At 43.0% G+C, this 288,358-nt stretch overlaps 1 protein-coding gene across 2 annotated transcripts; it reads right to left on the reverse strand.

Moving 5' to 3' along the window:
* Positions 1-88,179: 88,179 nt before the first annotated feature.
* LOC144944349 (contactin-4-like) lies at positions 88,180-199,876 on the reverse strand. Of its 2 annotated transcripts, none has more exons than XM_078872448.1 (23): positions 199,572-199,876; positions 170,389-170,511; positions 168,376-168,505; positions 165,825-165,994; positions 159,339-159,434; positions 156,593-156,796; positions 155,391-155,493; positions 153,843-154,024; positions 147,567-147,703; positions 142,472-142,604; positions 140,538-140,688; positions 137,199-137,326; positions 133,619-133,794; positions 119,045-119,165; positions 102,956-103,117; positions 100,740-100,889; positions 98,900-98,970; positions 97,784-98,018; positions 96,124-96,239; positions 92,945-93,131; positions 91,556-91,668; positions 90,602-90,770; positions 88,180-89,909 (listed from the first exon to the last, which is right to left on the reverse strand). In XM_078872448.1, exons 2-23 carry the CDS (start codon positions 170,438-170,440, stop codon positions 89,800-89,802), a joined length of 3,096 nt encoding a protein of 1,031 aa, XP_078728574.1. In that variant the 5' UTR covers positions 170,441-170,511; positions 199,572-199,876; the 3' UTR covers positions 88,180-89,799. The 2 variants fall into 2 exon arrangements, with proteins under 2 accessions (XP_078728574.1, XP_078728573.1); XM_078872447.1 differs by having other exon boundaries at positions 119,045-119,168; positions 199,572-199,875.
* Between the last annotated feature and the right edge of the window lie 88,482 nt (positions 199,877-288,358).

Genomic DNA, 288,358 nt, shown 5'->3' on the forward strand with positions numbered 1-288,358 from the left:
GTTTAAGATATATGTATTTTGTTTAGGATGCTAACTACAAGGAATCATGGTGATGCTGAGTGGTCAAGACTGACGGTAGAGTGGCAGTAAGCAGGGTTGTCGACAGCCTAGGGAAGCCTCCATCCAGCAGTGGATATATCATTGCAAATGACAATGATGAGATTTTGGCTAGCAATGAATAATGCAATCATAATTATCCGTCTTTGCATACTTTACCATCTACCGACCTACATACACATTCACTCACTAGCAGCATATTTTAAAATTTGACATTTTTTTTAATGAAAGGGTTTAGATTGGCATTGTAGATATTTCAGAAGAATGTCAACGTCGGGACACGGTCTGACAGTGTACGGGCAAAGGATGCACGGCATGCAGATGCCACTCACAGAGCTTATTCCATGCAGACGGCGGATTCTGTAGCCAATCAAGGGGCAGAGCTGTTCTCTTGCGACGCCTTTGGAGTCGCCACGCTTCTTTCATTTCCTTTGTTTGCTGTTGCTTGGACCCCTGCCTCGCCACTCTATTGCTCATTATGAACATAGTAGCTATCTCGGATGCATGATTTAATTCGCGTACCTATTACGTTTAATTGCTTTAAAATTATCTACCACCACTGTGCAGTGAGGCAGTCCGGTTCTTGTATTCTTCAGTGCATTGTCAGAAGAATTAAGCAGCGAAGCAAAAGCAACAATAACGTTAAATGTGCCTTATCTAGAGCAACCATCACTGCAGTGGACACACACTCGTTGGACAAACGGTGCAGTTAATTGGAAAGTAATATATGTTTTTTGTAATTTGCAACTCTGGACAAAAGAAATCCATTCAACTATTTGCTATGTGTGAGCTTACAGACACCTGTGAAGTTATTTTTGTATCCACATGTATTCATTTCCCAAAGTCAATTGTACGGGTCCATCTATATCCACATTAGCAGTCAGCAATGGCATAGGTATGCCAAACGAATACGCAATTATGGCAATGAAAAGTGGAATTCATGTTTTTTTCTCATTTATATTTGAATGCGTATAACGTTTAAGATTTGCACACAAAAAACAAAAATCAATAACGTATCTTGCATTTTTATTTTTAGTAAGACTTTGTCCAATGCATTTCTCTGACATACCAAGATAATTATGTATACACATTACACGTGATTACAACTACATGCCAAAGTTCGCCCAACGTTACATGTTTACTGGGTAGTAACATCCTTCAGAAGCAGTTCATGATTAAGCTATAATTCCCAATGCTTTTGCCATCGCCACCGACAAGCAGATGACATGGAGTGCACATTCCATTTCACCACGTCTGTCATCAATCCATCTGTGGACCTGTCTCTGTGTCCATTCATCCATCTACACATCTAATCAACCATAACTCACTTATTCAATGCATGTGTGCATTCACATGTCCATTCCTTCAGTAAAGATCATTATTTTGCAGGGAAAACCGTGTGTTCGTTTGTCGCACAGTGGTGATGGTATTTCATTTTTGGTATTCATCTTTTGTACATTCTAAATTTGGTGACTTTACAATCAAGAAATGCTCATAAACTCGTGCTTGATGTTAACTACACCCACATTTGATTTTACTACTGCGAATATGCGAGTGTATTATTGTTTGTCTATATTCTTCTCCTGTGTTGGTGGAGTTTACATACGATTGTTCAATGTATCTCTCCATGCAACTTCCTCTGTGATTTTCAGCCATTGCAGATCTCACCTTTGGGTGAACACCTATAATAAAATAACGAACTTAAATCAAAAGTCTATATCTACATGTTAAGGTTATGTAAATAATGGCTCTAAATAAATTTACATATGATCAATGCCTGTACCACACTATAATTGTGTTGATGGCAACACAAGTTTTTTATATATATATAGAATACTTGTGAAAAGTAAACAGATGCATTGTACATTACATTTTCTGATTATATATTTGTCTTGCAAAAATGTACGATCAATCACATTCATGGATGATTAATATATGGCCTTTCATCAACCCATGGCTGATGGAGGCATCTGCTACGTTGTATTGGTCATGTGGACTGTTTGACCATACTTCACCAAGCTGGTGATTGTGGGCTGGTGAGGGTTTTTCGGGTATACGCCTATATATTTCAGGAATAATATACACCACGAGTGAGTCTAGAATTTGAATTTAATCTATTTCCTTATATTCTTGTGTAACAAGCAGTGGAAACCCCAGAAAGATAATGTGATAGTGTGTTTCATTGCCTGTGTAGCCTAAAGCCACAGCGTTCAACTCTTCATCTTTCTCTGTTTAATATCACAAATAATACTGAGCCAACATTAAACACAACCGGTGCCAGCAGAGAGGAGAACAGCAATAGGACACACTGCGGGAGAATGTGTTATACATAATTTGTAATGTACGATAGCGTATTGCATGAAAGGATATTTAAATTATCAGTAGGTTAATCAATGCTTAATACAACAAAGCAAACTCCACGACCATCAATGTTTGCGATGAAGCTCAAAAGATTTGGATACAAATGGAAACAAAAAAAATATGTTAAAAAGGTAAAAGCATCACAGAAACACTGCATGACATAAGTCAAGACTCAATGGCAGCTCGCGAGACGTCTGCAAATCAGTTTGACCAGATATCATCCGTTTGAGATGGTCAATGCAGTTGTGCACCTGTTTTATATTTTTATTGTGTTTTACTTTGAGAACACTCTGATTAGTTTAACACGTAAAGTAGGCTTTCGCGACAAATATAATCCATAATAGAGCTTTTTTAGGTTAGATCGTTTAAATATATAAATGTGTCGTTAAACCCGCCACCACCCGACACAGCCAACTAGTAGGGGTTGTCACGTAAACAGAACGTGGCCAATTCGTCACTTGTACAGCACACCGGTGTGTTGGAGAGCCAAGCCACAATATTTACAATCTGAATACGATGTTACGCCAAAACTCTCTTATGAACACTGATTGTTTTCAAGGACTGCAGCAAAAAAATATCGAGTGAATGTCTAGTGACGAATTGGCATGCTCTGTTTACGTGACAACCATTACTAGTTGGCTGTGTCGGGTGGTGGCGGGTTTAACGACACATTTATATATTTACGCGAACTAACCCAAAAAAAACCTCTATTATGAACACTGATTGTTTGCAAGAACTGCAGCAAAAAAATATCGAGTGAATGCCATAAACACAGGGAGGCCCTGCTTACCTGTGTGGCATTTACCGCAGTCACTGGCATTTGGTCACGGCTTTCCTTCATATGCGTTGTGGGTGCTAGAATATTACCAAGTCCCCAAGAATCAATTTGTTTGCTCGAATGCACCACAGTTGCCACACACCCGAAAGAAAACTGCATCTGCAATAAGGTGCACAGTTTTATCGGAATTGATTGCTAAAATCAGTGGCTGTGAAATGAGGCAAAGTTTAAACTTGTAAAATATTTAATCAAAGCTATGACATTTTCTTTTTTTTACATCAGCTACCAAAAGCCTAGTTTTACGATACATTATCCAAGCTCTATATATAGTCCTTTTTAATTGGGTATTAGCTTCGAATGATTGATTAAAAACGTGCACTTTCATGTAACCAAGCAATATACTTTTCAGTGGTGAGAGCTTAAAGTTATGTTAAGTTGGAAAGAAAGCTCAAGAAAAATTGTTACTTTGATGATAACTTTACAAGTGCTATCTCAAAAAATAGAATTTACCTGCATGGATTATGGAAAAACGAAATCAGTATTTCCATTGAACACGTGTGGCAAAGAGAGCTCACATATGTACATGCCTGTGCTCCATGAACATGGATAACGTGACAAATTACTTTAAACCATTTAAAAGTAACAAATGGGAAAATATATTTAGATTGGCAAAAATTTAATTTCATGTGGACTGCATTTCCACATTCATTACTTCAATGCCGCAGAATGTTAGAATCCCGACATTAAAATAAATTATGAATGTATCCAAAGTAATTTCTGACTCTTTCGATACATACTGATACAAACAAGCGCAACAAATATATAGCTTACAGGTTGCATGGATAATTTCGTATGCATCGTTAACTTGCTGAGCACAAAGTTTTGTATGCGCCTCGGTGAAATTGAAATTATTCCCAGACCACCTTGGCTACTGAAAGAGAAGACCCTTGTAGGTAAACACAATTTACTGAGGAAAATTACTTTTTTTTGGGAAGAGGGGAGGGAAAGGACAAATGCAATCTCATACTCATCCATCCGTTTTAAACTCGGGATGTATCAAACACAATCCAAATCCCGTTCACCAAAATATCAGCCTCAGCACCCTTCAATGAAATTCAGGCAAATAATAACCTTTACAGCACCACACTTGAGATGATTACTTTTTAGCTGGAAATTGAAACCCAAGTTTTAACCCGAGTGACATCGACAACCCAAGAAACAATTGGAATAGCCACAAAACAGCTGAAAGTATTATAATTTGCGCTAATGTTGGCCACCTCGTTATTGTACTTGGGAACGGTACACTGCATTCTTGATATTGTTTAAAATGTGATTTTTCTCTCAGCTTTTGCTTCTCAACTCCTTGAGCGGTCACAATATCAGCCGTTTAGTGTATAGCAAACAATGAGACATATGTTTAGAGTATTTTAGCTGCTATTAATGTCCACATGATAAGCCACTTCGTTGAGCTGTCATTTGTGGCCAGGTCGCTTCTTAAAAAAGAGCTGTAAAGCTCAGTGGGCTTTACCTGGTAAAATAAAAAATAGTCGACTTTAATGGTTGAGAGTTGTACATGTAAATTCATAATAATACTACAGTATATCCATTACTTTAATTTCCGATCCATTTCTCGATGAAGACCTCCTCATGCCATATATGTTATGAAGGTTGGTTGACCATACTTCACCACACTAAATTTCGATTTAAAGCTTTCGTGACTGCAAGGATTCATCTTCTTGGTTCTTTCGGTAAAGTCACGTAGAACAGGAAATAATAAAATAATAAAAATAAAACATAATGAAATACAATTCTCACGACGTTTCGGCCACAACGCAAGCAGCCGTCCTCAGGTGAAGAACAGGTCTGTCGGAAAGACAGCGTCTGAATGAGCACCACCAAGCTTGGCAGCGTATATTTAAGCTGGGTTAGAGGGGGGAGGGTGCCTTGACCACACTAGTTAGTGCGGGTTGGTGAAGGGGCAGGAGGGGGGGGGGGTTTCTCAGGACCAGTTCACTGATGTTGGCCATGCCTGACATAGACCAGAGGCAAATTAATTGCGTGCAGTGCGTACTATCTTCTGCACTTCTGCTCCACCCCAAACATTGTAAAATTAAATTCAACATGTCTAATGTAAAATGATTTGAAAGTTATCGTGAAAATATTCTACGGTGTTCGGGCTTATTTGCTGAACCTCAGCATATCAATGTATATGTTTAGACATTCAGGCAGCATCACGAAGATCGTGGGTTTACATCTGGATTTCTGTGTTCTCGCATTCAGCTGGGATCTCAAGTGAGAGAGCTGATGGTCTTATCCTGGTCACGAGGTACCCATTTTCTGTTAAAGCCATACTCAAAAAGACATTCCAAATGTCATTAAAACATGACTATGATTTCATAACAACAAAAAAAACCCATTCACTTTCGTTTTTCTCCTAATTGAGCTTATTCCATTTGTGAGATGTAAGCAACTCTATTTTAATGACAACCCATGAACAAATGAGTAATTTGCAAGTGGTTTCAACAGTAGTTCTGCTATGTCATCTTCAGGAGTTGTTCACCAACACACATTTCGCTTTTTTTCCTATCGTTTTAACCCAAGAAAGCCTCGCTGAGCCTCAAAACTCTTCTTCAGGAAGGTCCTGCCAAGTTTTAACAACAGGGCACGATGTTGCCACGCGTAATCTCAATTGAGTAATTTTCAAGTGATTTTTCAGCATGGGAATGTTGGCCAATGCCAGTTGCATTGTGTTTCTTAAGGATGACAATAAAGCAGATGACTCAGAGGAAACCCATGCAGAATAGAGGGGGGGGGGGGAATATACAAACTCCACACAGAGACAGTTAAATCGGGGATCGAACCCAGGTACCTATTACTGTGAGGCACACGTGTAATCACTGTGCCACCTTTGGCACCCTAACAATGTTGCATTGATAACTGATGTAGTTCCCAGTGGAAATTAACCACGTAATCTGTTGACGTGAAATGCATCGCACAATCAGAATATAATTGGGAGGAAAAAAAGTATTAAGATAATTACGAAACTAAAAACGTGTAGCCCTAACAGCAAATAAAAGTGATAAAAAATATTAAACCGGGCACTGTTTTACTTTTCATATATTCATAATACAATTAGCAAAGTGCTCAATAAAGCCACTACAAGACGATATTTCAAGAATAATAACATACCCCATCGATGTAAACACCATATAATAATAACACACCCCATCATACACACCCCATCGAACAATGGGAAGGTTACGAGTTGACATCCTGGTCGAGGGTTGACTGAGCCCATCACACAGCTGGAGTGGATTAAAATACGCATCACTTTGTGAGGGAAATCATTAATGGTCGTCCCATGGTAACTCATCCCCACCATAGGAATGTGGAATTGCCATCATTGGCTCAGGGTTGTAAGTAGGAGATGAGCACCACGGCAATTATCAATTTTCATTTGTGCAGGGAAGTGCTTTGACTTTGATTTTATTGAACAGATTGGAAAGATGGGACTATCTTGAGGTGGCTACTTATTGATGGATATAACACCTGGCATTGGTATTCACTGAAATAAACAATGATTTATACTATTCAATGGATTTTTTGCAACACATTTCCAAGCCATTTTCAGTTCTATATAATTTAATGAGGCAGCTGAAAGAGAATGTAGAGATACTGTTGCTTACATTATATACAAATAAAGGCATGCACAATGTTTTTCACAAGCTCAAGTTGAAGCACTGTAACGTATACCACAATTATATCAAGGGTGTTCATTTGGCGCCCACATTTTTATTTTATTTTTGGTATTTGTGTTAGATTGAAGGGAGCAGCCATGTCTGAATGTGTGAGCATTCGTGGCAATGTGTGTACACATTCACAAGAAAGACAAAGACATCCAAGAAACAGAAATCTAAAATAAGTCAAGACATCCTCATCAACTAATCCACATTAAATTAAATGCCGTCAAAATATACGACTGTCATAATTCATTACTTGCATCAACATAAATATATTTGAAAATTAAACGGAATGGTTTTGAGGTCAAAACATACAAAATCAATAACCACACCATAAAATCTGAAGCACATTTTTTGGGGGGGAATTCATTGCTTGAGAAAGTATGGTCTAATGAAGGCAGTATCATTTGCACTTTGAAGAGTTGCCAATCACTTTGGTCTGCACACGAATTGTAAGCGCAGCCAACATTGCCACAACACGCAACATGCCAAACAAAGGCACTGAACTTTCTAAATAGACACAACGTAAAGCTGCTACAAATGTTAAAATAACTAAATGTGCCTGAAGATTGGTCACCATTTCGCAGTGTTTGCATTGCCAATGTAACAACACTCCACAGACAGCATGAGAGGGATAGAGAGAGACGCGCGCTGCCACGTGGCAGCCTCGACCCCCGCTCTCGCGTGGCCTCTTCCCTTCCGTTCGTTCCAGTTCTGACCACGTGTTGTTCGTCTCCACCCCTATTTAATACCCGGGTCACGTGGTACCTTTCCACCAATCCTGGTTAGCCTCTATGGAATCTTCCAGACTCCATCGTAGGCTCCCAGGACCACGCCCCTGACTCGTCTCCCCATTGGCTGTGGCTAAAGCCAGCAGAACCAATCCTCTACTTACAGCTGTCACCTTTCCATTACGTCAGGGCCACGCCCCTAGGCTTCCCCCCATTGGCTATGGACCAGGACCGGCAGAGCCAATCATCGTGACGAGTTGTGATCCGTCAGCGACCCGGATATATTCTCACATTACACATGTGTTCACTTTATGCCAGAATGTAAGTATGTATGTTGAACATCTTTCCGCATCGCACATAGCCAACAGTGCTAAATCGGAGGTGCAGAATCAAAAGTGAGGCTCACTGAAACCAGGCAGCAAACGGCAGCATTCTGCATGTATTATCTCGCCAGTGACTCAGTGGTAAGTTGTTGAGGTGGCGTGAACTGCTCAGTGCCATCTCACTTCCCCCCTGCACACTGAATTAGAATACAATTAATGCACGAGACCCAGCCATTATTCTCTGACCTTGAAACAGCGTAATTATTTCCAAAAAAAAACAATTGAGACTTTTGTCATCTGTTGAATGAGATGCAAGCAATTTCAACCCACCCTCTTAATTTACTGGCCATTATCACATTCACCTGCAATTCCCTGCTGGATAGACTATAATTAAATTGTGAAAAGGTACTCATATATAATTTTTTTATGGTTCGGTAATGACACTTAAAGCTTCACCTGGTCTTTTTTTTTTATCCCAAAAGAGATTTAAATCTCAGCGATTTGTCGACCGAAGGAGTATTGAGGCACGGCTCATCTATTTACAGCCCTGAGCAGAAGTGGAAATTTCACATTCATATGGCAGGGTGATTGCGGTAAGGGCGGAGCCACTCCAAAGGACAAACACTGTGGTCATTTTAATTGACCTCAGGAAGGAGAATGGGCTAAGTCAGTCACTAATTAGGATTTGAATTTGCAGCAACCTTCTGATTGCGAGCCATTCACGGTACTGCTGAGCCAACAAACTTAAAAGTACCGTTTATTATTGTATCTGCGTTACTGCATTTACAGTGGCTCCTTTAGAAACATATCTTCTAAACCTGGCCAGCTATGTTTTCCTTAAAATAAATTCAGCTGGCTTATCAAGGGAAACATGAAAAAAACATATCCCCCGTATAACCTTAACAGGCTTATGGAGTAAGTGTTGTGAGCGAGACCCTATGAAGGCCGACACAGTACACGAGGAAGATGGGTGGGCAGCACCACGCCTTTGTGTCCTTCGTGGCGATGTTTGCGCACCGCAGAAGGTCCTCATTTAAGTCTGAGTTGGCCTAGGGAGGCGCAGGATGGGTTCAGAAATGTATCGCTGATATTATTTTTGAGTGTTAATCGAACTTGGGTAGTCGGGTTCATAACGCAATGTGCTAACCACTACGCCACCACTTTCCAGCTTATAAATTGGAAAAAGATATTGAACTTTAAATGCAAAACATATCCACAGGCACACAGAGAGATATTCAAACATGGCTATTGCTAGTCAAATCTACACAAGCTGTGAGTATTTGATGGGGAAAAAAAAACAAATTGTTTGTAAAATTGGCAGACCTGGTAATTTGAGAATGAATAGATTGAAATATATGATTGTATAGCTCAACTTGGAACAAGTAAAAACATTTAATGAGAATATTTTAACTGGAGGAATCTGATGAGCCAGAAAGCTTTTTTTTTCACAGATGCCCAGAAGGGGCAGGTGAGAACATGACAACAAATGAACAACACAATTTGTCCCAGAGCAATCATATGCCACCCTTGGGCATCTTCCTCCGAAACGGTTTTGGCCAATTCGCACCCGCTGATGGAATGCTGATGCAGTGGCCAATTCCCCTGCTCAATTCTGCCGATAAATTTCCCCTCTAGAAATGAGTGATTCTCTTGTCACTTCCTTGCAAGGCAAGAGGATATGCAACTAGCAGGTACTATCGTTTACCTGCACACACACACACACACACGTACACCCATCAGCGGAAGATGAACATTTTATAGTATTGTTTTAATGCACTACGTAGAGGAAAAAAAATGAATTTTGTAGTTATACTTGCAAGTCAATGCACACAAGCTGCATGAGTAATTTAAGCTAGCATGTAATGGGGCCGGCTGGCAGGCATTCTCGGTTTTCTATCTGTCGTTCCGGCGATGCAGATAACCCTGTACATGGCCATGCTTAACATGCTGCGGCATGCGGGAGCCTTCACTGTGTCGCAACGATAAGCGGCAGAACATCCATTTGCTTCGGAGAAATGTCACGAGGGCTGGCGATTCGTCTTGTCCCGTGCCTCGCGTTGCCACTCATGGACAGGTCCTCTGAACACAATTATGTCCACGGCACCTCTTATCCGTCCCGCCAGAGCTTTTTTTTTTCTGGTAAGCTTCCTTGATTGAGGTTGGTCCCCTAACCCAAACGTGCAACTCCCTGCTGCACAAGCAGCACTCCTTGCCAGGGAATTAATTGGGCACACGACTCGCCATATATGTTTCCCCGCTGCGTGCGAGTCGTGATGCTGCGGAGCGAAAATGCGTCCGTACTCCATCGCGAACGCATGCTGAACTTCTTTCGCACCGTACGTAGCCATCCACGCTAATCTGAGGTGGGGAATTAAACGGTCAAATTTGGCGAATATGGCCACCCAGCAAATTATACAGTCAAATTTGTCTCTGTACAGCAGAGGCAACGTGGAAATCCTGATGGGATTATGCGACAATGTAATTAAATCAGTTCTTGGGAAACATCAACATCACCGATTGAATCGCCTTCTGAATTACAGACCTCGTGGGGGTGGACATGCCACACCGTTGGCATTCTTGTGCAAAGAGCCCTAATAATGTGCACAACGGAAACTCCAACAGTAGTCGCCTCGCTGCGCCATTTTTGCAGCACATCAGTGAGCTAGCCCGTCCAAGTGAAGCAATTACACAATTTGGCAAGGCACAGGAATGACATGCCATAGCCCTATCAAACCAAGCAACCCTCCCCACTAGGCCTTTAGAGTTCCCCTGGAGTGCTAAAGGGCTTTTCATGTCCAACAGCTTGGCGGGCTGTCTGCCAGAGATCAATAATCCCATGCCCCCAGTATTGACAAAGTCCTAGCACTCTCTAGCTGGCCTGACATTTCATATTGAAATCCTGGATTTTTTTGCAATCCTTGCTGGTATCGTTTACATTGAACAAAGCACTATACTTATCACACAGTGCAATTGTAAACTGCGATCGAGACATTGAGGTGGGTCATAATGGAGGTAAAGGGCATTCGCCGTGTGGACAATTTATCGTCATTGTTGGCTGTGAGGTAGCAACGTGATGAATGAATCTAACAGATTAATGGCACAATAGGTTCCATACGTTTCGAGTTTATTTTGATCAAACTTTGATGCTCGCACATAATGGCCAACTCTTGCGAATGACAAAGGGAATCTTTAACTTCCATTGAGAATGCAGATGGCGCGCAGCTTTATAATTATGAATTATTAGCTGTACTACCCGGCTTCGCCCGGGACTTGGATCCACCACGGCCGGCCGCGTTTGTCTCCCCAGTGGCGATGTTCACACACACCACAGCAGTTACTCGTTTGAGGCTGAGTCGACCTAGGGGAGGCCCAGGACCGGTTAAAAGAATCGTCACTGGTGGTGGCCGTGAGCGGGAATCGAACTCGGGCCGCCGGGTTCGTAGCACAGCGCGCTAACCACTACACTACAATGCGTTACGTTTCCACATGCGCAGGTCACGTGACAGATTTGACGTCACAGCTCACTTGCCGTGCAAAAAATCTATGCATTATTGAGCTCCCCCCCCCAAATAAAAAAACAAAGTGTATTTGTATAATTTTTGCATGGTGTACAGTCTGGAAAGTACCCACATGGCAAATGTCCAGTTTGTTGCATGTCGGGAAGTACGCTAAACATTTTGAACAGCCACACATATTCACAACTTTGCCTTTAACATATATATGGAGATTAAATACCGCCTGTAATATACAGGGCGGCCGCTGGCTTCAAACCGTGAACGTCTGCAACAAGTGGCGAAGGCGCTACTGCTAGGCCATGTCACTGCCATAAAGCAGTGCATTATGGTAATTCATGTCGGTAATGTATATCTAAGTATTATGCATTACTATTCTACTGTAGGGGTGCAGAAGAAATGCATGGTTCACGGCTTCACACACTCCACAATGAACTTGCCGAGCAGAGTGATTATCTGATAATCTGAACGTGTTATTAGTATTATTCGCTTTTATCACAGTTCTTCATTTCATTGGAATTTCGAGAGCAGTGATTGATATTGTTATTATCAGCTTTCTATTTTGCTTAAATTGTATCTATACTTGTGAGCATAGTTTTTTTTAATGTACATCGTTTTGAGATGCTTCAGTATGAAAGGCGCTTTATAAAATAGGGGTTGTTATTATTAACTTGTCCTGGGCCATCACTCCACCGACCCGCACTGACTTGCATGGTGAAGTATGGTCAAACAACCACATGATTGAGATTCCATGGAGAAGCCTTTACAGCAAGAGTGGATTGACAAAGGGTTGTAAACTGTTATATATATATTTTTTCGGCTATAACCAACGTGTTGTGGAATTTACTTATATTGAAGACCATGAATAATACATGAGACAATGAGTGTTGGGCATTAACCATGCAACTTTCTCGAACTTAACATTGCCCTTTTCTGTTTTAATAACTTTTCATATAAATGCTAATATTTGCAAACACGCATATGATTTGTTTTTAATGTCACAATGTTTGGAAAATACTATTCTGTTTCGTTGGACTTCAGGAACAAATGTAATACAATCAGAATATGCAAGGGAAATTAAATAAAAATGATTGTCTTTGTAGTGTTAACGCATAGTGTTCAAGGGACACACATTCACAATATTACTGAACATTTTTGAGGATTAGTAAAGTTATTCTTATACTTATGCATTCCAGTATCGAAATTGTTAAACAATCATTGGTTAGTTCAGAGTCGCCAGATCCAAAACAGCATACAAGTTATGTTGTTTTCCAATGGATACTTTTTTTAATGAAACTTCCAAAAATGTGTCTTATAATTCAGTATTTATGATAAAACAAAGAAATAAAGTCTACGGGTAGTTAGTTTGATATTCAATATACTGTGTGATGTATAAACTAATAATTCCTTCGCTCGTGATACATCCATTGAATGCTACGTGCAATAACTGATTGAATTAAGAACCTGAATCTCTTGGGAGAATTGATTCGTTCAACCCCTACTAATATTCACCACTAATTTGATAGCTTAGACCCAACTAATAACGATAGGCAATTCTCCAATGCACGTAAAACTTGATCATAAATGTCCTGACTACAGTTGACATTCATTCAAAGGCCCATGTTTACCCTTGACAGCCATCTGTATACTTGTGCGTACACGCAGAGCTAGCACTGCTTAACCGAGCAAAATAAAACCCCTTCATAGACATATGCACCGCATGTTCCTGCACACCGCATACTACGTGACATCAACTTGCATTTTACCGTCAATGCATGACATGTCATTCTTACTCTTTGGTTCTTTCGGTAAAGTCACGTAGAAAGAACCAAAGAGTAATTCCTGCAATCACGAAAGCTCCAAATCAAATGTCATTCTTACTCCTGCAACTTTGACCTTCGTCGTCTGGCACAGGTCAAAATGTATCGATGCATTTTATTGTTGCCGCTGCTTTTTTCCGTGTTGTGCCACCAGCCTTCGTGAATATACGAGAGAAGATTGTGACCATTTTGTCAGGCGCTAAATCGCTGGCTTGCACACAGACCACAAGCCAGTTGCATAAAACATCCGAAACATTTTCACCTGAGGACAGCTGCTTGCGTTGTGGCCGAAACGTCGTGAGAATTGTATTCTATTATGTTTTGTTTTTATTATTTTATTATTTCCCTTCTACGTGACTTCACCGAAAGAATCAAGAAGAAGACATCCGAAACAGTTTTTTTCCCCTTTTATTATTACACTATAGGCAGTACGAGTTGATGGAGATACATTGCTTAATGCAGCAGTGTTTACATTGTTTTGCATCCTGGGTTGGGTTGAATGACTTGCCGAGGGGCTGCAGGAAACCTACGTTGCTCGAGCCATGGTTAGCAGAAGGACCTCCACCGGCCGGTGCTGGAGAGAGTCCCTCTCGTGGTTATTTGGCCGACTATTTCACTTCCTCTCATGCTGGCCAGACATCTTGCAAGAGGTGCAAGTCATCGTCGTCACAATTCATGGGCAGCTAGCCTCGTAGGTGCCCTCTGCACACTTCGTCTTTCCACGTTCCTCTCTGTCTTGTGCCAATGTGCTCAAAGTGGTGCCACATCTTTATGGCACCAATCTCTTCGGTCTTGCTCTCTTTCCGGTTCCTTCTGTTTTGTGAGCGGCACACTTTTAATTATCCTGCAAATGTGTCCACTTTTCTTTCTCATATCCAACGTTTTTGTTGCTTCCACGTTGTGTCACTTTTTGGGTCCAGCTTAGACGCGATATCCTTCTGTAGCAATGCAGAGGTGGAAGTCACCACATTTTATTCCATCACACGCAACCTGCCGACTGACGAACTGAGTTGGACTCATTTGTACTGCTGGGTGGACAGATGGGTGGGGAATTTTTAAGAAAGTTGCTCCATGCTTTTAATTGGCGTGCTGGGAGATTGAATCAGCGACCAGTGAATTGCAAGTGCAGTGTGCGAACCTTTACGCCGTAAAGCAATAGAAATGTGAAACGATGATAGTAATGACTTAGATGGAATGGGTGAAAACTAATTTCTAAACAAAGGAGTAAAACAACATTTGCGTTCGAGGCAATGTCGACAAAAATAGAATTCCACTGTTAGTCTTTCAATGGGAATGAAGCGCTGGGCACACGTGGGATACAAAAGTGACAAAATGCTTTTAACACCTTTGAACACTGCCCTCCCCCCCAATACCCCAAGCATCAATATCATTACTTCCCAGTCCCTCAACGCCTCCCGAAATTATAAAGTACAAAAGCAAAAACATTCGTCATTAACAGTGTGGTCTCACAGGGTAAAAAAATACAAAATAGAAACATAATCGGCAACCGTTTCCTAATAACACATTACCAAGTATATACATACTATTTAAGGCAGTGTTATTGACGAATGTGTTGAGTATGTTGTTAGTTATGGAAGTTGTGCTCAGGAAATGAAATGTAATCAACTGTGCTTGTGCACCCGCACTTCACTGGCAATGCAGCATCACCAAATAATCTGGAATTGTAGAGGTGACGCACTCAGTCGTGGATGTAAATAAGCAGTTGCCATTCAGATTCACAGCATAGTAACGTGCAAGGCAATGCAGGGTCTGCCAAGTGAATGTGTGAGAACACGTTCGGCGGATGCCGTAAAGAAAAATAAATGACTACGGAATGATACGTTTCAAAATACTGCCGTAACCTTTTTCACATTGTATCTTATTTCCTGACTGCATCACGTGCACGATTGGCAAGAGACTGACACTCGTCAACAAGTTTGTGGCATTTCAAGAAAAGGATACAATCTGCGGCGTTTTGGGTCGTGGCCCTTCTTCACGTTGAGACAGCAGATGCCGGAGAGACTGCACTGAGCACCATGTGACCCGATGATAACACAATGTAACACAATTTTCTGTTCCTGGGTAGTAAGTGTTATTTCGTAATTGCTCATGCCTAAAAAGTAGAGAAAAATGCTATTGTTCCCCACAAACTTTGCTTGTGTGACCAGGACAGTGATATTTTGAAATTGACCTATTTTCAATGAGATAACGGGCAAATTTGTGTCTTTTAGTTCACATAAAGTCAGAAAAAAAACCATGTGAATCAAAATAAACATTTATTTATACTAAAGTAATACAAAAATGACTACAAAAGATTTAGAAGTGAGTAGTTTGTCGAGATTTACGATTATACTGTAAATCACTTTCACGAATCAGCCTCCAAATGAAGTCTCCCATCATGTTCTCGTTATACTGTCCTTGGTAGCGGCGTTCAAAGTCCAGTATATTCTGGTGGATGCACTCGCCTTGCTCCTCCGAGTACGCTGCCATGTTCTCCTTGAATTTATCAAGATGAGCATCAAGGATATGGACTTTGAGGGACATCCTACAGCCCATTGTGCCGTAGTTCTTCACCAGAGACTCAACTAGCTCCACATAGTTTTCGACCTTGTGATTGAGCAGGAAGCCACGAACCACTGCGACAAAGCTGTTTTAAGCCGCTTTCTCCTTACTAGTGAGCTTCTTGGGGAATTCATTGCACTCCAGGATCTTCTTTATCTGTGATCCGACGAAGACACCGGCTTTGATCTTTGCCTTAGACAGCTTAGGGAAGAAGTCTTGAAGGTACTTGAAGGCTGCCGACTCCTTATCTACAGCTCTGACAAATTGTTTAATAAGGCCCAATTTGAAATGCAGTGGTGGCATCAGCACCTTCCGGGGTCCACCAGTGGCTCCCACTTGACGTTGTTCCTCCCCACACAGAACTCGGTCCGCTGTGGCCAGTCCGGCCTGTGGTCGTTCGCCTTGGTGTCCCTGCTGTCCCATAGGCAAAGATAGCTGGGAAACTTGGCAAAACCGCCTTGGAGACCCATCAGGAATGCCACCATTTTGAAGTATCCGATGACCTCCCAGCCGTACTCATCATATTTCAAGGCATCCAGCAAGGTCTTGATGCTGTTGTAATCCTCTTTGAGGTGTACCGAATGAGCTAGGAGAAGAAACGGGTACTTGTTACCATTATGGCCAGTACATCTTTGAGGCTCCTGGATGTGCTGTCAATGAAGAGGCGCCACTCATTATGGTTACAGGCGATTCCGATTGCTACAAACAGACTGGTCACAATATGGCAGAAACAAGTCCATCTTAACGATTGAAGAAGCTGCAAAATGTTGGTGAAGCTTCCTCTGATCTGCGATTTGCACACTTTTATCCAACAAGTTCCACTGCTTGAGCCGAGACGTCAAAAACTCGGCATTGGACTTGGTGAGACGAAGATCTTTGATCAAGTCGTTGAGGTCTTTTGGGTTGGGGTAGTATGGGTTTCTCTCCTCAGCTACACCTCTGAAATTGTCATCTGAATCTACAACGTCTTCCTTGCTTCTCTTAATTGCTGCTATCTTATAAAGACGGCTGCTCTCTCTCCGGAGGAGTGGGTATGGGGAACTAATGGCAATGTAGAACCGGGCTGATGGATGAAGGAAGGTGATAGCAGGTGCATTCTTGCCAGTTCGACGTTTGTAAGGGTCCACCATGCAGAAGTAGCAGTTGCTTGAGTGGTCAGTGGGTTCCCGCCAAGTTCTTGGGATAGCGAACTTCATGGTTGTGTTTTCGCCTCTGTACCATCCTACAAAAATAAATTTATTTCACTCATGACTAATGTGTAAGAGATTCTCGCAACATTTTTCATACATGATATATTTTTTAAATAACATTGAAAATTGCAAAACATTTAAAAACTTAAAACTTTTACAATTTTAACATTTAAAACAAATTTTAAAACATAAAATTCCGAGCAACAATTGTCCATCTTACCTTCCCTAGTTTTTTGCATTGCGTGCTGGTGAAATGAGGTACCCAGGGTTTGTCTTGATCACCCACAGGCATGCCGAAATATGACTTGCAAGCCTCACATATCTTAACAGATGCTTCCACAGAGTACTTTTTCGCTCTTATCTTGATAAATTGGCCGCAGACATCGCAAAACGCGTCTGCCGGATACTTGCAGCATCTTGATGCCATCTCGGAAAAATGCAGATATGTATCCACTTAGGCAGCTGGAACTACACTGAACTGGTGGGTTTATGAAGGCTACCATTTATATTACTGGAAAGTTCTAGAATGTTCTCGAAGTTACTCCACGTTTACTCAGCACTGAATAGATCTGGAATGTCCTGAAAAATAGGTAAATTTCAAAATATCACTGTCCTTGTCACAAAAGCAAAGTTTGGGGGAATAATAGCCATTTTCTGTACTTTTGAGGCATATGCAATTAGGAAATTACACTTACTACCCAGGAATAAAAAATATATTCATATGCTTGGTTCTTTCGGTGAAGTCACGTAGAAGGCAAACATTATCAGGTGTGGATTTCACACCTGATGATGATTGCTTGTGTTGCAGTCGAAACGTCGTGAGAATTTTATTGTTAGATATTTATTTTATTTTATTATTTCCCTTCTACGTGACTTTACCGAAAGAACCAAGAATATGAATCCCTGCAGTCACGAAAGCTTTGAATAAAAAAAAATATATTGTTTCACAGTGTCATACAATTTGAATTAAATATCGGGGGGGAGGGGGGCGGGGGGATTTCTTCATATTTCAATAGTGTACTTATAAAATCTACATTTAACTCAACGGATGTATAATTAATTTAATGTCGAGGCCGAGAAAAGTCCTGGTTAACGAGGCTCTTAAAAAGTCAGTCCATGAGTACAATGTACTGTGTATCGTGATAATTCTAATTTTATATATACAGTATATCTCCACCTCCGTGTGTTATTGATCGTGCGGGCAATGTTGAGATGCAGTGTGCATGAATATATGCTTGATAAAACAACGATGATGATTATTATTGTTGACAATATTTGTTTGGAGATATGTAAATAAAATAGTTAAAAGAGGCACTTGGAGGCCAATAATGCTCAAACTAAAAAAAATCTGATGTTTTTTTAAATACAGCAACTTATTGAGTGTTGTGATTTCCACAAGCAAAAAGAGTCCTTCACTGAATAGCATAATTCTGTTAGAAAAAAAAATCAATATGTCCCTACAAATGAAGTTATCCTAGCTAATTTTGGCCAATCGAATTATCACGTTACTGTATACAACAAAGAGACTTTGTTTAATTAGCCTAACATAACGTTTGCTTAATTATGTAAAAATGCCACTGAACGTAATTATGTTGTGTGCATAAAAATGCACATATCCCTTGAGCTAATCTGCACTCTTAAATAATTTCTTAAAACATATCTTTTATTTAAATCAAGAACACGTAGAAGATTACCGTCGCAATGAAATATACATGCCCTCTTTAAATTTACAAAGCCAATCATACATCCTGCCACTCACCAAAAAAAAGTGAAGACAATAACGCCTTTTTAATGTAACGAACACAGTGACGTAGGCAGAGTTCAATAACTTCAAGGATGAATCTATTCTGTGACAAACCCGAAGACCCTTCACACCTTATTACTCACATAAGCATCCACGCTGGCCTGTTTTAACACGATTAAAATATGTTTGCCGCGTACATGGAATTTTGATAATTGGGTTTGCGACGCGTGGCTTTCAGCTGCAAAACCCTGGGCTACAACAAAACCTGAGTCCCTGCGTCTCAACTCCCAAGCGCCAACGCTGCGACAGCACTGCACCTACCTCGTTTTTCCGCTCGCTCAAAAGCACCTTTGCAAACGCGATGGCTATGATGACAAACAATTGTCACCGACGAAAGGATAAAGTGACCGAAACTGAAGTTTCATTAGCACCTGTTGTCAGCCGTGGCAGGAACCCTAGTGTGAGGCCCAGATGGCAATTCCCAACTTTTGGTGACAAACTCAGTCCAGCCTGAAGACCCTTCACACCTTATTACTCACATAAGCATCCACGCTGGCCTGTTTTAATATTATTATAATACTTTGCCGCGTACGTGAAATTTGGGTAATTGGCTTTGCGACACGTGGCTTCCAGATGGAGACGATTGCCTTGTTTGCTTGGCTGCGCGCGAGCACTCACTGTGGCATCCTCGCTGGCAACAGACGTGACAGGGTGACAGATTGTATCGTCGTTTTTGCAAGCATCCCCCCCACTGGGAAGGCAAGCGCCCTCGCCGATTCTCCTTCATAACAAATATGCCCGTGTACATCATTTCCCCTCCCCACCCACCCCGCCCAGATATACTTTCTCACCATTTGTGAGCGGGCTTTTTTTGTTTCGCTCTCTCCCTGTTTTCTTGCCGTAAACATTGATGAGAATGGACAACGGCAAAGTATGGATATCGAAGCGAAGGGTGACATCGCAAGCACTTTTGCGAGAAGCAATTAATTGTGTGTCAACTAATATGCGAATAGCATTGCCTTCATAAGTCCTACAGCGCTCATCATGTGAATTAACAGAAGCGTGCGTTCATAGTCTGCCAAGGTCTGTTTCAGTCAAATGGAATTCATCAATCGATATTAACAGACAGAGTCATTATAGGATGTGGCATTTCAGCGTGTATTTGTGAAACAATGTCCCCACACATTTCATTAATTGAACGTTTTATTGCACCCTTTTAACATGATGTATTCACGTAACACCTTGCTTTGCAATGTATTTGGTTTAAATTATGACAGCAATAGTTTTGTTTAATTCAATTAAGTGACTTGCTATAACAGATTATCCTCAGTGGTGGTGCTGGCCCATTGGGGAACCCGAAAAAGAAATCAATTTTTTGAGACCTCGGATTAATTTATAACATACTAGTGAGATAGATAAGCTATAGACATCAGAGAGAGAGATGTTGCGAGATGAGAGAAATATAGACTACAGTCGAGATGGAGAAACAAGAGGACAGAGATGCAAGCAAGATAGAAATGCTTTACGTGTTCTTGGTTCTTTCGGTAAAGTCACGTAGAAGGGAAGTAATAAGTATGCAAATTATTTTGTCAAGGCGCTCTTCTTCCCACCTCCAACCCAGCTTAAATATACGCTCCAAGCTTGGTGGTGTTTCATTCTTCACCTGAGGACGGCTGCTTGCGTTGTGGCCGAAACGTCGTGAGAATTATTTTATTATGTTAATTTTTTTTTATTATTTTATTACTTCCCTTCTACGTGACTTTACCGAAAGAACCAAGAAGATGAATCCCTGCAGTCACGAAAGCTTTAAATCGAAATTTGCTTTACATGTGTTGGCTCTTCATGTTAATTAGCCGATTATTATTATTATTGGTATTTCAATTTGAGCTCGTTGATTTAACGAATCTGGGCCCCCTTGCGCCCCTTGGGGGCCACTAAGCCTTTGCTTGTTTTGCTTATGCCTTGTGCTGCCAGTGATTATCCTGACATTGAGAATGAATTGCTCATACTCTTAGTTTTTTCGGTAAAGTCACATAGGTAAAAAAAATGAAATTAAAATTAATAAAAATAAAATAATAATATTATTTATAAAAAAATGAAATTAAATTTAATACAAATAAAATAATAATATATATTTTTTATTTCATAATATTTTTTTTATTAATTTTCATTTCATTTTTAAAATATTATTTTATTTAAAAAATAAAATAATAGTATTTATAAAAAAAATGAAATTCAAATTAATAAAAAAGAAAATAATGTTATTTTATTTTTATTAATTTTAATTTCATTTTTTAAATATTATTTTAGTTTTATTAATTTTAATTTCATTTTTTTACCTACGTGACTTTACCGAAAAAACTAAGAGTATGAATCCTTGCAGTCACGAAAGCTTCAAATCTAGAATTAATTGCTCATCTTCTTCTGCACATCTCAGTGGCTGATTGTGCTGAAATATCTATTTGTATATCTATAGCTCCGTAAAAAATGAATAAGTTCATTTAGGAATACCTTTTGATTTTTGAAGGGTGTGTGTTACTCAATAGCTATTATTGGATAACTATGTATATACCAATTTAAATATTGTCGTAAGAAAACGTTTGCATATAAATTGGCATCAGGCCCCATGCGTGTAAAGTGCAGTCACCAACTCGTATTATCCACGATATCTCTGGCCTTTCCACGTACGAGTTATCAAGAAGGATCATTGTACAAGCGTCACCTCTCATGTACGTTTCCTTTTAGAAGCAGAGTTGTTGACACATTTTGTTTGTAAATGTTTGTCAATGTTTGTTCGTAGTGGCTCTGCGCCACTGCCAACGCAGCAGCAGCAGTACCGCCAAATAATTTGTTTAACTTTGACAAACCAATCAAAATACCGCTGAGCACATAAATGGTTTACAATTAGAGTTTTAAGGTCAAGGGTTTATTATGACTCATTTAGCACTTTATTAGCTCAAGTGGAGCTGAGCAAATTATATTATCTTTTGCAACTTCGTAAATAAAGCTTATGTCATTCAATAATTAAAGGCATCTGACACTGTCACTGCGACGATCCTCGAGACCCAAAGTATGTATTATATCTACATCTGTAGCACATGTTACAAAGAGACTACAGAAAATAACGTTAGGCACAAAGACACAAGCTGAAAACAAATATCTGCAATGTTGTAGATATGTACCAATGCTATATTTTCCTGGGCTGTCCAAGACCATTAATTTCATTACATTAAATGTTAACTTAACACCTGGTGAATGGAAAACACTAATTTGGTACTGAAGGACAAAATATAATAGAGTAGCATCATGGATAATACAGTAACTGTAAGAAGAACAATGCCCAATATATAAATAATTGTTCGCTTTATTTGATTGCTTTACAAATAAGCCTAATCTTATTTAACATGTATAGGCTTTAATGCCATGATAAGTCTATAATGAGAAACCCTGTCCATATAGATCACGCATGATTATTATTTTACTCCAGCTACTTTTAATCATCAGCAGCCAAGGCGAATTCACTGTTGGACGAAGGCTTCCTCATGCCACCACCATCCTACATGGCATTGTAATGCCACATTCTGTCACACTCCTCTGTGCATGAGCTGATTTCATCGCTGCACCTCCTAGGTGGCTATCCACACCGGCGTGTTCCCTCCATTGGCTGCCATTCCATCACCAGCCTCGTTCATCGGTATAATCACCGCTTCTAAAAAGAAGTGTCCTACCAAAGCTGAATTATGTTAACCTTTCCCACTCTGATTCGCGAGGCGTTTGATCATGCACGGATATCTACCTCGTCCACGATCATTATGCAGACCCAGCTTTTATGGGCTGGTCATAAAGTCAGGATGAAGGGCGGAAGGCTCCCCCAAGGGCATCGTGTCTGGGCAGCTTCAGGAGAGTTGGAGGGGGAGAGAAGCTCCGATACAAGGACATGCTGCTGCCTGTCACATTTAAGAAGTTTGGCATTCCCACGGCGAACTGGCAGCAGCTTGCCCAGGACCGTTCATCGTGGAGGCAGCCAGTTTATCAAGGAGGAGAGATAATGGATGATCGCCTGCGCCAATGAGTAAAAGTTGTGACAAGGTCTGTCGTTTGAGGATTGGGCTACTCAGCCATCGTTGTAAGTACAGGCAATCCCCGAGATATGAACGTCTGACTTACAAACATCCACACTTATGAACAAACCAACATGAGATTTTTTTTTTTATTATTCGACCTGCAAATATTCGATTGTACTTATAAACAGAACCGTGGAACTATTTTGTTCGGCAGAGCGATCATCCGCGAGCTGTAATGAGTCTCAGCATCCCACGCACGTGATACACAATAACAGTGAATCGTTTGAGTCGAGGAAAGTGAAAATAAAACAGATTTATACTCTTTGGTTCTTTCGGTAAAGTCACGTAGATAGAAATAAAATAAAACAAATCACGACGTTTCGATCGCTTGTTTTGCGATCACTTGTGTTGCGATCGAAACGTCGTGATTTGTTCTATTTTACTTTATTTCTCACTACGTGCCTTTACCGAAAGAACCTAAGTGTATGGATTACTGCAGTCACGAAAGCTTCAAATCAAAACAGACTTAGTTTAATGCTACTTTATGTAGTTTATTTACTATACAGTATTTCACAGTGTTAGATTCAAGACGACGTTCCCAAACAGTACGTGCAATCTCCCCAATTTGTGTTCTATTCCAGAGTTTCCTCTTTATGTGTCTCACTGTAATTCCTGGTATGTATCTCTGGATTCTTCTTTGCACACTTTTCATCCTCTATTTCTATTTTCGTCGTCAGCGGCAAGGTTTCCGATCCACTTACGTACGTGCGTTGATCTGCTCTCGCACCGTAAGTAGCCAGCCATCCTAATTGGAGGGTTTGGGGGAAGAACAACAAACTAAACACAAAAAAGCGGCTCCACGTTTCATTGCCATGAATATGCACTGAGTGAAAACATTCTGCTTCAAAGCCATTGGCACGCTTTGCTTTTCATTACCAAATTCATTTATACTAAAGCACTCCATTCTGCTCTTGATTTGCCTTTTGGCTTCATTATTTTTATCCCCAGCACTCCTTTGAATGTTTCATTTATTACAGTGTATAATTGGAACATATAAAATGATGAAGTAATTAAATATGTAACTGCGCTATTAATATGAAATGATGATATTCACGAACAGACCTCCATCAATCCACTGCTGTATGAACATTCCATGTCGATATTGAGGGTTGCTTGAACATATGTCACCACATTGCTCAGTGTGGGTTGGTATTGTAACGTGCTAACCCATCCCTACTGGACATTTGTGACAAAGAGCTTCATAGCTCATCGGATTCCTCATCCAGTCCAAATAAATATTCTGATTCTGATTGAGGGAGCCAGCACCGGGACTTGTTACCGATTAAATTATCCACCGATGTTATCCATAGCCGCAAATCGAACTCAGGTCCCCGTATTCATAGGAGAGTGCATGAACCTCTGCACTGCCCTTCCCACCCCCCCCCCCCCCCCCATTAAGTAAATATGGCAAAAATAAAAGTACTACACCTAGCATAAAATCTAATGTTTACTAAAGCTGCATTAAATTTCGATTTAAAGCTTTCGTGACTGCAGGGATTCATCTTCTTGGTTCTTTCGGTAAAGTCACGTGACTTTACCGAAAGAACCAAGAAGATAAAGCTGCATTGTGTTGCCATTTGGCCATGATGACCATGTGTTTCTGTGGATGTGAGTAAAAGGGGCCCTATCTGCAATGGAAATCATGCAGCTTTCGCATCAGACTCTGAACGCACAGAACCCTGATAGGCGCAAGTCTCAGGAGCAGCAGTCTGCAATCCCCACGGGAGACATTGTCGGTGCAGATACGGGCTTGTAAGCTCATCTACGCATCTCATTGGAAATAGTTTACGATGTAAGGATCCTCCTTAACATACAGTTATAACTTCATTTTTAGACTCACGGTACCACGAGCTCTTCTAACATTCGACATCAAGCAGCTTTGAGCTACATTAAAGGTGCTTTTAAGCAGCAAGATAGTCTACAGCAGGCAAAACCTGCGCATAACACCAAAGCGTGTCCTCTATATCCAAAAAATAGACAGTTCAGTCAATTAAATCCCATGTCTTGCTGCGAGGCAGTGTTACGATGCTTCCTTTAGCTACGGAAAGTAGTTTTTAAGTGTGGTTAAGAAGTTTTACAAAATGCAATGAACAAACTGAGAAGTATTGGTATGTGACTCGATATTGCACTGCAGTGCTCTGCTACAATGGCATCTTCCTCGCCATATACGCAGGTGGGGTTGGGTTCGATCCTGACCCTGACGCCTGCATATTTGGAGTTTGCATGTTCTCCCCGTGGTTATGTGGATCTTTTTTTCTATATTCTCCGGTTTTCTCCCCCCACATTTATAAACCTGCGTTTATAGTATTTGGCTGGTATCAATTTTCACGTGATAAGCCACTTCATTGAGCTATCATTTGTGGCCAGTTCGCTTCTGAAAAAAGCGCTGTATAGCTTACCTGGTTAAAAAAAAAAGATATAGTTTAAATTTCGATTTCAAGCTTTCGTGACTGCAGGGATTCATCTTCTTGGTTCTTTCGGTAAAGTCACGTAGAAGGGAAGTAATAAAATAATAAAAATAAAACATAATAAAATTAAATAATATAATAATATAAAATAATAAAATAATATAATATTTTTTTATTATGTTTTATTTTTATTGTTTTATTACTTCCCTTCTACGTGACTTTACCGAAAGAACCAAGAAGAAGATATTGTTTAGTTTAAATTATAAAATATTTTAAGTTGTTTTGTTGCTTGGTGCATGACGGCAATAGCAAGCCATAACATATTATTTGTAATACCTAGCTTAGAATCGTACGCGTTTGCGGAGCTGTGCTTCTGTGATGTAATGGTCAGCACACTGAAACAATGGTGCAGGTTTCTTACATTACACCTGCTTCTGTTCACCCAGCAGTATGAATGGGAGACACCGCAGTCAGTCCGTCAGCATGTTGTGTGTGGTGGGTTAACAAGTATAACCCGTAAAAACAAAGTTTTTTACTATAAATCCTTTATATGCGTGGCGGCTAGAGTCCTCTCGTCCTCTGGCTTGAGATGGCTGCCACCTATGGGTCAGAAGATTGTCTGGCAGCATTAAACAATTGGTAATTACATATTTTTTTCCCCTAAACAGTGTAAAATTTAGGAATTTTTTTTTCTCACGAAAATGCATTGTCACGCACAACGAGACTGTGTGCAAAATGTCAGCTCGATTGGATCACGGGAAGTGGGTTAAAAAACGACCGAAAGATTTGCACGGTCCTAAGCAAGCAAGCGAATTTAATATAAAGGATTTAAAAATGTGCGTACCTCCCAGAATAGGCCAAATACTCTGTAGGGGTGCTCTTCTTGAGCTTCTCGCTGCCTGCAGTACTGCGAGCAATCGATTGCAGGCATGTACCTTTGCCACTTATTTATGTGTGTGTTCGTGTGTGTACCGCCTTGCATGCAGTGTGATTGGGATCCATATGAGAGTCCAAAGAGATTCCTTATCTTCTTTGTCAGGACACTCTAAGTGCCTCTGGAGGGTGCCACAATTACTTTACGATGGATAGTGTGATTTGATAATACTCCAAAGCGTGGTGAGTGGAGGGTATCATTCGACCCACCAAAGTACTGAGATATACATGTCCAGTATTTTTTGCGATCAGCTAAATGATGCAGATATTTTTCGATTTAAAGCTTTCGTGACTGCAGTGATTCATCTTCTTGGTTCTTTCGGTAAAGTCACGTAGAAGGGAAGTAATGAAATGATAAAAATAAAACATAATAAAATAATTCTCACGACGTTTCGGCTACAACGCAAGCAGCCGTCCTCAGGTGAAACCAGGTCTGTCGAGGCGACAGCGTTGTAGCCGAAACGTCGTGGGAATGATTTTATTATGTTGTATTTTCATTCTTTTATTACTTCCCTTCTACGTGACTTTACCGAAAGAACCAAGAAGATGCAGATATTAATCAGGAGTTCTTGTGGACCAGTTTCATGGGCCTTTCTGTCAGGTTTTAGACGGGACATTAATAGATTTTAAAACAAAGTTTCGGGTCCTTTCAAAGATATTTTTGGAACGAATCTATACCGCCAATAATGCGTCTCTGGCGGGGGAGCAGGTGGTGCAGTGGTTGCGTGCGTGCAAAGAGCTCGATTCCCAATCGTGGCTCAACATCAATGACGAGTGATTTACGAATCAGTCCTGCTCCACCACCCCCTCCACCCCCTCCACTCACCCCCACGTCACCGATCTGTTCGAACCACGTCATCGGGAGGCCGTCTTCCTGCATTGTGACGAAGGGTTTGTGATGTCATCTTCTCCAGGAGTTCGACTGTAAATTTCTGACTTGCTGGGTTCTGGCCTGAAGATGCTTGACGCAGTTTCGGTGGAAAGGGGCCGTCCATAGATGACGTCACGCGATTTTGGACGATTTATAACCCCCCCCCCCCATCATAACACGGCGTCACAAAAAGTCAGACCCCCCCTCAAATATGACGTCATAAAGCTCTGCCCCCCCCCCTCCAAATAAAACATGCTTCAAATCGTTTTACACTATTGTCATTGTAGTGCGTATTTAATGTGGCGCTGCACTCTGATGTTGTAGGAGAAAACATTTATTCAAAATTGTATTAAATTAAGTAGAACGTGTCGTTTATATTAATTTTTTAAAGTTGCGCATTTTGATGTGACGTCACATTTCTCAACCCCCCCCCCCCCTTCGTCACACATCGTCACAAATATCTGACCCCCCCCCCTAGGTGCGTGACGTCATTTATGGACGGCCCCAACGGTCGCTTCGAGTTGCAACGTTTTGCTTGCGAGAATTGTTCTTCAACTTAACCCGCGGTGAGCCGACACACGTTAAATGCTTGTACACATGACAATTTTATTTATTTGGCTGTGTCGTTTGGCGGAGGGTTTCATGGCATAACTACAATGCAGTTCATTACATAGCCTAACGCAACAAAAAAATGCATTATGACTATTAAATTATCACCTTTCAAAACCACCTCAAATCTTTCACTGCAAGTAATTGCGTAGCTTCTGCCGGAAGCCTTGAGAGTGTTTAGTTGAAAAGTTTCCTAGTGGCATCATCACATTTGCTTGAATGTCCTCAGAGGTTCTGAATGAGCTCCCCTTCGATGTGAGTCTCATGCCTCACGTGAGCTGCGTCGGCTGTCGAAAGTAACACGCAGGAGGAGCTTCCGAGAGCACAGTGGCTGCTCGTGCGAGCAGCACCTGCTGCACCACGTGCCTCTACCATGCGCCACACATTGACGAAGGGTGAAGAATAATCTGAGGTCTTTTTTATATATATAAAAATTAACCCGTAAAAACAAAGTTTTTCGCTATAAATCCTTTATATGCGTGGCAGGCTAGAGTCCTCTCGTCCTCTGGCTTGAGATGGCTGCCACCTATGGGTCAGATGATTGCCTGCCACCATTAAGCAATTGGTAATTAAATCTAAAAAATGTTTTCCTAAAAAGTGTAAAATTTAGGAAAAAAAGTTTCACGAAGATAAATTGTCACGCACAACGAGTCTGTGTGCAAAATGTCAGCTCGATTGGATCACGGGAAGTGGGTTAAAAAACGACCGAAACATTTGCACAGTCGTAAGCGCGCAAGCGAGCAAGCAAGTGAACTTAATATAAAGGATTTAATAAATGAAGTGCATTTTGTTTCCATCTTCCTTTCAATTCGAATAAAATGGCTCCTCCAACTTTCAGACTGGGCCTTGCGAGTTTAGCAGCTCAAATTGATGGCTCGGGCAGTGAATATATTTGGGCATGCAATTTCTCTCCGTCGAGAACGCATCACCCGTTTGCCAAGCCGCGAATGAATTATGAATGCGAGCATCCCGGAAAACTTGCCACGTCGAGTATATAGCCTGGTGCATCGCAACCACTGCTCGCCCACACTCGTCGTCTTAACTCAGGTGGGAGACCGGAGTTACTTAACTCGAGAGGGCATCAGGGAAAACACGGCGCTTTTCACTCCAGTTTCTTGTCAGTTTCCTCGTGGAAAGGCTGCTTGGCATTGCTAGTGCTAGCTCCGCTGGGGGAAGCTCAGCTTAAATATGTTTTTTTGGTGGTGGTGGTGGTGGGGGGGAGGGGGGCTCTTTCGAAATATAAAATGCTTGCGAGATGACAGACGTGATTACGGGCAAGATTTGGAGATGTAGGCAGATGAGAAAATAGAGATGCAGACAATATATACAAGGGAGAGATTAACCATTGTTTTTTTTATGTTAATTGGTTCGTCTATTAGGGTTTAAATACGATCTTAAATGTTTCCATGCATCAATATTTTCATGACAATGGGGCTAATTGCGCTGCTCGGGGCCCTAGGCTTTTGCTTGATGTGCTGCCACTGCATTGCACGATAGCCATGGTGGTGGAGATATTCACCACCACCCAGTCATTGAAGCATTCAATAGCTAGAAACATTTTGCTTAATATTTTTGAAGTTTCAGAGCCCCCCCCCCCCCACACCCCGAGGTCTATACTACACTCCAGCAAATGCTTCCAGTCTATTTATCCACAACACGGGTACAAAGAAACCTGTGCAGTAAAGCCTTCAATTGTGCATACCATAATTTGGTTTGAAGGCTGGTCTCAGCATGGCAACATTTAATATTCAGATATCAGCATGAGGACTGTCACAGGCACTCTTTCTAAAACTATTCGATAATTATAGAATTTTTCACAGTATCCTTTGAGGATCTGCAAGTCTCTAACGTGCTATCCAGTATCCTTGACACATTGCTTATCACACTCATATATTCACAGAGAAACCCGGCTATGAGAAAGGTCGAAAACACATATGGAAGCAGCCTCATTATAAACCTCATTAAAAGCTTCGTTACAATCTGGCATTGCAAATAACTGCAATAAAGGGCAGCATGTTTGTCTGCAGGGCATGCAAGCCTCTATGTTTGTTGTTGTTACCCCCTCTGTTGTAAATGTGTATATGGGATGCACAATATTTAACGCAAGTATGTATGGAGATATATTTTTCACACAGTATGTGTAAACTCCACCGTTTATGAAAGAGTTACGCATTCTTAAACATTAGACTATGTAATATTTCAACTATGCAAAATATAGATAAACTTTGTTGCATGAAAGAAATTAAGATGCAGCCCCTGCATTGGCTTGCTCAAGCCATTGATGGTGGTAAGGACCGCCACTCTAAAGGGTGTTCTCGAAGAAGAGGATGTTTGATCTCCTCTTCAATGCTGATCAACCACGTTGGACGAGATGGGAGGACCCACACTTTACCCACCCTGCCGATCGACTAACTGTGGAGAACCCATGTATACTGCTGGCTGAACAGAGGAGGTGGTGGGGCATTTGTTTCGGGAGATTGAGTCGAACCGGCGACCTCAGAATTGCAAGTGCAGAGTAATAATCGTTAAACCGCGGCAGCTCGCGAGCGGGGAGAAGGAAAACACGCTAAAAACACAAAATAAAGTTCTAAAGGAATTCGTTTTTATTCTAGATCATGTAAAGGTCACAGCTCCAGTGGCTTCCTAATGTCGGAAGGAAGAGCGTTCCAAACGGCTGCAGAAGCGCATCTGAAAGCGCGCGATGCAGTGACCGTCTTCATTTGATGGCCAGCCAAAAGCCACTGCAAGGATGACTGAAGTTCGCGTGGTGGTTGATGCTCATTGGTCAGATCAGCATTACCGGTAAGCGCGCGATTGAACACAGTAAAGGAAACGGTCATCAGTTTGCCGAACATATAGAAATGTCGAGAGCAATAATAATAATTAGCGGGTGACGTCACTCCACATGGGGGGGTGGGGCGAGGCGCCTCCTCCCCCCTCCTCGGCGTCAACTGACAACCCTCGCTACAAAGGCAGAACCCTCACGTCACGTGATCTCCGTCACGCTGTTGAGACATGGAAGTAAAAAGGACGTCATGATGAACAAGGGATTATAACCTTTAAATGAAATAAGTCTGTGTCACCGCGCCTTTACAAATTGCACACGAATTGATGCAATGACTATCACGTCGCGGTCTGCTTTTCGCTTCCAAGTTTCAGATTTACTGCAACACACCCGTCTTTGGACGGGCAAATGGCTAGTATTTATAGAATGGCCTGTGCAAGCAGATATCAAAGAATTACTTCTGATTCTTTCAAACTATCTCTTATCCTCATTTTGGGGTTATCAAATGTCCCACGTGCCCTGCTATAAAGAGATATTGATTGCATTGCAGTGAATTTTTTTTTTATTCTCAGAACCAAACTTTGCATCCAATGAAGTGAAAAAACATTTTGAATATGATCAATGGTGACCGAGCAGTGACCATCAGCTAACTACACTTGACTCCTGAGACACCCAGCCATCTCGCATCATGAAAATGTTAACACAAGCTTTATAGTGGATTGTAAAAAAGCCAATTTAATGGGAAGTAGATTCACACTAATGTACATGAGAATTATTTCACATTCATCCAACAGTGCTTAGTCAAAGCCCATCGCACACTGGCGACAGTTTAACATTTTTCATCATCGTTATCGTCAGCCATGATGATAAGGCCTCGCCGTGCCGTCACCATCCAGTGTGGGGTTGCGATGGCACAATCCGCCTTGAGTCTCGAGATGGGCTGATCTCATCGTTCCGTCTCCTCAACAGACGTCCTCTCGGGCAAGTTCCCTCCTGGCATGGCCGCCACTTCATCGTCCGGTTCAACAACCGGTGACGGTCACTCGTAACAATGCCTGCTCACTTTTTTTTACACTCAATAGGAAATCTCCATGTTCTCATTTGTTCCCCTTACTTTCTCTTAGCATAATTACCAACATGCATCTCTCCATGATTCTTTGTTACTTCTCAGCATATTCCATCTAGATTCGAAGCTTTCGTGACTGCAGGAAGAATTACTCTTTGGTTCTTCCGGTAAAGTCACGTAGAAATAAAATAAATTAAATAATAGAATACGACGTTTCGATTGCAACACAAGCAACCATCATCAGGTACGAATGACTGAGAAAACAAACATAGCAAACTTGGAAATATAATGCAATACAACCCAGAGAGTCGGCTAACACAACAGACAATATCCCACCTGGTTGATGAACGTTCTTCCAAAGAATGCTAAATTTGAGAGAGAGACAATACACAGACACGGAAACACAGAGAGACACACAAGTAGAGAGAGAAGACACTTTGTGTATGTCCCTCTCTGTGTGTCTCTCTGTGTTCTCTCTCTACGTGTGTGTATGTCTGTGTCTCCGTGTCTGTGTTTTGTCTCTCTCTCAAATTTAGCAATCTTTGTAAGAACGTTCATCAACCAGGTAGGACGTTGACTGTTGTGTTAGCCGACTCTCTGGGTTGTATTGCATTATATTTATAGGTTTGCTATGTTTGTTTTCTCATTCATTCGTATCTGATGACGGTTGCTTGTGTTGCAATCAAAACGTCGTATTCTATTATTATATTTTTTAACCTGACTTTACTGAAAGAACCAAAGAGCATATTCCGTACCTGAAATAATTTAACATTTTATTTTATCATGAATCTGCCCATCTCAATAGTTATATACAGATCAAATGCCACCATGGGGCAATGCTTTCTAGATTGTAATTTTAGCTAAACAATACTCAAAAGCTGTACATATTAACAAAGCTTGACATGTTTTATAAATGCTCCTGTATATCTTTCAAACAATCGCGCTACAGTTTAGCCCAAAAATGGCAAGTCATATATTTAATCGCAAAGTGAAATGACTGCATCATCTCAAAACAGAATGTTGATGCAATTTGTGTAAAAAACGAAAAACGTTTAAAAATCACAAGACCCGGGGAGTTTTCTGATCTCCAGGCCATTCATAAATACGTTTTGATCTCATTTTGTGCACCAGTGCTTTTTAATAAAATGACCTTTGCCCTGAGAAATATGCTAAAAGTGTGTTTGCCCTGTCAAACAGATTGCTCTACGCTATAAATTAAGGGAATGGAAAGCCGAGCTAATGTCCACATTATCAAGAGAAATGGACATGTAATAATGTACAGAGGCCATCATCTTCCATTAAAGGACATTAGGTATTTTTGCTATAAGGGTTCTGGAAAATTAAAGGACCATGTTTCTGCACGCTGCATTACCAGCTAGCACTTTTAAAGAGCATATAATGCTGCAGGGTAAAAATTGAGAGGTCTTTATATAATGGGTGAAATGCACCACCATTTGGAAACTGCATTAATGAGTGCTATGACCACCAAATGAATTTAAAATCTTCAATTATGAGAATATTTTGATTCAACACACATAACCCCCCAAAAATGTAGAAATTGCATTGCATACATGTGCACATTTTGCTGAATGAGAACAACGCAAGCAATATTGGTCGGACCAACACTTTTTTTTCATTATTCAGCTTAATGACTTTTGAATCCATTTAACTGGAGCTCTTTAAAAACGGTTCTAGTTTTTTTTTTGGGGGGCTAAGGGAGCCAGAATTTAATCTCTGAGAGAGCAGCGACTGCACGCTACGTTGTAACCACGTGGGCAAAGATATAATGGCTCATCCCACGGAAATGAACAAGCTAGAATGCCGCCTGTGTTCCATTTGTGCTTCGTGTTGCCCACCTCGTTTGCTTGTGTGTTTAAATCTATACCGTAGCTGCAGTACAGTGAAGTTCATCTGTATTCAAGGCATTGGATGGCAAGGACTGGGGCCCGTTGGGAAGGAGACAGTGGCGGAAAGTCCGTTTACTTATGCTTGGCACAGAGGGGGAAATGCCATTTGACTGTTACAGTTATTATCATTACAGGGTCAGGCTACATCCCGCTTGGCAGTATACATCAGGAAATGCATCGATAAATGCACGCTTAATGGATGCATTTAAAAGGTGCAGGCAGTTTGGTATTTTATTTTAACCGTTTGTTAATTTTGCATGACGTTTTATGGCATGTAACCACAACGGGTGCTGGAGTGCAGCATTCAGGATAATAGCACGAAGAAATAAACTGTTGCTCTGTATTGCCATTGATAGACAAAATGTGTTTCAGTTCATCGACCTGCTGGCATTACCAATTTAACGATGCAAGGGTGGCACTTTGTATGGCTGTTGCACCACACATTTTCTGTACCGCAAGCCTGAGCTCAATTTCAGACGGTTGTATCCATGCAGCCTTCTCTCCTGGTTTATTTAAAAACACCTATTCAAGGGCTGCAAAAGGGAAACATGATGCACTTTGACGCAATGCGGGCCACTCATCCTTTTGTGTACCAGAATAATAAATAAATAAATGCTCCTTGGAGAGTGTGAGAGTAGAGTGTTGTGGCATCGTTCCGAGCTCACTGCTTTCATTAATACAAGGACCTGAGTTTGATTTACTGCCAGGGTTATACCCCAATTGGTCCTGGGTCTACCTGTGTACCAACCCACGCTGATCCGTGTGGTACAGCATAGTCAGACAATCCCCATAACCAGTTCAGTATCTGCAGGCCTTTATCAAGTATTGCAATGACAGAGGGCTCTAAAATAGCTTGTTAAAGAGCATATGCAGACGTGCTTATTCAGGACTATCAATGCATAGTTTATATAATAGAAACACCTTCTATCAAGAACTCTGGAAATAAAAATTGGTCATGATGTTGTTTACAGCACTTGGCTCAGTGATCGACCATTTAAAATACAAATCTTTGCTCAGTCTGATTTTAATGAATTCGTGATGCAGTCCACCATACCAATTTTTTTATATTTAACGTTTTTACATTTTGCTGCTGGTAGTCATTTAAGAAATGTTGCTTTTTATGTAATGCCATATCTATTTTCACAAACTATAAAAAAAATTGCGCTGATATAATGCATTTTTTTTTTACTGAAATAAAAACATTACAAAGTGTTAACATGTTTCCACGGTGCAATGTAACCGTTTCGTGTCAACAACATTGGCAAACAAATTTTGTTTAATTTAAAATTAATTACACGTGTTTATTTAGCACGTAAAGCCCACTGAGCTCTTCGTTATGCTTCAGAGACAACCTGGCCACAAATGATAGCTCATCAAAGTGGCCGATGTCATCGAATGTGGGCATTTCTAGTAGCCAAACAATCTAGATGCAAGTTTATAAAGGTGGAAGGAAAGACCAGATGGCGAAGATAAATGTCCATGCTACCACGGGATGAACATGCAACGTTAATAGAAACAGGCGTCAGGGTAGGGATCTAGCCTCCTGCATACAAGGCGAGGGAGTTAACATCTCACCATCGCAGCCCCCAAATCAAGAGACATTGTCCACAGGGTTGAGGAAAGAGAACCCCACTACAGCTTCGACGGTGAGAAGAAGCATCACTTGCACACCCACAGCTCATGCAGTTGATAATAGTAATGTTTTAGATGACATCAACTCTGAATGTAAAATTGTATACAAATTATCCCTTCAGGTTCAGTCCGCAAACCAGGTGGTTTTCCTTGTTATGCCCCGCACAAACCCATCTCAGTAAATACTGTATTCAGAAACACTCCAAACCTGGGGGGGTTGAGCTTTTATCCTTATCATTAGGGTGGCCATAAAAATCGGTGCCTAGTGAAGTATGAATGAAAAATAACTGCCATTGCCAATCATGATGCCTTGCCATTGGTCACGTTCAATACACTCAGCGAGCTTGCGATATACTTCTACGGCATACACATGAAAGCTTTATTATATTGAATTCAAATAATGCATTAATTATTACCTTATTTATAATATAATCTATTAGGCCCTTAATTTAGCTACATTCTGACATCACAATAAAGTGGGATATCTGGTGATAATGTGAGCCGCATATCGATGAAACTATTAAGGGGAGATTGCCATATATTTTCTTTTCAGGACTCATGCGAAACAACCTTTGATTTTGCCATAAGTCTTAATATTAAAAATGGCAAGAATTAATGAAACGCTGTGGCCTAAAACAATCCTTTAGGGAGCAATGACATTTATGCACTGGAAAGTTCTTAATTGTAAAACCCTTTAACATCCAGAATTATCCACGATCATTAAAGTCAGATCTGCCAAGTGTGCATCCATCGACTGCTGTAAGCCCCAAAGGTTACATATAACGAGTGGCCAATATCAGAAAAAAACAAGTGATAACGTTTTCCCCATTTTCATCTCAATGCGAGCAACATATTTGTTTTCTTGGTTCTTTCGGTAAAGTCACGTAGAAGGGAAATAATAAAATAATAAAAATAAAACATAATAAAATAATTCTCACGACGTTTCGGCCACAACGCAAGCAGCCGTCCTCAGGTGAAGAAAATAATTATCCACGATCTTCAGACGCTGTCTTCAGACGCTGTCTCCCCTGGTCTTCACCTGAGGACGGCTGCTTGCGTTGTGGCCGAAACGTCGTGAGAATTATTTTATTATGTTTTATTTTTATTATTTTATTATTTCCCTTCTACGTAACTTTACCGAAAGAACCAAGAAGATGAATCCCTGCAGTCACGAGAGTTTAAATCGAAATTTAACATATTTGTTAATTAACTTTTGCTAAGCGCACCTCCACAATCAGGACAACTGCCTGCACATCCCAGGACATGAACTATACATTTAGCCTGGGGGTGACAGAGGATGGCGGGGTCATGGGAGGAATTCTGAGATGTGGTTTGCTCAACAGACCACTATTTTATCCGGCGCATATGCCGTGTTGCAACACACCCAAAGGACGTCCACTGAAGAGATGGAGAGATGAAATCAGCTCGCAACACAGGATGTACGGGAAGTGGCGGCAGCTTGTGGGGGAGGCCTTCATCCAGCAGTGGATTGACCATGGCTGTTGTTGATGATGATGATGATTCAGTGCTAGATAATCATGTTAGCACCATGTAATCTGGATGAGGTGCATGCTGGGAAGAGGCACCCTCTGACGATTTGATAAACTGTTGCGATTTATGGTCGTGATTTGATTTAAGAATGAACTATAATATATATTAAATTTCGATTTTAATAATATATATTGTTTTACTTTTATAGTAATGGCAGTGGTCACTAGTGGTTGCAAAGGTCAACTGATATAATTGCATGTAACAACAACAATAATTACATCCCTTAAATCAATCCATTGCTGAAGGAAGACCTCCCCGTGTCGGATCGGAGATGTGGTTACTATGAATTTGTACTATTTTTTTGGGTATTTTATCAGGTAAGGCCCACTGAGCTATGTAGCTCTTTTTTCAGTAGCGACCTGGCCACAAATGACCGCTCAACGATGTGGCCTATCACGTGGACATTTATTGCAGCCAAACACTTGTGCATGTTTCTTAACGTGGAGGGTAAACCCGGAGAACACGCCAACTCCAAATATACAGATTGTCAGGGTCGGAATCTAACCCACGACCTCCTGTATACCAGGTTAGGTAGTTAACATCTCGCCAGGGTGGTTGGTTGACGATACTTCATCATGCTGGTCAGTGCCATTTTGTGAAGGTGAGAGGCCTAGAACCGGTTCAGAAATCCCCACCGATGCTAGCTGTGGATGGTCATTGAACTCAGGTCACCAGATGCAATGGTGCAACAGGCTAACCGGTGTACCACCACTCTATCCCCGTTTATGATTCCATAACATTGCTTCTTTACACTTGATTATCATTCGCTGCATAATCAATATCAATCGATGCATCGATGCATTGTTGCACTTCTCCTGGGTACAGAGATCAATGCAGAAATGGAGGCTGGAACCAGCTTAGGCTACTGCAATGCAAACAGATCAAAGCATACAGCATTACCAGCATCTCTCTTAGGCACCATTACCCAGCGTCAAGCGATATCCCCTCCTTTGTCAAAGGTTGTGTACACGAACAAGCTTACTCGGGGAACTGTATTGCCCTCGTTAAAACAGTTGACCGATTTAAAGTTACATTCACCAAATGACGTTGTCTCCGGAGAATGTATTATATTTTCCGACAACACAAAATCTGAAATTAATTGCCGCATCAGTTCGGCGGCCCTCTTTCGGGTTAACCGAGAGGTTATACCAGCGTTCGGTGCTGCCGATTTGGTGGTTCTTTTCTTCTTATTATTCTCTGTGCTCTACCTCTGGGGCACCGTGTAAATAATTAATCGCGTGCACGCCGTGGCTCCAAGTTCTTGTGGTTATCGCGAGACGCAAGTAGTCCTTATTTTGCGATCCACAACACAGCCGCTCTCAGCGTGCAGGCTGAATATTATCATAAATTGCTTTGTTTGGATTTAGCCATAGGCCCCCCCAGACAAAAATAACATTGCCTCAGCGCACATGTGCTGCCCGACGAAAAACCACTTTGAGTGCCTCATTTACTGACCCATACTTTGTTACATGTGTAGTAAAAAAAAAACTTCATAAGTGCACCATGCTTTGCTTGAGAGTGGAAAGTACAACTTTCAGAGTTAATTGGACAACAAACCAAGAAGAGAGTCGGTCTGTTTTGGTGCTTTCAGATAAAGAACAATATTTATACCAAAAAGATAACCAAGATTATGAAACAGATGCAGGGTGTGCGTAATGTATCCATGATTAAATAATGATCAGTGGACTGTTGTTTGACCTGAGTGGTTGAAATGCTAGCGACATATTGATGACATACTCTACAGCCTTTGATTTTTTTTCATGGATCTTAAGAGCACGCGACAGAAGCATTGAGAGCAAGAACACCAGAGATACTGGCAAACACTTCGGCCTCTCAAAATCTCGATACGATGTGTCTCACCAACGCGACGCCAGGCCACATGGAGGTTAACAACAATGCGACTCGTATGACAATAGCTTTACACCACCCACTGCGTGTCAATAGTTGTGTCCACCTATCTCTCAATCTGCTGTTCAATTATGACCCTTTCTCGACGGTTGCTACCTGTGTAGTGGCATAGACGAGTAATGTAGCAGCATAGTGCTGGCTGCTGGCAGGGAAGGGGATCTGCGGCTTACGGCAGCCCTGACGTCAGCAGGCCACGTGATACACCAGAGTGGGATCTAGGGGGGAAAGGTCACAGAAGGGGCACACCAGGAACCCGCTGGTAGGTTCTAGAAAGGGGGCGTGGCCGGGGGTGGAGCCAGGCCACGTGACAGTGTAAGAGGGACCCTGTAGGGGACCTCGGGGCTGTCGTATGGACTGGGATCCCCATCGTGCAGCTCTAGTCCATCGTTGTCGTCGTCACCATTCTTCTCTTCGTCGCCGCAGTCGTCATCGCTTGATATTGCGCTGCTATACGGTTGTTGGCTGTATCGGTCAGCGTCATCGGTGTTTGACGGCTAGTGTTGTGTATAGGCGAGGGTGTGTGTAGCCTAGGCGACTACGGTGTGTGAAGGGAGATTGTGAGTATAATAAAAGATTGCCTCCGAGAATTATTGTCTCGGAATTGAACCACTGCACCTGTTTGGCCACTGCTGTATTTTGAAAAACATTATATGAACTGCATGCAATGTAATGGCCGTTGGCTATTCCCCATTACCTCGCGTGCTGGTCGGGAAGAACGCTCGTCGCAGCAGCGAAACATCGCCGCGCCAAGATCATTCATGCCCTGTGGCAAATTTCATCGCACATTCGGAGCTTCACTGCCAAACCATTCTGTCCGCTGCTCGCATGTAATTCAATGTACTGTGTAATATTTGAGGCTTGTAAACAGGTGTAGTCCATTGTTAGGACCCGGTGGGAAAAAAAAAAGAAAATGGGTCTCACCCTTTTGACTCACAAGCTGTGTAACCTTAATGAGCCATATGCTCCACGATGATTTGTAACTGCTTTATCACTTTAAACCTAACCAAAGAGAAATCACTCAATCATCACAATGTATCAATTAGTGTCGCACGCTGTACAACAGAGGGGTAAATTGAAAATAGCCAATTTTATTTTCTTTATCTAAAATGGCAACATTTTACCGACTTTATCATGCAATTCGTGGTTTGACATGGTTGCACAATTTATTTTAAATGTATGCAAGTGGTAACAGAATAAATTTAGCCTACATTGTTACCTTACTGCTAATTTTCCCAGAATATGCCCCGAACTAGTTATATCTCAATCACGAAGCAGGTTTTCAACATGCTTTGCTCTTGAGTAGAAGGCTGCCTGGGAATTCCAGATGTTGTAGGCTCTGGCTGTAAGGCGATCAAGATATGGCAGCAACTGGCAATGGCTTGAATTGATATGCGTGGAGTGTTGAATGTTACCATCTCATACGAGATGGTTTCCTTCCCCCAAGAATAAACAAATTCCTCATGCGTGGAAGTGGCCTAACATCCTAATGCAGAACCCTCTTGAAAAAAATGCATCTTAAGATTTAGTGAGGCGTCTCTGGGTAAAAATTAAGAAATGCAACTAGTTTCCCGATGTGCGTTTTGTGGTTGTGCCGCGTGTTGGTTCGGCAACGATGTCCAACGTTTTGCGCCACCTACGAACCGAATTCCGAAAGAGATCTTCATAGTGTGACTGCGAAAACCCTGCGCAAAGAAAATGACGACGCGCGCACATGCTTCATAATGCTAAAACTGAAATATAATGTGTACACAGCATATGGATGCGACTACGTTGAAAAATATCTTTTCTCAGATGTTCACAGTGATAAAATGTCATCAGCGCAAGAGGGCAGTAGCTTTTTATTTATTTTCCATATGGCTCTGCACGATTTGATGTCCTGAAATGCCAACTGTCCTCACAGATGCTCAAAATCTTTTTTAAAGTTTACCGAGACTGAGAACATGAAACCTAATGACAAAAATACTGCTGAAACTGTGTTTACATGGTTGATCTTTGTATAAAAAGGGCTTCATGTATCCCGGTGGAGGCTTATAATGGGAAACCGAACTCATTTTACGAAGCTTATGCTAAAAAGGCAAGCTGCCATGGTGTATCGCTCACACACTGAAGTTGCCACCCAGAGCTAGCCAGTGCGACATTTGACACAATGGACAGGTTTCTTATTAAAAACAAAAATTGTTACAATACACAGGTTTATTAAATGCCTCCCCCCCCCTACCTCCCACCTCTCTCCACCCAGCAGTATTAATGCGTACAGCAGTTGAACAGCTTCGTTGATGCAGATTACATTGCCCTTGCTATTCAGGGCACAAATCTCGAGAACACTGCCAAGACTCTGACAGCTGATCTAACTTTATTTGGAGGCATATTTCAGTCGCTCGATACTCTTGACCAAATCCTTCCAAAACCACCACAAGTGCTTGCCACCTGACCGATCGTGCAGTAGATGCCTACCACCCCTGACGTGTCTGCCAGAGCACTCTGACCTCACTCCAAGATATCTCGGGATCATCATGGATAGAGGCCTGGTCTTCAAGCCCCATTAAAGAAAAACAAATGACTCTTTGGTTCTTTCGGAAAAGTCACGTATAAAGATAAAATAATAAATTAAATAATAGCATACGACGTTTCGATTGCAACACAAGCAATCATCATCAGGTATAAAAGAAAGAAATAGCAACAAAAATCTAACCAGAAAACTATAGACAGACATATAAGCAGACAGATACCTGATGATGATTGCTTGTGTTGCAATCGAAACGTCGTATGCTATTATTTAATTTATTATTTTATCTTTATACGTGACTTTTCCGAAAGAACCAAAGAGTAATTCCTGCAGTCACGAAAGCTCCAAATTAAGATTAAAAACAATGATCTGAAAAAGACAACATGAAGAATCGCCCTGCTACAGAAACCTACAGGAACAACAGTAGCGCCACTATGGCCCTGCGACCCAAACTATGGCTCAGAGAGGAAACCACTGTAGTCTGCGCTTTTGCACACGAGCAGTAAAAGCAAAGCTACACAAACCCTCTCATGAAGACGTCACGTGGACAGCAGACCCATTGTTGCCGTGCGCAAGAATAGAAAAGTCCACCGGCAGGTTGCATGCGGCGGGGTAAAGTGTGAGTACTCCCACTTACGACTCCGCTGATGACGATGCGGTTGTCCGGCTTCACCGCCTGAATGTGAAATTGTGGTTGTTGCTCTGCATCTAAATCATCCGTACGAACGAACGAGACGAAGATACGTCCGGCGAGCGTAGAAGAGTAGGCCAAAATGCCCCCCAAAGAGTGGCTCTCTAGCGTTCCCTGTAGTGGAGGTCCTTCCGGCAGCGGTGGTGTGATAAAAAAACATTGCAGGGCTGCACCTTAACCTCTTGCTCTAAAGGGCCCGACAGAAGTGTGCATTTGTGTGTTTTTCTCTGATGAATATGTATGTCGCCATCTCATAATTACTGCCAGAGATGCTTTATCTGCAGAGCTGAAAAGTGGAGATGCACAACGCACAATTTAACAGCCATATATAGCTGTGAATGGCTGACAGATGTGGGCCATTGTTGGAGCCGTATCTTAATTATGTTTTCTGTAAAAAAAAAATTAAAGATTTAAACGTTGCCCATGTTACATTTAGTTTGTGTGCCAATGCAATTACAGCTCACGTCTAGGAGACGAGACAAAGCAACACAAATCAAGGAAGAATCAAAATAATCATTAAGAGGGAGTATAACATGTGCCAGACCAATGTTACATTTATTCTGTATTTATCAGACTTTTTTTATAGTAAAGGGTGTGACTACTGTTTCTTAGAAAATAGAGAAATAATCATGGTTGGCAGTACCTTGAAGCAATTTATGACACCTTGTACAAGCAAGGCACAACTTTATTCATATTGCGATTTTGACACCGTGTCATTAGATAAAGTGTCTATCCAGTATGTGCAGTGGAGTGCATGCATCTGTGTTAAAATCTGGCCCATGGAAGCAGATGTTACAGAAGTACTTCTGAGAGTAAAGTGATCTCTTATCTCTTATCCATGCTGGCGGTGCTCTACTTCCTAATGTTTGCTGCAATAAAGAAGTATTCACCACAAGGTAGTAAAACCAGAAGTTTTTAAGAAAATTTAGTGTAAAATCTCAGTTAACTTTGAGCATTTTTTTGTGCAGTCATTGGTGACCACGGTGAGATCGCCAAATCATTAGAGTTGAGAACCTGGTTAAATCACAGTTGACTTAAACTTGTAGTTAAAACCCAGGAACTCAGTTATGCCAGGTCGTTTAAACTATAAACTATTAAAACTATAAATGTAAAAAAAAAATTCAGTTAAGGCCCACTGAGCTAAGTAGCTCTTTTTAGAAGCGACCTGGCCACAAATGATAGCTCAACGAAGTGGCTTATCATGTAGACATTTATAGCAGCCAAATGCTCTCAACACATGCTTCTAAATGTGGAGGAAGAAACCGGAGGACCCAGAGAAAAATCAACACGACCATGGGAGAACATGCAAGCTCCAAATAAACAGGCGTCAGGGTCACGATCGCACCCACGACGTCATGTATACCAGGTGAAGTACTTAACATCCTGCCACCGTGGCACCCGGTGACTCAGGGGTCAGTTATCTGACCTCTGAGCCATCTGGTCACTTCTGAGCAATCATAAATATAACCACTACAGGAATTTATGCACCTATGGAAATTTTACTTATATACGTTTTTTTGTGACTTGCTTACATATTTTTACATGTTTCACTCCTCTCGTGTTGTACTGTTCGTTGTTGTAATTTGCTGACCCACCACTACTGGGTATCGATGAAAAAGAGCTTCTTATCTCATCAGCATCCTCCATTCTAAAACACATTCCTGCGGCGGGAGCTGGTAGGAACGTTGGGTTGCTCGGTCAATGGCCAGGGTCAACGGCGGCGTGGTGTGTTCCGCAAATATGGCCGACTGTGAGGGCGGGCACAAGCCGGCGTGAGTAGTTTAAACGTTGAGTTTTATCAGGGCACCACGGGGTGACCAGCCCCTCCCCACCCAGCCCCAACCCTCCCACCCCCCACCCAGCCCCACCCTCCCCACCCAGCCCCTCCCCACCCAGCCCCTCCCCTCTCCACCCAGCCCCACCCCTACCATTTTTGGATGCACGACGGACGGACGGACGGACACAATAATCCCCTGTGGGCTGGTGTAACCAGGATGTTCCTACCAGTATAAAGATTCTGATTCTGCAAATCATGGTGTGTACACGTTCACATTTGCTATTAACGTGGATCCCACGTGGGCAGCATATTCTTGTACCGTTGAGCTTCACTCCGAATTATTCTTGTAAATATAATGCGCACCGCATTTCACCCTGCTGCTTTTCACTTGACGAAAATAAGATGACATGGTGAGCGCTTTTAGGAAGTTGTGAATATAACTCCTGCGGATAGACATGTCAGCAACCATTTCCAGAGAATACCGACATGCATGGGATCATACAAAAAAAAATGCAGTGCCACTCTATGTGACAATGTAGAAATGTTCGTTTTAGGGGGGTTAACTTAGTGGTTTAGACACGGCACACTTTGGTTTGGTGGCAATTCATGCCCCTTTTTGCCCTCATCTGTTCAAACAGAGTTGAGAGCACACGACCAGAAAAAAGTGTAAGACAAATCTTGTGGAAGTGGAGATGTCAATCAGGTATTCGTGTCTGCTTGTATACAGACGGTCAGATATCCAACTGCTCGACGTGACGTTGCAACATTGAAGCTCCCTCCTTTTATATCGGGGTGGGGGGGGCGGTGAAACCTGCACCTATTGAATGAATAATAGTCCATGAAACAAGTGCCAGGCGGTACATGTTCAAAAACTCTGTGCTGCTTAGAAGAGCAGCCATCTATAAAGATGTTTCATGAAACAGACAGCACTATCTCATTGACAAAGTGAATGTTTCTTAATTGAGCCACTCTCTGTAAGGATATTCGGTAAATCAAGCAAGGCCGTCTTATAGGCATTCGGTACACAACTTAAATCAGACCATCGATTACTTTATTTAGGAGCGGCTGGAGGACGCGTTGAGTTACAAAGTCTGCTTAACAGCTGAATTCAAACACTGCATGTAAAGTAACAAACGAAATGTGTTTTTTTTTAAAGGTTAATAATGTTAACGTGTTTGTTTTACTTTCCTAACCAATTAATGTTGTAATCTTTGGACGCCCTGTGCCCACGTCCAGTCCTTTCGTCAATCCTCTGCTGGGCGAGAGTGAAGAGCCAAAAGATGAACGATCTATTAGCGGCAAAACCTTTACCCGGTGGTATGGGGAAAGCTGTGGCGGCAGCGATAAGAGTGCTCCTTGCACTCCGAACACAGCAAACGTGAGTGCGATTCCGCGAAATGGTTAACATCGGTGGCGAGGGGCGTTTGAAACAGTTCCTGACCCATTCCCACCTCAGCTTTGACCAACCCAGTGTGGTGCAGTAATGGTCAAAACGGCCCTATGATAGGCCTAGCACAGCGAGGTCTTGCTCCAGCAGACGACTGACAAAAGGGGCTGAAGCGTAATGTCTACATTCTCGGCGTAAGTGGAACACGATGTCTAAATAAAGGAGGGATGCTAGTTGCGCATCCCATGGTTGTTGTTGTTGTTGTTTGACTTGCATCCCACTGGGATTTTTGCACACAGCGTTGGTGTACGGTGTTTTTTTCTGCAATATTTTGCTGTCTTTTCTTGGATTTTCTGTTTGCACTTAGTCACATATTCACTTTAAGATGTTTTTTGTTCATGTTTTTTGTTGTTTGTTGCGGTTGCACCCGATTCAAGAGCAGAATGGGTCACAGGGCTATACCTAATAAATGAATGAACTTGAACATCACAGGGATGCGTGTCAGTCACATCGAAGAAGCACTGCCCGAGAGACCATGGCCCCCAGAGCGAAAATGAATTGACATCATGAAAACAATAGCATGTAATATAATGTATGTATTCATTGCTATTTGCACTTTTAAATGCGTGTATTCTCATCATGATTAAAGGTTAGTTCAATCACTCAATGCCACTACTATACAATGTATATATATATTCATTATCATATACAAACAGTTAATATGTTTACGTGTAAATCTGGTATATGTTTATGCTCCCTAGCTTTATTTTCTATATGAGCTTTGAGTATTAATATTCGCATATTTAATATGTGTGTCATTCTCCAGGAACGTATCCCTGCAAATATTCGGAGTTTACTGTTTTCTCATTTTATTTTCTGTTAAACTGTTCGTATAGATGTCAGCAAGCGTCTATTTGGGGGCAGTAAGAGAGCGGTGTGTAACACGACAATTCAAATGCTCATTTGAAGATCATGTGCTGGTGTAGAATGTATTGCACTTGATGGTTATTTTAGGCTGAGCACACCTATAAAGGGGTCAACACAAGCCATAGATATAAGCGATGGCATTCCGGGAGTTGTGAAAAATAAAAAAATAACGGTGTGTGCGGCACACAAATGTCAGCATTTGCTCTACCTCACAATGAGCTATGTGTGCAGCCAACTTTTCAAACTCAGTGCTTCATATCAGGGTTTGTTTTTCAAGTAAATGGCAGATCAACACGTTAGGCAGGGCTTTTATTGGCAATGCTGTGTAAACTCTGGGAGAATGTGGCAGCAAGAGAATGGATAATGATAGGCAGAAAGGAACGTTGTCAATTGTCTGTTTCTAAACAATGAAATTAATTTTGAGTGATGGATGTACGGAACATGGCGTTGAAATCGTATCTTAGATGACGGCGGTGATAGTGCCCACACCTCTACAATCCCTTGGAGATCCAACAGCAATAAGGGAAGAAGTCGTTATTACCTAATGGGATACTACCGTCGTGACATGGAACCTGCGATCCAACCGTCGCTGGTTCGATCACCTGGCGTGGCAGTTGGAATGGACACATTTCTTGATTAACCCCTCCACCTCAAAGTTCAAAGTTCATTTATTAGGTATAGCCCTGTGAGCCGTTCGGCTCTTGAATCAGGTGCAACCGCAACAAACAAAAAACAAAAACATGAACAAGAAAACATCTTAGAGTGACTATGGGCAAACAGAAAATATGGTGACATGGCGCATAGACCAATCACAGATGGAGATACGGCACAGACACGGTTAGCATTACACTCTGCACCGACAACACCTCAAGGCACTCACTGTGTGGTTACTTAATAGTGCACATTGGTTCACAAGTTAGTTACATGGCAGTACATACCAATGACAATGTTTGCTGGACAACAAAAGAAAATTCTATCTGTAGTGTAGTTTTGGCGAAGACTCCCCCCACACTGCCTCTATCCACTGAGTATACCAGTTAGTGGATCTGCAAGTCACATGTAGTACTCTCACCACTTCCAGCACGTCTGATCATCATGAACGAGTGGGCCAAATACCCTTTAGTGAGGCTCTCTAGAGCTCCGTCGACTGGAAGGCCTTTCCACGCAGTCGTATCATCAAGGAATTGCAGAGCTGCGTCTTTAGCCACATACAATTTGATATTAATCTATCCGAATGAAAAAAAACCAAGATATCGTAATGGTTGTTTTTCCCCTCACGCAACATTGTCTAAGAATTTGCTTCGATCTTCACAAACATTTAGTCTCATGAGCATCCGTGTGAAAATCAATGGTGGCTACCTGAAAGAAAAAATAAACCATTGGATGAAAACCATCATAGCTTTACCTTTAAGGACAGCTTCAGCGCTAATAGTGTTTGTTTTTTATTGATGGCTTTGCCCCGGCTCTTGGATCTGATTGCTTTAGACACACTGTGATTACTGGCCGTAAATGCCAGCAACAGTTAAACTTTTATAACTTTAGAAGATTCCTGGGCTTAAACCCACAAGGTTAAAATAAACATAGCATTTTTTTTCATCTCGGTTGTGTGTGTTTAGGAGACTGACAATGTGCCCAATTTAAAAAAAAAATTGAGGTGCCCTGCTTACAAAGGACCATCGCCTCGAGCTCTGGACCTGTGCCAAAAATGTCCCTGTGTACAATACAAGAATACCAAATGCACTTCACTGGATCTGCCATCACACACCACATATGAATAGCACGAGCCCTAATGGAAGGGACAATTCAACACATATCAGTACAGAGGGCACATGCATAGTATGGTACTGTCGGCGTAATGTGCCATATTTTTTGCGAGATATTAAGTTACGATACGGGCTTCTATACGATTGTTTAATTGTTCTGCCTATGTAAAACAATTAATCGTCTGCCATTGCCGACCCCAGCTTGGGCTTGACACGTGATATATAGATTAATAGCACATCATGTTCTTCCATTTGAAATCCATTGTCTATGTTCACGGTGTATATTGATGATCCTGTGGATATTCTATGTGATATTGTGTTAGAATATCACTGTCATCATCATTGACAACAGTCTTAGTCAATCCACTGCTGGATTTAGGTCTCCTTAGTCCAGTTATGTGTATTCTACATTGACGCTAGTCTTGACTAAAGGTAGTTTTTTTTCAGAAGAATTCAATTAACGCCGATTTTTTTCATAATTTCGTTAATTATTGACGATTGATTCCAAGATTACATATTTAATAAACAGAGTTTTAACAGCTTCAACATTTTCCAGACTTGCCCTCAAGGCTTCCCCTTCATGCAATATCTGCTTGACTTGCAGCATGGCACTATTGCCATGGCAATGAAAGCAGACGCACAAAAGAATAAGGCTAATAGGGCCGATATCAGTGGAAGAAGCGTGTGGATTTGTTTATTTGCCTCAATTGCTTCACACTGTTGATGTATTACTCAGCAGCATCGCTTAAGCTATATTAAGTATGCCATTAATTACAAATTGTGAGGCGCATTCTCTGCTCATGTTGAAAGATTTCTGCCAAATTCTTAATGATTTGTAAAATTCATAAACATCTATGGCATAAAAAAAAACCTTAAGTAATTCACAAGCCAACAATGTGTGTTTGATATTTTCAAAATGACATTTCTCCCTCCCGAATCAAAGAGGCTGCCAAATTGTCGCCTTTATTAATGAGCTGCATAAAATAACATTTGCACCATCTGCTAGCTGCAAAGAGCGATTTAAAAAAATTTGCATCTTTTTTTTCCCCCGCACAAAATAATCAATCTGATTGTTGTTTGAAGACTTGGAGGTTTGAGATGACTGTGCATTTCTGACATAGAGGCTGCTGGTGTATACTAATTACTGAGGTTTTAATGGCTATAAACTTTGGCAAGATAATGACTGCATGATTGCAATGCGATTACAATTTTATGCCCAAAGTTTGAAATAACGGTGGTAAATTTTTACTTTTTTCACCCCTACCTTTCAACATGAGCAGAGATTAAAAAGTTTAATTGTGCAAGTTTGTGCATGGCTGTACGCTAAATTGATAGTGCACTGAAGTGAAACTGATTATTTGCATCGCCCTTACGCAGCAGAAGGTGTAATGATACATCAACTGAGAGATTAATGTTGATTCTCTCAGTTGAAGTCTTTGAGTTTAGATTTATATACGTTATGTGAAATAGGTTAATCTGACCGTTGATTCGAAAGTGTGACACCTCAAACACAATCGACTATAAAAACACAAAAGTAAAAAAAAGTCTAAGTGATTTCCTGCTCAAATCCGCATTAAGGTGGTGCTCATCTCCTGTTTACAGCCCTGAACCGGCGGTGCAAATTCCACGTTCCTATTGAAGGGACACGTTTACCCATGCAACAACCACTGTTGACTTCCCCACAAAGTGGTACCCAATTTAATCGACCCCAGGAGGGCTGATGGGCTGAGGCAACTGCCAACCAGGATTTGAACTTGTGACCCTCTGATTGCGAGCCGCTTGCTCCACTGCTGATTGAGCCCCGTGCCTGAAAAACACAACACACATAAACTAAAGTATGGCGATTGTTACACGTGTGATTTAATATCAGTACTGTCAGGTTAAGAATAGATATTTACACACGGCTACTTATTATCAATTAACGCATCATTGCACGAGTAAGTATTCAATCATTTCATTGATGAGTGGTTGTGATAACTATGGGCCATACTGAGACAATACCGCATGAGGGAGCATCCCTTTAAGCAGGCCCCTTTGAAAATAGTTTCCACTCATACAATTGAAAGTGACTTCTCGTAATGTCACGTAATTTTTTTCTAATATCAGGCATTTAAACCCCGAGCTCGCTGTTTCAAGTTCCTCAGCCATAACATTATTTTATTTTCTCTTTCACTGCTTCCATTTATATATTTGTTAGAAAAGATTAGAAAATTGATTTGGAGTCAATTTCTGTGTCCTCTAAATTGCGCAGTCCGCTGTCTCGCTGTATCATGTTATGAAGGGTAAGCCAAGGTAAAGGCGCCACCTGGCAATTTCTTGCTTATGGCCACTGCTGGTGACAGGGTCTCCACCAGAGGAAGCTAGAGAGAGTCCCTCCAGAGGGTGTTTGCCGCAGAGGTGGGACAAAGTCATTGTTATGCAAGTCCAAGTCGAGTCGCAAGTCATCAAATTCATGACTCGAGTCTGACTCGAGTCCAAGTCACATGACTCGAGTCCACATCTCATAGGTGGGACAAAGTCATTGTTATGCAAGTCCAAGTCGAGTCGCAAGTCATCAAATTCATGACTCGAGTCTGACTCGAGTCCAAGTCACATGACTCGAGTCCACATCTCATAGGTGGGACAAAGTCATTGTTATGCAAGTCCAAGTCGAGTCGCAAGTCATCAAATTCATGACTCGAGTCTGACTCGAGTCCAAGTCACATGACTCGAGTCCACATCTCATAGGTGGGACAAAGTCATTGTTATGCAAGTCCAAGTCGAGTCGCAAGTCATCAAATTCATGACTCGAGTCTGACTCGAGTCCAAGTCACATGACTCGAGTCCACATCTCATAGGTGGGACAAAGTCATTGTTATGCAAGTCCAAGTCGAGTCGCAAGTCATCAAATTCATGACTCGAGTCTGACTCGAGTCCAAGTCACATGACTCGAGTCCACACCTCTGGTGTTTGGCCTACTCCTCCACGCTGGTCAGATGTCTTGGAGGAAGTGGGCAGACCCGCATTGTACTAAACCACACGCGCCCTGACCATCGACTAGCAGCTGTGTAATGAAACCAATGCTCAAAAAAAGTTTAGAACTACAATCGTGTTTTGTTTAGTTCCGCTGATTTGTTTTCCAATTTTGTATTAGCTTCGCTCTTGATTGTGTAAGCCTATTAATTAACCACATTCATCGAGTTGAATATGAGCACAGAAATGGCACCGCTGAGCGTTCAAACGGAGAGATCAATCCAGCAATCAAAGTCCAAGGGCTTTGATTCATGTAGAGTTTGTAGAGAAAATTCAACAAAGGCTGAACAAATATATTCAAAGGCGAAGAGAGTTGTACATGCTTGCAATTGCACGAAGAGATAGGGCAGCACGTGAACAAACACAAAATACAGACAACCTACGGACTGTTTTTAATCAAGATTGAACCTACGGACTGTTTTTGTGTTTAGTTTGTTGTCCTTCCCCCGCATCTTTGATGAGCATCGTTGGCTACGTACGGTGCAAAGGGAGTTCAACATATAAACAAAAGGAATCTAACTGGGCTTGGGCGGACCACATCACTAGAAGGGGTAATGACCGATAGATGAAACTGTTTAAAGAAGGGCAGGAAAAGGAGGGAACATATCCTTAATTTAACTTCGCATGGTTCTCTCATTTGTAGCATCATAATCGTTAAGCACATCGAACAAAGCTATTGCATAGCAGGGCTGACATCGCCCTGCGGTTTTCCTCACCAAATAATGAATTCGTTCCTTGCAAAGTTCAGCAAATTTGGACCTTGACGCGGGCGCGCCGCACACCATACTCTCTTCAGACTAACGTCACGTTGATATTTAGCGTCCACCGCGAGGCAGAGTGCCAGCAGCATACGAGGTTCCGTGCACCACGTGGCGTCAACCGGCGGTGTGGCCTGCGGGGGCACAAGCGGCAAACGATCCGGGCCACGTGGCGCGCGCCACGTGTCACGCCGCGTGGCGCGTGCCACGCGTCACGCGGCGTGGCGCGCGCCACGTGACCTGCTCCCCCCACGTGGCCTGCTCCCCCCACGTGGGCTCCCGTTGCCCCCCAATGTGAGCAGACGTCTCCTGTGGAATTCAGAGTGGCAAAGGCACCCACGACGTCTGTGTCGACGCATTCTTCTTTGTTGGCAAACGGGCAACGGGCACACTCCATTACACGCGGAGAGTGCTCGGCTATGGACATCAATTTATCTTCTTCCCCCCCCTCATCTCAAGTCAAATTGCATGAGATATTTTTGGTAAAACTTACTATTTGTGATTTGCTATTGTTTCGCTGTTTCCAAGTAAACACCTCCCCCCCATCCGCATGAAGCTGAGGAAAATGAACTGAGAGCAAAAGAAAAGGAGACACACGGGTGATGCGAATTTCGTGTGCTGCTTGCTTCATTTGTGCGCACATCCCTCCCCACCCCACCCTTCCCTTACCCCATAAAGTTACTGAAATACGATGTCACATTTCTTCACATTAACGTGTGGTGTATTTGTCGTCGTGGCACGCGAACAAGGACGCAGTGCATTGCGTGCAACACGTTATGCGACCGTGGTGGAAACTTGGCCGCTCGAAAAAATAAATGGACGAGCGCACAATCTTCTTGGTTCTTTCGGTAAAGTCACGTAGAAGGGAAATAATAAAATAATAAAAATAAAACATAATAAAATAATATAATTATGTATTTATAAATTACTTTATTATTTCCCTTCTACGTGACTTTACCGAAAGAACCAAGAAGGTGAACCCCTGCGGTCACGAAAGCTTTAAATCGAGCGCACAATCCCCGCGCTTTTTCAGACCGAACAGAAATGGCGATGAGAGAACGGTCTGTGCGTTTTTCTTTATGCCAGTAGCTCGCTCAAAAACAGCAGCGCATTGTGTAGCATTTCCAAAGGATGAATCATCGTGGGTTTGGAACAGGAGGTGGAGGGGAGGGGGATGCGAGCACGACATAAATAATCAAAAAAGAATCCTGACATTATTATTTGAATACAACTTAAATTCAGTATTTTTTTTTTATCAGACCAGGTTAATTCTATGCTTGATTTGGTGTGTTTTATTAGTAGTGTGCTTCTTTACATTCACAATATAATTGGACATTTTGTGCTTTTGGCAAAAAAGGAAAATATTGCAATAACGATTGCAGGATTGCCAAAGCATATGGGACACCAAGATATTGCATGTTCTTTATTTCTGTCTGGAGGAGCATAATGAATCATTGCAACATGGTAATCTTATTGCAAAATAAATAATGACTGAAATTATTGTTGGTTAAAATATAAACATAACATTTACACGAATTAGTCATTTCAAATGTGTGTCTTATAGCTCGTGGCATGCTGCACATGAACACGAAACGATATGTAAAAGATCCATCCTCTCAGGCTTTCTGCGGATAATCAATGTGTAATGAAAAAATGTCAAAAATTATAACGCGTCATAAAAAGTAATGTACGGTGCCAGCAATATGTTTAAATTATTCACTTCTGTGCAGAATTAGATGTACCGTATTTAATTTGCATTATTTAATTACAATACATTTTACAGCTGCTGGTTATTGTGCTACGGTAGATGCCTTAAATATTGAGTATAATACTAGGTGTTGTAAAATTTATGGTGAATTCAAACGAGGCTATTTTAAATTGCATTCTATGTTACACCCCATCAGGTACGATAAAAAAGAGTCAAATTATACACAGGATTTTAAGGGAGCGGCGGTGGGCCAGTGGTTTGTGCACTGCGCTATGAACCCAGCGATATGAGTTCCATTCCCTGGTCCCAGTAGCGAGTGTGATGTCTGCACCGGTCCTGGGTTCACCGCACTTGGACTAGTGAAAATGGTAAAGTATGATTTAAAGCTTTCGTGACTGCAGGGATTCATCTTCTTGGTTCTTTCGGTAAAGTCACGTAGAAGGGAAGAAATAAAATAATAAAAATAAAATAAAATAATTCTCACGACGTTTCGGCTACAACGCAAGCAGCCGTCTTCAGGTGAAGAATGAGACACTGTCAAGCTAGGAGCTTATATATAAGCTGGGTTGGAGGTTGAAGAAGAGCGCCTTAACAAAAATAATGTGTGGGTCACGGGGAGGCCTCCATCCAGAAGCGGATTGTCCAAAACGAACATTTAAATAAAAATTCGAACTCAGGTATCCTTACTAACAGCATTATTTTACGTCCAGCAAATTAACTCCACAAGTCATTATTACGCATCTTCCACACTCACAGCCAGCTGAGACAGAATCGCGGCGTACCAGGACGAGGGGAAATATAAAGAAACCATTTATTTCAGAACGAAATCTTTAGGAAATCACCCCAAGCAAATCTCACAACACGTGGCCATCATTCACTGCCTGATGGGCAGCGGTCGCTGTGTGGGATTCTCTGACGAGATTGCTTTCTGGCTCACTTTGGCAGTCTGCTGCTGCTACTGTTGAGCAGCTTTACTGCCCAGCATGCACACGGGGAAAGTCACAAGGCCCTTTTTGTGTGTGTTTTTTTTTAATATCGAATCGGTGGAAGAAACGTCGGGTCCAAGGGTATGGGTACTGAGGCGGGGAAGCGATCGAGCGAGGTGATGGGGACGAACACTCTGCTGCCCCTGGGTCCCCGTGTAAAGACCAACGTGGTAGTGTTTTGAAAGGGCCCAGGACCTGTCGCTTGGATAAATACCACTGGAAGTGCTGTCCCTTCAGGCGATGGTATTTTTGGTTTGGGTTTTTTTTTTTTTGGCCCGTGTCTGCCTGATGCACTGTCCCGATTCATTTTCTCACTGCTCTGGGGATCTCTCGACCTTCTCTATAGGTCTTTTCCTAGAAGGTCATCTTGACTCTAACCAAGATGTGAATAACACGAAAGTTCAATTAATTTGGTTTTTTTACGTTTGTATATTTGAACAAAGGTAATGCCAGCATGTACATACAGTGTATGGTTTTTCGATTGCAGCGTGTTATAAGTTAATTTCAATTAATTTACCTGGAAAAATATGAGTGATGAAAGCAATTGCAATATACCTGCCAGTTAATAATTAGTTACATCATCATTGTGAGTATATTAGTATACAATAACTTTATCTTCACATGGTCTCACTGTATGAACGTGTGATCATTTCATTATAAGTATTATTTGTTATTTTTTTACCTGATTGTTTTGCAATCAGCTTCATGTTTATGAGACGAAACAATCGATCAAAATTATTGCCGAGCAGCGCAATCCTTCGCGTTATAGAGTGGCAAGTGGACGAGGACATGACAGAGCTACCTTTGAGATCCCTTGTAGTGACTTCTGGTTCACAGAGTGAGGGGCACCACTCTCCGAAGATTGTCTGTCTCATGACAGTGATATTTCAATTCTGAAGTTTAGTCAAATGAGGTGCGGATCCAAATGGAATGTGATGGGTTTTTTTTACTAAATAATAATTTTTGTGTGATAATTATCTACTCACGAAAGCCTCACGAAGTTTCAGGACTCATCATCAGGAGGAACAGCTGTGCAATTCCTTGCTCGCATCACTGTAGGCCAAAGGGCCTCCACGAGAAATAATTATAGGGTGATTACATTTTGATTTAAAGCTTTCGTGACTGCAGGAATTCATATTCTTGGTTCTTTCGGTAAAGTCACGTAAATAGACATTTTAATTTATTAATTTTGTATTATGTTTATTGTATTTTATAATTTTTATATTATTTAAAAAAAATCCTATTAACGTGACTTTGCCGAAAGACCCAAGAATGTAATTATAGGATGCTACACCTATGGGGTGTTTACCCTACTATTAATCGCTGGCCAGACATATTGGAAAAAGTATGAGTGGTCACATTTTTTTCCCCCACCTTACTCAACCTGCACACAACTAACTGGGGTGTTTTAAATTTTGATTTAAAGCTTTCGTGACTGCAGGGATTCATATTCTTGGTTCTTTCGGTAAAGCCACGTAGAATGGAAATTATAAAAATATAAAATAATAAAACTGGGGTGTGCCCATTAATACTGCTGTGTGGACAGAGGTGGTGAGTTGTATTTAAAAAACCGCCACCATTCTTTCAATTGTTATGCGGGGAGATTGAATCGAACCAGTGACCTCTGGATTACAATTCCAGTGCGATAACCATTACGTCATGGCAGCATCCAAGAACCAATGAAACTATACACACATCTCCTGTCATCAGCGTAATCGTAGTACAACATTTCACAGGCACATATTGCGTCTCATAAGGGTTCTACAATATGCCACACACGAAGCAGATTCTATGCCGAATGCCTCAAGGGTGAGCATATTTACTTCCGTTGAGCAACGTGGCCCTATTTCACCGAGAGCCGTAAACGTGTCGGCGTGATTCCTCTGCGTTGCTTCTATGAACTGGTTGCCAAAAGGATTAAAATAACTTTTAAAAATAGATCCTTTGTTTCGACTGACACTTCTCAATTAATTAACACCTGGGGACATCAGCTTATTTATAGGTCGTCATAGGATAATTGAAGGCTACTTAAAAAAAAAATACGGGAAGAATTTTACTAGAAATAATGTTCCTAAATTAGTTTGTTAGTTCGCTTCTCACTCCGCTTGCCCTGGTGACACGTTGAGTAGGGCGGTCCAGACCTCCCTTTCACTGTCGACAGACTCCAGCACTATATTACTATACACTACACACTACACTATACACTACAACACTACAAAATACACTATACACTACACTATACACTACTACACTACATTACTATACACTACTACACTACACAAAACACTAAACTATACACTACTACACTGCAAACTACACTATACACTACACTATACACTACAACACTACATCACTATACACTACACACTACACTAAACTATACACTACTACACTACATTACTATACATTACTACACTACAAACTACACTACACTATACACTACTACACTACATTACTATACACTACACTATACACTAAACTATACACTACTACAGTACATTACTATACACTACTACACTAAACTATACACTACTACACTACATTACTATACACTACACACTACACTACACACTAAACTATACACTACTGCACTACATTACTATACACTACACACTACACTACACACTAAACTATACACTACTGCACTACATTACTATACACTACTACACTACACAGTACACTAAACTATACACTACTACACTACATTACTATACACTACTACACTACACACCAGAGGTGTGGACTCGAGTCATGTGACTTGGACTCGAGTCAGACTCGAGTCATGAATTTGATGACTTGCGACTCGACTTGGACTTGCATAACAATGACTTTGTCCCACCTATGAGATGTGGACTCGAGTCATGTGACTTGGACTCGAGTCAGACTCGAGTCATGAATTTGATGACTTGCGACTCGACTTGGACTTGCATAACAATGACTTTGTCCCACCTCTGCTACACACTACACTATACACTAAACTATACACTACTACACTACATTACTATACACTACTACACTACACTAAACTATACACTACTACACTACATTACTAAACTACACTACGCTATACACTACTATACACAGACTCTTTCTCTTCGTGTTCTCAGGCCAGCTGAGTGACATCATCCCACCAGTGTGTCCTGGGCCGGCCTCGGGATCTTCGCCCTAAATTGGTAAGTTAAAATAAAAATAAATGCAAATAAATGTGAGAAATAACTGTGTGTATCTGATGATGCCACTGTGAAGGGCAATTGGCCTAGCAGGACAGAGGGCCTCTTTGTTTCAAACACTTGACTGATATAGTGCCCTGCAGTTCTTTCATAGCTTGCCAATATATCTTTCTTCTGACAAACCAATTAGCCTTGTGTCATTGCTATGTGCTAAGGTTAAGCATTGTCTGAAGCCACATTCCGCCAGTGTCAGAATTACATTTTTCCCACCTTGAGATGTGATGTATGGACCACCTTTGCTGAGCTAAATATACTGCAGGCTCCATCAAGATTTACTGTGAAGGCCAGCGCATTATTTGTACATTATCAACCAAACAACTGCAAAAAAGATGCCAGGAAAAAGTTGCAATCACTTGGCAATATTGGATCCCGTCAGAAGTTTCCACATTTAATTATTGGCTGATATTTACGTGGGTTTTATACAAATGTTTCTTTAATGGCATCCAAATGGCTCAGCGATAGCGTGAGCAGCTTGCAATTGGAAGGGTCCTTTTTTCAAACCCTAGCCTGGGGTTGTCCTACGAATAGACAAATCCCCGCCATAGGAATACGGAATTGCCATCACTGGTTCTGGGCTGTAAACAGGAGGCTAGCACTTCCTCAATGCTCATTTGGGTAGGTATTTACTTTGGCTCTTGAGTCGGTGAAAACGCCTATGTTGTATTTTAATTGAAAGCATGCAGGTTGGAAGAGAGATATTGTGTTCGCCATTTAACGCACTGCCATCCCATTGTTTTAGGTCTCATTAACCAGTCATTGCATGTTTATTGCACATTGCATTGGTTGGAGGGCAATCTATAAGGGCCCATAAACCATACTTGACTGTGAGCGATTGCTTTGATTATGGCCATTCTACGCTGGTTTATTGTGGGTCTGAGCAGGGTTTTACAACTGCAATGCACTTTGCAGAAGAGCAGTCATTAGTGCCATACTTTTATGGTAATACTGTAGTTTAAAAAAAATGTTATGGAATTAAGAGGGAGAGGGAATAATGTGCAGTTTTAAACAGTATGACTTGATTAATGAGATATTTCCCATTGCTTCATATGTAAATAAATAATAATACAAGTGAGAACGAGTCTATGCAACTTGTTGAAAAAAAATTCCACACAGCAAGTACTTACTCTTTGGTTCTGTCGGTAAAGTCATGTAAAAAGAGAAAATAATAAATGTAATAATAGCATACGACGTTTCGATTGCAACACAAGCAATCATCATCTTGCACAAATGAATGAGAAAACAAACCTAGAAAACTTAGAAATATTATGCAATACAACACAGAGAGTCGGCTAATATAACAGTCGACACCCTACCTGGTTGATTACGTTCTTCCAAAGATTGCTAAATTTGAGAGAGACAGACAAAACACAGAAATCATCTACTTAATATAACCTATTCCAGATGTGTTCATATTTTTTATTATCATATTCCAGCTATGAATTTCAGATCTTTCCGAAAAATATATCATTTAGGATTGGTGCAAAAGTGTGATGTTACGTGAAGTGATGCAAATTTAACGAAGTCACATCTGCACCACGCATCAGAAAACCGTGCATGTTAGCACGAAATATGTGTTAAATTATTAGGTAGTATAATGAGAAATGTAAAATATCAATACAAGATCTGAAATGTTTCATAACAACCACAATATGCAAAAATATGCAATGTGCAAACCCACACCTAAACCTATAACCATAAACTTAGGCTAAAATACAATTTAAATAAACACAAATAATATGAGACCCTCTGTTGGTGTAATGTGTTCAGAATTCACTTTCCTTGATACGTGAAAAAAAACATTCTGCCTTCTAACAGAGGTCACATCAAAGGTCGATTAAGCTATTTGCAATGCATATACTTTTTCAGGACATCGTCTGAGCGTCTGAATCACAGGATACCAACTGGATAAAAAATGCATCATTGCACCATTTACAACTGCCTGTAAAAGGTGCATTAAAAAAATTCAGTGAATTAAATTATTTAAGTGCTGGTGCTCATGCTCACATTTGAATTAATATTAATAGTCAGCAGTAAACTATGCGGCAGCGGCGTTATCCGACTCCTGCTGGAAATTGGACCCTACGAATCCCACATCCCCCATCCTCTACTTTTGTCTGTGTTTTTGTGTGAAATCTGCCTCGACTATAAGAAGCATAGAAGTGTCAGATGCATTGTGTGCATCTCGAGAAATGGTAGCAAATTGCTCTCAAAGGTGATGCCCTCTTCTCTTAAAGGGTGGCAGGGCAGCAGCCTAAAATGCGTCGCTCGCATTTTTTTTTAAAAGGTTAGAAGTTTGAACCGAAAGGCAACACACTTGTCTCATGAAGGGCAGCAGAGCAAACTCAGAGACATTTTGCTCATATTCTGAAAAGGGTGCAGAGTGTTACCCACCCACCTTAAAAGGCCACCCCCCAAGCGTTTTCTTTTTTTTCAGTTTCAACAGTGGCAGGATAGTTCACATAGCTACCACCACAATAGTTGTATCTACAGGAATGTATTTTTTAACTTCATATGCACCGTATGTAACTAACCGTGCTGATCGGAGGTGCTGGGAAATACAACAAACTACAACACAATAAAATAATTCTCACGACGTTTCGGCCACAACGCAAGCAGCCGTCCTCAGGTGAAGAACAGGTCTGTCGGAAAGACAGCGTCTGAATGTTATTTTTTCCCTTCTACGTGACTTTACCGAAAGAACCAAGAAGATGAATCCCTGCGGCCTGCAGTCACGAAAGCTTTAAATCGAAACTACAACACGTTGAAAAGTCCGTAGGTTGCCTTAATGTTGTCTTCATTCAGGTAATTTCAAGCTTGCAAATCTCAAAAAACAGTTCTACAAGAATTAATTTCAATCTAGATTTAAAAGTGCAGGGCTCCAATGGCTTCCTAATATCGGAAGAAAGAGCGTTCCAGATGGCTGTAGAAGCGCATCTGAAAACGCGTGATGCAGTGGCCGTCTTTGTTCAATGGTTAGCCAAAACGCTGCTGTGAGGATGACGAGAGTGTGCATGATGGTTTATGCTCCTTGACGAAAAATGTGTTTTCTATACCCCAGTCCAATCTTTGTGACCTCTGTTGTAAGGCATACAACGTATGCATACCCACTCACGTGCATGGGTTTTCTCCAGGTGCTCGGGTTTCCTCCCAGACATATAACAACTCACCATTTGGCTGAACACGTGTTAATATATAGAGAACTGCAGATACATTGTTCACGCTGGCTCACCACCTGGCAGACTTCCAGCTTGTCTGTGGTTCCTTAGCGATTTTGAGATGCAATTTGTATGAACGACCCTACATCTTCTCAGAACATGAAGTGAGTACGCTCCAGCGAAGACTTTCCCCAGCAGCCTGTCTTGTCGTATACATATTGCTCCTCAAGAGAAAAAAAAAACCTATTTGGCTGTTGAATCAAACGAGCACCGTCTCAGAGCCAATTCCCGCCTTCAAGTATTGCCAATTAACTTTAGGGTAAGACGATCTTCTTATTGACAACTTGCAGCTCAGCACACGGCAGATGCCTGCACAGCGCGACTCACGACCTCCTCTTGATGCCAAGATCCAGGATGGTCACGTTTATGCGCCGCTTCTCGGTGGCAGCCCCAACAGTCTGGAACGATATCCCTCTGCACATTCGCAGCATCACCTCAATCACCTCCCTCTAGAGAGACCTAAAGACTCACCTCTACAACCACGTGCTTTCGAGCGACTCTGAGCTTGGCTCCGCGCCTCTGAGTTGCGGCCGTTACGTCCGCAAATTTGCGCGCGTTACAAATTGCATTATTATTATAATTATTCTGCACAATGTAGAACTTTTATTTTAGTGTTGCCTTCCTCACAACTGATTCAATGACTAAGTTATTTCACGATGGCTGCATTGACAATGGTGCACATGCACAACCAAAAACAAGACTCCGAATCCAACCGTCAACAACACTGCCTTAAAATAAAACAATTATATATAATTGGTGAGATTTTAGGCAATGTCCCTTCTTCATAGCACGTAAACATGCTGCTTTGTTAAGGCAGTGCCACTGATCATATAATTGTATAACGGTGTTAGTCATGACACTTTGCTCATCTGAAAGATAGGCTCACGAGGACATTGATTAATTTACACAACTACTGCTCAAATTAGTTGTAATTGTACGTTGGCCAATGGTCTGGGGTAATACTATACCTGGAGGGATAGTAATGAGATCAGCTCAAGTCCAGGTGCTGGGTGGGTTATATGTCGCAAGATCACGGAATTTGAGGAAGCCTTCATCGAGCAGTGGATTGACCATTGCTGATGATGATCACTGTGTGTTGTGCAAAGCCAAAAATGCCCCGTATAGCCTCAACAGATTGTTGGGGCAAGTGCTGGTAGCGAGCAACTATGAAGGCTGGCACGGCACACGAGGGGGTGGGCGGCCAACACCGCGCCCGGCCTACAAATACAAAGACACAAACAAAACCTTCAATCCCAACTTCAACCCTAATGGCCATTATAGTTGTACAAGAAAAAAAAATCGCAAATTAACTCCACGGGGAAACATGGTTCATTAGTCATGTACTGCCCTTTACAGATGGCCTTTCGTCAGGTAACGCCACACCCCCTGGACACAGCGTATATGTTTAAAAAAAGAAAATTAGGCAGCGTGAGTATGAAAACTAAACGAAGTTGTTACCTGGAAACAATTTTTTTCGTGTGAGTGTTTGAAATAAAAGTAACCTCATAACGATACGTATTTTACGAGCAATACTGCGTTGGCTGTGGTGCACAAGTATGAACAACAACAACAACACCGCAACACAACCATCAAGATCTGTCTGCGTTGGAGAAGTTGCAATTTCCTAAAATGTCACCATATATATAAAATATATATTTTAGGTGGCAGTGTTGTTGATTAATGCGCCGATCTTTTGATACTGATAGCACTTTAAAAAATAATATTGGGTGGGATTAGGAATTTTAAACGACTCTGCAAATACAAACCTAACAGTGACTGTCGTCAAATAGCAAATCCAACTAACATGCACATTCACTTGACCTTCACGAACACTCTTTTACAAATCCCAAGTTCTTCATCTCGGTCCCTGGCCTTCTCCAAGGTTGTTCCAAACGGCCTCAGCAATTGTGCCTTTGCCGTCAGCCCGCAGCTGCCAACTCGCTGCTTTTATTTCCAGGCACAAATACTCTCAAGGACTTGCGACGGATCCCTTCAGCCAGCCCTGGGGGGAAGCCACTTGAAATTTGCCAATCACCCACGACCAACTAACTTCCTTTTCAAGGTTCTTTCCAAGGTTTGGTAAAGGGGAGTCAATTCAATTTCGAAGTCTCCCCATTTAACCTCATTGCATTAACGCTCCACGTGCTGTGTTCGTACGGCCATCAGACCAAAGCCTGCTCTGCGTCGTTCTTGGAACAGCCCAGCGCATCTCGTGTCATGGCGCAGTCTCTTCACATTTCGTGCCACTCGAATGAGCTCAGCCCCTGCGCCAACTCGGCTCCACTTGTTTCCTACCCCCCACCCTCGGCGTGCCCACCCCCTGATTATTTTTATCCATGGCTAGAGGAATGCATGACCTGGAGCCTAGATTGATCGTTTCGTGAATACGGTTTCTGACATGTTTTTTTGTTATATATATATCTATATATACATGTGGGGAGCGGTAGTGTGGTGGTTAGCGTGCTGCACTGCCATATGCGCCGACCCGAGTTTAATTCCCGCTCACGGTCAACACCAGCGACGATTATCTGAACTGGTCCTGGGCCTCCCCTAGGTTGACTCAGTCTCAAACGAATACCTGGTGCTGTGTGTAAAAAAACATCGCCATTGGGGAGACAAAGGCGGCCGGGCATGGTGTTGGCTGCCTACCACCACCTCGTGTGCCATGCCGGCCTTCATAGGTGCTCGCTAACAGCACTTGCCCCAACAGTCTGTTCAGGCTACACGGGGGGATCTTTGTCTCTGTTTATATATGCAGCATTGTCCTAAAGCTGACGTAAATCATACAGCAATGTTACGTTTAAGAAAAGTGGCAAACAAAACTGTAGATATGGGACACAATGTAAGAAACAAAGCGAATGCGATTATAAAAATGACACGAAGAATATCAATTCAGTAATGGAATTGTGACTGAATCTTGACGTTAATTGCAGTGCAGAGGAATGTTTTCCATCGGCTGATTCTCGTGGCTTTTTGGTAGTGATGAGAAACACCCTCATTGGGGTTTGCGCTAGTTATTGTCAAAATCTCAAATTTTAAAACTTATAGCAAATCTAATTAACAGTCTGTACAATGATAACAACCATTTCTTCCACGCTTACCCAGGGTAATTATGCACTCATGCTGAGCGAAAAGCGCCCATGCTACAGGGACGCATAGCTGCCATGCAGAATTCATGTACCTACAATTCCTTCATTAATAGGACTTTCCGCTGCTAATGGTCAAATGGAATTCTCTCGAGCATTAATAACTTAGCATGCTTGAAAATCAAGACAGCGTAGTTTTAATCCACCCGAGAATTGGGTGCAAAGCCGATCTGTTTCCGCGGACGTTGTATTTAATTGTAATTGCGATCTGGCAAGCATTCTGCATCATATTATGGATTTTTTAAATAACATGAATCCTAAACAGTGTACTTGTGAAAGAGAAGTTGCACCGTTTTTAAACATTTTGATATTGAATAACCAATATAATCATGCAGTTGTGGATTTGGCACAGAGAGTGAATGAAAAGCAATTTTAGTTAAAGCTATACAAAACGTAACATGTCAGAAACTATATTTTTTTCTCGTTTTCATGAGTTTTCAAATATGTGTGCGAGTATCATTTACGGTGTGTAATCCAACACTGCTCACTAATGAGAGGGAGATCAAGCAACTTAGAAACCTCTCAAGGGTGGGGTGTCTTGATATAAAGAAAAGGTTCCTATTTTTTTCTTATTTTCTATCCTTTTTGTTCAGGCAAATATCAATGAGACGCCAATTTTCGTTCAACCCCCACAATGGGATTTGTGGACTTTAAGGCTAAATGGGGGATATTTCTTGTGTGCACACATTTATATGAGTGCACACGCGTGAGATGTTAACTAACTCGCCTGGTATATAGGAGGTGGTGGGTTCTTTCCTGAGCCTGACACCTGTATATTTGGAGTTTGCATGTTCTCCCCGTGGTCGCGTGGATTTTTCTCGGTTTTTTTCCCCCCTCCTCACTTAGAAACATGCGTTCACGATATTTGTCTGCTATACATTTCCCGTTGATAAGCCACTAAGTTGAGCGATTATTTGTGGCCAGGTAGCTTCTGAAAAAGAGCTATATAGCTCAGTGGGCTTTACATGATTAAATACAAAAAATGTTTAAAGATGAGTTAAAAAATGCGTGGGCAACAGTGACACAGTGAATATAATCCTGTGCTGTGCTACGAACCTGCAGACCTGAGTACGATTCTCGGCCACGGCTATTATCGTCAGTGCGCAATATCTCAATAAGTCCTGGGCCTCCCATGGGTCGACTCAGCCTTAGATGAATGCCTGATGCGGTGTGTTAACATCAGCACTGGGGAGACAAGGGCGGATATGGTGGTAAACACACCATCTCCTCGTGGCCACACTGGCCTTCATGGGTGCTCACTCAACAGCACTTCACGCAACAGTCTATAAGGCTACACGCGGAATATTTGCCTTTGTTTTGAATATATATGTATAACATACTGTGCATACACTCAGATGAGTCATGTGCAGGCAGATTGCCATATCCATCAAGCCTATGGTCCTCGTATTGAAACAAAGGAATATCACCGCACGCTTTGAGAGAAATGAGTACGCGACATGCGTTCATCCATTCGCAATCATAGCAGCCAGCACACACACAGAGAGAATAGATCGTACGATCCGTTGCTCTTCATGCGAATTGGACTTGATGCAGGCACGAGGTGTTTGTCTTCTCTCTGTTCACTAATTTACGAACGCCGCAGCTGTGTTTTCAAAAGGCTGGTTTGGATGGAGATGCAATCGTATATTTTTTTCCAAATGTCCCTCAATTGTTCAATGTGTGCCGTGATAATGTGGCCATGTTCATTTAAAAGACATTGGTTTTATTACTTTTTTTTATCGAAAGCCCTGACCTCCATGGAAATAGGTTTAAACAAAATGCAATTGGAAAATAAATTATGTAGTTTAAACACAAGTGGTACTATATCACAGTGAACTAGAGCAAGGTTCAGTAAGGGAACAATCCTATGTATTTGGCTAATGTTAAAATAAAAAAAAACCTGATTGGACTTTGCATGACTTTCGCATGAAAACAGCCATAGAGATACAGTAGCAATATTGGAAAACACAGTTGTATTTTTCCTACCAAAATATTAAGACGTTTTCAATCTCAATGTTTGCTTGTGACAAAAAAAAACTCTGACTGTGTGCTCTCTCGTCAGAGCTAAACAGTCAAGCAGATTGTAAATATTCTTGGTTCTTTCTGCAAAGTCACGTGACTTTACTGAAAGAACCAAGAATATGAATCCCTGCAGTCACGAAAGCTTTAAATCAGATTGTAAATGTTGTGGCTTGGCTCTCCAACACACCGGTGTGCTGTACTCGTGACGAATTGCCCACGCTCTGTTTACGTGACAACCCTTACTAGTTGGCTGTGTCGGGTGGTGGCGGGTTTTAACGACACATTTATATATTTACGCGATCTAACCAAAAGAAACCTCTATTATGGATGATATTGGTCGCGAAAGCCTACGTGTTAAACTGGACCTAGTTAGATTATGGGTGGACTATCAAGCAATGTCTTGTAGGTTCAGGTAGAGGTGGTCAGGCGATGGCAGTACAACAATACATTCTTGAATCCATCCACAATATAGAGCCTTGCGTGCCCCCCTCTCGTATAGTGAGGGATTTCTCTAAGGGGCTCTATTTTCCTCTCACATATCAAACGCTCTTGATGGAATTGCACCCTAATGCAGGATCCTGAAAAAGAAAAAAATCAGTCAGGCTCTCATGGGTAACAAGAGCGGCATTATAATAACCGTTATTGTAATTTACCCCAATGCACCATAAGATGCACAGGCTCAGTTAAATAGTTGAGGCCAAGATATTCCACAATATGGGGATATTTTATTCACTAACAACGTGGGGAAATGTCCTGCTTTCAGATATTAATTTTACCCTCTAAAACTTCAGTTTAAAACCCACCCACATATGACAACCTGTGTGCCGTGTGGGCCCATTTGGTAGGTTGGAGTCACGTGAGGCACATAGACGCACGAATTATACTGGTAGGAACGAAGTGGACCAGACCACCAATAGATTATATCGTCCGTCCGTCCGTCCGTTCGTCCGTCCGTCCGTCCGTCTGTGTATCAACATCGACCCCTACTGCAAACACTTGGCAGGACCCTACAAAAACCTTTTGACTCAGTGGGGCTTTCCTGGCTTAACAAGTGTAATAATACATTATGTTTATATTCTTTGGTTATTCGTTCCTACCAGCCCACCCCGCAGGGTCCTGTTTTCAATCGTTGCTTCTTAAAATGACTTGTTGATTTTTGTGGTCGTATTTCTTGGTAGCGTGTACCGTTATTTGCAACCCATGTCTCCCTTTTCAAGGAATCATCTCAATGGGGCTCTCACTTTCTTCATGATGATATAGCTACGGCCTAAGACAAATGTGGTGGTAGGGAAAAATACTGAACATTTTAAATTATGCAATATCATTTTATTCAACCCACATAGATACCAATTTTCAAAGCTGAGCTCCAAAATATATATATTTTTGGGTTGTGCTGCCCGTTATTCAGCACACGGTTCAATCATTGACACCCACGGGTCGTGAGCTTTTTCAATTAAAGTACTGAAGAACAACCGTGAACACCTAAGCAGTAGTATACGGTATACGTATATATATATTAACGTTTGCAAACGCAAGTGTAAACGAGAGTTCACTACGACAACAGAAATGGCAGGAACTTTCTTTTTAAACAGAGTTAACTTAAGATTGTTTATCTTAAGCGAAAAAAAAGCAATTTTGTGCACGATACAAATGCAGCACTTTGCGATGGGATGTGTTCCCTCTGCCAGATTGCAATTAAAAATAAACTCAGATCTACAGAAACCTATCAGGAGTGATCCCATTTCGCAGATGGATTACAGTGTGTGTTTTAATTGTAAAGCTTGTGCAGTCAAGCAACTATGAAGTAAAACAAAAGAGAATGCTTCGAATCAGATATTCTGTCAGATGTGCCTTGAATATTTATATCGTAAACCCATCAGCTATCGGTGGGTATTTCGGAACGGCTGCTTCGTGGTGTGACGAGAATGGCAACTCTGTTTGAATATTTACCTGTCATCGAGCACTGCAATGTTGCAGAGCATGGCGAAACTATACGGCAGCGATGTAAATCAGGGACCTTTATAAAGGAATATTTGATTAATTATTTAAGAAGCAGCACTCCACTCGATGCGCTCACGAGTTATTATACACACACGCGGCACAGGAGGTGTGGGGATACGGCTAATTCTACATTGAAAGAGAAAAAAAAACAATTTGGATTGTGTGTAGTGTGTATGAATATGTAAAAACTGAGAGTTACTCTCGCGCCTCAGAAGTCAAAGTGCCGAGCCAGCATCCACTGGCTTACACAAACTCGTTATGCATTGCCGTAGACTCCGTAGAGCATTACGGGTAAAAGCAAACATGAGAATTGACTCCCTTCTGTGTCTCTACGTGGCGTTCTATTTTGGCATCACGGCTCGGTTCATATTCAGGGTTTCAGCCGCCAGTGATTAAATCTAGTTCTATGAAGCTGGTTAACTTCCATTTTTGAGGATTCAAATATTGATTTTGACCGTAATACGACAAGTCACTAATATCATAGCAGAGTGTGTGGGAAAGTTCGCCCACCCCCATCGCAGAAAGATAAAAAATTAACCCGTAAACACAAGGTTTTTCACTATAAATCCTTTATATGCGTGGCGGCTAGAGTCCTCTCGTCCTCTGGCTTGAGATGGCTGCCACCTATGGGTCAGATGATTGCCTGCCACCATTAAGCAATTGGTAATTAAATAAAAAAAAAAATCCTAAAAAGTGTAAATCTTCTTGGTTCTTTCGGTAAAGTCACGTAGAAGGGAAGTAATAAAATAATACTTCCCTTCTACGTGACTTTACCGAAAGAACCAAGAAGATGAATCTCTGCAGTCACGAAAGCTTTAAATCGAAAAAGTGTAAAGTTATGGAAAAAAATTTTCACGAAAATAAATTGTCACGCACAACGAGTCTGTGTGCAAAATGTCAGCTCGATTGGATCACGGGAAGTGGGTTTAAAAACGACCGAAATATTTGCACGGTCGTAAGCGCGCAAGCAAGCAAGCAAGTGAACTTAATATAAAGGATTTAAAAAGGGGCTCTTCGAGTCGATTTTCAGAAGCAGTTCCGTGAAAAATAATAAGATTTCCGGATTGAGTATTCGTTTTGAGATGTGACACCGATGGGTGGGAACAAAGACAAAAATAAAATATGTGTGTATCGTCTAAGATAACCATATGCTCTAGTTGTGTGTGCTGTGACCGCAACATAGCAAACATGCAAAAACCACATTAATTAAAAACACACACGTTCAATAATGAAGTTAATTTATGTCAGTACATGTATTACGTTATGTCATTCAGGTTGTATAACCCGACACCGAGGCGTGACATCATCTACCCGGTGACGTGACCTCAATTAAGTGCCTGTCATACACTCCCTGCCATTATATCCCTAACAATCAGCTGCAAGAACAGCTGATTGCTGATGCAGCCGCCCAGTCCTGCTTCTCTCCTCCCGTGATCTAACTAACAAAGTAATGCTATCGACTACACCCCCTCGGTTAGTTCTTGAGCTCTGATGTTAAAGCAAAGAGGTTCAGCAGAAGATGAGACATTGGGTGCGTTATCTTGTTTTATATCATTAGAGTTATGCATAAGGGCAGCGCTAATAGCAGCAGCTGGGACTCATTTGGTCAGAGGGTTCAGGCAACCCGAACTAAACCCGCTTCAAGCTCCATCTCTTAAGTGTGTTGAATATGCAACATAAATTGGCCAAGGAAATCCCAATGGGTCTTTAAAACACCTTTCTTCAGTAAGGAAAGGCTGCTTAGGATGTGAGGCCATTCCCTTTTAAAAGTTTACATACACATATATATACAAATGTGTTTTTCTTATTCCCCCCCCCCCCCCCAATTTATTGTACGTTTTTTTCTCTATTTAATGTCATCTTCGTGCAATGAAGCATCCATTGGGAAACCTCACGGATAAGTTCGAGTCCGAAGTCAAAGCGTGTGTGTTTGTTTAAGCAGGTGAGAACCCATTTGCTAGAGTGATCGGAGTCGCCAACATGACAAAAGAAAAAATACAAAGTGCAGCGACAAAGCAAAGAGAAAACATACTCTCATGTTTTTTCGGTAAAGTCACTTAGGTAAAAAATTAACCCGTAAAAAAAAGTTTTTCACTGTAAATCCTTTATATGCGTGGCGGCTAGAGTCCTCTCGTCCTCTGGCTTGAGATGGCTGCCACCTATGGGTCAGATGATTGCCTGCCACCATTAAGCAATTGGTAATGAAATATAATTTATTTTTTCCTAAAAAGTGTAACATTTTGGAATTTTTTTTCACGAAAATAAATTGTCACGCACAACGAGTCTGTGTGCAAAATGTCAGCTCGATTGGATCACGGGAAGTGGGTTAAAAAACGACCGAACGATTTGCACGGTCGTAAGCGCACAAGCAAGCAAGCAAGTGAACTTAATATAAAGGATAAAAAAAAAATGAAAACAACGAAATTAAATCACGACGTTTTGGAGGCAATCACAAGCTTCCGTCTTCAGGTGGAACCGTCACAGAAAAATTACCGTCCATCTGAAGACCGAAGCTTGTGTTGCCTCTGAAACGTCGTGATTTAATTTAGTTGTTTTCATTTTAATAAAAAATAATATTACCTACGTGACTTACCGAAAAAAACAAAGACTATCTCGCTCCTTGTAGTCACGAAAACTTCAAATCTAGAATTAAAGAGAAAACAGTCAAGAAACAACTGCGTTGTCACACGAGGAATCGAAACTATTGCACGAACATAAATCAACATAAGCTAATTTCCCTTTAGCGAAAATCGACTCGGGCTAATAATTTTTAGACGGATTACAGTACACGTTCAGTTTCAGAAACATTAAACAGATAAACATACAAGGATATGCAAACACCATTGTAGGTGAAGTTGATTACATGTGTCAGAGAAGATATGCTTTCACATTCCCCCTAAAATGCATCACGTGGCTGTGTTATCCTGCCAACAGTACGGCGTGCACTTTCCAAAGAACTCTGCTATTCGATTGTTGTGTGACGGTTAAACCAATGTATGTTTCATTCCCGTGGCTTGAATTTATCCAAACGAAATGCTAATTTCATTTAACGAGTATTTAGTGCAGTAATTGGTGGCTGGACTTAGACCATCAACTCACGGTACTTGAGAACGCAGTTTAATCATGGGCGGCTGCCTTAACTGAAATCCGTGATGTCTGCAGGGCCAGTTCAATGCTCTGAACACATTACAAATGCAATGAAATTACACATTCAAATTACATGCAATTCAAATGCTTGCCCATCTCTGGCAGCTCCGAGAGTCACCTGACACCCCCGGCCCCCCGACCTTCCCCCACCCTGACCCACCCTTACAGGTGAGTGTCTCCCAACATCAACGCAGATCCATTGCTCCACGATCAGCCGGGTCTGTATCGCGGGCACGTGGCACCAAACAGTTCGCTAATGGACAGGATAAAGAAATCAATAGCATACAAGGAGTGCAGGTCCTCTTAGAGCACACTTGTTTCTTTAGCCGAGGCACAAGGACAAATGTGACCGGAGTCAAACCAACTGCGTGCATCCTTTGTTTGGCAGCAAGCAATTGTTGTGACCCACGGTGTTACGTTCAGAAGGACAGAGGCGAGGGCAGGCCTCGTGGTAGTGCGGCACAATCTCTCACTGCCATAGTCTACACCAAATCCGACATTCTTTGAGAAGGGGCAGCCTGAAGAGGAAATTTATTTTACGTTTTCTCTTCCCATAGGCCAAGCTCGGCACACATTCCAACTCAACCGGCGCTTGCGATGCCAGGGAATTAATAATAGGCTCAGACACCTTAGGAGTGTGAGTCATCGATGGCAACAATCAGCGTGAAGCCACTCGGAAGTGATAAAAGCAGATACGAACGCCTCCATTGTGAAAGCTAAATAAAACATGAAAAAAGTATTTGTTGTAAGTTTAAGTAAATATATATATAATATAAAATAACGATTCACATTCGCTGCTACGCTGGGGGATGGAGGTCTCCGCAAGTTGTGTAGGTCATAGGCGTTGTTTGATCATACTTCGCCACGCAGGTCAGTATGGGTTGGTGAAGGGAGGGGAGCCCAAGACTCGTTCATATATAACTTGACAATAATCGTATCTGTGGCTGGGAATTTCACTCAGGCTCCCAGTTCGACAATTTATATTTCCCACGTTTTTTTTTTAAAGAAACTAAGTACAACTCAACATCTTTCGTGACTTTAAAAGATCAGGTGCCAAACGATTTTGTGAAAGACTGTCAACCTGAAGCAGGAGCGCGCTAGCTTGGGCACTGTGGATAGCACAATGCAATACCTGAGTTGCGTTTGCAGGCGACAATTTGGCTTCATACTCTTAGTTCTTTCAGTAAAGTCACGTAGGTAAAAAATGAAATAAAAATTTATAAAAATAAAATTAAAATCACGACTTTCGGAGGCAACACAAGTCTCCGTCATCAGGTGGGACCGTCACAGCCAGATTTGCTGCATCAAGGCTTGATCACTTGATGCGGAGACTTGTGTTGCCTCCGAAACGTCGTGATTTTTATTAAATCGTTTATATAAAGTTCACTTGCTTGCTTGCTTGCGCGCTTACGACCGTGCAAATCTTTCGGTCGTTGTTTAACCCACTTCCCGTGATCCAATCGAGCTGACATTTTGCACACAGACTCGTTGTGCGTGACAATTTATTTTCGTGAACATTTTTTTTCCAAAATTTTACACTTTTCAGGATTTTTTTTTTTTATATTGAATTACCAAATGCTTAATGGTGGCAGGCAATCATCTGACCCATAGGTGGCAGCCATCTCAAGCCAGAGGACGAGAGGATTCTAGCCGCCACGCATATAAAGGATTTATAATGAAAAACTTTGTTTTTACGGGTTAATTTTTTTTATTAATTTTAATTTCATTTTTTACCTACGTGACTTTACCGAAAGAACTAAGAGTATGAATCCTTGCAGTCACGAAAGCTTCAAATCTAGAACTATTTGGCTTGTCTGCTCAAACTTAACGCTCCCTCCCGTCACGGTCTCACAGGCACCGGCGCTTGCAGCTGTCTGGGATCGCTTTATTTGCAGAGTCCGTGTGGAGCACATCAGGAGCCTCATCCTACCGGGTTCTTACAGCCATCCAGCGGCTCATGCGACAGATGCTTGGGCTGCGCAGAGACCCAATTAAGCGTGCGGAGAAACTCCGTCAGGCTACATGCCGCGCTTGGGGTGGGAACATCTCAGGGCTTACATTTTAGGACTTCCTGCAGATTTCCTGACTTTGATTTTGTTGTGGCTGCACGGTGTAATGGCATGCCACATTCAGAGCAGCATCCAAGGGATGCGTTGTTAGTTTAATATCCTGTGCGCAATTATCGTGGCTCACGAAATGTGGTCCTAATTGTCAAAGCCTTATGAAGAAAGAAATGGAGGCGCGTCTCACTAAACGCGAGTTACACGACCATCGTCTTCCCATTGACTCCGACATAACAAAAGGCGAGTTACGTTTCAGCCCCACAAGTGTCCTCTCTGTGACCAACTTTTTTTTAACGTTAGAAATACAAGTTGATTTGTTTTTTAATAAAGGAATAAAACATATGTAACACTCGCCACACATGAAGAACCACAAGGCTTGCAGTTGCCTGTCCTTAGCGTCTGCAATTAAAATAATTAGCGCCGCCACCCACCCATGATTGATGTTATTATAAATAATCAACAGTTTAGCATTAAATTGTGATTTAGATTGAAGAGTAAAATTGGACATTTTTGCATACAAGTTTTTATTCTAGGCACAATGCACTTAACTGCCGTGGAACATCGAAGATAAGTTTTGGTCCTGAATAAACACGTGGGATAGGGAAGGGGCTGAGTTACGTGTGTATGCATCTTTCGAGTACAGGAGTAGTTTAGGCAGTAACCTCATGGCACGCATTGCGAGTATATCTTGAATTAAACAAATGTATGTTTCGTACAGTGCTTAAGCCACTAAGTACCAAAAATAACTCATTCATTATTTACAAAATAGAAAAATAAACAATTACATTAAATGACCTTGTTTAATGTTTCGTGGTCAAAATAGTATGGTCTTATTATCTACTCAAAAAAAGTATATCCTGGGGAAAAAAAGTATTGCGCTGGTTATAGGTATTACAGTGGTAGAGAGGAATATCATAGCCGGGCGAGGTGTCGTGGTGGCGGAATTCTGTTAAAACATTTGCAGGAGTGCCTTCTTCTCTCACTCCCCCGTGTAAGGTCATTCCAACGTGTGCTCATTACACCACGGCGCCCACTGAGAACTCTGTGGGAGCCTAAACTCTGGATGAAATGAAATAAGCTACACTGTGCTTGAGTTCTTGCTACATACATCATGACAACTTTCAAACCACAGGGGTATATAAAACACCCATTGTAATAGCAATTGTAGTAAAGTGAAACGTGCCGTACCCTCCATTGTATTATTAGCTATTTACAACAGTATGTGGATCTTTCTCTTCATTATCGGTATATGAATATTCATATTCATAATCCCTGGGTTTGATCTTCCACGAAGCTCACGGTCCATTCCAAACCGCAACCACACAAACCATGGCAGATGCGGATACCTGCTGAATAAATGGTAATAATTAATAATAATAAACTCTCTAGCGTGTCTTCTTGGTTCTTTCGGTAAAGTCATGTAGAATAGAAATAACAAAATAATAAAAATAAAACATAATAAAATAATTCTCACGACGTTTCGGCCACAACGCAAGCAGCCGTCCTCAGGTGAAGAACAGGTCTGTCAGCGTGTGACTGTGATCATCAAGAACAGACCGTACAACGTGTAACGACGTAATGCCCGACCCACAAATACAAAGGAGACGTCACAGCGATCAGACTCCACTTCTCCCGACGCGGTTATCTGGCTTGACCACCTGAATGTGAAATTGTGGTTGTTGCTCTGCATATATATCAGCCACACGAAAGAAGAAGATTTGGCGATTGAACACTTTGGCAGAAAGGGTAAAGCCTATTCTTTTTTCATCACCTTGATACTTTCAAAAAGAGTCACGTAGATTTATGTGTGGAATTTGGATGTTCTCCACATATTGTCACCTGCGTGTTCTGGTTTCCTCGCATAGCACACACATTTAAATCATACAACGTACTTGGTGGTGGCCAAACATCCACATTGCACGACCCTCTTGAATAAAGTATGTGGGACGTATCGCAACATTCGTGGGAAAATAACAAAATTAAATAACGTATTGCTACTCTGTGAACTTTTTTTTATTAGTTGATCATTGTGGATTATGGCACAGTGCTAATATTTCAGAAAACAACTGAACGCACTGCATGTTATATGGCACGTAGCCATTGCAATTATACAGCAGGGAAGAAAGTGCGGTTTCAGATTATTTGTTTATATATATATAACATTTCTACACACCGCTTGAACGATTTCACATTTTGCTCATCGCACATTTCAACAACTTTTTTTTTCCCGCACGGGGAAAATTTTCCTTCAATATGCACAAATGGAAAATGCCTCTTAGCATTGCTCTACACAAAGCCTCGTGTCCCAGCTTCGCGGAGTTAACTGCTAAACACACCAACAGCTTCATGAATAATGCTGCCGAATGCTCTTGAATTGTGCAGAAAACTGCATTCCGAATGCACTCATATTCCACCCCGATGCCTGCTAGGTCTTGCACACCCAATGGATTTTAAAATGTTTGGATAACGTTTTTATGTGTTTTACTCCATTTGCACACACTATAATCATATTTAAACTGGGCAAGGTGACCACCATCCCACTGCAGTGTTTGCCGGGCCGTAACCTGGCCTAGCGGTAGCACATCCATGACGTGTTGCAGAGGTTCGTGGTTCAAATCAAGTGATCGGCCTAATTAATACCACGGGTGTATGAAACCATACAAAAATACTACATGCCTTCTGCTTCACAGTGGACGTTAAAGATTCCGTGACCTCATTTTCAAGACTAATCCATTGCCTGCTGGTGTGATGGTCCAAATTTCCAAATGTGAAATATTAACTGCAAATTACTGAACTTTGATATACCGTACATAGCATAATTGCCCCCCACCCTCCTGCAAAAACTTTGCAAAACCCTCCCGAAAAAATGAGTCATGAGAACGAGTGAGGCTTTCCTGGATAAACAAGCATAACAATAAGTAGCACTAATTATATGGATGTCCAATAGATGATAGTGATCTCAATGATCCACACATACGAGTTCCCTAGAAAGGAATTTGCAGAAGCACCGCGCATGCTTGCAATTATAGTGAAGGTCAGACCAGACTAAAAAGGTAAATGTGTACACTCGAGGAATATCTAGAAAGGAGTTTTTCTTTTCTTTGCCGGAGGGTATTAGATCTACTCTTTCACGCTGGTCGGATGCTTTAGAAGAGGCGGTTGTACCCACACTTTAGCCCACCACACAGGAACAGCTGACCGACCAGCTGCGGTGTCAGCAGTTGCACTGCCGGGTGGACAGAGGTCAAGACACGTGTGCCATGACAGCAAAAATTTAACAAAATATTTAAAAAGCGTGCATTTAGTAAGCACGGAGATGCGCATGCTGGGAATTACACCGAGGGACAGAAAGAGGAAGACATCATCACGCTAGGGCAGGGACATACCCTGACTAGATGGGAATATCGCCGGTCGGCAAAGACTTCTGAGAGAATGGGCAGCCAAATTGGGGAGAACATGTCCAGGGTCACGACCACCTTGGAGATGGAACCGTGGGATCAGTTCTGGAGCAGGCATGAGATGGATGGTGGCGTAAACAGGACTATGGGATTCGGCGACAACGTGGTGGAAGCTTGGTTCCAGCAGTGGGACGTGAATGACTGATGATGACCACGTCGATAAGTAGCATGCAACAGCAACTGCTTACTGGCAGTGCACGCAACGTGTTGTCGTTCACGCAATCTCAATATCACCTTAAAATAAACTCACGGTTATCGGAACCCCATTTGCAGGCAGGCAACGCTGTCATGGAACCGCGCTCTAATGTTTACATTGTACACAGCTCCTCTAAAAATGGAGCCACGCCATCACGGGTGGAGATGGCCGCGCTGTTGTATGAGGCCTGGGGGAAGAAAATGACTCCCCACACCAGCGAGGAAACTTTCAATGGGGAAAAAGCCTTCCCATGCTCCCCAAGTGCCTGCAAAATCAATGCTTCCACACGATGATGGACAGCGAACACAGAAAAACTGACAAAATGTCAACGCCAGGCGCCAGTCGTCTTTTGATCAGTCTGCCAATTTTTTTTCTCTCTCTCTCTCTCATAAATAGTGTACTGCACTCAAAATTCTGCAAACAATTAAACATGGTCCTCGGAATAAAAGTTTGCATTTTTTGAAGGTAACGGTCGTGTGGCGGCACTCTCCCTTGACACACTTGACGAACTGTTATAAGTGGAATGATATAATACGCCTGGCAAACAAGGGCAACACATCGAACATGCTGGCAAGGTCTCTAATGGCTGCGGTATACAATAGACTGATGTTTCGCCGCTTTGCTGTGCGCGGATTCACAAAGCTTGCAGCTTTCGTAAAGAAGCCAGCAGGCTGGGACTAGGGGATTGAGGGACTGAGGGAGATTGGTGTGTAGAGGAGGGATGTTGGTGTGTAAGGGGAGAAGTAACGGGTGGGTGGAGTGGGATTGTGTGTGTTTGAAAGATGCTTTGCGTCAAGCTTTGGGTGTGCTGTACCTGTAGAGTAGGGATTTGCAACATATGCTGCGATGCTATGTGGTAACGCAGATGCTTTTCTTCACGTACCCCTGCTCGCTTCGTGCCTCTCTGAGCTTCAGAGTGGTGCTTGCTTTTAAGCACATCATCCAGAATGCACCCACTGCTTCCGAGGAAAATGGTTTGTACCCGAGAACGTAGCGAATCTATTAAAATATAATTCCCGCAATACTCATTCAGGTTTTGAGGGCAATTGAATAATGTATGAATACGATGATGTGAAAGTGAAGATAATTTTAAATGACCTGCAACATGTTATTTTTTTCTTCTCCACAAAACAGCAGAGTGTGCAAACCAAACGATATCTCGCGGGTCTGCAGTTTCTTTGCCAAAGAAAATGTACCTACACATACACACACCTCACTTCGGGCTGACTCTTACAACTAAATTGAAGCACTTAACTTGCTGGGATCAGTGGCAGATACACAGGGTCGATGCACCCCTCTGAATGCCCTCACCTGGATACACAAATGTGGGAAGGTTGTGACTTTGGATCTCGCAATGGTGATGGCGCTGCAGTGTCATTGCGTCGCACTCCAGAGCTTGTTGCTCGTGTGTTTAAAACAGGTAACGTGCCGGCATTGAAATACTGCTGGCATTTTTCTTCTTGGTTCTTTCGGTAAAGTCACGTAGAATGGAAATAATAAAATAATAAAAATAAAACATGATAAAATAATTCTCAGGACGTTTCGGCCACAACGCAAGCAGCCGCCCTCAGGTGGAGAACAGGTCTGTCGAGGAGACAGAGTCTGAATGACAAGCCCCGGGCTTGGAGCGACTATTTAAGCTAGCATTGTCATTGATTTTCCTAATGCCTTGAAGATTTTTTTTCCCATGAGAATATACATTGCCAGGCCTAACGAACCAATGTCCTCTTACATAATAGGGAGAGACACGGCTACTCATCTTTAATTGGCCGTCTACAATAGATGGCTTATGGATGTCCATGGTGATGACGATGCATCATGGAGTCTGACCCCAATAGCATGTCTCCTTTATTTATTATTTTTAAAAAATCGCACCGCAATAGGTACCTTTGGGATGCACGAAACTTTTGATTTGTAAGTGTCCTATACCATGTTAAAATAAAGTTTGTTTCTCTTGAAAAATTGACCGTATATTCTTTAGTCTTTGGTTCTTTCGGTAAAGTCACGTAGGTATAAAATAAATCACGACGTTTCGATCACAACACAAGCGGTCGTCCTCAGGGGGAACAAAATTGATGGATGATGTGGACCATAGGCCTCTTCATGTAATCTTCAACAATAGCACATCACGAGTTTTTCTATTCAGATTTACAATGGTCACGCAACTTGATACCGACAAGCAACATACCAATATATCTAAAGAAGAGAGCTTTTGATCAGCCCATATTTACGTGGTTATGACATGGATGAAACAAATGACAAATCAAATTTGCCGAAAGGTCTGCAAAAACAAAACAAGATATATGTTTTAAAATTCACTGAGACGGAAAATAGGAGCGAATGGATTAGAGAACACGTTTGAGGCTTGATCTTGACTGGTAAATAAACATAAGTGGGCTTGGGCAGCACACACAGCGATAAATAATGGTGGCCGATGGTCAAGAGTGATGAGAGAATAGCAGTCAAAGGAGTGAACGTGGATAATAGGATGTTGACTGGGAAGATGTGGAAATTAAATCAGTTCAGCTTGTGTGTAGAACCTGGAGAGTGAAATGATGAGAGATGGCCTTCATCCACCAGAGGATAGAAGATGGCTGCTGATAATGCTAAGTGTTACATAATCAAAACACAATGCATTGCCTGATAATGCCAGCAATGGACCAATCAGTGAAGCGTCATTTGTCAGAGAGAAAAAAAAACAATGAAAAGCATAGTGGAAATATTTTTGTTCGTGCAATAGTGTGTGCACTTTTTTTTCTATGTTAAATGCTTTTACAACGAAGCATTTTTGTTTCTTTTGCAGAATGCATGGATATGAAGGTGACTCCATGCCCTTTAAATTAGATGACTCTACTCAGCGTTGCTCCCGGGAGAAGTAAACATACGTAACACTTTGGGAGTGTTCTGTCACTCATTCAGATTGATAGTTTCTGTGGTCTTGCGGGACTCGCAACACATTTTTAAACATCAATAATAACAATAATCATTATTAATCATTCTAACACGATGCCTATTACAAAACGGGAACACAAAAGTGCATTGCATTGAAGCCCACCATTAACACTGCCAAAATATATATAGATTTTAATGTGTTACAGCATTAACAATGCATTTTAAATCATCTAAACATTAGCGCTATGGGAGTTAAACATCTGTTACGCAATTCATTACGCGAATTCGCGTGTTAACATCACACAACTGTCCCGCATGCTCGGGCAACGTGATGGAGTGCCTCTGCATCATTGCCTGCTCAATGAAAATTTCCCATGCATCATTGACTGCGGCGACGAATTGTCCTTTGCCAAACGGTGACCTCTACATGAGCAGATTTCCAGGTGGCAGAGCTTTGTGCAGGACAGCTAAGCAAACTCATCGCTGACCATGTGCCTAAAGCCAGCATTCAACTCCCCCTTGATCACACATTGTGTGATTATAAACTACAAACATTTTTTTCACAAGATAAGGCCTACTAAGCTATATAGATCTTTTTCAAAATCAACTTGGCCACAAATAATGCTCAACGAAGTGGCTTATCATATGGAAATGTATTCCTGCCAAACATTCTAAACGCATGGTTCTAAATGGGGAGGGAAAACCAGAGGAACCGGAAAAAAATCCACGCGACCACGAGAAGAACATGCAAACTCTAAATATCCAGGCGTCAGGGTCGGGATTGAACCAATCGCCTCCTGCATTCTAGGCAAGGGAGTTAACATCTCGCCACTGACTGGACACCCCATGTCCCCTTTGTTATTCCTCCTCTTATCGTCAATTATCCATCTTCCTCTGCCCTCTGACCTCTATTTCGCTTTCATTCTACTCTCCCAGGTCACGAATGGAGAAGACAGCGAATTACGTTCATATGCTTGCTCATCTCACCGTCTGTATGTATGCTTAGGTACTGTGCTCTTGCTGAAAAGCATAGATAGAATATTTGTAAAAAAAATCCAGCATTGAACTAAACAAGATGATGAACTTCAAAAGTAACATGAGGACATTTTTTTATGCTTTCCAACAATTCTGTCCGTCTGTCCATTTGTCCTTGAAGGAGGGGCACGTTAACTCTTATAAAATGATGATACAATGTAGATAAAACTTGAGTTTAAAGTGGTGTTGTCATTGGGAACTTACCCTCGAGAAACCGGTTATATTGAAACAAAAATGAGTTCCCTGTGTGCTCTCCCTGGATGAACCGCTATCCGTGTCCCTACGTCTCATCGTGTCACATGGACTCGGTGGCCCTTGTCCGCACGGCACGGGCGCTACCATTGTGATCACTATTTAAATACTCACAAGGACAAGCGCACGTTGGAAAGCGTTTGCAGAACCCATACGTGTGCACGATGTGTTTTTTTTCTTCTTCCCTTGTTGAATTAATATTCGCACACAGCCCAACCGCCCTTATTGCTCACGCTTGCATTTCACAGCGTGCGCCTAACCAAGCGTGGGTGGTTCTTCTGTGGTTGGATTGTGCCTATGTGAAAATTAAATGCAATTATTCATGCAGTGTCTAATTAGACGTATCCTGGACCTTGACACGGCGGCTCACATGTTTTAAATGTAATTGTTATGTAATACCAATGCCGATCCCAACAAAAGCTATCATGTTAACCCTGTGATATGGCAACATACGTTTAGCTCCTCTGGAGTCAGCATATTCTCAGAGGGTACAACACACTTCACGATTATATTTGATAAAATAATATAAGTTAAATGGAATATAATTGTGACAAAATATCTCCAGCGAGATTACGTTACCGTGATTACAACAATGTGAGGCGATAACATTTGGGAACATCTCACTTCGGTATTAAAATGCTACGGAGTAACTATTCTGAGTATGTTTTTTCCTGTTTCACATACAACGAGACATGAAATATGCCAGGTAGCTCAGCAGTAGAGCAAGCAACACGCAATCAAATTCAAATCCTGGTCAGGGTTTGACTATGCCCATTGTCCCTGCAGGGTAAAAGCAATGAAGAATAGTTTAACATGTAGGCTTCTGCGAACAAAATTATCCATAATACGGGGGGGAGGGGTTTGGGTTAGATTGCGTAAATATAAATGTATCCTTAAACCCGCCACCACCCGACACAATCATTTCGTAAGGTTTGTCACATGAACAAACCGTGCCAATTCGTTATTAGTACAGCACACCGGTGTGTTGGAGAGTAAACACACAACATTTACTATTCGAGTACGACGTTTCGCCAGTAATTACAACTAGCATCATTATGCGATAATACGTGACAACCCTTGCTTATTGAATCTAGATTGGTTATGTTGGGTGGTGGTGTGTTTAACGACACATTTATAATCACGCGATATAACTCAAAAAAACCTCTATTATGGAAAAAGAGGAACACTTTGTGGTGAAGTCCCCGTCATAGGAATGTTGGAATTTCCACCACTGGCTCTGGGCTGTAAACAGGAGATGGGCACAACAACAATGCTTGATTGAATTTTGATTTGAAGCTGTCGTGACTGCAGGGATTCATCTTCTTGGTTCTTTCGGTAAAGTCACGTAGAATGGAAATAATAAAATAATAAAAATAAAACATAATAAAATAATTCTCACGACGTTTCGGCCACAACGCAAGCAGCCGTCCTCAGGTGAAGACCAGGTCTGTCGGGGAGACAGCGTCTGAATGCACTCATGACAGGGTCTGTCGGGGAGACAGCGTCTGAATGCATTCAGACGCTGTCTCCCCGACAGACCTGGTCTTCACCTGAGGACGGCTGCTTGCGTTGTGGCCGAAACGTCGTGAGAATTATTTTATTATGTTTTATTTTTATTATTTTATTATTTCCAATCTACGTGACTTTACCGAAAGAACCAAAAAAATGCTTGATTGAGCAATGAAATCACTGAATTTATTATACCACACGAGGCCTTTACACATACAATTTTTTTTTTAAAAAATCCACGACTGTGCAAGCCTCTGAGGAAAATGCATACTGTGCATAAATTCAAAAATCAACTGGAAAAATTCATGTCATAAATTATTTGCGATGTTCTGTTTTGCATGTATGCCAGTGTTACTGGCTGTGCATCTCGTTGCCCCAATACGAGCATGGCGAAAGGGGATCCCTGGTGAGGTGACCTGGTTCATTTGAGAATCTCACTCGGGCATGACCGACGAGTTAACTCCGTAGAACTGCACACCTTTGGGGCCCTCCTCGGATGGGCTCGTCTGACTTTCTGAGTCCTACAAGTGTCTAGATTTGAAGCTTTCGTGACTGCAAGGATTCATATTCTTAGGTTTTTTCGGTAAAGTCACGTAGGTAAAAAAAATGACAAATAAAATTAATAAAAGTAAAATAAAAATAAAATAAAAATCACGACGTTTCGGAGGCAACACAAGCTTCCGTCTTCAGGTGGAATACAGCAATCGTGCTGTGACGGTTCCACCTGAAGACGGAAGCTTGTGTTGCCTCCGAAACGTCGTGATTTTTATTTTATTTTAATTTTACTTTTATAAAAAAAAATTTACCTACGTGACTTTACCGAAAAACCTAAAAATATGAGTCCTACAAGTGACCTCTATCGCCTCCCGAGGCAAGATCCAGTGGTCAGGAGTCGCCGGAAGGGAAGAGTAAGAAACTGGATAACAAACACATTTATTTCTGATAATTGTTTTTTTATTACCCTTCTATCTGGCAACAAAACTGACACCTTTTTTTACAAGGAGTCATGTTTGCATAGACCACAATACCTGCAGTCATAATGCAAACAAAAACATAACTCTGATAATGTATGCACTGTCCTTGAAGTTGATTGGTCCACACCCGAGACAGCTTTCCTTAGAGCCTAGTCTCACATGGGTTGGACCAGATGACGCCAGAAAGCGCACAACTCAAAGACAATGCACCATCAGAGTATGAGAGCTCGGGGTAAGCATTTACACATTTATTTCTACACATCTACGGTACAGAGATTTTAGAATGTTGCCGTGGTGTAATGGTTGGCATACAGCTGTTACAATCCAGAGGACCCCGTTGCAATTCGATCTTCCGGCGTGACAGTTGAAGAAATGGGGCAAGTTTCTTAAAACTCGGCTCTGCTGCCTCTGTCCACGCAGTAGTACACATGGGTATGCCACCGTTTGTCGATCGGCTCGTGTGTGGTGAGGTAAAGTGTGGGTACTGCCAACTATTCCAAGACACATGAACAGCTTGGAAGAGTAGGCCTCTCTAGACTTCCCTTTAGTGGAGGCTCTTCCACCATTAGTGGCATGAACAAGTAAATGCAGCGCTGTAGCTTTACCTTTTTGCAGAGATATTAGCATTCATTTTCCAACATTAAACCTTCACTCCGTGGTCGGTCGTTCATTCTCGCCTGCTTGCCCCATGGTCTGGAACTCCCTTCCCCCGGTCATCCGTGCTGTCAACTCCCCTGTCCTTGTTCAAGTGCAGACTCAAAAACTTTCCTCTGTACCACGGCCTGCGACTGCCTACCTCTCTCGACAAAATCCGATTTGCACTGTTGGCTCTGCATTGCGTGAAATAAGTTAAACATTCTGTATCTGTACAGTGTATCGAGACGTGGCCGCATATATATATACGCGCTTTACGAATCCAAATTGTATCGTACTCTAACCCAGGAATGCGTTAAACATGACAAAAATGTTTTATATATATAAGTGTATTCCTTCGGTTGCAGAAGGAAGGGAGGTGTTGGGTCAGTGGGGGCAGTTGGGGGGGGGGGGATGCAGGGGAGAGGCCAAACCCATGGAACCCCTGATGGATCAGGGGTCGAGCTGTTGGAAGTTGCGACTGGAACGTTCCTGGAATGGCCAAGCACTGCTCATAAGTTCCCATGAGAACGCATTGAATAAATGCCAGAATTGGAGATATCTTTAATCAAGGAAGAGGCTTGAGTGGTCTGTGAAAATGAAGTGTATTTGGCTGGCAATACTGCACGAATAGAGGAGCTGCTGACAAGCTCGACAGGACCTCTGCTCCCAAACGTGTCTCAATAATTATTTTTTTGGTTGGTGAGCCGCCTGTTTCCTTAATCGAGACGGAAGGTTTAATTTATCAAGGGATGGACAGGAATGAGGTCACAATGGGCGGATTTTAATCTTCTTAAATCATAAGATGATTGAGCGCATGGCGTCCTCTAGGCAACCAACCGCCCCTCCCCCCCCACAAAAAAAATACTCAATGCTTCTCAAGACTCTCAAATCGGTCTTGCAATTGTGACTTTTAGCCTGTTCCACTTACGGCGGTTTGGCATGTGGGAGGAAACCAGGTTACCAGGTGCTCCACACAAATAGATGCAAGGATCCATCGCTGCGCGGCCTTCTCCAGTGTGAGCTAAGGTGGTTGCTGTGAAGCTTTGCCATGGACAGGAAGTGTGATGAAAGTCTTGGAAAGAGATTAATCGCGTTGTCTTGTTGTTTACACTTTTCCCATTTTTGTTATCGGTGCCGTCTCGTGAGAGAAAGATAAACCCATTCGCAGAGCGCTGCATCGCCCTGTGTAGACAACAGCACGTGGAAGGTGATATCTCAGAACCGCGTCTGAGATCCCTTATTCACACGCAGAGGTGCTGCAATTCAGCACATATCACGATTGGAATAAGCACCACTGATTTGCATAAAATGTTGAATTGAGCACATGGTAATTATCAATGTTAATCAATTACAGACATTCTCCATAATTGCAGGAATAATGGTATTTGAATATGCTCGGGGTCAGATTGCTACATTGTGCAAAATGAAAAGACAGTTACGTCATCGTCATTATCATCATGGTGACTCGATGCTTCAACCCATTACAGCAGCAAGTTGAATCTAATGAAGTCTTTACCATCATCATCAACCATGATCAATACACTGCTGGATGAAGGCCTCCCCCAGGCCGCCACTACTTCTCAACATCCTGTGATGCAACAATTCACCTGGCACCACCTGCACACGATCTCATGTCATCGCTCCATCTCCCAAATGCCTTCCATTCCTTGGCTGCCAAAAAAAGTATTTAAAGTGTAGATCAATTTCTCGGTGATAATCAATGTTCAACATTGCAAATTTACATAATCAGCATCAACATAATCGTCACCAAAACAAAGTCTAATGTAGAAACCTGTTGACATGCGTGATGGTATATATAATACCCTGTGTATAGATAGAATTCATAATGGGAGGTTTACCTAAAAAAATTAACCCCTAAAAACAAAGTTTTTCACTATAAATCCTTTATATGCGTGGCGGCTAGAGTCCTCTCGTCCTCTGGCTTGAGATGGCTGCCACCTATGCGTCAGATGATTGTCTGCCACCATTAAGCAATTGGTAATTAAATATTTAATTTGTTTTCACTAAACAGTGTAAAATTTTGGATTTTTTTTTCACGAAAATTAATTGTCACACACAACGATTCTGTTTGGAAAATGTCAGCTCGATTGGATCACGGGAAGTGGGTTAAAAAACGAGCGAAAGATTTGCACGGTCCTAAGCAAGCAAGCGAACTTTATTTAAAGGATTTAAAAATATATTCGCCTGTGGAAGACGCGGGGATCGATCCCGCGACCTTTGGCATGGGAAGCGAGGGCGCTACCAACTGCGCTACTCCGCCACGGCCTGTGGAGGGGTTACGCTCTGGGCTCTTACACTCTGACGTTCAGCCAAAGCCATGAATGCGTTCTATTTGAATATATGTAAAATAAAAAAAAAATTCCTAAAAAGTGTAAAATTTTGGGAATTTTTTTTCACGAACAATAATTGTCTGGCACAACGAGTCTGTGTGGATAATGTCAGCTCGATTGGATCACGGGAAGTGGGTTAAAAAACGACCGAAAGATTTGCACGGTCCTAAGCAAGCAAGCAAGCACGCAAGCAAGCAAGCAAGCACGCGAACTTAATATAAGTATAACCCGTAAAAACAAAGTTTTTCACTATAAATCCTTTATATGCGTGACAGCGAACTTAATATAAAGGATTTAAAAATATATTCGCCTGTGGAGGACGCGGGGATCGATCCCGCGACCTTTGGCATGGGAAGCGAGGGCGCTACCAACTGCGCTACTCCGCCACGGCCTGTGGAGGGGTTACGCTCTGGGCTCTTATACTGTGAATGAGTTCTATTTGAATACATGTAAAATAATTTTTTTTTGCCTAAAAAGTGTAAAATTTTGGGAATTTTTTTTCACGAACAATAATTGTCTGGCACAACGAGTCTGTGTGGAAAATGTCAGCTCGATTGGATCACGGGAAGTGGGTTAAAAAACGACCGAAAGATTTGCACGGTCCTAAGCAAGCAAGCAAGCACGCAAGCAAGCAAGCAAGCACGCGAACTTAATATAAAGGGTTTAATAAATGATTTAACAAGTAAACCCGTAAAAACAAAGTTTTTCACTATAAATCCTTTATATGCGTGGCGGCTAGATTCTTCTCGTCCTCTGGCTTGAGATGGCTGCCACCTATGGGTCAGATGATTGTCTGCCAGTATTAAACAATTGGTAATTCAATATTTAATTTGTTTTCCCTAAACAGTGTACAATTTTGGAAAAAAAAAATCACGAAAATTAATTGTCACACACAACGAGTCTGTGTGGAAAATGTCAGCTCGATTGGATCACGGGAAGTGGGTTAAAAAACGACCGAAAGATTTGCACGGTCGTAAGCAAGCAAGCAAGCACGCAAGCAAGCAAGCAAGCGAACTTAATATAAAGGATTTAAAAATGGCGCTCGGCAGGACGTTCCATTCCCACTGATTATACAAAATCGCTGCATTCAGTCGTACAATAGCACAAAGCAATCGGCAACAGTCGCCACGAGTGACTCCCATATGGAATTCACGCGCACAGATGCAGCCTTCATTCAAAAAGGATTCCGTAGAGGTTCGAGAGTGGACGACCATGCATCCACCATTAAAGCCTCCACTTCTCCCATCGCTGCGATTGCAATTCCCGCACTGGACCAGGGACGCAAATTGTGTACCAGGTAAGCGAGCCGGGCGTACCTGTGTTCACTTGAGCGAGTGGAGAGTGTGCGGCGGCAGCGCTTGATGTCACCTACGCATGGATTCGTAGAATTGTACACAATGTATTGGGGGAATGCCGCAATGGTTAGCACACTGGACTGGCAATTCAGAGGTTGCTGTTTTGAATCATCTCCCGGGCGCGGTAGTAAATTATGTGAAGTATGTTTCTAACCCCCCCCTCCTCCAATCCGCCTATGTCCACGGAGCAGTATGTACGGGTGCACCGCAGTTATTTGATCGGAAGGTCGCGTGTGGTGGGGTGAAAGTGTGGGTACTTCAATCTCTTCCGAGAAGTCTGGCCAGGATGGAAGGGCAGGGCAACGTATCCTATAGAGTGGCGCTATAAGAACTCCCTCTTGTGGAGGAACTTCCGTCAGCAGTGGTGCAAGCAAGCAATTGCTGAGCTGCGCCTTTTCCACCTACGTGACATCCCTTACAAAACGAATGAATGTAACCGGTTGGAGACGCTGGCATTTCACGCCAAGGAAGCCCAGGTCCCCCCCACCCCCCCCAGTGAGTGTGGCCACCACCGTGTCAAGGCGTGTTCGTGTTGAAGGTGCAAACGAAGGCAATGCAGCCACGTACAATGTCAGGATTTTATATTGAAGAACATCACAGCTAGTATAATACATTCCAAAAAATTTGAAATAAAAAAACAAGGAATCTTAAATAACAGTTTAAACTACAGTACCGCTTGATATTTCATTCCCAAATACATGAAATAACCATGATACAAAATGTCTGATAAATATCACTAAATAAGCAATGCACTTAATTTACCATGAACGCAGTGCATTACGGAACACGGCTGCTCCCGCTACTGCTAAGACATATCCCGTTCCTGAAATCTGATTTTCTCCACCTTGGAATGATAGAATTTACAAGACTTATGAGGTACACTGGTGGGGAAAACTCAAAAATAACATCAGAACTAATTTGCCCGTGTGTTAACCGCAAAATAGCACGAGTGAGTTTATTTATTTTTCCTTGTGTTCAGTTTGGAGATTGAGTTCATTATAAGACCTAAACAACTCCCACAACAATCAATCTTTCAATTATACTTTGTAATGGTTTTGTTTAAACCATATGATCCTTATGGCGGTACCACGGGGTACCAAATAATACTAAATGGCCAAGGTAATTAAATATTTTATTTCTGGGACACTATTTTTTCCAGGGGTGTACTTAATTCCGCGACTGTGGTACCAATCAATCCAAAATCAGTGCCAATCCGCGATGTCGGAATGCAGCGAAGACAATGATTGCGCTGAAACCCTGAACGTTCGTACGCACCGTAGTGGTGCATTGTGTACACCATAGTAGTGGTGCATCGTGTACACCATAGTAGTGGTGCATCGTGTACACCATAGTGGTGGTGCATCGTGAGTACAGCTCGTCGAGATGAGTCGATTGCCGCATCGCCGACCATCAACAGACTACAAATGACTGCATCACGGACATTATGCGAGAGCCGGGGTACTATGAAATCCCGGGGGGTACCGCCATGAGGTTCATATGCCATTTTGCTCAGCAATATAGGTGCAGATCACATTGGGTTGCATCAATAGAACGAAATACGTAACACATAGGTAAATATCATGTGCTTTAACACTACGATATTCTACGATGATTCGTGCTTTCTTGTGTTGTATGTTTTAGAAACGTTGGCAAGGATGCAGTCCCAGAGGAAAGTGGGCATTGTCAATTCACTTAAGCGTGAAAAGTAATTTACAACTTTACATAATCAAAGCAAGCAAACATTACTTGACAACTTTCAGAAAAATGTAAACGTAGAAAAGTGTCCCTTCATTTAGTTTTCTTCCTCGATTTTCAAAACAAAATTGATGTCTTTATTTTACATGTTTCTTCCCCATTCGTATTTCTGTTCAGCAAAATACATTATCAAGAAAATGAAGACTTCTACAAGTGATTTTGTAATTAAAGCCATTATTTCAATGCATTACAGAAAATTGTGAAATAAGGGAGCGGTGGAGAATTTAAAAGAGGGTAGAATTCTGCAGTGAAATCCCAATACAATGCACGTACCTTTCGAAATAAACAGTGAGTACATATAAAACACGTTAATTGAACACAATGTTTAATTTACCATTTTGTACCCGTGATTCTTTATTTCAAATTCAAGGACCACATAAGCATTAGCAGTTCAGTGCAGTTTTAATTCTTGAAATTCTCCATAATTTCCCATCCTCATAAAAGTCCATTCCTCCCAGTGGCAAGCACTCCCAGTGAAATGAGGCCCCATACACTCCACACGTCAATTCCTGCTGAATTGTTGCGTCCTCTTCCCAACTTCATCCCTGCAAAACCAGGACAATAAATGAAAGAGGCAAAGCACATTCTCAATCAAATTACACAGCAGCAGAATTCTACATTTTTTTCGGACTATATTACAATTAACGTCCGAAGATGAAAGCTTATAAAGCGGACAATATCACCATAATCAACGTTTTTGGGTTAGATCGCGTTATTTATAAATGTGTCGTAACCCTCCACCACCCGACACGGCCAATCAGCAAAAAAGTGTCATGTTGACAAAAAGACAAATAGTTCACTACTTTAGCCCACCGGTGTGTTGAAGCGTGAAAACACAACATTAAAAAAAATTTGAGTACGACGTTTTGCTGGTAATTGCATCCAACATCATCGGGCAATTCGCCAGAATGGTGAGGCTCTGCGCTTGCTCCCGGTCTTTATAAATAACGCGAAATAAAACATAATAAAATAATTCTCACAACGTTTCGGCCACAACGCAAGCAGCCGTCTTCAGGTGGAGAACAGGTCTGTCGAGAGACGTCGTGAGAATTATTTTATTATGTTTAATTTTTATTATTTTATTATTTTCCTTCTACGTGACTTTACCGAAAGAACCAAGAAGATGAATCCCTGCAGTCACGAAAGCTTTAAATCGAAATTTAAGGGGAAGGTTGTTTATTTTGTTTATTTCAAAACACGCGCTTTAACGTGCTGTAGTTCAAAAGTAACGCTTTGCCTGTTCTGTCGGGTATCTTCATTTGTGAGCTCGAGGCTCCAAGGCCTCCGTCGCTCTGAGCCTGCACCTCGAATGAATACACTCCCCCATCTGGCAGCACCACCTCCACGCCAGTGCCATTGGTTATGATCTCTTTGTCAGTGCCTCTGTCCAGTGACACGTATGACACCTGTGTGATGAGAGAAAGGGAAACAAATGATACTGATTATTCACTGGGTCAGATCACGTGAGTGCAGTGCAATTGTGTGTCGTGCACCCTCATTGGAATTGCTCGAGAATGCGAGTGTGTCGAAGAGTAATTCACACACGTATAACAATTGGGCACGACCTTTTCGCTGGTAGTGACAACCAACTTCACCAGGCGATTGCCAGAATTGAAAATTCTGTCGTGGAAATGTCCTCTGATTCAGAATCATGTAATGTACAAAGTTTACCTATTTTATTGGATGATAGCAAAAAAGCACTTTGCTCACTTCTAAATGTGCAATGTAACAAACTACATTTCTTTTAAACAAAATAACTTTTATTTAGTAAGTGCCATAGCGTGACTTTGTGTATTTGCATGCATGACATTGGTGGAAGAAATGCAATTAACCTTTTAATTCATTAATAATGCATAATCCCCAAAGATGGCAGTTACAATTATCGAAGAAAAACACCTAATTTTCTAAAAGAAAAAAAAGGCGAACAATGCTTGCGACGTAAACATTTTATTTTCCTCGCTCCCAATGCACGAAGAAGGTGATGAAAGTATTTGCTTATGGGAACACAATTTGGTGCACTAACAGGAAGGACTATGTGGCAGTGTTCGCGATTGTTAATTACATATTTGAAACTTGTCAGATAAGATGCTTTAAAACTGTCAGCGTTTTCATTATTTTTATATCCAAACCCTCTGAGCATGGCCGAGCAAAATAAATTACTCAAACAAATAATAATTTGAATGCAATTTACCTTGTATCCAGTGACAGCGGATTCATTCTCCATGGCAATTACCGGGTCCCAGTGTAATGTAACCTTGGTGCCATCCTGCTTCAAGTCGATATTTTTTGGAGGTTTGCTAGGTGCTAACAAAAACAACAGATACACCGTTTAATGAATAGCTAGCGTCAGATGAGTGGTTAAAAAAAGAAAAACCGCAGATAGTCCGCACACAAGTTGAAGATATAAATCCAACCATCTCCAAAACTCCACATTGGAATTTATAATTCACGAAGCAGAAACATTTTCAAGACATTCTGACGATGCACTTGCACTGCGGTCACAACGAAGAAAGCGCCGCAGTGGTGCAAATCACACGGCCCGTCGCAAACATTTACAGAACAAATCCAGCACACCACAGGATGTACCCTCAATGCTTATAATCTCGATGATGACAGTGGAACTTTAATGATCAAAACCAAAATCCAGCCACGGAGCCTTGAGCAGTGAACGCTGGTTTGAAATTCAGCCTTCCTTCTTGCACAAGGAGGCTGGTGGATTTGCTCTCATTAAAAATAACGAAAAGGGCCCCACCTGCAACAGACCGATATGATAATTGTCATGTCTGCTGGCCAGAACACTTTATCAGCATTAGCCAACCAGAACATATGAGAAGCTCTGGCCAAGGGCATCAGTCCACGGCTCCAAACTTTTCCACTGTGAATTTCAATGCGATGCCACGTTCTTACACACATCACAAGGTTCTGCAATCATAGCGATTCTCGTGGCGATTTTTTTTTTTTAAACCAGCGCGGTTTGTCAACGGCCGTTGAAATAAACGCAACGTGTGATAACGCTCAGTAAAATGTTCACATGGCAAGCCAATCGTCCAAACAGGCGACCCATACCGACAGTTTCCATTCACATACTCTACTTAATTTCAGTGTTTTTACCGCACGGTATTCCCTTGCTATTAGCAAGGAATATGTTCCGGGGATGCTCGTAAATAGCAATAAAAAAAAATTACCTTAAACAAACATGGAAATAAGCTACTAAATTCATGAAAATTATCATAACGCACCTTTTTATCTCATCACTTTCTCTGTCATCACTTCACTCTCTCGTCACTTTTCCTCTCATCACTTTCTCTCATCACTTTATTTCTCTCTCTCTCTCTCCATGTAGTCAGTGGTGTTGAGTTTCAGATGCGATTCACAGAAAGCCAAAATAGCGGATATCAAAGTTCGCGAACAGCGAGGGAATACTGTACCATGTAAAAAAAAAAGCATCGCTTCCTTTGCTCGGCAACAATAGTGGACCCTCGAAATTTACTCACCCACCGGAAGATTGTTCGGAGGCTCAGTGAGGCTTCCCTGGGTCAAAATTGTTCTAAGAAATTATGTTGAGGGTGGCAACACTTACGAGGCTTCTTGGTGATGAGCTGGGCGATGTGACTGGGTGGTCCCGTGCCTCCGCTGTTGTATGCCTTCACCACCAGTTGGTAATCGGTGCTGCCTGTGAGACTTTGGAGCACCGCGCTAGATTCCAGGCCATCTGTCTGTGCACTCTCTGCCATCAGTTCTCCCTCAAACTTTTTCCAGTACACAATCTGAGGGACAGATGTCACAGCATCGTGCGTCAATTAAAAATGTGTTTTGCAACCCGTAGTTTCTGCAGTTGCCGCGATGTAATTTCAACTTTGTAATCTAAATTGAAAACTAATTTATCATTTAAATCTTGACCTAAAGCTTTTCGTGACGGCAAGAATTAGTATGCTTTGGGTCTTTCGGTAAACGTCACGTAGATGGTTCAAAGAAAATAACAAAAAAATAACAAAAAACTACGACGTTTCGATCACAACACAAGCGATCGTCATCAGGAGGAAAGAGGAGGAAAGCTGCTGTTGAAAACTCATTTATTTAGGACAGTTTTTGTGTTTGTGCATCTCCAATTAGCACATTTGGTTATGTACGGTCCAAAATAAGTTCAACGTACATACATACATACATAATCGTATTTCACATTTTCATTCTATTTTTTTTTTGTGTTTTGCAGTGCTTTTGGCCCAAATAAACATTACGTTGAATAACTTTAGACTACAGTTAGCTCAACATATTTAACGAATATAATTGCTCTGAAAAAGGTTTTAGAAAACATAAATGTAACGGGTAATAGCTATTTCATTGAACGTTGATAATTATTACCATGAACTTGAGTCATTGTTATTTCAGAAATATCTTGTCAACATTTTTACTATTTAGGTAAAATTTAATGAAAACCAACAAGCTCAATATTTTTGCAAAACAGGTGCTTTGATTGTCACGGATCTAGTATCAAAAAAATGATATATTGATGTATCACTTCAGCAATTTTGAGATGGGGCAGGTATTCACATTGAAGCAGTAGCAAGACGTTTTAAAAATATACGTAGACAGCCAGAAATCAAACTCGGGTTGCAAGGTTCACAGTGCAGTGTGCTAAGAATTACGCCACTGATCACCCAATGAAATGTGCATGTGTACATTCATGTACTCCGGGTGTGTCTATTCACTGCTGGATGCAGGCTGTGGAACATTGATATGTGACCATACTGCACGACGATGGTCAGTGTGGGTTGGAAAAAAATTAGCCCGTAAAAACAAAGTTTTTCACTATAAATGCTTTATATGCGTGGCATCGGTTTTATTTTATTATTCATTTCTGTTTTTCTTGAGTAAGAGTTTCATTTTTATCACATTGGTATTTTAAATTAAATATGAATTTTTCTTTTTTTCCTAAAAAGTGGAAAATTTTGGAAAAATTTTTCACGAAAATTAATTGTCACGCACAACGAGTCTGTGTGCAAAATGTCAGCTCGATTGGATCACGGGAAGTGGGTTAAAAAACGACCGAAAGATTTGCACGGTCGTAAGCGCGCAAGCAAGCAAGCGAACTTAATATAAAGGATTTAAAAACGGGAAAGTACAGATGGATTGTGTTGCACTGTCCCTCCCTTACACACTGCATGATAACACAGACAATGTGAGGAGCCTGCTATTACATGCTTTGCCAATCGCTATGACATGAATACGTGTTCTACTTAGTACTTTTGAAATGTATGCAAACAGTGGCATGAATTTGTAAACGCACGGCATCTTCCATGGGATTAATTGCGCGAAAGCTGAAGGGTTCACGAGTCGAGCTTTTGTCTTCACTTTTGTCACGTGATTAATCCATGACACCCGTGGATTACCAGAAGAATCGTTGTGTGATCGTGTTAATTGAATCAAAGTGGGGTGATAATGGAACATTGAGAGGGCGTCCGCTGCACAGCTTTGAGCCGTCCAAGCCAATGATTTAAACTAAAAATAGAAATAACGATTCTGATTGAGACGTAGTTGTCTTGTTGTTTGCGATAACGCTATTTTAATTATCGCGAAGAACCCTGCAGCATTCTTAGCACAAGCGTGGTACGCAACACAGAGAGTCTGGTTTAACGTATCTCAACCTAAACTTTAATTTACCTTCTTTAATAACAACTGTCGTTCCACAAGGCTTATAGTGACTCAGATGGCATAAATGTAGAGAGGATTTTTTTTTTTTACTGGAAACACTGAGGGTCAGAGTATCATCTTGGCGCGACAGCCGAAACTCAATGCCGTGGCGATTTGCTCCGTTGTAGTTGAACATTTGGCAAGATAAGAATTTTGCTCCTGGCGTTTTGTTCCATATTTTAGATAGGGCAAAGATGCATCCCTGCATTTCTTGCTCGTGTCTCTGCCGGCGATAGGGCCTCCAATAAAGCGAGCTCTAGACAGCTCCTCTAGATGGCATTTGGCCTCATCTTCATGCTGCCCAGACATATTTGAAGACGGGGAGCACCCACAATTTGCTCCACCACGCACGACTTTGCCGATAAGCTAACTGCGGCGTACCCATTCATACCGCTGGATGGACAGAGGCCTTGGCAATCAAGAAACGTTCACCTTGATTTCAACTGCTGTTTGTAGGTATTCTGTTGAACTTCTTTCGCACCGTACATAGCCAGCCGTGCTAATCGGAGGCATGGAGATCGGATCAAATTGAAACTACACCGGGAGATTGAATTGCCAGGACAGTCTGCTAACCCATTACATCATGCATGGCAGTGTCCCTCCATTTGCTTAATCGTTAAAGATTGTTGTTCAACAAAATTATCCACCAAACGCTTCAGTGAGAGGCATTTTAATTAACCTGCAATAAGTGAATAAACAATCGTTGAGGCCTTGCGAATCTGAACAAAACTATAGACGTTCAAATCGCCTTCGAGTGTTAGTCGTCGGGCAGTTCAAGAGCCAACATGCGGATGTGAGACACGGACGGTGGAGGGTCTCTCTTGGTCTGTCGGTTCCTGGTGGGAGCCACGCACCATGCAGGACCAAGGGCTACAAACGGGGCCACATCATCATCATCATCCACATCATCCACATCATCATCATCATCATCATCATCCACATCATCGTCATAACCACAGCCCTGATAATGGACAGACATCACCGTTGCTGGCAGGACACGAGGAGAGAGGAAGAGCGAATGGGGGTGGGGGGTGGGGGTACAAGAGAGTTTAAAACACGGGGCCTTACTTCGTAGCCAGTGATGCGCTCTGCGCTGGAGGTGAGAGGTGGAGCTCTCCAGGACACCTCTGCTTCTGCCGACGTCAGGCTCCTCGCAGTCACGTTGGACGGAGCAACTTTTGGTGCTGCAACCAGCGTGCATCAGAAGAGGGTGACTATACAAGATAGACACCAACTACTGTACGTGTATGTTCGATAAATGTGTTCGTGCATTGAAATATTAAAGGGTAAAAAAGCAAGTGGCCAGATTGGCAACTTGTGGCGCCTGAGATTTGAAACCCACGCAGTCAGACCTCTCGCTCATCCTGGGCCAATTGCTTAACCACTTCAGAGCCGAATGGCGTGCGGTGTTCTACGGCTCTCCGATGCGCTTGCACGCTCGTACCGCGTGTTGTTCGGAGCGACGTCCGATATTGGGAATCGTGAACAGCACGCGGCACAGCATCACATCGAAGAGTTCGTCATGATTTGCAAGTTTTTTTTGTTGTGGTCTCAGGTAACTCACCAGTTTTAATCATCGCTGTCCTTAAAGTTTATCGAACATGTGCAAGCTAGGCAACAATCATCATTTCCCAGTGAGTATTTTAATTATTACGATTCGGCGTCACGATCCCACTCAGGAATCGACCCCTTTTTGCCACTGCGAAGAACGCGTTGCCACTTGCGGATGCAGAAATCATCAAATCGATCATCGCACAGAGCCAGCGAAGGGACCGTTTCGCCAAACGTCGTGACCTCTTGTGCCAGCATTCACAAAACAACCGCTCACGCTGACGTGCCTGTCAGCATTCAGAGTGATTTGTTTGATCCACGCAGCACGTGGGCGACTACCGGGGGTGGCATCATTACTTAAACTTTAGAGCAGCGGTTCTTAACCTTTACTGCAGCCTCGCAGCCCTTTAATGTTAATAAATAGATAGGGTTGATGAAACAACGTATGACCGTGCTTAATTTGTGTTTTTTTGATGATTTACCTTCTAAATAAATCTTGCCATGTCTTGCACGCACAGAAAGGGCATCTCGCACTCCCAGCGGGTGCGTGCACCCCAGGTAAGGGACCACTGGTTTAAAGGGTGGCAGTCCACTTCGAAAGTCGACTGTCAGTCGCAGTGCACAATTTACTGGAGTTTGTGTCAATTATTAGATATATATGCATCTGTTTCGTCAATGAACGTGGTTTCGTTTCGCTCATGATAAAAAAAGTTGTTTGGTCTTGCGTTGGCATCACTATTTGTATTCTTACAAGATTCAATGCATGCATCGTTGGCGTCGGGTAAAAGTGCAGCCCTGCAATCACCGACTCGTAACCACTGCTGGCATGAGGGCTTCCGTTAGAGGCAGCTCAGGAGAGCCACTCAGGATCGTATCGTGGCCGACACGATCACACTGACCAGACGTCATGCAAGAGGTGGGAGTGACCCACACTTTACCGCACCACACGAAACGTGGCAATCGATTGAAGAGCATGAGAATCAACCGCAATTGATGAATCAAGGCCTTGTTGTTGTAGGCGCTTTTGCGTATATATGTGTACACCACCACCACCGCCGCACGTGACATTAAGCAAGTACACTGTTTTACATACATTTCAAATTGCCAACAAGGCACGGTTTAAATGAAAATCCACGTTAATAAATAAGAGAAAAAGGGAACATTTGTATGGACTTGCCGTTTTCTGCCGAATAAACGATGGTGTTGTTGCTGAAAGGTCCTTCCCCGTTGAAGTTGTACATCTTGATTTTCACTTCGAAGGGCGCGTAGGGAGCCAGATTGTCACTGCGGTAGACGTATCGGCGTGATTCCGCCTTTGGAATTGTCACTTGGCGCCAGGCTCTGGTGCCATTCTCCCGGAATGCCAGGATGTAGCCGAAATCCGGCCCATACTGGAACTGCGGCGCCACGGGCTGAGCAAAAAAGGAAAAGGAATTTCGAATTAAGCCATTGGTGTACTACACCATGCTGATGAGCTATGAGGACAACATCGGTACACAGCTGTCTATTGCTGTGTCACTGCTGCTGTCAGACTTGTCAAATCGGCTTAACTCTATTTTGTACGAATGTATGCTGAACTTCTTTCGCGCGCCGTACGTAGCCAACGATGCTGATCGGAGGTGCGGGGTAAGGACAACAAACTAAACACAGAGAACAGTCATACATAAATTAGTTTTCAATCTAGATTTAAAAATGCATAATATCGGAAGGAAAGAGCGTTCTAAATGGCTGCAGGAGCGCATTTTGATGGTGACTAAAGACAAGATGACCACACTGCACTTCCTCCGCAACTGCTGATGGTTTATTGTATTATTGTATACGCACAGAGGCTGTGCGTTTTTTTATCTTCTTCACCTGTTGTTTGCGTGTCGCTTAAAACGTAAAAGTTAAATTTCGATTTAAAGCTTTCGTGACTGCAGGGATTCATTTTTTTGGTTCTTTCGGTAAAGTCACGTAGAAGGGAAGTAATAAAATAATAAAAATAAAACATAATAAAATAATTCTCACGACGTTTCGGCCACAACGCAAGCAGCCGTCCTCAGGTGATGTTCATTCAGACGCTGTCTTTCCGACAGACCTGTTCTTCACCTGAGGACGGCTGCTTGCGTTGTGGCCGAAACGTCGCGAGAATTATTTTATTATGTTTTATTTTTATTATTTTATTACTTCCCTTCTACGTGACTTTACCGAAAGAACCAAGAATACGTAAAAGTTACTGGCGCATCGCTCTCGGCAGCCACGGAATTGCAGGCGCCGTGAAGCGCGCCGCGTGCCACACCGCCCGCCGCCATACCTGCCACGTGATGACGAGCTCATGCTGGTGGCCACCTCCTCCTCCAAGCCGCTCCGGTGCCAATTCTGGACCTGCAGCGATGATGATCATAATAATAATGCAGTAATGGTGACAATATGTACAATAAAAGTACAAATATCAGTGTCAACCAACTGTTCAGGATGTCAACAAAAACGCAGCACGTTGTTTAAAGACCTGGCCCTGAAATTTAAATAAATGAGCATAACATAATGTCGTTGAATTTCGATTTAAAGCTTTCATGACTGCAGGGATTCATCTTCTTGGTTCTTTCGGTAAAGTCACGTAGAAGGGAAATAATAAAATAATAAAAAGAAAACATAGTAAAATACAATTCTCACGACGTTTCGGCCACAACGCAAGCAGCCGTCCTCAGGTGTCTTTCCGACAGACCTGTTCTTCACCTGAGGACGGCTGCTTGCGTTGTGGCCGAAACGTCGTGAGAATTGTATTTTATTATGTTTTATTTTTAATATTTCCCTTCTACGTGACTTTACCGAAAGAACCAAGAAGATAATGTCGTTGTATAATAGATTACTTTATATATTTTTGATTACACTGCATTAAAAGTGGGAAAATATTTTGAAATATATTTTCAATAATATATTTTTCTGACAATGGCCCTTCTTTCTTTTTAAAATTGTCCAAAACATCATCTGTTATATATTTTAGATTTTATGGCTACACTGTGTTCAGTTATTGTAATTTGTGCCTGTGGACCACTGCCAATGCATTATCGCGACAACAAAGCACAAAATGCTAGAGGGTGATAAGATGTGAATGTTCCGTCAAAAAGCAAATTTCAAGGCTTCAAAATATATGCATACTTAAAGCTATTGTTTGCAAAAAAACAAGATTTCTGTTAGGTTCCCGATTTAATTTTTTCATAATTAAAACAATTTACCACTATTAAAGCGCCAATGTTGATAATAAAATCTCTTCAGAGTGAAGCGCAGCAAATGTTATCTGTGGCTCTATGTCACGTCAGCGCTCGGTGCAACCCGCAGTTATCGGTGGCAAGGAGAAGTCTCTAGACAGCGGGGTTTTGCATCTCATTAAACTTTAGAAAATTAAACAGCGAGCACCGGTGGAGATGCACACACACACAACACACACAAAAGGCACGTGTGGGTGAAGGGGGCATAATCCAAATCCCATCCCTTCCCCATGCACTGCCTGTGGCTTTCTCTATGTGAACGCGGAAGAACGGGGATCGATGCGCTGAATCTCTGAGTGTCTTGTACGAGCGGAACGGATCGAATTTCGGACCGCTCGAATGTACCGCTTATCTCAAAAGTGCCTGAAATTGGCCATGGTAAACACCAATAGATGCCGAATTTTGCCCACGGAAAATGAACAAATTCCCCCAACGTGCATCTTTCCTGCTCCGTAATCTCTGGAGACACCTCTGCACCAAAGGCGAAATACCACTTGGCTTAGCTTAGACTGGATATGTGCATGACATTTGCTTAACAAAGTCGAGCACAAACAAATAAAAGCTCCGACTCGTGGCAGTGCATTTAAAAGTGACAACATTTGCCCACATTGTCGCAATTATTTGCATGCCAAAATTAAAAGCAGGCGACGCTGTTTGAAAAGAGCCTGAATGTCGAAATTGGTCCGAAACGTGCTTGCTTAAACAAATGCCGTGTAATAATGTTGGTCTGGAAAGCAAACGTGCCGATGAATGAACATGTATTTTTTTTGGTAGAGACAGAATGGAGTTGCGTTTATATTTTGGCTGAACAACACCACGAAGCAATGCACGCATACCAAATTAAAATATGTGACAGCGGTGCTCATAATATCCTAGTGTCCATACCAGCTGATAGGGTCTTAATCATTCTTGATGGGCGACTGGCTTCACTTTCCCCCAAAGCGTTGATGGCGAGTACTGTGAATTCGTAGTCCATCCATGGTGTGAGACCAACGACCGTGGCCTGTTCAGAATCTCCAGAAATTATATCTGGAGCTGTCAAAAAAAAAAAACACGCGTTTAACTCCAAAAAGCACTTGTTAAAAAAACAAAAACCAGGATGCAAACCTACAAACGCACAGCTGGTCTGCTGCGAATAAATTATCCATAGCAGTAGCCTCGCACATGTATATATATATATTTCACGGACGAGTTTTTACGGTCATCGTTTTCCAGAATCGCCTTGTAAAAATATATATATATGCCCCATTTCCACCGCGCATCAAAGCTAACACTTAAACAAAACCGACGTGTAAAATGTGTCAAGCCAGTGTAACTTACACAACGGTTGCCATTGCCACAGACAGTATTTTACTTTGAGGGCCTTTCATACCTTTATACACTACGTAGTCTCCATTGCAATTGTGACATCGTGTTGATATGCACACACAGACGCAGGCCTCTGCTATAAAAGTGGCATTAATATGCACACACATTGTGTCACAAGTAGGAGTGGCATGACACCAGTGCTGACCCAGCCAGTATATTTCATATTTAAACATGAAGCAAGTGCTGGTTTAACACCTAGGCCTTTGCGACCAGATCAGTCATAATAAAGGTTTTTTTGGGTTATATCGCGTAAATATAAATGTGTCGTTAACCCACTACAACCCGACACAGTCGATTTTAAGGTTTATCACGTAAACAAAACGTCCCAATTAGTTTATACTTCAGCATACCGGTGTATTGGAGTGTAAACCCACAACATTTACAATTTGAGTGCGAGGTTTTGTTAGTGATTATAACCCGCTTCATTAGATTTACCAGAATTCGGGCATATTTATATTTAAGCAGTCCAACCCCCAAAAAGAAAAGTGTATTATGAAGCAGGTGTTACTTCGCTTTTCTTGCCAAATAGCGCAGCAATACATTGGAAACCACTGCGTTTAAAGTCGGATTCTGACGTGCAGATTATAGATTACAGACGTGCAGTGGAGCAATGCCTATCGTCCGGCGTGCTGGAGACAAAGTTTGATGAATCTTGTAGATTTCTGAAACTCGCAAATTGTCAGGGGCCTTTGGCAGTACCGAAAATTTGTTTATTTTATGCATCGGTGTTGATGTTTACGTGTTATTGCACGTGGCATTGGGTGCTCTAGTTTTACATCCCGAGCAAAAATAAACGTACTTAAAAAGAAAATCGTCAAACAACTCGAAGGGGAACCCTCGTGACAATGAGTCTCGAGACTCGGTTATATTTTCCCCAGAAAATAAAATGACATTATCACTACCATGACTAGTTTCTTTATTTAAAAATAAATGACATTGCCAGTGCTATTGCGAGTAAGCCCTTCGGCGGTCTCTGTCAATTTCCAGAGGCAGTGGTGCTAAAGTTGCATTGTGAAAGAGCCGCTGCATTATCGTGCCACAAAAAAACACAGATCCCACATTTGGGCATCGCCCTGGCAAGGCCACGATGGACTGGACCGTGAGAGGTTGTCTCAAATCGGGACGACGCTGCAGCGGGGTCGAATGTTTGGTGGGGCGATGCCGGTGCTGATGTTGTCAGGGGTGGGGTGGGTGGGAAGGGGGAATCATAGGGAGGGAGAAGCTCATTTGCATATGGATATCCAAACGCAAATGGATATCCATAGGCGTGTAAAAGCTACTTGTTATTGGATGAGGTTTCCAATTCGCACCCCTTTCACTTAATTTTGAAATAGAAATCTCACCAGGACAGTCAGAAGAAGGAGCCCTTTTTCAGTTGCGTTTCAATTTATTACATCTGAATAGATTCGAAATGAAAGAAAAGGAGTAACTTTAATCCGCTGATTGTTTAATTTACTTTTATATATATTTATATGATACAGTATATTTGGCTGTGACGGTCCCACCTGAAGACGGAGACTTGTGTTGCCTCCGAAACGTCGAGATTAAATTTAGTTATTTTCATTTATTATTATTTTATTTTATTATTATTATTTTTTACCTACATGACTTTACCGAAAAAACCTAAGAGTATATATGTATATTTCGACTTGTATTTACATTACAAACTTTCCACGTGATGTTTACGCGGCGGTGCCTAACCAGCAAGAGCCCACTCGCACAGCAAGACTTACACGTGTGCACATTAAGCCACTCCGTCGATGCCACTGGAGCCCTGGCCTGGATTTTGTAGGAGATGATGGGACTGTGATTGTTGCTCCCTCGTTTCCAGGCGAGCCGCACGGTCGTGCTCGTCGCCTCCTCGGCCACCACAGCCCCTGGAGGCCCCGGGGGCCCTGGGACAGCGCAGAGAGAGAGAGAGAGAGTAAGGGAGCGACGCTCGTCAAATGTTGCTGCACGCCGACTTCTTTGACAGAATGGGGCTACCCACAGAGTAACACATTAACACGCACGTGGGCATGCATTTTGTTACCGCACGTGTACATATACTCGAAGTAGTTTTCACGTATATCGACAAATTGTTATGAATCTACTGCTGGATGAAGGCCCTTTCCAAGCCATGTCGTACGTGGAGTTTTATTTGCTGGTCATTAGAGTGTTGGTTAAGTGGAGGAGGTGGTGGTGGTGGTGGGGGGCGGGGGGGACAGAAATAGTTTAGATATAACTGGTCACTGATGTTCATAATCTGAATATTTATTCATGCTGGAGGAATCCGATGAGCTATGATGCTCTTTTTCACAGATGTCCATTCGTTTTCACAGATGTGGCTGGGAATCAAACGTGACAATGTGGTGCGCTAACCGCTGGGCCACCGTCCCCCACCCCCCCTACTACAATTGCACTGCAATACAATGGCAGGGGGTGGAGTGACGGCATGGTAGTCAGGTGCAGTCCGCATGAAACGTGAACCCAGCTAAATTTCCGGTCACGGATAAGATCAGCAACGAGTGATATCTCAACCGGTCCTGCCCCCTATCCCTTTCACTAACCCTGCAACATAATCAGTATTGGGAGGAATGATCAAACACCTCCTCCCCCCCCACCACCATCGTGAATATAACAACAGTGTATTCATGTAGGGTTGTAAATTTGCATTAATTCATTCATTTAACATCTCAGGTGAAGGGAAAAAAATAATTGACACCATGAAATTGTCTCAATAATACACCGGGAAGACTTGTTACCAGAAATGCTTATATACTTTTCTTCATATTGAATATCTGTTACTATTTCTATCACTCAGATGAAAAAAAGACACATTGTTATTACGTGCCGTAGAAAAACAGCTCTAAAACAACAACCAGCACATACATAATAACCTTCAAGCATTGTTTCCACTGAGGGCAATCACATCAAATATTTGACACTATCTCACAGCCTGAAAAGATTTCGCAATAATGTAGTCCTTACCTGCTCCAACCATTACTTTCTATCACAATAACCACCGCCCTCATCACAACCTAAATCCAGAAATCCTGGCAAAAACAAGTCAGATGTTGGGCTATTCCCACCAATATTTTTTTACTTTTGAGATGCCGATGAAAATCACATCGCAAAACTTGCTTTCAGGCAGTTCTCTGATTTACACAAACATTACCTTAAAAGAAACCTTCAAATTTAATTTGGTAATCCACTTAATTTGGTTAAATTCCAGTTCAAAAAAAAAATCGGTTTCATTTTCATGCAACAAACCTCACTCTTATATGCAGTGATGGGGAAAGTGTTGCCCTCTGCACTGTGGACCAGATGTCACTTGAAATGTTCTGAGGGGTAGTTCTGTGATATCTGCTTCTGTGGGCCGTTCTCTAAAATGAAGGGTCGTGATGCCCTGTGGAAAATTCTAATAAATAATTCGTCTAGCGACGTGATACTGAAAGTGGAATTGAGATAAAATTGGAAGAAGAAAAAAGGAGACAGAAATTTGAGAAAAAAACTGACCTTGAAAACCTTAGAACACCATAACCCCCCTGTCTTTATGTAATGCCAATTGGCCTTTATACATTATTTAAAAGTGCAGCCAATAAACTCATTAATAATGCACGGTGGGTGGAGTCGAACGCTTGTCTAACCTAATTTTGGTGTTAATGTCATCACAGAGAATGCCTTGGTAATGTTTTTCCTCCAAGTATCCCCAGCGGAAGGATGTAATTATGTATTCCTGCGCCCATTAACAAATATTTGGGCATTAAATATGCATCGTAAAGTGTACTTGTATAAGTCATTGTCATGTGTACCATTGCGAACGTATGTTAACAGTTATCCATTGTTGGGTTGATAGGCGTCACTTTCATTTTAAATTCACCAAAGCCTCAAAAACTAACATCAAACCGCTCAAATTTAATTACAAACTTTGCTGTATTTCCAAATGACACACCTTCATTTTCAGATGGCGCCTTCTTGTTCAACTACGGTGATGGATGCCAACCACGCCAACGGGCATATTATGATTAACACGTTTTCTCATGTCGTAAGACTGGAACTCGCAGAAACTTGAGGCAACAAAAATATGGCCTAATTGCCAAAGAATTGCAAATTAATTGAGCATGTAAGGAAATAATGATGGCAACTTTAGCCTTTCCGCCATTAAGTGTGTTCTTTTAAATGGTAAGCAGCATCAGATAACTTTCGCAGTAAATGCAGCACCCTTAATGAAGCAAGTTTAATTTCTTTGTCCACGCTGCTGTTTGATTATGCCACGTCATCCACAACTAACACGAAAGGGGCAACGTGTTCCCACTCTGTTGAATGCTAAAGGTATCAAGTATATGTTTAAACACAGAGAGCGTAATGCACGCAGCCTGTAAAAATATAATCTTTAAAAGAGACAAATGCATTCTGGTTCACGCGCGCCATATTTTAGATTAATCACTTAATTAAAACATGATGAAATTCACAGATGCATAAAATTGCTATCCACCCAGGCAGCAGATATAACTGATGGAGCAAGTTTAGGATGCAATCCAAGCAATATAAATGATTTAAAATGAAAATGAGCCCATATTCGCATTAATAAAGATGACATACAAAAATACAGCAGCATCCTTGGTATGATATATTGGCCTGTACAACTCACAACATGCACACTTCTGTTTTGCGGATGTGTGGCTGGTTGACTGCTCAAGCTCTAAATTTCGATTTAAAGCTTTCGTGACTGCAGGGATTCATCTTCTTGGTTCTTTCGGTAAAGTCACGAAGAAGGGAAGTAATAAAATAATAAAAATATAAAACAGTAACATTCTCACGACGTTTCGACTGCAACACAAGCAATCATCATCAGGTGTGAAATCCACAGCAAGAAAATAAAAAAAACGTCGTGAGAATTTTATTGTTTAATATTTTTATTATTATTGTATTCTTTCCCTTCTACGTGACTTTACCGAAAGAACCACGAATATGCTCAAGCTTTATTTTAATAATTACACTTGAGGACACCGCAATGCAGCTTTCACAAACCGAAATTGCCCCACGCCACACAAGCTTCGTCGAACACAATGCTTGTAAACGCATCTACAATTGCAATCGCTATCCGAGGAGCGTGTGTGCCATTTGACAAGCTTGTTGTTTTGGTCGCACGCAACGTGCTTTGATGGAATCCACGTGTAATCACCAAGAACACATCCCACCTTCCAAGAAAGTAACAAAAACACGTAATTCTACTTTCTCTTGAAAAAGGAAACAAGGTCTCTTGTACGAAAGAGAGCTTGTGATCAAATAGAGTTGTGGTCCTGTGCGGCCAGAAAGCAATTGGAAAAACTACGCTCCAACTGAAAGAACGAGTTGAGCTTATACTATTACAACAACAACAACAACCGCGTTCCCCACTAAGTGACGATACCATCACCGCAACGCCTGTGCCAGGCTAGGTGCACTTTAAAGCCACGTCTAAATACATGCAAATTGCATGGCGTCACTTCCTGCATAAACGAATGGGTTCTGGTACATCGAGCATATGCCCTCAGTCAGCTCAACTCGTGTTTCGGGTTTGTCACATTGGAGGGTGCAGAGGAAAATGTTTCCCTCTTCTTCCCGTTCCCACTTCATCGACCCGACGAGACAACATTTGCCCTGCAGTGGGAATAAACATGAGCGGCTAAGCATCGCAGATATAATTATGTACGAACAAGGGCTGCGTGGGTTAGGACGTGTCCGGAATGGGGGGGGGGGGCGACGGGGGGGATAGTCTCCTTGAGTCGGCCGATGTAACTTTCAATGTATCGCCCAAAGATAGCATCGGTCGTATGTGTGTACGTTGAAATTCTGTCGCACCTTACGGAGCCAAACGTGCTAATCGGAGTTGCGAGTGATATCTAAAACCGCACGAGGTCCCCCCTTTAACAACCCGTACTGATCACACAGTTGAAGTGTGGAACAACAACAAAAAGTGTCTAATGATTTCAATTCGTAATGTGTTCAGAAGACAACGATTAAGGATTAAAAACCCCGACGAGTATATTTCTGCCGGTTAACATCAAATGTGCGGGTGCTGTGTGGATTGTGGCATCGTATGATGGGGCCGTCCATAAATGACGTCACGCGATTTTGGACGATTTTTGAACCCCCCCCCTCCCTCGTCACACGGCGTCACAAAAAGTCAGACCCCCCCTCAAATATGACGTCACAAAGCTCGCCCCCCCCCCCCCAAACCATATTTCCATTTTTAAAATAAAACATGCTTCAAATCGCTTTAAACTATTGTCATTGTAGTGCGTATTTAATGTGGCGCTGCACTTTGATGTTGTAGGAGAAAACACGTATTAAAAAGGAGGCGTTGGAAAGCTTAAATTTAGCATAAAATTCACTTGAAAATATTCAACGTCTAACTAAAACTGCAGATGTTCAAAATATTATATTGAAATTATCTTATAATTATAAAATATTAAAAGTAATTATAACTATAAAAAAATACTTGAAACTTTGTAGAAGAACGAAGCAAAATGGAGAGCACAATTATAACAATCACATATTCATTCCACAGAATGAAAAGCCCTGCTAGAATCATTATAATCAAAATGTTTAATAACAATCATTAAAACATGTTAAAAATGTATGCTTCTCCATTCTCCCATGATGAAGCAAAATGCTCCTTCATGGAATAAATAAAAGGTGACCTTAGTAAATTTTTATAATCAAATAGTTAATCATGAAAATTAATCAAAATTAGTGTTGTTATAACAATTCTAAATATATTTAAAGTTGCACATTTTGATGTGACTTCACATTTCTCAACCCATCCCCCCCCTCGTCACACATCGTCACAAATGTCTGACCCCCCCCCCCCCTAGGTGCGTGACGTCATTTATGGACGGCCCCAATCGTGAGAGGTGCCAGTGACTTGAGGAGGCCTTCATCCAGCATGGCTGATCATGGGAACCATCCAATGCAGTAAAAAATTAACCCGTAAAAACAAAGTTTTCACTATAAATCCTTTATATGCGTGGCATCGGTTTAATTGTATTATTCATTTCTGTGTTTCTTGAGTAAGAGTTTCATTTTTATCACATTGGTATTTTAAATTAAATATGAAAAAAAATGTTTCCTAAAAAGTGGAAAATTTTGGAAAAAAATTTTCACGAAAATAAATTGTCACGCACAACGAGTCTGTATGCAAAATGTCAGCTCGATTGGATCACGGGAAGTGGGTTAAAAAACGACCGAAAGATTTGCACGGTCGTAAGCGCGCAAGCAAGCAAGTAAGTGAACTTAATATAAAGGATTTAATAAAAAGGGGGCGACTCTATGAACCCCATATTGATCTGCTTGTTTGCATTCTTTCATGAGCGTCCCTAATTAATCATTCAACAGCCATCAGCGCATGCCATGTTAATTCACAACAGTGTTTTAACAACAAGACACTCCGTGCGACACGACCATTAAACTAGCTGGCACCTCGACCGGCACTGCTTGATGGGAGCAGCGTCGTTTAGATTGTGCTGTGGAGGAGCAGGAGGAGTAGGAGGTTCATCATTAAGATCATCATCCCGCGATGCAACAATTATACAGAACATCTGCAAAGGGCTGATTCCGTCGCTCCATCTTCCTGGTTTGCGCGTCCCCACGAACCCGTTCCATTCCGTGGCTGCCATTCCGTTATCATTCCTTGACCATCCGTCTCACGGGAGATTCACAAATGGCGCAATAGACGGACAGATCACAGTCTCGGTGTGCGCATGCGTTCAGAGCGATCGGTAGGAAATCGACTGGATGTCAAGTCAATTCCAGACACATTGGCTTTTTATTTGTGGCATTTAAAAAAAGGCAGTTCAGAGGGAGAGAACGACCCAGAGTGCTCGGCTTCCGTCCACGTGTTTCCCGCGCACGAATTCACATAACCTCAGTTGTATCATTAGACCTCCTTTGCCAGTACCAAAATATAATAATAGGGTTTTCCCCTTTTTTCTGGCAACAAAACTGGTGTGGACCAATCAGTTTCAAGGACAATACATATATTATCAGTGTGTTTTTTGTTTGAATTTTGACCACAAGTATTGTGGGCAATACACACATGATTCCTTGTAAAAAGGTTTCAGTTTTGTTGCCAGAAAAAAGGGGAAAACCCCTATTATTAACCTCAGTTGTGCTTGTGTTGCGGGTTAAAAAACCCCAAAAAAGTAACGGAATTTGAGAAAGGTATCATCAGTTATTTTGTTCAATCACGGATAAACTAACTTTCACGTGAATTCGACTCGTCATTTCAAAGTCGAAGATTCAACAAATGCAATGGCACACGATTCCTACACACCGGTTGAAGTTATTTAGTCTCAATGCAGCAAAGTGATCTTAGCAATGCGTAAAAACACTGCTGAGCTTTGCAAAGCTTTCGTTTCTTTTTGCATCAGGGGAACGGTTCGCACCATGCGCCCGTGTCCTTGGGTGAACATTATCGCAAGGAAGAGTAATTTGAGCGGGCTGCCACTCTGCTTCCAAATAATTATCCCGTCAACACGGCGGTCGCGACGCTCCACTACAAAGGGCAATGGCTTCCTTTGATCCGAGATGATGAGTCAAGTCCTGCGCGCTTTCATCTGCGGGCTGCACGGATTGATGCCGATGTGAAGGCTGCTGTTCACTCATTAGGAGTGTCATCTTCAAAAGGAGCAATACACAACCAATGAAGGAGATAACATTGCCCTGGATGTTTAATGAGGATTAATACGATCACCATTCCGTGTCATGTTTGAATGCGGATGTTGTATACCTGTTATAGGGAATGGCAACGTGTCTAATGCCTTTCTGTGTTCTGTAAATCAAAGCACAGCAACTGCGGCAGTCCGTGGCAAGCGATAACCAATTATAGCTCATATCAAGCTATGAGCAATTGTTGACTAATAAATGTTCTTCAAAATCATTGCCGTCAGTGTTTAGAGTTACCAACATAGTACGTGGAACCATTACCACATCGTAGGATGTTCTTGCTGCTAAATGCAATCTCCGATAACAAGCAATTACAATTAAGAGTGCACATCATTTGCAAGACTAATATTATTATTATTCTGTAAGGTGACACCGCTTTAGGGAAATCATTATCAGTGCACAAGACTAAAAGCAACAATAATAGTCATTTACAGCTCTTTGTCAACACACTGCTGGATGAAGGCTGGACGTCACTCACTGGGGTCGTTTGGCCATACTTCATCACGCTAGTCAGCGAGGGTTGGTGATGGTGGGGTGGGGGGGCACAAGAGTGGTTCCAATATTTCTCGCGGCCGGGAATTGAATACAGGTCGCCGGGTTCATATCGCAGTGACACACCCAATGAGTTACTACTCCAGACTGTCCCCTATGCAATAGCCAAGTCAAAGCCGGAGTGATTTCTCACTCAAATGCGCATTGAGGGGGTGCTCATCTTGTATTTACATTCCTGAGCCAGTGGTGGACATTCCACATCCCTCTTGACAGTGATGAATCTATCCAGAGGACATCTACCGTTGACTTCCCCACAAATCGGTGCACATGCTATCTTCCCCGGATGTATGATGAGCTGAGGCGATTGTTTATATATATATGCAATGACCATATATATTACAAAAACTGTAGAGCACAGCTAAACCAGAGATTATGAGCTTAAAACGTGACCACAGCAAGCAGGGAGAGTAATGCTTCCAGCGCTGGGGATAAATGAGGATTTAATAACTTGTAAACGCAAGGTGGCTCAAGAGGTTACGTACTGACATAGGTAGTGGCAGACGCAATATCAGTCCCCTGTGACCTATTACGGCTTAAGGGATGTGATTGGTTAATTTCTACAATTGCAGTCAAAGCTCACGGGGTTCTTGACACGGCTCTGACGGTAGCCGGGAAATGGGGTAGCTATTCAATTAAGACAAAGCATACAGCGGTTGGCTGAAGTGCTTTCCGACATGTCCACTTGACACGTGAAAGAAGATTGTCTTTTTTTGTAAATAAAAAAGACCCATTTATAACGGTTCAAATTTTGCATGTTTTGATGGTTATTTGCCATTAGAGGCTCACTTTGGTTTAGCCGAGCTGCACTGCCGATGCAAATGTAATTGTGCGATATCGCCGCTTAGGGTATTTGCGCTCGGAAGCTACGCCAGGTGACAATTAAAGCCACAGGGTGGAAATGTAACTCATGCTAAAAAAAAAAATTGTTATCGCAATCATATCCATTGAGATTAGTGCACTTGTAATTAACTTGTGTTGTTTTGGAATATTATTACAACCCGTGTTGTGGATATGTATAATTAAAATGCGAGACATCTCATTTCCATAATGTTCTTATATTGCATGGGTGCGATATTGTTAAATGTCCGCGACTGATGGCACAGTGATTAATGAGCACAGTGCACAATGAACCCTGCAACCTGTTTTCTATAACTGTGACCAGCATATGGGTGAAGTATGGTCAAACAGTCCCCAATGACTGAAAATGCATGGGGAAGATTGAGTCCATCAATCTACTATCAAAAGGAATGTAAATTGGTATAGTTACACCATTGAAGATGCATTACATATACCATGATAAAAGTATGATCGAATATACTTTCAACTTTAAAAGTGTTAATTTACTCACGACGTAACAATACTGTACATTTATTCGTGAAAAGTTATCCATTTTAACTTTACAAACGAATCGTCTCAACAGTTTCAGTGTGATAATTTTACTTGTAATCTATAATTTGATCTCTGCTTTTTTGCATTTCTCCCACGTTCAATGCACTCTCAATCACTGTGTTTGTTATCGCATTCATTAAAGTGGCAACGACCATTTCATAATATTGTTCCTCTCGTGCCGAGGCATGTGGATCTGTTGCTTCAGAGTTATACTGAAACCAGCTGCCTAATTGGCCAGCGTTTTTGACCTCTTAACTTTTGCCTGTAATTAGCTACAGCTAGGTCGAAGTGGAAACAAACATGGAACCCTCAACACACTAACCTGGATGACCTAGGGGGGGGTTTGAACATCGCAAACGCAGGCACCCCTTGGGCAATGGACAACGCAGTAACAACCCCCGGCTATCCAGATCTCAGCTTGCCAGTGTCTGCTCTTTGCCAGGTCAGCCAATTAAAGAGAAAATCAACAATGTTGAATAGTTCGACGAAAATAAGAGCTGTAATTTAATTGAGTATAATCTAAATACTGATTTATGATACGTTTTTGGTATCGTATGGTGTGATTAATATGTCAGTGCCGTTCCAAAATTGTTTAATGCTGTGGATTGCTTTTCCACACTCTGGTGCGCTGCTGAAGCAATACAAAGTTGCATATTGGCTCACGTGACAACTTTTTAATTTGACTGTGTCAGATGGAGGAGGGTGTACAACACAAATATAGCATTTTACTCACATGACCTGACCCACAAATCATTCGTGAATCATGATATTGATCACCAAAGCCTATATAGTTTCATATATATATACTTTAGAATGTTACGTAATATAAACTGTGTAATACAATCCATTAGAACATGTGATATGGTTTATACGTCACCACAGCACTTGTGCCAGGCTAAGTGCACATTGAGGCCATGTGAAGTATCTAAGGATCACTGACAGGAGGTCACAAGACAGACCCAGTTTCTATCGGTTAACTGCCTGAGATGACTGCACAGTACAATACAATACACAACACACAATGCATACAATAAGTACACATCCATAATAGAGGTTTGCAGGTTAGATCGCGTAAATATATAAATGTGTTGTTAAAATCCGCAACCACCCGACACAACCAACTAGTAAGGGTTGTCACGTAAACAGAACGTGGCCAATTCGTCACTAGTACAGCACTACACCGGTGTGTTGGAGAGCCAAGCCACAACATTTACAATCTGAGTACGACGTTTTGCCAGTGATTACAACTAGCTTCATCAGGAGACAGCCAGAAATCTGTTGTGGCTTGGCTCTCCAACACACCGGTGTGCTGTACTAGTGACAGATTGGCACGTACTATTTACGTGACAAACCTTACTAGTTGGCTGTGTCGGGTGGTGGCGGGTTTTAACGACACATTTATATATTTACGCGATCTAACCAAAACACCTATATTAAGGATGATATTGGTCGCGAAAGCCTACGTGTTAAATAAGTACACATGTTTGTTTCATGGTCGGTACAGAAAATCACTCACACACACACAAGACACGCACTGATATATGTATTACACACAGTTATTTCTCACATTTGAAATGTGTTTTTCAGACTGCTGGACTTTTCAACTGACTGCACCAGGGTTCCGCCATATTAGTCCGGCGAGATGTTATTTGTTTCACTGTCGTGCAAGATTTTTTCCAACAATAGCGACCCCACACAGGACTGAGGAAATTGAGAGGTGGTGCATGTTTGCTCAGACCCTGTGATCTCTGCAGACACATCCGAGGCAAAACACACAACTACCCCGTGGCTGTGGATTAGAGGCGGATCGCAGCACAAAATGTCGCGAAACTCCCTTCCCGTGTGCGTCGAGGTGCCGCACTGTGGTTCGCCAGGAGAAGGCAATACAGTGAGTGGACCAATCGCCATCTGTTTCCATCTGTACAGGGATAGAGTGTTGCCCCCTTTGCAAGCGTGGGTTTTTGTAGGGGATGTTTCAATTTGCGCACAGTACATTTTTAATGGATCTTGTCATTTTATTGTTTGTTGCGGTTGCACCCGAATCAAGAGCCGAATGGCTCACAGGGTTATTCCAAATAAATGAAACTGAAAACTGAAACTGAAACTCTGGATGCTCTGGTTCGCTCGCACTTGTATAAATGAGCGCTCGGCGTTAATTGTCTGAAAACATATTAAAATAAAACCCAAATGCAAGACCATCAGAAAAAGAAGTCCTGTGACTCAATACGGTTGCCCTGGATAAATAAGAAACAAAAAAAAAACATAACGAAGGAGCTTGCAAGCAGTACAATGGGGACATGAGACATTATCAAAAAGGATAATGACAGATTTTACTGGTAGAAACCACCTGGTTCCACCAGCCCACAGGGGATTATTGTGTCCGTCCGTCCATTTGTCGTGCATCCAAAAATGGGAGGGGTGGGGCTGCGTGGAGAAGGGAGGGTGGGGAGGTGCTGGGTGGGGAGGGTGGGGAGGGGCTGGGTGGCGAGGGTGGGGCTGGGTGGGGGGTGGGAGGGTGGGGCTGGGTGGGGAGGGGCTGGTCACCCCGTGGTGCCCTTATAAAACTCAACGTTTAACCTACTCACGCCGGCTTGTGCCCGCCCTCACAGTCGGGCATATCTGCCGAATACACCACGCCGCCGTTGACCCTGGCCATTGACCGAGCAACCCAACGTTCCTACCAGCTCCCTCCGCAGGAATGTGTTTTCTGTGACATGGGTTCAGGCATCAGCGTAGTGTTCTCTTGTATTGAGTGAAATGTTCACAGCTGTGGTCTAATATACAGCTCATCAAAGCGGACGACGCGATATTTGACTCAGCAATATAACCCTCGTGTGTTTAAGATGATATAGACGCAATTTTAAATATTGTCTTTCTCAACCTTCTCAATTTTGAAGTATACGCTGCTGTTGCATAGCATATTGCCAGCAAATTGTTTCGTCGTATTGATCCTAATATTGCACGTTTACCTCGGGCAGGAATTAAAGTTAGGCTGTATCCTCTTATCAGTCACACTCACATAGGCTTGGCGTTCTTTGTAATTGGAATGGCCATCATCATTGACAGCCTGATCAACATCATCACCTGCAACACATTGCTTGCTGAATGAAACAGGGCACTATCAATCTTAAAACCCCAACACTGTGGCTTCATCAGTTTACCAATCTTTCCCAATTCATGTTGTCAAAATATGATTTCCCTGCTTAGTATTAACACTTATCTATCACACCTTCAATAGTGCTGTTTGTGGCTGGCCCTTTTGGCACTTTTTGGCCTTTGGCCCCTATGCTCAGCTACTTTAATTCAACAAACAAATGTGTTCCTGTGTGAGTCGTCAACAAACCATCATCTAGATATGAAATATATTTTACTGGGCATGCTCAGCATATACGTTGACTTTTCCACGTGTGGTGGGGCATCACGGTAGCGAGATGTTAACTCCCTCGCCTGGTATACAGGATGTCGTCTCCCTGTGGTCTTGTGGATGTTTCTCCCGGTCCTCTAGTTTTGCCCTCTACATTTAGAAAAAAATGCGTTTCGAGTATTTAGCTGCGATACATTTCCACGCGATCACTGGTGGCCAGGTCGCTTCTAAAAAAATGGATATATAGCTCAGTGGGCCTTACCTGGTAAAATAAAAATAGTTTATAGTTTTTATGGCTGTTTATTGATGGTTGGTTATGTAACTCAATAAAAAATACACAGCCTCCGCATATATTTAAGCCATTGTTTAATGTGGTATTGCTATGCACCACACTGCATATGCAGTGCCTTCGTGTGCACATTTTATACGGCAATGGGTGCAATCTAATAACAAGATAGCATGGCATTTTTGTCACGATAATTTAGAATGTGCTTTGCAATGTACTCTTTCAACTGCATGGTGAAGTGCTGTTTTTATGTACAGGATATATAGGTTTCATTGTATCGAATGTTTAATGCATGCGAGTATGTTGAAAATCACCTTCAATACCAGCATGCCGTTTGTGTGCGTTAAAACATTTAAAAAACAGTTGCCATAAAGTCAATTTGTGAGAATCGTGGTGAAGTGGCTAAAGCTCTCCGCTATAAAGCCAGAAACCAGTTCAATTCCCACGCAATAGCTCACATCAGTCCAGTTCATACAACCGGTGAGGTGGAATGCTTGTTTCGCCAAACAACCGTTCAGGTAGCAGGATTTCATTCAACAGTGGATTAGCAAAAGGGCTGTGCAATTAATGTTATACTGTTATTTTTATTTTAAAATTTTTTTGTTTTTTCAAATTTTCTTGCTGTGGTTTTCACACCTGATGATGATTGCTTGTGTTGCAATCGAAACGTCGTGAGAATTTTATTGTTTCATTTTTAATATTTTATTATTTCCCTTCTACGTGACTTTACCGAAAGAACCAAGAATATGAATCCCTGCAGTCACAAAAGCTTTAAATCGAAAAATGTTACAACTGTCATTTTGTAAAAACAAAAAGTGTCTACACACAAGCATTTGCTCTTTAAGACTATTCGGAAATCAAAACGTACTGTGCAATGGAGCTTAATGCGCTCGGCATTATTTCCTGAATTACAGATGAATCTGAAAAAAAAAACCCTGAAAATTGGGCCTGGATATGAAATGTTGGATAATCCCAAGAAAATATTTCAGAAAAATCTGAAAATTTTACGTCACATAACATCACACCAAGTAAATTGAATGACAAAATCATTGGAATATGAAAATATTTCCTTTTTATCTGATGACATTTGAAGTAAAAAAATTAATAAGCAACAATAAACACGATAAAATATGAAAACTCGATACATTTACATCCGATAAATGTTAACAAAATCTAAGATTTTTCGATTTAAAGCTTTCGTGACTGCAGGGATTCATCTTCTTGGTTCTTTCGGTAAAGTCACGTAGAAGGGAAGTAATAAAATAATAAAAATTAAACATAAAATAATTCTCACGACGTTTCGGCCACAACGCAAGCAGCCATCCTCAGGTGAAACCAGGTCTGTCGAGGCGACAGCGTCTGAATGAAACAGCACACGTGCTTGGAGCATATATATAAGCTGGGTTGGAAGGGGGGGGGGGAAAGGGCGCCTTGACAAAAGAATTTGCATATCAAGAGGAATTTGCATATTTATGGTAAATGCAGGTATGTGATTAGTACTACTTATGTGCAGGATTATCCTGCATAATGCACGGGCATAAGTAGTACTAATCACATACCTGCATTTCCCATATCCCCTCCCTTGGATGCTGCTAATCCTGCATAATGCACGGACATAAAAGTAGTACTAATCACATACCTGCATTTCCCATAAATATGCTAAATTCCTCTTGATATGCAAATTATTTTGTCAAGGCGCCCTTTCCCCCCCTCCTTCCAACCCAGCTTATATATATGCTCCAAGCACGTGTGCTGTTTTATTCAGACGCTGTCGCCTCGACAGACCTGTTCTTCACCTGAGGACGGCTGCTTGCGTTGTGGCCGAAACGTCGTGAGAATTGTATTTTATTATGTTTCATTTTTATTATTTTATTACTTCCCTTCTACGTGACTTTACCGAAAGAACCAAGAAGAAAAATCAAAGATTGTGCATACAAATTAAATAATCCCGACATTGTAAAACATGAAATCCGAAACTCCTTCCGAGTATGCTCCACATTATTTCTTTCAGATTGCTTATCCATTTCCAAGGTGCGGTATTTTTGTGACTCTTCATAAATAGTCATATGTGCACAGATTGGATTGGAAGATGGACTGACAGATGGATACAATTGGAAACGACATATTCATATTCTTGCATGAGGAATAAGGAACGGTAGTGTCCCTAAACGTTTCACAACCACTATAGCCCTCTTAAAAATTGCCTTACGAGACAAACTTTCGTTGTATTTGCCTAAGGCATGGACAGTTTACTCAATTTTGTATAGGACTGCATTTTTCAAGACACCTTTTAAGGGTTGTACACTTTTTTAAGTATGTCTTGATGGTTCTGTTAGTTGTGCCACCATTGCAAAGACAGACTAAACCTACACAATCTCATGCAAAACGATGTGGATTACTTCAGATCCTTAAAGGATCGTTTTTATCAGTTTGACTTAAACAGTTCAAATCTGGCATGTCACAAAATTGATCATTTTTCCAGTGCAATGTGCAATTTTTTGAATTATTCCAACTTGCAGTAGCGGTAAAAGCAAAATCGCATTTCACCCAAACGAGCGGAGCAATTCTCCCCCATATCACCCTCCTTCCGCCTATCTAGACCATGTTTCAGTTTTATACGAATGCACAATCTCGGCTGAGAACACTGGCTGCCAAACACACGTAAGACAAAGGTCCCCCTTATAACCTGCACCGACTTTTGGGACAGGTGCTGTTAGCGAGCACCTATGAAGGCCAGCACGGTACACGAGGGGGTGGGTAGCAACCACCACTGCCCGATCGCCTTTGTCTCCCCAGTGGCGATGTTCACACACCACACCGGGTACTTATTTGAGGCTGAGTCGACATCGTGGAGGTCCAGGACCAATTCAAATCATCGACACTGGTTGGTCGTGAGCAGGATTCGAACTCTGTTTGCCGGGTTCATTTCTAAATTGAAAACTAATTTCTTGAGAACTGCTCTTGGTACTCATACTCTTTGTTTTTTTTGGTAAAGTCACGTAGGTAAAAAAAACATTACATCACGACGTTTCGGAGGCAACACAGCAACAATTAATACAGTAATTTTGCTGTGACGGTTCCACCTGAAGACGGAGGCTTGTGTTGCCTCCGAAACGTCGTGATTAAAAAAAAAATGTACCTACGTGACTTTACCGAAAAAAAACAAAGAGTATGGACCCTTGCAGTCACGAAAACTTCAAATCTAGAATTAACTGCTCTTGGTGTTAGGTTTGTTATCCTTCTCCCGCACTAGCACGGTTGATTACGTACCGTCCGAAAGAAAATTCAACATACACACACATGCATAGCACATCACATGAACCACCGCACCATCTTCTTGGTTCTTTCGGTAAAGTCACGTGACTTTACCGAAAGAACCGAGAAGATGAATCCCTGCAGTCACGAAAGCTTTAAATCGAAATTTCACTGCACCATCGTTGCCCCCCCCCCCAACCACGCGCATACACACGAGGGGGCAGGAGCGGCGATCGCAGCCTCGGCACAGGGACAGCGAGTGCTAACGAAGGGTGGCAACCTCACCTCTGACCATCAGCATGGCCCAGGCTGACGTGTTGTCCACGGACGTCTGGGCGGTGCACGTGTAATTACCGCGGTGCCGCAGCTGTAGCCGCTTGATCATTAGGTCTCCCACGTTTTCCCTCTGCTGCAACGGGAGGGGAGTGCGCGGTCACTCGTTTGCGATTCAGAATGCTACACACACACAACGGTAATCGTCCACGACATGAAACGCAATCGGCGTCATCGTCATCATTATGACCATGATAATCATCATCACGATCATCGTTGACACGTGTACATGTGCAGCCCTTTGTCGATCCACTGCTGGATGAGGGCCTTCCCATGCTGTACAATTTGAGCGGAGTTCTCTGGCTATACTTCATTAGGCTGGACAGTGTGGGTTGATGAACGTGGGAGTCATTTACTTTGAAGCAGAGAATTGCCAAACAACAATAATCTCATTCTAGATTTGAAGTTTTCGTGACTGCAAGGATTCAACACAAGCTTCCGTCTTCAGGTGGAACCGTCACAGCAAAATTACTATATGAAGTGAGTTCCACCTGAAGACGGAGGCTTGTGTTGCCTCCGAAACGTCGTGATTTTTATTTTTTTACCTACGTGACTTTGCTGAAAGAAAAAAACAGTAACAATAATCTCGCTCTACTGTCCATCACGTAGTCTCACAGCCTATACCACCTGTTATGAATGATGGTCGCCTGTCCAAGCATTATCCAGGGTCAACTCCGCTTAGCTTCCGGACAAGATAGGGTTTAATACAAGTAGAGAAAATCAAAAATAGCCATGCAAGCAGTGGGTCAAGTACAATATCGAGCAGTAAGTAAAATGTTCAGCACGTAAAAATCAAACAGCAATAAAAGTAACACAAACGAATCAGCAATCGAGTGGCCCTTAATCCAAATTCGTTAAACTTCCATCCCGTGGGCGTCAAGAGCTCACTATCTCCTGCCTTGCCATGGTATGGCAGTACAGCAAGTGGATTAGCGTTCATCTTTATTTCATTTGAATGAGGATTGAGTTTTACCCCCCATTCACCCGTGGGGTTTTTTTTTTTTCCGGGCACTCCGGTTTACTTCCGCACACAGAGGAAACACTAATTAATGGAGTTGGCCAAACATACACATATAGGACCAAAGAACTCGGGCACATTTTGGTGCCGGTCCTGGAAGCCTTCTCATTTTGTCTCTGGTTTCCTGCACCTCTGAATCATTTTCTCTCTCTCTCTCTTTGAGAGTAAACGAAAACTGTGAAAATTACAAATCAACATTATTGTTATTAATAACGTAATTTTATTTCAAACAGCTTAAAGAATTGGCACGTTAATTCATGAGTCACGGAAAATAATTTACAGATCTATGAATACATTTGGTGCGACGCGCATAGGCCTCTCAGGGAAACATTAAAGTTGAACCATCCATATAAATGATTTGCTCGTATCGCCAGGAAGTCAATAGCTAATGTCACAACTCACGACGGCTATTATTGACATTCATTTGCATTTGCTGCTTTATATTCACATTCTACAAATGACAGGATCAGCAACGATATATATATAGACAAAGGCAATAAAAATACCCCCTCTATATCTTTTACAGCCTTTGGGCCCAAGTTTCTGTTTGCGAGCACCTATTAAGGCCAGCAGAACACACGAGGGAATAGGAGGTCAGCACCACGCTTGGTCGGCTTTGTCTCCCAAATGGCGATGTTTACACATCGCACCAGATACTACTAATGTGAGGCTGAGTCGACGGAGGGGAGGTCCCAGGACTGGTTCAGATAATCGTCCCTGGTGTTGGTGGCCGTGAGCGAAAACCTAACTCGGGTCGCCGGGTTCGGAGCGCAGCGCGCCAATCACTGCTGCCTACAACAAGATATATATAATTTTAATTTTAGAACTTTCGTGACTGCAGAAATTATTATTTGGTTCTTTCGGTTAAGTCACGTCTAAAGATAAAATAATAAATTAAATTAAATTAAATAATATAATACGACGTTTCGATTGCAACACAAGCAATCATCATCAGGTATAATGAAATAGCGACATAAAATCTAACCAGAAAACTATAGACAGACATATTAGCAGACAGATATTACCAAGATACATAGCGAGAGTAACACAGGTAACAGAGAGGGGTGATCGTCTCTGTGTGGTGGCCTTAAATAGACAGAGGGGGGGGGGCGGAGGCAGAGAGAGGGAGGGGGTTAGAGAAAAAATTAGCATATCAATTGGTGCTGCAAGAACGATTACACGGCAAGCAAGCCTGAAAATCAGGAGAAAGACACACTAAAATTAAATAACCTAGTGTAGGGGTGTTAGAGAGAGAGCCCGTTAAGCATGGCAGCTTATGGCAAACAAACACAGTGGGCGGGGCTACGTGAGTGCACGGGGAGGTGCTCTCTACGACGTCCGCGCCAGGCACCCCGGGGGGGCCCCACCCCTCAGCGGGGGGTTGGGTATAAAAGGGAATGTATCGGAGGGCTCGGGGTTCTTGTGAAGCTAACCAGTGAAGACTGAAGACGTCTTAGCTAGAGCCCTGGACTCCCCTGGTTCGCCGTCCTTATCAGGGCCGAACAGGACCGAGCCAGCGGCGTGGTCCCGAGATCCAGAGCCGGTGCTCTTGTCAGCGCTGGTCTGGGACTCAGGGTACCGGGCCCGACTTACCAGTGTCGGGCCAGATAGCCTCCCCTAGCCCGTTAGAGGAGGACTAGGAGGCAGGCTAGGAAGTAGCTAGCGCGTGTATCCCCAGCTAGCCGGGTGAGGGGGCCGACACCCCCTCTAGTGTTGTATGCCAGAACCGTGCTGTGTGAATAAAACCCGTGTGCCTCCAACTCCGGCGTCCAAGAGTCGTGAACTCTATTACACTAGCAAAATATCGAAATGTAATGTAATACAACACAGAGGGTCGGTCAACACACAATTAACGCATAGCCTGGTTGATTACGTATTTCAAAGATTGCTAAGTTAGAATTTGAGTGTGAACATTCTAAAGAGGACACAGGCAGAGAAAACAAGTCGCCAGAGAGAGAGAAAAAAGATAAGCTTAAATCTTCCCCGTAGAAGTGGTTCAATCTTAATTTTAGAACTTTCGTGACTGCAGGAATTATTATTTGGTTCTTTCGGTTAAGTCACGTCTAAAGATAAAATAATAAATTAAATTAAATAATAGAATACGACGTTTCGATTGCAACACAAGCAATCATCATCAGGTATAATGAAATAGCGACATAAAATCTAACCAGAAAACTATAGACAGACATATTAGCAGACAGATATTACCAAGATACATAGCGAGAGTAACACAGGTAACAGAGAGGGGTGATCGTCTCTGTGGTGGCCTTAAATAGACAGAGGGGGGGGGCGGAGGCAGAGAGAGGGAAGCCGGGTAGTACAGCTAGTTATGTATAATTTAAACAGTATTCGTTATCATGAAGATATACAGATGTATATGTCGATGTAATAACCCACAGCCATACACACGAAGATCACCTTCAGGATTTGTAGGGTTCATTTTCATATCCAGCGGCTTGCTGAGTCAACTTCCAGCTTTCCTGAAATTCTTTAGATTAACAGCACAGCGATTGTCCAAGGTTTACCGAGCCAAACTAAAGCACCTTTAGGATACTTCGGTAAAATGTTACTGTCCAAAGCTCGTGGTTCCAGATGTTCAGGATTCTAGTGATTCAATGGCATTCCGCCAGGGCTCACGGTACCAGATTAAATAAAATTTTGATTTAAAGCTTTCGTGACTGCAGGGATTCATATGCTTGGTTCTGTCGGTAAAGTCACGTAGAAGGGAAACAATAAAATAATAAAAATATAAAACAATAACATTCTCACGACGTTTCGACTGCAACACAAACAATCATCATCAGGTGTGAAATCCCCAGCAAGAAAATGTTTCTTGCAAGAAAATGTTCTTGCTGTGGATGATTGCTTGTGTTGCAGTCGAAACGTCGTGAGAATTTTGTTTAATATTTTTATTATTTTATTATTTCCCTTCTACGTGACTTTACCGAAAGAACCAATAATACAGATGAAATCACTTTCATAATTTCTAGGGTTCTGTATGAATACCAAAATCTCAGAAAGCCAGAATCAAGAGTGGCGTAGGAACGGCTAAACCATCTAAGTACCGTAAGCAGTACAAGGTGAGGCTAAGCATACACACAGGCTCGTGATTACCATTATCTTTCTCGAGACGTAAACCCTGATGTAAAGGCACTGTATTATTAAACAACTACTAATTCGAATAAATGAGCTTCATTAGAGCGTAAAGAAACATGCTGATTATATGTATGAGCAAACTTAGCACGCGTTCTCTCTCCTGTGTTGTATAAATCCTGATAGTGCCGCGTGCAATGTGGAGTCCACAAAGACGCTGAACCAAAGGTTTTGGCTGCAAAGGCGACACATACTCAAAGGACTCTTTTTCTAGTTAGGGTAAAGGCAGAGCACTGTTATATATGTCCTCCTTCAAAGAATATCGTAAAGCAGAAGATTAGTGCTGGTTACAGCTATATTTGAAAATGTAAATTGTAACTTTGATCCGTACCTGTGTATCGATAGTTTAATGTTACTGGTAGGAACCTCCTGGTTACACCAGCCCACAGGGGATTATTGTGTCCGTCCGTCCGTCGTGCATCCCAAAAATGGGAGGAGTGGGGCTGGGTGGAGAGGGGAGGGTGGGGAGGGTGGGGAGGGGCTGGGTGGGGAGGGTGGGGCTGGGTGGGAGGGGTGGGGCTGGGTGGGGAGGGTGGAGAGGGGCTGGATGGGGAGTGTGGGGCTGGGTGGGGGGTAGGAGTGATGGGGCTGGGTGGGGAGGGGCTGGTCACCCCGTGGTGCCCTTATAAAACTCAACGTTTAACCGACTCACGCCGGCTTGTGCCCGCTCTCACAGTCGGGCATATTTACGGAATACACCACGCCGCCGTTGACCCTGGCCATTGATCGAGCAACCCAACGTTTCCTACCAGCTCCCTCCGCAGGAATGCTTTAATGTGCCATTTTACTGAGGGCCTACTGTGTGTTATCTTGGTGTGGTCTGGGACACGTTTGCTGTTGTTTTTACTACATTTCCCAAGCTTGATGAATCGGACTTATACAATGCTACTTTTTCTTTCGCGACTTGCTTACATGTTTCTCTATTTTGCACTCCTAGCGTTGCTTTTAGTGTTTGTTGTTGTAACTTGCTGACACGCCCATACTGGACAACTGTGGGAGAGATCTTCAAGGCTCATCAGATTTCTCCAGTCCTAAATACGGTTTATGATTCTGATAGAGAGAGAGAGAGCTCTAGAGAGCTCTAGAGAGACTGAACAGCCTATGCCTAATCTTTCTACACTGGCCAGATGTGTTGTAAGAGCTGGAAGTACCCGAATGTCCCCCCCCCCATCACGTGACCAGCTCAGTCGACAAACCGTTGCGTGCCCGTTCATACTGCTGGGTGGACAGTGATGGCGGGGATTCAAGAAAATTGCACAATTGATTCAACTGCCGCGCCGGGCGATTGAATTGAACTGGCAACCTCTGGACTGCAAGTCCCGTACGCTCACCGTTAAACCACAGCGGCGTCCCCTAAAGTAACACTATCTCTTATTAGTTCTTATATTTAAAAAAAACGTAATCGTTTAATGCATTAAAATCCACAGCTTAACATGAAGATACCAATACAGCAAAGGCGAAATTGCATCTTAGTTACATTATTATCCATTTAGCCCTTTGCTTGGCCTCACACACACACACACTATTTGCATATATTGTAAGAGTGTTGGATTTCATTAGCTGTATTGCTACACTACAATTTGAAAGTTAATTTCAAATTGCTTAGGCTGGGTGAACATATGATAAAGTGCTCCTTATCACACTTCTGGAGTTCAAGGAGGTCAATTGAATTGGTAAGTGTTGCTTGAGGCAATGGTATATAAATTATACAGACTGGTGTAGGTCAAAACCAAAAAATAATGATGTACATTTTTTTTTATCAATGTGCCATCACGTTAATTAATTGTTAAATTAAATTGACTTAGAATATTTTAATAATAATAAATGACCTTACCTAAACTCCACATTTTATGTTATACTGGTCAATATTACAATTAAGTTTGGTCTACATGTCCATGGATGTCTAATTGGCTATAACCCAAATCAGAGGTAGCATCCAAGGGCTTCAATTTAATCTGAAGCTGACCAGGGCTGAGCTCTGCAAAATATGTTCGCACCCGGCACACCACATCCATCACGCTTCTCGCTGCGGCCGTACCCCGCCACTAGTCACGTGTCACATCCCGGACTACCAATGCCCCAGTGAGACATTACTGTGTCCACGTGTCTCAGCGTGTCTCTGAGTTTCCAAACGTGTCTCCGTGTGTATCCGCGTGTCTGCGCGTGTCTCTGAGTGTGTCTTAAGTGCAAAACTTGCTTGTAGATCCATTTGGCACTCTGAAGTGTTTGATTTTTTTAAATGTCTCAAATGAAGGTTTTTGCTTAACCCGCTGAGCAAAACAGTACGAATGCACCTGGGCATGCCTTTGAGGTCCATATCGGACTGGGACCAGGTGTCCCTTGCAGGAGAAAGCCTGATAACTTGGCAGGGATGTGGAATTGAACCATCAATTGGGTTCACAACACGCACCCCGAGACCGACAAATTCACGACAGCATCAGGGCACTGTGAGAGTAGAAGTCACATTCAATGCACGTCCAGTGGAGTCAGGAATGTGAACTTGAATTGATTTTCACAACATTTGAAATGCTAAGTGAATTAAACACATTCCTGCGGAGAGAGCTGGTAGGAACGTTGGGTTGCTCGGTCAATGGCCAGGGTCAACGGCGGCGTGGTGTATTCCGCAAATATGCCCGACTGTGAGGGCAGGCACAAGCCGGCGTGAGTCGGTTAAACGTTGAGTTGTATAAGGTAACCATGGGGTGACCAGCCCATCCCCACCCAGCCCCACCCCTCCCACCCCCTACCCAGCCCCACCCTCGCCACCCAGCCCCTCGCCACCCTCCCCTCCCCACCCAGCCCCTCCCCACCCTCCCCACCCTCCCCACCCAGCCCCTCCCCACCCTCCACCCAGCCCCACCCCTACCATTTTCGGATACACGACGGACGGACGGACACAATACTCCCCTGTGGGCTCGTGGAACCAGGAGGTTCCGACCAGGATGAATTCAATACCAACACTCGCCGCCATTAACATACGGCGCGTGTTCCTTGATGCAAACAGTGTTGCGTTTGGGAAATGAGACCTGACAATAAACAGAGGTGGAGATAAATTAAATGAGTAAGCAAAAAATGTGACCAGCGTGCCAAAGATCTATGGAAGGAAGGATGTTAGGAGTAAGTCGATGAGATAGGCTATAGAATGAAGAAATAAGGAACAGAACAGGTTGTAACCGATGCTGTTGTTAAGGCAAAATAACTCTAGTGGGCATTGGCAGGACACGTCGCGAGAACAACCAAGGCGAGACAAAGCTAACTCGGGAGTGAAGAACACGAGAGCGAGAGGAAGAGAAGTGGGGGGAGATAAGCGGAAGAGGCAGCAGCAGCAGCAGCGGCGAGACGACATCACAGAGTTCGGAGGCTACAACTGGACAGTCACAAGGAAGGAAAGAGGGACATTGATACTCTTCGTTTTTTCGGTAAAGTCACGTAGGTAAAAAATGAAATTAAAATTAAAAAAATAATAATAAAAAATCACGACGTTTCGGAGGCAACACAAGTCTCCGTCATCAGATGGGACCGTCACAGACAGATTTGCTGTATCACTTGATACAGCAAATCACTTGATACAGAAAATCTGGCTGTGACGGTCCCACCTGATGACGGAGACTTGTGTTGCCTCCGAAACGTCGTGATTTTTTTATTATTTTATTTTTATTAATTTTAATTACATTTTTTACCTACGTGACTTTACCGAAAAAACTAAGAGTATGAATCCTTGCAGTCACGAAAGCTTCAAATCTAGGGACATTGATGTCAGTGGGGGGGTGGGCGGTTGCCGAGACGACAATGACAACAACACCCGGGCAGCATGAGATTAACTCGGACTTGCTTCCGAGCCCAACAACTATTAATCAATGCTTAGTTGCGCAATTCAATTTGCTTCAATTTGAGACAATCAAACCTGTCGCCAGCCTGTTGAAATCACAATGCAATTCTCGCAAAGGAGATAATGTCTACGATACGAGGAAGTTAGAGTGTTTGTGATTTAAATTAAACGATGTTAAATTTTGAGAAATGGGCTATGACATCTTCTCACGTGGGTTTACTGCTTTGAATACTATCACAGGATGTTTAACACCCATCTTACAGTCGCCGTGCATGGGTAATGCTACAAAGGGCAGCGTACTTCAATAGGGATTACCGTTGGTCGAGCTATTTTAATAAACACAATAGACAGGAAGGACAAGTTCAAAGGGCTCGCATAATGAACATGCATAATGTACGTTGACTCAGTAATCCCACCCCCATCATTGTGCAAGAGCGCAGAAGGGTGGTCAACACATCTACGCCTCTATACAAGGAACGAAACAGGTGGACTTCTCCACAAATCTGGCTGTCGCCTGATGAAGCTAGTTGCAATCACTGGCAAAACGTCGTACTCAGATTGTAAATATTGTGGCTTGGCTCTCCAAGACACCGGTTAGTGCTGTACTAGTGACAAATTGGCCACGTTCTGTTTACAATAGACTTTTTATTTGGGGGGGGGAGCTCAATAATGCATAGATTTTTTGCACAGCAGGTGAGCTGTGACGTCAAATCTGTCACGTGACCCGCGCATGCGGAAGCGTAACGCATTGTAGTTTAGTGGTTAGCGCGCTGCGCTACGAACCCGGCGACCCGAGTTCGATTCCCGCTCACGGCCACCACCGGTGACAATTATTTTAACCGGTCCTGGGCCTCCCCTAGGTCGACTCAGCCTCAAACGAGTAACTGCTGTGGTGTGTGAACACCGCCACTGGGGAGACAAAGGCGGCCGGGCGTGGTGAATCCAAGTCCCGGGCGAAGCCGGGGTAGTACAGCTAGTCCTATAATAAACACAAACACTCAGAAAAGGGAACACGACTATGTTTCTATATAATGGAGGATGAGCAGTGGCCCATTGATTCTGGCACATTGCAGTTTGAACTTGGCCACCTGAGTGCGATTCCCAGCCACGACTAACATCAGTCGCGAGTGCTATCTGAACATGTCCTGCCCCCCCCCCCCCCTTCAATCAACCTACACTGACCAGCGGAACGAAGAATGGTCGAACAACCCTCGATGACCGACACAGAATTAGGAGACAATCATCCAACAGTGAATCGGCCAAATGGTGTATATACTCTTAGTTCTTTCGGTAAAGTCACGTAGGTAAAAAAAATGAAATTAAAATTAATGAAAAGAAAATAAATGGGACCGTCACAGCCAGATTTGCTGCATCATGCAGCAAATCTGGCTGTGACGGTCCCACCTGATGACGGAGACTTGTGTTGCCTCCGAAACGTCGCGATTTTTATTTTATTTTCATTAATTTTTATTTCATTTTTTTTTACTTACGTGACTTTACCGAAAGAACTAAGAGTATGAATCCTTGTAGTCACGAACGCTTCAAATCTAGAACCAAAGGGTGTATATCAACTTAAAACGTTGGTTTATTAGTATTATAGAAATGTATAACAACAATATAATTGATACACATCATACTGAACGTTGCAGGAGCAGCTGTTGTGGTGTGATGTTTTAACGCGCAGGACTTTCCATTTAAGAGGTCGCCGGTTCGATAACCACTTTCATTGTCCACCTTGGCAGTTGAAACGTTGGGCTATGTTTCTCAAATCCAGCCCCCCCCCTCTCTCCCCCACCACCGCCTTTGTACACCCAGCAGTATAAATGTGTACAGCAGAGTCAGCAATATGTTAACTGCCTCGCCTGTTATAGAGGAGGTCGTGGGTTCAATCCCGACCCTGACGTCTGCTGTATATTTAGAGTTTGCATGTTCTCCCCGTGATCGCGCGGATTTTCCTCCGGATCCTCCGGTTTTCCCCTCCACATTTAGAGACATGCTATGACATTCCACATGGTAGGCCATTTCTTTGAGCCATGATTGGTGGCCAGGTCGTATCTGAAACATCTATATAGCTCAATGGGCCTTACCTGGTAAAAAAAAAAATAGTTTGAGCTTCGTCGATCGGCAGATCGTATGTAGTGGGGTAAAGTGTGGGAATGCCTGCCACTTCCGACACATCTGGTCCCCGTGAAAGAGTAGGCCAAATATCCTCTCGAGTTATTTCTCGTGGAAGCCTGTCTGCCAGCAGAGGCGTGAGCGAGATATTTTCTTTAGGGCACGGACCGAATGTTAAGTGTGTCGTGCTGTGCAAATGCTGTCCGTACAAAACCGCCCTGCTCATATGTAATGTTTTGATGTATACATGAAAATGCTTCGATATACTTATAAGCCTGCCACATGGTAAATATTGCAGTCATGTACAACGGGCTACTTTGCATTTGTGAACCTGTTTCGGAACGCGAGACGGTAATAATCCTAAGGCTGTCTTCATGCATGGACTCCCACGTCGCGCGCACGCCTAACACCCGCAATTAGCGTATTGCTATCTGCATATAACAGACGAATTAGAGAACATGGGCAAGTTACGGACGGCATATTGACTGATAATGAAAAAGTAAGTGGGTGACTGGCAGGACACGTTGCTAGAAGGGATCATGGCCGAAAGTCAAGACTAATGAGCCAAAGAGGGGGGCGGTGATGGGGCAATGAGATCTGATCGTGCACAATGGTTGCTGGCTGCGACGTTGCAGTGCAGGGCCATCAGGGACGGCGACGGCTTTGATCCAGCAGTTGACTGATCATGCCTTATGATGATAACAATATCCATTTATTTTTCGATTTAAAGCTTTCGTGACTGCAGGGATTCATCTTCTTTGTTCTTTCGGTAAAGTCACGTAGAAGGAAAATAATAAAATAATAAAAATAAAACATAAAATAAAATAATTCTCACGACGTTTCGGCCACAACGCAAGCAGCCGTCTTCTCGACAGACCTGTTCTCCACCTGAAGACGGCTGCTTGCGTTGTAGCCGAAACGTCGTGAGAATTATTTTATTATGTTTTATTTTCATTATTTTAATATTTTCCTTCTACGTGACTTTACCGAAAGAACTAAGAAGAGAAATATCAATTTATGTTGGGGGCGGGCTGGAAGTATGGAGAAGACGGGCATTCATTATGAAGTAAAAAAAATAAAGTGGATATGAATAAGAAGGATATGTTGTCATCGCGGTTATCATTGTTGCGAGCCATTTCCATGTTATGAATGTTGTACATTATATGCAGGGAGATGGTACGTGACCGTTCATTACAGTCATCTGGGGGTTTGTTTGACAAACAGATATGGTAGCAAAGCTGACAGAAGGCATTTGTTACGCATGGTTCATTGATGTAATGTATTGCTGCCCGTCGCCGCGTGTAGCCCATCTTTGTTCGCGTTAACAACTTATCTAAATGGTCACTCACGAGCGCAAAGGACGTACAATTAAAAACTACACTCGGATCTTTGACGGTGACCGCAAAGCGGACACGGTGTTAAATCCTCACGTTGAACAGCTCGTGTGTGCAGAGCCTTCTAACCGAGATGGAGAGAAACGAGTGCTGCTATATTCCAATCTGGATAGCATGCGTTGTATGGACAGTGTTAGTCTTTAGTCATCCTAATACGATAATTAATCTTTGACTAACTGTTCGGTACATTCTGCTCCCAGGACATTGCCCCGGGTGTCAGGAAAGATTCATCATTTTAATCCCATGGCTATTTTTTTTTCTCATCGAAGGTTGAAACAAAACAAAACAAACAAACAATGGCCCCGTCATGAAAGCCGACAAAACCTGCGCTCATCGCTAAGTCAGTGCGACTCGGTTATAAAGTACGACAGCACAAATGGCGACCAGTACACACAATAACACGGCAGCAAGAAGGAATGATGAAGAATAGTTGTCTAAAATTTACATGAAAATCTTTGTGATGTCAAACCAATTGGCGATTGGGCACACTTTCAGAGGCGAAAGTGTTGGGGCCGCTGTCCGCCGCGGTCCCTCCTGGCTGCTCAAATATGTGGGGGCCGTATGAAGAGTGTCCTGTAGGGACATGATTTTGGGTTTGAGGCTAAGAGGCAGAAAGAGAAATGATGCTGCTTGGCGACTACAAAGTGGAGACTGTACTGTAAAGTAAAGAAGATGAAGGTCGGACAGAATGGACGGAACTTGAGCCAAGGACCTTCTCTTGGGCAGGTAACTAAATAAGAAAGACTCGAACTAATTTCTCATGAGATGGTGGCAGACCGCGCAGTTGGACCATACACAAGACAAGGATTTCCCAGTGTAGTCTGAACAGACTGTTGGGGCAAGTGCTGTGAGCGAGCACCTGTGAAGGCCGGCATGGCACGAGAGGGGTGGGTAGCCAGCACTACACCCAGCCGCCTTTGCCTCCCTAGCGGCGATGTTTACACACCGCACCAGGTACTCATTTGAGGTTAAGTCGACCTAGGGGAGGCCCAGGACCGGTTCAGACAATCGTCACTGGTGTTGGCCGTGAGCGGGAATCAAACGGGTTCATAGTGCAGTGCGCTAACCGCTACACCACCACTCCCCACCATATACGTGCACGCACACACACACATTGTCTGCGTGATCTATTCCAGGGACCAGTGGCTATTTTCACGGTGAATAATGTCCTTGTCGTCTGTACAGCATTGCAAAAACGTCAGCATCACAGAATGAACTCTTGAGGCTGAGCACCTTTACAAGTTTCAAAGTACAACCATTCCACAATGTGAGCGCCTGTTTTTGCAGGAAACTAATAAACACAATTGCTCTTCGTTGCTTCTACCCAGGTGCCGACGCACTGCGGGAGAGAGAATCAGCGCATCGACTGCATGGAGCTCCCAGAGGGAGCCTCTGGCCGCAAACAATTTTACCGCTTATCACTGCCTCGTGCAAATTCACTTCAATAAAGTTCAGTGTTATAGTGGCATAATAGCACGGGTGACAATGACATATTGGTGGCTGTGTACTGCAACCCGCGTGGCTTTTTTGTGTTGATGAACAAGTTTTTTCCTGCCCGAGTGCTCTTACTTTCTTTACGGTCAATATGATGTCTGCAATGCCTGTTTGTTCCCTGATCCATGTGCGTCCCTTTCTCTTTACTCTCCCCCAGTGCAATTCCCTGGCTATTACTGCGCTGTGCATGAACAGTAAAATATTGCTATCTGCCTCACAGTGAAACGTCAAAAGATCCATTGACTTAATTTTAAAATGAGAAGGCCCATTGTGTGCCGGCGTCATGGTCAAATTCTACAAATTCGAAAAATTTACACTGCAAATTACTCAATTGGGATTACACATTGTAACATGACTCCCCCACTCCCACACTGCCCCACACCGCCCACTGTGAAATTACCACAGCCAGTGTCTGAAACATATCGCCTTCGTGATAGCCTTGGGCCATTAGAATGGCGTAAATACGAAATGTATTAAATTAGTATTATTAAAATAATGAGGAACATTGCCGTAGAATCACAAGCGGCCATGGCAAATTGGAATTTTGAATAACAGGGATTTGCAATATCCATTCATTCAATGCTATGATGAGAGCCCAGATAGGCTAAAGAAGGTCTCTCTTTCAAGAGTGACCTGGATTAGAAACTAAGGGCGGAATGATGTATCGATTCATTAATATTGATTCTTAAGCTCCTGACACACACATCGGTTTGCTTTTGTAGGAATCACTGCTTTACTTGCGGGAATCCCTGGGGAGTGAGGTATAGGCAGATATGTGAAAGAGTCAGATCGATACAAAATGACAGTTGCCCCAAATACAAATATGTTACTGTACAAAAGTGAAGCACAAATTGCTTTAAACATGGGATCATGCTTTTGCTGTCCTTCATAAGATTACGTGCGCGATCGTAAGAACACGTGACTGTGTTTGAAAAAGTAAGATTTATCTTCTTGGTTCTTTCGGTAAAGTCGCGTAGAAGGGAAATAATAAAATAATAAAAACAAAACATAATAAAATACAATTCTCACGACGTTTCGGCCACAATGCAAGCAGCCGTCCTCAGGTGAAGAACAGGTCTGTCGGACGGCTGCTTGCGTTGTGGCCGAAACGTCGTGAGAATTGTATTTTATTATGTTTTATTTTTATTATTTTATTATTTCCCTTCTACGTGACTTTACCGAAACAACCAAGAAGATGAAACCCTGCAGTCACGAATGCTTTAAATCGAAATTTAAAGTAAGATTTGTGAACATCTACTAAAAATTACGGTTACACCACAAATGCCACGTGGGTTGCACTCCGTTAATTTGTCAGTGCGGATATGTGATGGTCAAACATGCGACGTCCTACCGCATATTGTTTGCAATGGATTAACCTGCACGCGCACAACCAATCTCCATGCCTTTAAAAACGACGAGACATTATTCTCGAATCGAATTACGACCCAGAATCTCTGACAATTAGTCAAATTTCTATTGGCGGTGGGCAGTGAATTGTTCCAGCCTTGTCAGGAATTACCTACCCCTTGCAGGAGCTGGTAATGCTCTGCGTCCTTCTCCATGTCGATTCGCTGCCCGTTGAGCGACCACACAAAGACAATATCCAGGGATGGGTCGTGGGATGCTTGGCAGGGCCACACAATGCTCTCCCCGACTGAAACCATCTTGAGCGAGGGCACCACGGTGATGCGGGTCGATTCTGACAAAAATAAATACACACGGGGGTTAGTGGACCGTGAGAGTTGGGGCTACTACGGCAGCGGGTACGCGTCTCTCCCGATGTGTCTTCAGGTTGTACGGCGAGCTGTTTGGGCGTGACGTCCGATGTTTCACTTCGCGTGCGGGGCAGCTTTGTACGGAGCCGAATTCTGTTCACGAAGAAGCTCCCAGGGCGGAGAGTTGAACATCGGACATCACGCCAAAGAATACACGCGCCACAACGTGAACACACTTGGGAGAGTTATACAGCAACCACCGCGAAAGGAATAAAAAAAAAACTAAGCGGTAATGGTGTCCTATTACCACCAGCATGCTCGATAAAAGGAGGTGCAGAGGTTAAAAGTACCACAGATGCAACCGCTTCGAGGAAATCCTCTGTTTTTCAGTCACTTACCGTGAAGGTCCGCGTGCCCTTTCCTTACGCTTCCCGATACCAACAACTTCCACCCACCGACTGTCACCTTCATCATTAAATATTTCTAGATGTCACCTTTGAAACCTTGCAGGTGACACACGGTTAAATCCCACCAAATGATTGCCCATTGGGTAGGAAGGAATGAGCAAGGTCGCCTTCACACAAAGACGCGCTCCCAAGGATGGCGTGCTCACTTCAGAGACTGCAGAAAACGACGTAAAAAATAAATGATGTGTCCAGCCAAGACCACCAATTAGGTCACATTTGAGCATTCAAGGTGGATTCAGTAACTGGCGGTGACACTGTCGATGTCTAAGGCCACTCGCCGCTGTCGCACTCACGCAGCGTTAAGTAATGGCCCTTGCTTCACCCTAACGGACTCAGAGGGTTTCCGGGTTTCTCCACGCAAGGTCATAACCATATTTCTCCGTGACTCGAACCACAAATAAACAAAAAACCCACAAGTGTTTAAAATACAACGTGCAGTATACATGCCACGACGACTTGCAGCGTCCAATAACAAAATAATGAAATTCAGTTTTAACCTTTACTCTGTGAGCGGCCCGATGTGTACAGTCGTACAACTTAAGTATTGGATAATGTCCACCAAGTGCCGAGGCCAACTTTCCACCGTTTTATCTCTATGTGGCCTCATCATTCTGTTCAAATAATCACTGGTCAGGTATTCCATAGCATTGCCATGTGGCAGCTCCATATGTGGTCAGTAAAACTATGCCAGCTCGATGACTGAAAAGGGAAAGAGAGTGCGGCCTTGCACATTCTTGGTGACGTCCCTACTGGGAGAAAAGCCCTCCGTTGGATGGAGTTAGGAAGAGCTCCTCCATTTCGTTATTGGCCTACTCTTCCACACTTACAAGACATCTCGGGAAGAGGTTACGCACACTTTATCCCACGCCACCCAACCAGCCGATAGACGAGCTGTGGGGTGCACTGTATACTTCTGGGTGGACAAAAATGTGGTCGGGGGGGGGTAACAAAAAAATGAATAAACTTGCCCAACACTTCAACTGCAGAATTAACTGGTGGGCAATTGATTGCAAGTGCGGGGTGCACTTAACCATTGCACGAAGGCAGCATCCCTTGAATAATGAATCCTAGAGTACAAAACAAACCTACCAACAAAGCCACAATGCAACACAGAGTTGCAGATAATGTAATTTACAAGCCGCGTGGAACCTTCGAGTTGATTGTGATTGTGGTCACAGAACACGGGACGCTGTAGTTTTGGAATGTCTGGTTATTTCAGAGGTATGATAATGGTCAAATTCAATTACCAGGAGAGTCTGTATCATGATGTGCTTTCTAAAAGTAGTTTATATTAATGCTATATAACATAAAATTAAATTACACCGTATCGCAATCATCATCATCACCACCCATGATTAATCCACTGCTGGATAACGGCACTGCCATTTACCACGTTCTTGCAATGTCGAGTGATTGAACCGTAACTCATGACAGAGATAGAATCTTAAAATTAGAGGAAATGTATGCAGATCTCTGCATTGTAGAGTGCAAGACGCGTCATATAAAATGCTAAAGCAATAGGGCCCTCTCAATTAGAGTAAAACAATCGCACGTCAAGAAACTGGTCTCTCTACTAAAACAATACATTATATATATACACACACACTGCTGGCTTGCGTGCTACACAATTTCCTGAGTAGCAATAGCAATGAAACCAGTAGCTTCCGCTGACTGATATAAATGAAGCAGCTGTGTGTATGCATGTGTTTCCAGGGCCAGGTATCATGCTCCACCAGCTATCATTTGGCTGATGTGAGGCCACTTGAAAAGTGCATTTTATTATTTAAGTCTATTAGTGCACAAATAGAAACGTAGCTAAGAGAAAAACATTTAAATTAATGAAAGTAAAATAAAATAAAAATCACGACGTTTCGGAGGCAACACAAGCTTCCGTCTTCAGGTGGAACCGTCACAGCCACGACAGCTGTATCAAGTAAATGAGAGATTGCAGGAGCTAGCACTCCGTTTATATAATGGTTGGAGAGGGGGGAAGGGCCAAGTACAGCACACTTTTTATTCATATGGTAAGGTGAAGCTTAAGAGGGTGAGCCTTTGTTATGGAGAAGTACGGTTTGTGACTCAACCTGGCCTACCTAACAATAGTGTGAAAAGGAAAAAAACAACTCAACATGGTAAACCTGTAATAGTTGTCTGTCAAATAAGATTGGCCAAATAAGTGTAGTTAAATCTTTTTTGCATGGTTAATCACATCTTTCCAATGATTACTCAGTTTGTAACCATCATCACGGTTGAAATGATGTCTGTGTTTGTATATTTGTATGGCTTCGTGTGCTGTACTTGGCCCTTCCCCCCTCTCCAACCATTAAATAAACGGAGTGCTAGCTCCTGCAATCTCTCATTTACTTGATACAGCTGTCGTGGCTGTGACGGTTCCACCTGAAGACGGAAGCTTGTGTTGCCTCCGAAACGTCGTGATTTTTATTTTATTTTACTTTTATTAATTTTAATGTTTTACCTACGTGACTTTACCGAAAAAACCTAAGAATATGAATCCTTGCAGTCACGAAAGCTTCAAATCTAGAAGTAGCTAAGAGACTTTACTATGCTACAAATAAACTTCTCTTGTGTTCAGTCAAAAGGATTTGTATCTTCCCACAAATTATTTTTTTCCTATAAATCCACAGTGCTGTCCTTTTGACATTATGCCAATATAAAACTCGGATTTTTGTCGCTGGCATTGGCAGCGGTGGTGCAACCGCTCGCCAAAAATACTTCACCGCCATCATAGTAATAAAAACATATAACGTGATAACATTTCAATCAATGGACATTCATCAGGACAGCGGCTGCCAAGCTATGCCCAAAGGTCACGTGACTCATGCAACAAAAAAACGCAAATATTTTTTTCAATAGCATCTGTAAATGTATGTCCCTGTGTACATTTCCTCCAAAAAACGTACCTTTCAATATTAATCTGCCGGTGCTGTTAGCACTCCCAAGGTGATTCTCCACCGTGCAGGTGTAGGTGCCGGCATCGTCATCAGTTACACTCCGAATCCAGAGGCTCCCATTCTGCGTTATGCTCATCCTTCCAAAACATTTCATCAAGCAAGCTTTGCACAAATGCCCAAAGCACATATTTTATTACCTTAATCACCCTTTCTGGGGCCACAAACGGCCCCCGAGACCATATCCACCACCTGCTATTGTGCCCCATGGTTGCCCTTTGCTATGCTAAGTGGACTGAACGAACAGGTCAGCAGAAAATCAACGTTTGGCTGGAGAGGGGAGAAAAAAAAAACATCATTGCATAAATATTGAATGAGAGCACGGGGTGGGGAATCACGCAGTTGTTATGCAAATAACGCTTTGAGCCAAGGTCAATTCTTTTGAAATAATCTCAAGTGCATCTCAACCAATGGGCAGCAATCAAAATATCTTCCGGCCAAATGGAGCGGTAAGTGGACCACTGATTCAAAATGGCAATGAAGCCAAGCACCGACGAATCCATATGAATGCCAAAGTGCTGGACATATGTCTTCACGGAGAAGTCTGATATTTCTCCTCAATGTCAAGCCCAATTTTTTTTTGTTTGGGGTGGAGGGAAGGGGGGTGGGCGACTTGCTGTTATTCGTTTCAGCAGCACTGTCGGCTCAGCTGCACCAACTCACTTACGATGCAGAGCCATGCCTGAACACCCACTGAATTGCAATGACAGTCCATCAACGTGACTTAGCCAGCAACATGCACTCGCTATCATACACAAGCAGTCGGATTATTATATCTTTATCATGGTAACCCATAGCAGATGGCTGAACAGCATTCATACAAAGTTAATGAAGCACCGTCGGCGAAAAGGAAAAATTGGCAACAGATAAAATGGATGTGTCTTGTACACTGTTCCTAATTAGCATCTGAATATCACGCCTGTAATGGAAAATGGAAATGTTTTCTCTTTGTATGTGAACAGCAAGTGGATGGAATGCATTCGCTATGGTGACTTTTGTTTAATCGCAATAAACTCCGATGAATGAATTTGGAGCGGACTGTGCACAACAACGCTCTGTGTGGCGCTTATGAATATGTATACACACGTGTTAATGGGGGCAGGGTGACAATAAACGCCAGTTGAAATACAGCAACTATAATAATGATAACACTGTTATGCTAGAATAGAAGGAAATATCTTTCACTGGCCAAATTATTTAAAAGAAAGCTTGCGATCTTCTGCCTCCCAATACATGCTGTACCCAGGCCACGCTACTGGCATGCGTGTGTGTGTGTGTGTGTAATAAACACGCGTCATACGTGTGTGTGTAATACACACTTGTCATACGTGTGTGTGTAATAAACACGTGAAGAACCCCAATATTTAGAGAACATATCATAACAAAACCAGGAAAATCACATTTCAGTCGCTTGTACCTAGACATTACATTGTGATAATGTATCTATATATACACACACAGCGACGTTGTATATTTATTTACTCTTCGAATGAATAATTTCATTTGGCAAAGTCATCAACATGTAATGCTATCCTGCAATTGTCATCAGTAGGATAACTTTCGTCAGGCAAGCACAATCAACAGACCTCTTACCTCGTTCAATTTAGCCGCACTAAATGTTTTGTCATTAGGATCTGCAGTGGAGATAATCTGTTCAGCATGGCCCCCTTACACAGCATGCCTTTGCTTCAGTCTTTGAACATATTAATTGACTTGAAGTGAGAATACAAATGGACTCTCCCGAAGCTATCGAGTCCTACTGTCAGCTCAGACAAATTAATGGAAGAACAGGCAGAGGCGAAGAAACACGGCTCTGCTTTACAAGTTGGTAGCATGCTAATGTTGCTGTCTGTGGAAATACGTGTAGAAAAATATGCCCATCCCGCAAAAGGAAGCAAAAACAATTATGATTGCGCTACGCAAAAAAACACGGCTCGCACGTCATATTGTGTCCATTTAGTAAATACATCAGAAAAACTAAAAATTTTATTTTTGTTAACTTTTTTTGTCCAATCGTATAAACTGCAATGCTATCAGCACTAGCGTAACAAATGAAATACATATCTCGTGGAGGAATCTTAAACTGTAATTTAAAGAGTGTGCAATGAACAAGGAAGTCCGAGAAAAAGTAGAAACAGACACAAATTCAAAGCTACAAAGTGAGGTCAAATAGAGTAAGCTGCAATACTGTATCTTCTGACATTTGATCAGGATGAATGGTGACCATCTGCAAATAGGGTGATAGAGGGAACACTTGTAGGTGCTAGAAGAAGACTGGATGTCAAATATCAAACACTGGAAGCCACAACGTGCCTAGCCCTAGCACAGTTTCACGTGCAAACACAGCAAAGGCAATACCGGGCCATTTCAATGTGCAACTTAAACTGCAAAAATATATGGAAATGTTCGTCGATAATACATTGGCAGAGGTGCTCAAGTACGTATTTGTTAGCGGGAAACATTTTAATAGTTGAAAATGTCTCATAATTGAATTCTTATAAGGCCCAATGTTGCATAGTGTGCTGTCTCCATCTCTTATCCACTCTATCCATCTGGCTTCTCTATGTGCTATAAAGACGAGCCATTGGCTGAAACGTCACCTATTATAAAATATGTTAAAGCCACAGTGATATTAACGAATATGCTGATTGTTTTTCCAACGCGGTATATGGGATGTTTTCCCTCATTTTATTGCTTTCTATAAGAGTCAAACAAAGCTAAGCCTCACGCAGCTCAGCCATACACGCCATCATGCATTCGATGATAAGAAATCCACGAAGTGAAAATCAGTGATAAAATGCACGTCACCCACAGGTCCACACAACACCAGTTATGGATATGTGCTGTGGACCTGAGAGCTAGTGGAATGATCGGTAGGCTTAAATGAAATGATTGCATACTAATGCTGTTTGCTATGCCTGACTTGTGCCCCATGCAAAGCTCTCGCTGCCACATTTGTGTTTATACCTCCGATTAGCACGGTTGGCTACGTAGGGTGTGAAAAAAGTTCAACATGCATACATACATAGATACATACGTACACGTTGCCCAATTATTAGTAGGCAGTGCGTTGTGCTTTTTTGTTGAATGTGTAGGACAAATATTCTTGGGTTTTTTCGGTAAAGGCACGTAGGTAAAAAATAAAAAATAAATAAAAAAATGTTATTTACATTTTTTACCCACGTGACTTTACCGAAAAAACCCAAGAATATGAATCCTTGCAGTCACGAAAGCTTCAAATCTAGAATGTAGGACAAACACTGGATTCTTGTGGACAGGGCAAAGGCTTACCGCTCATTGTCAATGACCATTGCGTTCCCCTTGGTCCATGTAAACGAGGGCCTGGGCCAGGCCTTCGGCTCACATTTGATGACAGCCTGGCCCCCTCTTGCAGCTGGAGTCACCCTCTTCATGGGGTTGCTTCGAAAATCAGGCGCTGAGGCTTCACACAGGCAAAAACAAACATGTATATATATACACACACATGTGTCCACAACTGATTTGTTAAATTGCCTTCTGCATATCCAATTGGAAAACATATATCTACACACACTGTAAAAAGGTGAAGGTGCGGCCCTGAAAGTGCTTTATTTATGTCACTGCATGTGAAAATAGCCTCCGATAGAGGGAGGTCTCGAGAACATTTCAAGAAGGCAATTGGCCTTCTTTTCTACGCTGGTCAGACGTCTTGGAAGAAGTGGGGAGTGCTCACAATCCACTCTACCACACATGGCCTGCCATTGACTAACCGTGGTTAAACCATTTATAGCGCTCAGTGAACGGGGATCGAATTGAAACGGCGGCCTCCAGATTGCAAGTTTGCGCAAACCAGTTCATCCTAGATTGTAAGTCCAATGTCTCAACTGTTACACCGTGGATTGCAACTCCAGTTTGTCAACTATTACACCATGAATTGCAACTCCAGTGTGTCAACCATTACACCATGGATTGCAACTCCAGTGTGTCAACCATTACACCATAAATTGCAACTCCAGTGTGTCAACTATTACACCATGGATTGCAACTCCAGTGTGTCAACCATTACACCATGGATTGCAACTCCAGTGTGTCAACCATTACACCATGGATTGCAACTCCAGTGTGTCAACCATTACACCATGAATTGCAACTCCAGTGTGTCAACTATTACACCATGGATTGCAACTCCAGTGTGTCAACCATTACACCATGGATTGCAACTCCAGTGTGTCAACTATTACACCATGGATTGCAACTCCAGTGTGTCAACTATTACACCATGGATTGCAACTCCAGTGTGTCAACTATTACACCATGGATTGCAACTTCAGTGTGTTAACCATTACACCATGGATTGCAACTCCAGTGTGTCAACCATTACACCATGGATTGTAACTCCAGTGTGTCAACCATTACACCATGGATTGCAACTCCAGTGTGTCAACTATTACACCATGGATTGCAACTCCAGTGTGTCAACTATTACACCATGGATTGCAACTCCAGTGTGTCAACCATTACACCATGGATTGCAACTCCAGTGTGTCAACCATCACACCATGGATTGCAACTCCAGTGTGTCAACCATTACACCATGGATTGCAACTCCAGTGTGTCAACTATTACACCATGGATTGCAACTCCAGTGTGTCAACCATTACACCATGGATTGCAACTCCAGTGTGTCAACTATTACACCATGGATTGCAACTTCAGTGTGTTAACCATTACACCATGGATTGCAACTTCAGTGTGTCAACCATAACTCCGGGGCAGCGTCTTGTGTGCAGTGTGTAAAGTGCACGTCATCACTGCTGTACTCCGAGCGTGTGAATTGATGTTGCGCAATGCATATATTTTCAATGCCAGCAAGAAATGCATTCGCTTTGCCAGTGATATATGGAGTTGAGACATTTTTTCGTAGAACCAAAGATGTTGCATTTCACCGGAATTACCCCTTGTCCCTTTTGTGGTATTAAAAAGCATTAATATTAGAAATATAAGTAGACCTGATACGATCAAATCTACCCACGCCACACAGAGAGTGGACAAATGAATACAAGACTCAAGCTGATGCATGTGTTGCGGCAATCATTTTCTGTCCTCAACGTGTTATATTAGAATTGTGTCAAGTTTGAACAGAGTGGGTGGGTTTTTTTTCTCTTCGGACGCTATTTTTATGAATTTAATTTCTTAGAAAGGGACAGGAAGAAATATATATGCAAGGAAAAATGTTAAGTTCTAACCTTTTACTCTGAGTTCTCCGTGTGAATAAATCCTGCCGTGTTTATTCTCGGCCAGGCATTGATACATGCCCCTGTCCCACGGCTGAAGCTCTTGCAGTATCAGCTCTCCGTTTGCCATCACGCTGAATCTGCTCTGTAGATCAAAAGGGTGACATGCGAGAGCACCAAACAGGGCACGTCATCAACGCACGGCTGTATTAAGTATTAAGACTGGAGCAATAATTAAAAGTGCTTCACGTGTGTAAAATTGCATTTGAATTCATTAAAGCCATGACATTACGCATCTAAATCCCGGGAACTGTGAAACAAAGACGGATTAGGTTTCCTGTTGTGCTCAGGATATAAGGGCACGTTAATTAACATTTCAGCATTTGCATGTAAGTTTTCATTCCTTTGGCAAAAATTACAATTCAACAAAAAGCACAATGGATGGTTATTACCATTATAATAACAATAGGCAGTGTTTCGTTTTTTACAAAGGGCATACATCATCGTCACTGCTAATAACAATAATAATGGGCATGATGCCACCACAAGCGCAGCTCTGCCTGTAGAAACAGATTGACAAAACAGCTGACCACCACATCCTCGTGTTTGGCTTCGTAAGTTCAGACACATCAACAAAACGAGCATTTATTCTTTCCAACCTCGCCCCTCCAACTCCCACAGTCGCAACTAATAAATAAATAACTCCCCCCCCCCCCCCATTTTTGTTTTATGCCAAGCAGATTCAGAAATTGCTATCACCAGCCAAGAAAGAGCGCCAAATCCCAGGCAATAAATCTAGTTTTGCGCTTAGCTTAGACTCTCCATAGAAAATGGTGTGTGTGTGTGTATTAGAGATCAAGGCATTACAGAACCCGGGAGATGATAGCACGGCTTCCCAATTAAAGCCAAGCGAGGCTTTCTGTAATAACAACAAAAACAAACCTCTGGATTCACCTAAGCACATAAGTCTCTCGTAATATTTTATTGAGGCTAAGCATATACGTGTACAAAAGCATAGGTGCCAAATAGTACGTATTTGACAATGAATGTAAATTATACCTCTGATGTGTTCTATTGTAAACGGGGATGTGATGTAATCATCTCAAAATGTATGAGAAAACTACAGATATAGACTTGTTTTTTGGGTCTTTCGGTAAAGCCACATAGATAAGATAAAAAAAATCACGACGTTTCGATCGCAACACGAGCAATCGTCATCAGGTGAAAAAAAATAGCGAAAGAACTGCTGAGGCAGGAATTTTTTGTATATGATTTTTTCCTACCTCAGCAGCTCTCCCGCTATATTTATTCAACTGATGGCGATTGCTTGTGTTGCGATCGAAACGTCGTGATAATTTTATTTTTTTATTTTTCTATCTACCTGGCTTTACCGAAAGACCCAAATAATATGAATTCCTGCAGCCATGAAAGCTTTAAGTCAAGATATGGACTTCTAAACAAATACAAAAGTGCATAATCCACTGGCGGTTCCACACCAGAGGCATACCAACACATAGGACACAATGCAACCACCCTGAACCGGTTGGAACAAGGCCATCCTTTTCTCATTTCCATCATGAAACAAACACACAAGGATCTTGTTACGTTATGAGACCGGGTGGCTCAGAGGACAGAGCACTGCAGCTGGATTAGTTCCTGGGTTCTAATTCGGATTTCAGATGTCCGTGATTAAACATGGTTATCAAGTATAGTGGCATTGATTATCTTAGCCCGGTCCCCAATGACTAACAAAAAGACCAATAAACTCGCATAGGGAATCACAGGCTCACGTGAACTTCATAATATAGGTTTTTGGCTCAGATCGCGTTATTTATAAATGTGTCGTAACCCTCCACCACCCGACACAGCCAATCAGTAAAAAATGTGTCACTTTTTCAAAGGGCAAAATAATTCACTTCTTTAGCCCACAAGTGTGCTGAAGAGAGATTCAACAGCATTTTTAAATTTGAGTAGTACGACGTTTCGCTGATAGTTACAATCAGCTTCATCGGGCATTTTTTACTGTTTGGCCGTGTCGGGTGGTGGAGGGTTACGACACATTTATTAATAACGCGATCTGACCCAAAAACCTATATTATGACTAATATTGGTCGCGAAAGCCTACGTGTTAAGTCACGTGAACTTATTTGTGAATAAAAATGGTTCCAAAGCGTAGTGGTGTTCACGATCTCAGCTCTACACCAATGACTTATAAGGGAGACCCATGGACTCACATAGAGACTCACAGACTCACGTAGACACCCATAGACTCACATATATTTATCTGTGATTAAACAGGGTGTTCAAGCGTAGTTGAGTTAATGGTCTCAGCCTTCTCAGCACAACAACACACACAAATAAAAAAACAACGTAATTAAATTTGGTTGTGCAACTAATTCGGCTAAAGTCAAGCTCTGAAAATAATATAATGTATTGGATTCACTGTTATGCAACGAACAGTACTCTTCTAGATTTGAAGCTTTCGTGACTGCAAGGATTCATATTCTTAGGTTTTGTCGGTAAAGTCACGTAGGTAAAAAAGTTTAAATTAATAAAAGTAAAATAAAAGATAAAATAAAAATCACGACGTCTCAGAGGCAACACAAGCTTCCGTCTTCAGGTGGAACCGTCACAGCACGATAGCTGTATCAAGTGACGGTTCCACCTGAAGACAGAAGCTTGTGTTGCCTCCGAAACGTCGTGATTAAAATTTTATTTTTTATTTTACTTTTATTAATAAAAAAAAATGTACCTACGTGACTTTACCAAAAAAAACCTAAGAATATGAACAGTACTCTCATTTGCAGAGCAGGGGGAGAAAGTAGTATTTAATTAAAAAAGATAATCTTGATATGTGATGCTAAAGGCGAAGCTCAGATTCAGGCACAGTAACCGCAGGATATACCACCGTGTACATTCAGAAACGTGTCCCTCCTCTCCTCAACGCATCCCCTCCTCCTCCCTATTGCTTCTTGGCCACCCATCCTTATACCCCCACCCCCCCCATCACGCAGCTCAGGAAGCCAGGCTAAGCATTTTAAGTACATTTCTCACTCCGCTGGGGCTTGGCATTCAGAGGTAAAGGTCACGACGACGTTCGGCAAAACTTTAGTCAATGTCAGGCGACTCCACTAATTGCACGTGCAAACTTAGTTTTTTTTTCCAAGTCACGCGCGCGCGTGTGTGTGTGCGCGCGTAGAAAGATCGCTCACCTCGCACGATCCTACAAGTATACAGCAGAGATATTCGACATGCAAGGAGGCATGAGTAAAAACAACACGTTTAATAAAAAGTGGCCTTCCACGACGGAATTAATAAAATAATTCGCCTCCTTGCTCAACGTAAATAAAATGTTAGTTCGTGTTTTATTTTACCTATTCCATCGGTCAGATGGCGTTGTGTTGGGAGTGAATGTTTTTCAGCAGGAACTGGTTCAATAAAAGCAAACTCTGGACCAGCAGATTCAGGCTTGCGAAAACCAATGCTGGCGAACTGTCAGATGTTTATAAACAGAGACCTCTTCTTGGTTCTTTCGGTAAAGTCACGTAGAAGGGAAGTAATAAAATAATAAAAATAAAACATAATAAAATAATTCTCACGACGTTTCGGCCACAACGCAAGCAGCCGTCTTCAGGTGAAGACGCTGTCTCCCCGACAGACCTGGTCTTCACCTGAGGACTGCTACTTGTGTTGTGGCCGAAACGTCGTGAGAATTATTTTATTATGTTTTATTTTTATTATTTTATTACTTCCCTTCTACGTGACTTTACCGAAAGAACCAAGAAGATTAATCCCTGCAGTCACGAAAGCATTAAATCGAAACAGAGACCCACTCGATTGCATATTTGTTAGAGTTTGACACGAAACTAAATAATACAGAAGGCACCAGAAATAGTATTGTTGTTATGGGGAAGACAAGTAAGACAATTAACAAGCACACAACACGCCTGCTTCCTCCTTCACGTAAAAAAATGCATTTGCTTTTTTAAAACGACGGAATATTGTGCAAAGATTTTGCTCTAATAACAAAACAAGACAAACCTTTCTTTAGCTCCATTAAAAGCTGAAATGGACAAACCAAATACTAAAATTGGATACAGTATCATTGCATTCAAGTGAAGCCAAACTGACCGTTCCATGAAGACCCACGAAATCTACCAACTTAGATCATCGTGAAAACCGTCTCGAATACGACCAAGGCCCCTAAGTGTTCTGAGTTTCAAAGCTAAAGATCGATGATGGCGACGACAATGAAGAAACGGAGATGCCCCCAACAAAGTGTCTCCACACGGACCCGACCATCGAACCCGCTGGGTTAGATCAGTGGGCGCAGACTGAACCACATAGCCCATATCGCGCCCATGTTGGATGTGACCACCTGTTTTTTTGTGTTTGGCCTGTTGCCCTTCCACCACGCCTCCAATTAGCATGGTTGGCTACGTACGATGCGAAAGAAGTTCAACAGGCGTGCAGCTACTCAAGCGTAACGTGAAAGAATCCCTGGTGTATTGCAACTGTGGAAATCCTGACCAGAACACGGATGACATTATTGAACCATCGTGAACCTCTGTGCAATGCAGCGGAGGCATTGAATACATTAAATCAGCTTCCGCCAAGGCTGTGCTTTGGCGATCAGTCCAAGACATCGGTTGTTATACAAAGCCATAAACAACACTGGAATAAAGCTGGTAATGAGTTTGGTTCCTGGGAACGCCTAACATCAGAGGCGAGTGTTATTTGAATCAAGTCTGAGCCACCCTTTCACTAACACGCATTAACCAGCATGATGAAGTATAGTCAAACAACTCCTGTGACAGCTACGGCTTGGGGAGGAGGCCTTCATCCATCAATGCATTGACAAAGGGCTGTAAACTGTTCATATAATTAAACATCATCTGTAGAATATGTTTGACATCAAAATACATAACTGTTTAGCTACATTGGCACTGATCTAAAAGTCCAACCCTCCACTCACTGCTTAAATTCGCCTACAGGAATAGATGTGGACCACAGAAATGAGGATAGTGAGATGGATCTCAAGGATCCCCAAGACTAGATGGGGTCAGAAGTCACGAGAAAATGAAGGAGGCAAGAGTGTTCAAGGTACCTCTGATGGCAGGGGCGCTCCATTCCTAAGCCAGCGGTAAGTAGGAGGGGGCTTCCCTCCTGCCTTGCAGTCCCAGGACAGCTTGTCTCCAATGCCCTGTTCCACGTTGCTGATTGGCTGGATCCAGTGGGGGGGAGCTGGGGGGGGGGGGGGATATCACGCGTGCATTTTTTAAAGAATTTTACTTGTGTACATTTTCTTTAACCATCTTGAGAAAGAGTAATTTCGACTCATTAACCATATGCCCTTCACTGTGTTCCAAACGCGAGGCAAAAGTGGATTTTTTTTTTTATTAAGTAATAATTTGCTTAATTTCGCGTCATTTAAGCAAATTACATCTCAAAACGCGAAACATTTTGACGTCCACACAAACATCTTCAAATTCATAAAATGAACACCTTATAATAGGTACGAAAGCACCATGGAAAGAAAACACAATGCGTCAAAGCATGGATCATGTGGGGCAACGTCAACCACTCAGCACTGGAGCAGCTGACATCCAAGCGAGTACAGCAAACAATGACAGAAAAATAATTTGATTTATTTGAGCGCTATGCATGCAAAGAGTAAAGACGATTTTAACTATTACAAAACTTAATTGAGATAAATTTTGATTTAAAGCTTTCGTGACTGCAGGGATTCATATTCTTGGTTCTAAAAAAAATCGCTCTCCGTGGTGCTGACGTTAAGAAAAAAAAACGCCACTTTTTTCAATCTTTCTTGCTGTGGATTTCACACCTGATGATGATTGCTTATGTTGCAGTTGAAACGTCGTGATAATTTAATTGTTTTTTTTTTATTTTATTGTTTCCCTTATACGTGACTTTACCGAAAGAACCAAGAATATTAATTGAGATATTTTAAATGACATTTTTATTGATTTTAATTAGGTGTATTGTGAACTGCTTGATAAATATATGCATTGGCAACTTAATGCATTTATTCATGTAACTTTCATTAAGCAGAGTTGACTTACAAAGGCCTTTCTCATACTATCTTGTCATCCTCACTGAATATTTATACCGAGTCTCTCATGCAGTATATCTGGATGTTCTTGATCAATGGTCCTTTACTGTAGTGTTTTATTGTACTACAACCTTCCCCTTAGCTGTTTTGTCATCATAATTTCTGTCCCAACTTACTATGCTACATTTCAGCATTATTTTCTTCTTGAATCAAATGGAATTTTTACAAGAGCTGCTGATGCAATACTGGGATTTATACTGTACTGAGACCACATTAAATCTTCACTCTTTAACTACAGTCGCAAACCTACCGCCAAATACATGGTCTCGTTTAAGACACATCTACAAAGAAGCATCACTCGGTATCAAGACTTTTTTTAAGGATCCTGCATTAGGATGTTTGACCAAATCCATTAATGTGTGCTTGGCCTGTGAGTGGAAATCCGAGAAAACACACATAAATGAAAGAATAACTATGAAAGCTCCACACAGATGCATTGAATCTACCAATTTTACTGAAACCTATTGGTCACCTTGTATCTGAATAGGTGTGGGAGTTTCACAACTGCATGTGATGTACCAACTCGTGATGCCTCTAATGTTATGGATTACAAATGTGAGTCACCACACCCAATATCGTTGTGCGTTTAGACTCTGACATAAACACATCCAACGACGAAAATCCTCAACGTGGGCCTACACAGGTCTACACAGGGCATCGAGGCAAATGCCGTTAGCGAGCAGCTATGGATGCCGGCACGTGGCACGCCTTTTGGCGTCATCTGGTCCAACACCATGTGAGACTAGACTCTAAGGAAAGCTGTCTCGGATATGGACCAAACAACTTCAAGGACAGTGCATACATTATCAGAGTTATGTTTTTTGTTTGCATTATGACTGCCGGTATTGTGGTCTATGCAAACATGACTCCTCGTAAAAAAAGGTGTCAGTTTGGTTGCCAGATAAAGGGTAAAAAAACAATTATCCATTATCAAGGTGTGTGGTGTTGGTCACCACCAGGCCCGGCAAAAATCTGTCCGCCCCAGTGGCGGTGTTTACACACGGCGCACAATACTCATTTGAAGCTCAGCCAAAATAAAAGAGGGCCATGGCTGGATCATAATATCATCCCCGATGTTGACCGTGACTAGTGATTGAATAATTAAGATTGGGGCTTTGTATAAAAACAAATCCTATTTCTCATCTACTCTACGGGCAACTGATAGCGACTATATACAGTATATGCCTATCATGGATTATGCTGACCTCAAATTCCAATCAACCTTTAAACCACTTTGGATTTGCCGAATCTTATCGTTGATTCGGCCTTGTGCTTTATCATACTAACTAAAAACTCCACTCAATGATTGTGATCTTTACTTCAAGATCAGTGATCGCCCTCTTTCAACTCGGAGGGAAACTCGTTGGGCCATGCTCATCTTTAATGCACAAACACACAACTCGGTTTCTGACCTGTCCACTGTGTTTATTCAGGACCACAACCGTCAACATTTTAGATGCCCCACAAGACTAAAGTGCATTGTACCAAGAAGAAGAAAAAATGAACTCGGATGGTTGTCACTCATTTTCTGCTACTGCCTCAAACACCTGGAATTCCATCGCTTCAACTATCCTTAAATATTAGAGTATATATTATCAGAGTATGTTTTTTGTTTGCATTCTGACCACAAGTATTGTGGTTAATGCAGACATGATTCCTTGTAAAAGGTTTCAGTTTGGTGTTTTAACATCTTAACACCTGTTTTGTTGCCAGAAAATAGGGGAAAACCTATTATCAAATCCTTCAATACTATACAAACCAAATCACAATTTGATGCTGAACTGTCAACAATTTATGACAACTAAGCTTGCAATTCCGTTTGACATAAAGCCATGTCTGCTTACATATGAATAGTCACTCTATATCCGTTTCATGTTTCTGTAAGTGAATTTTCAATTGGACTATTATTAGTCTAAAATTAATCTTCCCTAGCCGACTTGCACTACAGGGAATTTATTATTGAGCATGCATTCATGTTCGTGCAATATTGTCGATTTGTTACGTGACAATAATTTAATACTTCAGAGAGAAAATATATAACCTGGAAACGAGGAACAATGCTAAAGCTACAGGCTGTTTGACCACGTGACATTAATAAACTAAACCATGAATCTGCTCACCATAATACGAGCAGTTACATTATAGAGTTAAACTAAGATATGTGTTGTAATTGTACCTTATAAATTGATTAATTTCACGTGTCTGTGTAACCTTGAACAAAAGCCTACAAAGCATGTATGTGGAATAATGTAAAAGCTGTATAATTGTACTCTTTGGTTATTTCGGTAAAGTCACTTAGGTCGAAAAATAAAATAAATAGTGATTTCTTTTTTTTCTACCCACGTGACTTTACCGCAAGAAACAAAGAGTGTGGATTCCTGCAGTCACGAACACTTCAAATCAAGACTGTATAATTGTGTTAGCAGGTCACCGAATGCTAATTAGATATTTTAATTATTCTTTAAGAGGCACGGATCGGTAACTCTTCCGTGCATCTGATTTCGCAATTTTCACATTGGCTTGCCAGTGCATGAAACATAATGTACATCTTAATTTAACAGCAGCCGCCATCCGCGGTTTGATTAATATCACATTCTCATGTGCACATGTTGCATTCTCCCTACTTATGCGTGGAAGATGTGATTAATGTAACAGTTCATTTGCCAGCACATTAAACGTTTCACTTGGCTCCACAAATCAAAAAAAAATGTTTGCGGTAGGTTTTAGTCTGATAGGAAATGGGATTAGGCCTCTGGGCTCAGCACACAATCTTCTGCCTCTTTCTTTCACTTTTAATTATAATACATCATAATATATGTTACATTTTACAAAGGCGTATTGAAAATTTGAGTTTTTTGAATGAAATTAAACATTAGCCCCATTGGTGATAAAAAAAAAATTGACAACTGAGTAGAAAACAATTACATGACTTCAACTGTACGATTAAAACAACAGGTAAAACTTGTTTTACTTAACAGCTTAAGCTAAATGTTAACTTTATCATAGCTTAAAATATAAAAGAAGCAACCTAAATCCTGTTGTCATAACCGATAACAAAACACAAGACCACAATTATTCATACTCAATTTCATGAAGGCGAATTCAAGCAGTGAGTGGAGAGTTGGACTTTTAGTGGCCCAACAGTTATGTATTTTGATGTCGAAAATATTCTACAGATGATGTTTAATTAATGAACAGTTTACAGCCCTTTGTCAATGCATTGATGGATGAAGGCCTCCTCCCCAAGCCGTAGCTGTCACAGGGGTTGTTTGACTATACTTCATCATGCTGGTTAATGCGTGTCAGTGAAAGGGTGGCTCAGACTTGATTCAGATAACGCTCGCCTCTGATATTAGGCGTTCCCAGGAATCAAACTCATATTACCAGGTTCATAGCGCAGTGCACAAATCACTGCCGCGTCACTTCCTTTCGCATGTGTCAAAGGTAACGGTGCAGCCCTGCAATTCATGAAACTGGACAGAGAGACGCGGATGCATAGACGAAATTCGCCCCATTGTTTCAACTGCTGCTGGGCAATCGAACCAGCGACGTCTGTAATTGCACGTAACAGCACATATGGACGTATTCACGTTACGTGGAATAAAACACAACGCACCTGGTTTAATATTGTTTGCATGATACGTTGTGGCACCGAACTGATCAAACATATCCCGTAATGGCTCCGTAGGGTTAAGGTGTGGGCTTCGTGCGTGCCATGGCCTTTGGAGCGATTACTCTTTGGCTCTTTTGGTAAAGTCACGGATAAAGATAAAATAATAAATTAAATAATAGCACACGACGTTTCGATTGCAACACAAGCAATCGTCATCAGGTATGAATGAAATAGCAACAAAAATCTAACCAGAAAACTATAGACAGACATATAAGCAGACAGATATCACCAAGATACATAGAGAGAGAACACACACAGGCACACAGAGAGAGAGAACGTCTCTGTGACGAGGCCTTAAATAGAGAGAGGGGGCGGGGGCGGAGAGAGGGAGGGGGTTAGAGAAAAAATTAGCATGTCAATGAGTGGCACGACGCGTGGTAAAGTACGCAAGCTTGAAAATTAGGAGAGCGGGAGAAAGACACACTAAATTAAATAACCTAGCAAAATATCGAAATGTAATGTAATGCTTATATGTCTGTCTATAGTTTTCTGGTTAGATTTTTGTTGCTATTTCATTTATACCTGATGATGATTGCTTGTGTTGCAATCGAAACGTCGTATGCTATTAAAAAAAAAATTCTTTATACGTGACTTTACCGAAAGAACCAAAGAGTAATTCCTGCAGTCACGAAAGCTCCAAATTAAGATTCATTGGAGCGATGTTGTTGTCAGAGTGCCACTTCCACCCCACTTTTGATGATAGCTGTGCTGTGCACACTCTGATGGCGACTTGAGGATTCCGCAAGCGATGGAGAAATGCACCTTTAATGCACAAACGGAGCCCGATCATTGTGAGCATTGATCACGGAAGAACCGCGGGTCTGGACGCTGAGATGTGCTTGGCAACTGCACACGATCGGCACTGATCGATGATGCCAGAGCCCGGTCGGCACTTTTGAAAAAACGTAACTGCGCCGCTTGTCACGAGGGCGCGCTCAATGAAGTGGTGGTTCCAAGACAGTGGCATTCATTCACCGCGCACAGCTGAGTGGAGGCATTCATGTGAGCCACGTGTATCCACCATGTGTTGGTTGGGAGAGGTGTGTTCGGTTGAAACCAAACCCAAACAATGCCGAGGAATCAGACCGACAGCGCGCATATAACGACTGGGACAGCAATGCATTTTTGGGAAAGTATAGTGTTCAGCCATTGGAGGCATTTGACCGTGAACATGAAGCTTACATGGCGGAGCATGAGTACAGGGGATAGCGTGCTGTGCTATGAATCGAACAAGTGCAGCTTCATTTCCAGCCACGGTTAACATCAGTTGGTGAGTGATTTCAAAACCGGGTTCTATTCGCTCACCCCCTCATCCCCCGATTCACTAAAGTGCACTGACCAATCGACTGGAAATACCATGCTCGCAAAACGTGAGATAAAACGTAAGATAAAACATAAGATAAAATGCAATTTAAAATGTAACCCCCACTGATCGCTCCAGGGCACATGTAAAAAGGAGCTGCTTCATCTCACAGATATTTCTCAGAATGTTTGCATGATTTTTTTTATGAAAAAAAAACGATTGAACAAAGATCGATGTCCGTGTTGGTTCTGTGAAGGTGGATGACGCATCTTACCGTACACTGTTATTTTCCCTTGAGCAGAGTTCTTTCCGGCCACGTTTTCTGCATTGCACTCATAATTGCCACCGTCTTCGTGCTGGAAATTGGGTATCTCCAAAACTGCATTCGCTTCCATCAGATATGCTTTACTTGGTAGTTGTCCGTCTATTTTCCTCCACGATATTACGGGCACGGGGCTGGGAAAGGAAATCGATACGTTTCTGATGCAAGTGTCAGTTGTATATTGCTTCTCCTTTCGCGATGTCCTGCACCTCATATAACAAACAATACCGCGTCCATTTAATCTAATTCCTTAATTGGCAGTGCTAAAGCCTTCCTGATGAAAAAAATATTTGCGCGGTGGTTAATTTGATAACCATTTTGCAAGCAGCAACAAGCAGTAAATAGCTCGCGGCAAGGCATATGTATGTCGACTGCGATGTTCCAAACAGCCATCGCTTGCGCAGCCAAGAGAATAACTCCATCATTGCGAATGCTAAGCACAAGCCTGGTCTTAGGTTTGGAGGCGTTTTAAGCAATTAGATCTTAATACATAGAAATAGCCAGTGGCTGGGTTGGGGTGAGTGGCCGATCCGTCTCACGCGCCTGTGAAGCTCTGAGGCATAGGAGTGTTGCTTTAATGTCCCACGTTGGCTTCACTCACGTGTCGCCAGGTGCGCTGTCAACAGGGGCGTCATACTCAGAGGAAGATTGGAGCCCACTGTTGTGACACTCTCTACGGGACCTCAACGTATCCCCCGTGCTATCTGCAAGAGTAAGCCATCAACGTGGCAGTGTCGTGGTGCAAGTACCGAAGAGAATTCCGCTTTTCATCCTCCAGCGAGAAGGAGTGACTCATTGTACATGTGCTGCGTGCGGCTTAATGGAACTCACCTATGTAAAAAAAAAGGAAAATAACGAATAATGAAATTGTTTTACTACGTATCTAATGTGCTTGCGTTCACCGATACGTTGCGGTTACGAAAGCTTAATTCTATAAAGTGGTGCACTGTAGAGTTGAGAGCAAAACACGAGCGCAAGGCTTTGATTGTTTTACGTCGAATATTAAGGTGCGCTTTCCGATTTACAATGCAGCTGAAAGGTCCACATTCGGCAAGGGTGTCTGTGGAACCACTGCGTAACAAGCGTCACACTCTTGCACGTGGTCTGTGTTTGTGACACGGTCTGGGTGACACGCCTGATCTCGTCACGCTCCCTCACTCCTGGCTGTCCACCTCATTATGTCGGGAAAATCAATGACTGCAAATGTGCGAATGCGCTATCGAAGCCGGTGGGTGTTTGAGAGTGAGAATGGAAACAGCAGCTGCATTGATGCGTAGGCATAGTCACCTTGGAACATTTTTTTTTTAACCAGAAAGACAAATCCATTACTTGCAGATGACTACATTCAAGTTGACAGTGGTTGGCAATTCACGGTGTACCATTACACCTCTGTATCGTCTGTCACTATTTGCAGTCATCGTGGCTTTTTGGGAACGTAATGGTTACCACTACCACCGCCAAAGCTGTAGGTGAAATGTTTCAATAATTAATTGGACTTACTTTCCGAGAGCAAAACATTCCAGCCTGACAGTGTGACCCAGCAGGGTGTGAGTCTTTGGTGAAAAGCCCACTTCGATTCTCGGTTCGTACTCCCCCATGCTTCCTGCAAGATAATTCAAACAAAACCTATGAACCAGGCAGCTTTAAAATATATATATAAAATAACCTATTGATTTTTTTTGTTATGGAGTGGAGAGGAATGATGGTGCAGTGGCAGGCGCACCATGACATGAAGCCTGCAACGTATGTTTTATTTCTGGCCTCAGTTAACTCCGCACCCGTGGCAGTGAGTGAAATCTTAACTGGTGCTCCCTCCCATACCAAGCATCGTCAAAACAACCCCGATGACGAAGCTGACACCACAGGTGTAAAAAGGCCTTCATACAACAGCGAAGTGAAAAATGTACAATAAATTGCAATTACAGTTGACGTTGGATATGAGCTCACCTTATTTAAGCACATATGTATGGGGCCTTTTGCCATTTCCCATTCTTATTTTTTTCATTATTTGAGCACAGTTCTGATATAAGCACAGCTACCCTGACTTTCAAGAGGTGTGCTTATATCCAGCAAACTTGTGGAGTATTGCGGATTTCATGTTAGGGCGAGATATTGCCTATTATTTTTTATTTCAGAGATGTTTTGACTCGGGGGAAAATCATTCACGGCTCAGTGGGCACCGTCGCAGCGAAGTGACCAGTTTATGTCCTGCCGTCGCTAACATATTCACAGACATATGGTAAGTGCAACCTCAGCATGCTGAGCAGTGCGTTGGCAAGGCCGTCACGGGGATGACGTTCCTCAGCCAAGTGGCCTTCGATCCCAACGTGTGTCCTAATGCCAATTAAAGTGGACGTCAAACCCTACCCTGCCTCCCCCTGCAATATACACGCGCCGCCACAGTCCAAGGTGATACAAAGATTACAAGAGCCAACACCCACGGTGGCTCAAGCCGAGGTGTCATCCCCGCGACATGACGTGGAACATTCCAGCAGGCCAGCCCGTGCACAAACAGCCACTCATGGGCTGGAGGTAGCCAGTTATTTTAAATTAAATGAACCACTTAAAATAGGGGCGGTTGGGGTGGGGGAGGTGGAGGTGTGGAGGTGATGATGTGTGAGCCTGGTATTGCCTGCTCGCTGCTGCCATGCAACAACAAAAAAACTGCCAACAACAGAGGGACGTTTTTCCTCCTCTCTCACTTCCAGACTTGATGAGGAGAGGAGTCGGAGGGCTGGCCACGCGAGTGTTGGTCACCGTGTTGTGGACCATACAAGTGTAGCTCCCCACGTCGGTCGCCTCCACCTTGGCGATGTAGAGGTTTCCAGTCACTTGCGACACGAAGCGCCGCCCGTCCGAACGCATGTAGTCGTACATCTCGTTGAAGAGCCAGACAAACGTCAGCTCTGTGAAAGAAGAGCAAAAGAGGTCAGCCCCACGCTGACCTTTCGACCTTTCACACAGCGCACACTGCCTAGGGCTGAGCTCCAGAAAATATTTCCCTGCCCCCCCTCTCCCAGCCGCCCTCCTTGCTTCTCTAGAAGGTTGGAGTTTGGGGTTAGAGGGGCACTGAATATTTGGTTAGAACAAATGCAACGTTTACATTGTATGTATGTTGAACTTCTTTCACGCCGTACGTAGCCAACCGTGCTAATCGGAGGTGCCATAGGTATCACTTGTGTTTGCAATTGTCGTCCAACTGATTTCACGATTTTATATCCCCTGGAAAGTTGAACGAAAACATGTGTCGCAAAGTTAACAATTTAACGTAAAAAATGAAATTCATATGAAACCTTACTTCAAATAACACGCATTATTTTCGTTGTTAAATAATACAAATGTAAGAAAGACAATGAAATAATAAATTTCATAACTTGTTGAATAACGCTTATGTGCAATCAGGATGTGCTGGTGCATTTGTCCAAATAAACAATCGAGATGTAATTTGATGCATATTGTAATTTGCTTACTGAGCTGTGATGCAAATTAGCTCAGAGCTTTAGTAAATGAATTATCCTGCCGTGAAATTCATCATCGTCATTTTTTTAAATTATCATCTGCAGCGAAACGGTGCTTTCAGTCGGACGCGGCCACAAATAATTTCACATTCTGCTCAATATTGATCGAGAATACACTGGCATTACGTGATAGTATTGACGCCACCGTGCATGATTCATCAGATGGGTTCAAGCGCAAAGGAAATGAAATCCCTACAGGATTTAAAACCTCTGGGCAAGCCTCAAATTACTTGGCATCTCAGAAACGCAACAGATACGAGGTCGATATATGCCACACAAAAACAGCAGCCTCCCTCTTAACCCTTTCACCTCTAATCCCCCAACAGCAGAGATGAACTTTAATCATGACGATGTAGGCGTGTATCTATATTTTTATCCATAAAGCCCATATGCAACAAAGAGCTGGAACACAAGAGGCCACATGGCTCAAGCTATAGCAAGGCAGGCTGATCCTTCCCCTTAGTATTAGCTCCACAATTACCAAGAAGCCTTTTATGGAGGCACAGGTAAATTCATGAAATGTTTAAAGGTGCAGCCCTGCGATCCTTCGTTCACGCCACTGCTGGTAAAAGGCCTCCACCATAGGGATATCTAGCAAGCCCCCGTAGATGGTATTGGGCCTACTCTTCCACGCGAGCCAGACATCTCAGAAGAGGCTTGTTCGCACCACAATTGCCCTGCCAATCGATTAACTGTGGTGTACCCTTAATTCTAGATTTGGAGCTTTCGTGACTGCAAGGATTCATATTCTTAGGATTTTTCGGTAAAGTCACGTAGGTAAAAATTCTAAATGAATTCATTCAGCGTCTGACCTGGTCTTCACCTGAGGACGGCTGCTTGCGTTGTGGCCGAAACGTCGTGAGAATTATTTTATTATTTTATTATTTTTATTATTTTATTACTTCCCTTCTACGTGACTTTACCGAAAGAACCAAGAAGACGAATCCCTGCAGTCACGAAAGCTTTCAATCGAAATTTCACAGCAGCATTATATGGGTAACTTTCCTGAAAGCGGTTACACCTAAAACGAAGCCGAAGCTGCACGTTTTCCTTCCAGATATTTAAATTGTGAAATATTGATTTGAAATAAAGAGTCTCGCTCGATTTACTTCCACAGCGTGCAACATTGCTGGCTGATGGGCACAGCGTGCCAAAGTGTTCTATGTTTTTTGACAGTCTCCAGTGCTTCGTGCCAGATTGGGCAGCATGTGCTCTGTCATCGACGCAGGGCGCAGCATCGAGCCATTTTTACCCTTTCAAGTGTTTTAATAAAATCTGCTAAATATATTCCGGATCGTTTAATCCCACAGGCCAATTTCTGCATCCTTAGCAGCTACTCTCTGTTCCTGCTCGAAGTCCCCCAATATATGACAAACAAACTGGGTTTGAGTTCCTTCCGGGAGGCTGTTCGTGATCTCTGGAATAATCTTGCGGGGATGTATGGAATAAAAATCGTAACCACCTTTTTACTACTTTAAATAACTTTTGGGCATCGGATTGTCTTTCAAGTTGTACGTGCAATTGATCTCTCTGCTTCTCAGACGTTAAGTTATAAAACAAAACATGTGTGATGTGTCAAATTCGACTTGTATTGCTTGTCGAACCATGTTGATGCATGGCTTTAACAATCAGAACATGACCAAGTATAGTTATACTTTGATGCTTTTGTTCGTGTCTTTTTGCTGTAACCAGATTTCTGTAACCAGTTCCCCATCGAAAAGAAGTATTTATTGCCCAGTGGGATTTTTACTTGTGCCAAAATAAAACCTGATAATAAACATACTCTATAAATTCAAGCTGACTAAAAAATAATGGACTCTCTCTCTTTGCCTTTGACCCTCATTTGGCAAAGCTTGGTGCTGTATGCGTCCTCCGGGTTTTCCGGCGTTGATAGTGCGTGGAAAGTGGCAAGCAGAGAGCATTCATTTACCGCCAGAATAGGGTGGAGGAGCACATATGAGCACCACTCCCTGGCCCTGTCTCACGGCCACCGTGCCCCGGTGCTTGCTCCGGAAACTTTCCAAGTCTGCAAGGGAATACAGAAGTGAGGAACAAAGTGAATACCTCTCCAAACCATGCTGAAGGAAGCAAGAATTTTGGGTTAAGCCAGAAGGACTTCCCTGCATCGATGCATCAAAACGATTGAAAAGATAAAACAAAACTAAAACTTTGACCGGAATATGTTGTATGCGTGCTCATTAATCTTTGTACGGTAGAAGACATTGTGTGCAAGTGAAAGAGCAATTGTAATGCTACGCACTCATATCTGTCGTATGAAATTGAGGAATCCATTCCCTTGCATGCCACATCCTTTCTTATTGCGCCCTCATTTCTTTCACACTTATTGTACGTTTACTTTACAAATAAACTAAATTAATGCCTCAAGCCCGTTGGTAAAATTAATTCAACCTTTCGCATCCAGTGAAGCTCAGCTTTTGTGCTTCACTTGTACGGTGGTGATTTTTTTTTATTGTAACATTTTAAAATCCTGCATGTTTATATTGATATTGAGTTCTAATAAAATGTCTTAGATTCGCCAATATAAATGTGTGCGTAATTAAAAATAATACGATTTTCTAAAGTTGAAATCTTTTGCAGACTGCCTGACATCTCCCACAAATCAGAAAGGCTCTCCCCCACTTCCCGTTAGTCTGGTTTCAAGGGGCTTCAATGTACAAGGGAAATGTGCAGCTCTATTCACAGAAGGCGACTCTTTATCGAATATTTAGCCTACTCCTTTAGCGTATTTGGCCTACTCTTTCATGTCAGCGCGATGTCTTGGAAGACGTGGGAGTCTCCACACTTCCAGCACTATAGAGTTTAACTATTCACAATCACAACATAGGTTTTCCCCTTTATTCTGGCAACAAAACAGGTGTTAAGATGTTGACTTAAAGCTTTCGTGACTGCAGGAATTCATATTGTTTGGGTCTTTCGGTACGTAGATAGAAAAGCCACGTAGATAGAAAAAATAATAAAATTATCACGAAGTTTCAATCGCAACACAAGCAATCGTCATCAAGTCAAAAGTAGCGAGATAGCTGCTGAGGCAGGATGTATATAGGTTTGAGATGGGTGTAGCCCAAAGGTCATAAGCGAAGTGGGTGGGGCTAGTGATGACATTTGCATGTCAATGTAAGATGGGAGAGCTGAGCTACCTCCCCGACGACGAACTGCAGAGGTGGCCATTGTATTGTGAGAGATTAGCATGTCAATGTAAGATCGCAGAGCCACCGACACATCAAGGAAAACGAGCAACGGTGGCTGTGTTAGTGAGACATTTAACCTGTTCATGTAACACCAGAGAGTCGAAAATAACTACTAAACATCACAGACAGTTATGACTTAACCTGGTTAATAACGTCCTTCCAATGATTGCTCAGTTTGTACTCATCTTCTCGGTTGAAATGGTGTCTGTGTTTATTTATCTGGATGGCTTCATTAACGAAACTTTGCTGATAGCCAGTGAGTTGGCAGAGTACCTTCGTCTTGGAAAAATCTATTTTGTGTGTGCCCACAGCATTAAAACAATGATCAGCCACAGCTGAGCTATTGGTCCTGCCATGTTTCAGATCTGCCTCATGTTCACGAACACGGTCCGAGACATGTCGCTTAGTTTCCCCAATGTAACAGCTGCTGCAGACACAGCTTTAGTTTGTAGACACCGGGGTATTGCATGTCAGGGATCACATCCTTTACAGATGGGATCAAATCACGAATTTTATGTACTGTGTTGAATCGAACCTGGATCTTGTGTTTGCTCATGATTTTGGAAATATTTTTGGTGACCCCTGCTATGTATGGCAAGTTTTTGTTTTGATTGGTTCCTCAGATAGTTATTTCCCAACAGTTGGGGTGATAGCTTTACGGAATGTGTAATCTGAATATCCATTCTTCTTGAGGGCTTGGTGTACGTGTTTCAGTTCACTGGCTTTGTGGTTATGGTTCAAAATACATCAAGCTATATGGTATAGAGTTTTAATGAGGGAATTCTTCTGGGCTGGATGGTGGTGGGAGTCAGGTTTTAGGTAGGCATCCGTATGGGTGGCTTTCCTGTAAACAGTGTCCCAATGAACCATCTGGTCTCTTTTCGATTAAAACATACAAGAATGGTAACTTGCCATCCTTTTCCACCTCCATGGTTAATTTGATGGCTGGGTGTATGAAATTGATGTGGTTGAAAAATTGGTCCAGAGCTGGTAGGCCATGTGGCCAGATGACGAACGTGTCATCTATGTACCTCTTCCAAAAGGAGGGACGTTGGGTGGATGCCTGGATGGCATCTGTCTCAAATTTTTCCTTTTGGCGTCCTCTAGACAAGGCTCGAAAGAAAGCATATATTATCAGAGTATGTTTTTGTTTGCATTCTGACCACAAGTATTGTGGTTAATGCAGACATGAGGCCTTTGTGAAAGGTTTCAGTTTTGTGTTTTAACAACTTAACACCTGTTTTGTTGGCAGAAAAAAGGGGAAAACCTATTCACAAATTTTAGTACTGGCAAAGGAGGTTCCATGATGTAAACTATTTTATTTTACGAGGTAAGGCCCACTGAGCTATTATAGCTCGTTTTTAGAAGCGACCTGGCCACAAATGATGGCTCAACGAAGTGGCTCATCACTTGGAAATGTATCACAGCCAAATACTCTAAATGCACGTTGATTCACAGACGACCTGCCAATCAAATCAACGCACTGTGCCCACTTCCACTGCTGGGTGGACTGTGGCAGGGGTATTTTAGAAACATGCCGTATCGTTTCAACTGCCGAGCGGCAAGATCGAATCAGATTGCAAATCCAGTGAGCTAAGCATTACTGTTGTGAGAAATGAAGCGATGGGGGAAGGGGGGTGAGCAGGCAGCAGTAGAGGTCACAGCGCATGGCCCTTGGGTAATAATAATGTACAATGACCATGCGGATTACAGGATGCCTGGGATGTAACATCAACCCCCGGTGCAAAGAGACGTTGCTGGAGCAGATGGTGATGTGACGGAGCCATCGCAGCAGCACGAGGCCACCGCCGCATACCAATTATGGATGTGCGTGCGTGGGAGTTCATTGCGGCTCACTAACAGCACTTGCCCCAACAGCCTGTGCAGACTACAGGGGGGATCTTTGACTATGTCCGGGAGTCAACGGCTTCCTCACATACTCAACAACCAGAGCAACCCTGGGCCCCCGTGTATGAGGACTATGGTCACCACGATAGCATTTTTCACAATAAGATTTAAAATTTGACGATTACGGCGATTACGGTGATAACCATTTCCCATACAATTGTAATTGGATTTCACATGTTACATTTTGTACGATTTTTTTTACGAATTATAATTCTGGACGATTAGTATTGTTTTCATGACTTAAAATTTTCGTCAGGAAACGCAATATAAAAAAGACAAGCCACGGTATGCAACACAATGCGTTTTACAAAACGCATAATACGATTGGCTTGGCTTATATATCGTATGACATATAGTGGCGTCGCGAAATGATCCTGACAACCCTGCTCACACGTAGAAGGGAAACCCCTGGGCTCCTGTGTATTAGGACAGCGACGATTTGGCCCGTTCCCTTGCGAGCCAATGAACGGTCACAGTTCGTGGTCGTCATTCAATTTCAAGAATGGATTTTTTTTTTTCGTGGCAACTGAAAGGACTGCGAGAAGGGGATTCATGGGCTACAGCCACAGGGCCTCATATTGCGGACGAACACAAAACTATATTTAGTGCTTTGTACCGTTTGAAATGCAATACCTTATCACTGTGATAAATAATGTAAGGTAAATTGGTAATTAAGTGAAAACACATCTCACTATCTGCTTTCCTACCAGAAACGTGCCAAAAAAATGTAACAATACTTTTGTTTGCTTGTTTTGATTCTAGTCGACGATTAGTATACACGACGTTTTAAAAACGAGAAGTGAAATAACCAATGTGAATAACGTTGGAGTGTTTAGCATCGGGCACGAGTGGTTGTAAAACAGTCAAGGGAAGGAATTTACTTAACAGAGAAGGCCCGCCCAAACCATCACAGCCCAAGGGCCCCCATTCAAACTTAATCCAGCCCTGAATGTGAGCCCATTACACATAAGGTATATGAATGGAACTGATTATCAACACGCGTGATGTGATGCACACACCGTGAGCATGAGAATCGATTTTAATCGACGAATCGATCCATGCCTACTCTGTATCGCAGAACCAGCGCAGGATGTCCCATAGTTGTGTAGCCATCCAGACAAAAAGGGCCCCCTAAAATGATCAAAGGCCTGCACCCCCCCCCCCCCCCATTAAGCTGTGGCTATTAATCAGAAAGTTAAAGGTGCAGCCCTGCAACAGCTCACTTGCTCCACTGATGGCGGAATTACCTCCCCTAGTTGTTGCGGCAATCCATCCGTTACTTTATTTCCCATGCGACGTTCATCACTTTCAAAGCAAACATGTGCGTGCTGAATAATTCCTACACAGGCTTCAGAGAGAGTTTCAGGCGGAATTGCGTTTGATTGTGTTGCCAATGAGCTGTAACGACAATAATGATTGCGCTTTTTGATTAGCCAGGAAAAGCTCATTCGATCTCGATACGAAATTTCAATGGGATGTTTGGACAATTAAAAAAAAACATATGTGGCTATAGCTGGTTATAAATATTGATTGCATACATATGTTAACACGCAATTTTTTGTTGTACTATTCGGATATTGAAGAGTCACCTAACATAGAAAAAAACACTAAACCCATGAAGAGCATGCATTAACAATGAGCTGCTAAATATGTTAAGAACAAATTTCCGATAATGGAGAGCTGGCCTACAGCAGGGTCCTCATACGTAAGATTTTATTAGTGGTCTATAATGGATGGGCTTTGTTACGGAAATCTTCAATTTTTCAGAACAATGCATGCAATTCAGTTGTCGAACACATTTTGAAACCACAAAATAATATTACACGGCGCAAAATGACCGCCGTGGTCCTAAATGACTCAGCGCATTTTCAAATCCATATGGGGCATTTGTGTTCTAAATTTCTTTGCGGAAATACAATGTGTTTCCTGCACCACAATGGTAACAATTACTGGTCTCGTTATCTAAAATAAAGTAAAAAAAACACGCATTTCTCTCGCAAAAAAACACGCAGAGGGAAATATTAAAACGACGGCACGAGCACCCATACCCCTGCCCAACGCAGACGCCCACGATGGCGCCCTGCCCCCTGGCTTGCCGACGCCGAAGCGCAACTCGCCATCAGGGGCCGTCCATAAATGACGTCACGCGACTTTGGACGATTTTTTGACCCCCCGAATAACGCTACGCCCGCGTTTGCCGTCAACAACGCTTTGCACGTAAAACTGCACGGATTGCTTTTCTCCACGTCCGTGTGAAGATGTCGACGTTCCGTGACGCTCCACTGGACAAAGAGCCCTCTGCATGTTGCGCCAAGCTCTCCCGCCCCTACCGCTCTTTTGTCAATGCGTAGGTGCAAAGAAGCCAGCCACTGGACTATTAAACTTGCGGCGTCTTTTTTATATATAGATACAGTATTTATTACCCTTCATAATCAACGTTTTTGGGTTTAGATCGCGTTATTTATAAATGTGTCGTAACCCTCCACCACCCGACACGGCCAATCAGTAAAAAGTGTCACGTTGACAAAAGACAAATAGTTCACTGCTTTAGCCCACCGGTGTGTTGAAGCGTGAAACCACAACATTTACAATTTGAGTACGACGTTTCGCTGGTAATTGCATCCAGCATCATCGGGCAATTTGCTGGATGCAATTACCAGCGAAACGTCGTACATTTATAAATAACGCGATCTAAACCCAAAGACGTTGAATATGAATAATATTGGTGGCGAAAGCCTACCACGTGTTATATATTACCCTCGCTGCTCACACAACCCTAAAAGGTCCCCCACAATGCCAAGGGGCAAGCAACAAACGACGCAAGTGAAGGTGTAAGAGATGATTCAACGAGGTTAGGGGCCGTCCATAAATGACGTCACGCACCTGGGGGGGTGGGGGGGTCAGACATTTGTGACGATGTGTGACGAGGGGGGGGGGTGAGAAATGTGACGTCACATCAAAATGCGCAACTTTAAATAAATATAGATAACACGTTCTACTTAATTAAATAGACTTTTTTTACAAATGTTTTCTCCTACAACATCAGAGTGCAGCGCCACATTAAATACGCACTACAATGACAATAGTTTAAAGCGATTTGAAGCATTTTTTTTTGGGGGGGGGGCAGAGCTTTGTGACGTCATATTTGAGGGGGGGGTCTGACTTTTTGTGATGCCGTGTGACGACGGGGGGGGGGGTCAAAAACCGTTCAAAATCGCGTGACGTCATTTATGGACGGCCCTTTATGACAACAGAGGGGAGAAATACATGCGAGAGAAAGAATCATGGAAGGCGCTCACAGGCAAACTGTAGTCTGGCTTCCACACTAATGATGCTTCCGACGGAGTTGGTGACCAGGCACTGGAACACGCCGCCATCTCGACCCTCGGATGGATTTCTCACGATCAGGCTTCCCCCTGCCAGGCTGTAGTGTCCGGTGATCGGAACCTCCGTCCCATTCTTCAGCCACCTGTGAATGAAGCGCGATGCCCCACACGTCACGTGACCACACATATGTAGAGGTGTAATTGTGTATGGGAGCGGATGGTAAACAAACACAAGGGGCGTGGTTAGGGCCGTACACATAGGAGGTGGCCACACCGACGTCCGCACCTGCATCCCCCACGGGCCCCTCCCGGGGGGGCCGCGGACTATAAGAGGGGGTGAGCCGGAGGGCTCGAGGTCGAGGTATCAGCTTTAACCAGCGAAGACGGAAGACCAGCTAGAATAGGCCCCGGAGCTCCCCTGGCTCGCTGTCCTTATCAGGGCCGACCAGGGCAAGCCGGTGGCGTGGCCCCGAGAGCCCAGACTGACGAGCAGGTCTGGGAACTCAGGAGGTCGGATCCCAGCTTGACCAGGGCTGGGACAGGTAGCCTCCCCTAGCTCCCTAGTGGAGGACTTGGGCTTAGGTTAGCGGGGCTTAGATGTTGTGTCTCCCTGTTAGCCGAGTAAGGGGACGTTACCCCTTAGGTCCTGTGTATACTCGCTAACTGTATACAAGTTGTGTTAATAAATAAGTGTGCCTCCGATCCCGTCGTCAAGCCTCCTGAGTAATTACTACACATACACGCACGCGGCTTTAAAGTGCGGCACAAGGTCGCATGCCTCGTCCGATACCTCTGGTAAGCGGTGGAAGAGTAGGCCAAAGGCGCTTGGAGGGACACTCTCGAGAGCTCAATTTTAGTGTATATGGAACTTCTTTCGCACTGTACGTAGCCATAGTCAATTGTGCTAATCGGAGGTGTGGGGGAAGGACAACAATCTATACACAAAAAGCTGTTCTAAAGAAATTAGTTTCCAATGTAGGTAATTTAAAACTGCATAGCTCCAGCGGCTTCCTAATATCCTAAGGAAGAGCGTTCCAGACGGCCGCAGAAGCGCAGATGAAAGCGCGCGATGCAGTGACCATCTTTGTTTAATGACCAGCCAAAAACTGCTGCGAGAATGACCGGAGTTTACGTGATGGTTTATGTGATACCCTTCCACTAGCAAAGGCATTGGGGTGCTCCACCTTTGCCCACACCTTTCACGACGTCGCATATCCGACCGTCGCATATTCGCCCTGACCAATGATCCGCCCACAAACAGTGCAATGTATGTGCCCGGTGCCACTGTTATTTGCAATAGTTAGTCCCAGATCCGACCTTTGTGCGCTCGCGTTATCGTATTCTTGATCTCGCGAACGTGTGTTCATTTCTAAACGCACGGTAACGCGGGTTTCCACTTCTAACCTGTCTGTGCATGGTGATATCACTGTCATTTTTCGTAGATGTGTACATGCGTGGCCTTTTCACATAGCCGCCTGTCCCTCTGTCCCCTGCGCGTCGGATATGTGACATTGTCATGTACATTAATTCTAGCGAGCGTTTAATTTGAAACTAAATGGCAGCCTGTCCGTTTGACGGGGGTTGACGGGACGACACTCAAAGGGCATCCACCTTGACCCTCGTCAGACATTGACCTGATTTGACTCTCTGAATATCAACTCACCTAACCTCTCACCGCTCACCAGTTAAACATAATCGCAATATCTTTTTTTTTTCAAATACATTTGATCAATATTTAATAATGCACCTTGCCAAAGCCCACACGTTTCCTTCCACCGTCGGCTAACTGCAGCATTTTACGATGTGTTTGCACCATGGTGGCGAGATGTTAACTATCTCGCCTGGTATACAGGAGGACGTGAGTTCGGTCCCAAGCCTGACGCCTGCTGTATATTTTGAGTTTGCGCGTTCTCCCCCTGGTCGCATGGATTTTTCTCCGGGGTCCTCCGGTTTTTCCCTCCTCATTTAGAAACAATGTGCATTTAGAGTGTTTGGCTGCTATACATATCCACGTGCTAAGACACTCCGTTGAGCTATCATTTGTGGCCAGGCAGCTTCTGAAAAAGAGCCACATAACTCAGCGGACCTTACCTGATAAGAAAAGAAATAAAAAATAATATTCATAATAAAGGTTTTTGGGTTCGATCACGTAAGTATCAATGTGTCGAAACCCTCCACCGCCCGACATGGCCAATCAGTAAGGGATTTGTCACGAAAAACACAACGCCAAATAGTTACTACTTCAGCCCACCGGTGTGTTGAAGAGTGAATCCACAACAATTACAATCTGAGTACGACGTTTCGCTGGTAATTACATCCAGCATCATCGGGCGATTTGCCAGAATATTTGTACTTACGCGATCTAACCCCAAAAAAAAACACATTTAAAATGAATGACACTGGTCGCGGAAGCTTGCGTGTTAAACTAAAAAAAAATAGTTGCGAGAATGGTTCTCTCGTCTTAAAAATTTCAATCGGACTTAAGTGTCCGAGGAATCTCCATCGCTGCACACCGCGGACTCACCTGTAGAGTGGGGGAGGGTGTCCACTGGCTCTACACCGGAACGAGACCTTTTTCTCAGAGGACTCTACCAAATATGTCACATCTTCCGGCTCCTCCAAAAACAGTGGGCCATATTCCCCTGTCTGTTCCGCTAGAGGAATAGGGAATGTTAAGAGGGGGAGGGAGGGAGGGAGAGAGGGCGTGCGCGGGGGGAGGAGGGAATTTCATTGGTAGCATCCTTCCATTTGCATCTGCAGCCATTTCACACTGTGCTCCCATTCTTATGGCCCACTTCCTATCAGTGCGAACGACAATAAAACCAACATTTAGAAGATTTAAATTGAAAATGTGTCACTTCTCATTCAGGGGATGAAATGAGGAACTTAAATGTAAATGTGTTTTTTTCGCTTTTAACCGTGAGAAATGCTCTATTTTATTTTTATTATTATTCACGTTAATAAGAAGACAATTTCACAAGGCCCTCAAAATCGTGAAACCAATTTGAAGCCAAGCCATGGTCAACAGATGACTATTGCTTTCATGGTGAAAATGCGGACCCCATTTTCCTTTCGTGGAAAATTAATCTGACGGCGTATGCATCTGAAATAATTTCAATCGTTAGTATAGAAGTTTGCACTTGCACATCGCAGGTGCATCTTGCTGTAACATTTACTGAATAGAGTAATTTCTCTCATGAAATATATCGACAACAACAATAAAACAAATTGTTTCTTTTAACGCAATCACGTAAAAATGTAATGGCGGTAGTTTGCTGTAGCCAATACGAATGGGTGCATAAACTACATTTTTAATTTTTTACCAGAGTCTATCAACAAAAAAAAGGAATTGTTACGTGCCTAGATATAATTGGGCTTGAAAAACCGCAGGAATAATAATTACAATAAAAAAGCACAATCTTATTTATTTAACTATGGAACGAAAATTACAAAGACGGAACTGCAGTCGTAGTCTATGCTCATTATATTGTCTGAGGCCCTTTGCAGCCATTTAAGAAAAAAATAGATACTTCCAGGTAATAATAATAATAATAGTCATTGCTTTTTAAAATGTGCTTGCACTGCACACCCAAACCCGCTTGTATGCTGTTTGGAACAGGTATGCTTATGGTAACAAACGCCACATTAGCAAGCGTCCCTTTGTTACCGCGGTAATTTTCCATCCCACTGAGCCTCGATCTTCGCTTTGTAATTAACTCTGAGTTGTACGATACATATATACTTATTTAAAGTCACATTAAGAAATACTACTACTACTACGATCGTATTGGAGAGTTAAACAATTGATCGCTTTGTTATACACTCGCTTTAATGCACCTAGTTGCCGAAAGACAAGCACGGCATGCACGCGAACGCAGGGCTAATAGAATGTGTGTACATTAAACAAAAAATGCATCTCTTACAGGAATGAGGCGTATATCCCAGAGTTTGAGATTAATCTGAGCATAATTTACAGCAATCACATGCAAAGCCAGTGCTAATTATTTGCGCGGGTCTGAGAAAGAATTCCAGCGAGGTTCACCACAAAAACCACCAGGTGGCCGTGAGGCTTTTGGGTAAAATAAAATGCTAGCATCACTGTGAGAAAAAAATATGTTTAAATGTATATTGGTGACAAATAAATATATATAACATGTATTATGTAAAGGTAACATAGGAAAAATCACACATCACGATGTTTATTTATTTAGTTTTACTGTCCACTTTGTAATGCAATCGGAAAGGATAAAAAAACAATCCTGGTTGAAATCGACAACAAATAGCATTTAATCTCTTAGACATTGATCATCAGCTGTAGTGTAGATTACTTACTTATTCATTTATCATCGGTCATTACTTTTACTATAACTGAACATGCACACGGAAAAAATGGGTCAGACTACAATGACAATCAAACTCAACATTCACTTTAAATACCACCACAACAACAACTATTGCATTGCAAATTCAACTTTTTAAAAAACTAAATCTTCCACCCAAAAAAATTATTTTTGCTTTGAGTTATTTTTTTGTTTACCTGCAGGGTAAGCAGCAAATGCTACCACAATTGCAAATTCATACAGCCACATCCCTATAGCACATCAGAGGGGGTTGGCAGCGTCCAGCAGAAGCTCCACGCTTGCTCTCCTCGTCACTTCGCCTGTGGGAGGTGGAAGGGAAGTGGTGGAGGGGGTGGTGGGGTCACAGAGAAGCAAGACTGCGATGTGACGCACAGTAGATAGAATCGAGAGGCACAACGCCGGGACGCGTTCGCTCGGTGGGGCAAAGCTTCAACGCCACAATAAGGAGATGTGGAAATTCCAGAGGCAGACCGCGCTATTGATGCTCATTTTAGATCCAATTAATTTTAACAACAACAAAAAACAATCATTGCAAACTGAGAAGGGAATGTGCTTGGAATTTGTGGAGACATTCCACGATGTGATGCACAACCGCAACTTTAATTTCTGAGCGCGAAATGAATAATTTTCGGCGGCATGCGTGATGCGTTCTTGTTGTTTTAATGCGGGAAGTATTTGCGAATTTTTTTTTGAAATGCAAAGCCGGGAGATGCAATTTTGTCACCAAATTTCTGACGACACGTGTGTGAAATGTGTTGAAACACTTATCATGCAACATTAGAAAGCACGGCCTTGGCGTGTTAAGTGTTTTTCTCTCACAAGATCCGATGTTGAGTTGACTTTACTTTCGTTCAAGTTGTGGAATAATTTACAAACCCTCTTAGTTCAGCATCTGTTCTCACCTAGATAACCTGTGCAGCTTACGACGACGAAGTGACTTCCATCGGCGCAATACGTAACCCCCGAAAAACGCTATCAAAACCCGCTAATTCTCAACCGCAATTTTACGCAACGAGCGAAAAGCGAGTCATTATTTGAGACAACAGGGCATATAAATAAATCAGCGAGAACCCCCCCCCACACCACACCACCATTTATCTTGTTCCTACCGCAGTGCCCCCCCAACTGCTTTGGCACCGCTCGCATTCGTCATCAACGCGCGGGACAAAAGCGGCAGCATGGGAACTGGGCCCAGGGTTTATAGGTTGCGTTTGACGCGGACGCAGCACTGCTCGCAGCCTCGCCAAAGCCGACAAAGAGGACGTCAGCCAAGACATCGGCTGCGGTGATCCCCAAGCCACTCCGCTGGCAGTGAAAGCGCGAGAAAAAAGTTGCCGCGTGAGCAAAAGATTCCAAAATGCTCCTGCGATAGTTTTTCTTTTTTTTTTGCGGCCGTGCCGGACAGCTGTCTCGGTTGTGTTTTCAGGTGGCATCCTGCGATTGTTCGGCGTGACGGTCCCAACGGTGCGCTCCGCATGCTGGGAGCCGCTGCCTGCCGTGTCACGTGACTGGAAGGACAACGTTATTTCACCGTCAGCCAAATGTATTTGCTGAAGAAGCTCCCAGTTATGTGGAGTGAAACGTTGGACGTCATACCAACTGATACGTGGTGCAACCCGAAAACACATCGGGGAGCTAGGCATCTCTACATATATATAAAACAAATATTACGGTAAAGCACACACTCATGTGCTGTGACACAGCAAGCGGTTGTGAAAATGCCAGCGAGATAATGGACTCATAAACACACCAGTCTCGTTTAGGTGCTCTGGTGCTGTTTTGCTTGTGCTTCAGCGATATAAATGCCAAGAAACAGTGAGATTGGTAATGGTAGCCCAGTGACGATCGTCAAACAACGTATAGTTAGTCTCGTGTAATTTCTGTAAAGCCAATTTTATGCGAAGGGATAAAATTGATATTGTTCCACTAAACTGATCTGCACAGTCACGTCGCCATCGTTCGAGTTTAGAACGAGCAGACATTTTAGCAGACCGTTTTAAAATGTAATTGAATGTAAAACCGTGACAGCACGGTGGAAGAACGCTGTTCCCAACTCATGGCTTCACTGGTCATGGTAAATAAGCCTGCGTTAAAAATTGCACTCACTTGCATTGCTGGAAGGACCAGTTTAGAAGCACAGGACATCCCGCTCGGCTACATTTGCATTCAACAACTCCAGCAATTACTGGCAATCTACGGTTCTAAATGGTTTTCTTGAAATGAGTCATAAACACGCGTGTGCGTGCACATGCATGTTTACGACTCAAATGCGTGTGCTACTCTGATGGGTTTTTTTTTGTTCGGGCTCTCACAGCATGTTGTGAAAACACAGCAGAGAGGCATGCAGCACAACTGTGGGGAAAAAAACTACGTTGTAAGCAAAACCTCTGTAACCAAGTGAGAGCCGCAATGAGATTACACGTCTCTTATTAATTCAAGAGAAACATTGGGCTACAAAGTAAATATGTGTAAGGATTATATCGGTAAAAAGTGCAATGGCAGAATAATGCATCAAATGCATATTACACGAATGCGCAAATTATACGTGACATGAGTTGGAACATTTGCCATTAAAACATGTTACACGTATATCACCGGCGAGATATTCTTCCAAATGGTTTAGGTATAAGGCAATGATTAAACAATCATATATTAATACGTACAATCCGAGGATGAAATCTTCTTCTTGCAACCAGCATTGTCATTGGCTACCTAATGTCTGAAATGGGCACACTTCTGTCGTGTATTTGGAATATGTTCATGATGGGGCAAGGTGGGTGATGATTTACCGCTTCTCAGCAGTTAGGGTGAATTGCAGGAGAATACGTTCACCTGACAGTTAGTGGAATGACTCTCTGCCGTCAGTGACGTCAGCACTGCGAATCAAATTGACCTCCACCTGCTCACGTACACTTAATATGAATAATTTGCAGCCTCTGTCAACCCACTTGTGGATGAAAGTCTCCCCATCACGCCGTGTCGGTCACGGGGGCTATTTGACGACACGTCACCACGCCGGTTCAGTGTGGGTTGGTAAGGGGGAGAGGAGGGAAGATGTCACTCGCCGCTGGTGTTAGCCACGGACGGTAGTAGAACACAGATCGCTGGGGCCAGAGGGCAATGTGCTCCCCATTTGCTTCCACGTACATGTTGTTCACGTCGTTTATTGTGAAAATTCGGTCACAGTTCCTATGACCACTGTTCCATTGCTTTTATGGCTTTATTTTGGTGATTTTCGAAAAAAAAAATTGGTTTGGTCATGTTTGTTTGTTGTTGTACAGAGTTAGACTGATGGCCTAATCTAGGTTGTCTTGTGGTTCGGATTTTTGCACAGTGTTGGTTTACGGTGATTTTTCTGCAATATTTTGCTGTCTTTTCTTGGATTTTTTGTTTGCACATAGTCACTATAAGATGTATTTTTGTTCATGTTTTTGTTTTTTGTTTGTTGCGGTTGCACCCGATTCAAGAGCCGAATGGCTCACAGGGCCATACCTAATAAATTAACTTTGAACTTTGAGCGGCTCGTATGCGGGAGGGTGCTGGTTCAAATCCCGGCTGAGGGTTGAGTGCTCCTTTGTGGTGGAAACAACAATGGTTGTCCTATGAATAGACTCACTTACGCCAGAGGAACGTGACATTTTCACCGACTGGATCAGTGCTGTAAATAGGGGGTCGAGCGCCGCCTCAATGCTCATTGGAGCGGGAAATCGATTTGACTTTTGTATGACCGATCTAAAGCATTCAAATGAGAAACAAAACGCGGTTTTCCGATATTTTCTCATGCGTCGTGTACACCCATACCTCTGAGCAAGCTCATGTAACAGTCTAAGTGGATACACAACTCTCTCGCGTAAGGATATCGAGGAGTGAATATATAATGTGTGTACAAAGTGACATCGGAGTGATTTACATAAGCACAGGATTAAGGAGAGATCTAAGCAAACGATATGTTATTTTCACACATTTCTCACAGGCCTGGATTGCGTTGGTCATATTCGCATTCAATTAGATCTGACCACAGAATGAGGGTGTCATACAGAGCCCAACTAATCATACATTTGTGATGAATATATAATAAATGCTCCGGAAGATGCACGATGTTTTAGCTACACTGATTATTTATTCGTAAGGTTTGAGAGATCAGTTTAATTACATTTGCTATGTGGCGGCCGGGTTAAGTCTCTATTAGCCTTTACAAAGTGTCTATTCTTAATTTTGGAGCTTTCGTGACTGCAGGAATTATTCTTTGGTTCTTTCGGTTAAGTCACGTCTAAAGATAAAATAATGAATAATATTTAATTTATTATTTTATCTTTAGACGTGACTTAACCGAAAGAACCAAAGAATAAAGTGTCTATTATTCTTGGGAGAATTTTTTTTTTATCTTTAAAACATTGGGGGGCTCATTGTACACCTGGATGTCTACTCAGCACAAAGTTCACGTAAGGTCAACTGTTGGGCCAGCATTGGCTCGTGGCAGGAACAATTGGACCAACGTTGACCCAACTTTGACCCCAAAATTCCGTGTTGACTGGACAGTGACGAAGTCCCTCTATTGCTATCGGTCATCTACCAATGCAGACACTTGGTGCACAAACGGAACATTAAATAATATCTGGTGCGTGACAGTGGCCACCCAGAATAGACCACGGGAACAAATAACCCCTTGATACCCGATTCACAAATACGAAGGAGGGGGCATCATCACAGCGATGCACTCTGCTACTCCCGACAAATCTTTTTATCTGACTCAAGCACCTCAATGTAAAACTATAGGTGTTGATCTACACCAACATCAGCCGTACGAAGAAGACGGTCTACCAATTTCACGGCTTCGTTCATCGCCAATCCCCTCTGCTCTGCGGCTTCCTTCAGCTTCATCAGTTCAACCGACACTGTAATGTGCACCCAGTGAGCAAATAGTGCAACGCTTGTTTTTTTTCACTTCAAATGTTCAAGCACTTAATAATGGCCTAAAAGTTCTTCGTAATTATCGCACGTGTTCTGCACACGCACAGTGATCCTGAGGGCACGTCTGACTCATCTGAAGCAAGAGCAGTGTTTACAGCTGTCTGCGCTATGCCGTACGGGTGGATCGAAAGACGTCTGAGCTGTTCAAAATGTGCGAACTAGTTTGCCCTTGGGAGATTGCCGGGAGGTTCCCCGAAGCTCTGCAGAGTTCGAGGATCCTTCGTGTTGCTGTTCTTTTTTACGCCCAATTACCAAATTCAGCCTTTAGTTCACACACTCGCCAATAAACGAATAGTGTTTTCCCCTTTTTTCTGGCAACAAAACTGACATTTTTTGCAAGGAATCATGCTTACATTAACCACCATACTTGCAGTCAAATGCAAACAAAAAACAATACTCTGATCATTTATGCATTGTCTTTGAAACTGATTGGACCACACCAGAGATAGCTTTCTAATTGTGTGGCCCAATCAGTTTCAAAGACAATGCATCAATTATCAGAGTATTGTTTTTTGTTTGCATTTGACTGCAAGCATTGTGGTTAATGTAAGCATGATTCCTTGCAAAAGGTGTCAGTTTTGTTGCCAGAAAAAAGGGGAAAAACCCTATTGGTATATTTTGGTACTGGCAAAGGAGGTCCCATGATGACTCGCCAATAACTGTTTTTTTTTGCCGATCGCAAACAAGAGTGCTGGAAGTTTCTTTGCAAAGCCTTTCAAGGTGCCTTCTTGGAGGAGGATTTTATTTATTTATCCCCTTGTTTGGCCTGGAAAATGTGGGCTCCACTGGCTCGTCCAATTGCATCAACCGCCACGTGTGCACGTCAAAGAGCGTTACATTAACCCGGTATCGTGGTTTATTTTAACTTCACCGCTTGGAATATGTACACCTTCAAAGATGTAGTTTAATGGTAAACAAATAAGTAAACATTGTGCGCACGCACGCACGTTTATATTGGTGGAAGCACACAGGCATTTTAAATAATTCCGAAATGTGATTCCTTAACTCCAAAGGTGTGCCTAAAATTATATAGATATTTTTCTGGCGCTGAAAACCTTGGTTTCATGCCACCAAAGCAATGTTTTTTAATCGAAAAAAAAGATGACTGTTGCTTGTTTTGGCTGTTGCCGTGCAAGCGGAGCGAGGTTGCAGTGAGAAGCCTCGCCATGCTCGGGCAAGTGAAGAGAGACGGCGTGCGTGGTCCGAAATCAATGGACGAGTCTTGCAAACCCCGTGGCCCACGGATCCTCATTAGCTCTGCTCACCTGCGAGCTTATTCTGCGGGACACACAATAGCCCGCGCTGCAGCGCAGTCAGCAGCAGCTGCTCCACCGTCGGGAGGAGGGTACTGAAAGCCGCGCGTCTCTCGTCGCGTTTCGCCGGGTCCCATTCCGGGTCTCGGTTGTTCATTCCGAGCCACGGTTTTGACTCTTGCGCGCCGTTTTACCGCGAGCGCATCTGTGACCGGATTCTGTTTTGGTTTTTTTCTTTCAAATTGAAGATAACGTAATTCATTCCCATGTGCACAATAAGCTCGTGTTTATGCCAATAAAATGTCTTTGTTTCCACATTAGATGAGCTATATGTATATTAGCTACAAGGCAGTGTCTGGTAATGATGACTACGATAACAAAAACAAATCTAAAACGTGATTTCCACACCAGCGGCTAATAAAGTCCCCACGATTGTAATTTCAAGTCATGTACACCGACACCCATGGAGCGTGCTTGCTTTCTAATATCCTTACATTTTGTTGGCCGATATTTCCAGTAAAAAAAAATTGTTCAGCTTTATAAAAGCAAATGGTGCTCGATCTTACTTTGAGACGGGATGCAAATAAAGCAGGCTTAATAACCGAGAGAGAATGGTGGAAACCCAATGAGATGCACACTGCAGCTGTTCAAAAATAGACTTGGTGGATGCATTAGATCTGGCAGCTTTCAACTCTCTTTGAACTCGCAATGGGCTTAAGTTGGGCCCTAGGCACACTCCAGAACCCAGTACACAGGTGGTCCCTGCCAAGACGTCAATAAGTTTATCCGTAATGCTTTTATAAAAATTCACGACTTTTTTAAATTTCTCTTCGCGAAATCACATCTTGACAGTAATAGCAACGAGCAGACAATGGCAGACACTTATTTTGACAAGCGGAAATATTTAATGAAGATGACTCACATACGAGGTTTTATATTTAGCATGTCTGTGTGCTTTGAAATTGCGGTGTATATTTTTTTAAACAATTACTTTAACGGCGCTGGAACCTGGAGCATAATGACATAGGCATAGGACATCCACAGCACTCAGTGTGTTTCAAACTTGATAATTTATTATAAACATTAAAAAAGAGGCTTGAGATAAGAACATATCTAATTGTTACCCACTTGTGGTTGCTGAGTTCATATCCATTTTTCGACTGAATAATTATTAAGTAAAGTCACGTAGAAGGGTAATAATAAAATAATAAAAATAAAACATAATAAAATAATTCTCACGACGTTTCACAACGCAAGCAAAAATTCAGATGCTGTCTTTCCGACAGACCTGTTCTTCACCTGAGGACGACTGCTTGCGTTGTGGCCGAAACGCCGTGAGAATAATTTTATTGTGTTTTATTTTTATTATTTTATTATTTCCTTTCTACGTGACTTTACCGAAAGAACCAAGAAGATGAATCCGTGCAGTCACGAAAGCTTTACATCGAAATTATGAAGTAATTAATCTTAATTATAATTAACATCATTATCATCATCCATAGAAGTCATCGCAGGCATGGTTGATGTAACTTACACGTCAATGTAGCCAGAGAGAGGGCAAAGTTAAATGACAATCGTTTCTCCCAAACCTCGGCAAGATTAAACTGGCTTCCATCAATCCCACGTCCGTTCGAGTGGAATTTTGCACATGCATGTATATTTGTTGAACTTCTTTCGCAACATACGTAGCTAACCGTGCTAATCGAATTTCTCCCGTGCTAAAATTAAATTGCATCATAAATAAAGTGGCTTTATTCATGATAAATAAAGTGCCTTTATTTATAATAAAGTGCCTTTATTTATGATGTCCATGGCAGCGAGCAATAAATGAGGACCATGGACAAGCGATTAAGCAAACAGCAGACACAAACAGTTTTCCTGGCAACATATATCGACTTTTTGCGTGTATCGTGATGGGGATCAGGTATGTTATGCAATCTAATAATCCTTCAGTTAAAAAAACGTCAAAGTAATCTCCTGCTCAAATGAGCATTGAGGCTGTGCTCATATCCGTTTTTTTATAGCCTTGTGCTGGTGATGGAAATTCCACGTTCCTATAACACGGGCGAGTATATACAATCGGACAACCATTATTGCAATTCCCAACACAGTTGGACATATTTCATTGTCCTCAGATGGATGGTGGGCTGAACCATCCCCCAGCCAGGATTTGAACTTCCAACCTTCTGACTGCGATCCACTTACTCTATCAACGAGCCATGTGACTGGCTAAAGAGCCAAATGAAATGCAATAAGGAGTGATCCGTGCATCTGTGGTTCGCTACAGGAGGGTTTAGAAGGACGCTGTTGTCGTGCCTGATATGCTAATTACAGCTCTGTATGAAGTGCTACGCTAAGTTTTGCGCGATAATATTCATCACATTGAAAATTAATCTTTTGATTTTAATTTCCAGTTGTTGCCTTGAACGTGTAGTTAGGCATGCAGAGATGCATCCTGGGAATTACAATGAGATGCAGGAAAACGGAGGCCACGGATTGGGAAACAAACACAAAGCAGAGACGTCGAGATTGACCGATTCATGATGGGTTTCTTTTGGATTAGGTCGTCTAAAAATGTGTGTTGCAAACCCTCCTCCATTCGAAGCAACCAATTAATAAAAGTGTCGTGCGCGTCAAGCGTGCCAAATGTATTTCTGCTTCAGCACCACCGGCGCTGGTGTTGGAGAGTAATATCGCAACGTTTAAAAGAGTGTGATGCTTCACTAGTGATTACATCCAGTATCCTCAGGTTGTGAACAGGAGCTCAAGAGCTCCAGATGTGAGCTCCGAGATGTAATGTCCAGCGAAACGTCGTTACCCATTTTAATGTTTGGAGATTACTCTCCAACACCAGCACCGGTGGTACTGTTGAAGCAGCGGATACATGTTCACGTTTGATTCACGTGACACATTCATGCATTGGCTATGTCGGGTGGAGGAGGGTTTACGACACAAATATATAGACGATCCAAGCCCCCAAAATAAACCGTTTATGAATCATAACATTGGTGGTGAAAGCCCGGCGACTGTTCAGAAAACGAATTGTGCTTGATGTGGACACATCACGAAAAGGGATGATGACCGATGGATGAGACCCAGCGATGGAATAGTAGCCGAATGAGAGAAGGTGCCCCAGAGGATGACCACCGCAGAGATGGAGCGATGAGATTGGCTCATGCGCAGGAATGTATTGGATTGTGTTGTCGCCGGTCCGTGACGAGATGATGGCAGCATGGGGAAGTTTTCATCTAGCAGTGGGCAGACAATGTCTTATAACCAAAAAAATTAAGACTGACGCTGCAGCTGATTATGACAACGAAACGACTTAATTCCCAGTATGCTGTCGTTCCAAAGCCGGTGACATATTGGAGCACGTGCGGTTATTTTCACATTTGATTATGCGACACACTTTGCACATCATTTATCAGCGTGCAGATAAAACTTTGTTGTTAATGAGGTCTCAAGCAAGAATGCCAAAATCGTTGGCGCGAGCGAGGTTACATTTGAAGACCGAGTGCCAACAAGCTTAGGGGATCCCACCATTGGAACCTCATTTGCCAGTAAAAAATATGATAATTGTTTTTTTACCCTTCTATCTGGCAACAAAACTGACACCTTTTTTATCACAAGGAGTCATTTTTTTACAAGGAGTCATGAAAGCTATCTCGGGTGTGGACCAATCAACTTCAAGGACAGTGCACATTATCAGAGTTATGTTTTTTGTTTGCATTATGACTGCAGGTATTGTGGTCTATGCAAACATGACTCCTTGTAAATAAAAGGTGTCAGTTTTGTTGCCAGATAGAAGGATAACAAAAAACTATTATCAAGCTTAGGGGATGCTTGGGAACCGAGAAAGGAATTATTTTCAAACAAAAAACACTTGAGCCGCATTTGTGGCTCTGTCTCGAGACTCATTTAGACACGCTCCAAAAATATCTATCTATATATATTATTGACGCTACTATGATTTTGCAGATGATAATGACCGCCCTCCGCCGGTGCCAACACCACCACACCACAGACGATGCACAATGGGGCAGCAAGCGCCAACATCCGAGTGTGCACATGGAACGTTGGGCAGTCTCTGGAACGAGCCAAGGCATCGCCTCCGCTGAGACCGCTGACGCAACGGCGAGCGGACCGGCCCTGCAATCCTGCGGTTCGATCTCATCATCCGGCGTGGCAGTTGAAACGAACTCACGTGGCGAATGCTTTTGCGCGTGACTGCCATGCAGTCAGACCGCGCCAGATACGCACGGAAGAATACATACAGAAATATGGTTATTTCGGTAAAGTCACATAGAAAATAAAATCAAATAATAATATAATACGACGTTTCGATTGCAACACAAGCAACCGTCGTCAGGTAAGAATGCATGAGAAGAAAAAAACATAGTAAACTTAGAAACACAACGCAACACGACAATCGAAACGTCGTATTCTATTATTATTTGATTTTATTTCCTACGTGACCTTCCCGAAAAAACCAAAGAGGAATTCCTGCAAGTCACGAAAGCTTCGAATAAATATGTTCGTCAAAGTTATTTGTGAGCTCTGCGTCAGCCCACGTAGCCTGAGAGTCACGTGAGAGGCTGCTACTCCATCGCACGCAGGGCGACCAGTACGCCCTGGACGCCCTGGCGGACCTCGCAGCCGGAGACGATGTGTGCCATGGTCAGTTGAAACAATCGCACCGGTTCCTCGAAGCACTCGCACACCAACGTTGGTTGAACGGCAGGCCGTGCGCGGTGGGGTAACGTGTGTGCACGCCCCCCTCTTCCATCACACGTCTAATCGACGTGGAAGAGTAGACCAAGTACCTTTGCTCTAATGTAGGTCATTCCGCCGTCAGTGCTCTGATTAACCTTGATGGGGGCCCCAGAACTGTGATTACTTTAGGCGGCCTCACGACGTATGGATGGCCCCACAACGATGAGACACGCTTGCACAGGTCCTGTGATCCACAGTGAGCATGTCAAGATGGATCGATTCGTCGATTCAAATCGATGCCTTTGCTCGTTATGCACGCATCACGTCACGCGCGTTAAGAATCTGTTCATAATAAACGTTTTTTGGTTAGATCGCGTTATTTATAAATGTGTTGTAACCCTCCACCACCCGACACGGATAACCAGCAAAAAAGTGTCACGTTGACAAAAGACAAAATAGTGCACTACTTTAGCCCACCGGTGTGTTGAAGAGTGAATCCACAACATTTAAAATTGTGTTTTTAGTACGACGTTTCGCTGGTAATTACATACAGCATCATTGGGCAATTCGCCAGAAGAATCCGTTCTTTTCTATTAATATTATATTCGAGTACCTTGTGTGCAATGGGCTCAAAGGCAGGACCGAATGAAGTTTGATAGGAGCCTGGGGCTGTTATAGTTTTAGAGGGCGACTCCTTATATAACACATTCCTGGGGAGGAAGTTGGTAGGAACGTTGGGTTGCTCGGTCAATGGCCAGGGTCAACGGCGGCGTGGTGGATTCCGCAAATATGCCCGACTGTGAGGGCGGGCACAAGCCGGCGTGAGTAGGTTAAACGTTGAGTTTTATAAGGGCACCACGGGGTGACCAACCCCTCCCCACCCAGCCCCACCCCTCCCACCCCCCACCCAGCCCCACCCTCCCCACCCAGCCCCTCCCCACCCCACCCCCCACCCAGCCCCACCCTCCCCACCAAGCCCCTCCCCACCCTCCCCACTCAGCCCCTCCCCACCAGCCCCTCCCTGCACGACGGACACAATAATCCCCTGTGGGCTGGTGTAACCAGGAGGTTCCAACCACTATTAAATTCCTTCTCTTTCGCTGTTATACCATCATCCATGTCCAATGCCAAACACCCCCATTGCTGTTCAGTTATAGTTTTTAAATGAAATACATTAATTGTAAACATAACTCAAGGTTAAGAGGGAGACACGTTGTCAGTGCGGCACATTACTGGTAGTAATATAAGACTGTGATGCTGGGCCTTTAATTACCAAATTACACTTTCGGATTCATCATCGTGCTACACTAAATTATTGCGTTACGTAACTATTACAAAGCAGAATTCCAAGGCCCCGGGCTTGCAGCCCCTCAAGGCTTTGAATTAATCCAGTCCTGCACACGTGCTTAACCAAGCACTGGGATCGTGCCCATCTCCATCCTGGGCCCTGAGTCAGTGCTTGAAATGCCACATAGTCTGTGGCGCAGGCCAGCCTCTCGATAGAAAACCACTGTCGACTTCCAGCAATGCGATGCTCATTTTATTGAGCCAATAAGGAATGATGGGGCTGAATTGACTTTTGGCCACGCGATTTGCACTCGACACCTATTGTGATTACATTTTGTGTAGGGTCGCAGCACAAAGTAAAAAAAAAACAAGTCAAAGTGGTTTCCTTCTCAAAATGGGCATTTATGCGGGAATCATCGCCTATTTACAGCCTTCAGCAAGTGCTGGCATGTCCAGATTCCTATGGCAGGGGGTGCGTCTATCCATAGGACAACCACATGACTTCTACACGATATTTTACTCATTCTATCAAGCCCAGCGCTGAGTCACCATGAACAAAAGTTGAATTTGCAACCTTCCAATGTCCAGCTGCTCACTCTAGCGCCCAGCCACTTGGCTGGTAAAAAGAACCGAATTCAATGCCACGAGGAATGACCCTTGCATATGTGCTCCACGATATAAGAAGATTCAGTCAGACCCCTGATTTAGTCTCTAAATGAAAACTCCTGAGCCACCTGGCCAGTTCATGATTCGATTACAACGTGTCAGTGTACACGGCCAACACCAGTTGAGTTGATCAAACCTCGTGCATTTCGAAAGATTGGAGAAGGGGGGCGAACTCTAAAACCTTTTTGTTATTCATAATCAACGTTTTTGGGTTTAGATCGCGTTATTTATAAATGTGTCATAACCCTCCACCACCCGACACGGCCAATCAGTAAAAAAGTGTCACGTTGACAAAAAAAAAATAGTTCACTGCTTTAGCCCACCGGTGTGTTGAAGCGTGAAACCACAACATTTACAATTTGAGTACGACGTTTCGCTAGTAATTGCATCCAGCATCATCGGGCAATTCGCAAACAACGTGCATCGGGCATTCTGGCGAATTGCCCGATGATGCTGGATGCAATTATCAGCGAAACGTCGTACTAAAAAATTGTAAATGTTGTGGTTTCACGCTTCAACACACCGGTGGGCTAAAGCAGTGAACTATTTGTCTTTTGTCAACGTGACACTTTTTTACTGATTGGCCGTGTCGGGTGGTGGAGGGTTACGACACATTTATAAATAACGCGATCTAAACCCAAAAACGTTGATTATGAATAACATTGGTCGCGAAAGCCTGCTACGTGTTAAACTGACCTTTTTGTTAATTAAAAAACAATGTGTACAGCACTGTTTTGCGATTCCCGCTTCAGCGTCTTGGAGTGCTGACCACTCTTTCATCCACCCACCAGAGCCAAGCTCCGCGCCCGACGGCAGCCTCTATTCAAGCGATGCAGGCCTCACTGAAAACCTGGGGGAGGTTCTGATCGTGCGTACAAAGCCTGGGACTGGGTAGAAAGGCTGCAGTAGGAGAGGCAGGGTATTTGCAGCCACCAAACCAGCCAGCCTCAAAAATACTCATGAGCAAAGAAAACATACATATTTGTGTTGTATTTACATGCACTTGCTTCAAAGTGGCATGCGATACATTTGTATACAGCAGATATATATATGTATTTTGCTGTATATGATGATTATGATAAATGTATTGCAATGAGGCATTGCACGAGAAATTTAATCTAAAAATGTGGTAACTTTTGAAATAATTGAAGAGATCTTTTAAGCTTATTTTAATAAAGGAAATGTATTGGCTGCAATTTTCATTATATGTCTAAATAGATTTTTATTAAAACAACCTTGTTTAATTATTTTTGTGTTGTTTACATGTTAATTAGTTTTTGAAACTGCAGCAAAGCAGCATTGACCATGGCGTAGAAAAGTTTGCAAATATATACAATACAGTTTAGGCTTCAAGGCTGCCCTGATTTGTGTTTCAAATGCTGGGTGGGCTGTTCACGAGCTATGTTTGTGGGTCCTCATGCATACATATCAGGATCAAAATACAACAATAATTATTATAATATTTCTACAAAGTAACAACAATGTGAATGCATTCATAAACTGTTGAATGTTACAACACCATTCAGCCGCATTCGTATTTAGTGCAGAATCCAAGCTTGAATGTTCAGCAATAAGACTCGGATGCTCACGATGCCTGGGCGCTCCTCGATGCAGCAGACATGAGCGGTGGCACAACAAAACAAAATGCAATTATAAGAAAATAGATATCTGTGCACGAGACATGCTGCCGTGTTCGATTGGATTCCTTGGCACGGAAGTTTAAACCGTGGAGCACGTTTCTTACTGGTAGGAACCTCTTGGTTACACCAGCCCACAAGGGATTATTGTGTCCGTCCGTCCGTCGTGCAGGGAGGGGCTGGGTGGGGAGGGAGGGGCTGGGTGGGGAAGGTGGGGCTGAGTGGGGAAGGGCTGGGTGGGTATGGTGGGGAGGGGCTGGGTGGGGAGGGTGGTGCTGGGTAGGGGGTGGGAGGGGTGGGGCTGGGTGGGGAGGGGCTGGTCACCCCGTGGTGCCCTTATAAAACTCAACGTTTAACCTACTCACGCCGGCTTGTGCCCGCCCTCACAGTCGGGCATATTTGCGGAATACACCACGCCGTCGTTGACCCTGGCCATTGACCGAGCAACCCAACATTCCTACCAGCTCCCTCCGCAGGAATGTGTTAACCCCCCCCCCCCCGCCATAATCCCACCGCGTCTATCCACCCAGCAGTATAAATGGGTACGCCACAACTAATCAATACGCAGGTCACATATGGTGAAGTAAAATGTGGGCACTTCCAGCTCTTCCGACGATGTCTAGCAAGCGTAGCAGGGTAGGCCACAATATCTCTGAGAGGGGCTCTGTAGAGCTCCTCCTCGTGCAGGCCCTTCTGCCAGCAGTGTGCACGAGCAGGACATTGCAGGGCTGCACCTTCCTTGTGAAAGGATTTCGCTCACGCAGTGTTCAACAAAGATATCTTGTATTGATAACCCACAGGTAACGCAACCGGTAACAAACGCTCCAGCAACTCCGCCCTCACAACTACCCTCCTGTTCTTCTTCCCCCCTCTGTCGTATCACCTGATCTCCCCTCACTGCCTGTAAGTCATTGGCCCAGGTCTTTGCCCCAGATGATGACCAACAGACAAGGGCACCTCCACATTACCTACTCTTGTACATTAGCTAAATGGCCTATCCTACCATGGTCCATCTGTATCTTAAAGTCATCCATGCGTTTTTCTGGATTTTTTTGTTGTTATTCTGTCTCTCACTGTTCAAATAAACCTACCATTAAAATTATAGACTGACCATTTCTTTGTCAGTGGGCAAACGTACAAAATCAGCAGGGGATCAAATACTTGTTTCCCTCACTGTAGCCTCTTAGGAGAACAGATTTTAAATTAGCAATATGATTATTATTGATTGTGATGTTTGTTCCTGAATAATATTATTGTTTCGTGCACAAATCGGTGCTTGGCTGGTGTATGAAACATTCGTCCTCAACAGTAGTCATCATGAAACCACTGCTAGACATGGGCCTCCTCGAGTGATCACCATCCTCTTACGATATCGCAATGTAACAATCTACATCATCGCTCAATCTTCTCCGTGGACTTTCACTGGAATGCGTTTTATTCCTCGACTGCCACGCCATTGCTATTCATGACCAGTGCCCATCATCCCTTTGCGCCACGAGGTGTCCTGCCCAAGCCCACTCGTTTTGTCATAACACCTTGAATGATGTCCGTAACGTGTGTATGTTCTCTCCACCAGGTGATTCACTTTCTGTCTCTAAATGCAATTCGAAACACGCATCTCTGCACGCTTTTCTTTTTTGGACACTCTCCAGGTTTTTTTATTGTTCAATTTGTTTTATTTCATTAAACATTAAGGATGCTTTTCAAATCGTCTCCCATTCGTCAATTAATATTGCAATTAATGCGTTGTGAAATGTGTTGCTCCATTAATACATGAATTACATCATCGATTTATTGATTGATAACCGGCTCGTGTAACGTGTGATTACTAATCCTGAGCTGGAGCCATGGTTCGGATTTACTCTCTTTGTGTGTATCTTACTTATGGAGTATTTGCATAAATAGGTCACATTCCAGCAAGCGGCTCCCTTGACTATTCACAACCTAATTTTGGCCACGGCAAACAGGAAAGTGAATTCAGTTATCGTATAATAATGTTGTTTACCAATTGCCTCGAGACAACGTTTAGGACAAAGATAATACATGGGTATTCAAATAAATATCATGGGAACTCCTTAGCCAGTACCAAAATAGGAGAATAGGTTTTCCTCTTTTTTTCTGGCAACAAATGAGATGTTAAGATGTTAAAAAAATATATATAACTAATAAATCACGACGTTTCGATAGCAACACAAGCCATCGTCTTCAGGTGAAACAATACAGCAGGCAGACTGCTGAGGAGGAAATGTAGCGAGAGAGCTATTGCAAACAAAGGTTATACTGGTAGGAACGAAGTGAACCAGCCTACAATAGATTATATCGTCCGTCCGTCCGATGTCCGATTAGGTGTAGCAACATCGCCCGCTACTGCAAACACTTGGCAGGACCCTACAAAAACCTTTAGACTCAGTGAGGCTTTCCTGGCTAAACAAGTGTAACATTCCCTTATAATTCCCTGAGATAGTTTTTAATTAAAACATTTAAATAAAAAAATAACTCACAGCGGCCTAAAGCCTACAGCTAGGCCTAAAGCCTAGAACTAGGCCTCAAACTCTCCCTTCGTATCGTACCCCCGCCATTTCATTTCATTATAGCCATTCATTTGTTCGTTCCTACCAGCCCACCCCGCAGGGACCTGTTATAGACGTTTGTGATTGGTACAACCCAAGGGTAAGTGGGCGGGACTGGGAATGTAATTTGCAAGGAAATGTAATCGCAGAGAGGGTAGGGGTTTGTGACCTCGGCTCATCCGAGGAGGGGGAAGGGGGGGCTGCCGCAACGGGCGATAGGGTGGGGGTGAAATTTACGGAGGGAAAAAGGTAATAGAGAGAAAAAAGAGAAAAAAATATATAAAACTTAGCAAACTTCGAAATGTAATGCAACTCAGAGAGTCGGCCAACACAACAGTTAACACTATACGTGGTTGATCAACGTCCTTCCAAAGATTGCTAAATTTTGCATCCATCTTCTCGGTTGAAGTCACGTCTGAGTTGTGTGGAAATCATCCCCGTAGAAGTGGTTCAATCTTGATTTGAAGCTTTCGTAACTGCAGGAATTCATACTCGTTGGTTCGTTCGGTGAAGTCAAAATCACCTTTTCCCCTCTTTAAATGTCACCCCCACCCTCTCGCCCGTTGCGGAAGCCCCCCCCTCTTCAGATTAGCCGAGGTCACCAACCCCTAACCTCTCTGCGATTACATTCACTTGCAAATTCCATCCCTAGTCCCGCTCACTTACCCTTGGGTTGTACCCACCACAAACGTCTATATAACCTTTGGTTGCAGTAGCTCTCTCGCTACATTTCCTCCTCAGCGGTCTGCCTGCTGTATTGTTTCACCTGAAGACGATGGCTTGTGTTGCTATCGAAACGTCGTGGTTTATTAGTGATTTTTTCTATCTATGTGACTTTACCGAAAGAACCAAAGAGTATGAATTCCTGCAGCCACGAAAGCTTCAAATCAAGATGATACTCTGGTAATATACGCATGTTTTTTTGCTTGCATTCTGACCACAAGGATTGTTGTTAATACAGACATGATTCCTTGTAAAAGGTTTCAGTTTGGTGTTTAAACATCTTAACACTTGATTTTTTTACTGGCAAATGAGGTTCCAATGGTGTAAATGTTTACCCCGAGCTCTCATACTCTGATGGTGCATTGTCTTTGAGTTGTGCGCCTTTTGGCGTCATCTGGTCCAACCCATGTGAGACTAGGCTCTAAGGAAAGCTGTCTCGGGTGTGGACCAATCAACTTCAAGGACAGTGCATATATTATCAGAGTTATGTTTTTTGTTTGCATTATGGCTGCAGGTATTGTGGTCTATGCAAACATGACTCCTTGTATAAAAGGTGTCAGTTTTGTTGCCAGATAGAAGGGTAAAAAACCAATTATCATATTTTTTACTGGCAAATGAGGTTCCAATGATGATCTTAACACTTGTTTTGTTTCCAGAACAAAGGGGAAACCCTATTCTAATTCAAATAAACACATTTGGCCACTCACGGTAAATTAAAGATGATACAATTTTAAAGGACCAAATTATTTTTGAGTCGTAACCGTGACCGCTATTTAGGTGATAAAAAAAAATCGAGGTGCGGCCTTAAAATTTCTCGCTCATGCCGCTGCCGGCAAGAATGTCTTCTCAAGAGCCCATTGGCCGTTATTAGTCCGACTCTTCCACTCTGGTCAGATGTCCTGAAAGGGGATGGAGAGTGCGACCACGCTTCAAGCCACCTCGCATGACCCGCCGATCGACTCGCTGTGGCTGCGCCTATTTATACTGCTGAGTGGACAGAAGCAGTGGCGAGGAAGCAGGGAGGGGTGTGGGAGGCGGGAGGGGATTTAAGAAAATTGCCCCAATTGTTCCAACTGCCACCCTGGAAGATGGAATAGAAGCACCGACATCTGGATTGCAAGGTCCAGTGTGCTGACCATGACACAACAGCAGCATCGGTCATAACTTGGATTAAAAATCATTAAATACATTTTTTTCCTTCGTGTTATCTGTTTTGTGTGTGTGTTTCCCCCACCCCCATCTCCCCCCCCCCCCGAGTGAAATCTCTAGGCATGTGTTGCCCATGGGACCCCTGTCTTCACACTATGTCCACCGCAATGCGTTTACAACATTATCTATGCTCGGGCGATCGTTACGGAGCGCGCTCCAATGGATACAATTCTGAGTTGTCCCTCTGTTACTTCAATTACACACTCAACCACGAGTATTTTAGGAAACTCAGTCTTTCAATTCATTTTGTTGATATTTTTTTTTATTTCCGTTCATGACGCATGGTAAACTCCAACAATACATACACTGCCCAGCGTCACAGGTCATACGCGTCCGTATTTACAGAGCTCACTGTTTTGGTAATTTACATGGCTGTCCATGATCATCTTTTATTAACACGAGGGGTGCTGAAAATAAGGTGGGGGTGGAAGGGTGGATAGGGGGGGGCGTAGTGGTTAACGTATGGCAGAGTACAGAGCTGCACACATTTACCTGGGAGAGGAACTCACGCAGTTAATAAAGTGTGTGTCTTCGTAGCACTGGGATCAACGATCCCGGATGTCAGGGGGGTTTTAAATGGGTTATTCCGAATTGAGTCCCGTTTTCTTCCTAAGTCTGCCTCCTTTCCCTTGTGCGTGTATCCCATGTGGTCGAGAGAGGCCGTAGATGATATCGGGAGTTGTTCTACGGCACTCAGGATGGGGGTCCGTGGAATCTCCACGTGCTCCATATAATTTCACGTGCTGCTATAGTCAACCCAGTTTTACGGAAGGGAGAGACTGACATATGGGACAAGGCACAGGCAGGGCCAGATGACGTTTAATAGGGGCCCGAGGCTGTTATAGTTTTGGAGGGCCCTCTTTGTTCATTAAATTGTTTTCCTTGACTGCATGATACTAAAATGCCCTGTTGCTATTCCCACTGCGTTATTTCAGTTCGAGTGTTTTCTTTTTAAGTGACGTTGAATTGTAAAGCTAAATCGAAGCTGACGCTTATTTTTAATTGTAATGTGGGCACGTAACTGTTCATAATACACATCGTATTGCCATGTATTTCATTACAAAAAAAACTAATTGTCTACAGGGTTCATCATAGAACTACAGCACTGTATTTCAACCAATATAAAGTAGCATATATATGTTTCTGTGGGGTCATCGTAACCCAAGCCCTTCAGGCTGCAGCCTCTAAAGCTGTTGTGTTACTCCAGTGCTGCGTGATGGGGACAGCCACTAGCAGAGGTCGCAAACGGGTTTTGATTCCTTACCCGTACCCGGCCGCACCAGGGTCGCAAACGGGTACCCGTACCCGGCCGTACCCGTACTCTACCCGTACCCGGCCGGGTACGGGTAGGGTACGGGTATCGGGTACCTGATTGCGACCTCTGGGATGAAACCATGTTGCAGGCGCGGGTGGGTTGATTCTAGGAACTTGAATTGTGAGAGGAGACAAGACGTTGGGAAATGAGTGACAAACGGTTACTCACCAGTGACTCACGGTCTACCCGTACCCGTACCCGGCCGCACCAGGGTTGCAAACGGGTACCCGTACCCGGCCGGGTACGGGTAGCCGGGTATCGGGTAGGGTACGGGTATCGGGTACCCGGTTGCGACCTCTGGCCACTAGTGGGCCCCCTATGGGCAAATGCACCATCTAAAGGGTTAATAAACCAGCCCTTGGCATGCGACGAGGCAATAAATGCCACCTGAGCAGGTGGCGGAGCCTCTGACGCGTTGTAAATTGAACTTCCTCACACAACTGCCAAGGGCCAAGCGGTGCCTCTTGACGGGAACTGCTCAGGGAGATGCATAAACTTAGCAAGGGCCTTCAAGGTGTCTTCGGCTTCCCACAATGCCCCCCAATTAGTTTTGTTCTCTAACTCATTCAAGGGTATTGGCGTGGTGCAATGTTTAGTGCACTGGATTTGCAATCCACAGGTCAGTGGTTCTATTCAATTACCCAGCGTGGTTGTTGAGACAATGATGGGAGTTTTATTCAATCCAATGTGACTCCGGCCACCAGCGGTTAGTCGATCAGCGGGTTGCGGTAAAGTGTGAGTACTCACATCTCTTACATCTGGCCAGCATGGAAGAGTAGGCCAAATACCTTATAGAGGGGTTCTCTAGAGCTACCTCCAGTGCAGACCCTTCCACAAGCAGTGGCGTGAGCAAGCAATTGGCAAGGTTGCACCTCGACTTTTAATCTTTACCACATTCAAATTATCTGTCAGTGTACAGAGCAACCTAGATATAATATTGTTGGGTGGATCAGCCAGATTGAATGTTGGATGTGCAAAATGTTAAATCACAGTGTGAACTGTCATGTAATATATCAGGGAAATAACAAAAAGGAAATGTCAGATATGAGGATATTCACAAAGTGGAAACGGTATCAAGAGGTTTTGCTGCATTTTCATCGAGTGACAGAGTATTGCAAAAAAAAGGACAAAGAAAATCATGAAATCATAGTGACGACGGATCATTATCCTCTGCACAAATTCACCAGAGTTTTTTTTTCTTCTCCCCTCCACAGAGGATAAAGCGTCACTCTCCAGTGGCAGAATAAGAAAAAAAGGTGCAATTGCTGTCACATCACACATTTGAGGTCACGGTGAAGATCCTCCATAATTTTCAAATAACATTTCCAAGCGATTTTCAACAGGTTTATTTTTTTATGCGTAAACAAAGCAGCTTTTCGCAAAATCCTCCAAATAGCAGTGCTTACTCTGGTGTGCTCTTGGTTGCCACGCACGGCTAAACAGAACCCATTTTATTTAAGGACCTGCATTTTAATGACTGGGATTCCATGAGATTCTGAAGCAGATGGGACGCGGAGATGGTTAACGTTTCGGGTAATTTGGCTGATTGGTGTCAATGGCTGCCAACTGCACTGTCATCCTGATGTCACACACACGCACGCACACACACACACACAAAATACCCTCATATAGCCTGAACCGACAGTTGTTAGCGAGCGCCTATGAAGGCCGGCACAGCCCACCATGATGCGGCTGGTCAGCACCGCGCCTTTGTCTCCCGAGTGATGATGTTCACACATCGCACCAAGTATTCATTTGAGGCTGAGTCGACCTAGGGGAGGCGCAGAACTGGTTCAAATAATCGTCGCTCGTGTTGGTGGCCGTGAGAGGGAATCAAACTCGGGTGGCCGGATTTGTAGTGCAACGTGCTAACTGGAGCAGGGACGCTCCCCATACGCACTCACAGATATGCACAAAGACAAAGACACAGATCCCCCGTATAGCCTTAGCAGACTGTAGGGTCAAGTGCTGTTAGCGAGCACCTATGAAGGCCGGCAACGGCACACGAGGGGGTGGGTGGCCAACACCACGCCCGACCGCCTTTGTCTCCCCAGTGGCGATGTTTACACACCGCACAGGTACTCATTTAAGGCTGAGTCGACCTAGGGGAGGCCCAGGACCGGTTCAGATAATCGTCACTGGTGTTAGCCGTGAGCGGGAATCAAACCCGGGTCGCCAGGTTCATAGCGCAGCGCGCTAACCGCTACACTACCACTCCCCATATGCACACACACGGAGAGACACGTGCACAGGCAATCGTAGGAGCGCTTTTTTCGAATCTAAATTCTGCCTGGCAGGTTTGCCCGAAAATAATAAAAAAAAAAATCTAATAAATGAATCTATTAACTTCATTTGTGTGGAAATTACATTTAAACATTTTCAAGGAAAGGACAAAAGCATCAGAGTAAACACCGTAATAATTTTTTGCCGTGTGACAACACATTTGTAGCGGCAGACACTCTAAGTGATCAGTAGTTCGGAGGAAGCAATCCCATTTTGCGGAGCAGCAGTAGCAGCAGCAGTAGCAGCAGCAGCGCGCTCGGCAATGCTGCGCGTACATCGTATCGATCTGGAAGAGCGATACGGCGGTAGTGTGGTGCTCGTAATATGAGTGTGAAATGCATTTCCAGCGTCGTCCCTGTAACAACGCAAATGCATTAGCGAGCGCTGAGCTAGATGAGCCTCGTGTCAGGGCTGTCAGGAGCGGGTTACGATCGGCTGAGTCCTGTGTAGAATTCAATTTACCTGCTTCTATATGCCAACAGTGACACGGTGTTAGTGGAATGTAATTTGACAGTAAAGGTCATTACGGCTACAGCTTTATAAAACATTTCTTTTCTGCGTTAGTGCTAGGCAGCGAGAGGTGTGCTTACACACACTTTACTGAACAGCCTTACGTAACTGAAAATAACAGCAGGGCAATTGCAGATGGGACATTGCCAGTCGGAGAAAAAAAAATCCTCACACCGTTAATGCGTCATCCGTAAAGATGCCATCAGCCTTTCTATAAATACATACTTAATGCATTCCACACGTGCTGTACATGCAATTATACAGCTGATTGTGATGTCTAAGCTGCCTAATTAACGTTCGTCGCACATATTAAAACACCACGTGTATATTCGCTAATTATACCGGAGCGTTATCTTGTGTAAGAGAGGCATAAAAAAGGTGCCACAGTGTTTAAATATCACATCTTAAGCCTGGAATACAAACACGGTAGGTGGGAAAGTATTAGAAAGAATTAGCCTGCTGTCTATGCTTGTAAAATCCTTAAAATTAATACCTTGACATGATATATCTAGGTATAAACTAACCCATGTGTTTGTAATACACATTTGCCTAAACACTGTGCTTTTTTTTGTAGAACAAAAAAAATCACAAAAATTACTTAAAATCTCATTAAGACCTCGAATGTGTCATTGGTATTGTAGATCAAAAGCTGTATAAAATATAAAATAAAATGGAAAATTTTGTGGCACGCATTACATTCCCCGCAATTCAGAGCTGTCTTGTGAACTATTATTTAGAGAGAATCTGCATCTGTAAGCATTTGTGCGTGTCTATTATTCATTTAAGTAGATTCATGGCCGTTCGTTCATCAATCCACTGCTGGATGAATCCCCATACTGTATTAGTTACGGAGTATAATTTACCATGCTTCACCATGTTATCCAGTGCCAGTCATAGCTTAAGGGATTTCTCAGGACTAAATATATATTCTGATTCTGAGCAAACGCAAAAGTTCTAGATTTGAAGCTTTCGTGACTGCAAGCATTCATATTCTTAGGTTTTTTCGGTAAAGTCACGTAGGTAAAAAATTAAAATTTATAAAAGTAAAATAAAAATAAAATAAAGCTTGTGTTGCCTCCGAAACGTCGTCGTGGTTTTTATTTTATTTTTATTTTACTTTTATTAATTTTATTTTTTTACCTACGTGACTTTACCGAAAAAAAACCTAAGAATACAAACGCAAAAGGTTGGCCAGGACCAGTTCATATACCACTCTCCACTGATGTTGACCACAGACAGGAATCGCACTCCGGGTTTTCCAGAGTCTACAGAGCAGCGCGCTAACCACTGCACCACCTCTTGCCTCCCATTGTCAGATGCTCAGAATAAAATTAACCATGCAGCACCGCGAGGGAACAGCAGAGAATGGGCTCTTTAACACGGGCCATGACGTTTCCTTTGAGCTGCTCTAAAACCTGTCAGTAATGTGTTCTTGAAAACCCTAATGCCGCTGACAGCATTTTGGATTTTGATGACGACAATCAAAGGCATGCCCTATGCTCCTGTCTCGCTGCATTGGACAAAATGTGCTGGTGAAATAGTGAGGCGATATCATAGACTTGCACAGCATTCTAATATTTCTGAACAACCAGTCCTGGGCACCCCCTGTTACCAATGCACAATATATTCTGGGAGACAGCGGTGGCAGTGGTTAGCTTAATGATTACGGGCCACGGCTAACATCAGTGAAGAGGGATATTTGACCTGGTCCTTGGTTTTCTCCTCCATGAATGTGCACTGACCAACATGGTGAAGTATAGTTGAAGAACCACCACCTCTTTCCTGTTCCTCTCCCCGCAAACAACAATGCATGGAGAAGTCTTCATCCAATAGTATATTGACAAAGGGGCTGTGAATTATTAATAATAATATAGCATTTCAAAAAATGCATGGGTAAATCCAAGGCTGGCCTCTGGAGTGAAACAAAAGTTCATTAGGCACACAGAGTGCCTTGGTAATTAAAATCAATAGTTGATTGCCTGCAGACACCGCGATCGAAGATTGGCTGAATGCATATAAATGAGCGGCTGTGAAATTCATCAGCGAAACATCTCATCTTAATTTAAGGGGAGCATGTACGATTATTAAAAATTCAATTTTGCATTAGGTTGTAAAGGCTCATTAAAAGTTACAGCCAGGGCGAGTAAAAAAAATAAATAAGCAAACAAATAAAGGCATTTTAATAATTAAATTCACAAACAGATTGATAAACACGTTAAACAGGAACACTCATGACTATACGTGCGCGATTGCAGTACTGTAGAGCCAGACCTGGGATTTAGCTGCGCGTGTGAAATCATCTAACCCAGCTTCTCCAGGTCTGCGCACACCAGGTTACCTAGGTCTGCATACACTAGGTCGTGGATAATCTAACCGTCTATTATGGGGACTGTAAACATCTGCCATTATCCTTGTCCCCGCTGGCCACGTCTGGCTTGGCTGCTCTGCATCACTGTGAAGAGTTGCCATTGCAAAATTGCTTCTTAGCTCAATGTTAAACACATTCATTGATGCACAAACACATTTAATAAAAACAAACTCACACTCATCGATAGCATTGCCCCCAAATAAACAAACATATACAATTTAAAGCTTTCGTTACTGCAGGGATTCATCTTCTTGGTTCTTTCGGTAAAGTCACGTAGAAGGAAAATAATAAAATAATAAAAATAAAACATTATTAAATACATTTTTAATAAAATAATTTTCGGTAAAGTCACGTAGAAGGAAAATAATAAAATAATACAAATAAAACATAATACAATAATTTTATAATAAAATAATTGTATTAAGTTTTATTTTTATTATGTTTTATTTATATTATTTTATTATTTTCCTTCTACGTGACTTTACCGATATAACCAAGAAGAAAAAAACATATACAATCAGTGACATGTCAAGCAATGGCCCTTCCTCAGAGCACATGAGGAAGGGCCAATATCACCCAATATAAACTGTGTGCAACCACCATCTAGGCCTGCTGACCAGCCCTGAGAATGGGAGGCAGATGGCATCAGTGGCCACCTGGAGTTACCTGGAGGCCCAAGGCAGGATGTCACTTGGACCCCTTTAGCAACAACAACACAGGCCCATGTGAGGCCCTGTTTTGTGGAAAGCCCTCTTTGCACCCTGGCCAGCCCTGCGTGCCACCAGCAAAAGGCTGGTGCTGTACATGGGACGCCACAATGACGAGATGTTAACTACCTCGTCTGGTAAACAGGAGGTCGTATGTTCGATCTTGACCCTGACGAATGTATATTTGGAGTTTGCATGTCCTCACCGTGGTCGCGTGGATTTTTGTCCGGGTCATCCGGTTTTTCCCTCCACATTTTAGAAACACGCATTTAGAGTATTTGGCTGCTATAAATGTCCACATGCTAAGCAACGTCGTTGAGCTATCAATTGCGACCAAGTCGCTTCTGAAAAAGAGCAACGTAGCTCAGTGGGCTTTTCTTGGTAAAAAAAAAAGATGTGTAAATTATTGTGGCGACGTACAATGGATGGCAGAATGTCCTTCACCCACTGTCCTCTGGATGCAAGTGGCCCTTATGCCTCGACAATCCTTAAGAGGCAGACAGTGAAATCCTCTACAGCTGAAAATATATGAAGGGAAATCCACCTTTGTCCATTTTAAATCCCATGAAAGGCAGAGCACAGTGCTTTTACTGCAGATTGCTTAGATGAAGATAATGACCGATGTGAACATTTTCTTGACGAAAATTAATAAATCTTAATAATAGTCGTATAAAATAATCGCACCTGAAATATTGAATTGCCTACGGACAAAATGCAAGAGAGCAGTCATATTATAGATTTACTTAAGTTCAGAGTTGGCATGCCAAGGGCATACAGGCATGGAAATACCCCAATATATACGGGGCAACCTCATATATAGAGGATATCCCTGCATCACCCTTGAAAAATCAAGTTAATGTGGTTTAAATGTTAATATTTGTGAAATGTGCTGCTTAGAGACACCACAAATGCACAGGTCAGTTCTTTCAGTATGCAGCAGAGATAGCATTCCCAGTGGTATAAATTATGTCAATGCTGCATAGGCTGGTGCCGTTTGCAAATTAATAATGCACCGTGTAAAGCTTTAAAAATAAATCTTGGCTTACGCCAAATTTCAAGCACGGGAAAACACAAGCACACGAGCGAATGTACGGGAAGCATGAGCCTCGCATCCATGCCGCTGTCCAAGCCATGGGAAGAACATAAAAGAGGCCACCGTGAATTATACCAGGTTCCTGTGTCAGCACGAGAAGCCAGCGAATTCATGATACGTCCGCTGCCCACTTCAGACTCCCCGTGGGAGAATACAGTAGTGAATACCGGTGGTGGTTTTTGTTAAAAAAAAAAGGTCAATGCCACAATATTTGCTGTGTTCTAACAGAGGGAGAACTGGCAATTAGTGTGTTTACCGTCATCCATGTGCTGCAATTGAACGGATGCACTGACAGCACACAGGAGGGCACTGAAGGGACTGCCAGCCAGTAAGCACATTTGCACATTGCGGTTTCCTGAGCAAATCATTATAAACCGACAAGAGAATGACGCTTCACAGAGAAGCCCCTTATATTCCGCTGAGAAGCCAGAAAGCAAGTCAAGGTAAGGATCGAAACTATTGTTCAATTATCCAATTTTGAGAATTATTTACATTTCAAATATATTTAGTTTTTGTATTCCTTTAAGTTAGGAAAACAAATGCATGGGTATATCTGTGAGCTTCAGACAAACCGTTTAAATTAATATGAAGTGCTCATTGTTCACAATTGGAAGCATACATCAAAGATAATTGGCAAAATACTATAAGTATGGAAAGAATAGCCAACATTGATTACGCTTTGTTTCTTTTATATATATTCGAGCTTAGAAATTGGATACCTACACAACTACATCCATCATGTGCATAATCCAAATTGACATGTCCCCTCTGTGGTTACGAGCGCATACACTGCACACAGAACCACAAGGGCAGTAAAGTAGATTCGTTTCATCCCCAAGGCAAATTCTTGTCATTCTGAAGGCAATATCACAGCATTTAAGACAAAGTGCTTTGGTCAGTGAGATTCTTCCCTTGTAGGTTATCGGTTCACACCAGGTGATAAGGAGCAGCTCCTTTAACAGACATTAAACCGGTCCTTGGCATCATTATAGAGCCCCTCATTAATCCAGTAAAGCACCACCAAATAGATAATGTGCAGTAGCCCTGCAGTAATGATCAACATAAACAACAAAACAAATAAGCAACACCTAAGCCTGCTCCAATAATATGCTTATTAGTCAATGCAAAATGGTTGTCGCTTCATTCGGAATTAGTATAAAATGTAAGCTTTTCATTCATATTTTATTACGTGCAGTTTTACTCGGTGTCCGTAATTAATTAGAGTGGCTGGGCCACTGAAGATGCCTGTGGCTTGGCAAGATGTTCAAGCACTGGCACAATTATCAGCGGCCACAACCCTGGCTTATTTTTTCAGAGGATAACATCTCAGGAGTATCTAGGTTAATGCTTTAATGTTACGAAACATCAATCCCGTTGGCTTGCGCCATTCCTGCAACTTGTGTGGTTTTCTACATTGTTTCATTAACAATGGACTTGAAGGCAATGCAATTATTTATTGCATTGCAGATTGCTTGTTTCACTTAAGGCATGAATTATGCATTCTAGTTTGGTTTTGAGGCAAACACATATTTCTCTTGCTTGACATGTTTTTTTGTTTGTTTTAACGATGTTTACTTCTGTGTTTTATCGCGTTCTTTCGTAATTTTCTCGTTTAATTCGTACTTATTGACAACATTAATGATGTACTGGTGTAAATATTATCGTCATTATCGTCACCATCACCATCCATGCTTTGCTTCTCTCTGAGGCACACAGCATGTATGTGTCTCTGTAATTACATACATCTGCATCCATGACATTTTATTGAAACAGACAAAAAGGGCAGTATTCAAGTAAAACATCATTCGTATATTTTAAAAGAACTGCATTAAACTACCGATCCACGCTGTTCTCATTAAATACCAAAAAAATCCTCCAATATTTATAACACGTGTTACATTGTATCCAACTCCTCACAACCAGGTTATTATGAATTTTGATTAAAAAAACTATTATTTGTAATACCCTATAGACCATACTATTTCACACGCTCAGAGGGTATATAACATGCCTGAATAAAACAACGATTAGTACATAATAGAGAAAACGTTTACCTCGCGGTACGACAACTCCAGGAATGCAGGTTCGGCTATGCAGATTCTCACCGAACGACTTGACGTCCGTCCATTCGCTGAGATCGCATGGGGTTTTAAAAATCACTCATGAATGGGGCAGCTGAACAAACCGCCTGCCCGCTACTACGGGGTAGTGGCAAGCGACACTCAACTTCCCCCTCCCAGACCAGCCCACGCAACAAGAGAGGGGCCCGCACGGGCAGCGCTGCACGGGGGAAGTGAAGGAAAGAGGATCTGCTGCTGCAAGAAATTATTTCCACTTCATCACACAGCCTCATTAAAATCACAGGCGGGCGCGGGACGCTGGTTGGGCAGTCCGGGGAAAGGGGGCGGTGCACAGAGGGGGGGGGGGGTGGCGGGGAGGGGGAGGGGGGCAGCAGCCCGGACTAGCGGAGAAAAACAAAACGGCGCACAAAGCCAGAAGCCTGTGGGGCAGCACTCCGTAACGTACGGCACCGGGTCCCAGCTCCACGGTTAGCATCCCGCTTCAGCACCACGGCCAGCTACCGTGGTGGTCAGGGCTGCGCGTCATGCCACCACGACTAGCTCCACCGCTCGGCGGCAGGGAAAATGCGCAACCACGTTGAAGCAGCTTTTCTCTCCACCGCGCAGATTTCCTCGCTAGTTTATCCCGCTCCGAGAAGACGCCGCAGCGCTATTAGTCATGTGTGCGTCGTCACAAGGGACGTGGGGGAATGTGGAGCGGGACTGTTGTCCTGCATGCGTGGGTACCAGAGAACTGGAGAAACAGAGCAGCTCATCCCGAACCAAAAATGGTGAAATGGGTTTAAAAGGAAATGTTTTGTTTATCTAACTGCTGCCTAGATTAATTTATCATCACCCACATGTTTTATACAACCAACTGCTATCATATATACACGTGTGTGTGTGTGTGTATATATATCGGAGCATTGTGACTCACAGTGAGATGTAATATATCATAAACAAATGTGCAATTTGTTTGTTGACCATTTTGCTTGACAGGCCATTCTCAAGACTAACATCGCACCAATTAAAGTGGTTAACGCTACGCCGGGGTGAGGGCAGAGCATTTGCAAAATTGTTTCCAGCCAAGATGTTTCCCCCAACTGCCTTTGTTTTCTCCTTCTAAGCACGTAATTGCCAAAGACAAGCATCCTTATGGCACCACGCTGGAAGAAATATATATATATTATTGACGACGTAAGATATCAGTTCCATTGAAAGTGACAAATAAAAAGAAAATATATCGTTTCACGTGCTGTGAGAAAGCAAAGCATCCGGAGCAAGTTTAATCGACATAATTGTGCCATTTCTCCAAGGTACCCTTTAGTGCACTTACCTCCTATTAGTGTACAATTAAACGACGCTGCCTTTCATTGCACCAATTCCAGCAGTCCATTGCCCGAGATCGGGGAAGGATCACATACGGCGGAATTTCTAACGGAGGCACGTAATTTTAGCCGTCAGCTTGTGTCAAATGTGCAGTGGCAATGCATGTCTGCAACGAAGGTGGGAAGCACCTCTAAAAGAGAGTCGCTTCGTCTCTACACAGCCAAAGGTTAATGAACCTTGCCATTAAAGACACATGCAAAGACTTATTGTAAGACAGGTGCGTTTTGGGATGGGTTTTATTGTTATTATTGTTATCCTAAAGTAAAACAAAAATGAATAGCATAACCAAAACGTCCGCCCATCAAATAATATATTTAGACCCTATTTAGATTCATAATAGGAATTGTAGGCTATACATTTTGCAATCCCATAGCCAGGACAAACATTCGAACCGATGTTTTTTCAGGGATATTAACTCCTTTGCACCGATTTAACACGTAGGCTTTCGCGACAAAGGAACGAAACAGGTGGACTTCTCCACAAATCTGGCTTTCGCCTGATGAAGCTAGTTGTAATTACTGACGAAACGTCGTACTCGGATTATAAATGTTGTGGCTTGGCTCTCCAACACACCGGTGTGCTGTACTAGTGACGAATTGGCACGTTCTGTTTACGTGACAACCCTTACTAGTTGGCTGTGTCGGGTGGTGGCGGGTTTAAACGACACATTTATATATTTACGCGATCTAACCCAAAAAAAAATGCACCAAATTTATAGTTTTTTTTTTTTAAACAATTATTGAAACTTGTGAGCAGCTTCGACTAGACTTTAGCATTCTTTGACCAGCGTGGAAGAATAGGCCAATAATATCCCTGTAGAGAGGCTATGTAGAGCTTCCAGCAGTGGCATCGGCAAGTAATTGTAGGGCTGCACTTTTACCACCACATGTCCCTTACTTATTCTTTGCAGTCCACAAGACAATGTCCACAGTTGTAATAGCATCGTAAAAACTCACTACATCAAAATTAAACAAGTCCACCCTTGCAGTGCCTTTGTTTCACCATATCTGCCGATTTGGAGTGGAATGTGTTTGTTCCAAGCAAGGGTTAAGGCTGCCCGTACCGTGCTGCAGAGCCTTGTGAGGTGCTGTAAGCACCTGCTCACAACGTACTGGGTTCTTGGCTATCATTTTACTCCAGAGGGATTCCTCTGGCTTTATATTGCCCACAAGGAAATACAATCGGCATCTCACTCTAGCCCCAGGCTCGCGGCGCTCGGATAAGCCATACGAATCCTTGGGGAAAGGCTGGAAATCTGCTATGAGAAAAATGTACTGTTCATACTCCATTAATTTCCAGAAAATAGCTCGTTGAGGGAGTAGCTGTTTCTTTGGATTTTTGTTATCGCATCTTCTTGACCAGATGAAATGATGCGCGGTGTTTGGGGACTGCATTTTTGTTTATTCGCTTATTCATTTTGAAGATGATAAAATGTTATCAAAATGAAAATTAAAGTGCCTCGCCTGTTTTAGGTTTGTGTCCGATGTTGTTTTTGTTCATATCTACCATCTAGAACATATCGTCATCCATGAATGACTGCCTGAGTGAGCGAGTAAGTGATTATTGAAAGGCCGGAGAGCTGAAATTTCGAATAAAAATAGCCCTGGCTCAAAACTAGAAGATTCGAATATAATTTTTGAGGCCTAAAAATTCGAATCTTAAAACTTTTTGGTTTCACTCATATGGCAGGGTTAGCATTAAGCTATATTTCGCTTTCAGTCTCTTGCTAAATACGTAAAGATGTTTTATCACCATTGTCAGTGAACCAAGTAAGTTGCCTCCTATGGCATGTCACACTGAAGCCAATCAGCAGTGGGTGAAGCCTGCTACCAGGAACTACTAGTAATCTGAAGTAAGGGATAGTTGTATTAATATTTATTGTAAATATCATGGTACATGTATTGAAGTGCACAAGTAAGAATCCATGTTTTCTTGCTTATTTCGCACGTAATGGAATCGTGGTGCCCCTGCAGCCAATAGAGGAACTGCCATTCTTGAAATTGCAAAGCTGAATCTGTCAATTCATCAAATCCACTAGAGGGGGTGAGTAGGGGTGACATCCTCAACCATTAGTGACTTGTATTCATCACCACGATTACTGGCAACTAGTACTACCATTAACTAGTAATACTAGGTGCACATAAAAAACGTAAAAGCAAGCAATCCCATCCACACATTTTAAATGTATCGCATATGACGTAGAGAACAGCAACATGTAGTGTTTTCCCATTCATTAAACACAAGGCTTCTGAGCAATGTATGCTTAAATAATAAACAATGTCTTGAATGTGCAAATTGAAACATAGCATAAGGTTTTCAAACATTCTTGATTTAAATCGAAATTGAAATGCCTCACCATTTATTTGAAACAAAATGAGCCCATGCTCTACGATAGCGAGACACACGATCTCGCACAAAATAATACCCTGAGTTGTATGCTAATGAGTCAATCATGAAGATTCCAATTTGTGCAAAAGTAGAAGCCACGTGAATTCATTTTATAGATTATTTTAAGAAAGAAAATATGAACGTGTTATTATTGACTGCGTATCAACTGTGCAATCAATGGATGTCATACTTTACTTTGAAATTATATGGATAACCAGTGACTTCCATAATGCAGCAGAACAGATGGCAGCACCCATACATATTTCTGGTATTTAAAATGAAAAATGAAATAGAAAGGGGGTTGTGATAGAAGCTGGTACATTATCAAACCAGCCCCTTATGTAAATGCATGTTTTTGGCATTAGTGTGAAATGTACGTCTGTTTACTTATGTCAAGACGTCTTCATGGAAAAACTGCTATGAAAAACCCTTCACCCCCTCCACTCTCTATCTCTGAGACAATTATTAAAACCCCAATGGGCGAAGAAAAACCCGCCTCATCCTCGCACATTAATCTGTGTTGCTGAAAAGCCAAAGGGTTTTTTAATTGGGGGGTGTAGGAAACAATACGCAGAGCCTCACACTCAAACTGAATGTCACCACAGTACTGTATATTTATTTAATCATTATCATAATTTGCACCAAGCTATACAGAGTTAATTAAGACATTAATTGAATCTCTTGATTTGTTGGGTATTGAATTAATTCAGCATTTAAAAAGTAAACGTATACGAGCACATTGCTTGCAATGCCCCTGATCTTGCCAGGTCTCTGTAAGCTAAGCAGCCGCGGTGCTCGAAGATGGGCAGCAGAGGGCAGTGCAGCTACATTCATTGTTGGACTGTACTTACATGCTTCCACTTCTACCTTGTCCACCTTTATCAGCCCGCGCTGACCAGCGTGGCAAAGTATGGTGAAATAATCCCCATGAATGGGAAAGGCATTGGACTGGCAATGCTAGCGTCAAACTCTTAATTGTGGGTTGTCCATGAGACAGGATTTCCATATTTTGCAATCTTCATCATCTCTCATAGAAAGTTTCATCCAACCGCTCAGATTGTCCTGCCAACTGATCCGTGCCCTTCCTTCTGATTGCCATCGCAGAATCATATTGTCATGTACGTGCACAATACATAAATGAAACAGGACGTGTAGTCTAAGCGAAACTGCCCCGAGTGTAAACCAAGTGTTTAAAAATAAATTAATTTAAAAGAGCCAGTCAGCCTGGCTCGGCTTCACTCCGGTCTGCTCGGTCCTCTGGGCTCTGGGAATGTGTCGTGTAAAGCTAATGCATTTGAGCAGGCAACACAGGGACAGATGGGAAATGAGGCAGGGGGGCACTAGCCATTTGCAGAGTGCCGATCTAGGTCGGAGGGCAATGTTTGGTTAGGTGAGCAGGACTGTGTGCTTCCGTATGAGCTATAGCATTGCCCGGGCACAATCTTGTCGAGAATTCCAATGAGAACACCCCACCCAGATTCATCTTCAAAACCCAACTTGGAACAAGAGCGGGATTACTTCTTTTACATCGAGCAATCAATCTTACGGGAGGCTGCAAAATGGGCAGCGTGGCACTGCTGAATACTTGGATGATTCAAGGGTGGCTGGGTGACCAAGTGGCACTCTGTTTGCCTCCTAGACCAACGTTCGCAGATTCACGCTCCCGGCCTGTCCGCATAATAACGTGTTGAAGGTGCATTATCAATAAGCGTGACATCCCTGGAGGGGACGTTAAAACCGCCATCCCATCTGCCTCCTTGCGCAAGTAACGCAAAACATCCCACGGATGACTTTTTCCAAGAGGAGGCCGTCACGCTCCATTACCTCGTCCGTATTTGCCTGCGAGGGTGGTCATGTGACCAAGGTAATTACACCTCAATGGGAACACTCCGTGTAGTGGATTGTCTATAATAAATTAACAAACAGATAAACGCACGCCAAAATGACCTGGAAAGTGCTCCATTTACTATGCAATCACTTCAAGGAGCTCATGCATTTTCATTTTTTAAACCGTGCGCCTGTGCAGATGCTAAACTCTGCTATTCCAAGGGATATATTTTTCTCCCCCCCTCGCTCCCAGCTGAATGTTGCTTCCTGCATCGCTGTGGAACATCACTGTCTAGGGCTGATAACAAATGCTGCTCGCTGCCATGCATTTGAGTGACAGCATGGCTTTCATGGCAGTAAAAGCTAGTTTTACGTATCTCTGCTTTGAGACGATAAGCAGGGCACAGAACATTAAAAAGGATAAGCCGATAACCTGCCACATTGACTCTTCATCCTGAATGATACTGCAAGGCTCATGAGGTGAAGCCTGCACGCTCATATCTACGCTACTTTCTAAATGAAACAAGGCCGTATGGATGTATGTGGTTCGTATCCAGGTGGCGAATGCTAAAATAGAAAAAGAAAACGTGCTATTTATATTGAGCTGATGCTTGGTATCTAACGTTACATTGGGCTTTATGACTTCAGTGAATGGATTCTATGGCCACAGTGGATCCTTTCGAATGTGCCCCCTCTCCTTGCTAATGTGTATCAAGGCCAAAGCACAGAGGGGATCACCATCTCAACAAACTTCCGTTGTGTTCCCACAACCACTGGAAAGTATGCCGGTCCACTTTGTACAATGGACAAGTGGGCCCCGCCTAGATTCCAACATTAGCGTTCCCCGAGTAAAACCTGGATGCATGGCGAGCTTTAACGGGGCCACGTGCCTTCCTTTCCTCCCAAGGAAACAGTACAGTTCTAGCCGGGTCAACCTCGGAGCCAGTGACGACATCGAGGTGTCATTACGCAAGCGACACAAGTTGTCATCGGCATCCGTGTTGTGTTCTTGTTTTTAAAAAAACAAGATCGAAATTTCTACGAATTATATTTCTTTACATTTCTCCAAATAATGTAAGCAATAACCCAACGCACATTTAACTTTGTATAAAGTCTTCTATCTGGTCATGGAGGGAAGGGTGGGGAAGAAAGAGTGGGGCATGAATTCAGAAATGGGGAGCCCACGAAACCACAAGGCACGGCACGGATCTGCTTTCCAGTGCTCATGAACATGTAGCAGTTGTTGAAGATAATACACTAAAAATATATACATGAATAAAGAAATGTCATTCCCTTTCAATCTTAATTTAGGAGCTTTCGTGACTGCAGGAATTATTCTTTGGTTCTTTTCGGTTAAGTCACGTCTAAAAATAAAATAATAAATTAAAATAATTTTAATATTCCCTTTCAAGTCTGTTTTTATGCATAAAGTAATGAACATTCAGAGTATTCCAAAATTACTAAAATATAGCTTATCATGGTCCGACCTCGCCTCTTAATGGACATCAACAGCTTGGGCAGAATAAATGAAGCCATCGCATAATCTGATGTATTCGTCAAATACGAATGGGCGTATTTAGCGCTACATTAACATGTAGCACGTATTTATTTATTTAAAACAAGTAATGATAGTTTTAATGATAACAGGCCAACAAATATTCAACTCTGGAATGCAGCCAGATTTGATGATGGCTCTTGGTATGTGCTCTTTGCCTGAGGCAAAGCTTTTGAAAGAGCCGAGGGCACATTTTTGAGTGTAATGCCATCTTCCAGTGATGTCCAACTGCACTCCTTCTGAGTTTATTTCTTGCCTGAGGGCTAGAATTTTAGAAGAAGAAAATGTGCTGCTTAAATCTATTAAGTTAGTAAATGCATACAGCAGAAATATGCGAAAAAAACATTTTCCATTGTCAAAGTTGGAAATAAATAACGAATTACAGTCAAACGTGCATTTCAAATTGACATATTGACGTATCCATGCATATTGCATATTGGGTTTGAGCAGCAGCAGAGTGGTTAGCACATTGCAGTATTTTAAACCGGTTGACCAATGTTCCATGCTAACATTAGATATTTGAACCGGTTTTGGCCTCACCGCTCTCGACAACCGACACTGACCAGAATGGTGCACTACCTTCCAATAATCCCCACGATCAAGAACAACATGAGGCTTTCATCTGGCAGTGGATTGACACGTGGATATAGATTTTCATTTAGATTGTCATTATACGTCGTTGCACGCATGCATGCATCATAAACGCAATGTTTTATTTCAACAACAAAAAACAAAAACACATCACAACAACAATTGTAAAAGCTAGATTTTGACGTTTTGTATACGTACATATATAAATGCTTTAAAAATATGACAGAACCCTGAGCACATTTATAATCAAAAGGTAACCACTCATTTGTTTGCCTCACCAAAGTATACATGAGGCCGACTTGAAATATGAAACACTCCGAATGACTACAGGGGTAAAAGAGGTGACCACACTCTGCAAGATGCAGATGCATTTTATTGGAGAGACAGGACAGGTAATCTCATGCCACGGCATGTGGGTGCCTGCCACAATGCAGCCAGTGCTGTTTCTTGAATACTCGGGGCACCCAACTCCATTGAAGTTAATTTCCTTTTACACAGAGTAATTTATTGCGCAGAATCAGCGACGATTAATCACTTTTTTCGGGGTCGGCATAGTCACATTTCCGATTTAGCGGAACTATAAGCGTTATTATTAAGTATGAAATTGCATCTCTTGTTTTGTTTGTTTCATTTACCCAGGCTTCATTGCACACTCACAGGCTGTGTAATAGGTGCAGGTCACAGCATTGAGCACAGCAGATTCGAGCGTGGACTGACTCACTGGCTTGACCGCCTTTAGCTGCGTTATACCCTTTTCTGCAAATGTAGGCGAAGACGGCTTCTGCAGCATAGCCACCCGCATTGGGAAATTATTGTCAACTGCTTTTTGGCAACCCACGTGCAGAGCCCCCATTGAATGTGGTGGAAAACCATAGCCCTGCATAAAGCGGAAGAGCTCAAAGGAGCTAACGGGCCTTTTAGGGATCGCCTGTGGATAAGGACTGGCAATTATATATTTTTTTATATTATCACGGAGATGGCCCTGTAAATAAAACTGTAAGCTTTTAATTGCCCGGACGGAAAAAAAAGTTTGAGATTGAATTAAAGCATAACAATATTAACGTCCTCCACACTATTTATATTTGTTCTTAACATCAAAGTGTAAGTAGCATTGCCGTGCATTCTTTGTCGTATTTTTCTGCATGGTAAATATCAGGTGGGGGAGTGGTGACACAACGGATAGCGTATCGTACTCTGATCCGGGAAACCTGAGTTAGATTCCCAGGCCGCAGTTATCGCCAGTGGGAAGTTTTATCTGAAATAGTACCCCCCCCCCAAACATCGTAATAGCCTGCACTAACCAGAGAGGTGAAGTATAGTCAAACGACGGAAAGGGACTTCAACCAGCATTGGGATTGACAAATAACTGGACCACAAATCGATTGCGTACAATCATTTGGCGCTTTCACAATTCGAGGTTTCAATGTTTAATCGTGCAATAATTATTTTAGTTTTGACTTGAAGCTTTCGTGACTGCAGGAATTCATACTCTTTGAGTCTTTCGGTAAAGTCACGTAAATGGAAAAATAAGAAAATAAGAAAATATCACGACGCTTCGATCGCAACACAAACAATCGTCTTCTTGGTTCTTTCGGTAAAGTCACGTAGAAGGGAAGTAATAAAATAATAAAAATAAAACATAATAAAATAATTCTCACGACGTTTCGGCCACAACGCAAGCAGCCGTCCTCACTTGCGTTGTGGCCGTAACGTCGTGAGAATTGTATTTTATTATGTTTAATTTTTATTTTTTTTATTATTTCCCTTCTACGTGACTTTACCGAAAGAACCAAGAAGATGAATCCCTGCAGTCACGAAAGCTTTAAATCGAAAACAAACAAACAATCGTCTTCAGGTGAAATAATACAGCAGGCGGACTGCTGAGACAGGAAAAAATATAGCGAGAGACCTACTGCAGCTGAGATGGGTACAACCCAAGGGTAAGTGGGCGGGGCTAAAGATGGAATTTGCAAGTAAATGTAAGATCGCAGAGCTAGGCATACCTCGGCCATTGTATCGTACAAACGTGTGTCTGCGTGTGTTGTAACTGGTTGTGGGTAGCGGTAGTCGATCTGTCAGCACGCTGCACTACAAACCCAGCGACGCGAGTTTGATTCCCGCTCATGGCCAACATCAGTGACGATTATCTGAACTGGTTGTGAGCCTTCCCTAGGTCGACTCAGCTTCAAATTAACACCTGGTGCGGTATGTAAAAATTAACCCGTGAAAACAAAGTTTTTCACTATAAATCCTTTATATGCGTGGCATCGGTGTTATTTTATTATTCATTTATGTTTTTCTTGAGTAAGAGTTTCATTTGTATCACATTGGTATTTTAAATTAAATATTTTAAAAAAAATTCCCAAAAAAGTGGAAAATTTTTGACATTTTTTTTCACGAAAATAAATTGTCACGCACAACGAGTCTGTGTGCAAAATGTCAGCTCGATTGGATCACGGGAAGTGGGTTAAAAAACGACCGAAAGATTTGCACGGTCGTAAGCGCGCAAGCAAGCAAGTTAACTTAATATAAAGGATTTAGAAATCATCGCCACCCACCCCCTCGTGCGCCGTGCAGGAATTCATAGGCGCCACGGTGTCGCCTGGTATAGAGCACGCTGAGGGGTCGATCCCGATCCCGACGCCTGTATATTTGGATAATCAACGTTTTTGGGTTTATAGCGCGTTATTTATAAATGTGTCGTAAACCTCCACCGAATTGCCCGATGATGCTGGATGCAATTACTTGCGAAACGTCGTACTCGAATTGTAAATGTTGTGGTTTCACGCTTCAACACACCGGTGGGCTAAAGCAGTGAACTATTTGTCTATTGTCAACGTGACACTTTTTTACTGATTGGCCGTGTCGGGTGGTGGAGGGTTACGACACATTTATAAATAACGCAATCTAAACCCAAAAACGTTGATTATGAATAATATTGGTCGCCAAAGCCGACGTGTTAAACTGTATATTTGGAGTTTGCACATTCTCCCCCGTGGTCGCGTGGATTTTCCTCCAGGTCCTCCTGGTTTTTTTTCTCTCCGCATTTGGAAACAAGCGTTTAGAGCATTTTGCTGATATAAATTCCCAGACAATAAGCCACTTCGCTGAGCTATTATTTGTGCCCAGTTCACTTCTGAACAAGAGCTACATAGCTCAGTGGGTTCGTATGGGGAGCGTCCGTGCTCCAGTTAGCACGTTGCGCAACAAATCCAGCCACCCGAGTTGGATTCCCTTTCACGGCCACCAACACGAGTGACGATTATTTGAACCAGTTCTGCGACTCCCCTAGGTCGACTCAACCTCACATGAGTACCTGGTGCGGTGTGTAAAAATCATCGCCACTGTGGAGACAAAGGCGGTCAAGCGTGGTGCTGGCCACCCACCCCCTCGTGTGTCGTGCCGGCATTCATAGGCGCTCACTAACAGCACTTGCCCCAACAGTCTGTCACAGGTTATGCAGGAGATCGTTGTTTTATTAGAACTGCCTGGGACAACAGATATGTCCGTACATTTGAGGCAACACTGTAATTAAACAATTGCAGATTGTGTTCATACCATTTGCATAATTTACAAAAAAAGTGCGAATCGCAATAATAAAAGGACACATTTCGAAATTGCCATCGCACGCACATTTTAGAGTCATAAAAAAACATAGCAATGCTCCTGCACAACAATACCTTTTACGATACTAAAACGTGGATGCAGAGTGTGGTAATGGACCATCATTCAGCAGCGCAATGACCGGCATTGTGGCGTATGATCAGGCGAGCCCCATGGCCGACACAGCGTGGTGCGGGATGCCTCCTCACAGCAATAGATTTACAAAAAGGGTTGTTAATAATTCATGTCATCTTCGTTCAAAAGCCTTTTTTAAGCGTTCATTACAGTAATCTACCTACACAAATGCACTCACACACCTCTTACTTACTGACACGCGCTAGAGACAAAGCGCACTGTTTGGTGTAAGTGATTTATGCGAGAACCTTTGAAGGCCAACACCACACCTGACCTGCCATTGCCTCCCTAGTGGTGATGTTACACAGCGCACCAGGTACTCATTTGAGCCTTGAGTCGACCTAGGGGAGACCCAGGTCCAGTTCAGATAATCGTCACTGGGGATTTCCGTGAGCTGTAATCGAACTCAAACCCCCAATTCGTAGTATTGCACGCTAGCCGCTACACTACCGTTGCCCAAATACACACATGCATACACACACTGTGCACGATAAGTAAAAAAAAAATAACCCGTAAAAACAAAGTTTTTCACTATAAATCCTTTATATGCGTGGCGGCTAGAGTCCTCTCGTCCTCTGGCTTGAGATGGCTGCCACCTATGGGTCAGATGATTGCCTGCCACCATTAAGCAATTGGTAATTCAATATAAGTTATTTTTTCCTAAAAAGTGTAAAATTTTGGGAAAAAAATTTCACGAAAATAAATTGTCACGCACAACGAGTCTGTGTGCAAAATGTCAGCTCGATTGGATCACGGGAAGTGGGTTAAAAAACGACCGAAAGATTTGCACGGTCGTAAGCGCGCAAGCAAGCAAGCAAGTGAACTTAATATAAAGGATTTAAAAAAACTGAGGTGTAATGAGATAATTGCTTACAAGTATTATCTAAATGTGACTTAAAACCCCTTTTTATGCATGAATGATCAATCATGTGAGATTATACAAAAAAAAACTAAAAATACCTGCCAGAGGCCAGGGTTGGCTTTGTTATTACATTCCAGGACACCATCGCACAATTGTTTGAAAGTATTCAGGACACCACTTTAATGATTAACTTTGCAATTAATTACACTCTCTCAAAACGGCAGGCACATTGGTGTTCAATTTTTAACCCAGCACGACATGCTGGCAGACCGGGGAGAATTTTTTTTTTGCAAGCAGTGCTAATGACGGCTCGCAAACAAAAATTAAAACCGGCAAATCTTAAAAGTTTACACTCGAAGGCATAATGGCTGGGGCCCATCCCATTAGCACGCACACATTTCAATGAAACTGACTTAGCTCCGTAGATAGTAGATAAATGTTTGGTTATTTAAAACGTGTGATTAACTAAGATGTTTTAAAGTTAAGATGTAATTGCTCGCTGATATCGAGCGGACGACGTTTAATGTTTAACATGACCGATGCCCTGCTGTCTGTTGAATTGTTGTGAGTTAATTATCCTTAAAAAAATTTAGCGAACGTAAAAAATATTAACAGTAAAAATGTTAATTTTCCAGCAATAAAGCATCAAAATAGGCTATTACTCAACAATGCAATTAAACCACTGAAAACAAACGTGAACGATACGCACTGGGTATTTTTCTCAGCTTGAACCAAAAATAAACACAAAACTTTTGTGTTCTCAACTTGCCTCAGTTGTTGGAGTTGTAACAATTTCATCAATGCCCTCAACATAAATGATTCACCATTATGATTGCGGCCAGAATCATTTTGCTTTAATGCCTATAATTGTATCCGCATAATTGAGCGGGGTTACGTCACGAACAAAGCTCTTCACTCGCCATTCTACAAGCACAGCAGCCCATTCTACATGGGTGAGGGAGGGATGGGGAGGGGGGAGGGGGAGAGGAGGGGCACGAGGGGAAGGTCGCTGTGGGGGCTGAAATACACTCGAAGCACTTCAAGATTCCATCTCAAATGCATTTTTACTTCGTGGTGTTGTTTTTTCCCCTTGGGAATTGCAGGATAAATAGGGGGGTTTTTTTGTTAAAGGTTTTGAACATTTGAAGGTGATTTCTCAGCCCTGTTGAGAAGGGAGCGTGGCATTGAAAAATAACAAATGGCACCTGAATTATGGCAATGCGCTGAAAATTGGGATGCTCTGTGTTTTTTTGTGAAAGAAAAAAATGTCAACCTCCGGAAGGTCCGTAACTTGTTCATTGCTGCAGTGCACACGTGTTGAATCGTACACTGCTGACCCGAGTCCATTCACGCTCAGTAGATAAGGGCCATCTAACCGCACCAGTTGCAATATCTCTCCACTTTTAACCTTTTGTGCATTCACTTTGCCCACGGCACAGATAGTGTTGCTCCCTTTGCTGGTTTTGTATACGAGGAGCAAATCATTCAAACCCCACAAATTGTGCAATCTGGACATGTGCGTGCAAATGTAAGAATGCGTTTCATATGGATAAGGGATACACCAAAAGTTATTGCAAATCCCTTTTTTTGTTCTTATTGCTTCAGCTTAAAATCCCTCCCAAAAATGTATTGAAATTATAAAGGTATAAAAGGTTCATATTCGGCAAATGCATTCAGACACTGAGATAGCAGAAGCCCTCCACCAACATGGCAATCAATACCAGGTCACACACGAACCTGAGATCATTGGACACGATTGCGCAATTTGGATGGACTCTGCTGCCCCATCCAACGTATAGCACAGATCTGGCACCCTCAGATCTGAATCTGTTCAGCCTTTTGAAGGACGGTCTACATAGGCAACATTTTTAAAATGACACTGCTGTACTAGGATGGTTACGTAATAACAAATCGTTTTTATCATGACATAATTTTGGCCCTTGCTTAATTCGTCACAATTGCATTGAAAAGTGTTTTTACACCGTGTTGAAAAACAGTAGAATGTTCATGAAATTAAAATAAATATGTCTGTAATTTTGTATCGGATTAAACGAAAAAAATAACGGTAATTGAGAAAAATAATAGGAGGCAATGCTTACGAGGCAATTTTCTCACGTATTATTTCGAGAGAAAAATTATGACATTGTGGCATGCACTAATCAACTTAGTTTTTTGCTAAAAATGTAAATCCTTTAATTAAATACTGGGATGGGGTGGGCAAGGGCAGGAGGGGGTCCTACAAAGTCAACATTTTGTTCGAGAGGCTTTCAAAAGTAATTTGCCTGAATATTCAGTAACTCCGTGGCAGCGTTTCATATTAGTTTGAAATGCCTAGCCATGCTCCTGGATATTTTCACAGAAGCTTTGAAGGTATGTGGTTCACGTGAACTCGTGTTAATGCCTTTCATTTTTTTTTACTTAGAGGAGTGCCAAGCTTCATATGTTTTGATTTTTCAGTCAATTTGTTCGTTCATATAACAGACAGTGCATTACAATCCACCACGATTTAATAAACGTTGTAAGCAAGTGTTACTTCTCTTCAATTATCTGACGTTGCACATCCGATTCGCACGGTTGGCTACATAGGATGTGAAAGCGGTTCAACATACGTACACACACAGAAGGTATTTTAATAATCTCTTTCGAAACATCGTCGCCAATACAAAATCATTGTCATCATTATAATCGGTATCCTTCTTGTGACTTTGGGTAATAATCCACTTGTGGCAAAACAAAATTAGCTTGGATTTAAAAAATATTAATAAAGACAGGGTGATCCATTTATAGATGCCCGACTGATTTCTAATGTCCCTATTACTTTCATCTCAACAGGTGATTGAATTGTGTAAACACGGTGGCTCCATATCTTACAGAAGCAGGGTGTTGAAATACGCAGTAAGTGTGTTGTGATGGGTGTTAAATGTGAAGAGGCTTTGAAATAAAATGTTCTTTTCTTCATGATGTCTCTGCATTATTTTTAGTGGGCATCCATAAATGGATCGCCCTCGGAGAGGAGGGCTGTGTTGTGCGTGGACTCAGACTGTGCGACTTTCGCGATCAATATCATCCATATTAAATTTCGATTTAAAGCTTTCGTGACTGCATGGTTTCATCTGCTTGGTTCTTTCGGTAAAGTCACGTAGAATGGAAATAATAAAATAATAAAAATAAAACATAATAAAAATAATTCTCACGACGTTTCGGCCACAACGCAAGAAGCCGTCGGCTGTCGTCGGCTGCTTGCGTTGTGGCCGAAACGTCGTGAGAATTATTTGATTATGTTTTGTTTTTATTATTTTATTATTTTCATTCTACGTGACTTTACCGAAAGAACCAAGAAGATCATCCATATTGTAGATGTTTGCCCATCTTTGTCTATCCGAGCAGGATCCGAGCAGGATCGGCCTTGCAAATAATGAGCCATTTCATCTCTTGGCATCTTCCCCAGTTGAACATTTTAAAAATGAAGCTGATAAATAAATGCATTGGTTATTTAACTCAGACGTTATTAGCAACGCTACGTATGCTCGAAGGCAAATTGTGTTTTCTGTGATCCTATACATTATATTTATTTTTTTCTCTGAAAGTATTTGTTTAGGCTGCTGATTTGCCACGTGCAGCGGTTAAAATATCAAAGCTGCCCTTCGCATTTGTAATTCACAATCCAGATTCTCAAATCACCGTTCCAGCTCGATTCCACGTCGGTGAGCTTCTGCTGCCAAATCGAGTGAGCGCTCTTCGCTGGAAGGCTTCGTTATTTTCATCTCTGTACAGCCATCCTCCGGCGGTCCACTGCCTTCTGTCGAAACAGAGTGCACGGAGATCTAACGTGGGTGTCCTGTCCAATAAAACTTTTTTATATATTTTTTTTATCCAGCATTAACTGTGTAGCTCTACAATTTGTTTTCGTGTTCTGCCACGTATTCTTCTGCACGATGTCCGACGTTTCGCTCCGCAGTACGGGAAGATTTTTCAGAAACTTAAGTCTTCATCTGCTTCGTATCGTTGATGTTGATGTAAAGCAACGGCTATAGCGTTATATTTGAGGTGATTGAGCCACATCATTGCGTCAGGAGTAGCGGAGTGCATTGGCGTGATGATGCATTTTTAAATCCTTTATATTAAGTTCACTTGCTTGCTTGCTTGCGCGCTTAAAATATTTCGGTCGTTTTTTAACCCACTTCCCGTCATCCAATCGAGCTGACATTTTGCACACAGACTCGTTGTGCGTGACAATGTATTTCCGTGAAATTTTTTTTTAAAATTTTTACACTTTTTAGGAAAATGTTTTTTTATATTTAATTACCAATTGCTTAATGGTGGCAGGCAATCATCTGACCCATAGGTGGCAGCCATCTCAAGCTAGAGGACGAGAGGACTCTAGCCGCCCGTTTCAAAGACCAATGTGGACTGGGTTGTGGCCCATTGAACACGCATATGAAGGATTTATAGTGAAAAACTTTGTTTTTACGGGTTCATTTTTTCCTATTTGTGAATCGGGCATTGATTCATCATATGTTCCGTGGTCCGTTTTGGGTGCCTCCACTCGCACATCAGAGATGTGTTTTCCCTTTGTGCGTCGGGTATCCGTATCTGTTGCCATGGTTTGAAATTCATCAAAATAGTATCACTTCCTGAACAGGTTCAGGTGCACTGTGTGATATCGGTACGATCGACGGGAGAGCAATCGAATTGCGCTGGATTGCACTTCATCGATTACAAGCAATCGTCCCGCGGTGCAATACCGCGCCACAGAATGCAATGCTTGAAACGCCTTCAGTGTTATAGCCACTGAAGATGTGGTAAAAAAAAGACCATATGCACGATAATATATATACAAAGGTCCTCCCACAGCCTTCACAGACTGTTGGGGAAAGTGCTGCTGGCTAGCACCTATGAAGACCAGCACGGTACATGAGGAGGTGGGGTGGCCAACACCACTCCCAACCGCCTTTTTTTCCCTAGTGGCGATGTTCACCCATCGCAACAGGTATTTATTTGAGGCTGAGTCGGTCTAGGAGAGCCGCAATACCAGTTCGGATAATCTTCACCGGTGTTAGCCGTGAGCAGGAATCGAACCCGGGTCGCGAGCTCTGTAGCGCAGCGCACTAACCGCTAGACTGCCGCTCTCACACTAACACCTACACACCTACACACACCCCCTTGTAAGTACACGCTATGTATTTGGTCACGTGAATCTAACAAGCTCACTTTCGTGTTGGATTAATGTCTTCTCGCGATGACGCCTGATTGACAAACATTAGCACTTGACTCAATCAGATGCGACAGCGTGTAAACCGCACGCTTACAATGACGATATAATAGCGCATCAATAGCGATGCAATTGACAGCACTCAATAACATCGCATCACATGGGTTGTTGCCACCATTGCATAGTGTACATCTTGGCAATTCCGGAGAATGTGACCCAAGTGACATAGCCAGCGGGCGTTGAGGCGGGGGGGGGTTAAATTAATTGCAATAACATTATTATACTCTCATCTTTGCCCCTGAAGAGCTGTTAATGATACCAGGCGATATAAAACAGCTGTGGAGTGGACTGGTAATCCCTACGAGTAATTTGTCTCACATTAAGAGAACAACGAATGTGAGTGCAGGTGTCGTCCTCTCCCAAGCCAAGGGGTACAGGCCTCCCGGCACGACGCTTCATCACCGATTCACCGTCGTGATGTGGCTGGAAATGTATTGGAATGCCCCAAACTCTTGCTGGCAGATGTCAGAAAACGGACATTGATCTTTTTTTTTCCTGGCATAGAGATAATAAAACAAAAAAGTTTTTGTTTTGTCTATATACTTTATTGTGTGTTGCCATCATTCTGGATTTAAAGTTATACCGGTACCAGCGACAAACGCCAGAGTTGGCAGGCGAGAAGGGGCGAGTGCTGTATACAGAAATATTCAGCCGAACAAATAAATGCCCAACTCATTGCCGTGACAATTTTACACAAATTATGATGAAATTATTGATTGGAATGATGAATGCCGCTATGGAGCCCCTTGTCATTTACTTGTCCAATACACAGACGGATCTCAACAATTATTTGATGAGAGCCAAAAAAATGGCATCATTTTTAATATTGCACACAATTGCAGGGAAAACCATCTTTCTGCCACGAAGACGGGTCATTGCCTGAAACGTCGCCTATCATGATTAGAGGAGTGTTACTGACGAATGTAATGTTGTTGTTTGTGTTGGTGCACCACTGCCAAAGCGGCTTAACATAAACATTTAAAGGCTTTTATAGAATCATCATCATCATTAGTTATTTGCTTTAAAACATACGCATCACCTTGCTTTGCTCCACGTTATTATTCATATAACACAATTCACCTTGCTTTACTCCACGTTATTATTCATATAACACAATTCACCTTGCTTTACTCCACGTTATTATTCATATAACACAATTCACCTTGCTTTACTCCACGTTATTATTCATATAACACAATTCACCTTGCTTTACTCCACGTTATTATTCATATAACACAATTCACCTTGCTTTACTCCACGTTATTATTCATATAACACAATTCACCTTGCTTTACTCCACGTTATTATTCATATAACACAATTCACCTTGCTTTACTCCACGTTATTATTCATATAACATAATTCAACGAAATATGTGCTTTTGATGAGGCTTAAAATACCTTACCACATATGTAATACATAGAGATTAACTGTGGAAGCCAGCCGTGTGTGTGTGTGTGGGCCAGTCATTACCTTTGCTCTTAATGATTCATATATGAATGACTAGTCAAGTAAATATTTAACAGCAGCTCATGAATAGTTCAATCCTCCGATCCGATTAGTATGGTCTATGATCTGGCATCTGCTGCGCGGTGATGAAGCAAACTCTTTTACACGTATGCATATTTCATTTTTCAATTTCAAACTCAAACCAAGTCGGTCTACAGTTAGCAAAAAATATATAAGTACCTTTGGTGAATAAGTAGATACACACCTGCTATGGCTGATAAGCCTTGCAGGTTCACTCAAGGATATGTTTGGAATTAGCAATGCCTGTAAAAAAAAGCTTAAACGTCAATTTGGGAAAGATTTTTTTTTTGCTAAGTAAGAAAAGAAGCTGCTTTCGCAATGCTGTACAGCCACACGAGATAACCCTATTATACATCTACACACAAGTGCAGAAACTTGGATATAGGCAGAAATAAAAGTGGCTTGCCATCAATCGTGCCCAAACATACAAGGCATGACCAAGCATTTAGACGGAAAATTTTCCACAAAGCCGTCGGCACAAGAGCATTTGCGAAGAAAATGAAATTCATAATTGAGTTGGCATATGCGTCTCTTTGCATTCGTGGGTCCTGGGTTCAATATGGAAGGGATTTTAGAATTTCCGGGAAATCCATTGAATGCTTGAACGCCAAAGAGGGTGAGCACGATTATTTGCCGGACACTATTGTATCAGGGGACAGCCACACATAACTGTGTTTGCAGAATATGTATTTTATGATGTCGGTTGTCAAATTTCACGATACAATAAATGTTCAATATCATTCGACCATTTGCTTACTAATTTACATTAAAGTTCTCAATTTAGAAAGGCGAGGTTATATCCAGCCCGACTAGAACATTTCTGCGCAAGAACGTGCTTTTGCAAAGAAATAAATGATGTGGGAATACACCGTTCGTACCATATTTAAGTATAGATTTTCAGCCCCTTTTTCAATCCACTGCTGGATGATGACCTGCCCACTCTTTATCGTCCCGTGGCAGTTTCTTGGCCACACATCCACACACTCGCAGTGAGGGCTTGGTGAAGGTGGCAGGCGTGCAGAACTACGGAGTTTGCAGCACTACCCTCCGCTGCCCACAACGCCAACTAACATCTGCACCATTCGCACTCAACACTGCTTACATTGCGAGATCTGGTTAGATCGAGTCCGTTCGAAGGCCATTTGCTCATAGGCAATTGTTTTCAATGTAAAATGGCAAAAGGTGAGTTCTTGTGGGAAAAAAACTACGTAAAATAAAAATTGTGTGTTACGTAACAGCATTACGCATTTACACAAAGCACATTTGTGTTTTACCAACATTTCAGTACTGTACATGTTCAAGCTACTTTTACAATATCTATGGATTGCTAAAGAGGGGAGAACTAGTCCAGTCTGGTCACTATTACAGCGTGACATCATCCGAATCAAGCAGGAAGGATGCAATTGCGATGTGGTGAAATCAGCGGCATTGGCCTAAAGCATGTATTAACTTTAACTTACATGCTACTCCGCCGGCTCTCCAACTCGCTCTGAAGGGGGTGTTGAGGTGGTGGGCGATGGGTGGGGTGGGTCCAAGTTCATGTTTAAGAAACCAATTCTAGATTTGAAGCTTTCGTGACTGCAAGGATTCATACTCTTAGTTTTTTCGGTAAAGTCACGTAGGTAAAAAAATGAAATTAAAATTGATAAAAAAAAAATAAAAAAAAATCACGACGTTTCGGAGGCAACACAAGTCTCCGTCATCAGGTGGGACCGTCACTTGACACAGCAAATCTGGCTGCGACGGTCTCACCTGATGACGGAGACTCGTGTTGCCTCCGAAACGTCGTGATTTATTATTATTTTATTTTTATTCATTTTAATTTCATTTTTTTACCTACGTGACTTTACCGAAAAAACTAAGAGTGTTTAAGAGACCACTTGCAAGAGTTGACCCGTGGCATCGTCTGCAAGTAGAGGGTGATGATAGCTGCTCTGTGTGTGTATATATCTTTGTATAAGTAATCGCGATTGAGTCATTTGCGGGGCAAAATTCGAAAGTTTGAGAATTGTGGACCCTGACGCTGGCACGCGAAGGCCTCCTCTTGTGAACGCTATCGTGGGCCGCTCGACGTTCACCGTGAAACAGACTTCTACGGTTACCACGCCCGCAGCGATAATCAGGGCGGCCGCTGGATTCGAACCGCCGGACGCACCAAACGAGCGCCTGACTCGCTACCCTTAGGCCGTGTCACAGCCCCGCGCAGAGGGTCATTGGCTTTTAACTCGGGCGTGTGTCTTTGTTTAAAATGGGTAGGGGATACAAAGAAAGAACTCAGGGAGGCAAGTAAGTCGACGTTAAACAGCCCTTAAACAAATGCTAAACCCTAAACGGAATGATTCATGTTACCATCTGCTTTTGTCTATCAAGAATTTTGATCTAGCCGCTCAAACACGGTGTAAATGTTTTTCCATTTTTTTTTACTTTCCAGGAAGAATTTAAAAGAGGGGACTGAGCCTCTTGGGGGAGGGGGTGGAAAGACGGGAGGGTTGAGACGCTGAAGCTATATACAATGGAGCAAATGGGTTTGTTGGAGCATTGGGGTTGTTTCATGTGACCCAGCAGTCTTAGTTATTGCACACAGAGATTCTGAAGGCTCGATGTTGTTCTCATTCACCAGTCGCTGTCCATCTGTCAGCAAAACGTGTTAGCTGGTGAAAATGCATTGTTTATCCGCGATCTCTGTTGTTTTGGCAAAGGGAGACACAGTTGGAGAGCAAAGTGACCGGTCAATCAAAATAACATTTATTTCACATTTAAAGACTGCGGAAATTGTGCGAACTCAACAAATGAATAACTTGCAGTACATTAATCAACTTTATTCATTTGGCAGTACTATGCAACAAACATCAAATCGAGGTCCTCCTCATCTCTTCTCCCTCGTCCTCCTTCTCCTGCTCACATTCAAGGCCCTGGATGACCTGGCACCGCCATGGATTCGGCAGCTGCTTCTACGTTCCAACAACAACCCTGAGGTTTCGGCAGACTCGGATCTTCTCTGCATCCCCAGAGCGAAGCTCAAGTTCCAGCCGGTGATCTCTGGGCGTTGGCTTCTGCAGCAACTGGACTGTGGAACTCTCTGCCCGAAGGTTGTTAGGGAGTCGGTCTGTTTTGGTTGTTAAGATCTTAAATTCATTCCTCTTTCAGAAAATGCTTCGCATTTTAACTTAGCATCTTCTCACACCTGTCAACCACCCTTTTTCATTGATGTAAGTGCATTGAGATTGTATGATGAAAGGTGCGTGATAAGCCGTAATCATTATCGTTATTGCAAGCAATTAATGCATGTTAAATACAGTGTTTAAATCATATTTACAATAATAACAACAGAGCACTACCGATGTAACAATGAATTGCATTTAAACAGACAAAATACATGCACATGAGATACGAGTATGACATTGCAAAGAGCAAAATTTGTGCAATGCTAGGGCGTTCGTGGATAATTAATGTGTATCCCTGCATGGTTGTGTGTGTGTGTTTGCGCCCTTGAAATGAGCAGAACCCGGACAAGTACAATCACTAAAACCCAGAAGAAAATAAAAGATAATACATCCCTATGACATATTGAGCAGACGTGAATACAAAGCAGAGCAAATTCCAAATATACCTGATTACCACGTGCTAGTTTGATTGTTTATCTTTCATTAATGGTGATATTATATATATATATATTGCTTATTTGCCACCGTGCTTCTCACAGCAGTGTCCCAGACAAAGTACATTAAATAAATGCACCGTGAAGCATCAAACTTCACACTTGACCTTCGTTAAAAAAAACCACACTTGACAACTGCAGACAGCACACAGTTAAGTGCACTTCCCCCCACTCCGTCTAATTGCTGTGAAATTAATCTACTCTCTTTCGGGGCACCCAGGAGGTTGTTGAGTGACATAGCCACACTCCTTATCTCCAGCAGCAAGGTTACTCCTTGTTTAAGCGTCCCATCGTTGTGCTGCCCGATGTTGAGCCCGGAAAAGCATTGCCGAGTCTTAAGGCGCTTTTTTTTCAGCAGGGGCATGCATTGGAACGTTTGCACAATTCTGTTCGTGAGTGTTTAGGCCCAGCATGAGAAATATGGACGCTGGCACGGTGAAACAGTTCGCACACTGGACGAGCAATCCAGAGGCCGCCGGTTCGATTTCATCTCCCAGCTCTTGCAGTTGAAGCAATGGTGTCAGTTTCTTAAACACCCCCAACCGTAATTATGCCCACTCAGCAGTACAAATAACTAAACCACAGTTCGTCGATCAGCAGGGCACATGTGGTGGGTTTCAAAGTATTATGGGTATCCCCACATCTCCCAAGACAACTGGCAAGTGTAGAAGAATAGGCCAAACATTTTTTTTAGGCGATCGCTAGAGTTCCCTTTGCTGGAGGTATCTTCCAAACAGCCGTCGTGTGAGTGAGCACTTGCACGGCTGCACCTACACCAGAGAGCAATATACATTGATCAACAAGCCATGTCCTGGGTTGATGTCAGATTTTCCTTCTTAATGTGCAACCAAAGAGCCTCAGACCTGGTGCATAGGAGTGGGCCCACTGAGTGCAGTCTCCATGGCCAGAATCCTCCCTCGTTCCGTTTGTTGCCCACCGACGCACGACACTTTACAACCTGTGAGAGCTTGACCGTGCCGCTATAAAACGTAAAAAAAGTTTAATGAACATTTGTGATAATTCATTTCTCCCACCGATAGTAAAACAAAAATCAAACGCGGGATAGTGTCACTGTTTCATACGCAATGTCTCTTTGCATGACACCTCATATAAACAGTCGTCAGCATTAGACAACCTCTCCGTCAACACTTACCGGGGATTCCATTGAGGGGTCGAATGAGTACCTCAACCTTGTTGAGATTTATTCACCGCTTAACATTTCTCCGACGTAAAATATTTGTTGTCTGCTCCAGCGATCGCAGTGTGCCCGTGGCATGAGTGTTTTTTTTTTCTCTTTGCAAAGTAGCATCCTTGATGATAGCCGTCTCGTGTCTGGCCGCCTTCTGTCACGTGTCAATTGAACACCCAGAGCACGGTGTCAGCACACTGTTGGACGAGGGCCTCCTCCCATCGTCGTGCGGGTCACGTGGCTTGTATCACCACGTGGCTTGTATCACCACGTGGCTTGTATCACCACGTGGCTTGTATCACCACGTGGCTTGTATCACCACGTGGCTTGTATCACCACGTGGCTTGTATCACCACGTGGCTTGTATCACCACGTGGCTTGTATCACCGCGTGTGTGTGTGTGTCTATCACCACGCAGGCTAGTGTGGGGTTGGCGATTATTTACTGATATTGGTGGATTCTATTATTTATCCTGAAAACTCATTCGCTGCACCATATATATGTATTAATATGACAAATATGCTCTTTGGTTCTTTCGGTAAAGCCACTTAGGTATAAATGAAATAAATTAAATCACGACGTTTCGATTGCAACACAAGCAATCATCATCAGGTAGGAAAGCCACAGCAATAATTTTTTTCTTGCTGAAGTGAGAGGGAGATGCCGTGGTAAGAGGTTATATAGGTAAGAAACGCGGGAGGGGCAAGGGATTGAATTTATTTTTATTTTCTACCTACGTGACTTTACCCAAATAACCAAAGAGTATGGATCCCTGCAGTCACGAAAACTTTAAATCCAGAATGACATTTACGAAGACCAAGTCCACGTGTAGCCTTCTCTGTGACTAAAATACATGTTTGGGTAAGACCCGTACATACGTTCATTAGTTCATATTGATTTTCTGAACGATCTTTGTGTTTACAATACAACCCGACACCGATGCAAACAAAACATAAACAAGTTACTTGGAAACTCATTCACGGACGAACTCAAACCGTTTCAAAACATAAGAGAGGGCTTTCAGTTTGTTTCTCTGTTTTTGGCATTGGCTCCCAATCATTAAAATGCAATAAGTGGTACTTAGTGGAAGTGTAATAAACCTTTGTGAGACGGCTTCCGGAATCAGTCCTTTTATTTTCAACTTCCACAGTTACACTTCACACACTCCCCGTTGCTGACAGACAACGGAGAGAGGGCAGACTTCCCGCCAAGTCCCCACCGTGCACGTGGCACCCAGAGCCCCCGTACGCGCGTGACCCTGCTCTTCTCGTTCCCAAGTCTGCTCCCGACTGCTCTCTCTCTCTTAATCCCTTCGTCACGTGGTACCCCCCAGCCAATCCTCCATAGACAGCGTTGACCGTTCCCGATGGTTCCCTGTCCATCCCGGGACCACGCCTCTGATCCGGCTCCCCATTAGCTGAGGCCCCGATTGGCCAGGCCAATAACCCCTGCTAACATGCCGTGATCACGCCGAGGCCATGCTCCCTGGCTCATCCCTTATTGGCTACAAAGCGGGACCGGCAAGCCAATCCCCACGTGAACCCTCTATGGCTGTTATTACATAAGTGTCGCACGCAATATACTCAGAGAAGCGAGCGGTGGTGAGTGAACGCAACCGTTGGATGGGGCTGGCAGTTCACTTCTAGAGTCCATCGCTCTCTCTCGCGTTGGATCTTTTTCATTAAAAATCAGGCGACAGATATAAAAGCGCCAACTTGTCCCAAAAGCACTGGGATTACAATGGTATGCCAAAGGGAATACACCAGCCTCGTTGCCCTCTTTTTTATCACGCAGATGCAGAACAACAACAACAAAATAAACACTGTCTTCTTGGTTCTTTCGGTAAAGTCACGTAGAAGGGAAATAATAAAATAAAATAAATTCAACATAATCAAATAACATAATAATAATATTTTATAATGTTTTATTTTTATTTTTAAAATAATAAAATTAAAACATAATAAAATAATAGAATAATATTATTCTAGTATTTGTATTTTTATTATTTTATTATTTCCCTTAACAAAAAAAAAACATAATAAAATAATATAGTAATATTTTCTTATGTTTTATTTTTATTATTTCCCTTCTACGTGACTTTACCGAAAGAACCAAGAAGATGAATCCCTGCAGTCACGAAAGCTTTAAATCGAAAAATAAACACTAGTTTAAATTCTGCTTTCTTTTATAATTTCTCTGATTAATAACTTTCAAAGTTGTTGTTTTTTTTTATCTAAGGGAAAGTTTGTCCGTGTTTAAGTTGCGACAATGGCATGCAGTGATGAAGTGGGACTTTGCCAGACCGTGAGCAACGACATCTGTCATTTGCGACAACTAAATTATAGCGTGTGTCGCAATCTGCAATCATACGCACTAACATATGGATTAGGAAACAGGACTGTTATACACAGGGCACACTTAAAACAGTTATGACCTTGTTCGAATACTCATATTGTCTCTTGAGAGTTAACATATCATTTTTGTTAAACACAATGAATTACATTTCATGTATTCGAACATTATTTATTTCCTCATGCTAAGGTGTTTTCATGACTCACCATCAATCAACCATGTTCTATCCACTGAGTCATTGACTCTCTGTCTACGATAGCAAAAGTTGACACTAAATGTGTGGAACTCTCCACTTTCCTCGTCAGCTCACTGCGTCCCAATTCATGTTCTATCCAATTGTGTCTGCCGCTCAACGAGGTATGATTTCAACGGACAGACTCCGTTTCATTGAAAGAGTTCGAGTACAGAATTGGCCGTGTCCGATTTGCTGCTGCATGGCGGTCATGACACTCGGTGGGAATGAAGCGCCGGACATTTCCGAGGAACTTAAAAACAAAATGAGGCTTTCGCGTTGGCCTCAGGATAAATACGAACAAACCAACAACACGTCACGCGCAACAAGTTCGCTAAACACCGAGGAAACGTCCGTCAGAGGGACACGACTGATGAAAGGTACAGCCGAACATCTTTACCGAGTTTCGATTTAAAGCTTTCGTGACTGCAGGGATTCATCTTCTTGGTTCTTTTGGTAAAGTCACGTAGAAGGGAAATAATAAAATAATAGAAATAAAATATAATAAGATACAATTCTAACGACGTTTCGGCCACAACGCAAGCAGCCGTCCTCAGGTGAAGAACAGGTCTGTCAGACGCTTTCCGACAGACCTGTTCTTCACCTGAGGACGGCTGCTTGCGTTGTGGCCGAAACGTCGTGAGAATTATTTTATTATGTTTTATTTGTATTATTTAATTATTTCCCTTCTACGTGACTTTACCGAAAGAACCAAGAAGATCTTTACCGAGGCCAGCTGTAGTGGACGGACCGCAATCAAGCTGATGGAATAACGAGGTGGACGAGCTTGGGTTGGAGTGCTTTTGCAATGCTAATCTTGGTAGAGAAAAGGAACGCCTCGTGAGAACATATTTTCATTATTATTATTTTTATTATTATTATTATTTTTCTTCCAATAGGAGCCAGGTACAGACGACAAACTGTGACATGGGGGAGAGGGCTCCAGGCGCTGTGCTCCTGAGTTGCGAGGAGTGGTGGGTAGAATGGGCTCGCTGCTGCTCCACCAGCTTAGAACCGCGAGCGGGGTATGTGCATTTAAGGGGGTAAGGTGAATCAAAAAGAAGAAGTAAGAGAGTAGAGGGAACCGGGGGGGGGGGGGGGTGAAGGCGGCGTGGGGTGGGGGTTATAGGAAAGTGGGGGGGGGGATAGAAAAAAGAACGGGAGAAGCATTTAGGAACGAATAACTCGCACGTGCTAGGTGAACGTATCAACCTGTCATAGCCCCGTAGGGTAGTGTGATTAACTCCCTTCCATCCCCCGGGGAAGAATAAGAACATCTTGAATCAGTGCACACCGCCTGCTATGATTTGGTTCAGAAAAATAAGACAACGAACAAAGACAATGAAACGAAGCATCCAAGGTGTGCGAAGAAGGCGTGGCAAGAGGCATGGCGAGCACTGTGTCATATTGAGAGACAGGAATAATAACACGTGGATTAGAAAAAAAAAAACTTCCGCAGGTTGCTGATGCCAGTAAGTGGGGAATTGTGCAGGGCACGTCGATATAAGGGATGGTGGCCGATGGTGAAGAATAAGAACGGAGTGGCAGCCAAGGAACGGAACGCATTCGGCAGGAGTGGTGCAGCCCAGCTTGTGTGCTCAACTCCATCAACGTGATCGGCAGCAGGTCGTGGTCGTGGGTTCGACCACGTTCCCTAACGCCTGCTGTATATTTGTACGTTCTCCCCATTGTCGCGTAGATTTTTCTCCGGGTCCTCCAAGTTATTTCCTCCACATCTAGAAACACGCGTTTAGAGTGTTTGGGCCGCTATAGATTCCCACGTGACAAGCCACTCCATTGAACCGATCATCTGTGGCCAGGTCGCTTCTGAAAAAGAGCTATAATAGCCCAGTCGGCCTTACATGGTGAATACAAAGCATAGCTTAGTTTAATTTCTCGCATTGCAGGATATTGAGAGATGGTGATGGCTTGAGGATGCCTTCATCCAACAGTGAATTGAATATGGCTGATGATGATAATTAATACGAGTGTTATCTCTGAGCCATTATCGTAATTTTCAGAAAAAAACTACACATCCCACACGTGTGAGGATTACACCTGCAGAACGATTTCGATATTCGTGGAATAAAACAGTTGAATGCTTCAAACGCAGTCCCACATCAACATCTCTGCCTAATGTTGCCACGTCTGGGAATTTAGAAAATCGACATTCCAAACTTATATAAAAAGCTAGATTTTTTTTTTCATCTTAAAAATGAATTTTTGATTAAACACCTTCAGTAAAAGTTTTAATAACCAATTATCCTAAACTTAGATGGTATTAGCGGAATATCCGAAATGTCTTATCATCCTAATGACTGACCTTGGGAATGGGGTCCATATCAAAAGGCCCTCTGAGAGCTCATAACTACAGACTAATAACTCCTCGCCGAACCGGCATGAGTCGTTGGTGACCAATTATGCCCACGTGACAATTGACGTCCCCGCCCCCCACAATTCGGGATGGTTGCTTTACTGCCATCTCACCAAAGCAAATAAGCTGGAACGGCCATGAGCAGGCAAGCACCGAGCTGTAAGTGGTTTGATTGCATCACTTTACCTATAAAAAAGGAATTGGCCGTGAGATGACGTCGTGACACAGTGGCTATCGTCGTCTTAACAGCACGCAAAGGTGTGCAGCGTTGCATATGCAATAAGCAATTGGCCTTACCCAGACCACCAGCTCCGAGCGGCTGATTGTGTGGCCGTGTTGCCCTTGAGACAGGCGCGGTTCGTCCGTGGGGAGCGTTTGCGTGCCGCCCCACCACGCAGCTGGAGATGAGAAATTATTTTTCTAAACAAAAAAAAGACTTTTCTGTATATTGTTTTGTTGTGTTTAATTGCTCTTAAATACTATTCTTTCCGCGTGATTTGCCTCATGAAGATAACATTTTTAAGTTGTTCATATTAGAAACCGCGGTCTGACGTGTGCCTCAGGGAGGTCTCAGGGTGCCCGTGAAGGCGTCCGAGTGAGAGATCTCCCTTCTTCATTCGTTGCGAGTAGCTTCGCATTTTGACCACGCCGTTTGAGAGCCATTCAGGGCGGTGGAAAATGCGCTCATGGCTGTAAGGACGATGTCACGACGCTAGGTTGCACCGTGTCACGGCTTTCGTCAGTGTCAAAGGGGTTGTGTAGTGTGGACTTGAGGGTCATGGGGACAGCATTTGAGTGCTTTGTTGTTTTGCTTCGTATTGTTTATAAATGGGTATCACTTTCTCGGGAAAGCCATTAACATGACGAGGTTTTTATTCATTAGAACACCGTCAGTTCAGAGGTCACTCACAACAGCCCCGCCTAGTTCAGATGTCGCGTGCCGCCCCTGCGTTGAGACCACAAACACTCAACGAGTGGAGAAAATGTGGCCGTGCCAAAATGTTGGTGGTGGTCTAAAGGACAAAATGGCAACATTCAGTTGTCTATAATAATTTACAGATTTTGAAATTGAGTCTTGCAGAGCAACCCTTATGCTAGTCGCGCGCATATTACGTGCATGTGTGTCTATGTTGACGCGGCATGGATAGGGAGACCTGCCACTTCACACAACACTACAACGAGTGTTATAAAGCCACAATGACTCGCGGCACCTAATTTCCACGCTATCGTATTCAAGCTGTCGCAATACCATATTTTCAAATGGTCGTGTGACGCAGTTTTTTTTCATTTAAATGTTTTTTTTTAATGTTTTCTCCTTTCATTTTGGTGACCCAGGTCACTCGTGCTGATGAGGCTATTCCAGTTTCGAGACTTCTCACCTGGTTCAACTAAAATGACTTGAACTTGAAAATACTTTTTACCGTCAACCTTTTATTGATATCAATGGAACCTGGAAATCTAAGTTCAATGAGTGGCCGCAGCTGACGCCAGTGGTCAGTGATGTCTGATCAGGTTCTCGAACTGCACTTCACGACAACGCTGCACGAAGCAACATGAGCCATGAGCAACACAGCATGCATAAGTGTTCATCCAGCAGTGGATGGACAAAGGGCTGTCAATATTATGAATGGGAAAAGGCAAAGCCAGGGCCAAAGTTGTTGCTTAATCTGATAGCAAATTGGATTATGCGCTTAACTTCGGGATGACTTCTGAAGATTATGCAATTCATAAATACATGATTTTATACATTACATATTAATTTGACACGGGTGAAAATGGATTGTTATGGGCTGCCGTGGGGCTAAATGGGGGGCAGAGGGAGGGGGGGGTCCGTTGTTGTGCTGCGCTTGTAATTGCTCCCAAGCCTACGCTCGCCTCCTTCACTAACCCGCACTGACCAGCGCGGTCAAGTGTGGTCAAGTATTCCTTGAGACTCAAGACGGCATGGGGAGGCCGTCATCGGGTGGTGAATTGACGAGATGGATGCACGTGTATTGCAACACGATAGGTTAAAGGTGCAGCCCTGCAATTATTTGCTCGTGCCACTGCTGGCAGAGAGGCCTCCACTTGAGGGCACTTTAGAGAAACGCTATCTCGGGCACTTTGGCCTACTCTTCCACACTGTCCAGACACCCATGAAGAGGTAGGAGCCCCAGACTTAACGCCACAACACACGACTCGCCGATCGACCGACTGTGCTGTACTAATCTTGATTTGAAGCTTTCGTGACTGCAGGAATCCATACGCTTTGGTTCTTTCGGTAAAGTCACGTAGTTAGAAATAAAATAAAACAAATCACGACGTTCCGATCGCAACACAAGCGGTGGTCATCAGGCAAAAAAAGATGACGACCGCTTGTGTTGCGATCGAAACGTCGTGATTTGTTTTGTTTTATTGTATTTCTAACTACGTGACTTTACCGAAAGAACCAAAGAGTATGTGCTGTACTAATTGTTTTATTGCTGGGTGGAGAGAGGGCGGAGAGTATTTAAGAATATTGCCCCTTTGCAAGATCTGTGCGCTCACCACCACAAGCGCGGCGGCATAGCGGACGTCAAACAATGCAACGGTGATTTTATGCAACGGTGTAGAGCCGACCAGATCACTCACACGCCATATAGGTATGGGCCCTCGATCGATGGAGACACGACGGTAACAGCTCAGCCGAGGGAAAACGTGTAGCGGTGGGGCCACGGTTGGTGACGGCAGAGGTGAGTGTCTCCCTTGCCCCTGCTAGGCACCAGAGAGATTGTTAGCCTCCGACAAGCTGTGTGAGAAATTTTAAACGCAGTTCTGAGCTGTGATGGAGGGAGGGAGGGCATGTGTGGCACGCACAAGACAAAAATCCCCTCTATAGCCTTAGCAGACTGTTTGGGGCAAGTGCTGTTAACGAGTAGCACCTATGTAATAGGTTTTTACCCTTCATCTGGTACAAAAACTGACCCCTTTATACAAGGGATCATGTTTGCAATAACCACAACACAAGCAGTCAAAATGCAAACAAAAAGAAACAACTCTGAAAATGATATACACTATCCTTGAAGTTGATTAGTCCACACCCGAGACAGCTTTTCTTAGAGCCTAGTCTCCATTGGTGTTGGACCAGATGACGGCATTTTGACTGCTTGTGTTGTGGTTATTGCAAACATGATCCCTTGTATAAAGGTGTCAGTTTTTGTACCAGATAAAAGGTTAAAACCTATTACTATATTTTGCCACTGGTAAAGGAGGTCTCATAGTGAGTAGCACCTATTTTCTCTTTTTTTATCCTTTATATTAAGTTCGCTTGCTTGCTTACGACCGTGCAAATCTTTCGGTAGTTTTTTAACCCACTTCCCGTGATCCAATCGAGCTGACATTTTCCACACAGACTCGTTGTGCGTGACAATTAATGTTCGTGAAAATTTTTTTCCTAAATTTTACACTTTTAGGACAAAAATATTATTTTTAATTACCAATTGCTTAATGGTGCAACGCAATCATCTGACCCATAGGTGGCAGCCATCTCAAGCCAGAGGACGAGAGGACTCTAGCCGCCACGCATATAAAGGATTTATAGTGACAAACTTTGTTTTTACGGGTTATACTTGTTACCAGGTAAGGCCCACTGAGCTATGTAGCTCTTTTTCAGAAGTGAACTGGCAACAAATAATAGCTCAGCGAAGTGGCTTATTGTCTGGGAATTTATATCAGCCAAATGCTCTTAACGCTTGTTTCCAAATGCGGAGAGAAAAAAAACCGGAGGACCTGGAGGAAAATCCACGCGACCACGGGGAGAATGTGCAAACTCCAAAAATACAGGCGTCGGGATCGAGATCGAACCCACAGGGTCCTCTATACCAGGCGCCACCATGGCACCTATGAATACCTGCACGGCACACGAGGGGGTGGGTGGCGATGTTTACAAAGCGCACAAGGTATTAATTTGAAGCTGAGTCGACCTAGGGGAGGCTCAGTTCAGACATGTATCACTGGTGTTGGCCATGAGCGAGAATTGAACCGCGACACCAACACGCACAGAGACAAAGATCCCCCGTATAGCCTTAACAAACTGTAGGGGCAAGTGCTGTTAGCGAGCTCCTATGAAGGCCGGAACGGTACACGAGGGGGTGGGTGGCCAGCACCACGCCCGACCGCCTTTGTCTCCCCAGTGGCGATGTTTACACACCGCACCAGGTACTCATTTTGAGGCTGAGTCGACCTAGGGGGAGGCCCAAGACCGGTTCAGATAGTCGCCAGGTTCATAGCGCAGCGCGCTAACCGCTACACTACCGCTCCCCACGCACACACACTCGAACACACGCAACTTATAATCGCAGGCTCTCGCACGCATGTGCGCACAGGCATATACTCACTTGCCCACTCTCACACAACTGCCATACGAAGACGAAGATCTCCTGAATGGCCTGATAGACTGTTGAGTGAAGTGACGTTGTGGGGAATCTGTAAAGGGCGGTGTGGCGCGTGACTGGGTGATACGGCCAGAGCCACGCGTGGTCGCCTTTTTAAATCCTTTATATTAAGTTCACTTGCTTGCTTGCGCGCTTACGACCGTGCAAATCTTTCGGTCGTTTTTTAGCCCACTTCCCGTGATCCAATCGAGCTGACATTTTGCACACAGACTCGTTGTGCGTGACAATTTATTTTCGTGAATTTTTTTTTCATAAATTTTACACTTTTTAGGAAAAAATAAACTATATTTAATTACCAATTGCTTAATGGTGGCAGGCAATCATCTGACCCATAGGTGGCAGCCATCTCAAGCCAGAGGACGAGATGACTCTAGCCGCCACGCATATAAAGGATTTATAGTGAAAAACTTTGTTTTTACGAGTTAATTTTTTTTCTTATGTGCTTATGTTGACGCATGACAAGCACTCGTTCATAGGATGAGTCAACCGTGGAAAGGCCTGCTGCACCCAACGCTCCCCCCCCCCCCCATACGTTCGAAAATAGCAACAGCCCCCCATTTACCACTAAAATGGCAGCGCAGTCACCATGGTAATTTGCCAGGCTCGGTGCATTTTGTGACCAAGTGACGTCGGGAAGACTCTCTGGCAGGAGGAGGTCGTGGCACAGAAGCATGCGCTGTGGGTTAAGTGACTGAGATGAATGGCAGATGTACCATATTGGCCCTCCACAGAGGCACAATCTTGACAGTTGTCGATAAGTCCGTGTGTCTCCAAGTCTCCCGTACCACATCGGAAATTGCTTCCCCATAATCCAAGTACGCACACGGTGCTGGATCATCCAAGAAACTGGCACCTATGACATCGCCTGAGAACCTGGAACTTGCCATGGAGAGATGGCACCTTACCATCACAACCCAACCAAAAGTAAAGCCCCGTAAATTCGAGCATACACAGATGCGTGCAATGTTGACGCTGTGTGGAACGGTGGTTATCGCACCGCACGCTGATCCCAGCTGCCCATCTCGTGATTCCGTCCAACTGCGCTTCAATCTGGAAATGTACATCAGCGTCGATTGCCACCTGCGTCGTCTTGTGAGCAGAATTCCACGCTACCGATTAATTATAATCCCACCCACTCAACTGTATCATTCCAATTAAAATGGCTGCCCTCTCACAATACTTAACCTAATATTCTCACGAGCCCCCAAGTGCATGTGTTCTCGTATCCCTGTGTGTGTATGTGCATAAACGTGTGTGGTGCTAGCCACAAACCCCCATCGTGTGCCGTCCTGGCCTTCATAGGTGCTCGCTAACGGCACTTGCCCCAACAGTCTGTAAAGGCTATACGGGGGGATCTTTATCTTTGTGTGTGTGGGAGGAGAGTGGTGGGAGTAAGGGAGGCTCGCTAATGGCAGTTTTCCCAAAAAGTCTGTACAGCTACTGTATAGCAGAAACGTTTTCTTTATCTCTCGCCTGCGATTGGCACAGTTGGCTTCGTACGGTGCGAAACACGTGCAACATACATACATACAGGGGAGCGCTGGTGCAATGGTTTGCACAATGTTCATTATCCGAGTGATCAGAGTTTAATTTCCATCCATTAGTAGTAACAATTATGGTTTCAACTTATAACAGACGGTGACACCGAGACACGGAGAGGAACCACAGACGGGCACGTGGTGAGCCAGTGCCAACAATTGCCCAAGCTCTGTGGTCCTCTATATATATGAATGTTTTCAAACAATAATTGAGTGTTTACGTGTGTCAGGAAACCAGAGCACCAGGAAGAAGAAAAAATCCACGCATGCGATGGAGCCACACTCTATCCCATACAGACGAGCCAGATGATACATTTTGACGACCTTCATCTGGCGGGCCAGGGTATGGCACCTCGATGCTCACTTGAAGGGAGCGTCACATTTGTGCGACCCACCAAACTTCGTCTCCACACCTCCGACTGGCATGGTCGGTGCGAAAGAAGTTCAACGTACATGTACAGGATGCTTCAACAAAATGTGAACACTTCTGAGAATTTGCAACAATACCACGATAAATGTGCCTCCGGTCTCTGGAGACCACCTGGAGAAGATTCCAGGCACGTGTTGACAACGATGGCGAATAAGTGGGAGACTCTTTGACTTTTTGAAGCTATTAACATTTACATTTGTTATCATGTTAGTGTATTATCCGTTCATTTTCCATTAAAGTGTTTTTTAAGCACCCTGTATTACAGAGCGCTGTATTACAGGAGTGCGCCACCACTGCTCTCCGGCGACAACCTGTGGGTCGACTCAGCCTTAAAATTAGTACCCGGTGCGGTGTATAAACATCAACATTGTAGAGGCAAAGGCAGTAAGACATGGTACTGCCACATCACCCCATTGTTCGCCACGCAGGTCTTTACAGGCGCTTACTAACAAACCCTTTCCCCGATAGTATATGAGGTGATATGGGAGATATGTATTTGTATATATGTTTGCATGTGTTTGTGTGTGTGGTGACGGAGACCCGTGGGACGGCGGTTAGCGCACTGCGCTATGCACCCATCGACTCAGGTTGAACCCGTTCTGGGCCTCTCCTAGGTCGACTCTGCCTCAAATGAGTACCTGGTCAAGTGTGTAAACGTCACCACTCGGGAGACAAAGGCGGGCGGGCGAGGTGCTGGCCACCGGCCGTCTTTGTGAGCCATGCCGGCATTCATAGGTGCTCGTTAACAGCACTTGTCCCAAGAGTCTGATACAGGCTATATACGAGGGATCTTTGTCTTTGTGGCGGTGGCATTTGGGGGAGTTCGTAAGGTTCCTTATGCATTATGTTCATTAATATGGAAGAGACCCGTTAGCTAAACGATGTATACCCCTGCCGTTACACTGATCTCTTCATAACATTCACTCAGGCTGAAGGGTCTGCATGTAAAGTGTGTGTGTGTGTCCCTTGCAAAGGTAACAATACCCTGCAGGGACTGCTGTTGCCTCATCCGAATGCGAAGCACATCTATCATGACCATAAGTGAGAGCAAATATTGATTTAGCAACAATTAATTATTCAATTTTAAACAATTACATCGCATTTTTAATTACTTTAGGAGGCATGTAATAATCTGAATTTGCATGCATTGCTCATACCATGCCTATAGTTTGTTTATGCAAACAATAGTTCCCTCCCAAAACGTTACAAATTTTGTCACTAATTTTGACCAACTATTTAAAAAAAAATATTCAAAAGTCAAGGAAATGTTATCCTTCAAGGTGAAGTCTATCCATAAGACGACCACTAGTGACTTCCCTACAAAGTGGTTCTAATTAATAACACAGTAACAAGTGAACTGTGGAAATGTATTATTATTAATGAACAAAAGACCTCGCGCTACAGCTTACATTCATGCAACTGCATTTCTCGTCCCGTCTAAAGAGTGTATGCGTGGATTCTGAGCTACTTCCTATTCATTGATTGATGAGCGCATGTCTTGGGTAGAGTCTGTAAACTGTGAAAAAGTTTAGTGCCAAAAAAACTCCAAATCTTGTGGGATTTCTCTTTCAAAATAATAATCCTACAAAAAGCACTGTTATGAATACATCCATGGTTAGGTGAAATTTTTACCCAAAAAGCAAAATAAAAAAATAGTTTCCTGCTGAAATGAGTATTGGAGCAGTCCTCATCTTCTATTCACAGCCCTGAGCCAATGGCGAAAATTCATCGATATTGTGGCATGGGCGAATCCATCCATATTGCATCCACTGTTGACTTGAGAACGACTTTGTGGTTATTGTTTTATTGACCACAGATGGATGATGGGCTGAATTAATCCCCAAACAATATTTGAACTCGCAAACATTCGAATCGCGAACCGCTCGCTGTACCGTTGAGCCACCTTGCCACCCCATAGACAAAAAAATGAAGCAATTAATATAAGTTAATACCTCAAGTATAATGTATTTTTATGTACATCTTACACATTAATAGCAAACTACCATGTTCAAGTGTGACTCCCCTTGGGAAAGCTATTGTTGCAATCTCGCATCATGGGAACGTGATCTTTATGACCTGGAAGATTTACCGCAGCAATAATGAGGCGATCGTCACGTCAATGTATCTCGCCACAAATTGCTGCAATGCTTAGCGGCCCTGGAATATTATGACTCACATCCTATGCGCACTGTGTCACAATTAAATGTATTCGTCACAAAGATTGAGCTTTCCAACAGCCGCTCGTGCTGAGATGGAGGAGAAAAGCTACCAAAAAAAAAATCCAACCCGAATATGTATGTTTTTAACGTCCCTTACTTTGCAGAACAATGCAGTAAGGCTGAGTTACGCGTCGAACGCAACACGTGTATAATTCGTGGAAGCAGCCGAATTAAGTTGCCACGTGCTTCCCGAGCAAAAGATATGCTCATATGTTCCGGACTATAAAGGGTTGATGAATCACCATAAGGTAGCCTCCTCTGCGAGTGGACAAAGACGCATAATGGGGGGGGTAAGCATGAACGGAATGGATGGCTTTCATTATGTCCCCGACATACATGACGGCTCATTCCACTATCCCCGGCGTAACGGGTAACATCGGGCGGTGGATTTCATTAGTAGCCAGAGAGGTCTGGTCACAACTTTAATGTAGCACAATCAATACGTTTCTTGTAAGGGCTTTGTTCGATTTTAAATGACTTTAAAAAGGTAAAATCATTCACATGGGGCTTAAGCGCATTAGTGGTTTTACGCGGACAAATGAGAAGGAGCGCACGTGTTAAAAAAAAAGTAAACTAATCAACTCTTTACCTGCGTGCGTTTCCCGCGTTCGTAATTAACTCCAAAAGCCTTAGGGTGCATCATTCACTTCTGACATTTCGCGTATCATCGGATTTGTGAGCACCGCCCGTTGTTCGAGACGCCGCTGTTCATAACGTATGCAAGGTTTTTTTCTATTCCTTTTAGCCAAAAAATAATAAGGTGCCGAAAATAATTGTACAATTTCACTTTTTTAGGGGGGAACTATATGTTTCTTTTTTCAAAGTTCGCATTTTTGCCTGATTCTGTCGAACGCAATTCTTTGATTTCAGCCATTTCCTCAGCCCGTTTTTTCTTTCATATTTTGCTCAGAAGATATGTTATCCCCTCGTGCTTGAAAGGATTCTCGTTAAATAAAATAAAAAGAAACCTTCCTCTGATGAAAATGGATTTCGGAGACGCATGTCGGTTTCATGACTCATGATTTTGATTCCAACAGACGAAAGCTGCCGGGTTAGAGACATCTAATCTCTTGGGGTTTGGAATAATTATTAGATGAAAGAAATGGGTTAGAGAGGATGCAGCAGAGGTCGCAATGATGGCTCTCGCATTCCTGAAACGTGCACTGCAAACACGACGTCAATTTGCACACTCACACACCATTGTATTCTGCCCTCGATAATAATGACATAACGATCCCATACGTCTACCAAACAGAAGATCCGAGCAATCCAACGAGAGACCTCGCTAAGATAAAAATGTAGTGGTCAGTTGGTTTCCTCTTTAAATGTAAATGTGGGGCTCACCTACGTTACAGACCTGAGCCAGTGGTGGAAATTCCACATTACTGTGGTGCCGATGAGGCTCTCCAGAGGACAACCACTCTTGACCCGAGGAACACAATGTGGGTTCTCATTTCATCGACCCCGGTGTCATTGATGGGCGGAGTTTTTCGACCAATCAGGATCTCAACTTTCAACTTCGGGATCGTGTGCCCACTCACTGTGCCGCTGACTCATGCGGCCAGTTCGCTAATGAACCAGTGGGTAATGAGTAAAAAATAGAAACTTGTACGACTCTATGTTTTGTGATGTCACTACTTTGGCAGATTATATAATATTTGTTTATGTAATGTATAGAAGAATTTGCATACATTCCAGACAAATATTAGAAAATTACATTTCATACATCTTGCATCGTTTATTGTGCAAATTCACATAATTCGCATGACCCCCTGCCATTACAAATGTATTTACTTTCATAAATATAAAATTATAAAAGATGAAAGCATAACAATATCTTACCGAAATGTCCTGCCATGGAATGATTCCTTCATCATCATCATCATGTGCATGCCCCTCTGGATGTAGCAGTCGCCAAGAGCGGCCACCAGGCAATCCTCTCCTGCGCGAGTTGCCACGCTGAATCTGAAGCCAAGGCCGTGGTATCGAAGATCAGCCTCAATCGTACACGATGGTTTGCGTAGTTACGTAAATTATGCTCAGGGGAGATCATTATCTACCAAGGTATGTGGCGAGCATGAAAGTGTACGGCGAATACTCTCTAGTGGGGCTCCCTACAACTTGCTTGAGAGGAGGCCCTTTCGGCAGCAGTTGCGCGAGTAAGCAATTGCGGGGCTGAACCTTTATCTTTTGACACAAATCTAGCGTAACAGATACGCAATTGTATGTTTTTTGTATGTATTACAGGCGTTAATAAGCATTTTTTTATAATATTATTTTTTCTGTCTACATGGCTTTACCGAAAGACCCAAAGAATATAGCATTTTAATAATAATGATGATGGCCTCCATTCAGCTAAAAAAGCCTCACCGAATCTCAAGACTTTTTTCCAAGAGGGTCCTGCATGGGAACGTTTGGCTAAATCAAAATGATTGTTTTGCGTGTATGAGACAATAGAGCACACGGAGAAACCCAACGCACGTGAGGAGATACAACTCAAAACTCCACACAGACAGATTACGGCTGCAGATTGATCCAATATTTTGAAACACATTCCTGCGGAGGGAGCTGGTAGGAACGTTGGGTTGCTCAGTCAATGGCCAGGGTCAACGGCGGCGTGGTGTATTCTGCAAATATGGCCGACTGTGAGGGTGGGCAAAAGCCGGCGTGAGTAGGTTAAACGTTGAGTTTTATAAGGGCACCACGGGGTGATGAGCCTCTCTCTCCACCCAGCCCCACCCCTCCAACCCCCCACCCAGCCCCACCCTCCTCACCCAGCCCCTCTCCACCCTCCCCACCCAGCCCCTCCCCACCCTCCCCACCCAGCTCCTCCCCACCCTCCCCTCCCCACCCACCCACCCAGCCCCTCCCTCCCCACCCAGCCCCTCCCTGCACGACGGACGGACACAATAATCCCCTATGGGCTGGTGGAACCAGTGGGTTCCTCCCAGTATTATATGTGAACTGAACCAATTTTGACCAAAGCTAATCTCATTCGCCACAAGCTAAAATGCAGATACATCTACATTAAATATAAGCCATATAAATCTGGATAAAATAGTACACTCACGACAAGTGGCGCCATGGTACTTCCATCTGTTCCCAGAGGTAAAACAAACGAAAATCGCTTGCCTAAAAGCCATTTTAAAGTAACAGTGATGTGGACAGACAGCATGAACGTCAATACGACTTCTTCCAGGCAGGGTTTAAATAATTTTAACATCCCCCCCCCCCCCATATTGCGCAAGAGCACAAAAGGGTAGTCACCACATCTATGCCTCTATATAAGACGTAACAAGTGGGTTACGCTTTTTAAAGTTCTTGACCATCTTCCTCGATGTTATTTGCCTTGAAAAAGCCCACTGCTGGTCTCCGCTTGTCTTTTATTCAGGTTCTTCTCCGCACCCCACTGGTCTCCTCCACGGACCAGCGTCGTCTCGCGCGCGCCCAACACGTGCTTCCTCCTCAGCTCCTCCACTCGTCCTAATACCCCGCTGGTCCTGACAAGGAACCAGCGTCTCCTCTCGCGTGCCACCCACGCTCCTCTCGCGTGCCACGCACGCTCCTCTCGCGTGCCACGCACGCTCCTCTCGCATCCACCGCACGCTCCTCCGTTAGCTCCCCTCTCGTGTGCTGCCCCGCACGCGCTCTCCCGTCAGTCGCTCCGCTCCTCCCCGCTCCGCACACCGCTGGCCGACGGTGTGCCGAAGCACCATCAGCCACGTGGCTGATTGCGCGGCGGCCACCCAACGTGGTCCCGCTTCTTCACTCCAACAACTGACCCCGATCTCTTCCGGGCTCCCCTCTATATCATCTCTCCCACGTGACCCTGACTCCTCCCCTTCCGGATCGTCCGATCCGGCCTTCCCATACTGCCCTGCTGGCTCCACCTCCATTCACCTCGCTTCCCATTGGAGCTGCCGAGGTGAACGGCGGCCCCTCCCACACGCCCCCCATACCCCGGGCCGTGTGATTGGGCCAGAGCCCAGCAGCAACCCCATTTACGCTCGCATTACATAAGGAACGAAATAGTAAGACTTCTCCACAAATCTGGCTGTCGCCTGATGAAGCTGATTATAATTACTGCTGAAACGTCGTACTCAGATTGTAAATGTTGTGGCTTGGCTCTCCAACACACCGGTGTGCTGTATTAGTGACGAATTGGCACGTTCTGTTTACGTGACAACCCTTACTAGGTGGCTGTGTCGGGCGGTGGTGGGTTTAACGACACATTTATATATTTACGCGATCTAACCCAAAAAAACTCTATAATGAGCTTTGAACATTTCAAAACCAAATGGATTATTTTCGTAAGAAAACTATATATAAAAATAACAGCTTCATTAAGGTCATCAGGCATTGATTTCCGTGTTTGGCCATACACTTTTCAATCCCCCCTTTTGAAAGGTGACAATTCTGTAATATTTCTATAGTTAAATTCTGATTCTGAACTGCGAGTTGTTTACGTAACATCTTTGCTGTGTGTCTTGCAATTGGATACCAATAAATCAACCGTTAGCATTCAAATTATTACTCATCGTTTATGAAATTTCACACGCTTTGGCGCCAGGGTACATGCAAAAACTAATTAAGGTTTATACTGGCAAGAACACGATGTGCAAGTGATAAATTTAAACTGACTATTCCAGGATCTGAATCCAAATAAGGAAACAGGACCTTTTCAAATCTCTGCCAAAGCTGTGAAATGTTATTTGCCGATCCGATGCTTATTGCGAGAAACTCCTTTAATCTGGAGACATTTCTGTGAAATGACATTCATGCAAGGGGTGCTGCTGCAGCGGTGTGACGGTTGGCAAACTGGATTCGCAATTCTGAGGTCGCCAGTTCGATTTCCCGACATGGAACACAAAATAAATGGACATGCAAGTTTCTTAAACTTCCACCCTGCCCCCTCCCCCACCCGGATAAGACTTAAAGTGATACGACTTAAGCGGATCATTGCCGGGCACGAGAAAATACATGCATGGTGCAAGTAGAGTTAATATGTTGATCGTGAATATTGGCCAAAGTTTGCATTACCTTATATACCTAAATATTGTAATGTCTGGCTCTGTAAATCACACTGCGAAATGAACGCGTTTACCAGTCATCCGATCGGCAGGTGCTGGTGCGGTAAAGTGTGGGTACCCCCACCCCTCTGAGGATGTCTGGCCATTGTGGAAGAGTAGACCAAACACCCTTACGAGGGGCTCGAACGAGCTATGTTTAGTGGAGGCCCTTGTGGCAGGAGCAGTTTCGGAAGTAATGTGACCACGTAATCACCACCATTCACGTGTATGCATTTATTTGATAATGCCGACGACAAACTGATTCACTGAGGCACACTGATTGCAATGTCCGCGGGTCGTCACGACGGGCACACGGTGTGAAGTTGCACTTCACGTCTCTGCATTCTACGCGTTCTTTAAAGAGTGCTGTTGAAGCATTAAGGATCAAAATGAAACTCGCGTGAAGGGGCCGTCCGTAAATTACATCACGCGATTTGGGACGATATATTACCCCCCCCCCCCTCGTCACACGGCGTCACAAAAAGTGAGACCCCCCCCTCAATTATGACGTCACAAAGCTCTGCCAACCCCCAAAAATATATAAATAAAACATGCTTCAAATCGCTTTAAACTATTGTCATTGTCGTGCGTATTTAATGTGACGCTGAACTCTGATGTAGGATAAACATTTATAAAAAAAAGTAAATTTAATTAAGTAGAACGTGTTGTCTATATTTATTTAAAGTTGCGCATTTTGATGTGACGTCATATTTCTCACCTTCCCCCCCTCGTCACACATCGTCACAGATATCTGACCCCCCCCCTAACTAGGTACGTGACGTCATTTATAGACGGCCCCTTAGCCGTTGTCAATTCAGTTATTCTTACGAAGGCCTCTCCTAATGCCGGGTCGGTCATGGGCGTTGCTTCACCACACTTCACCACTCCGGTGGTTGCGGGTTTGTGAAAACGGGTGGGCGGGGGGTGTGGGGGGGGGAAAACAATTTTAGACATCGCACATCAGCTACGTTATCGACGGACGGAGTTTAACCGAGCTTTGCCGGGTTCATGTTGGAGTTTACGAAACGCTCCGACCAGTGGTGCACACCCCCCCAAAGTGTTGATGCCATTAAGCGGTCGTGAGTGACACCTGAACTGGCAGAACATGTTGAGATTGCTTTAGTTCGTTGCCACGCACAAAATATAAATGTATACATGTAAGAAAACATTGTATGTGCTAACGTACGCATATTCTTTGGGTCTTTCGGTAAAGTCACGTAGAAAGGTTCAAAGAAAATAACAAAAAAAACTACGACGATCGAAACGTCGTAGTTTTTTGTTCTTTTCTTTGAACCACCACCTCCGTGACTTTGCTGAAAGATCCAAAGAATATTAATTCCTGCAGCCACGAAAACTTTAAGTCAAGATTTTACGTACGCATGTTTGTGACCATGGGATCTGTAATAATGAGAATATAAATGTACAGCCCTTCATCAATCCACTGCTGGATGATGAAAGGCCCTTCATGCTCTGTTGATCACAAGGCTCAGTGTAGGTGTGCGCGTCAATGCCTGGGGAATCGAACTTGGGTCCCCAGGTTTCATTGCGCAGTTCCCCAACCGTCAACATTATCTCCGCTCCACCCCCAGAAATATATCGAGCGTCAGAAAAAATAAAATAATGACGCGAGGCGTAAGGGCAGTAAACACGGCGTCAGGCTGACCCAGCTCGAGGCAGCACGGAATCCGTGTTAATTTCCCGTCAAGAGCGTAAAGCGCCGTTGCTCACAAGCATCGGTGAGCTGATCTATTGCCATGGTACATACATGGAATGGTCAATTTTCAGTGCGTTTGTTTGTCTTCCATGGTAGACTTGGCAATTCAGAATGTACACACACATAACTCCCAATCCACCAGTGCCATGAGATCGTGAATCAAGGAATTTGGCATTTTACCCATGTCCTCGTATTACCCATGACCCATCGGTACAAGACAACTAATTCCGAGAACCATACCTGTTGACCACCGATAGCTTGCAATGCCCATGATTGACTCTACATCATGAATTGGGGTGAAGTTCTTTGTGTTTGGGAATTTTTGATCTGCCTTGAAAACAATGACATGAAGAGACATGCGGGAGCAGGTCGGAGTGTTCTTCGAGAATTGAATTTGACAATGAAAAGTCGCATACTAATACGTCTAAAGAGAAACAGCTTGCAATAAATTACACAAAGAAGTGTGGAAGCGGGATTTGCCATGAAACATCGCTAGGAGGGACTATGCATGACACTGCTAATGGTTTGGAAGCCAAAGGAGGGAACAGACCCAAGAGGGAAACTACCGTGGAGATGGAGTGGCGATGAGATTATACCGCCTGCAGGAGTGTGATGGATTATGGCACTGCGATATCGTCCGGGTTGCCGTTGGTGTGGGGAGGCATTCATCCAGCAGTGGGTTGATCATTCCTGTTGATCATGATGATCATGACGATCCTTATTTGCTAAGTCACCTGTATGTGGCAGGATGACATTGGTGCATTGTGCACTGCCGTAACCCGTATAACTGGAAATATACCCAGGGCTAGTCACCTTTCATATCAATTTATTGCATACTCAAATTGCAAGCACTGTTCCATGGTTGGCAGCTCAGCCTGCTTGCGTTATGTGCTGTTGAAATTCCTCACAGTGGGCTTCTTAACCATTCCTCAAGCACACACATTATCACGGACCGCAAAAAAAGGTCACAGCATCTATCACTCAAAAAATCAAATCCACTGATTTTTCGCAATTTCTCACCGAGAAACAAAATCAGGGACCCGTGTGGAAGAATGCGACGTGAAGCGTAATTCTGTGAGCCCCTGCCGCCAACGCACACGTGGGCAACAGGGGAGACTGTGGCGTGAATTATTAATCAGCGTTGTAAATGCTGCCGCCCTGCTGTAAGCAGTAAGCCTGCCCCTGCTAAGCGCTGGAAAATGCCGGCTCGTGCAGATATAATGCAGTTCCAAAGCTGCACAATTTGATCGGCCAATAACGCTGGGGCAAGAAGGCGCAAGGTCTCGCCAACAAGGACACTGGAGGCTGTAAAAATGTACACATTAAAATAAATTAGAATCAAGGTGCTCAGGGTGGCTCAGAGGGCACAGCGCTGAGCTGGCAATGCTGAGATCCTGGATTTGAAATCGGGGCAGCCACTCATTATTAAATCAGGTTCTGAGGTTTTGTGAAATTATAGTCTTATCCCAATAACCAATGACTGGACAAAAAAATCCCATCTTATTACATTGGCTTTTTCACTTAATTTTGCTAAATTTCAGCTCCGATCATTTAATTTATCAGCTAAAAAGTCATGGGATGAATGCATCTCTTTGCAGCAAGGTGGATAGACCAATTCTGCACCCCGAAGCGTGGGTAAGAGTTTGTTTGAATAAAATTCAGAAGTATTGTGTGATGTCTACTTCAAAGGAGAGTTCCAAATAGATGTTTTTGATAGTGACATTGTGTTAATAGCACGTACAAAACTACTTGGGGGGAAAAATCATACCTGGATTTTAACGAGTAGCATAAAACAGCAAACAAATGTAAACGTGACATTCGTGCCAATTGCGATAAAAGTGCAGAAAAGCAATGAAATTAAATAAAATAGAGCCAATATGGTTGCTAACTTTTCTCTTATTCTAATGCTAATATTTTAATTTGTGTTGGTTGGAAATGGTTCAAATGTAACAATTTTCCACCGACTTAATTTTTAGCATTTAAAAAAAATCTACAAGCGTGGTGAGAGACATTTTCTCCCCTATCCACACTGTCACAAATGCCCTTTCAGTCTTGACATACCAAAATGATAATTAAAGCGAGTCAGGTCGACAAAGGTGAACCCAACCATAATTGGTAGCTAATTTATAACTCGGGTTACCTGTATATTTTAATGAGACATTTCCTACATGTAATTTATTGATGGCAATTATGTGCCTGCGACTGGCACTAAATGAAATAACATCTATTAGCCTCTGCTGTAAGACAAAAATTAGCATCATTAGCATTGTCCAGCTGCAGTGAATTATGCATGCGGTGGTGTGCGTTCTCGCACAGGTGCAATGAAATATGCATGTACGGCACAATGGGTCTGATTCACACGTTTGGCGAATGGGCGGTTGGTGTTGATTTGGTTAAAACGTTCCGATTTCTCCATCATGGGACGGTTGCGCAAATCACCGTGATTTGTTTCGCCCATTTAGTCAATATACATGAACCTGGACAATTATGTAAGCACACGCTCATGCATATTACACAGCAATGGTGAAGCTGCTGTGCAAAGTGCATGCTCACACAGCTGCTGGATGAAGGGCTTGCACTCGGAAAGAGGGACCTCTCCGGTGAACTTTGGCCTACTTTTCTGCACTGGCCAAACGTTTTGGAAAAGGTGTGAGTGCCCACACTTTACCCCACGACAGGCAACCTGGCGATTGACGACAATTTATACTGCTGCATGGACAGAGATGGGGGGCGGGGAGAGGGTTTAAGAACCATGCCCGGTGTTTTAACTGCGCTCCGGCAGAATAAACCGTGGACCTCTGGATTTAAAGTTCAGTGTGCTGAGCATTACACCACTGTGGCATCATTATTAACGAATATAGCGGTCATACGTAATAAGGGGCCGTTGTCTCCACGTACTGTACACACTCCGTGGTCCTTGATAATCTTGAATCAATTTCACAAATGCATGCAATGTCTGACACTAACGTTGATAGTCAATCGCTCTGTATGTTGCCATAATCATCATCGGCAGTCGTGTTTTATCCAATGCTGGATGAAAGGGATCCCCACGTCGTTACGATCCTTCGTAGTGCTGGTATATATTTTTAAAAAATCCATCTCGCTCCTGCGTATTGAGTTGATCTCAATGTAAATTTCGATTTAAAGCTTTCGTGACTGCAGGGATTCATCTTCTTGGTTCTTTCGGTAAAGTCACGTAGAAGGGAAGTAATAAAATAATAAAGATAAAACATAATAGAATTCACCTGAAGACGGCTGCTTGCGTTGTAGCCGAAACGTCGTGAGAATTATTATATTATTTTATTTTATTATGTTTTATCTTTATTATTTTATTACTTCCCTTCTACGTGACTTTACCGAAAGAACCAAGAAGGTTGATCTCAATGCTCCATTTGTGCAGTGGATGTCCTTTGAGGCGTGTTCCTTTCCTTGAGCTCTCATTCTGTTACCAGTTTCGGCCATCTGTGATTGTTCCCTCATTCGACATGTCCTGCTCAAATCTATTTCTTAACCGATGATGTCAAGTAAAGTATCACAATCTCAGGCGGTACTAACGAGCAAAAAAATATTTTGGTCAGTGCCCATTGACTATTGGTATAGTGTGAAGATGTAATCAAGGATCATTGAGCCACCGACGCGAATTTGAACAGAACACTTGAGGGAGGATATCAGTTAATTGTCGTTATTTTATTTTTAGAAATTAGCCTCAGAGATACGTATCACAGAAGTTATACACCAGTGGCCCCTAGTACGTTTCATGTTGGACACAACACAATTACCGTCAGTGCACGGCGCAAGCTCATACCGGCGTAAATAACTCAACATGACTGCACGTTCATTGCAGAACAAACATCATTCGCGTGACACAACAAATAAAGCTTTACATGGGCCATGCATCACAGTATTTGAGGACATTTGAGGGCCCAAGATGGGATGTTTTTTTTTTATTCCCCACAGGGAGCGGAGGCTAAGAATGCTTCCTTGGTGTTAATGGGAGCTCTTCAGTGTGAATTCGGAGGCCACGTGATGGAACGATGTGGTGCTCTAACACCATCGATTTTTTTTTCTCTCACTCCCTCGTCGCAAAAGAGTTTTCTGTTGAAAATGGGTGCCATTTCAACGGCAACAGATGGAGCACTGAAACGGAACTCCATTTGTTTTGTCGCTGCGTGCCACTCGACCCAAATAATACGTACAATGTAGTTTGAAAATTAAGCGCTATGTTCCAGCAAAAAAATAAAATAAAAACTGCTGCCGAGGTTATAAACATGCATGTCTGCTGGCTGAGCAAAACAACCTCCTCCGAGTAAGCCCTATGGGGGCTATGGATTTTGTTACATTACGTACGGCCAGTGCAACAAGCGTGTATTAAACAAAACTAAATAAAAGGACTGTCGGATTCAGAGCAGAAATAGGTTCTTTCTAAAAGTCGTGTCGGGCTTATGAGGCCGTAATAATCTGCCGCCGCAAGGTCACCAGCTTCCAAGCCCTGGCTCTCGCATCTCACCGGGGATTATATGAGCTTCCAGTTCTATTTGTACAAGGTCACGCCATTAGCATCTTGTCCGATTCCTGTGGGGAAACAGCCCCGGTAGCTTTCCCGCTTGAGATACTGTCCATTATTTCAGACGCTTTCGCCAACCAATTTTAATTTTACGCGCCGTTCAGCCATCCGATGCGTGATTGTTACGTAACCAATTTGAAGCTTGGGCTCTGACAATCATTGTTGCCTTTAGTCTTCACGGGAGGGGGGGGGAACAACTGGAACACCGTGTCTAGACTTTGGGTGAAATTATTTTATAAAATTTTGTTATTTGACGATGTACATATACTTATAACATACATGTACGTACACATGGAATGTACATGCTATATGTGGAACAATGAATCATCCATATTCTTGGTTCTTTCGGTAAAGTCACGTAGAAGGGAAATAATAAAATAATACAAATATTAAACAATAAAAATCATCATTGCTCGATCATTGCTTGTGTTGCAGTCGAAACGTCGTGAGAATTTTTATTGTTTTATATTTTTATTCTTTTATTATTTCCCTTCTACGTTACTTTACCGAAAGAACCAAGAATATGAATGCCTGCAGTTACGAAAGCTTTAAATCAAAAATGAATAATCCATCGGGGTTCAATCAAAATATTTTTTTGAATGGTAGTTAATCGGTTTCTTGTGATTTTGGAGACAAAGAACACGACATATTGCATTCGTAAAATATGTCTCAAAGCATCGAGACCATAGAAACACCAACAAATTACATTCCCACAATGATAGGAGTTGTTGTTGATTCACAAAAAACCTTTTTTTCGCCAATAAAGCCTTACCAAGTCACCAACGTGCTTTTTCAGGAAGGTTCTGCTAATATTCAGAATAAGGGGGCGATGCTGCTGTGCATTTCGCCAATCAAGCAATTTGTGGGTAATTTTGTTCAAAGTTGCCCAATTTGGACCGTGACAATAATCAAGGTCGTGCGATCTGTAACATCTGCCGTGAAGGGGACAGTTAATACACCCGCAGTATTAACCAGGGCAGCCGCCAGTATTCGGAGCCGTGAATCTTTGCAGCAAGCAGAGAATTAAAAGCTTGTTGATAAAAAAAATATGAATCCAAAAAACTTTTCAAGGCAAATCTACCCGACTATTGGAGCTCGATCGCCACGGTACTCTGCCCCCAGACCACCGCTCGCATAATGAGCTGTCAAGCAGGCGAACTTAACAAAATCCCTCTGTGCCTTTATCCCTACCTCCCACTCAAAGGAGGGCAAAAGCCCTTTTCAATCTCACGCTCAAACACCCACTTAACAATTCCACGGAAAATAAACGGAAAAAAAACCCGAACCTCATTAACTTTGGAATCTGCTCCACGTGGATTTTCAACAACAAACCAACCAGAGCAACGGAAATTTTCCTCAATTGGATTATGCATTGTGCAATTGTCGCCGTCCACAGTAAAAAAAACCAGACGCGACTCTCCTGACAAAAAAGTCACGAGACTCAGTGAGGCTTTCCTCGGTCGTGGTAATAATAAGACAACGTTGACCAGTTCGAAAACGAGGCACAGATCTTGCCTCTTCAACGGCGCAGTGAGAAACCTGCGTCTTTTCAAGGATAAACTCACTGTACGTTATATTGATGGCTCTTGCCAAGCCCTTGGGCGATGGAGGATGGAAGATCGTAGGCTATTTACTGCCTGCGGGATTTTTTTTTTAAGCGACGCCGAATTAACTGACCCCAGAAAACACCCCGGAGTTTCAGCCATAGCGAAGCTGCCCTGAGTGGTTTCACTTTGTACTCCAAGATGATACAACTGAAGAGCCCCTCACCCCGAAGGAGCGCGATGGGTAAGCTCAACAGAAATGCTGCCATGCAGCAATAACGGATGCTGCACGCTGTTTGGCAGCTGAGCATTTTTACAACCGTGCCATGCGCTGCGCAATTTAAGCATTACAAAAGACAAAGGCAAATGATGAGCAAAGTGTTAGGCTTTCGCGGTTGTGCTGCGTAGCCCTGCAATGTATTTTCTTTCAGATAGTACGAAATGTTTTTCTTTATTTTACCAGGTAAGGCCCACTGAGCTATGTAGCTCATTTTTTAGAAGCGACCTGGTCAGCAATGATAGCTCAATGAGGTGGCTTATCACGTGGAAATGTCTAGCAGCCAATTGCTCTAACGCATGTTTCTAAATGTGAAGGGGAAAACCGGAGGACCCAGAGAAAAATCCACGTAACCACGGGGGCAACATGCAAACTCCAAATATATGTGTCAAGATTGGGATCGAACCCACGAAATCCTGTACACCAGGCGAGGTAGTTTTTTTCATGAGATTTTTTATTATTATTATTATTATTCAAGAGCCCAGAAAACAGCGGGAACATCAACGGGAGGGCGGAACAACATGTCACACATAACAAGCCAAATGTAATACAACCTCATAATTAGGGAATGCCAGGCAAGGTAGTTCTCGCGTGCATGGCGCTCAGGTGTTGTTCGGGCGCGATGTCTAACGTTTCACTGTACATTCTGCAAGTTTCTTCCTGAAGCCTCTTCCCGATCCTCTGATGCACAGGTGCAATTCTCTGCGAGCTGTATGCATGGATTATTCTTCATGCCCAACATAACGCAGTAACAGCTCGAAAACACATCAGAGAGAATGCAAAAAGGAAAACCAGTCATTTAAAAATCAAGCTCTCCTCTGGTCTTATTCAATGTGACAGTATGTGGGCACAACAAATGCCTTTATGAAATGTACTGAAGCAACCCTTCCATTTGATGTAATTTTAATTTTTAAAAACGCACAGGCGCAGTTCTGCATTTGAATGTGCAGTTGTCAAATGCATTCCCATTATAATTAAGCCTGTAGCGGCCCGCTCCCAATGCAGTTCGGTGCACTGCCACAATTGGTGGCCACGATTAAATCCAGGAATTGTTTTATTTTTAATGTGGAAAATCAAGTGGCCTCTGGTGGCAGCAGTTGTTACACGAACTCCCCATTACATACAGGGAATGCAAATCTAAAATAATGTCATGCAAAAAGGAACATATGCATCGTAAGCATAAGAATTGAAATTGGCAAATCAACGCATTTTTACAAAACTGATTAGGAATATTAAAATTGAAACAGTGTCTTTAGAAGTTGAATTTCAACATCCGATACTTTTTGGAAGTAAAAAAAAAAGAAGTCCGCTGTAGAAGCTACACCAACTCATATCTCGATGGTCTGTGGGAGCTTTTTTTTCGAATCTTCAAGAAGAATCTTCAACAGCCCGTGGAGAAAAACGTCAGACACGGTGCCGATCAACACGTGATACGACGAGCAAAACGCATCAGAGAGCTACAGGGCACAACCGTGAGACCCAAGGCGACAATTGTCTGTGTGGAGTTGTTCCACCATAAGACAGTAAACGGAAGCGATTGTGACTAATAAGGCCGAGTTGTTTGCTACCTCCGTGAGAGGAAAATAAATATAATTAATTTAGTCTGAGTCACCCTAGAGCTCAGTCGTATTAACGGTGGCCCCATCCAGGTCAAAAGGTCTGTGGAAGATACACCAACTCGCCTTCAAATAATTAAATAATGATTCATTATTTCGGCCCGGCAATCATGGTTTGTAATGCTTTTGTAGATAAATGTCAGAACTGTATAATTTCATTATTTTATACTGGTTTTTTTCTTCCAGTGTACAAATATGACTCGTTATTTTATTTAAAATATAATTCAGTATTTGCTTGATCTGTCCACTGCACGTAATTTTCTTGTATTTCTGCACATATAAATTGCACATTTAATATCAGCATGTTAATCAACCAAATAAAATAGTAAATTATGATGCAGATTAAAAACATAAATAAAAGCTAAACTTAAAGTTATGGGTTTTTTGTGTCAGCATTTGTAGCTAAATACGTGATATGGATTTAGAGTTTGCGTGTTGTGCTAAAGGTCTTTGTATGGATATTGTCTTATCAAGTTTTTCAAGCCAGTGGTGTTCATAATATCTTCTTTCTGCATAAGGCATAGTTTAATATAATCACAAATCTCTCAAGAGTGAAATGGAAAGCACATTAGCTCCACTTTCAAGTTTGGCAATGTGGCAGCTGAATTATTGAGTCTGTTCTTTAGACAGCAGTCTAGCAGTGATTGCATTATAAAGCATATTTACCATTAAATGACCATCTCATTCTGTTGTCTTTTTTGTGCACTTATCCCCACTCTCCAATATAATGCAGCATTACACATGGCACTATCGTAATGCACAGCATACGTGGATATATTGGCAAGGGCTATGGGTAGTACGCTGGATGCCAATTGATACCATAAGTGGGCAAGATAATGGTGACTCTATTGTGTTGTTATGCTTATTTTAAATGGGCGCATACTTACTGTGGTGTCATAGAACATATATATTCCCAAAAAAATCACTCCTTAGATCAGGTCATCAGAATAAAATATTCGATCTTTAGATATAGGAGGACAATATGCCATCTTGACATATTTGCATTAAACGGCATTGTAAATATAATTGTGTTTTAGACTATTTCCATATAATTGAGAGTGGGTGAAAGATGGCAAAGTGGTTAGCACACTGAGAAATGACCACCCCCCCCACCTCTCCTCCCTTTTATAAAACTACACTGACGACCAGTCTGGTGAAGTATGATTAAAGAATGCCCATGATCGGTCACGGTGTGTGGGGAGAACTGAGGGCTGACCATTTTTATGTTGCTAAATATTTACGAACGGAATAATACCCGCGGCTTGTGTGTGTACTTTTAAATAGAATGTTCTTAAACACGATGTTTTGACCAGCTCTACAAGAACAGAATGTGACCATAGCAAATTTCTTTCTTGATAACAAAAAACATTTCCTGCCATCATCGGAATAGGGTTGTTTTTCGTTTGGAAATCTCAATGCCATATTTTCATACAGTTATTTTTCATTTGGCCTGCTTTGGCATTCATCGTGCCTATATTTTTTTGTTCATACATTTTCCGTAAGGTTCTTGAGGCTTTTTTGTGTGTCCCTCTTAACAGCGCGCCGCAAGCCGTTTCTACAGCACAATGCTCAAGCACGCGAAAAACGGGTTGGCTTTGCAGGAAATATGCAGCCTTGTTTATCCAGAAATGCAAAAAAAATCACCTTGGCTAAGATGGATGACACTGTTTAAAAGTCAGCGGCAAACAACATCAATTCACCAGACACCCTCAGCCAACTTTATTTGGTTCTATAGCGCTCCATCACACAACATGCAACGCAGACAACTAACTGCAATCATGCCACATATTGAAATGCACAATTAAATGCAATGCATTTTCACGGATAAATAACACACAAGCAAAAAAACGTTACAATATTGAGATATGTTCGAAACTGCCCAGCACTCCGCACTTTCGGCCCAGATGCTTTCAAGTTCAAACGTAGCATCGATCAAATCAGAATTAAATTAATACCGGGTAGAAAAAAGGCTTATTCTTGTTACAAGCATAAATTGAGCAGGTAAATAAAGTCAAGGTTAAATGTCTCCATAATGTATTTCTTTCTCATCATCTGAAGGACACGTTCAGATGGAGATAGAATGAGTGTCGTAAAGCCTAAATAATTAAAGGACTACTTTGTCGGCTATAAAGTATTCAGTGTGAAGGAGGAGGGAAAGATGTCACACCAGTAATGGTGCATCAAGACACACACATTTCCTGACTTTGAGACACCATGCACTTTAACATCTTTGGTCCTTGCAGCATCATTAAGGACCGCGGGCGTGCCAGGGAAATCAATGCTTTCCGAATACAAGCAGATTTTGACGAACACACACGGACACACTCATAAGAGCACACTTGCATTGCACGTATTTCTGACGTTGCTATGGCAGCAGACGTTACAGGTAAAATTGCATGCAGAGTGATGACCGATCCCAGTGAATTACTGCAATTGCAATACCGTCTTCTTTTGCATTACATCACATCATAATAAATCGTGTGTGTGTCCGCTTAGCAGACATTTGTATTTTTCTCTCCCACATGTCAAAAAGAAAGAGAAAAAAACTACTTTTCAGAAAACATACCAAACACGAATGTGACACTTGAAGAAAGCCGGCGCTCGACACATTTCATGACATCATCTGAACTGACGTGATTCCCTTTATTGGTCAAATGTGTTTCGGCCGTGTGACACAACTGTGCCCAGTGGTTGCCATGGTGACAATGCTCAAGTTGATTAAACCGCAATATTATTTTGCATTAAATGCGAAGCAGTAATTGTAACCCACTGCACGATATGAAATCCATAATTAATCAATCCATTCGACGTAAAGCTTTCGTGACTGCAGGAATTCATATTGTTTGGGTCTTTCGGTAAAGTCACGTAGATAGGTACAAATGAATACAAATAAAATAAACCAAAAACTATGACGTTTTGATCACAACAGAAGCGATCGTCATCAGGAGGAAAACAGATGGAGAAAGCTGCTCAAAGCAGACTGTTTTAAAGGTGTAAAATGAGTGTAGCCCAAGGATCATGAACGAAGTGGGTGGGGCTAGTGATGTTAATGTGAGAAAGCACTGGTCCTGTCATCTCAATATGCCCGATCCTTACCATTGCAATTATCTGGCCCACAATACCCAAACTCCCGCCATTAACGGCGACACAAGCACTCCATACAGGTCCCAAACAAATCGATGTTTGCGGCAACGACCTGTAAATTAGTTCTGAAATCAGGGTGGCGGATGCACCAGTGTCTATCAACACCCGGACCTCTACACCCTTCACCGTTCCTACAATTGCTGACGATCCCGCTGCCGCTGCTACGACTCTATGTGCAAACGCCGTCCACTGACCCGGACGCTGCGGCCATCCAAAACCCTCAAAACTATGCATCTCACGCGCCGTGACACGATTAAAACCAGCGACGCGCGAACCCAACACGGTCTGTGATGTAGATGCCCGAGGTGACTGTGTAGGGCGGGTGTGTGATGCTTGGAGGAGCAGAGGTCGGCGGGGTGGAGAACAATGGAGGCGCGACGAGCTGTCCCGGTTCGTCGCGGCATCCTTTGGGGACGTGGCCAGGCAGGCCAGACTTGAAGCAGGTGATGGGCGCCTTCCACTGGGAAGAGACGACCTTCCCCTGCAGTCCCTGCTCCTGCTACCATCCCACGTCAGTCCTCGCCTGCTGACTCCCTACCAGCAATGCACAAACTGGAGGGGCCTCCTTTTTCTCCGGCTTTTCGATGTGTCCCGGCCGTCCAGCGCACGCGGCCACTCCGACTCGCCGCCGCAAATGGCAGTGCACCTGGATACAGCGCACTACCCGAAGAGATGTTAGGTCGTCATCTTCTGAGGTGGGCAAAACAAAGTCCATGTCCCGTGCCAACACAAACAGTCGTTCTAGAACCAAATAGTCCAACCCTGCCTGATCCATTTTAGGGTACGCCGCTTGACCCAGCGACATTAGCGCGCTGCGGAAGGCGAGGGGCATCTCGGATGGTGGGTCAAAAATAGATGCCATCTGCGCGCACGCCATCGCCAACATTGTCCTCTCCAACAGGGGAATAGCATAAAAAGCTGCTAAGGCGTCGTGATCAAATGTTGTAGGCAGGGCACACAGCGCCTCAGCGTCAGTCCAACCAGCTAGTTTGCACGTTGCAGAACATCTTCTTTGAAAGGCTTCCCAATCGTCCCCAGAGGCAGTAAACTCCCTTACGAAGGGCAGTCGCTTCCCCAGGGTGGGCACCTCCGAGCGCCAAGCCGGTGGCACGTCAAATTTGGCGGGAGCGTTTTACCGCCTCGCTGATAAAATGGCGGCCGCCCACGAGGGCTGCGGCTCCGCGGCTTCCCGCGCTCGTGAAATGGCGGCGGCGGCCGGGCTGTCTCCTCGCTTTTCCCGCGCCGCCGCTTCTCCATCCGGCTCTTCCATCTCGATCTCAGCCACATGCGCAGCCGCCGCAGACAACAGGTCGGCGAGGAGCATGCTTCTCAACCAATGTCCCCCTGCAGGCGGCCGCAGTGCCGAGGTAAAGTCCTCCTCGTTCTGTGGGGAGCACCTCGGCGGGGTTCTACTCCGGGGTCCCGTTTCCCTATACTGTCTGGGGAATCATCTCCCTATCGTCTTCATCGTTCGTGGACATCACGGTGAATGACAATCTCAACCTTGACATAATAATTTAACTATTTTTTCCTAACTAATTATTTTACAGTGAACCGTTAACACTTCCGACACCAAATATAGTGAGTGATTTCAGAACGTTTATTCTACAATTAGGCAACACCGTTACACACGGGACTCTTGTTGCACACGGGACCACAATACAACTATTCCTCTTGTATGCGGGATAACGATAATCGGGTCAGAGCAGCCAGCGTGCTGTCTGACCCACGATGTCGAAGACTGAGACGAATACGTAGCACTTGGGTTCCACTTCATCTGCAGACAGCCCCGATATACGATCGCAGCTCCCCTTTTATCCTTCTCGGCGCGGCTTGGCTCCACCCTTGGCCGCGCCTACCTCTGGAATATTCCAGGCTACACCACACCTGTTCCCTCTTTGGCTCCGCCCTTAACCACGCCCCGTTCAGTAACTCTCCAGACATTTCTCAGCTACTCTTCCCGTGTCCCCTCGTCCACCCTTGGCCCACATTCCTCACTCCGGCCCATCACGTGTTTAACCCGGTGCCTGGGTGACCCGTCCTCGCATGCCACCCTACCGCCAGCCGCCCCCCACCGCACTCTTCCAGTGGCCCACTCTGTGGTGATTCCCTGCGGCGCTGGTGGAGGCTGCTATCCCCTACTCTGTCGGTAGGACTCATCTGGCTTCCTTCTGTGAGCACCCAGTAACATGCCCCTAGTGGCCCCCTGAATGGTACTGCACGGTGTGTTATCCTCTGCGCCCATTTATATGGCACTTGGCCCTACGCGCAGTAGTGATCCATTTAACATCACTACACAAGTGTAAACTATTTTTTGTATAAGATAAACAACTTATAATAATGCATACTGCAATAATAGACGAGGCGATATATATTAATATAGAAATAATTTTCACTTACTTTAAACACAGATGCTTGTACAGTATAGATGTGCCATGAGTACTAAGCATCCTCTGTTTAGGCACTGTACCACGTTACGATCCACCAAAAAAGAATCGATTAAAGTGCTTTCGATTTACGTTCTGGTTTTCAGGAACGCATCCTGAGCGTAAACCGGGGTATGCCTGTGTGTATATTTGAATATAAATACAATACAGTATTCGTGACTGTCCACATGAGAAATGATCACAACGTTTGAGAACGGGGCCTTCAATGTACACATTGGCTAATTCAAAGGTTTCCTCTATGACCCTTTGTCATGCGTTATGATAATAGAAACCAACATAAATGAAAAATGTGGAAAACCTATCTTTCCATTAAAACATCATCGCTTACAAATGTTATCATTCCGCATATAAAAGTAATTCCTGATCTTTAATGAGCATTTAAAAGAGTGTCATGTCAGCCTCATACCAGGAATCTTAATCGTATCCCCAACACATTGGGCTTTTTTTATCGAATGGAAAAAAAGCAATCTTATTGTCTGCCTTATTTCATTAGTTTAAAGCATGGAAAGATGCATTCTTGAAATTACATTGAAAAACAGAATGAGGAAGACACGAATTATGGGGATCAAAAGAGGGATGATAACATAATTTAAACTAATAAACATCTGAGCAAGCGTGGGCGAGACACGGTACGAGAAGAGATCCGGACTGAGAGTCAAGAATAATGTCCGTACATTGAACTTATTTCACACTGTACGTACCCAACAGTGAGAATTGGAGGTGCGTGGGAAGGACAACAAACTAAACACAAAAAGCAGTTCAATAGAAATTAGTTTTCCAAAAGTGCATAGCTCCAGTGCCTTCCTAATATCGGAAGAGTGTTCCAGACTGTGCATCTGAAAGCACAATGCGGTTACAGTCTTTGTTCGATGGCTAGCCAAAAGTCGCTGCGAGGATGATTGGAGTTTGCATGATACTATGAGATCTCTTTTACCAGTGCCAAAATATAGTAGTAAGTTTTTACCCTTTTAAACTGGTACAAAACTGACACCTTTATACAAGGGATCATGTTTGCAATAACCACAACACAAGCAGTCAAAATGCAAACAAAAAGAAACAACTCTGATAATGATAATGATATGCACTGTCCTTGAAGTTGATTGGTCCACACCCGAGACAGCTTTTCTTAGAGCCTAGTCTCCATTGGTGTCGGACCAGATGACGCCAAAAGGTGTACAACTCAAAAACAGCGCACTATCAGAGTATTGAGAGCTCGGGGTAAAAACCTACTACTATAGTTTGCCATGATAGTTAATGCTCCTTGACGAGATCAGCAAGGTATCGTGGGTCATCTGTGGCAAGCACTTTGTGTGGAATGAGTGCGACCTTAAAAAGTATTTGTTCGTCAACCAGAAGGCAATGCAGCTCGGCGAGCACTGGACGGACACGTTTGCAGCCGAGGAATGGAACGCGTCCAATATCACCAAACCCCCCGAGGAGATGGAGCAATGAAATAATCTTTTGCGCAGGTATTGGGTGAATTATCACAGCGCAGGATTGTGAGACATGGTGGCGACTTGACTTTGCCTTGCTCTAGCAGTGGATTAACCATGGCTGGTTTTCGTAATTTATTTCAAGATAATGCAGAGGCTGTATTTGCACTTCCCAATCTAGTGGCAAGTGTATTCTATTATGTGTGTACTTGGCGTACGTTAAAATCTGCCACGAGAGAATCAAGTACTCTAAAGTCTACAGCATATGCTGGGAATGTAATTCAGTATAACAATTTAGCCACCTTCATTGCTATTAGGGAGCATGTGCAGTTTGCCGTGGCTTTGGGTTTGGTGAGGTAATAGCCATGAGCTCACAGTGCTGAGAGAATGTCAGACACATCATCCACTATTATTCTTATGCCACTCAGGGAACGTTAAGCCTTTTCAAAGAGAGTTTTGTATTTTGGCACACGGCACTGATTCCGACAAGCATGCAAAGGTAAGCCTCCAAGCCCCTTCTGGATGTGCTTCTATTTGGTGCAAAGCTTCCGCTTGTCTGGGCATCCTGCTGGAGCATGCCATGGCGTTATGGACAAAATCCTTTCTAAAAGGAAGATTTTGGGGGTTCAAGCCATGGCCTGCGCCATGCCACGATTGATTGCTACAACTCGGAATGTCGCTACTTCCACACTCCCTCAGGATCGGACATTTTTAGCAGAGTCCTAGTTAAAAAGCTATGCCACATGGAATTAAAGTTAACCGTAAATTGTGCAGAGTGACATTTTTTTTCCTTCATTATTTATTTTCGTTTGGCCATAGGGTACGCAAGTTTGTGGCAGGGTGTGCAGGCTTGCTGATGATGTGTTGCGTTTAGGATTTTTTCAGTGTGCAATAGGGTACTTTATTCGTCGAGTAGCCTGTGGCATTTTTAAACCGAGGTGCCACTTGGCCACCCACACGCTGTTAACCCACCTCCTGAATAAAATATTAACATTAAAGCTGAAGTACATTGGCTAAATTTGTCACGATTGCCAAGCATAGAAATGCCCCGGGTCACATTAAGAAAATGTTTCTGTCTCCTTTAAACTGTCCAATTTTCGATCATATCCCGGTTCTGAAGGAAAGGGACAATATATAGTGAAGCCTCTAATGGGCTTTTCACAGTCATAATCCAACTGCAAGCTATGAAATAGATAAATAAACACAATCTCGACAATTGTTGATTGACTTCCTAACAAAAGGGAATTACTAATCAAGCGGGACATGGCTAGGTTGTTTCTTACATAAATATCTTCATGTGGACTGAAATAGTTGCCGGACATTATACTGCATCTTGAAGTTAAGAATTGCCTTATCCATTGGTGGTTTAGATAATCTATACTTCAAAAATATACATCAAAGAGATAATAAAAAATACGTTGCCAATATAATTTGCGTTGACTGCGTCAAGTATTGCTCATAATTGCAGAGCAGATGGGGAAGTCGTTTACACCCTATTTGAAGGTCACTAATTTGCCAGAACATAAATCAAGATTGAAAAAAAATCGACCATAAAATTTCCTGTCAAGTGAGAATCTATCAACTTGGCAGGCTTGCATGTCACCACAAGTGTCGAACAGGCCCTGCGGGCCAAGACACAGCGTGACATTTGGATCAGCTGGTGGGCAATCGCGTCCACGCACGTTCTTAAATTATACAAAATTATTGGCTGTAAAAATAGCCAGCGCGCACCGCTACAAAACGGACAGAGCCGGCCGAAGCTGCGGTCACACCGCAGCCGCAACAGGCCACGTGCAGATGATGTACACCGTCCACCGTTCCCAGGCCCGGCCCACCGCACCGGGTGCAGTAAACAAGATATTGGAACACAGTTGTAGAATTTCTATAAATTGGTGTAGGATTTTATGGAGCCGTCCTTTACGGCACTATGTATTACAGAACATAAAATCCTAAGGGAGCCTATATCCTAAAGAAAACTGAGCCGTAAAGATGCTGCGGGAATCGATTGTTGTACAATTATTCTGGGGATAGTGGCCTCTGTTCACAAGAAACTAGGATTATTATTGGTGCATGGGTGACGAGGGAATGCCGATAATGATAGGTTTTTAAAGCTACGGGGATGCCAGCAGAGAGCAAAAAAACATATGAGAATATATTCACAATTTTATTTAATTCCCAAATATCTTACAAGTCACTGTTAGCCCTATTAATTATCATTCCTTTAAAATGTACAGTCAGTTAAAGCGATAAAGCCATGCACCTCTAAAGCCAAAAGGGTCGCTGAGATTTGGTGACGCTACAATATATGGTATGATGGAAGGTCCATCCGTGATAATCATATAGTCTGTCTCTATATGAATGTCATTGCTCATTGTATTTCTTTGAGATATACACCCAATCTGTTTCCATCACGGGGGTTACATTCTTGAAAATAGCCACAATTGTCAAATCTGAAATCCGCAAACATAACAGCAAATAGTTTGGTTTACGGTTCGTAGAACGAACCCAATATTATCAACTCAAACATGAAACAGCAATTATTTTTACGTAAAAATATGATAAATATTTCTATAGTGTCAAATATAACTTGTACAATAAATACACAGAATCTAAAAAAAGGCTGTAGTGTAAAAATACTGTACACGTATAAGTGTACAGTAATGTACACCATGGTAAGAAATATCGTGCGGCTGAAGCTCAGTGCTGAGAACACGTGGTCTGGGACCCACGATGGGCTCCATGGGAGACGAGATGCCATGCATATTCTTCTGTGGCAGCATCATCTCTACGGTGCATCGAGGAATCTCGCAGTCAACCGTCAATCGTCGAGCCACAGTGGTGCAATCGGCGAACTACGCCTAAATAGGTCTGCCGCGTAGAGTCAAATCCGTGATGGGTAAAGTTTGAGTGCGTTACTTCCCGAATGAAGAGTTATTGAATGGCAAAAGCACAACGGATTAAGTATTGATTAAATAGCTATAACTCATTCAATTAATGCTTTGCATTATTTTGTTGGAGTAACTGATGGTGTGGCGATTGAGTTACCGGATTATTTTCATGGTTCATTTAATACGTTTTATATTTATTTTGTAACCGACACAAAGTGCATTACAGGAATCCCCATTTAAAATTTAAGGAATACATTCCTGGGAAATGCTTCTCATCACGTATTTTTTATTAACTTCAAATTACTTAAATTGAACTCTAATTTCCCAAAGACATGATGTTAACATCAGGGGTTGCATTCCAAGCTGACATTTCTGGGGTGGGGTGGGGTGAAATAAACTTGTGACTAAATTTCGTGAAGAGTACCAAGATGCATATAAGTATGAGTCGATATGTGTTCCTCAAGTTGTCTCTCGATGGTGCCTGAAGGGGAAAAAAATCCCACATTAGACACCGTCCAATAAAAAGCAGCATGTAAACAAGAACTGCAAGGCAATACCTGCTTATTATTAATCGTTTCTAGAATTCCCCACTGTTCAAAAACTCCTGGAGGGCTTTCAGTGTCCCTGCCAGAAATAGCTTTGCTGACACGTAATGCACGTAAGGATAAATAACTATCTTGTTTTATTTTTCCCTGTGCCAATACGACCTGCTTAAACAAACTGGAAAAGTAACATCGAAAGATGAATATGTATTTATAAGAAACATAATACATCAATGCAAACAATGGGTCGGCATGCAAAAAAACATTTGTGCAAAACGCACTGCCTCGAGCCAATAGAGTGAACGTTCCCGAATTAAATCAGCAACATATATGGGAAAACAACAGTCATAATGTGCGAGATTCTTGTATAAGCATTATCGGGTTCAACGAGTTATGTCGAATTTTGATTTAAAGCTTTCGTGACTGCAGGGATTCATATTCTTGGTTCTTTCGGTAAAGTCACGTAGAAGGGAAATTTTTAAAACGCCACTTTTTTCAAATTTTCTTGCTGTGGTTTTCACACCTGATGATGATTGCTTGTGTTGCAACCGAAACGTCGTGAGAATTTTATTGTTTAATTTTTATTATTTTATTAATTCCCTTCTACGTGACTTTACCGAAAGAACCAATAATATGACTTATGTTGAGTGAACTGCAGTTTAAGTAACCATCTTATTTGTACTAGAAGTGCAGCTGATAAACACAAAAAGAGAACAACAAAAAACGCAAAAGACAAATACAAAGTAGTGAGGAACTAATATCTCAATATTCTTTACATCACGAACAGTAACACTGCGTCACGTCGTATCACAAGCACTTGTATCAGAGCAAATCTAGCAGCTTGGTAGCACACGTGGTAGCAATCGGTGGTAGCATTTTAGCAGTGTTGCGCACCATCGGGTGAAATGAGCAAATTCAACTTGGTGTGGAGAGTTCAAATGTAAGGTCAGAGTGGGGCGGGGGGGTGATGGAGACGCTGTCCTTGAACGTCCCTTGGGGCCAGCCATGGAGGCAGAGAGGATGGGTTGATGGCGGAGAGAAAGAGTCCTTCAGAGAATGGCCTGCTGCCACCGGTCACGGAATGATCAAACCGTTACCTCTCACATCACTAAAACAGGCAGCACGGGGGAGAAAACAAACCCCCTCAAAACAACAACAACTGCTGCTACTGCTGCGTGTCCACGACGATGAGAAAGCTCGTCCCGGTGTAACAGGCTGAAATAACCCCTGCTCCGATTAAACCCGGGTATAGTTTGGCCCAGGTCAGAGTATACCCGGGGGGATAAAGTGTCCTAGGCTAAACTATACCCCCCGGGGGTTTAAACTAGACTGGGCCAGACCATACCCCCCCAGGCCAGAATGTGCCCCATGTGAAAGTTCAAACGAACTTCAATCGATATCTAAAAGGCGTATACATGGAAGTAAGAATCTCAATTTGATCAATTGGAGCATTATTAGGGTTAGGGATCGGTTTCGGGTTATTATTATTAAAGTCTTGGTTCTTTCGGTAAAGTCACGTAGAAGGGAAATAATAAAATAATAAAAATAAAACATAATAAAATAATTCTCACGACGTTTCGGCCACAACGCAAGCAGCCGTCCTCAGGTGAAGAACAGGTCCCTTCTACGTGACTATTACTGAAAGAACCAAGAAGATTTTGTGTAGTTTATTGGTGCACTTTGAACGAGTTCCATTTGACGGTCGTGATGGAGGTTAATTGTCGGCTCTGCATTCCAAAGGAAGCGGGCGCTTTACCGAAACAGGAGTCCCAGGATCACAATTAAGAGGCTCATTCTCCATGCAGTCATACGCCGCACTTCCGGGACCAGCAAGTTGGCACACAGCAGCGTCCCCTGGGTTGTAACTCCCCATGCCTCACTTAACACATCACACAACACCAAGTCCCAACTCACAATGCATATCTAGTTACCATATGTAGTGACAGTATCGTGAAACATGCAACCTCTATCGTTTCCTGCAGTTAATGCAGAGATGAACACCCACAGATCGCAAAGGCCCTGCACCCCCCTCTCCATGTGCATATGGTCAGACTATCCACAAGAGTAGACTGTTGTTTTTTTCTGCATCGTCTATGCCATTTAATTATTATTTTCAATATTCGGGCTTCTTTTTATTACATGTGTAATAAAGCTCTTTGAGACGACTTCTGGAATCCGTCTTATATTCACTTTAGGTTACAGTTACTTCACGCTGCTGATAGGCAACGTGAAGGGGACAGATGGACCGAGAGAGACGCACTGCCACGTGGCAACTCGGAGCCCCGCTCTCGCGTGGCCCCTTCCTCCGTTCGTTCCCTTTCTGACCACCTGTCGTTCCTCTCTACCCCTATTTAATACCCGGGTCACGTGGTACGCTTCCGCCAATCCTCATTAGCCTGCATCGAATCTTCCAGGCTCCCTCGTCAGCTCCCGGGACCACGCCCCTGACTCGTCTCCCCCATTGGCTGAGGCCAAAGCCAGCAGAACCAATCTCTATAGCTGTCACCTCTCCATCACGTCAGGGCCATATGCCCCCAGGCTTCCCCCCCATTGGCTGTAAACCAGGACCGGCAGAGCCAATCACCATGACGAGTTGTGATACGTCAGTGACCCGGATATAGCCTCATATTACACATGTATACAAAAAGACACCGTCCTGGAGCCAGCCTACTTAAGAGACAGACATCTCTTCTGCGTTGACCTCGGGACATTTCCGAGAATCGCCTCTAGCCACTCGGCTCAACATGCCGCGTGTTCACGACCAATATAACGCATTTCTTTAGAGCTGATTGTTTTGTGTGTTTAGTTTGTTGTCCTTCCCCAACCTCCGATTAGCACGGTTGGCTACGTACGGTGCAAAGTAAGTTCAACATCCATAATGGGCCCACGTAGTCCAGTTACACATCACTTGGATGTGGGAATCCGGGCTCGGCCTATTAGGGCGAATCGTGAACGATGTCAGCCTACTGTTAAGTGGTCGTGAACACGCGGCATAAGTAATGAAGATGGAATAGTTATGGCGCACATTATGTCAGAGGACTTTTTTTGTTTATTTCGTTTAGGAAGCTGAATATATATTAAAACTATCCGCTTGTTTGTATGTAAAATCTACTGCTCACTTTTGGTTGCATTGTTGATTTTTTTTTTACATCTATACATTCTTCTAAACTGGAAATAAGTCTAATTAAAAGAAACTGAGAAGCGCAGCAGGAGAAAATAAATAATCGTGATCCGGTAGCTATTTCGTGGGTGCGATATGTGACATCGCCGCGCGGTGTTGCCAAGCCTATTGACACAACGGGGCTTTATAGTTCGCCAAAAAACAACGTGTGGCAGCACTGTGCGAAAATGTAATCGACAATTCAGATAGAAGAAAAAACTGGAACTCATTTCACAGCTGAACCACACACACACACGCTGTATATTGTTGTGCAAGTATGAGGTGCCTGTCGAATAACTCCTACGTCTGGATGTGAAATAGAGTTATGACGACCGCGAGAGGTAATTATTTTTAAACCATAACTTTACGCGTGAGATAATTGCATCCATGTCACGAAGTTGAAGGCTGTAAGAAGCAAATGTGCAGGCCCTGCAATGTATTGGTCATGCCACTGCTTGCGAAAGGGCCTCCACTAGTGGGAGCGCTGGAGAGCGTTCTTGGCCTTCTCTTCCACGACGGTCAGATGCCTTGCCTGAGGTGGGAGCAGTCACACGTTACCACGCCACACGTGACCTGCCGATTGACCTTTGAACTTGAGCATTTCTTTTGCACCGTACGTATCCAACCATGCTCATCAGACTGTGATGCCCCCATGTATACTGCTGCGTGGACAGAGGCCGGGGGGGGAGACTTTACAAATATGCCCATTTAAGGAACGAATTATGACATATACAACAGTAAAAATCCACAAAATCATGTATTGTGCAATTATTCGAGGTGTATCGATGTATCAATTAATATAAATTCTTAAGCTCGTGATACATGCAACAAATCATATTTTGTGTCAGAATCAATGTATTTCGATTACAATGCCTTGTCTGTCGTGAATCACGCGTGATCCGTGCATCCACTACATTTACCGCAATGATAAAAACAAAAAAATGAACCAGTAAAAACAAAGTTTTTCACTATAAATCCTTTATATGCGTGTTCAATGGGCCACAACCCAGCCCACATTGGTCTTTGAAACGGGCGGCTAGAGTCCTCTCGTCCTCTGGCTTGAGATGGCTGCCACCTATGGGTCAGACGATTGCCTGCCACCATTAAGCAATTGGTAATTAAATATAATTTTTTTTTACCTAAAATGTGTACAATTTTGAAAATTTCACGAAAAGAAATTGTCACGCACAACGAGTCTGTGTGCAAAATGTCAGCTCGATTGGATCACGAGAAGTGGGTTAAAAAACGACCGAAAGATTTGCACGGTCGTAAGCAAGCAAGCACGCAAGCAAGCAAGCAAGTGAACTTAATATAAAGGATTTAAAAACATCGGCGGCAGAATCTAAACACAGCATCCAACCGAGACAATTAATTGAATCAATCGGGTGGTGGGGTGGTAAATCGCTGTCCCTCTGGTGTTTACGTCTGCTTCAATATTGTACACCCTCAAACAACTTTCGCTCTCCCCCTTTTGATGTGCAGAGCAAATTGGTGAAGATTTAAAAAAATGCAATTATTTCGCACATGAATGCTGGGCATTAGAGTGTACGTGGGAATTCACGTGCCTCAAATGAAACAAGTTTGCCTCATTCCCAACAATTCCGATGTGTTAAATTGCAGGCAGAAGGATTAGATAAGGCGTCAAAAGGTTGACTTTAAGTAGCAGCAAGCGCCTGCCGCTTGACTCGGAGCCCTCGCGATTTCTTGCCACGTGACGGCACTCGAGAAATTTGTCGTCATTAGCGTTATTGTGATTCACACAAAGTGTTCAACCAAAAGAAGTGCAACATAATTGATGCATTCCGTCTGTATGTGCAAGAAAAGTGGGCTTGTGTAGAGCACATACTCTTTGGTTCTTTCGGTAAAGTCACGTAGGTATTAAATAAATTAAATCACGACGTTTCGGGCGCAACACAAGTGACCGTCATCAGGTGGAAACAACCACAGCCATGAACAATTGCTGAAGTGGGCAAAAGGAGGCTGCTTGTGACACGAGGCTATATATACGTCAGAGGGGGGGAGGAGCCAGGGAGGAGAGATAGAGAGGGTGGGGGTGTGGGGTAGGGGGAGTGGCGAAGTGCAAGCTCCAGTACAACACAATGCCGGGGCTGGGAAGTGGGCGGGGCTGGGAAGTGGGCGGGGCTGGAGGGTAGGAGGCTGAAGAAACTGGAGATGCGGATTCGAAGGCAAACTGTAAAGCAGTTAAGGTTTTACCTGGTTAATAACATCCTTCCAATGATTGCTCAATGTGTTGCGCCCGAAACGTGATTTATTTAATTTTATACCGACGTGACTTTACCGAAAGAACCAAAGAGTATGGATTCCTGCAGTCACGAAAACTTCAAATCGTGTAAAGCACGCCGTCAGAAGAGATGATTGCCGATGGTTAAGAACGAAGGTGGCGAGATGTTATCTCCCTCGCCTGGTATGCAGGAGATCGTCAGTTCGATCCCAAACCTGACGCCTGCTGCTGTATATTTGGTGTTTGCATGTCCTCCCCGTGGCCACGTTGATTTTTCTCCAGGTCCTCCATGTTTTCCCTCCACATTGAGAAACACGCATTCAGAGTGTTTGGCTGGAGTACATTTCCACGTGATAAACCACTTCCTTGAGCTATCATTTTTGGCCAGGTCACTTCTGAAAAATTACTAAAAACTCAGTGAGCCTTAACTGATAAAGAAAAGAAAAATTAGTTTGAGGTGGAGTTGCAGCTAAACAATTGAACTTGTCCGTGAGGCCCGACCACTGAAGAGATGGAGGTTTGAAATTGGCTGGTATGCAGGTTGTAAGGTGGCTGATTATATTTCAGGATCATGAGAGATGAAGACAGCTTGGTGGAAGCCTTCATCCAGCAGTGCAATGATCATGGCTGACGATGAACATTCTGTCTGTTATGCAATAACATTTGGATTTGCAGAGCACACGAATGCAACCGCTTCACAGGATGCCCTACAAAACAGTGGGACGTGAATCTTCGGGGAAATTAAGGAATATGCACGGTTTATTTTTAGAGAAAAGATGGTCGGCCATAGGCGAGGGGAGAAGATAAAGCCATTGTGCCAGGATTTGGACACGAGCAGGGATCTAACAGCACAATTATTATCCATACTAGCTTGTTTGCCCGTCCTAGGACGGAAGCGGTAAAATATTTAGGAAAAAAATGAGCAGATTATAATTGTATCTTGTGTCAATTAAATGTCAGTGAATCTTTCACAAAAGTACGTCAACAAACACTTCACTGCATTTCACTGTAGCACTGTATTAATGGCAGTGAATCTGGCACAAAACAAAGTCATAAAACACTTCACTGCAGTTCACTGTAGCACTGTATTAATGGCAGTGATTCTTGCACAAACCCATATCATAAACACCTCACTTCATGTCACTGTAGCCATTGTATATAACTGACCTCCAATTTGTTCAAGTTTACTGCTCTGATACTGTATTCCAGAGGTGGGACAAAGTCATTGTTATGCAAGTCCAAGTCGAGTCGCAAGTCATCAAATTCATGACTCGAGTCTGACTCGAGTCCAAGTCACATGACTCGAGTCCACATCTCATAGGTGGGACACAGTCATTGTTATGCAAGTCCAAGTCGAGTCGCAAGTCATCAAATTCATGACTCGAGTCTGACTCGAGTCCAAGTCACATGACTCGAGTCCACACCTCTGCTGTATTCTCTTCTGCTTTCGGTCGCTGGGGTTGAAATAAATTGGAATTCGATACAATTTCGGGAAAATCACCGAGAAATGTCTATTTTACCATAATGTAGAAGCATAAAGTAGACTTACCCTTTGTCTCAAGTGCTGAATAAAAAAAAAACGACACCGAATCCACTTTGTTGCTGCGTATAATTATTTATTAGATTAACTTTGAATAAAAAAACGTCAAACTTAAAGTGAATTTTCGAAAAATATATATTTCCGCTCGACCTTCTGCGTGAGTGTAAAAATCCACCCGCTCATGAATATTAATGACGGAGGGGGGTGAAGTGACGTCACGCGCGTTACACACATACAGACATTATTGGCTCATTATCGTCGTAATTATTATTTGCACAGTTGCTGATCACAGGCCCTGATGACGTCATCAGGCCTGATGACAATTGCTTGCGTTGCGATCGAAACGTCGTGATGTTTGTATTTATATCTACGTGACTTTACCGAAAGGCCCAAAGAATATGATTCTATCAAGTTTCAATTGGTTATCGCAAGGGAGTTCTAGGTAATGTATGTATGGAGAAATTGTTTTGCACCATTCGTAGCCAACAAACGAGTGGCAGAAGAGAAGGAGTGACCTCCCGGTGTTCGTGATGGGTGACTCGCGTCTTTGACACGGAAGACCGTGGTTTGCTCGTGCAGAGAACACAGGAATAGTTGTAGAGTGAGATGAACATACTTACATTAAGACATGATGAAGATGTCCGAAAAAATTAATACGATGTCAGCGGGAGCAAGCCCATGGAGGATATTGAAGACGGTGAAGGGGCGATCTTGGAGGTGATCCTTGTGTGCATATGCATTAGAATATAAATGTGCGCAGTGGAATACGGAATATTCGTCATGTTATTGTCGGCAGCACAATGCCACGCGCAATTACAAATCCAACGGAGTCGAATGCGTTCAAAGTACCACACGAACGCAATGCTGGCATATAGAACAGGTAAAACAAAATCACCGAAGGGAAACAATGCAAATGCGCAGCCATGTAATTTGCTGCTCAAGCCATAGCTGGCGGAAGGGTCTCCACTAAAGCATGCGCAGAAGAGCCTTTTTAAATCCTTTATATTAAGTTAACTTGCTTGCTTGCCTGCGCCGCTTACGACCGTGCAAATCTTTCGATCGTTTTTTAACCCACTTCCCGTGATCCAATCGAGCTGACATTTTGCACACAGACTCGTTGTGCGTGACAATTTATTTTCGTGAAAAAATTTTTCCAAAATTTTCCACTTTTTAGGGAAAAAATGTTTTCATATTTAATTTAAAATACCAATGTGATAAAAATGAAACTCTTACTCAAGAAAAAACAGAAATGAATAATAAAATAAAACCGATGCCACGCATATAAAGGATTTATAGTGAAAAACTTTGTTTTTACGGGTTAATTTTTAGAGGGTCTCTTTCAACGATGGCCAGATGTCTTGAAAGAGGTTGCAGTACCCTACACTGGACCCTACCACACGTGACCTGTCGATAGACTGGCTGTTGCGAATCCATTTATACTGGGTGGACATTTAAACTAGGGTGGATTAAGGCACTTGCCCATAATGAATCTTTATTCATGGAAGTGCACTCGAAATTAATACTCTCACAAAAAAAGTATTTCGACATCAAGGCAGGAATATACTCACATGAAGACATGATGAAGATGTCTGAAAAAATTAATACGATGTCACAGGAACACACCATGAATGTTTCATGCAATTATCAGAGCCGCACTACAAATGAGATTGTGCATTAGTTGTGGGCGTGAAAACAAAAGTTCAAATTATTTTAATGAATGTCTGCACTAATTAAAAGTGTAATGACCAATCGTCTTTAAAAATATAAAAATAATAAACAGTAAGACATTGCTTCCGTACAACACATCGTTATTGCTGACATTTCGCAAGTGAAAACGTGATGCAATTATGAGCATGATTGTGTCAATCCACTGGTAATTTTTTGATTGAATGTTATTTCTTAAGAGCTGCGATACGTCTGGCAGCTAATTTACAATACATCAGCAAGAACAAAGTCGGCTTAAAGTGACGATTGTAATAGGGTCTCATTTCTACAAGAAACGTACAGCTTTTCACCATTTTCAAGAAAAATACTTACGATGCCATTCATTCAATCCAGAAGAATCAGTGGCTTAGCATATAAAACACATCACTTGAAATGTCATTGCAATATTCCCTTAAGGCTCTCTGTGATATACCACAGGCAATTATAAAATGTCAATTTGTATGCAGTGGTCACTGCTATTTCATAGGACTCCTAGGCTTAAACTGCAGCTTGTAGGCTTATGCTGTGCATGAACATGACACCTGCCGTGCATTTTAAACACTTGTTCTATAGATGTCTCAGAAATGAACAGCTACGAAGTTGCATTACCTGCGAAGCATCCGAGAGAATAGAAATCCCACCACCGATTCCACCTGTACTAAATTTGGATACATTTTGTGATTCGTCCGTGGAAAACTGTAACTTTGAAATCCCACGATTTTAACTGTCCACTTGAGCCACCGAAAGGCATTCATCGATGTAGTCCAGCGGTAGCGTATTCGTTGTTTGTTGCAGAGGTTCACGGTCCGAATCCAGTGGCCGCCCTGGTTATCACTGTGCTGTGTAATAACCAAATATTAATGCTCCGCTCTGTCCGCTTCACAGTGGAGTTTAAAGATCCCCCCGAATTAATTTCCGAGAGTATGCCATTGTGTGCCGGCGTCAAAGTCCTAATTTTTTTTATTCAAAAATTACCCACGAAATTATTTATTAGGATTACACACGGCAATCATTACCCCTGAAAGGAAGACTAATGTGCCAGGTTACTCTTGAAAATTATACTATCCTGGTCTCTTGAGCTCTCCTGGTTAAACAAAACAAACTTGAAACCATTAAAAATAATGATGTACAGCCCTTTGGCAATCTATTGCTGGAAATTATTAAGTCTAACTTAAGAATTATTTCGAAATGCATATATATTCGGCATTTCCTCTTTTCTACGACTATGTATTCTATAACTGCTATCTGTAGGGCAGATTATGTGACCCACTCCCTTGTGTGACTGGGTAGGCCAATAGTCAACAAATTAGCAGCAGGGGCTTCCATTATCAGAGGAACAGTTAGATAAAAACATTCAATTTTTTTTTTACATTCAAATATTTGTAGATTTGATATCAATTGCAACCGTTGCAATTTCCATAGAGACAGTCGGCAGCATCACGCTGTGAAAAGTTCTGCAATTCATTATCAAGTGAAAGTATATGTGAAAAATCAAATTGCATTTAAATTAACAAATTAGCTAAGCCAGTAGGCATACCTGCAGATTGGGGCCTCCAAGTGAGTGAAAATTGCTTTCGAGCAGACAACAAACTTAAAAAAAAAGATCGTGAATTATACATTATATGGGCATGGCGTGGAATTTCTGTGAACTCCGCCGGCTTGATGTTTCATCTTTGCTCCACACCTTCGCCTCTTGCGGTGCGTCAACAGAGCAGCCTGCGCACGATCACAATTGCACAGAAGCGCTCCGCAAAGTGGCCAAGTTAAAGCAGCGTGCAGAGCCAATCGACATATTTTTCAAACATAGCATTCCTTTAATGTATACCATGAAATTATACAGGGGTTTCTTTAAGTATGTAAAAACGAAAGAAAACCATGTTTGTTTTATTTTCCCCTGGCTAAATCACCCTGACAGCACGCAATTTCGTCGGATTTTGGAAGAAAAGCAGAGTGGAGCATGCTGAGTTATTGGACGGATCACAATTAGGGCTTGCCAGGGGTAGCATGGCCGTCAAGTGGACGGGAGATGGCAGTGCTGAGTGTCACCCACTCATACGCATGGGTTTCCTCTAGATTATCTGGTCTGCTATCACATACAGTCAGACACTTATTGATGACTTGTGGTTAGAGGGGGATCTTTAGAGTACTCTCTAATGAATAGTGTGAGCATGCAATTGCAGAGCAGCACCTTTACCTTCTACACCAGTATATTAGCTTTAAATGATATTGTATTGTTAGCACAGTGGGTGTTAATGTATTGATAGTATTCAATGACATTGTAGTGGTGTTAACTACTCGCTGTTCGCAAACTGTGAGAGAGCGGATCGTAAACAAGGTTTTTCCGCTCAATAAAACGGTCAGGGTCAAAGGGGGTGAGGTAGGATCCAAATGCCAGATTGGGAAGGACCAATCGGAGGGTCCCACAAGGTGACCGGGGATTGGACAACCCGGCCACGAACAGGTATAAAAGCCAGAGCGCTGAGAGCTCTTGGCCAGTTCTGCTACACGAAGACCCACGTCGGCCGAAGACATCTAGGACCCTGGACCAAGCCCTCCAGCCCTTATCAGGGCTAGGGCTCAGTGTAACCAGTGATCGGGGAGAGATCCCCTAGGTCCAGCCAGAGGACGCTGGGTTAGCAGGGAGATAAGATAGCCTGCAAGGTCCGGAGGCTGTGTCTCCTCAGGGTAACGGGTGAGGGGACCATATACCCCCTTTGTGTGATAGGGACTGTGCATTAAGATAATAAACAGTGTGTGCCATAAAGAAGTTTAGAAATCCGTCCTTTACAACACTACAACATTATCATTTGTTCTCATCATGAGAACAAGTGCTCTTGTAATTGGGATATTCCCACTTCTTTTAATATGGCTGGCCAATGCAGAAGAGTAGGCCAAATTCCCTCCAGAGGGGCTCACCAGACCTCCCTCGAGTCGTGAGTTATTGCAAGGTTGAGACTTCTATAAAACATTTAAAGTTAATACTCTTTGGTTCTTTCGGTAAAGTCACGTGGATAGAACATTAATATATCACGACGTTTCGATTGCAACACAAGCAACCGTCATCAGGTGAAACAAACACAGCAGGAGAACTGCCGACGTAGGAGAAAGAGGAGCTGCAACAAGAGGTTATAGAGGCTTTTGGTGGGCCCAACCCAAGGGTAAGTGGGCGGAGCTAGAGAAGGAATTTGTACGTCAATGTCAATGTAAGAGATTAGCATGTCAATGTGAGACGGCTCCAGCAACCGGGGGTTGTGCCAATGAGAATATTAGCATGTCAATGTCAGAGACATGTGTCTCTCTGGGTGCACTGGCGGAGCCAGTGGGGGATCATTGGGGTTTATTAGTTATAGATCGGCATTTTGTGACCTGCACTGCCACTGTGTAGCATATTATGTCCCAGGGACTCTATGAGATGATAGGACAATAGTCTGAGTCCATAATTGGCAATAAGTAACGACGAAGCAGTTATAAGTGACTTACATAATTTTGCTCAGTTGTGTATACAGTACATGACTTCCCTGAAGGCATACCTTCAGCGAGCGCGATGCCGATCACACACGGTTAAAATTCGACCCTCGATCGATGGCTGCACCATCACCGCACACGCGTCGAATAAAAAGCAAGGGACAAGTCCTTACTTATTAACAACTCCTATCATTTTTCATTGCTGGAGGGGTTGCCCAAACTACCTGAAAATCCTGGCTCCGCCATTGTCTGTGTGTGTCTCTTTGTGAGTGTCTCTCTCTCTCTGTGTCTCTCTCTCCATGTGTATCTCTTGCTCTTGCGGGTTTTTGTTCCTGTTGCCCGGCTGTCGGACATTGACATGCTAATCTTCTCATTGGCACAACCCCCGGTTGCTGGAGCTGTCTCACATTGACATGCTAATCTCTTACATTGACATTGACGTACAAATTCCTTCTCTAGCTCCGCCCACTTACCCTTGGGTTGGGCCCACCAAAAGCCTCTATAACCTCTTGTTGCAGCTCCTCTTTCTCCTACGTCGGCAGTTCTCCTGCTGTGTTTGTTTCACCTGATGACGGTTGCTTGTGTTGCAATCGAAACATCGTGATCTATTAATTTCTATCTACGTGACTTTATTGAATAAACCAAAGAGTATGGATTCCTGCAGTCACGAAAGCTTCAAATCAAAATTCAAAGTTAAAACAAGAACGAAACAAACACTTGGTACACGTGTAGTGAGATCAACTGAGTAGCAGACTAACTTCTTGGAGGCAACACATTTATTAAAACCAACACACAGGGTACTACCCCTTAACAAGACAACAACCTATGGTGGTGGACCACCAGGCTAACTGCACTAATTACACTTGAACAAGCTACGACGGACCGGACCCTAGCCTGGGTCCCGGTCCACGTGTTGGTGATTCTTGTAGGACGTAGAACGTAGTTTCTTCAGGATGAACAACAGCAGCCGGTCCCTCTGGGGGACCCGGCTTCTATCCTCTGCGACGTGGCTGGCCCCGCCCTTAGCCACGACCACCTTCTCGAACCCTCGAGCAGGATCTCGACCCTGACATGTGACCACCCCTAGCCCCCACCTGGGGGCTCTGTGTAGACCTTACCGGTCACGTGTCCTCTAGGGTCAACCAGAGTGCCATGGCCTATAGTAACCCCATTCCCGTGGCCGGCACCCTGACACCCCATCCTGTAGGGGTCGGCACTGCACGCAGAGCGTGGTGCCACTCAGCACTGTCAGTCAGCGCTCACGGAGCCCCTCTAGGGCCGGTACTGCACCCACACCCACGTGGTGCCCGCGATGTCAACACATGGCACGCCGTGCCTCTCTCGAGCCGGCATTACACAGCAGAGGTCGCAATCGGGTACCCGATACCCATACCCTACCCGATACCCGGCTACCCATACCCGGCCGGGTACGGGTACCCGATTGCGACCCTGGTGCGGCCGGGTACGGGTACGGGTAGGCCGTGAGTCACTGGTGAGTAACCGTTTGTCACTCATTTCCCAACGTCTTGTCTCTTCTCACAATTCAAGTTCCTAGAATCAACCCACCCGCGCCTGCAACATGGCTTCATCCCAGAGGTCGCAATCGGGTACCCGTACCCTACCCGATACCCGGCCGGGTACGGGTAGCCGGGTATCGGGTAGGGTATAGGCACGGGTACCCGTTTGCGACCTTGGTGCGGCCGGGTACGGGTACGGGTAAGGAATCAAAACCCGTTTGCGACCTCTGTTTCACAGTGACTTCCGCAATGTCACTACACATGTGTTTGTGCCGCCTATACATCAGTTGCTCTGTCCTAGTTATAATATAATCCATGGAGTTTAAGGTGACAGAATGTTGTAATGGTTGAAATAATATGCGAAGTTTGGTTCGATTGGAGCAGGTTATTTTTTAAGGAGTTTCAAAATTAACGCCAGCACGAATATTGCTTCTTGGCACTGTAGTTACTATTATAGAAATCTTTTTTTTGTAATGAGTGAACAAGTGCATACTAAATACAGTTGAAACGCTTAAATTCAACAGCAGATACTTACTTATCTCCACAGAACAACGGCAACAAAATGTAGATTTTAGCATTGATTCTGCAGAATATTGCAGTTGGTTTGATCACATCTAAAATGTTTGGAAATCGAGTTCTTGTGTTTTAAATAAGCATACGCACCATGCACAAAGCATCATAATGACATTCTTGCAATGTCTCATTACACTTTCAGTAATCTTTTGTATTTTACTGAATGTCAACAAAGCCATATGCTAAGTATTGCAAAGGAAACATAAAATCAAGTGCGACAGATGAAAACGTCCACAGAATTGACATAGTCAACACGTGTGCGCGTGAATATTGAACATATCAAGGTCCCTCGCCGCATACCCATTTTAAATTTTTAACAAAGCCATGCATAACGCAGCTCCTTTTGTTTCGATGCATACATTTTCAATTCGCGTCACAGAGTGTACTATTTAAACAATGCAATTAATAGCGAAAGTTACACGGTGGTATCGCAGTGTTCTTTTCCCATGCTGTGGATTTCATTCTCGAGTGTGGCTTCCTCCCACTTGCAAAAAGAATATGGCATAACAACCAAACGGAAATGTGAAAATATCCAATCTAGATTTGAAGCAATGGTTTATTGCTGTGGTTGTTCCACCTTTAAATATCCAGTTCCTGGAACCTTCTGACAACGTGCTTCAGTTAAACGTTCCTCGATAATAAATGTTTTTGTTGTTGTCAGCCTGTAAGTTCCTACTGCTGGGAAAAGGCCTCTCCTCTTCTTTGTTTCCATCCTTTCATTTTGCTGAGTTGCCCATGAGCAGCATTGACCTCCGTGGTTTCATCTCTCCATCTCTTCAGCGGTCTTCCTCTGCCTATTTTTCCCTCTCTTAGCATTCACACTGTGGTTAATTTTGCCTATCATCTCTCATATTATACACCAATACACGTAAATGTACACACATGTGCTCATTTAATCTTGGTAACTATTGTGCGTTTAACTTCTTAAACGTACAATAGTTTGTCAGAATGACTTTTGGAGAAATGTTTTCCATTGGAAATGATTGATTGTACATGCATTAGAAAGAAAACACGCATACCACTCACACGTATTCACGTGAGCACCTATTCAGGCGCCAATGCTGATCGACTTACGATACCAGCCAGACCTTGCAGTTTACGTTGTCAGGAGGAATTAGATGTTCTATGTCTTATGCAATCCATATTTCATTTTGTATGGCTGTTACTTTTCTGAGGTTTTGGCCATCTGCTAATGAGGTCATTTGACTTGTTTAACATGCAGTCCATAGTCACCTTGAAATTGTGAGCTAATGCCCCCAAAGTAAAAGCATCTCATACATTACGTCTGCATGGATCAATCTTTGAAATAGGCTTCTGCTCTTACAGGGCACTATGCAATTACAGGCATCTGCACCACTGGCTGGAGATTTCTAAAAGCTTGCAACTCAAAGTAGCAGTGTCTACTGCCCGCTGACATATGGTTCAGAACATTGTCATTCAAAAAAATGTTTAACTAGGAAAAAAAAAGGTCAAAACAACCGCGGAGGAATTCACGCTTGGAGTAACATTGAGAAAGAGCGCACATGGGTTACAGAGCATGTGCAGGAAAATATACTGAATTCAAACTGCTGAGAGAAGCAAGCGGGACTTGAGCAGGACACGGGAAGGGACGATGATGCTGTTGCCAAAGAATGGAAAGCATCAAGTTCACGTCGATTGGAGGGAGATGGAGCGATTGATTCAGCCCGTTTGCAGGTGCAAGCGAATTGTTAAATCGCAGAAAACACGAGAGATGGCGAGGGCCTGTGGAACCACGCGTCCAGCATGGCTGATAATGATGCCAGTGAAATACAACTTTAGAACTGGTTATGGGCTGAGCCTCGTACGACGTGATTTAAAAAGGAGAGTGTCATAGTGAAGCTGATAAGAAGCACATTTTACATAACGAGAATAATATTGAAACACAGATGTAGAAACAAAAAACACTCACCATTTGGAGTGTTACCCCTCGTATGAATGGGTTTTCTCCGGGAGGTCCAGTTTCCTCCTCATAGTATTGACCAAAACATCCCATAGCAGGGCCTTTCTGAAACAGTCAGTGATGCTTACATGAGTAAAGGGATTATTTAATATATATAAAAAACAGTAACAGAAGACATTTGGATCCGTCCATAAATTACGTAACGCGATTTTTGCCGATTTTGACCCCCCCCTCCCCCCCTCGTCACACGGCGTCACAAAAAGTCAGACCCCCCTCAAATATGACGTCACAAAGCTCTGCCCCCCCCAACCATATTTCCATTTTGAAATTAAAACATGCTTCAAATCACTTTAAACTATTGTCATTGTAGTGCGTATTTAATGTGGCGCTGCACTCTGATGTTGTAGGAGAAAACACTTATTAAAAGGAGGCGTTGGAAAGCTGAAATTTAGCATAACATTCACTTGAAAATATTCAACGTCTGACTAAAATTGCAGATGTTCAGAATATTATGTTGAAATTATCTTATAATTATGCAATTCACTCAGGAACAAACGAGACGAGACATGCAAGGCAGAACATGTACATCGGGAAAAACAAATGGTAGAAAAGGAATGAATCCTGCAATCAAATTGTCCTGAATTGTAAGAGTTCATCGAATCGAATGGGTCTCGGAGTGAACCATTACATACATGCCAAAACACGTTCCTTCGGAGTGGGCAGGTAAGAACTTGGTTGGACAGAGCATTCGTGCACGACAGAAAGCTCGCGGTCACGTGACGCACTTCAACCAATCCGGGAGCGTACTACATGTTTGGGAGGGGCTATGCACGACAGACAAATAATCCCTGGTGGGCAGTGTGGAACTGTTGTTCCTACCTGTTTAAGTGTCGAAGGTAAAAGTGCAACCCTGCAATTTCTCGCTCGTGGCAGACAGACGGGCCTGCTACGAAGAGGGTTCACTCTAGAGAGCCACTTCTACGTGGTATTTTAGGCCTACTCTTCCACCCTGGCCACACATCTCGCAAGAGACGAGAGTTGCTTCACTTTACTCGACCTGTCGATCGGCTAAACTGCACAAGGGGCCGTCCATAAATGACGTCACGCGATTTTGGACGATTTTTAACCCTCCCCCCCTCCCCCATCGTCACACGGCGTCACAAAAAGTCAAACCCCTCCTTCAAATATGACGTCACAAAGCTCTGCCCCCCCCCAACCATATTTCCATTTTGAAATTAAAAGATGCTTCAAATCACTTTAAACTATTGTCATTGTAGTGCGTATTTAATGTGGCGCTGCACTCTGATGTTGTAGGAGAAAACACGTATTAAAAGGAGGCGTTGGAAAGCTGAAATTTAGCATAACATTCACTTGAAAATATTCAACGTCTGACTAAAATTGCAGATGTTCAGAATATTATGTTGAAATTATCTTATAATTATGCAATATTAAAAGTAATTCAAGCGATAAAAAATACTTGAAACTTTGTAGTAGAACGAAGCAAAATGGAAAGTACAATTTTAACAATCACATATTCATTTCACAGAATGAAAAGCCCTGTTAGAATCATTAGAATCAAAATGTTTATTAACAGTCATTCAAATTTTTTTCTAAATGTATGCTTCTCCATTCTTCCATGGAGAAGCAAAATGCTACTTCATGGAATAAATAAAAGGCGACCTTAGTAAATTTAAATACTCAATTGTTTATATTAATTTAAAGTTCCGCATTTTGACGTGACGTCACATTTCTCAAACCCTCCGCTCATCCCCTCGTCACACATCGTCACAAATATCTGACCCCCCTCCCCCCCCCTAGGTGTGTGACGTCATTTATGTACGGCCCCTTTGAGGCTAAATGTACTGTAAAAGTAACGGTACAGCCCTGCAAGATCTTGCTTCACGGCAATGCTGTCAGAAGGGCCTCCACTAGAAGACGGCATCTCTAGTGAGCTCCTCCAAAGGGTATGTTGGCCTCCTTCTCCCATGCTGGCCAGTTGTTTTCAGAAGAGGTGGGAGTTAGCCGAGTTACCAACACTTTACATCACTGCCCGTGACCTGCCGATCGACATTTATACTGCCTGGATAGGAAGAGGATGAGATCGGGAGGTGGGTGGGGGCGGATTTAAGACAATTGATCCTTTCATCTTCTTGGTTCTTTCGGTAAAGTCACGTAGAAGGGAAATAATAAAATAATAAAAATACAACATAATAAAAGAATTCTCACGACGTTTCGGCCACAACGCAAGCAGCCGTCCTCAAGTGAAGAACAGGCCTGTCGGAAAGACAGCGTCTAAATGAAACGTCGTGAGAATTATTTTATTATGTTTTATTTTTATTATGTTATTATTTCCCTTCTACTTGACTTTACCGAAAGAACCAAGAAGATGAATCCCTGCAGTCACGAAAGCTTTAAATCGAAGAAATTATCCTTTGTTTCAATTGTCCCGCTGTGAGATCGAGTGGAACCTCTGGATTGCACGTTCAGTGTTGCTAACCGTTAACCCCCCCCCCCCCCCACGGCAGCTAATATTAACAGTTATGCCAACGAAATACATGTTGCAGACAACCATTATCATGTACGTGGCTCTCTTTAATCTGGTTGTCGCATGCGCTGTGGGTTCGTGTCGCCGGGCAGTGCATGACGCAGCGGCTAACTCTGCGCAGTCAGCTCCCGCGGTGTGTCAGGAATTTGGCCCCCATTGAATATTGCAAATCGACCGCGACCACTGCATCTCATTACGTGTCACAGGAAATGATGAAACGATCCAAGCTGCGGTGGGTGGCGAAGACACGCGCGATCGGCGCCTCGCGTGAGCCCTGCTTGGAAACAGTAACTTCTGCGGTGCAAACGCAACAAAAGCTCCAACTTCAGAACGCTTCAGTCGAAGACGTCAGCCTCGTTGTTAATATGCAGCAGCAGCAGCAGCGAACAACAACAATCTGAAGTCGTGTATTTGGTCGTTTGTTTACTTCACTGCACAGTCTTGCGCGTATTTTATCGCACAGTAGCAATGCTTTAAGTAGTTGCGGGCCGTGTCGGCATCGCGTCCGACGTTTCACTCCCAAGTGCAGGAAGCTTTTCCAATCAATAAATCAAACGAGCTCAGGTTCTCAACAGCGTTGACAGCTGCCCTCGGTGTCGACGGCTGTTGAAGCCGAACGGTGGCAGCCGCCAATTAAGCAGCAGAATTCCGATGCGAAGATGCGCGGCTTTGCTTTCTGACACAGTTCCGGCAGAGCGCCATCACAGTGCATGCTCTTTGATGTAAGCTTCACGCTTTACAGTATTCTGGTAGCAGTGCGTTTAGGTCATTCGTTTGGAGGCCACCCGCTTCTCCTACAATTTTTGGGGGTTTGCAGGTGTATAGGGTTCTGGAAACACTTTGTAGATGAAACTTCTTTATTACAATACACCACTCCAACAGTCCTGATACACTGTTACAGCCTCGGGACACAACCTACTTCTAGCGTGCCCTGACACTGGCTACGCTCTTGGGTCCTCCGGCTACAATTACCCTAGGGGAGGCTACCTGACCCGACCCAGCCAAGGTGCGGGTCTAGACTCTGGCTTCCTCGGACCTCGCCCTTACAAGGACGTAGAGCCGGGAGTCCCAGAGTCCCACCACTGGCCTGCACAGCGTCCCGGCCCTTACAAGGACAAGCAGGGCGAGGGGGTCCAGGGTCTTGAGCTGCGACTGGTCCCGATCGGCTGGGGAGGTCCCCTTTTATGCCCCCCCTGGCGGTACGGGGTACCCTTGCAGATGGACCTCGTCTACCACTGCCGGTAAGCGTGGCCCATCTACGGCACTACACAGGTGTAGAGGTATTACGTACCGGGGTGTAGCAAGCCGTTACGTTGGGTTGTCTACATCAACGTCCGTACGTGGGGTGTCTACATCAACGTCCGCATACAGCCCCGCCCGTCGGGGAGGCAGTTGGGTATATAAAGCGGTGCGTGAGAGAGCTAGAGGAGTCGTTGGAGCAGAAGAGCCAGTGAAGACTGAAGACCAGCTAGCTAGCCCTGGGACTACCCTGTCTCGCTGCTCTTATAAGAGCCGAGCAGGGCAAGCCAGGGGCGACCTCAGAGCAGCGAGGCCTGTGTCCTTGTGAGGGCCAGGCTCGAGTGGCTGAGGATCGGACCTGAGCCGAAGCTGGGCCAGGCGAGTTAGCCTCTACTAGAATGGACTGGGTTAGAGGGGTGTAGGAGCTAGCGGGGAAATGTTAGCCAAGGGACACTGCCTCGGATAGAACCGGGTGAAGCGGCCGTTACCCTTCAAGTGATAGGGTGCGCTACGTGCTGTATAGTAGCCATTGTTAATAAATACGTGTTGCCTCTGTCGACGTCTCCTGCGCTACTCACGCCGTTACACAGGTACAGAAAAGTGGCGCTCAGACATGTCACGTCACGTTTCGCCAAATACACTTTCATTTGCCCCACAACCATCACTCTAAGGTTTTTACATTATCCTCCTATGTGTTTGCAATTACTTTGGCTAATTTCTAGCTCAAAAAAATGTGAAATAAAAAAACGATGTGACTGCCATGTGCCAAACATCACTTCCGTAGCAGTGGGTATTGGGAAGGTGCGGTCCCCTACTCCTGTACGGGGGATACTACGCGCAATCTGAAGGAGCCTTTCATCGGAGAGGTCCGTTGAAACACATCTTCTGTAACCATTGACCTTATGACGCGTCCTATTAACCTGCCATTTGTTGTGACGCTGTGCCATGTTGATGCTCAGCTCTGCCATTCCGTACTTGGCTGTGTACGGTTGTTGTCGAATTGTTTTGTTCGTTGGTTTTTGCTTTGTTCTGTCACCAGACTCCTATCGAAAATGAACATTTATCGCCCAAAGGTTTTTACCTGTGCCAAAATACACCGGAAGTAAACCTAAGCTTGGTGCAGCCAGATGCACGCACAGAGATTCCACAGTTCTTCCATGTGTTTTTGGGTTGTTCCACGCTTTGGTTGGCATTACAGAACAAAATTTCAGTTCTTTAAGAAGCTCCCAGCACGTAGGATGAAACTTCGGACATCGTGCCCAACAATACGTGGCACTAACCTGAAAACACATCGGAGAGATGCACGGTATTCCCTCGTTATTCACCAACTTGCTATCCGCGATTTTAGCCATCTGCGAATCGCATCTGGAACTCTACACGACTGCATCGCGCGAGAGAGAGAGAAAGCGATGAGATAAAGTGGTGAGAGAGAAATGTATTATATAAAGTGATGAGATAAAGTGATGAGAGATAACGTGATGATATAAAGCGATGAGAGAGACAGAGAACGTCTCGAAGCTTCAAAAGCATCTGCAAACGTTGCACGTACGAAATCCGTAGGCCAATATCATTACCCGCGAATTTTGCCATTCACGGGTATCTTCGAAAAATCCCTACACGATGGCATGGATTGTTAATCCTGTAACTTTTGTGGAGAAGAAATGGCAAAACAACAACACTAGTGGGAGAAACTTGAGTAAAACAATGTCATAGTAAGATAGCGCAAAGAAAATCTACTTGACAAGTGGAAAACATTTCCATGCGTACATATGACCCTTATGGCGGTACCCCGGGGTACCAAATAACACAAAATGGCCGAGGAAATTAAATATTTTATTTCTGGGACGCTATTTTTTTCCAGGGGTGTACTTAACTCCGCGACTGGGGTACCAATCAATCCGACATCAGTGCTACTCAGCGATGTCGATACGCCAAACATGAGCATACAAAAATCCGTTATTGAAAAATTAAACTTTGAATAGTTCATCGTGCACAGCTCGTCGAGACGAGTCGATTGCCGCATCGCCGACCATCAACAGACTAAACATTACTGCATCACGAACATTATGCGATAAGGTTAATATGTTTAGTGGAGTAAACACCCGCTAATTGTGACGTTTTAAATGAGCTAAAACAAAAAAAACGGCCGTGAAAACCAGAGGGAACATGTTACAGACGTGGCAGCACTTTCACTTACATAGTCCAACTCCAATTCGTTAAAGCTGGATTGCCAGATGCTATTGGCAATAGCGCTTTCTCTTCACAAATTGGGCTCTGTTCAGGGCAAAGGGAGATATTGTTCTAAAAAATGTATCATGTGCCGTTTTAGGTAAAGAAAAAAAAGGCACCTGCATTTGTTTCTCAAAAAAAAATGTTTTACCTCATCGGTAAATCGGTCTCAAGCCTCCCTCTGCTTATGAGACAAAGAGGTAAAAACTGGCCCAGTCTACTTGCTTAACAAATGCCTGCTTGATAGCATAAGTCTGAATGACAAATCTTCCAACGGGCTAAAAATGGTTAGTATTTAATACTTGAATGAGCGCAGACTACTGAGGTTATAATCTCGAGGTCGCAAGTTCGATTTCCCAGCGTGGCAGTTGAAAAAGATTTGCATGCTTGTTGTATCTCTCCCACCTCTGTCCACCCAGCAGTATAGATGGGTACAACCTCAACAAAACGTACTGAACAGTGTGGAAAATTCTAGATTTGAAGTTTTCGTGACTGCAAGGATCCATACTCTTTGGTTTTATCGGTAAAAGTCACGTAGGTGAAAACAAAATAACAAAAAAAAGACTAAATTAAATCACGACGTTTCGAAAGCAGTACAAGCATCCGTCAGTAATTTGTGTGACTGCTCCAGCAAAATTACTGTAGCATACGCTACAGCAATTTCACCTGATGACGGATGCTTGTGTTGCTTCCGAAACGTCGTGATTTAATTTAGTTATTTTATTTTACTTTGTTTTCACCTACGTGACTTTACCGAAAAAACAAAGAGTACAGCGTGGAAAAGTAGGCCGAATGTCCTCTAGAGGGCCTCTCTAAAGCTCCCTCTAGTGGAGATTCTCCTGGCATGAGTGGTGTGAGCCAGCGTTTTGCAGGGCTACATCTTCGCCTTTACATAACCTGTTCAGCAGGCGATGTAAAGCTAAGCTGTGCAAGACTAAATAGCATTTTGTGTTGATGTGTTCGTGTGCATTTCCTTACACCCACGGCTTAATTGAAGTTGATGAATGTTAGCGTTTATCCCTGTGCTGATGTCAGCTAACTGCTGATTATTTTAATTGGCATTTTGACCGCTTCCATTTTAAATGTCATTCCAAATTATAGACAAATAACCGGAGAGTGACAACTCTATGATAAACCCAGCGACCGTTGTTGAAAAGTATTATCATTAAAAATATAACAGTCACAATGTTCAAAATGCTATCTTTGGCAGTGCCAACACCACACTTTGAAAGTGTGAACCGTAAAAAAAGTGTATCTAATTTTAACCAAAGTTCAGGATAGTCTCAAAAATTTGGATTTGGATAAAAGCACACCTGTTACGTTTCATTTGCATCAAGACTATTTCCTCTATTCCCAAAAAATCGACATGATACACTGTTCACGGGTTAGATCACACAAATGTCAATGTGTCGTACACCCACCTCTACCCGTCAATTAGCAAGGTTTGTCACGTAAACAGAACCTTGCCAATGTATTACTATTTCAGCACCACCGGTGTGTTAGAGGACAAACCCCACGACGTTTACAATTTGAGGACGACCTTTTGCCCTTCAGTAGATGAGTTTCAGTCCCTCGGTGTCTCTTTCGTGAGTGACGGTAAGTGGGAGCGGGAGATTGGCTGGTGGATCGGTGCCACGTTCGCAGTGATGCAAGCGCTGCACCGTTCCGTGGTAGCGAAACGGGAGCTGCGTTCTCGAATAAAGCTCGCGGTTTACAGGTCGATCTACATCACCACCCCTCACCTATGGTGATGAGCTTTGGGTAATGAACGAAATGATGAGATCGTGGGTACGAGGGGCCGAAATTTGGTTTCTCCGCAGGGTTGCCGGGCCAACTCCACGATCGGACGAGGAACGCGGTAATCCGGAAGAGCCTCGGAGTCGAGCCGCTGCTCCTTCGGATCGAGAGGAGCCAGGTGAGGTGGTTCGGGCACCTGGTGAGGATGCCCCCAGGTAGACTCCCCCTGGAACTCGACCAGGCAGCACGTCCCACTGGGTGATGAGCTCGGGGCCGGCCCAGAACACGCTGACGGGTCGATGTCGTATTCTTAGGTTTTTTCGGTAAAGTTACGTAGGTAAAACGTGACTTTACCGAAAAAACCTAAGAATATGAATCCTTGCAGTCACGAAAGCTTCAAATCTAGGGTCTATGTCGCTCAGCTGGCCTGGGAACGCCCGGGGATTCTCCAGGAAGAGCTATAATGTACTACTATGAGACATCTCCTTTACCAGTGGCAAAATATAGTAATAGGTTTTTACCCTTTCAACTGGTACAAAAACTGACACCTTTATACAAGGCATCATGTTTGCAATAACCACAACACAAGCAGTCAAAATGCAAACAAAAAGAAACAACTCATTATCATTATCAGAGTTGTTCGTATTCTTTGGGACTTTCGGTAAAGTCAGGTAGAAACAAAACAAAAATTACAAAAAACTACGACGTTGCAATCGAAACGTCGTAGTTTTTAGTATTTTTGTTTCTACGTGATTTTATCGAAAGACGCAAAGAATATGAATTCCTGCAGTCACGAAAGCTTTGAGTCAAGATTTAAAAGTCACGTAATTATTCAAGCCTCTTTTTGAAACAAATACAGTTAAAGCGATGTTGCTGCTCCAATGAGCATTGAGGAAGTGCTAAGCACTACAGCCCTGAGCCAGTGACGGAATTTCCATATTACTGTAACACGGACGAGTCTATCCACAGCACACCCACTGTCGACTTTCCCAACATAATGGCATTTTACCGACTCCAGAGGGATGTTGGGCTGGGACAAAAGCCCCAACAGGATGTGAACTCTCGACCTTCTGATTGCGAGCCACTTGCTCTACCGCCTTTTTATTTACAGAAACAAAGAAAACCCATGCAAATGTTTACAAATTGCCGAAAACCATTTGCTTCAATTGCTCTTGCCGAGAAGGGAGTTTGGGAATGACACTCCTCGTTGTTAGGATGTGGACGTTGCCAAAAAGGGGCTTTTACTGGCGATATGGGAGATGACTCGAAGTCTGCTCAGCGTGTGGGAAGTGTGCCGAGGTAGTGAACTTGCCATGCCTTCAAGCAACATCAGCAAAAAACCCGTGGAGGAATCGCAGCGGCAACGATGGAGAAATGAGTGCCAAGTTTGATACTGCTTAGGGGGGGGGGGGTAGGGGTAGAGCGAAGTAGTGAAAAAAAATCCATTCGCTGTAATTGCCAGATAATAATACTGCTTTCAATAGTGTAAAATACAATGGCATAGCTATCAACCGTTTAGCGGCTTCACCAGCATCGTGGCACTTACGAATGATTGCGTCTTTGTCATGGGACATGATGATAACATTACAAATAATGGAACGTATTGTTCTTTAAAAAAAAAATGCAAAGTCGCCTACGCAGCCGCGATGTGAGAACAACACATCCCATCGCAACAATCCCACGGCCATTAAAGTGACTGGCAGCATTATGGTTCGGCGCCGCGTGTTTCGACGAGACCATCAACTCGTGTTCAATAACTTCCAATCACAAAAGGTGTGAAACACTGCAACAAGCAAAAACAAGCTATTCGCTGTCAATTAGTGTTGACTGTCCATTGCTACGTCCAAATTGAAAACTAATCTCCGTAGAACTGCCATTTGTGCGTGGGTATGTTGTTATTCCACCTCGATAAACCTCCGATTAGCTCGGTTGTCTACGTACGGTGCGGAAGAAATCCAACCTGTACCCATTGAAACGTTGAATATGCCAATGTTATTTAAGGCGAGAGGAGAGGCAAAAATCGTGATTTAAGATGAGTGAATATTTGTCTAAGGGACCGTCCATAAATGACGTCACGCACCTGGGGGGGGGGGTCAGACATTTGTGACAATGTGT

This window comes from Lampetra fluviatilis, chromosome 34, assembly GCF_964198595.1.
Source record: "Lampetra fluviatilis chromosome 34, kcLamFluv1.1, whole genome shotgun sequence".
NCBI lineage: Eukaryota > Metazoa > Chordata > Hyperoartia > Petromyzontiformes > Petromyzontidae > Lampetra > Lampetra fluviatilis.

Excerpts from the sequence above, each read along its gene's own strand:
- LOC144944349 (XM_078872447.1), bottom strand. The coding sequence starts at position 170,440 with ATGTGGCTGTATGAATTTGCAATTGTGGTAGCATTTGCTGCTTACCCT. Across the intron at positions 90,771-91,555 it reads CCGCTGTCACTGGATACAAG|GTGTCATACGTGTCACTGGA; the intron begins GTAAATTGCATT and ends CTCATCACACAG. Across the intron at positions 89,910-90,601 it reads GAAGATACCCGACAGAACAG|GGATGAAGTTGGGAAGAGGA; the intron begins GCAAAGCGTTAC and ends CTGGTTTTGCAG.